This window comes from Podarcis erhardii (genome assembly GCF_964252035.2).
Source record: "Podarcis erhardii genome assembly, chromosome: 16".
Taxonomy (NCBI): Eukaryota; Metazoa; Chordata; class Lepidosauria; order Squamata; family Lacertidae; genus Podarcis; species Podarcis erhardii.
Genome location: NC_138514.1, coordinates 27,638,890 through 27,902,623, shown reverse-complemented (window position 1 = coordinate 27,902,623; position 263,734 = coordinate 27,638,890). Strand labels below are relative to the sequence as shown.

Genomic DNA, 263,734 nt, shown 5'->3' with positions numbered 1-263,734 from the left:
TTGGAGAAAAGAGTGGGATATAAATGCAATACATAAAATAGAAGTTCTTAGCTTAATCAGGGGTGAGAAACCCTTTTCAGCCCACATTCACTTCAATGGGTCTCATACCAGTGGCGAGCAGGGCCAGAGGCAAAAGTGGGTGAAGCAATGAATGTAAATTTTAACTTTGTACAGTAGGCTGGTCTATAAACACACATACACCCTTTCCCAGTATGTCTTATCTCAGACCAAGGACACATTCTAGCCCAACAAAAACATGGAGAGTACAAAGCAGGGTTGGTGAGGATGTAGCTGGGAAGGGGGAGTAACCTGAGGAGAGTCCCAAGGGCCAGACAGAGAAGCTTAAAGGGCCACATGTGGCCACCAGGTCTGAGGTTCAAAAGACACTCTTTTTTTGTCTTGCTCTTTCAGCTGGCTCGCACCAGAGCACTGGACCAAGTGCTGTTCGTTTTTTGGTCTCACATTCATCAGCTAGCTCTCACAAGAGCTTGGGACCAAAAGACCCTTGTTTTTGTTCTCACACTCTCGCATAACATAGCTGGCTTGTGGCAGAGTACTGGACCAAAAGACACTTGTTTTTTGGTCTTGTGCAAAACAGCTGACTCCCGTGAGAGCTCAGATAAAAAAAAAAAACAAGCATTCCAATTTTGATCAGTGGGATGTTGGAGGGGTATGGGTAACTATCAGGCTAAACTGGCTACACCTTGGTTTGTTTGTTCCTGCATGAGTGGGTTATATCCACCAGCACCTAGCTTGTGCACACCACGGTTTATTAAGCAAAGAAGTATGGCTTACTATTAAGGATAAAAGTGGCTGCTGTGCTGCACTGTGGGAAAAGATTCAAGGAAACCATGGCCCGTGGGACATCAAGGGCCTTTTCTTGTGCAATGATGGTGCGCCAGACTGTAAGTCAACTCCCAACTCTTCAATTCTATGATTTCTTCTGCTTGCATCTGTATTTCCCACAGTGAACAAAAAGGGGAAGAACTTGGTAGGCTTTGAGAATGCCACATAAGACACAAAGATCTGTAATGCACACCATTCACTTCCCCTTTCCCCCAAAATAGAGCTGATCTGCAAATCATATGGATGCCTACCCCTTTGCTGAGCAATTCCATATTTTATTGAGGGAGTCAAATTCTAACAATTTTGATCCCAGTTCATGTTCAACTACAGCTGAAGTTTGTTCTGGTTTCTTGTTTATGTCCATAAAAGTTTTGTAACCAGTTCACACAATAAAATTTAAAATAAAGAGGCACATTATAATGATTGATTGTACAGCTGCACAGAACAAGCTAACAAAAGTCTAAAACTCACTTTGGGGCAATACCTTTATTAGGTCAACTATAATGAGCACCGCAACCCTAGAGTCGTCCACGACTGGACGTAACGGTCAGAGGTCCCTTTACCTTTATAATGTCATGAAATAGTGCCTAAGGTTTGAGTTCTCAATAACTCAATAATTCAGCAATAAGGGCTAGGAAACCTATCAGATGGGTCTGCTTTACCCCCCACCCTCACCCCCATGTTATTCTAAGAGCTTCTATTTTTTTAAAAAAAATAATATTTATTAAAAATTTTCAAATATAACAGAAAAGAAAAACATCCAAATTTAAGGCCTTATTTTCAATGTCATCTTTCCAGGACTTCCCCTCCCCCTCTTGTATTCCAGTTCTTTCAAATAGATTCAGCAAATTCTTACCCCAAGTTTTAAAATTATTATCATTAACCCAATTTAAAAAATATTTTCCCATCCCCTAAAATCGACCTGTTCCCTTCCACGAGTTCCCCTCTTTAATATACAGTACAAATTAACATATAAAAAAGGATAAAATGTAATTTAACACCCTTTGGATTCCAAATTTCCCTCCCCCCTTTCCTGGTTGCGTTCCCAATGTCCGTCAATGTCTTCTGTCGTCCTGGAGCTCCCACATCTAAGCCATAATCCTTCACCAGTCCGCTTTGCCGTCTTTTTAATAGTCTTTGCCGTCTTTTGGTCATCTTTGATTTCGAATGTCCAATCTTGGAAGGGGTCTATCTTCCAACTTTGTCCAGTTCTTGTTATTCTTGTTGTTCTTGTTGTTCTCTCATCTCCTCTTTTTTTTTTTTTCCCCTGCTCTCCTGCACAAATGTTCTAATTCCAAAAAGCTTGTAATTCCTCTACAGAGGCTTTGTTATTCAGGAACAAAACATTACGTCAAGTCCCTTCCATTCTTCAATAGATAAATCTATTGTCTCCTTTAGTGTGTAGACCTCTGTAGACAAAATAGTGTTCCATTTCTGCAGTTTCCCAGGAGATAAAGAGTCCGATTCAAATTCCATGTCAGCAATACTTGTAATGACCCACAGCTCCTCTAGAGGGATTATAATAACTCAGTTTCCTTCCCGATCACACCCACCAGTCAAAATAACTTATTATTCCTTGTTTTAAACAGTTTATATCCAATTTATAACAAATGTAGCTAGCAAAGTCCTCGTAACAAAGTTCTCTTTTTGTTCTTCAGTTTTGGCAGCTCCTTTGACAGCTGTCAAAACCTCTATTTCTCCTCTCCCGGCGCTCTCACGGATCGCTCCCGGGGTTTTTCGGGGGGGGGGGTTGTATTTTAATTCACATTCCACTTTTCTCCTCCAGCCCAGCTTATAATTTTCCATCGCGAAATTGATAACTTTATCAAAAAAAGGTTGCACTCGATCTTAGTTGTCAGGTCTTTTGCTTTAGCTCCTCTACAACAGGGGGGAGGCTGACTTCCTTTTTGCACCTCCCCCGCTCGCTCTGAATTTAAGAAAAATTTTGTTCCCCTTTTTAATCCAAGTTCCAATTACTCACGGGTTATTCTTTTAAGTCCAGATTTTCAATGGAAGAAGTCAGCGCTCTCCGCCAAATGGCATGCAGCTTCACTCGGCAGGGGAAGCGGAGGACTCACAGCACCCCCCCCCTGTCACCCGCTCCGTAGCCTTTAAAAAGGCTCCTTCGCGTGGTGGGGGGGGCGCAAACGGTGCCCGCCGAGTCACCATGCCCATGGGTTTCAGCGCCCATGGTTTTTGAGGGTCCCCGCGTCGCCGGCGCGGTAGAACCCAGCCCCTGCCGAGCAGGCTCCCTCCGGAGGTCGGAGGGAGTCCGCCATTCGGCGATGGCGCCAACCCGGAAGTCCTATTCTAAGAGCTTCTAGATCAGGAGTGGGGAACATTCCTTTCTAGGCAACCTTTTGTAGCTCACATGCCAAGAATTTGTAAGCCTGCAGGTCAAGTGGGCACAGCAGCAAATATAGGGTTGCCATATGTCCAGGCAGAAATCGCTGAAGGTCTGGGGAAATCTGTAGGCATAACAGCCCATGTCAGTAATGTAGATCTTGGTGAATTTCATGAAAAATAGCTCAAAAAGCTCAACTAGTTTGGTTAATATTATAAAAAAGCTCAAAAACCAACAACTTTTGTGTCCAGATTTTCACTTTTTAAAATATGGCAACCCTAAGCATTTTACAATTATATACAGAAGCCTTCTTTCTACACGTACACAAACATCACCACCCCATCCTCCATCCTGGCCTGGTAAGAAGAAGAAAAAAGAGAAATTTAATAAGGCAGCTTTCAAATGAGGCCATGAGCATGTGTTTGTATCTGAACTTGTAGACAGCATACTTTTGGGGGTACACACATATACACACTCATCTGCTTTCCATCTCTTCTGAGCCATACACCACATGGAACCTTTTAAACAAGAGGACAGGAATAGCATGGTTTCCCGATCGTACTTGCAAAGATTTTCAACTGCGGAAGAATGTCCTACATTTCCAAAGCAGAAAAATCATAAAGTACTATGGGCCTGCTTCTGCTTCTGCTTAGCAGTGCATTTGCACGCTTTTACTCTAGTAGGTGGTCATTAAGACTAAGTGTATAGGAAATACCAGACGTGGTCTTTGGGTGTTTGTGAGATGCAGCCTGAAAGATGTAAGTAAGGGCACTGAACTATTCAAAGATTTGTTACAATACTGTAGGGAAGTTAGGGGGATTCCAAGCAAAACTACGACAGATGACATATTTCACAAAGTAGAATAGTCAGAAGGGTCAGACTGCGGTTGCTAGATAAACTTCCTAAAATAAGGGACCCTAAAGCTTTGGTATAGTCTCCTATGTCTGCATTGGGAGTACAGTGGTGACTTGGTTTAAGAACAGCTTAGTTTATGAGCAACTTGGATTAAGAACGCTGCAAACCCGGAAGTAGGTGTTTTGGTGTCTGAACTATGCCTTAGAAGCTGAACATGTTCCGCTTCCTGTTGAGTGTAAATTGAGTCCTCCGCTGCTATGGGAAAGCATGCCTTGGCTTAAGAACGCTTTGGTTTAAGAACGGACTTACGGAACGGATTAATTTCGTAAACCAAGGTACCACTGTACATATACACACTCTGTTTTTCAAACACACTGACCAGTGTCCAACACACATTAGACTCACGTAAGCCCATTGACATAAATGTATTTGGCAAAACATGGACATTTTGTTGTGTCAACAGAGTAAATTTGAATGGAAGAGAATTATGGTGCAAACAAAAATATTGCCACACCTGCTTGGTAATTATTTTCACACAGGGTTAAGCTAACTTGCCACCTTGCCATGCTTTTTCTTTAGAGTCACAGTTCTTCAGTCTTGTGGACAGACCCCACAAGGGGAGAAAGAGGAGACTGACAGGAGATAGCCAAGTCATCTTCAAATATCTCAAGGACTATCACATGGAAGATGGAGCAAGCTTGTTTGATCCTGCTAAGGAGGGTAGGACCTGAACCAATGGCTTCAAGTCACAAGAAAGGAAATTCTGACTAATTATCAGGAATAACTTTCTGAGGGCAACAGCTGTTTCACTCACCTAAGCAGAGGCTAGATGGCCATCAGTCATGGCTGTGATTCCTGCATTGCAGGGGGTTGGAATGGATGACCCTCAAGGTCCCTTCCAACTCCACAATTCTATAATGCCATGTAAACCCTAGTGCAGTTTTACCATGTGAAAGAACCCCTATTTTGTGAGCAAATTTGCAAATTTCCACACACCCCTGCAGTTTGAAGAATGCTCCCCCGCGCTTAATTTTTGTCACTCGGGCTTTTGAGCCCCCTGGCGCGTAACGTGTGAATGCGCCCTTAATTTTTGTACGCGTGTACCTCTTCCTTTTGAAAAAAATACCCCCCTACGCCCCGCCCCGGCAGTCCTTGCCAGCCACAGCTCCCCCAAAGCCGGCTTTCCCCGTGGTTATAAACCCCCCCGGCTGAGGCTCCCCTCCCGCAGCCCGCCAGCCTCCCCTCAAACGCCGGCAACCCGGCGCATGCGCAGAGCTCCCCCTCACTCTCCTCCTCCTCCTCCGCCCCCCAGCTCCCCGCCCGCCCCTTTTGCCTGTCAGGATGAGGCGGCTGAGGCGGCCCAGGGCCGGCGGCGGAGGCTGAGGCGGCGGCCCCTGTTGTGCTCGCTCCGCTCCCCTCGCCTGACTTAGCGGGCCCGGCCTCGGCGTGAGCTGGCTCAGCCATGGCCCAGCCCGGGGCGGCGGCAGAAGAGTCGTCGACCGAAGGTGAGGGGGAGGACGAGGAGGGGAAGCCCGGGCGCGGCCTGCGAAGGCTTACCTGGGCCTGGGGGGTCGCGTGTGTGTCTGTGGGGGGCGGGCAGATGGCGCTGGGGATGCAGGCCAGGGAGGCTTGGAAGGGGGGCGGCGGAAGTGCAGCCCCACCCCCACGGGGGGTTCTCCCCTCTCCCCAATATCAAGCCCCGGACACCCCCTGGTCGTGCCCCCCCACCTTTTAAATTGTCACTTCTCTTACCTCCCCCCCCCCAGTGGTTTCTCCTTAGCAGTCTCCTCCCTCCACATCAAAGGACTATTTCACCCCCCCACCCAATCTCGTGCTTTACTTTATTATTCTTCCCCCCCCCCGCCAGTAATGTATCTCTTTCTCCTGCCCCACCACGAGAGGCACCCCCATGCAACTCCTCCTTTTGCTTCCCTAACCCTTACTTCTCCCTCCCTTATCAGTCTTCTTATCAGTCTTCTCCCTGCCTCGTGCTTTATTTTATTTCTCTTTTATCCTCCCCGCCCCGTAATTTATCTTTCTCCTGCCCCCCACCCCGCCAAAGGCATTGCCTTGCAATTACTTCAATGCACCCCCTCCCCAGCCTACTGGTTTCTCCTTAACAGTTTCACCCTATCTTTAGGACTGTTTCTCTCCCCCCATCTTGTGCTTTACTGGTTCTCTCTCTCTCTCTACCACCCACACCCACACCCAGTAATTTATCATTTTCCTGCCCCACCACTACAGGCATCACCTTGCAATACTACACCCCCCCCCCAGCCTACTGGTTTCTACCCTCAGTAGCTACTCCCTTCAATCCTCACCTCAAGCGCTCTGTGTTTTTCTGTCTTACTCCCCTCATGATGAATCTCCTGAGTTTGTAGCACCTTAAAATAATAACGTTTATTGTGGCATTAATTTTTGTGGATTGGAAATCCAACATTCAAATTACAGTTGATCTTAAAATCATTGCTGGCAAAATATTTCACCACCACCACCACCCCTTTTTGCAGCCATATACAGCCCATTCCTTTAGCCTACTAAGCCCTGTGCAAAAGTGAGTCCAATGTTCCATGCAACAAACACTTCAAGCTTTCCCCCCTTCTGCACAGTGGGCAGCCTCAGTTCCCTTTTCCTTCAGCTTCATGCTGTTGGTAGTTGCACATTCGCAGCCCTGGGTTATCCCATGTTTCTGAAGTTGTGGTTGACCTGTAAGCCTTTGGTGAAATGAACAAGACAGATCCAGTGGTTGAATTCTTCTTGGAGAGTAAAGGTAAAGGGACCCCTGACCATTAGGCCCAGTCATGACCTACTCTGGGGTTGCGGCGCTCATCTCGCTTTATTGGCCGAGGGAGCCGGTGTACAGCTTCCGGGTCATGTGGCCAGCATGACTAAGGCGCTTCTGGCGAAGCAGAGCAGCGCACGGAAACGCCGTTTACCTTTCCGCCGGAGCGGTACCTATTTATCTACTTGCACTTTGACGTGCTTTCAAACTGTAATGAGAGTCAAAAGACTCTGTAGAGTTGGGTTGTGGAGTTGAATTTTGAGGGAGAAGTGTGAGTGTGAAGGAAGAGTGTGTGTATGTGTGTGCGCGCGCATACATGCAGGTCCCATGTGGTAGCAGAAGTGCTCTTTCTGTACAATGAAACAGCATTTTAGCTGGTGTGACACTACTATTGAAGTGTGCTAATGGGATTTACCTGGATAAGGATGTGCCCAACTTTTGAAAATCAAATTTTATGTGGTGCTATCATAAGCTACATCAGCTACATATTTTTACATTAAAAGAAAATTTATATTATGCATTACAATACAATACAACATATTTATGTTACTTGCATCTCCTTAGGAAAAAGTCAGGTAATGAGGGGCATGATAGAGGTGCATAAGATTCTATATGATGTGGAGAAAGTGGATAGGCAGGCCTTTTCCTTCCTCTCTCTTGATACTAGAGCCCAGGACTGTCCGATGAAGCTGAATGTTAGAAGATTTAGGACAGACAAGGTGCTTCATCACACAGCACACATTTGAACTGTGGAATTTGCTCCCATAATTCCGTTCAACAAGATGTAGTGATGGCCAGCAACTTGGATGGCTTTAAAAGAGGATTACACAAATTAATGGGGGATAAGGATAGAATTAATGTTCTGCCTCTACCTTTGAAGGCAGTGAATACCAGTTGCTGGGAACCACAAGTGCTGGAGTGCTGTTGTGCTCAGGTCATGTCTTAAGGCTTTCTGTAGGCATCTGGCTGGCCACTGTCAGAACACATGGGTTGAACCAGGTGGGCCTCTAGCAAGTTTCTTCTTATATCCTTATTCCACTTATCCACTACTGCTGGGCTCTCAAAGAAGTTTGCAATAATTAACAGAAAAGTAAAACAGCTCTAAAACAATAGATTGTAAAACCAACAAATCAGATTAAACTAACAATGCAATAAAAGTTGTTTCTACCGTTCAGTAAAAAAATAAAAAGGACTTCTGAAGCAGGAAGGTCTTAACAATTGTTCTAAAACAAGGAGTGTATTGGACAGGCCCAAAGGATTGAGTTCCTAAAGAAGCGGAGCCAAAACAGAAAAACTACCACTTTACACATCTCCACCAGTGAAGACACATAGAGCAGGGCTTCATCTGCAGATTTTTAGAAGATGCAGGTGTGGGAGACATATTTGATAAAGGATAAATACTATTTCATGTTTTGAGTGTAATTACTAGCACTTTAAATTTGACATGAAGGCAAATGGGCAATACAGTCCTACCTCGGAAGTTGAACGGAATCCATTCCAGAAGTCTGTTCGACTTCCAAAACGTTCGGAAACCAAAGCACGGCTTCTGATTGGCTGCAGGAAACTCCTGCAGCTAATCGGAAGCCACAGAAGCGCCATCGGACATGTGGCTTCCAAAAATAGCTCACAAACCAGAACACTCACTTTTGGGTTTGCAGTGTTTGGGAACCAAAATGTTCAAAAACGAAGCTGTTCAAAAACCAAGGTACGTGTTATTCCTTAATAATAGCTACATAATGTTCTCTCTGGCTACAATGGTCAGGAGTTCAGCTGCTGCATCCTGGATGATAGGTAATTTCTTCACACCATTCAAATACAGCCCCATGGTAGAGTAAACTGCATTAATCCTCAAGAGTGATACAATAGTCAGCTGTCTCTTCCCAAGAAAAGGGCGGAGCTAGCAAACAGTACTGAACACTTGGTACCTGAGAATCAAGTAGCAACACAGAGTTTAGGGTTATGTGACTGACAATACCTGTCATGGCAATATGGATTTATTTTTATGAGAATGTCTACCCTACTCATCTAATAATATACATCACAAAGTACCTCATAACAGAAAATGGTGCTTCCATCATAGGCAGGACAGTGTGAAGGACCACTTCATCAGATCTTAGGCAGTTGGCAGGCTGTTACATGAGAAGGTGGTCCTTCAGGTATCCAGGACCCAAGCCACTTAGAGATTTAAAAGGAATTACTAACACTGTGAAACCTGTAAACAAATTGGCAACTAGTACAGCTGATGCTGGATAGGTATCTTCTTTGGCAATCACTCGTAGCCGAGTAAGATTGTCTTCCAGAAACACGGTTTTAACAATGAGTCCGTAAGTGACTGTGGAGGCCAAATCTGGACCCACATGTCCTTCCACAGTGGGGACATTGGTTCCTGGGCAAGGGTTGATCACGGTGTGGATTTGCCAAGCATGCCTTCCTCTTAGCACGTTTCTCCCTTGGGTTCTGAGTTCGAGTGTCTTCAAAGTCCACGACACCTTTGGTGAAGGCTGTTCTCCAACTGGAGCGCTCGCAGGCCAGTGTTTCCCAGTTGTCGGTGTTTATACTACATTTTTTTAGATTTGTTGACCACCAGCATTACACTTTCCATTTTAAAATTTGGAATAGAGTGGTTGCTTTGGAAGACGATAATCAGACATCCGCACAATGTGACCAGTCCAACGAAGTTGATGTTGGAGAATCATTGCTACAGTCTTCACCATACTGGTGCCTAGTTTTGGACTAAAACTCCATTCATCCACAGCCAGAGCATCCTGCAGAGCACCAGGCTGGATAGGCTTGTGTAATGTTATCCCATGGGCCCATTAACATCCTTCCAACCATTTTCTGGATCACTTAAAATTTCCTAACACTCTTCAAAAGGAAACCCATATAGGGTGCATTACAATAATACATCCTGAATATAATTAAAGGATATGTTACTGTAGCCAGATCTGACATCCTCACAAAAGATACACACTACCCTTTGGGCCATCACTGCCACCTGTGTATCCAAATGCAATAGTACCTCCAGATGGTGAACCAGATTCTTCAAGGGAAGTACTATCCCATCCCAAATGGACTGCATCCCTGTTCTGCAGTCTGTTCCCTTCTGATCAGAATCACCTCTGTCTTGTCTGGAATAAGCTTCTGTTTATTGGCCCTCACCTAGCCCGTTTATACCAGAATGTAAAGATCCTTAAAGTAGTCTTTTCTTTGGAGCTTCTTAATGTGCCTGCTCTACTCTCCCTCTTTACTAGCTATGTAAAGATTTGGGAAGCCTATTTTCAGAGGGATGAATCTGGAAAAGTAAGTATGTGGGATGAAGAGAAAGGATGTTATTTGAATATTACTATTCCTGAGAACAGCAGAATGTGAAGTATTATACTGGGGTCGAAAACATAATATATTCAGTTTATGCCTCTATTAAAACTCTGTTAGTATGAGTCATCTTTAGTACTGGCTGGTGATCTGAATAAATAGATACTGAACCATTCACAATATGTTAATGCAGGCAGGGAGTGTAAAATGTAAGCTTGTACACTTGTGGCTCCAGCCTAAGACTTTTGAGTGAATTTATGTGGACCAGTGTAGGACTTGCAACTGGAATGGTACACACTGAAGGTCCCACTGAGGCATCAGTTTGCAAGGTAACATTCTCAGTTTTTCTTCTATGAAAAGTAAAAAAAAAAAAAAAGCACAACAATGATAACCTGCTGTAGGAATTTTGTGGTAGGCCAATGGTAGTCATAGATTTATTCAAGAAGAGTGGCTCCTTTACCTCTAGTACACTAATTAAAAGCCTATGGAAGATCTACCTATGTATATAAAAAGCAGGGGCCAGAAATGCTGCAGATAATTTAGTTGACAGGTTTGTGTAAGAAATGTATCACTAAGGTCAGGGAGTTCACTTGGATGAACTTAATGTAGTGAAGTGACCTAACATACTGTTTTAGAATTGAAAGAGGTACTGTATTTATCTGGGCAGGTAATTATGATTATTTGTGTTTGGAGAGGCAGTTATAACAACTTCTGTAAGAAAACTTTTACTGAAGCTTCATAATATTAACCTAGGACATTCTGGGGGAAAGTTAGTTTAATCACTTCACGATTGACCAGTGGCATGTTTTTTGGAGAACAAGAAACGAAGACTGGATAATTCTTTGTAGGGGAATGGATGCAGTTGAGCAAATATCTTTATAGACAGAGAATTATACTTGTTGATCTTTACTTGTAGTGCATTCTTAGCTGCCAAATTATATTTTATGCAGTACATCAACCAAATGTGAACTGAAAAGAAGATTGAACCTTCGTTTTTGTTCATTTGCAACAGAACCAGAACTGTGGTTCAAAAGCCTCTGTTGAATGTTAACCGGAACAGAGGTTTTTTTAAATTGGTTTAGAATAAGAATTTGACATTATCACATCCTTTAAAAAAATTATATGATTTTTAAATTTTTCAGTGGCTGCAGTTGGAATGACTCATGAGGGTACAAAACTATATTTTATCCCCCACTTTCCTCCCATAAATTCAATACTGCATACATAGTACTTTCCTCAACCTTTATCCTTATAATAACCCTGTGAGGTAGGTTGGGCAGAGAGGTGGTGACAAACCGCAAGATCATCCCAGTGAGTTTCACAGCTGAGTGTGGATCTGAATCTAGATCTCTCCATTTGTAGTCTGGCACTCTAGCCCAGGTGCATGGAACCTGTTACGCTCCAGATGTTGTTGGACTCAGCCCCAGCTAACAGGACCAAATAGTCAGGGATACAAGCAACATTAACTGAGTTGCTGGTAAGAGATGTGTGAGGTTTCAACTACTGCCCAGCTTTGTAACTTCTTCAGCCTAAGTTTATAGAAGTTACTCACTTGTCAGCCCACATGTATAGATTAGTCATTTCTGGCACATGGGTGGCCTGAAAAGGTTGTAGGAAGAACCACAGTTTAAGAGTTTCCCTGCCTACTTGCCTGAAGGTGACACCACAGGTGGGTAGCTATTTACGGGTCCTGGTATACAGTGTTAGATGGTCGTGGTGGCCGTGTACAGGTCATCTTGCAATGTGAATTTTATTTATTTGAAACATACTGATATCATCCTTCATTCTGTTTAGAGGTTTAGGGCATTGTACAATTTATTTCAGGGTGGTGACTGTAATTCAGACTTGCAGATTAGGCTTGAGAAGGGTGCTTGCCCAGCATCTGCTCTGGTCACCTATCTCTTGTATATCACAGCAGTTGATTGCACTAGTTCACAGAGAGCTGGACTTCATGCATAATTTCCCCCAGAATGTCAAATGATGGTGGGATGGGGGCTGGTACCCTGCCACCATTTGCATGGGACCTGATGGGTCCTGGTTCTCAGGCAAGCAATTGCTCCCTGGCATGCTTCTCCTGAAGGGAGGCCAGCACTCACAAAATTGTTCCCTGCCATCACCACCACCTGCTTTGGGTCAATCCTGGCTTCAGGTGTCCCTGTTTTCTCCCCAAGGTGATTGGGGTAGCAGTGCGTGTAAAACTACTATAGCAGCATGTTGGCTGAACTTCCTGTCTCTTTTCAAGCTGAAACGAAGTGTTTCATTTGAGTGAATCACAGGATTTAATGTGTATTCAGTTCGTTGTTCTTGTGAAGCAATTAAGTGGAGAAAGTTAAATGAATGCAGTTTATGTGAAGTTGCTTGTTATGACTGATTGGAGCTTCATAGATTTATTGTGTTTGTGATTCAGAAATTTTTGTGGGCCTTGCTGGCCAACCAAAAATTTGTGGTCGCTAGCAACCTGCTCTCTCGCAAAGGAAAGGATTGTGTCCCTGGCTTAGTGCTATGTCCCCATATACAATGTCAAGGGCAATCTTCTATTCTCTTCCTCAACTCCAAACTTGGACCTGGATAGCAGGGTGAGGTAAGGATTGCTCCTACAGTTACATTGCTCTTCCAAAGTATTTGGAAAAGCAGCAACACAAGCCTCCTTCTCCCTTCTTCAGGGAGTAAGTCTGCAGTATATCAGTTTGTTGCTGCACTTCTAAGGTGCTTGGAATGCTTTTGAAATGCAGTGCCAAAACTGTCCACAGTCCCTCTCCTGATCCTTGAGGTGTGGGGTGGGGAATCATTCCCACAGTTGCACTGGGTTTTTTAAAGGATTTTTGCAGCTATTATAATGGCTATCCCATTTTCTACCTCTGAGATTGGCTTGCCCCATTTGTGTTTCATTTCCCCAAATCTGTTTCTGTAGTTTAGAGGTCAATGTGTATCTTCATGGCACTATCTATGCACAAGAGAGAAATATTAGCAGACTTTAGGGAAACCTCAATGTTTGCAAAAGTATTGTTATGTACTGAGTTGAATAGGATCCAAACTCCTGAAGAAGAGGAGCAACATTTTTGTCCAACGGCCTGTCCAGCTACTAATTTTGTATGTTCTTTGCTTACTTCAGGATATCTTCAGGGTGCTATGCAAAAGCAGTAGTGAATTCCCTGGGTGTCCTGTAGCCTTTATGTAAAAGCTTTATCATTCTCTATAATTACTAGAGGGTATGGCTGGTCCATCCATGAGGCAAGGTGAGGAGACTGCTTGTGTTGGCAGGATCCTCTGGGACAGCAGGTCCTGATGTTGATTTTCTTTCCTCTCTTCTTTCTGATGTAGATCTTCCCTCACTCCTTCTTCCCTGGCAGGAAGTGGGGTACCATTTTGGGATCTGCTTTAGGTGCCAAAATGTATTGGGCCAGCCCTGCTTTGGGGGGGGGGCAATGTATTCTATATTATTATGAGCTGGTGATTCTAAGACCCACCCTCACAAGTTCTGTAGTTATCTCTTCCTGCTGTTGCTGCTGTCCAGTTATTTGTAATGTGACTGGGTGTTTTAAGAGAGAAAAAAATCAGATCTTCCACCCCCTCAACCACACTCCTCTGCTTGCTCTCCAGCATCTCTCCCATGCACTGAGAAGCTTGGGCAGCTAGCCATTAGAGGTAACTGTCATTAGTGCAGTGCTGTGTTTTTACAGCAGTGGCTGCTCTGTCTCCCTCCCCTAGAGTTAGAGTGTAGGGTTCTAGCCTAGGAGAGAAAAAGACAGCAGGAACTTGTACTCTTTCTTGCTCTCTACCCCTCCCTGCCTTTGCCAGTGAGACACAGTTCTCAGTACTCTGTGCTATATATCCTGAACCCGTTTCCTGATCAGGAGTTCTAGGGAACATGTGCGTACTATCTCCTCTCTGCCTTTTATTCTTCCACTGGAGGTTGCTCAGAGGTACCGTATTTTTCGCTCTATAAGACACACTTTTCCCCTCCTAAAAAGTAAGGGGAAATGTGTGTGTGTCTTATGGAGCGAATGCAGGCTCCATGGCTTCAGCGAAAGCAATGCAAAGCTTCCGGAGCGCAGCGGGAGCGCTCCCGCTGCACTCCGGAGGCTTTGGGTGGCTATCCCTGAAGCCAGGAGGGCAAGAGGGATCGGTGCGCACCAACCTCTTGCCCTCCTGGCTTCGCTTCGCTGGAGAGGTGCTGCGCAGCTTTCCCTCTCTGCATAGCGCCCCTTCAGCGAAGCGGGAGGAGAAACGGAAGGGGCTCCGTTTCTCCTGCCTCTTCTCTGAAGAGCTGCTGCGCAGAGAGGGAGAGAATTTTTTCCCCCTTGTTCTCCTCCTCTAAAACTAGGTGCGTCTTATGGTCGGGTGCATCTTATAGAGCGAAAAATACGGTGGTCATTACTCTAGGTGATCTTATATTCCTCCAAATAGAGGAATGTTTCTGATGGATGATTGTGCAATTGCCTATACATTTTGCGCAGTTGCTTATACATCATGGTGATAGTGGGGATAAAGTAGAGTTAAAGAAAACCATATATGTAGTGTGTTCCTGTTTTTGCTAGGAAATAATGGACAAAGATCAGAGTCTTAATGATGGATTCACAGGATTTCCTATGTACTGGGAAAAGTGAAATAAGGACGCCTGCCCCTCTCTAGTTGAGTGCAATTTTCCACCATGCCTCCATAGATGATTACTGTATGTGAGCAGTTTGATTGGTACTAATATAACTGCATGGTGGATGTGTGTAACAGTGATATAGATCAGTGTTAGAAACTGAGATATGAAAGCTAAATGGCACCTTAAACCCAGGTTGTGGGCACAACAATGAAATGTCTAGGCGTTCTTTTTTATAACAAAAATACAAAGCTGAAAATGAACGAACTGCAGCTCTCTGCAGTTTTAATCTGAAATCTTAGGCACAGTACTGCCGTCAGAGCTCAGAAACTGCTCGTGCTAATGAAATTCCCTGTTGCAAAACGCACCTGGAACAATGGGAGTTTTGAACAATGATATAGATAGTATGACTTCAGTTCAAAGAAGAGGTCAGGATGATTCTTGCATACATCAGGACTTTCAACAGCTCTACTGAGTCGCCCCGGAAGCTATCAAAGCAACTTCAGGAATGTCAAAAGCAGCTCCTGATGTGATACATGGCGTCAAATGTATGCTCATTTGTCCCTGGGCTTACTGGATTTGGGCTGACATGTTGGATGAGGCAGCATGGAAGCCTTAGCAGCTTCAAAATAGTTTGATAGGCCATGAAACTCATTTGGGAAGGCACTTGGACAAGTCATTTTCCTGTTACCGTAACCTACCTTTCAGAGCTGGTATGAAAATAAAATGCTGCTCTGATGTTTGGATGTTAAATGTGGTCTGCACATTTAAATAATTATACAGTGTGGTAAACATTCAAATGGAAATAAACTGTGCTATATCCAACTCTAATTGGAGTAGTCCCACTGAAGTTGATAAACCTAAGTTAGTCATGTCCATTAATTAAAATGGGTCTCCTCTGAGTAGGACTGACAATGGATGCAACTCCTTTCAGCCATGGAAAGTCCAGATCTTCACATAAGACGGCACATGATAAAGACTGAGATAAATACTGTTGAATCTTTGGTTTAGCAGACTTGCTTCTTCCTTCTTCCTCTGTTGATGATGACTTTGCAGCTGGGGTATGCATTTTTTGTCCTCAAGAAGTGACAATTTCCCCACAGTATTTTTTCACTCCTGTAGTTTTAGTCTGTAGCCTCTTGGTTTTCATGATATGGTGCTTGAAGGGTACTGTACAAATATGTGGGAGGGAGGTGGGGCTGCTCATATTAATCCCTAGATTTCAGTAACCTATGGAAACATGTTTATCTCTAAGAAAGTGCATCTTTTTCCAAAGCTATCAGGTGTTCAAGGACAATGACAACAGCATTCTCTTAAGAATTTAATGAAGTTAGAGCTGATGCTCATAGGGTTCCAAACTGAAAGGAAAGGCTATTAGTTTTAAAGTGCAAGGTTCTGATCTGTTGATTTCTCTTCTGTGCCAAGGAAATATAAAATTCATGTGTGGAATGAATTGTTTCAGTTAAGTGGTTCTGTATGGTGTAGTTTAAAAAAATCACCACTAAGTTTTTAATTTGTTTGACAAAAGCAGGAAGGAAACATAGAGAGATCAGGAACAGTTTGGCTGTAGGGATAGGAAGGAAATGCAGAAAACTGAAGATCCAGCAAAAATCTTTGTTTCTTTAGGATCCTCTTCAAATCTGTGAATTTTAACATAGACTGGATAGAATTTACAGTTTTCAGTTCATAACCAGGAGCAGATTGGTAAACACAAACACTGAAACATTCTCCCTTCTCCTACTTAGTGGTTTAGCCTCAGTGGTTATAAGTTGGAAATACCACATTGAAAGTTCCTAGGCCTCTCTTTTCTTGCTCTTGAACACTTCTTATGCGAAAGTCATTTGTAAGGAACCCTTGGTTTGCCTTGTGACTGGATCCAGTTGAGCAAGTATCAAGTTCTTCCTTTGGATAAAAAGCATTGAATATCCAGATTGTTGATCCCTGGATAAGAAGCTTGTCCCTTTCTTCTGAAACTAATTTTACATCATATTATTTCACTGCCAAATATAAAGTTGTCTTATGAAAGCCCCTATGCAGGTTAGTTAGCTGTTTGTAATATGTTTAAGATAATTGTGATAACTGTTGTTCCATGGCTGTTATTTTAAAAGAAAGCCCGAACCCTATACATGTATTTTTCTTCAGGAGAACCCATAAATATACTTTGTAAGGCAGTATGACCCTTGTTTTTTGCTTATCTATTATTAGTTTGCCTAATGACCCAGGACAGCATAATACAATTTGTACTGGCACACATGAAGCAAAGCATTCTTGTACTTAAACAAAAAAACAAAGATGCTCTACACTGATGTAAAAGTTGGCTAGAAAGCAGTTTGTGGCTTTCTAGGTCTCTGCTCATCATACTGTTGTTAGTATAACCTCATTTTCAACTTTATTTCTCCCACTGTGATTTAAGAGAGGAACAAAGACAGTTGTGCTGTTGAAATAACAAGACATCATATTCTACTATCTTCATACGCTTGCAAGCTGCTGCATTATAGCTTGTGATAGTTTGTAACCTCTTGACTGCCCTGGATCTCTTGCAAAATACCAGGTAGCTACTAGTGATCAGGAAATGTAAGTGAGTAGCCAGTAAGAGAAGTTTTACTATGCTGCTAGGTCTGCCTGTGTCTATTGCAGCTCTTACTCATTCCCTTGGGAACAAATGGTGCTATAATAAAATACAGAACTGGGAAGCTTCCAGCTACATAGGGGCATTCATGACATAATGGAATATTTGACAATATTTGACTGTGGCCAGAAAAGAAGTCAACTGATGGGTATGCCAACCCCAGCCTATATGAATCTTGACACCTTGCAATATTGGATGAGGGGAGAATACTACACACCCTTCTCATAGTAGCAGAAGGGCCCCTTTGTGGTCAAAGGTGTTGGGCGATATGTGTATGAAGAGATTTACCAAATATTTCTATTCCCCCCCTTTAAAGCCTATACATAGAAAAAATGAATATTCATAGTAAATGTGTCTAAATTGTGTTGGACAACCCATTTTTTAACAATTCATTTATTTTATATTATCTGGTTTAAAAATGTGCTATCCTATTTGGTTTCTGTACTTGATGCACAATTTAGCTCATTCTCATTTCAGTGTTTTAAAATTTCTGAAGTGCTGTCTTTAAGCAAAAGGTGTTCTGTGTCTCATGCAGCCTCTCAACAATCCTGTTTGCCTGGCTGCAAATTCAGTCTGTCAAGTCATCAGAAACCCAATAGAGCAAGCACCTATTGTTCCCATGGAACTGAGGCCGTGGGATACTTGCTTAAAAGTTGTCCTTAAATATATATGAGTAAAACTCTTATTACAAAGAGTATGCATCCCATAGTGGGTTGTTGTTTTTTTTGCTAATGGAAGCTGTTCCACATTTGCAAGGCAGGGCCCTTGATTTTTGCCCAGCTCACACACACCCCGCCCCACCCCTCGTGCCTCTCAAAACTTCTTTTGAGGTCTGGGGTACCCTCTGGAACAGTATGGGAAATGACATAGAGAGCTGCAATTGGGAACAAGACTCCTAACTCTGTTGATGGTTATGTAGCTTGTTTTGCTGCCTGTGGGAAGGACAAAGCAGTTTAGTAATTTATCCAAAGGGAACCTCATGACAGGTATGTAAGCTGTTTCTGATTTTAAGCTTAGTACTTCCACACACACCCATGTTGTCCCCCCCTTAACTGGATTGTTACTGATGCATAGACAACCCCCTTCCCACCTACTTGCTTATAGACTAACCCAGTACAGTGGAACCTCGTGTTACGTACTGTCCTCCTTGCAAATGCTTCGAGTTACGAGCTCCACTAACCTGGAAGTAGAGGCTCCTGGATGCGAACTTTGGCCTGGGATGCGAGCGGAAGTCGCGCGCTGGCAGCACGGCAGCAGCTAGAGGCGCTATTAGTGAAAGTGTCCCTTATGTTACGAGCGGTTTCGGCTTACAAATGGACCTGCAGAACGAATTAAATTCATAACCGGAGGTACCACTGTATAATATATACCGGTAGGCTGTGGAACTGTTTGGCATTCATGGAGCTGCTACAAAGTAAATGGGTTGGTTGCTGAAGTTCTCATCTTTCTAAGCATGGGTGCTAACCAGCTCCCTCACAGTCTCCTCTCGTCCCTCTGTAGGATCCTTGTGTTCTGAGGAATAGCTGTGCATGTATCATATATGGGCCTTTGCTATTGCTGTTGTCTTGGAATAAGTGACCAGTCCCTGTGTGTGTTTTCTCCCTGCTTGGTATATAGTTATGCAGTTGAATTGGCCTGGTATTATAGAAGAATACAGAATCAAGGGGGGCAAAGGGGTCTGTTGTGGGAGCAGGAATGACACAGAAGCGCATGTACATTGCTGGAAGGCAAAGCAATGCAAATTATCTGGTAGCAATTCACATATAAAACACACAAAGCATTATCCAGTTAAGTTGGCCTTGCTCTGAATATTCATGTTTTTTTCTCTGAGTTAAATCAGGCGAAGTCAAATTGCTTCACCTCTAAACTGAATGTTCATACAGAGATTAATATGATTTCATTTCAAATCTTTAGTTAATCTAGATTATTATCCTTGTTAATACAAGCCCTGAGGGACTTTCTTTCACCCATTAACTGTTTTGAAAGAGACGACTCAAGTTACTGTATGACTTAAAAATCCATCCTAACCTATTTTTTAATTGCCTCCTATCCTATGAAAACTACCCAAGACTGTTACACAATCTAGAACTATGGTAGCAAAGGGAGATTGACAAGAAAAGCAATATAGCTTCATCATCCCTTTGAATGATTATGTGTACATAAATCCTCATAACTGAGAACCAAAAGGGTAATGGGAGCTGAATTGGGGTGAGAATATATTGTTCTGGGCCTTGGGGGGGGGGCAAGTCTAATTTTTATTAAGAAGAAAACTAAATGAAACAGAATCTTCCTGCTGTTAGAAAATTTTCTCACTTAATTTGTGGGCCAGTTTACGTAGGTAGCTGAGATGGCAACTAGTTTATAGGACAAACTTCAGAGATGGTTAAGGGCTTCTCATGCCTTCATACTGCTAGGGAATCCTGACAGAGGAGAGCCATTCTCACACATGTCAGACACTTGCTTCCTTTCATCCTGAGGCTTTAAAGGGATGAATAAATTTTATTTTTTTGAGTAAACATGCTTTGTGCTTCAAATGCTGAGATTTTTCCAGAAGCAAATGCTGGCAGTTACTGGGCAAAATTGTCTATGAGATGGAAAGCAAATAATCCATTCTGTCTATTTCAGTCATAAATAAATAATTTGAGGCAGAAGCACAATACAGGGCTCTGGTAGGTAAATGATGTAATTGAGAGGCATGGGATTATCATAGTGGTCCTATTGCATGATCCCAGAGAGATACAGGATGGTATCTTATGGATCATACTGACTGATGATTTGATAGCTCTAGGGCCTGGCATACTTCAGTAAGGCTCATCTGGGCAAAGGCAAAACTTGTTTATCAGCTTTGGCATAAAATGGCCTGTAGATCAATACTTCTGGAATGTTATATCTTTGGTTCCTGATTTCAAAGTCACCCCGGACCTCTAATCTCCTTAATAGGGTGAAGGCTCAAAACATTTTATGTGTGAAAGATGTGCATGAAGGTTGCCAACAAAAACTCATTGGTTGCCTTGCAATTGCCTGGTGGCCATCTGTGTGGTGTGCTGCAATACATCTATCATCCTTCAAATGTGGCCCAGAACTCATTGTTTTGTAGCCAGCATACCTACTCTTCAGGACTATTGTTTCAATAGATGGCTTTCAGTCTTCATTCAGAATGTTTGGTCCAGCTACACTTAAGTTGTTCTGAACTTGTGATGGCTTGTTTTTTTCTTGTTGCATTCAGGAAAAATGTCTCTATTGTGAATTTGGAATCAGACTGTGCTCAAAAATAATTCTATGGATAATTAGCTGTGCCTAAATTCTGGAGTGGCCTTCATGTACTTTGCAAAACTAGAAACTTTAGCATAGTTGCCATTGAAATCTGGCCAGTTTCAAATATATTGGGTATAGCTGACATTATCTATCTATAACATCTGTTTCCCAGTTCTTTGCATATGTGAAAGACTTTTGTTTTCCCTCCTCCAACTAAGTTCACAAGTAGAGCTTTCCAAATCAGGCAAAGGAGTAAAACCCCAGGACCATGAAATCCAGAGCTGTGCTGGGCTCATGTCAACAGGATGGAAGGTGGAGAGGAAATGGTGTTTCTCCTATTACTTTTCATGCCTTTTTAAAGGTGGGGTTTTCCTTGTCCTCAGTCTTGGCCGCATCTCTCATCTAAGCTGACATGCTCCCAGAAAATCTTCTTTATGTCCTCTGTGTAGTGTCCACAGCTGCAAAGAGGAGCTTCAAGTAGGAGGCTGTCCCAAGGCCATAGGATTCTGCCCTAACAAAAGTTAGGCAGTCAGGCAATTATTTCCTCATTCCTTCCATCCTTGAAAGAAGTGGTAGTTGAGATTTGGGTTCCAGCAGTGAGTGGGACAAGAAAGCATGAGTGGAGAGTTCATGAAACTGAAAGAATGGGAATTCATGAAGCACCTTTACCAAAGCCCCTAACTCCCAAGATTGAGTTGACCTAAAGACTCTTTAAATCTTAATTTTATTTTGTTTTTCTAATTAGGTACAAATGCCGAGTATGCTTAAACTAGAGGTGCGTCTAGCACTGAAGTGCCTGAACTAAATCTAGCTTTCAAATAAGCATTTTCTCAGTCTCTTCTTTCACCTACACTTTCTTAATTGCTACATTAATTGAAAAACATCACTCAGAACTTGTGGGAGGAATGAAGTCTGTTGTTACTTCTCATAGCACAATTCAGAAAGTGTTTCAACATACTTCATTATGCATAACCAATTTACAAGAAGACAGCTACTTAAAAAGAGCTCTTCTCTAGGTTAGGTTAGAGTATGAGGATTTTGGTTTGGGGTGTGAGCCTGTTCCCTTATTTGGTGTTTATCCTGGTGCTGGCACACATCTTTAAGATGTGGCATAATCAAAACTGGTTCTTGTGTTACCCAACTGGCCAGTTGAGGGCCAGGAGAATAAGAAAGGAAGTCGTCGTGTGTGTGGTGTGTGTGTTTCCTAGCCAAAAGCTAGACCAGAGATGGGGAACCTTTAGCCCTCCTGATGTCGGGTCAGATTGACCAATGATAGGATGGTGGGAGTTGTCATCCGGCCACATCAGATGGGTCACAGGTTCCCCATCCATGGGTTTGAGCAACAGTTTGGCTCCTGAACAGCTGTGAACAGAGTGAGTTGAATACCATGAAATGCACTTCCTTTTATACTCTCTCTTCTCCAGCCTCTTTGCAGCTTGTCTCCTTCCTGAGGTCAATATCTCCTCCAGATTCCATGTTAAGAGGGCTCAAGTAGAATTTAAGACTGGGTGGTAAGAGATGCTCTATGCAAAGAGAGAGAGAGAGAGAGAGAGAGAGAGAGAGAGAGAGGGAGGGAGGGAGAAAAAGGAAAAAGTAGTAATAGTTAGGAATTCTTGAATTAGAACAGACTAGCTGCATCAGCCCTCCTGTTCCTCAAGTGTCATCTGAGAGCTGCTGTTCCATCTGACTGCCTCAGTGGGAGAGGGTGGAATCAGGGCTCATTCTACCATCTTTGCCAAAAGCCCAGCTCCATCAGGTACCTGCTACCACTGAACCACGCAAGCTGGTCATTACAAGAACAACTATTTAAGAATGAGTGCCTGAATTTGATTTCTTTTCCTTGTTCCTTCCTTCCCCTCTTGTCTTGTGTGTTGTATTTTTTAGACTATAAACCTGTGGTCAGGGCCTGTCTTGTTTTAATTAATTGTATGTAAGCCACTCTGGGAGCCTTCTTGGCTGAAGAGAAGGGTACAAATGCTCCCAGTAATAAAAAGTCTGCTTCAGAGAAACTGGTATGACAAGCTTTTTTTGGACATAAAAACAAAGCAAAATGAGAGTGATACTGTGAATCGTAGGAAATAAGTTTTCCTATGTAGCATGAATTTTGTGGGCCCCATAGCAGCCCCATTCCGGTGCTTAGAAAGCATCTTGTTCTGTGTCTCCTGTTTCAGTCAGATGGTATTGCATTAGTGCCCTTGGCCTACCAAGCTTTGTTTACTATATACATAGCCACTGTAATTACATATGGAAGATTGTAATACATTGTGGAATTGTGAGAGTACAGCTGCACAAATATTAAAATGGAAAACTACATAAATAGTGACACTAATTTTGTTTCATGTTTCATATCGTTCAGAGAGGTTTGGGACAGTCCTCTGTTTCAATATGCATGTCTGATACTATTTTGGCAGAACAGTTACTTAACTTTGGGATGCTTTTTCCTAAGTCACTTTGACTTGAGAATTCTCATGTTCCCCAGCCTCTAGCTTAATCCTGATATTTCTGAGTGGCCCTAAGTAAGTCTCTTAATCTCAGCTCCTTTATACCTTGGGAACTGCAGGGGACCAGGATGTCGATAGAAGGAGTGTGGTGATAATGGTGTTTTTGTTTCTCCATGAATTGACTGAAAACCCAGAGATAGCTGCTTGGAATATAATATAGTGCATGGCATGATAGGGCCTAAATGGGCAGTGCCTTGATGTCTAATCTGCCTGTATCTCTGTCCCAATTACGTATGAAAATTGCCTACCTGGCAAGGTTTTCTCTGGCCCCCAGCCCCCACAGTGTATTTGATGCCCAGAAGCAGGTGCCCAAGGGAATCAGGCCCTCAGGTAAAAAAAGGTTGCCCGGTCTAATTTAGAACATATCAAAAGAAATTTGAGAGCATGACGCTTACAATTAATATTATCCCATAGTAGCCTAAAAGTGGATGGTGTTAGTACCTAGAAATCCATGTACACCAACTTTTATACCAGACCTAAAAGACTCAAAAAACCCCTCACAGTTCTGACAGGTACTCCCATATGAAAGCATCTAGAACAGGGGGTATAGCATGGCAGGTGGAAGCAGCCTTCTCCTGATAGCAGCCACCTTCTCTGTGGTTGATAGAGGCACCATAAAGGAGATACAGAGCTTTAGGGTTTAGATGATTGAATAGAATAGGTGTGCAGGTGCTTCTCTTCTTAAAGATAGCACGCATGCTTACTGTATGAACTCATTTCTGAATCCCCCCCCCCCATTATATATGAAATGGGTATTTAATACTTCAAGGTGCTTTAAGTTCATTTGTTAATTGAAAGTTTTACTGCAGGGTTTAGCAGGAGCTAAAGTGGTGCTCAGAATAGAAACAGGATACAAGCTGGTTAATTTTTTGTGGTTAATCTACTTGCCTAGTGTGACTTAGAACTCTTAATATTGGTTGGAAAGGTATTATTGTGAGGTGGAGGAGGGGTAGGCTGTACCTGGTATCCTAATTCCTGGATCCAACAAGAATTCAATTGCTGGAATAGCCAGGCAAGTTTCTTGGTAATGACCTAAGCATGGTTCTTTAAGGTAAATGAAAGAAGTGGCTTTGTGCTAGAGGGTAAGTGGGTGGACCCCCCTCCCTCAGATTTCTGGTAGTTAGAAAGACAAGGCTGTAGTTGAGATGTGTGACCTAGAAGCTAGAAGTAGGATGCCAACTGGGCAGCTGAGAGACAAAGCCATGCCTAATTTCTGGTGGAAATTAGTGGCTGTGGCCATGGGAGAAGCAAAACCCTCTTGGGGTTTTAATACAGTGACCTTAAGTTGAATAGTGGGTAAGAAATTGTAGTAGTAATATTAATAATAATTCTGTTAACTTCTGTTAACACTAGAAAATGTGCTGCTGCACTTGTGGCAATATGTCCAGCTATGGTCATGTTCAGTTTTGCTCACAGTTGGTGAACTAAGTTGGACCATTAGCCCAGTACTGTTTCTTATTGTGCTAGCAAATCAAATCAGATCTTTATTTTTACAGTCTTTGACCAGCATTAAAGAAGCAAAATAAGAAGCAAATAGAACACTTTATTCAGTTATGTATACAGTGGTACCTTGGTTTAAGAACAGCCCTGTTTACGAACTATTCGGTTTACGAACTCTGCAAAACTAGAAGTAGTGTCTCGGTTTGCGAACTTTACCTCGGTCTAAGAACGGAATCCGAACGGTGGAAGGGCATCAGTGGCGGGAGGCCTCATTAGGGAAAGCATGCCTCGGTTTAAGACCCGTTTTGGTTTAAGAACGGACTTCTGGAATGGATTAAGTTCGTAAACCGAGGTACCACTGTAGCAGGATAGAATAAAATGGGCTTCAATGTTTTACAAAGTAATAGTAGCCATGTCACAAATGACACAGTGGAAAATTACAGAAGTCAGTTCCTGGTGGGTTTTGCTTGCTGCAGCACAGTGCTTTGTCACACTGAGACTGATTGATACATTTTGATCTGAGAGGTGCAAAAGGATGTAAAATGCACCTGATCATCCTGACATACCATACGGTAGCAGTTTTCCAGTGCCTCAGTAGTAGTTTTCCCTGTCACCTTTTAAAATGAAGTCATGGTGGATTGAATCCACGACCTTCTGCAAAGCATGTGTACCGCTGAGCTATGGCTCCTCCCTAACATAAGCGAAGAAGCAAAGGCAGCTTCTGTGTACAGGATTACCACCCTGCATATTTTGTGCTTCAAAGTGAAGGCTTTGCAGTGGGTTAGGTATATTGATTTGGCACAACATAATAACTATAAAACAGGACAGGACATCCCGCCCCCCCCCATTATTTATATGCCGCTCATCTTACTGTGTTGCCCCAGCCATTCAGGGCAGCTTTCAGCAAATCAAAACACATTATAACATCAAACATTAAAAACTTGGCTATACAGGGCTGCCTTCAGGTGTCTTCCAGAAGTCAAATAGTTGCTAAAAGTCAGATAGTCAGATAGGATTCATACTAACCTGTGCTGGTCCCTTCCAGTCCAGGGGAAGACATGAGGGCTAGAGTTGGTGGTACAGTCCAGAAGAGCATCTGTTGCTTTAAAAAACACAAACTAGCAAGGACAGCCCTACTGTTAGGTAGTGTGAGGCAGCTGTGTCTTGGGTGGCCTGCTCTATACCTCCAAAATTTACCTGTCACCTTCTGACATACTGGAGAATGCTGTTCACATCCTACTGGTGAAACTAAGGTTCATTTGCCAATCCAGAGACTATTGACTGGAAGAGCACATGTCGTCTTTTGCCTCAGGCAGTGAAATGTCTTGTGCTAGCCCTGCAAACTAGTTAGTATCTAAAGTATTAAACCACAAGGGCAATGCTGTCAATCTGGACAAACGCTTTATGCTTTTTGCCATGTTCCTTTCTGATGAATGATTTGCCTTAGTGAGTAAGTGATGAAATGCAGCTCGTTTGATTGTTGAGGTCATGTGCCTTTTTTTCCCCATTGGCCCATTTTTAGCTCTCCTTCAACGAGTAGCAGAACTGGAAAAAGTCAATGCTGAATTTCTACGCACGAAGCAGCACCGCGAGCAGGAATTTAATCAAAAGAGGGCAAAATTTAAAGAGCTGTATCTGGCTAAAGAAGGTAATACTTAAATTTACTGAATGTAGAAATTGTAGACATTCATGTGGTCTTTAGAGTAACTGAACAAATAAGTTAATTTAGTTTGGTGTCGTTTTATCACATTGTGAGTTTGAGGTTTCAGCTACATGTGTTGTTGTCTTGCAGAATGCCACAACTGTGCACTCCAAAATGAGTCACTACCAGAATATGGGACGAGACAGAACATCACACCTTAGAATGGGGATATATAGTGCTTGCATTCATTGCTTCTATCTCTTGATGTGGGTAAAACCACCGGACACCTGTGGATTAGGTTGATGTATCTAGTTACATGTCTAGCTATATTTAGCTCAGCTTCTTTGTGCAAGTTTAGAGAACACCTCAGGAAGCGTCAACTGATTGGAAATGTTGGTGTCATCCTGAAACCTCCATGGGGAGCTGATGATCCCATTTGTTTGGATAGAAGTGCCATGACTACTAAGGAAACGTATTCATTGTTTTTGTGTTGACTGTTGTATCACAGACTTCAAGATTGGAGACAAAGAATGTCCTTGTTGGTAGTGAAAAGAGAGCTGGTAACTAAAAGATCTGAGACCAGACTCAAACTTTGGTGGCTTTATGAGTAAAATACAGCCTGGGCATATTGGTAGAAGTTTGGCAAGCTCCGGGTCACAGTACACAGACAGGTCTGACTCATGCCCTTATCAAATTAGATAGACTACTACTCAAATTCCCATGACGCCTAAATATGTGCCCTTAGAAATTCCAAAGAAGCCTGAACCACTACATTAATGATAATCATTGATATGTCTGGAACTCTTTCCTTGTATATTACTTTGGACTTCACTTTCCTATACAGATGGAAAGTTTGGGAAAGCTTTTACACCAGGGATGGGGAACATCCCCCCCCCCCAACGTGTTGAAATCTCTCAGGGAAAATGGGGAGCATGTTCCCAAAGTGGGCAGGACCAACCCTTGCACCCCATTCACATGCCCTTCCCTTCCCTTTCTTCCCTTTCTCACTTTGGCTTCCCTGCTGTGTGGTGAGAAATGGGAAGCCCTTTCTCAGTGCAGAGGTAAAATGCTGCAATGTGTTGATGTATGACGAGAGAACTTGCTGCAAAATAGTACAAGTGAGGGGCATGGCCTAAGGGGAAGATGTGTGACAGGAGTGGGGAGACTTCAGACCTGTTGTATCTACTTCATTTTGTACTAGAACCCTAACCAAAGCCACCAAACAAAAATATTAGATTTAAAGAGCAGGGTATTATGAGCATATTCAGAGACTAGGCATTTATTTCTGTACAGGAATCAGTACCAGTACCAGAACTGAATGAGCTCATATTCCTTTTATACCAAAGTCTGTTCTGAGTTAGCTTGCTCTATTTCATCAATCTAATTTACATGGGAAAATATCAATTTCTTGCTATTGTTAAAACAATTGTGCTTCAGAATCTCCCCACCTTACCCGATCTATTGCAAATCACCCAATAATCTTACAGTAGGTTTGATCTACCTTCTGCCCAAGGGAGAGTGTTGCAGGACAGATTAAGAGGCCTGGTGAGTCAGATTAGGTCCATGAACTGGAGGCTTCCCATGCCAGCTTTATATCACCAATCCTAAAGGGAGAAAGGGAATTTGTATGGCTGTGATGTAATGGAGAAGTTCTTGTACTGGGAAGTTCTGTTTCGTAGCCAAAGGAATAATTATTTTTGTGAAATATAGCTGAGCATAAGGTAATTTTCCCCACTCCTAGCATGGTAGAGGCATAAGTGAGATGCCAATGATCCTCTTGGTTAGATGAAGCAGTAAACTAAGTGCAGAGTTTACAGACTCGTTTATGGCTAAAATGAGGAACAGCAGGAATTCTGTCCCCTTGGCTTCACTTTGAAGCTCTGCATTAACGTATGTGCTTTTAAGTGGAACTACTTTTCATTTCAGAGGATCTGAAGAGGCAAAATGCAGTACTTCAGGCAGCTCAGGATGATCTGGAGCAACTGCGAGCGCAGCTTACGGAAGCCCAGGCTGAAATGGAGAATATTAAAGCCATTGCGACAGTATCTGAAAATACAAAGCAGGAAGCTATTGATGAAGTGAAGAGGCAATGGCAGGAAGAGGTTGCTTCTCTGCAGGCTATCATGAAAGGTGGGACTGACGGAAATGGGTGAATTGCTATCAAAAAAGTTTCATATTCAGCGATATCGCTGATCCCCAAACCACTGCTTTAGCAGCACTGAAACCACATGCTTGAGACATCTCTTGTAGAAACGAGAGTGTATTATTTGACGTTGGAAGGTTCACGTTGACATTTGAGGTCATTCTTCAGTATGTTTTCTGGCTTTCTATACTTTTTGCAGCCCCCAAACTCATTTTGCATTTAATTATACTTTACTTAGCAAATTATTATCCTGTTTTTCTTAAAGTTTACTTCAAATGCTAATGTAGGTAAATAAAAAAATGTATATAAAAAAGACACAATCAAAAGCAAGTTAGAAATGGCAGAAAAGAGATAGTCTTGTGTATTTAACAAAACTATGAAACAATCAGCAGAAACAGAAGGGAAAAAATACAGCAGAAGTTAAAAGAAATAAACATTTGCCTTCCAAATTCCTGAACTGTCACCTCCATCTTTGTAGACCAGCCCTGGATTTAAGATTGGCAGGGAAGGCCAGTTTTTAATTTGATTTCCACTGCCCTCAGAGGTTTCAGGAATGATGACACACATGAGAGGGTCTTCTCAGTGGGAGTCCCTACAGTTCTGGGACAGGTGAAGCCTGGGAACATTTTTTAATAGCAAGTGAGAAATGTGCTAAATATATAACAATGTGACCTCTGAACCCTACTTGTTTGCTTGGGAAGTATGTTCCTCAGGTGGAGAGGATCCATAGCTCTGTGGTAGAGCATTGCTCTTCATGCAGAAGGCCCAGGTTCAGTTTCTGGCTTCTCTGGGACTGGGGTAGGCCATCCTCTTCTTGAGGCTTTGGAGGACTGCTGCCACTCAGAGTAGATGAACTGGGCAACTTTTGGCCCTCCAGATCCTGCTGGATCCTGACTGTCATCCGCCTCAACCAGCATGGTTGGCAATCTGGCATGATGGAAGCTGTAGTCCAACAACATCTGGAAGGTACCAGGCTCTGAACCCTTGCAGTAGGCAATCCTGAGATTAATGGACCAGCATTCTATCTCTGTATGAGGCAGCTGCATATGTTGTTGATTTCAGCAGGACATCAAATAACTTGCTTAAGGATCTCACTCTGAGACATATGCCAGCCTTTTAATGAGCTTGTCACCTAAAGAAGATGTGGGGGATTAAAGAAGTGATGAGCAACTTGTTATTGTTGTTGTTATTAAACAGAAACTGTCAGTGACTATGAACTCCAGTTTCATCACAGGCTGGAGCAAGAGCGAGCTCAGTGGAACCAATACCGAGAGAACGTGGAAAGGGAAATAGTGGATCTGAGAAGACGTCTTTCTGAAGGCCAAGAAGAGGAAAACCTGGAAAATGATATGAAGAAGGTAAATCAAAGCATACTTCAACATGTAGTACTGTCAGATTTGTTTGGAAGCTGTCTGTCCATTGTCTTTCTTCTTGAGAACTGGGAAATAAATAACATAACTAGGAGTGTATCCTTTTTTTGTCATGACTAGTCACCTTAGAAAATAAAAGTAGGAAACAGAAGCTGGTATGAACTAGAAATGTTCTCTTTCTGCTTTGAAACTTGAAGCTGTGTGCCTGAGTTGAATTATTCCCACAATATTTAGGTTTGTAGCACAAACATCTCTTTAAATCATTCCCCTTCCTCCCCTCTGTTCTTCCCCAACATAAACTCCATTCCTGCTATTCCACTTTCCCCTTAGTATTCCCTGCTCAGGCACCCTGAGACAAGTAACCAGGCGGATGTGATAGAGATGTGGAGAAAATGGATAGAGATATTATTTCACCCTCTCATAATATTAAAACCTAGGATCATCCTGTAAAACTGAAGATTCAAGACAAATAAAATGTAATACTTCACACAGGTCATAGTTAAGCTACCACAAGATGTGGTGGTGGCTGCTATCTTAGTTGATAAGTAAGATGGCTGCTTACAGGGGGATTAAACAAATTCATTGAGGATGCAACTCAGTGGCTACTAATCATGGTGAGACTATACCACCTGTAGAATTAGAGACAGCATTCTCCGGTATACTTGTTAATACTGGAACAGCAGCAGGAAAGGGCTATTGCCCTCAGGTCCTGTTTTGTGTAGTTTCCATAGGGATCTGGTTTGCTGCTGTGGGAACCAGGAATGTTGGACTAGACAGACCAGTGAAGGTGAACCTCCAGTCATTCCCATTTGGCCCCTGGTATGGTTTGGCACAAACTACAGTCACCTGATATCATGGGACTATAGACATGGGACAGGTAAAGCTGCCCCCCCACCTGTCAAAGTGGCATGTAGGAGGTTGGGGAGGGAATGGGTTCTGGATCTGGCCCACTAAACCTTTGATCCGAGGGCTCTTCTTATATTGACTTTTTCTTACGCACAGGGCCATAGACAGGATAGTTATGATAAAAGGAGTGGGAGAGAAGTATCCATATACTGTCCTGATTTCATTGGAGGAAGAGTGGGTAATTAAACCTCTCTAGCATACTCAGTCGAAGTGTGGACACAACATTGAGAGTCCATGGCTGAGCAGCAGATCGTCACAGAAACCTGTGTATAAGCAGTACTTGTGATCTGAAGAAGCATATATGAAAGATAGGCCTAGCAGCCATAACTCAGTCTGGTGACCAGTCATATAACCCATGTGTTCAGAGGCTGTGAATATTTGACAATAGGTCAATAGGGGGGGGGAGGTATTGCTGCTCTTGTGAACCTCTGTTAGCCCATGCCAAAATGTGCCTCTTGGTTGCCTGACTTGATCGGAAGCAGTGCTGCCGTGGGATAGTGTGGGAGATGGGCAAATCTTAATGAGGTGTAGCCCACCAGGAAATTCTCTTGTGCAGGTCCTGTTTGTTTCAGTGGGACTTATATAGGGGAATTCCTGATGAATTCTTCCTTCTACAAACATCTTTTTTTGGTCTCCTTGTATGCATATCCCTGTTGATATAATTTGACAATGCGTGCTTTTGTGTGTGTTTTTAAAAATAGAGCTGTTATAATGAGATGCATGTGAAATTTTACGTAAAGTACTGATGCACATGTAGTTGTTTTTAAATATCACAATATTTTGTCGCTGAGAATTGGTGTTTTGTGAAATGCAGGAATCTGCTTCCCTTAAGTCATATTTCTAATTTTACACACAAAGTGTGGTTATAGTAAAACATACTTAGTTTTTTGAAGAAAATGGAAGCCTTAATGCTTAGGCTCCTCTGTGGACTAAAAATGATGGCATTGATTGAGGTATTTAAGGAGTTGGAAGCTATTTCCTGGAACGCATCATCTGCTTAAAAGGCAGTAACATCTTGACTTTGTGTGTGTGTGTGTGTGTGTGTGTGTGTGAGAGAGAGAGAGAGAGAGAGAGAGAGAGAATGAGAGAAATTTGCAGTTGTGGCTACTATGTGTAGTTACGTTCCTGACATGACATAAATACTGATAGATATTGGCTGACCTAACTGGCTGCTTTTTACCTACTTAAAATTAACTGGCAGGGGCTGATACGTTCCTGTGTGTTGATGTTACAGGTTTAAGGGCATGTTTGCATGAGAATGTCTCTGCATTATCAGCTGAGTGTGGAGGCAGAGGCAACCTGTGTCCCTCCAGATGTTGTTGGGTTACAGCTCCCATCATCTCTAACCATTGGTTGAAGCTGATGACAGCTGGAGTCCAATGGCATCTGTAGGGCCATTCAAGCATGAAAGCAATAGAAAGACAGTATCTCTGTCCCAACCTGAAACAACTGCGGCAGGGTGCAGGAACCCCCTGTCCTGATGTGAAATGTTGGGCTGTGTGGAAAGCATGACATATTCATAACTATTTTGAAAATTTAATTTTGTTGATGCCTCCCTTAGCCTTCAGTAAGTTAGGCTTAAATATATATATATATATATTAAAATGATTTGGGCCATGACTGTTGTCAGAGGACACATTAACGCAGAAGCCTTGTTTGAAGTTTAACAGGCCTGTGTTTTTTCATGGTATCATTTTAATGTTCCACGTGAATTGTTGAACTTAGAAAACTTTGGCTGCTTGATTCAGCAAGAGCTGCTAATTTGAGGTCCATGGTTCTGTACTCGAGAGTAAGTCCCACTATGAGATGTGCTTCCCAGAAGCCTCTGCAACATATAGCCATCCTACACAAACATGTTTGCTACTGAAAGGCTACAAAGTCTGAAACCTCTGGGCTCTGTGGCCCATCTCGGTCAGAATCAACATTTGGGGCATGTGGGTTGCATAGGAGTATTGCAATTTGAGGCTGCATTTCTGTTACATTTCAAGCAATAGAACAATAAATGAACCCTGGGCCATTGTTGGTTTGTTACATCATTTAATGTTGACTTCAGGCCCAAGAAGATGCAGAGAAGCTTCGTTCGGTTGTGATGCCCATGGAAAAGGAGATTGCAACTTTGAAAGACAAACTGACAGAGGCTGAAGAAAGGATAAAGGAGCTGGAGGCTTCAAAGGTGGGTGAGGAAAATGTCCAAAGATCTTGTGTTTGTAAGATTGCGATGGGGTCATCTGCCTTGATACAGGAAACTAATATTTTTCATAGATCGTGCTTCTCAAACATCTTGAAGCGAGACCTGCCTGTAAACTTAATATTTCAAGCCCTGTTTTCCCCACTTGTCTTCAGCAGAGGATTGTAGAAAATCTTGTATAGCAGGCAGATCTTGAAAGATAAGCAAGCAATATGTATTATCTAAGTCTAAAGCTTCAGGCTCTATCTTTCCACAGATAGTGGTGGGGAAGGTATTGTAAAGATGTCAAATTGAACAGGGCAGAGATGGTTGTGTGGACTAGAGGACTACCAGTATGTTCATTTTGGGATACAGATATCTTGTATGTATGTGGCCTTTGAGTTGGTGTCCTCTGTGTTCTGAACAGCAAAGAAAACGTTCCAATATCTATTTACTGTTCTTTGAATCTAGTTTTTCATCTTTGCAAGTATATGCACTCCTTGCAGATTTGTTAGTTTCTAGTATTTTCAGATAGATTTGATTGACTTTGATGCTAGTAAGTTCTAGTGACTTACTAGCTTTCTATTCAAAATGACTAATGATAGTATCTTTAAATGCCGTTGAGCATTTAATGGCAAATAATAGGAGCTTTGAATTTACAATGGTTGTGTGTGCCACCACAAAAACTTGATGGCAACTATAGAACTGGAGTAAAGGACTCTCAGTGGAGTTTGTTATTCCTAGAAATGTGCTTGAATTCACTAAGTGGCTATAAACTTCAGTCTTTTTAGTACAGCAACTGAAGCCAGCCGCATGCATTTCACCATAATCTTCCTCTGATTGATTATATACCTTTTTCAGGTTAAGGAACTGAATCATTATTTGGAAGCTGAGAAATCCTCCAGGACCGATCTAGAAATGTATGTGGCTGTTCTGAACACTCAGAAATCAGTTTTGCAGGAAGATGCAGAGAAGCTGCGGAAAGAACTTCACGAAGGTGTGAATTCTCCCCTTTGGTAACAACATAGGAGGTGGGAACAGTAGACCCGTGCTTTAGATGAGGAGCGGGGCAGCTAAGTGCTTGGGTTGAGCTGCATGCCCACATTGGCTTCCAGAATGTTCCACTTACTTTCCGCACAGTGGTATCGTACAGAGTGTGGTGCTGGGGATCATTAGAGTCTTAATCACAGGGCAGTAAAAAAGGGTGGGGATTTGCAGGCAGGGCTTGTCCCAGACTCCAATTCTGCAGTTTTTTTTGCACATAGTTAAACTATGGAACTGTCTACCAAGGGAGGCAATGATGGCTACCCACTAGGACGGCTTTAAAACAAATTCATGGTGGATACAGCTATCAATGACTACTATCCATGATGCCTGGGCTCTGGCTCCACAGTTGGAAGGAGCAATTCTTTTGAGTACCAGTTGATGGAAACTACAGGAAGAGGAGTGTGCTATTGTGTTTGGGTTTCACTTGTGGATTTTCCACAGGCATCTGGTTGGCCACTGTGAAAACAGGATGCTGGACTGGATGGACCATTGATGCCAAGAGGCAATGGGGAGGCAGGAGGTGGGCCCCTCCAAGCATGTTAATTGCTTATTTACAGTCAACCAGGGTAGAACCTAGCCTAGATCATGTAAATGGTGACTCTTGCGAGAGTGCCTGCTTTGTTTCTGTGCAAGAAAATGTGAGCATTTTCTTAGATTTAAGTAAAAAGCCCTAATGTGTGGAATAGCAAACATATGTAACCAGAGTTACTTGGGTGAGAGAAGTGAATGGTGACCATGAAAACCCCAATTGATTATCCTTGTCTGTTTCTGCATAGTCTGCCATCTATTAGAGCAGGAACGGCAGCAGCACAACCAGCTGAAGCACACCTGGCAAAAGGCCAACGACCAGTTCTTAGAGTCGCAGCGTTTGCTGATGAGGGACATGCAGTGGATGGAAATGGTGCTGACCTCTGAGCAGCTTCGGCAAGTGGAAGAACTGAAGAAGAAAGATCAGGTTGGTGTGTGTGTTGCAATCAAATATTGTTGCCTTTTTCAGAGTATAATAATTGTGGGCGTTTGGTGACAAGGAGGCTGGAATGCAAGGATGCGGGGAACATTTGTTTCTGGGTTTCGAATTTTTTTGACATACGTTATTAACGCAGAAATTATTTTAAGGAGGTTAGTGTGCATTGGCATGTGTGTACACATTTACAGTGGTTTAATGTGTTGTGCGTATGTATGTGCACCCGAGATAGGTGGGCTTCTTTGTTTTTCTTGTATCTGCTGTGTTTGAGACAGCTTGTGTGTATTTGTTTGTTTGTTTGTTTGTTTGTTTGTTTGTTTGTTTCATAAAATTTATACACTGCTTGATTGTCAAAAAAACAAAACAACCTCAATGTGTTTTATAAAAAGACCTGCTCTGTGTGTATTTGATTTCTCTGTGAAGGAGATCGCTTCTTATTCTTAGGTAACACTGAAGCCGAGTACAGTCCCATCCATAAAAAGGGTAAAGATTTTTACATGTTCAATTCCTAAATGACATGTGACAAATATTTGTGAGATGCATGTGACTTGGTGCAAATGGCTCTGCAGTTGGGTTCACTTGCTTGAGTTTTGCGCTTGGCGTGCACTTTCAGTTCTTGCCATGTGCGTGTGACGAGGGGTCTATGGAGATCCTCATGCTCGGCTCATAAATGACCTAGGATTTGCAAATACCGGAGGACTATTATGAATACTCAAAATGAATGTGAGCAGAAAGCAAACCTGTTCTTCCCTGCTGCATTAAACCCACATGTCCCAAAGCTTCCCTATGGTAGAGACCTTTTGCTTCTAGCAGCAGTTTCCCCTCCAGGCAGCCCTTCAGATCATCTGTCATGCAAACCAGCTGCTCCATTTGCTTATGCTTGGTGACTTGAAAGGCTGCACTTGGGCTGTGGAATGTGAGCAGAATCAAAGGGGGCGGGTGCTGCTTGCAGTTGGCCATGCCTGCGTTGAATTTAACTTACAACAATTCCAGTAGATGCACTTGCATAGTTGAGCACCCCTGCTTCAAGTTCTTGCCCTATCCCTGTTTGTTAACACACTTGTGGTCTGGAGTGAGATCTATGGAGGCCTGCTAACATGTGTGACTGATACTAATTGAGGGCAGCTGACTTCTAAGCTGATGCAATAGCTGTACGTCTAGATCAGGGATGAGGAACCTGTGGCCCTCCAGATGTTACTAAACTCTGACTCCCATCAGCCCTGGCCAGCATTGCTAGTGGTCAGGGATGATGTAGTGCAGCAACATCTGGAGAGCCAAAGGTTCCCCTTCCCTGATCTAGACGACTAGAGGGTTGTTGTTGTTACAAGCTCCCCTGCCCCCAACCTTGCAGGGGGAGTATACTAGATGACCCTTTGGGTACCTTCCAACTCTGTGATTCTATTATCCGTCCACCATTTTGTGATTGTGTTCAGTTGGACCTTAGAGCTCGCAATCATTCAGTCGTTCAATCCAGAACTTGAGTCATTCTGACACCTAACGCTCCATTTCTCTTTCGCTTGCAATATTTTCCTTTGGGACATCCCGTCCCTCTCATTCCTTCCCTGCTTAGCAAGGCGCTCAGGCGTCATCTGCCACGTTGAAATTCATAATGGCATAGGTGATGCTGAAAGCGCATCAAAACACTTCATTGTTTTTAGGAAGATGAAGAGCAGCGGAAACTTCATAAAAGGAAGGAAGACAAGCAGAAAGGCCCCAATGATGAATCGAAAGTAAGCTCCATCACTCATGATGAATCCCTTCCGCAGTTCCTTGGTGAAGAGGTAAAGCTGATTTGTTTGGCATGTGTTTCCCAAAACGTTACTGATTGTATTTAATTTTAGCAAACGCTACTATTGGCAAAAATCAATGGAGACTCCTTGGTAGCCATCTTGACTTATTCAGACCAATACTACAATGTGTTGAGAGGAAACTGCGACCCCTATCATGGATTCCAGGGTTCAAACCCCCCCTTTGGCCATGAAGCTCACTGGGCCAGACACTTATTCTCAGCCTAACCTACCTCACAAGGTTATTGTGAGAATAAAATGTGGAGGAGGAGAACTATATACACCACCTTGAGCTCCTTGGTGGAAAGGTGGGGTATAAATGCCAACATAAAATAAATAAAATGACCTGTAAGGAGTGTGACACGGCTTGGAGGACAGGATGCACTTCACTCTTCAAAGGAACAAAGAACCATGTCGCATGAGGGTAGCCCTAACCCAATACCCCCTGTGGCAGGCAAGTCCTTCACCTTGTTGCAGTAACATCTAGGGATATTTTCTGTGTGATCCTGTCTTGTCACATGAGTTTTCTCATTCACTGCTACTTACATACACACATAATTTTATTTGTATGCTGCCGTTCACACCATGCTCAAGCTGGCTTGAAGCATGAAAAAAAACCACATAACCACAACAGAACAAAAAGTAGTCATAAGCAATAAATAAAACATTAAAAAATACACAACCAAACTGAACAATAAAAATCACAATAAGTACTAAAATAAAGTTACAAAAACCCAATAGCAACAACTCCTCCCAACAACCCCCCAAACCCGACATCACCCTAGTCCAAGAGTCTGCTCAGCAGCCTCAGCTTTTGTAGCTGGAGTCAGTCAGGGACCGCCCTCCCAGGCCAGGTGAGAAAGGCCTGCAAGGCAGGGAGCAGGTCTTCCAGGACTCAGCCAAAATGGTCTTCTGCCTCCTCAGCAGCCCCAGCCTTTGTAGCTGGAGTCTTGCTTATCATGTGTTGCCAAACTTGAAGCTTTAGCATGATGAATGGTGTTCTTGGTGTATGATTTGCCTTTTAAATGTATGGCTATAGTCTAGTAAATGTGAAACAAATGGTGCTGGAGTAAGACAAGACCTAAATGAGCAGAATGTAATTTTCCTTGGCTTTGCATAAGATTTTGGCAAGAGATACTGCTTGTTGGAAACCACAGGAGGGGAGAGGGCTCTTGTGCACGGGTGTTGCTTGCTGGTTTCCCTTTGAGGCATCTGGTTGGCCACTGTGGCAACAGGATACTGGCCTAGAAGGGCTTCCATTGGCCTGATGTGGCAGGGCTTATCTTACATTCTTGGGCCTGTCCTTTTAAAAATAGTTTAACAATTGACAGTTGATAACTATATACTCAACATACTACCCAGCCTACAATGGAATGCAGATGTTTCAGCTCTTTCCCAGTGAATTCCTACACTGTTTTGTTTTTGTTTTTCCTTTTGAAATATTTCTCTCAACCTTTGGGACCTTCCCCCTCTTTTTCGGAATGAAGCATGAGGCATCAGTTATCCAGCAATTTTCTAAAGCCTTAATGTCACAAAAATTAAATCCTCATCTTAAAACTCTGGTAATATGCACATTAGTAGGGACGCGGGTGGTGCTGTGGGTTAAACCACAGAGCCTAGGACTTGCCGATCAGAAGGTCTGTGGTTCGAATCCGCATGACGGGGCGAGCTCCCATTGCTCAGTCCCTGCTCCTGCCAACCTAGCAGTTCGAAAGCACCTCAAAGTGCAAGTAGATAAATAGGTACTGCTGCGACGGGAAGGTAAACGGCGTTTCCGTGCGCTGCTATGGTTCACCAGAAGCGGCTTAGTCATGCTGGCCACATGACCCAGAAGCTGTACGCCGGGTCCCTCAGCCAGTAAAGCGAGATGAGTGCCGCAGTGCCAGAGTCGTCCAGTCTAACCTTTTAATATGCACATTAAAGATTGGGATTGCACACAAAACCTGAATTGTAAAGATAGTTAAATATGGTGTGAAGCCTCAAGTTACTACATGTGAAGGCAGAGGAGCTGATTTCCTAAACCAGCCTTTGCCAAACTGGTGCCCTTTAGATGTTTTGGCTGTTCCAGCTTGGGCTGATGGAAATTGTAGTCTAATACACCTGCTAGGCACTGGGGTGGTGAAATCTGCCCTTGTCCTAAACTGGGAAGTTTAAGGTATGTCCATGCAGGGTGGCATATGTGGTTCTCACCCGCTGTGCTTTGTGGCTGAGTGGGGATTTGAACCCTGGTCTCTGCCAGGTCACTCAGCATAATTCTTGTGGTGGTGAATCTGAAATCCATTCTAGTGATAGGAAGTGGCTTTGAATTTGCAAGTTGCACAGTTAGACCCCATTATTTATGTGTTTTAATAAGCAATTTGGTAAACAACTGGTTTGGCTTGAATGTAACCATTGTTCTAAGTTGATCGCCTGGGCGTACTTGCTGTGCTAGTTTTTGTCTTCCTTATCCCTTTTAAAACTGAGTTGGTTTTAAGTTCAGCCACCCTCAGTAGAGCAAAGTCAGTATTTCTCCATATTAAAACGGAAAGTTTTACTGGGGTATATTCAGGACTGACAGTCTTTCCTTTGCTATCTTGCCTATTCTTCTTTCAGTTGCGTTGTGAAGCAGCAGAACATAATTCTTGTGTCTACGGGAAAAATTCTTTGTTTTAATCCTTTAACTTAAGGTGGCTGTAAGCCAGTTTTTCATAGGGCATGTTAATAGGATTTACATGGGTTCTTTAAATGAGGTTCCATAATAATTGGCTCCCACCAGCACTAATTGCCTTCTCTGAGTGAAGTCCTGGTAAGCCACACAAGAGAATTGTGTACTTGAGGTTTGACGCCTAAGCCCTTAAGACATTTTTATGTTGCTTTGGCCAGCACATCGTGCCATATTGCTTCCTGCAAAGGCTATACTGTAGTAAAATAGGAAGCTGGAGTTGTGCAGATGGTTTTAAGCAACACACATGCACACACACACACCTGCATTCATTACAAAAAGGAGACGTACTGCTACAGGCATGCTTAAAAAGGATGTTCCTTTCAGATTAAGTCCTGTGAGCTTGTTTACATGAGAGGGGCTTTGGGCTCAGTGGTAGAGGGCATGCATTGCATGCAGGAGAAAGTCGCATATTCATTCCCCAATGACATCTCCAGGTGGTCCTGGGAAAGATCCCTTCCTGAAACCCTGGAAAACCACTGCCAGCCATGTTGACAACCCTGATTGTACATAGACCAAAAGTCTGTCTTTGTACAACGCTGCTTCCTGTTTGGTTAAAAAAATGCTTGAATTCTACTTTAATCCCCAGGCAACAGTCCTGAATTAGCAACCTTCTTAATGCTGTGAAGAAATTATAGGAAATATTAGTCACATGGAATAACAAAATCATTAAAAGATAGAATTGGAAGGGACCCCGAGGGACATCTAGTCCAACCCCCTGCAATGCAGGAATCTCTTTTGCCCAACCTGGGGCTCAAACCCACGGCCCTGAGATTAAGAGTCTCATGTTCTACTAACTAGTTCTTTCAGGTTTCTGTTGCTATGTGCTTCAGGGAATTTGGAACTCTACCCACCTCTGCTGGAGTCATGAGTCTAGTTGGGGGCGAGAGTGTGGGGTGCGGAAGACATTGATCAAAGATTTATTTTTCCTCTCCCGTATATAATATTGGGATGTTATAGGGTTGCCTGATTCACTATAGATGTAGGTCAAACAACAGAAATGCATACGTGAAGTTTTCTAAGGCAAAGTGTGATAGTGGACACTATCTTGTCAACCTTTAGAAAGTATTAGACAGACCTGTTCTGCTTCATCTGTTTATTTGTGGCAACTGGCCATAACATTTAAACAGAAGGTTAGTATTTGTAAATGTAAAGTACTGCATGAAACCAACAGGAGTTGGCGATTGCTTTTGTGCTCTGCTTGTAGCTTTCCTAGAAGAATCTGGCTAGCAGCTCTTCCAAGTCAAATGCTAAACTTGGTGAAATTTACAAGGAAAGATCTCTGGCTGAAACTTTTCAGAGCTGCTAAAAAATACAAGGAAAGCCTTCTGGATCAGGCCAGTGAACTGGTACTCAAAAGCATTACTGCCTCCAGCTGTGGAGAGCAGAGCCACCATGACTGGTAGACATTAATATCCTCCATGAGTTTGTCCTGTCGTCTTTTAAAACCATCCAGATTGGTGGCCATCCCTGCCTCTCATGGGAGCAGATTCCATAGTTTCACTGTGTGCTGCATGAAGTTGGGCTTCCTTTCGTCTGTCCTTAGTCTTCCAAGTTTCAGCTTCATGTCCATGATTTCTAGTGTTACGAGAGAGGGAAGAAAGCTTTTCTCTATTTGCTCTCTCCATGCTCTGCAAAACTTTATAAACTTCTATCTTACTTGCCTTTCCTCTGCATGAAAAAGTCCCAAACATTGCAACCTTTCCTCACAGAAATTTGAGGAAAGGTGCCAGTCAGAGTAGATTGAGTCTTGGTATAAGGCAGCTTCTGCTCTTCTCAGCTGTAAGCATTGCCTAAGTGTTTTTTATCTCTCTTTAAATTATAGGTGCACATAAACAGTACTCACGGTTCAGTCCACTCACTCGACACAGATGCCCTGCTGTCTTCGGGAGAATCTCTCAAGTCAGACAACGACATGTTCAAAGAGGGGCTGCGGAGGGCACAGTCAACGGACAGCTTGGGAACATCAGGATCCTTGCAGGCCAAAACTCTGGGCTACAACAACAAAGCCAAATCGGCTGGGAATCTTGATGAGTCTGACTTTGGACCCTTAGTTGGGGCGGACTCTATGTCAGAGAACTTTGACACGGCCTCCCTTGGCTCTCTGCAAATGCCCAGTGGGTTTATGTTAACCAAAGACCAGGAGAAAGCAATCACAGCGATGACACCGGAGCAGGAGGAGACAGCATCCCTGCTCTCCAGCATCACACAGAGTGTTGAGAACGCTTACGTATCTCCTAGCGGTTACAGATTAGTTAGTGAAACCGAGTGGAATCTCCTTCAGAAAGAGGTAAGTTTTGTATCCACCATCTCCCTCCCTCCTGAAGATTGCTGCTGTGCAGGATGGTGCATCCACCAAGTACAAAAAACTGCTCTGCCCTGCCCAGAATCCTTAAACCTCCACCAGCAGTTGCTGCAGCCACCATCACAGTGCAGTATTCTGTGATACTTTGGCATTCTTTTTGCAGAGTTTCTGCAGCTTCCATGGCAAATGATGACTTTTATGTTCTCCAGGTGCAAAACGCTGGGAACAAGCTGGGCCGGCGTTGTGATATGTGTTCCAACTATGAGAAGCAGTTGCAAGTAATCCAGATCCAGGAGGCAGAAACCAGGGATCAGGTGGGTCCAAGGTTGCTCTCTTCCATGCAAAAGGGTCTTGGTGCTTAGAAGTTGCTACCAGTTCACGGAGTACTTACAGGGCAGCATAGCTCTCGGCTGTATGGACTTTGGCAGAAGTGAAGCTGGCCAGCCTTCAACCTTTGAAATGAGGAAATAAAATGATTCCTGGAGTGTCAGACAGAAGTAAAATTTTCACATAGAACTGTTACTATACTTCAGTATAAAGGGGAAGAAATGTTGACACTTGCGGGATGGGTTTCTCTGGTTCCCAGAATTGCTTCTTTGCTTGTAAAGTATAATTTGCTTTCAGGATAGGAAACCACTTTCTTTTGAGGGCCACGTCCACATACCTTTGCTGTAGTAATGTGTTAGGGGCTGCACCCTGGGGTGGTGTTGGGCAGAAGCAAAAGTGGAAGGGGGTCAGACTCTTACTCTCTTTCTGCCATCGTCCTTCCCCCCCACCTTCCCCTCCAGTGGGCTCCTCGGGGAAGGACAGATCACTTTTGCCAGCGATCTGAACTGATTGCTTGCCAAGTGATCTTCTCTCCTTCCACATGGCTCCGTCTGTCCAGCCTTTCTTCCTCTCCTGTCGTCATCTTCCTCCTCCTGGCTCCCCACCTCTGTAAAATTAGGCCATGGGCTGTATGAAATTAGGAAGCCATCCTTTCTCACTCTTTATCTTCTACATCGTCTTCTGCATCTGCTTCAACTTTGTTAAATCTGACATATCTAACATCTCCCTAGCAGTATTCCTTTATCAGCTGTGTTAGTAGTGAAATCAATAATCCACTTCCTCAGTTACATTATACAAAGATCTGAAATGCTTAACTTCATTGCTTTGTGGCTGAATGTTTCACTCTTGCTCAAGTTCTTGTTAGGCTCTTTCTACTTATCTGTTGTTCATAGTTTTTTTCCCTTTTATTTTGTCTCTTACACACAGCATTTTCTTAGTTTACCCTGGTTTTAAATGGGTACTTTCTTATGTGCCTTCACTCTGACATTTTAGTGTACATGTATTGCTTGGGAAAGGACAGGAAGCTCAATGGGTTATGTGGTGTGTTTTTTTTTACTTGTGAGCTTACTTGCAAGCTTGGTATTCTTTTTGTAAGAATTTTCTTCCTTTGTTGTATCTGGTTCCCACCCCCCTCAAAACAGTAAAAATATATACATTAACAACCCCCTAGCCAAGTCAGCAGAGTACATGGTCAGCATTTCTCTTCTATAATCAATTGACATTTTGTGTTGTGTTGTGTTGATCTATTTCCTTATTCAACCTTCAGGTTAAAAACTTAGAATCCTTCCTCCCTGAAAGATCTGATAAGATTGCCATTATCACTGGACATTCGAAATATCTCACAAACAGCGACCTTTGAGTCTCAGTTCAAGATGTGACTAGTATATCTCTTGGATCATGAGTGTTTCTTGAGTTGTGGTTTCTTATCTGAAAAGCGGGAATCAATAGATGCATCTTTATCTGAGTCTGAACCCGCCTATCCACTAAACCAACCTGCTGAACTCCAGAGGTTCAGTATGGGCCCTAGTCAGCATGGCTGTGGTGGCTGGGGCTGATGGGTGTTGTAGTTGAAAACATCTGGAGGGCACCAGGTCGGGGGACGCTGCACTAAATTAAAACGGGAGGCAGCTGGTTTCTCAAAGGCTCAGTCGAGACCCAGCTGAGTCCCCAACACCTGGGACCTCTGCTCCCTGCATATTGCCCATCTGATAAGGTCTAACCACCTTCTCTTCTGTGGTAGCCGCAAAGCTGTGGAGCTCTTCCTGTTCTGCATCTCAGCGGCTGATTCCCATGCACAAGTCAAGAACAGGCAAATGAGAATGAGCAGCTGAAGTGCATCAGGCTTCTGAATCCTCTGTTGCTACTTCTAGCAGAGAGAGGACGGTAAAGAAGGCCTTTGGCTGCATCTGGGCTCAGGCTTGTGTGATCTGGTGGGTGGAGCGAGTGTTGTGGCCTTTGGGCCTTGTGTAGTTCAAAGACTGCCCCTGCTAAAAATGTGTTGGCGAACAAGAACTTCTGTACTGTATTACTTTATTATTGAAATGTCTCACATAGAGTTGTCTTGCCCCTTCCCTTCTGTGCATAAGCGCCATCAGTTTTACTATTTTGGCAGAGTTGCAACACACACCAGGGTGGTGGAGGAAAGGGAATCTTCCTTCCTATTGCAAGTGTTACCAGTGTCAAAGCAGTTGTAATAAAAAAACCTTTTTGCTGTTTGTGCAAAACCTAAAGTTTGGATGGTTTAGGGCTAGGCAATTCACAAATGAAGCATGACTCACCCTGTACTTTCAGTCAATATTCTTCTGAGATTCACATTTCTAGAAGTGGGGAGCCTGCAACCAACCCTCTGGTATTATTGGGCTTTAGAAGCAGCACTGGCCCTATTGGCTGGGTCTGTTGGGAACTGGAGTCCATTTGGAATTCTATAATAGCTGTAGGTTCCCAATCTCTGATGTAGAGACCTTGTTTGCAAGATTAGGGTTGGCTGAGGTTGAATTTTAGAGTTTGTTGACTCGGGGATGGTTTCCTGGATTGACAATCATAGAGTTGTAAGGGACCCATAGGATCAACTAGTTCAACCCCCTTCAATGCAGGGATCCTTTCTCCACGTGATCAAGGAGGTCTACAGTACACCCAGTCACAATGCAGCACTCACTTTCTCGTATAATTAATTCGCAGGTCACTTGTGGCTGCAGGGAACTCTGCACTCCACCTCCCTCTGCACATCAGTGATAACAACTCCGCTATTGTTTGCATGAGAGGTGAGTCAAGAGCCCCTGAGTTTGTGCAGGGGCTCCTTTCCTCTCTTTCAACTCACTTCAGCCTCTGATTCACCCCTTGAGTTAAAATTGGAGGTTGAAAAGAGTTTGGGGGTTGTTAACCCAGGGCAGCCTTTTTGCCAACCTGGTGCCCTCCAGATGTTTTGGACTGCAACTGCCATCAGCCCAACCCATCTGGAGGGCACCAGGTTGGAGAAGGCTGCCCTTGGTTCATTGATCATGTAGACAAGCCCCTCTGACAGACAGATTACCATATTTTTTGCTCTATAAGACTCACTTTTTCCCTCCTAAAAAGTAAGGGGAAATGTGTGTGTTTTCGCTGCGCAGCGATCCCTCTTGCTCTTCTGGCTTCTGGGATTCAGAATATTTTTTTCTTGTTTTCCTCCTCCAAAAACTAGGTGCGTCTTATGGTCTGGTGCGTCTTATAGAGCGAAAAATACGGTAACTGCTACCAGATTTTTCAGAGTCTCTCGTGTCCAAAAGTTCAAACTCTTCTTCACATTTAAAATATGTTACACTTCAGCTTTTTTGTGCATAGCTACACCTACATCTAGAAAACTTGGCATACTTGATTTTTGCAGTCTTTACAGAAAGCTTTTGATTTTTTTTGCAGAGAAGAAAAGGCAAGTTGTACAACATTTTGATTACAGTTAGGAAAAGAATTTTGATTACAGTTAGGAAAAGAATTCTTTGCAATGAATCAGTTGCTGCAGTGTTGGAAAAGGTTGCATCCTATACAAGGAGGCCTTTGGTCACAGCCACTCTCTCATCAAGAGTGCCAACATTAATTCATGGTGTGTGTTTTTAATCTACGGCAGTCTTGATCCCTCCAGATGTTTCGAACTACAACTCTCATCGGCCAAGGCAGTTGTAAGTTCAGAGCATCTAGAGAACATGAGGTCAGTGAACTGGGATAGCTCAGTTGGTAGAGCATGAGACTCTTACTCGGAGGGTTGTGGGTTTGAGCCCCACGTTGGGCAAAAGATTCCTGCATTGCAGGGGTTGGACTAGATGTCCCTTGTGGCTCCTTACAACTCTACAATTCTATGATACTATTGTTGGACAGTTGTCCTCAACCCACCCTCTTTTAGAAGAAAGGTAATTTATGGTGTGCTCTTGTCCTAACCACATAGGTGAAGAAGCTTCAGGTGATGTTGAGGCAGGCCAATGACCAACTCGAAAAAACCATGCGAGAGAAACAGGAGCTGGAGGAGTACATGAAACAAAGCACTGAAGATTCAGGAAATCAGGTACAGAAAACCTGGAGAGAAGCAAAAGGAAGAGCAGCAGTCTGCAGAAGGGTATCCTAGCCTGAACCTTTTTCATTGTAAAACCCCAGAGTTCCCTGGAAGAACAGTTCAAGCTTTTAGCAGAACTGTTTTGAGTGTGTAGGGGGGCGGGGGAGAGAGAGAGAGAGAGACGATTGGCAACTAGTACTGTTTTTTAAAAAACAATTACTGGTATTGAAGAGCTTTCATTTATTTTCAGTTGCTATTAATTGCCATGTAAGCTCAGAGCAGCATACATACAATTACTTAAGACAAAACAGTCCTTGCTGATAGGTTTGCTGTCTAAAAAGACACAGCACAAAAGCAAAAAAGGTATGAGGAGGGAAGAGGAAAGAAGTGGCCTCTTCTCATCTAACCCTATACTCTCAAAGGTCAAGCATTTAGAGCCAGCTTAATACCTACTCAGTGTGAGATTTGGGAGAATAAATCAGCCAAGAAAAGCTGATGCTTCTATTCCAGCCCTAGATTAACCCCATAGGTGTGATTTCCCTATGTAAACAGCTTCCCTTAATGGCAGTGATATAAAACAATCAACCAACCATGGAATTTTAGTTTGATATATATATTTTAAAAATATAGACAAAAGAAAAGGAAGAAGGCATGATAAAACAATATCATAGTTAAGGGGAAAAGGAAACTCCCTAATTACAGAGTATCACAGGCAGGCTTCTGGGGACCATTAGAGTAAAACAAGCAAAGGATTTCCAGACTTCTCTATGTTGTTGTGTATACCATCACCATGTATATAACTCTGGATAACATTGCATGCTTCTGATGAAATGGACTGTAGTCCATGAAACCTTATTACAGATACGTAGCCGTGTTGGTCTGCCATGGTCAAAACAAAATAAAAAATTCCTTCCAGTAGCACCTTAAAGACCAACTGAGTTAGTTCTAGGTATGAGCTTTCGTGTGCATGCACACGAAAGCTCATACCTAGAACTAACTCAGTTGGTCTTTAACTCAGTTGGTCTTTAACTCAGTTGGTCTTTAACTCAGTTGGTCTTTCTTCTGTATCTGAAGAAGTGTGCATGCACACGAAAGCTCATACCTAGAACTAACTCAGTTGGTCTTTAAGGTGCTACTGGAAGGAATTTTTTTATTTTGTTTTGACCATGAAACCTTATGCCATAATAAATTGGTAGGGGTGGTATTCAGCTAAGTTTTACACAGAATAAACCCATTGAGATTAATGAACATGACTTAAGTTAGGTCCATTAATTTCAAAGGGGTTTACATAGTTGAATACCACCTTTAATCTTCAAGAGGCCACAAGACTCCTTTGCTGCTTTTATAGCCTAAGGAGAAGTTTAGATGTGTGCAAGTTATGTAGCCAGATCATAGCCGGAAAAATATATGTGTGCAGCCTGAGGAGGTACCAACCACCTTGGGCCTGCCCATAAAAAGCAAGTCTAGAGTGAGAGGCTAGGATATTTGCTGTTTCCAGGAACTCTTCTCATTGTGAGACTTTTGCAGGTGAGCTGAGAGTTGGTTTTGCCCCTGGGTGAGAATCCTGAGGCTGAGAGGGAGAATGTGTCAGAAGGAAAATGAATAGATATTGATTTACATATATGAGTAACTTTGTATTAACTTGTATTACATGTACCAGTAACTTTGTATCACATTTTTATACGTCACTCTGCATTTTTATAATATTTTGTTTTAAGTTGTCTGTTGTTGTTTCAGTTATCTGTACGCTGATCAGAAAGATTTTAAAAAATATTTTAAGCCGTATATAAATTAAGGAATCAAATGCATCTATGCTTGAATGATATGTGATCAGAAGCTTGAAGATCTTCCACATAGAAAATGGAAGACAAATGGAATGTATGTAATCATGGCCTCCCAAATTTTATCAACTGCTGTTGAGAAAGCTGCTTGGGTGACTTCAGTTGCATGCTATATAAGAAACCATGTACCAGAAACTCCTGCACTAATAGACATCCCCACCAATCTGTCCGTGGCCCTTTCAACAATACTGAATTTAGTTTGAACATACTGACTGAAACATTGCAAGGGGCAACACACCATCGACTGAAAACTTTGTATAGTTCTTCCTTTTTGTGTTATATTTGTGTTGGTTGATAAGGTCTTCTTTCCCCCCTCCCCTTTAACAGATCTCCTCGCTTGTTGTTAGAGTTCAGGAGTCCGAGGCCCTGCTTAGCGAACTGCAACAGGCATTTTCTCAAGCCAGGAGAGATGTCCAGGACCAAATGGTAAAAGAAATGCAGACTTTTTAAAAATAATCTTGGGGTTTTGAATAAATAAAGAATGTCACTGTATGGCTTTTTACTCCAAATGACAGCCTTGCAATTATCCACTTGCCTGCCCTTCCAAGGCAAAGAATGGTTGATGCCAGGCAGTTAACAAGCTTGAGTGCTGTCCATCCTCTCCTACATATATGTATATATATAGAGAGAGAGAAATAAGGAGATTGTACCTGGCTGACTCCTGACCGCAAAGCTAGGTGTGCATCTGTTTCCTTGCTCTTTCTGCTTATCCAGCTGTTGGAGGAGCCCAGATATGCACATGGTGGTGGGGAACCCATCAAGATGGCCACTTTCTAAGGAATATTAAGGAAGGCAGGGGAAGGGGGCACTGAGGACACTGCAGCTATAAGAGGAGTAGGGATATCTCAGTTGAGAGATGCAGAGGAATCCAGCAGAGCTTCTAGCATGGTGTGGTGGTTAGAGTGCTGGAGACAAGGGTTCAGTCCCCACATGAGTCACAGCCTCAGACTAACCTACCCTACAGGGTTGTTTGGGGGATTAAATGCATTGGGGTGGGGGGTGGGGAGAGAACCATGTGCACTACCTTGAGCTACTTGGAGAAAAAAGGTGAGATACAAATGCAATAAATAAGTAATAACATAATGATGGATTCTGCCTGCAGTGTAAAGGCCAGAAAGGGTGTCTTGTTAGAAGGTGATAAATGCTCAACCTAAAGTCTCTTGGGGACGGTTGATGGCAGAGGTTTTATGTCTTTCATCTTGTCCTGGGGTAGCTTATTCTTATCCAGCAATGGCCTGTATTGCTTCCATGGCTTTTGAACCCACTCTATCTGCACACTAGAACAGTGGGAAAAGTGGATTAGGGATTACACAGGTGGGATTCAGGTATCTATGAGCCCAAAGTGTCTTCCTAGTGTCGTTTGTTGCTGGCTCTGTCCCATAAACTTCACAGTGATAGGAATGGACACTAGGCTAGAAATGTTTGCCCATGTCTTGACCAGTAGGTCAGTCTTCCATTCAGGAGACAGGCACAAAATATGCCTATCATAAACTGGTTTTTGCCTTTAACTTCCTTCTTTTTCATATGTAAGTGCAGATACTGATTTTAGATTTTGTAATACCTTTTCTTGACTGGCAGTGTAGATTTTTCTTCATAATGTTACCCACCATGAAATTGTTTTACTGATGAAGGCTGAATGCAAAGTTTGTAAACAGCAAATGCATACTTATTTGCACACTCAGTTCTGAGCAGTAGAACAGTTCTTGTCATCCTAGTACTGGGTGTTTTGAATTTTTCTTTTCACTTCATGTAACAAGATTCCTTTTTGTCTGTTTACCTTCGGAATCATGTCAGTATGAATTATTGTTCAATTGTGTCTGCTGCAATCGATTTTACTTTCAGTGTTAAACTTTTCTAAGGCTATTAAAGCTCTTTGAGGTAATTGAGAACTCTGACCTTGCAATGGAGCAAGGGCAACCTTGCGGACAAAAAAAGACACACCTATCCTTTACTGCTTCTGGCAATATGCTGCTTGTTGGAATGAGAAACCACGATGCAATTGATATTTGGTTGGTTAGCTATAAGGTGTTTTTCTGCAGCAGTTTAATTCCCACTGATTCCTAAATAATCTAAAATCACTTCCTATTTCCAGTCTGGGGTAGGTGTTGACACAAAGAGAAGTAGTGTTTTACCTTCCGTGAGCTTAGAAAATGTTGGAGATGCAACTTCATTGATTTTGAAACTGTGACTTTGAAATATTTTTGTGTGTTTTTTCCACCGGAGGCTGTCCTGACGCAGTCGAGGGAACATGTCTCGGAGGAGTTGTTGAGACTCCAGAAAGACAATGAAAGCCTTCAAGGAAAACATTGCCTGCATGTCTCTTTGCAGCAGGCTGAAGACTTTATCCTGCCAGAATCTGGAGAGGTAGGAGAATACGTTTGTGGTGATTGACTAGAAGTTATTCTCAACATGAAAAGCTCAGGGAGATAGTTGAGTAAAGATGTACAAGTTAGTTTCAGGTGCCTCTGTGTCCACACAAACACAAGGATTCTCACTTCTGCCCCAGTGAGAGGTTAGGTTAGTACCTGTTGATCTTAACTTCTGGGCACATACACAAGTGAGCTTGCTGTGCACACAAGTGTGACAATGAAACAAATGCCTGTTCCTTTAAAAGTCCAGTCTACCTGGGACAATGGCCTAACCTTTCCCATTGCATAGCAACCTGCCTGTCACATTTCCAAAATCCTCCATGCATTCAGGCTGGAATTCCTCCCTTGATGGTTCTGTCTACCAGGAGCAGTGTTTGAAACTCCCATAGTTTTAGGTGCATTTTGCGATAGGGGGTTTCATTAGCACGAGCAGTTTCTGAGCTCTGGGCGCAGTACTGTGCCTAAGATTTCAGATTAAAACTGCAGAGTGGAAGGAAAGGAGGAACTTTTTCTGCCTCCCCACTTCCAGCTACTCTCTTAAGACTGGATAAAAGACCCTCTTAAGAATATTAGGGGGGTGGGCAAGGGAAGGACTAGACCATGTGAAAAATGAACATAATATTTTAGCTGCAGTTCATTCATTTTCAGCTTTGTATTCTTGTTATAAAAAGTGTGCCTAGACATTCCATTGCTGTGCCCATAACCTGTGTTTAAGGTGCCATTTAGCTCCTAGCTTTCATATCTCACTTTCTAACACTGACCAGGAGTGGGTTGGACATCTCTGTCTCTTGATTCTCACCTTTTCACTTCCTCCTTCCTGGGTTGCTGAAAGGTGCCAATGATCCATCTCTTTCTCTCTGTCAGATACAACATGTCCCAAGTTTCATCCCCTAGAGGTGAGCCCAAGTCTAATTGGCCGTACCACCTTCCCCCATCAGTTCCCTCCCCTGACTCTACAGGGTGAAAAGATATAAGATGATTTCCTAGAAAATGTGACATCTCTTTACTGAATATCATGCTTGATCCTTGCTGTATTTTCCAGTTGTACTCTAGGAATCTCACACAGGTGCCTCTTTGCTGAGACATCATTCTCTGCTTGAGGACTCTGCTCTGGTGCCTTTAGGCCATGGGACCATGCTGTCAGATGCTCCTCAGTGTGGATCTCTACTTCCACAACATTTCTTCCTCACCCTGCCACCATCCCCCAGCTGACTTTCAGAAAGAGATTATCTAGCATTTGGACACAGCTTTTTGGGGAGGGGAATCTAATGTTGGTTTTTCTCTTTAGTGTTTACTTCCCTCTTCTGCTAATTTTAAAACCGGTTTCTACAGGAGGCAGGGTGGTAAATATTTTGTTACGCTAGGGCTGTGTTTGGGCATGGGAAAGAGAGAGTGCTTTGTTCTAGAACTGTGTCAACCTTCCTTTCAGGAACTCCGCGACCTGGTCCTCAAATATCGGGAAGACATCATTAGTGTGCGGACAGCAGCAGACCACCTGGAGGAAAAGCTGAAGGCGGAGATTTTGTTCCTGAAAGAGCAGATTCAAGCTGAGCAATGTTTGAAAGAGAACATAGAGGAGACTCTGCAGCTGGAAATAGAGAATTGCAAAGAGGAAATAGGTTAGAGAAGGGCAAGTTCTGGGCCTGGAGGGAGAGGGCAGCACTGAGCACCAGAGCAGAAAGGTACCCTGAGCTGGAAGGAAACTGCTCCTCTAGTTGCACAGAAGGATCAGTGCCATTCTTTGCATCTAAACCACACTTCTTAGGTGTTCAAAGTGCTCTGCAATATCTTGAAAGGTAGTCTTCCACTTCTCGTCTCCCATATTGAGAGGAGCATCCCAAGAAACTTTTTCAGGGTCATGCCCAATGTGCTTTAATGAAGCCACTTGAAATAAGTCCAATGTTTGAAATGGGATCTTGCAACCAAATAACTGGCTAGTTGAAATTGATATGGGAAATTCAGTACTTGTTTCCTCATCCTGCCTCTAGCTGCTACTTCTTGACCCTTCTTGCCTCCTTAGGGTTGCCAGTTCAATCGTCTAGTGGCAGCAGACGTATCATGCAGCCTGTCCACAGCACTTTGCCTCATTATCCCCTTCTTATTTCCTCTGCCTCAATCAGACATTTCCCCTTTCCCTAGGCTCTTCCACACTCGTGCACTCCTCCTCTGGCCATCTTGCTTATGGAATTCCCTGCTCCCCTTTCTAGAACCTTTTCCCAGTCCTCAGCCTGCCATACAAAGGTATTCCTGGCTGTAGGGTCTGTGTGAGACTTTAATCATAGCCAAACACAACAGTGGTTTTGATTTTTTTTATAAAATGATTTTATCTTTTTGTAAATAGCTTTGAGGAGTTGGTTTTGGGGTTGTTGTTGTTTTTTGCAATCAAGCAGGGTATAAATATTAGGAAATAAAAATAAGTACATAAACAAGCTTTTCCTTCCCCCATAGAAACTTCTTATCTCTACTGATTTTAGATAGATGGCACAAGCTTTGTGTCACAGGACAAGGTACTTCATATTTATGCCTGAGAGCTAGAAGGTTCCTGAGAACAGAGCACAGGTATGAGGGAGCCACCTGCCACTGCTCAGCCTCCTTCCCTTTGCAAAGGGAGGGCAGGACCCTAATATTCCATGCCAAGATAAGTTGAGAGGAAAAAATCAGCAGCTAGAGGCTCAGACAGGAACATACACATTGAAATATGATGAACAGTCTTTTATGGAATTCCATCGGTGAGAAAGTGGTGTTGGTGACTTTAGTCCCTACCTGGCCAGCATGAGCTGAACACAAGGTTGGTTAATGAGCTGAAAGTCTCTCTCTTCTCTTACAGCTGCTGCTTCCAGTCTGAAAACAGAACTGGAGAGAATAAAAGCAGGGAAGGAGCAGGTAAGGGTTCCACCTGGATGCTTTAGGGGATGTTTGACATGCTCTGGTGAAAAACAGCCCCTCTCTGTCCACCTTGTAGCAGCAGCCCCTGTGTCACTTGCCCAGGAGTTGCAGTTGGCCTATTTTCTGGGGCTGTTCAATAAAGGAGAGTGTTTGTTGACTGTAGGCTTTTCCATTCTCGTTTTATTAAAGGCCAGGGAATTGTAAGATTTAGTTAACTTGCAGTCAATTCATGCAGGTGAATGCCAGACAAGGGCAGTGTTGAACCTTATGCAACTTATTCTTGATTTCACAGTTGGAATCCGCCTTGAAGGAGAAAAACCAACAGCTGGAAAGCTTGCAGGAAAGGAGAAACAGCCTTGAGGAGCAACTGAAGAAGGAGTTGGCTGCAAAGGTAACTATTAATGAAAATAGGGTGTGTTCATGTAAAAAAAAGGGGGGCCATTATTTGCCACTCCAGTGCCCCCTGACCACCAGGGCCAGCTTACAGTGCAATGATAAGCCCTTTCATGCAAATAAAAACTTGTTTCAGGCAAACCTGGAGCAGCTGATGTTTGAGGAGAAGAACAAAGCTCAGCGGCTGCAGACGGAACTGGATGTTAGTGAGCAAGTGCAGAGAGATTTTGTGAAGCTTTCGCAGACCCTTCAGGTAGGGTTGTTGGCACAATTGGTGAGGCACTGAATAAACCAAGGGGAGATTCAGAAGAGATTTTCCAGACTCTGGAAAGCCCTAGCCAAGCTGGACTGGGCGGGCTCTAATGCCTAGTAATAGTAGTAAATCGACAGCTAGTTGCCTTGATTATTATTATAGTCACTTAGTGCGTCTGACAGAGTATATAATAATAACAACAATAATAGCAATTGTGGAATAATTTACACTGATTTATGTTAGTTAAACCATACTCTAAAGAAAGTCCATCTTTATCATCTCACTACAGTAACACCCCAGTACCCAAATAGCCTTTTTAATTTCTTCCCCTCTGATTAAAATGTGCTCTCATTCATTAAAAATGTTTCCCACCTATTGATCAGCTTTAGCAGCACAACAGAAAACAATCCATAAGGGCTGACGGGTTTTTCATAGCAGTTTACAGTATTTTTATGATCTAAGGTCTGGGAACCCGGATATAATGAACCAAATTATTTCCCTCCGTAGGTCCAATTGGAACGGATCCGGCAGGCAGATTCCCTGGAGAGAATCCGTGTGATCCTCAACGACACAAAACTGACAGACATTAATCAACTGCCTGAAACATGACACCCTCCATAGCAGGGCTCTAAGGCTGCAATTTTTTTGTTTTGTTTTGTGTTTGTTTCTGGTTTTTTTTAAAGAAAAACCCTCATCTTTATAGCAAAACATTTAATAATTATTATTTAACTCTTAACTGAAAGAAGCAGAAGATGACACAGGGGAACAATGATCCAGGCTGTGTTTCTGGAAGGGAGAGATGGCTTTGTGTTGGGGGCAGAAAAGCGTCAGATGGAGAGATGAGCAAGATGGTTTTTTTGCGGGGGGGGGGGGCTATCCTCCCTCTCTCCTCCCTCTCTCACGTCCACCCCTACTCTGGAATTCGGCTCTCTTCTTTCTCTCACCTCTTCCCATTAAAAACAAAATATTGTGGTGACGGTAGTTCTGCAAATCAAATCTCCCCTTCTCCCCAAACCATATTTTGGAGCGAAGCTGTTGAACTCCACCCCAATGAAGACTGAAGGGCTACCAGGGGTATTGAGTGAGAGAGCAGGCTAGGCAGATGCTGGTCTAGCATGCTGTATGAATATTTTATATTAAAATATGAATTTATCTGCAGGACACTGGATTTGGGGTTTTTGAGCTTGGTGCACACATTGTATCTTGTATGTTGTGCAGGAGGAGACCAATTGCTGTTGAAAAGTGTGATGGGACAGGATGTTTGGGGGATGGGGGGGGGCAGTGTAGATGAGAAGGCTCTGAAGTTGTCGAAAGAGAGGACTTGGCCTTCGGGGGAAAGCGACCACTAGAAATAAAAAGCTTCGCCCTGCAGATTCTTGGGGCAAGAGAATGGGTGGCAAATGCACCCTGGAACGGCTGCAGGAGCAGTTTGAAAACAACACTTTTTGTGTTGCCGTTATTTCAGAGGTGGCAGGCAAAGATATCCTGCCCTAGTCGAGCTGAAATTTAGGATCTTTTCATTTATGGGAGGGAGCTATAGCCCACCATTCCTCCCCTCGAAGTGAGTGTGTGTGTATGTGTGTGTGTGTGTGTGTGTGTGTTTTGGGGGGGGTATTTAATCTGAATACAAAGGACAGGATGGAATTAGGTTTTTTATGACTCTTTAATAAAACAAACATGTGGATTTCAAGGCACCGCCAACAAAAAGTGGAGCAGGTGCTTTTCAGACTCACAGATTTGGAAGCTGTAAAATATGCCACTCTTTTAAAACAGATTCTGAAACGGTGGTTAAGCTTCAATGGAATCATTCTTGGATATGCCACTTGAGATGCAGACTCCCCTTGCTGTAGACTTTGGGTTGGAAGCTGATCGTGGTCTGGCCCCGTTGTAAATCAGTGGGACCTTCATGCAACTCATTTGCCCTCTGCATCTAACCATTTGAGCATGAAGGCAGGGGTGGAATGTACTGCAGAGTTTGGAAGAAACAGGCTTTGAGGCAGAGCCACCATGAAAGAAACCTTATTTGCAGGTTCAAACGTATCAAAAGTATTTTTGATTTCTCTCAACCATGATTCCCTGCATTTCCAGTAAGAGCGTATTACTTCCTAGAAAGTGCATCTTAGAAGAAGGGTTGTGTGAAATGGGCAAGGCGTGCTGTATCCATGAGCTGCAGCTCCCTTGCATTCCTAGCTTTTTCCTGTAGCAGAACAGATCACCTTCAACAGGGAGGTGCTTTGGGTACAAAGAGCAGCCCATCTCCCCTTTCCCTTTCTGTTCCTGCTACTGAAAGATCAGCCATTGCTCCATGAAGCTGATTTGCTGGAATGAGCCTAGCATGGTCCTTAATATAATCATGTTCACCATTACCTGATTATTTCCCAAACAACTAGTGATCTGAAATTCCGCTTCATATTTTATCAGTGTAAGAGGAGGAATTACCAGAGTTCCTTGCCCCCACCCTGCTCCTGCCAAGGGTCCCATTCCAGACTTAACCACTTGGGGCCAGAAGTAATCAGTCACTTTGGCTGTTCTGCAGGTTTCTGCTGTGCTGGAAGCTATCTCCTGTGGGAAGTCTCTTGCTCAGTGTGGTTCCACCCACATAACTGCTACAGAATCAGAAAACACTTGGTGGAATCCAGTCTGTTTGTGTGTATGCGAGTGTGTTTATGGGAGGGGTGGAATACTGCAGCAGTAAAGAAATGGCAAGGTTGGGACGCCTACTGCTGTGAGGAACATTTGCAACCAGTAGGATTGGGAGAGAAGAACCTAGTCTGCATTGACAAGTTTCTTTGGATTGTTAATTCTGTCCTAGAGGCTGTAGGGGAGGTTTTCCTATTTCTTCAAGCATGCCTGAGGCTAACTCTCCCTGTTTTGCTCCTGCCATTTCAACATTGCTAAATCTTTTTCAGTATGAGTCAGGATGGATTTAGTGATTCTCCTGTTCACCTTCTCTGGTGAGCCATCTTTGGAAAAGCACCAACTAGTCAGTTTTATTTACGTATTTGTCTTAAAGTGGTTAGAAACTGGTTAAATAGGAAGAGAACGATATAGCATGTAGAGTAGCACAATAAGACCATTATTGAACTCATTACAGCTTATGCATTGAAGAGGAGTACTTTGCGAGGTCAGGTGCTTGATTAACTGAGTTTTTCCATCCAGATGCCTAGCATGGCTTCAGAGACAACAGGGGAAGTATGTTTTCAGCTCCTGAGGACAGGGGAATAGATCAACAGTACTAGATTTTAAAACTTTCATAGTTGTAACTAAATTAACAGATGATTGACAGTGTAATGCAGAAATTCTCAAACCTAGAACCCAAGATACACACAGGATGAATTAAAGAAGCCGTCCAAATAATTTAGAAAAGGGAAAATAATTTTGTTCAATGCCGGGAAATCCTCAGTGAAAGTAAATGATTTAATTGTGGACATAATTTCTTCTATAATTAAGCTCCCCCCCCCTTCTTTTTTTAAAAGGGAAAGTTGTGCCCATCTGACCTTAGGTCCTGGCTCTCTTGCTGTAAAGGATTGCTTAATTTGTACCATTGGCTTTCAGGGTTACGCACTGAGCCTTAGCTACTACAAACAGGGAATATAATACAGTAACTCTTGAGAAAGGGGCTGTGTGCAGAATTTAAGAGAAAAAGCCTGCAAGTTTTAGCTCTGTTCTGTATACTTGTACAGTCTTAAAATGTGCAAAATAAGTTCTTGCAGCATGTCTAACCTGTTAACATCTTCTTTACTTGACTCCTGTGCCATTGCTATACAACCTCTTAAAGCATGGTTTGGATAAGAATAAGGGTAGGAGGCAGGCAAGTCATCTATAAATATAGTCCCTTAAGAAAAAAATTAGTTAAGCCTTTAAATTCCAAATGAGTGTCTGGAATACTACATTCCAATGAACCAAGCCTCTGGTGTCCTGTGAAACTGTGGATGTAAAATTCTCCTGTCTACCAAATTCAGAAATGTAACCATTTGTTAACTGTATTTGAAGGTGTATCCTTAAGAAGTGTTCCAAATTAAAGGAGGTAAAAAGTATTTTGTGATCCTTCTCATACTTCCTTTCTGCCCAGGTGAATGTTAGGTCATGAGGCTAGAAAGAGATCTGTGACGCTTTCCTCAAAATGGTCATAGTAGGGGACCAGTCTAATGTTCTGTTCATCACTGAGCCTAAGGATTTGTTTCCATTATTATCCTGTGTTAAATCATCCTTATGACATCATGGCAAGTTCTGACTTGTTTTTATGCGCAGATGTGAACTGCAGGTTGCAGGGAGGGCAAATTACTGTATTTACTCAAATGTAATGCACACGTTTTTTGGCCAAACTACATCGCAAAAATTAGGGTGCGCATTAAATTTGATGCCACCAGCAAATAGTTTTTTGGTTTCAATGTTTTTGAAAATTAGGGTGCACAGTAGATTCGATGGCACATTAGATTTGCGTAAATACAGTAAGAACTAGAAAGGCAAGGATTAACATCCGCTTAGAGGTTTTCTGTTCTAGTAAGGAAGGTATAGATTTTCTTTAAAAAGATATGGGGTAGGGGCTTAATTTGCAAATGGGTAATTGGCAACATGGTTTTTTACTTACTGGACAAGTGGCAGACATGAATTAAATAGGGAGAAAACATAGGCTGACATTTTGTTGTTACGTTATGTGAATGCTGCAAAAAAACTTGAATACATGAGCAGCACTGACCTTAATATGGCACCTGCAATATCTAGGGGTAAAACTGTGCTTGTGCTTTCTCCTTTGGTGTGTGGGGAATTAATCAGTTCTGTAAAGAGACTTTCAGAGTAATCCTGGTGATTATGCCCAATATCTATTGGCAGGATTCTTCCTGTATTTTGCCTTCTGGAGAAGAAACAGCAGTACATCATACCAAATAGTCTAAGCCTAGATTTAGAAGTGAGACGAGCTTTCAAAAAAAGTATTTATTCACAACAGAGATGTTTTATATATAAAAAAATAACACAAGGAACCAAACGTATAAAGTAGGAGAAAGGCAGTTTGCGTTCCCTTCATGTTTCACGAGTTTGCTTTACACCATTAATGACGGCTCTAAAAGGTCACATGGTTTCTGACATCATTTATCTGTTTTACCATCGCCTGGATGCGTTCTCCCCTGCATCAGAGAGAGAAAGAGAAAGCACTTCAGTGACTTCAGCCATTCTGAGCAGACAAGGCATGAAAAGCAGAGCGCAACACACAACTTTCCCGGGTGGGGTTTTCACCTCCACTACTGCAAGCGGCTACACTAGCAAACAAGCATTTATTAATTTATATACTGCTTCTGGGCAGCTTGCCAGTATAAAACCAATTGCCAAAAATACAGTTAACGTACACGATAACAATTTAAGCACGGAAACAACTGCACTTAAAATGTGTAACAAAACAAGCAGCGCAACAATTGGAAGAGTGAAGAAGGAGGTTCAGATCGGGTGATAAGGGGAACGTTTGTCTGAGCAGGTGTGTCTTTCACAGCTGGCACAGTGCCAATACTGGTAGGAGCCTCTTACTTCAGCACCCTTTTACCCCACGTGTACAACCCCTCAACATTACTGCTTGAAAGCACAGCATCAGCACAACAACTCAGCAGCCAAGAGGTGGGCCTCTTGACTCGCTCGCTGTTCATTTGCCAAGTGTTTCAAAGTGCAAGCGCCCACTTACTCCTCTTTCAGAACTGCTTGGATGCATTTCCTCTGATAGGTGTTAAGGTTGATGCTAGGCTTCCGCGGACTGGTCCCCTTCTCCATTTTTCTCTGCTGATAATCCTTTTTCATTTTAACCTAAGGGCAAGCAGTAAATAGCACAAGAGACAGATGCTTCAAAAACCCTTGAGAAAGTGTTTCAAATACTGCCTTCCAGCTTCACGCGTAGTGCCTCTAGCTCCCACCCTCCTCTTCTACTTATTTATTTTTTAAAGGCTTTTTAGATCACTTGATAATCCCTAAGCGTTACGTATACAAAAACAGCCAAACGTTACAAAAACAATGCACATCCACACTTACTTGCCGGATAGCATTTCCCAAGTGCCGCAGTTGTTCTTCGATTGTCTGTAGTTCCTTCTTCATGTCCTTTTCACTATCTGACAAGACAGGCAGCTGAGAGTGGAAGTTACGCAGTACCTTCTTCATCCTTCAACCCACAAAGACAGTGTTAGTCAATCAATCTTTTTATTATGCAGTCACAGACTAGAACAAGATAAAAGCAGCAGCCATGTATATCCACGATACAAGATGTAAGGAAGATCTGAAGCATGTCTAAAATAAGCTATACAACATTAAAAGTAGATTAAAAAAGAAACAACACAGCCGTTAGAAATTGTAACAGCAGCCGGACAGAAAAAGGTTTAATCAGGGAAATTTTCCTTACATTTTTTTTCAGCCAGGAGAAGTTTAGCGACAGTCTAATAATATGTTCAAATAATTTGCCAAAAGGTTTGCCAGATACCAATTATAAGTCCTACCTGAAAATTCTGAAAGAATGTGAATCAGACAATATCATACCAAAAGTAGCTGAGGGGGAGGCAAATTAAACCCACGTTTACTGACCATGGATGGTATTCAACGAAGTTTTACTCAGAATACTGAACTGGACCAAGCTTAATCATGTACATTCAACTCAGTGGGTCTATTCCAAGGATGATTTAGTTGACCACCACTTCATATATTACTATACCACCACTGTCAAAGTCAACGCGCTGACTCATATGTTACATTCAACACAGATATAAGAGGTCTCTGCACACTGTGAAAGTGTATGCTAGTTCATTTCTGCAGCTCTTCTATTGTGCACAGAGACTATACACTTGTTGAGTAACGTGTGACCATCCCCAACTTGTAGACAAAGTTAATTGTTTGCAAATTCTGCTTTTAGAACAGAGACAATTGTCAAGTGCTAATTAAGCAGGAGCAGAAGAGGGGACTGTCACCCTACACTACAAGCGTAATTGCCTAAAGACAAATTCAGTCCTTATTTTCAAAATGCTGAAAGTTGCCATCAAAGCTGTATGTATTCCCAAGCAGGTCCAAAGACTAAATAATAATAATAATAATAATAATAATAATAATAATAATAATAATTTATTATTTATACTCCACCCATCTCCCAACCGAATATTAAACTGCATATACAAACTGCACACCACCCATTTTCTAATCAAAGTTATGCAAAATTATGCACATTAATTGTGGTACCCCTACTTTCAAAGCGCTCCCAACCCTCCTTTATTAAGTTGGCTTCTGTCAACTGCTTTTCAGGAAGAATGGGACCAATTAACTTCACACAAAATCCATTTGCAACTGTGTTGCTCACCTATTCTCTCTCGGCTAATACACAGACCACTCAGGCACACATCAGGGGGTGTAAGTTTGGCTAGATAATGCCAATTCCAAACAGCTTGCCCTTCCAAAGACAACAGCATTGTTTGGGAGCATCTCTGCCATTTTAAACACGGGTTTAAAGGCTTTAGTCAGTGAATAAACTTGCACGAAACTGTTAGCAGCAGCTTAAATTGTAGGTTTAGTTCAGCTGGCTGCCAAACTGCATGCTGCTCAGCTGAAATGCCTCTCCACAACCTGGCTTTCTTTATCATTAATTCAGGCCCAGCAATTCCGAAGGGTGCACATCTTAAGGACAAGGCTTCAGCACAAGCCCAAGGCATACTTGGCATCAGACAGGCATGGGCATTTTCTTGCTCCAGCCCCCAGCAAGAGAGCCTTGTGAAGAGTGTGCCCTTTTACCTGTTCACAATGTCTTCCTGCTTCTCTTTGGCTTCCTCGTACTTGTCAGCTAATCGCTCTGCCATCTCCCGCAAGCTTTTCCTTTGGGCGAAGAGGAAATGTTATTCTGGGATAGTGGTGCGCATTTGTCTCATAAAACAGAACAAGTGGGGTCTATTTATTGTTTCTTATGAAACAAAGCAGTTCTAAAGGGCAGTGCACCCTTCTCTTTCCATGTCTCCCACCAGCAGCTGGCATGTCTACATGAGGCTGCAAGGGAGAGTTTTAGGAAATTTTGACTCCCATCCAAATCCTGGACACCAGTTACTATAACTTAGCCGGTGCTGTGCTCTATGTGTGCCTTTTAAAAACGGCTCATAAAGGGAGTGTCTTTGTCTGAACCTGACAGGTCTGTTATAGACATGGAATGCATTTTCATGCCAACCAGATGGAAAACACAGAAATGACAGGCAGCAGAAGAGCAGCTGGGTCTCCCATAGACATCAATGGCAAAAGGAAACTCATAGCAAAGCAAATTAGGCTTTCTCTAACAAACAAATAAGCAAATAATTTTCTTGCACATCCTTAAATTTGGGATAGTGGAAGCAGAGATTTTATGAGTACGGTGAAATAAGACAACCGAAAGTAATTGAATCCATGTACGTGTATAACTGAAGTGCCCCACTGAACCCCAAACCCCAAAACGTCCACCACTGAAATCCCAGTAATGTCCAGGAAATCCCAGCAGCACTACCCACTGATAACTTCTATGTTCCATTAAAAGACAATGCCAACCGATGTTGTTTGACACATTTTATAAAAAACAGCCAGAAGCAAATAAAACCACAAACTTTTTCTAGCCTACTATATGTTTTGGAAAGTGGTCTGTCTACCTGTATGTTCTCTAGGCATTCTTAAGATGTCATTCCCAAACTTGGCACAACAGTGCAGTGCCTGAGGCCAAAGAGCCAATTTCCATTGATGCTTGGATACAGTCGGCTGCCATTTTGAATCAAGATGGCAGAACGAACTCTTCCTACCTCTGTCAATTGGGGAACCTCTGATGGCATCGTTGCCCAGTTTGGCATGATGGTTCTTGAGGCAGAGTGGGTTTTTGTCTAGGTTTGGATACTGTCAGATGCCATTTGGATTTTAACCAAATCTGGCAGAAAATTAAAGGGGTTGCGCACTGGGTTTAGTGAAAGCCTGAATCCCATACCAAATCAGGCCAACCTGGACTTTAACCAAGTTGGGCCATGACAACCCTGGATCCAAACTGCACTGGTTAACATTTCCAGATCTGGCATGGTAGTTCCTGAGATGGTGGAGGATGTTTCGTCTCTATTTAAATATAATTGGGTGTTGGGAGGTGGCATCAAGAGCCCTGGAAATTACAGATTACATTATCCATTTATAAATACCAGCATCTTTTGATTTCTAAGAATCCCTGAGCAACGCCAGGAACTTTTAGCTAGTAGTTTAAAAAAAAAAAAAGATGAGCAGGAGGATATTATGTTTTAGTGCTACTTTGGGCCCAATTTAGGTACAGGGCTCTTCTTATATTCTTAAAAGCAGCATAATGAAAAGCAGGCAAGTGGCAGAAGTCTAGTAGACACCCCAGACAGTTATTAGGAACACACTTCTTTAAAACAAGCTTACACTAAAATATCACTAATGAATCAAACTATCACTAGAACAGGAACACAAAGTGGGGACTAAATCACATGGAAAAGAAGAGTAACAAAATCAGCAAATCCTAGAAGATCTCTTCAGGTTTTAACCTGGGGTAAAACACTTGTGTCTAATATCAGACCTTGGTGGACATCTCTGGAAAGGATGCTCTGAAAAGTACCTTACAGATCCTTCTAGGCTCAGTGATGCCTACTCTGGCTGGTAGCAGCTCTTTAAGGTCTTGCACACGAGGGCTTTCCTGGCCCTAATACCCACAAACATTTTTCACTAGTGATGGATGGGGTTAAACCAGAGATTTTTGACATGCAAGGCACATTCTCTACCACTGAGCTCTCAGCTGCTCCCACGGGGCGACCCAGTTCTTTTAAACTACCAGCCAAGCGAGCTTAAAAGGCAAAGAGACAGTCACCTCACCTTTCCTCTCGACAGTAGGCAAGATCTTCCAGCTGCTTCTTTTTCTGTTCCCGAAGCAATTTCACTCTGAGGAGCAAGGGTTGAAGGGATGGCCAAACTGTTAGGTTTTTTTGACGCAACCTGGCTTGCCTTTCTGCTCTCCCCTACACCTCTAACCCATTGTTCAATGAGAAAAATAAATTATGAGGAACAAGGGGGTTAACCGGGGGTGGAGACATTTAAAGACACACATACAACAGAAAGGGGAATTGTGCTATTAACTGCTCTGTTCCGAAAACGAGAGAAAGGGGGAGGATAACGACCTAGCTGTAGAACAGAGGTGGGCAACCTTTTTCCGTGGTGGTGGGGGAACACATTCCCTTGATACTCTGTTAGGGGCTGCATTCTCTGGTGGGCAGGCCAACCCCTTTCCCCACCCCAATCCAGAGGGCTGCTGGAGGAGGTGCATTACACCCTCACTCTCCTTTGCCAGAGGACAGAATTGACAGCTTGCAGAAGGCTTTTGGAATTAAGCCAAACGTTGCCACCGATTGTTTTTCCTCTGGAGCAGGGGTTGGGGGGAAACAAGGCAGGGATTTCCACCCAGTTATGCCACTCTTTCGATTAGCCAATGACAAAGCAAATCAGGAATATGCTCTTCACAAAAATGTAAATAATTCCCAAGGGCAGGAAAGCTATTCACTAGAGATTCTTGTCCCTATTGCATTACATCTGATGAAGTTGGCAGATAATAGATTGCAGGATCAAGATCAGAAAATAGCCAATTGTTGCTGCAACAGGAGGGAAGAAGAGCAAGGAGTTAGAAGCTAAGGGCCCATTTTACCTTCGCTGGATCTCCTCTCGGGCCAAGTCCTGTTTCAGAATGTATTCCTCCCTGAACACTTGAGTGGCTCTGCTGAGAAGCTGAAGGCATTCTTCAGGGGGAGGGGAAACTTCTTTATCTGCAGACCTGGAAGACAAACACAACACCATCTTGGCCATTATACCGTACTGCCAAGAGTTGTTGAGCTTTTTGGGGGCTGGCCCAGAGTTGTTGAAACATGACTCACCCACCTGCCCTGCAACTCACATGCATTGCTAAAGCCACCAATCACCCGCACAATTGCCGCAAATAACATGACCAATAGCCGCTGACAATCTCCGGCTCCCAGCGGCAAACAATCCCACGTACCCCCTGTTCCCCATCCGTGTATAAGGCGCCCCCTAATTTTTAACCTACTTTTTAAAGAAAAAAAGCTCGTCTTATACATGGAAAACTATGGTACATGCTCTGATAAAGAGCATTTAGAATCATAGAATTAGAGTTGGAAGGGATCTAAGGGTCGTCTAGTTCAACCCCCTGCAATGCAGGAAGCTCTTGCCCAATGTGGGGCTTGAACCTACGACTCTGATACTAAGAGTCTCATGCTCTACCGACTGAGCTATCCCAGGCTGCTTTGCCACACAAATGCTTCTGACACCATATGCCCTAAGGCTGTGTGCATCAAGAAGCTTGAACTGGAGAGGGGTCCAGTTATTTAGGTAAGATTTCTAACTGGCCTCAAACTGAGGGTTCAGCTCAGATAAGGAAATTACAATCAAATTGCATTTGACAAAGCCCTCGAGTCAGATGCTGATCAACACACCAGAAAGCCGATCTATTTTAAATGCCCAGAAACACTTATAGTAAAGAGAAGCCAAGAAGCCCTGCTCATCGCGGTAGCCCACCGACCCTGCTAGATTTATGTCCCATGAGCCTAACAACCCAGCCAGAACCCCAAAGTGACTGTGCCATGACTGAGCCACAGAATATGCTGGTGCGGAAAGAGCAGCAAGAAATTTATGGTGGCACCAGTGAAGTTGCAAGAGCTGTCAAGTGCGGGAGAAGAGGAGCGGAGATCAGCCAGAACGAAAGACCACTGTGCATAAATCCATCCTGAAGATGGAGGTGGTGGAACAGCAAGTGTAGACCTTATGCAGGATTATAGCAATGAGAAGGGTGAACCCTGTCAGAGTGAAAGGAAAGGGGCTGAGAATACTAGATGATGGAACCCCCACTTCCAAACAACACCAAAGGCCAAGGTGTGCCTTTGCCTTTTGGGGACACAGGAGTGATGGGGGATGACGAAAGCCTTTTGCCTCCAGAAAGATTTCATACTTCAATAGGAGAGGGTTAGCAGAATTGCGATCCAGGATATTTCGGATGTGTCGCTCAAAGGAATCCTGCGATTCGGCCAGGATGCGGAGAGGTGAGACTGTAACCGGCGAATCTTGCTTGGTGCACAGAAGAGGAGGGCATGGTGGGTGGATGGCAGAACTGTCAATACAAGTGTCAGACATTAGTTAGACATTTCCAAAGACACTCCTCACTTGCTTTCATGAAGTTCTTTAGAGGTTTTTAATTCTTTTACACCCTTCCCCCCCAAAAAAAGTTTGCAGACCTTTGCAAAGAGCAGGCATGAAATGCTGAATAAGAAACTTCAGAGAATTATTAACACAAGCCTAGTTAGGAATAAGGGAAAGGCAAGTGTGCCAGTCAAGGTAATGAAGGGGTATGTCAGGGATTACTAGGAGAACCAATAGTCATGAATTCAAGGTCAGCAGAGCCTGGTGCCATGGAATCTTGAAGGAGTTACCTAGGCAATTCAGGAGTCCTAGCAACTATATAAGGGAAATATACTATGTCCTTGGAAGTATGCCTACCATATTTCAGCATTAAATAGGTAAGTGTGGCTCAGTACGTACAGAAGAGGTTTGGTGACACATTCGTAGCTCCTGGTGATGCAGACCATTGTGGGACCCAGAATGTCTGAGACGATCCAAAACCCTATAATTGAGGCCGCTTGGCTGAAGGAACAGAACAGAAAATGTCAAGCTATCCCAGAAAACATTGGCAACCCCAAGAACAGAAGAGCAGAAGTCACTTGCTGTCTTCAGACTAACACAACAAAGAATCCACCGCAGAATCTAGCAAATCTTTTAAGTGCCTCTTATCAGATTCTTCCTTCACTGTAGCCACATTTACAGCCTCATACTGATTTGGTTTCCTAGGCTTTTTGATGCTTAGTGTCTCTCCTGGTCAGTCTTCTGCAAAAACTGAGCAAGAGTAGAGGTCATCCCCACCATTGTTCTCAGATCTATAATTACCAGAGATAATCCCTCCAGCTCATTATCGTCTGTTTAGGCCCTATTCCTGTATTTTGACCCAATTTGGCTCTGCCTCTTCATCTGGAGGCTGAATGCAAGATTTATAAGTCTTTAAATATCCAGAAGCTGCAGTGGACCCTATGCTGGTGTCTTGCAGAGATTCTACCCATCACATCTATAAGACCACTAAGTAGGTCTTGAAATGTCACAGCAGGCAGAAATGCCTGGATAGTTCAGTTGGTTAAAGTGTGGTGTTGTTAATGCCAAGGCTGCAGGCTTGATCCCTGTATCGGAAAACTGCATATTCCTGCATTGCAGGGGGTTTGACGATATGATCTTTGGGGTCTCTTCCAACTCTACAATTTTATGATTCTGTGTTTCAGTTTTCCGCCAGTATCACCAATGTGCTGCCTTTACTGCAGTACAGCCTCAACTGGGGCTCTGTTCCAACACCTTGAAAAACCAGTTCAAAGTCGTGCGTCTGTCACATTTACTAGAAGAAAGCTGAAATTTCCATTGGCCCATCCATGCATGTCTTGCTAGTTAAGAAGGCCTCCTTCTGTTGAACCCACCTGGGATGCAGATGTTTCCAACCTGGGATCTACACAAGATTCTGAGGGTACTCACTAAGGAAGTGCTAAGTGCGTGTCACATCAGTAAAGCTTTCTGTTTCATTACATCTCCCTGCCCAACTCTGGGTAATGGGGCTTAACATTTTGCTCACTGAAGGCCTCCTGAATATCCCCAGAATAAGCATTCATGCCTTGTTCTCTCATGTTCTCCAAAAAAAGCCTTTTTCCAGCCAACATCCTTCTTACCCAGACCTAGAAAAAGGGGCACCCCAAAAACAGTCAAGAGCCTTGTCTTCACCACAGAGAGACACAAACACAGTTCTCCTTCCCTGTCCACCCTGCTTGCTCATCCAAATCTTAACACAAATAACACCATTCAATGCTTGATTTTTCAGAAACTGAGTTGTGTTCTTGGCCTGGATTCTCCAGCAGTAAGCAGCTGCAAGAAGAATATGGATTTGGGAAGAAGTAGACTCTTACCTGCATGGCAGAGGTTTTGTGCAAAGGATGTGCTCTACGATGCATTTCTGTTCTGCTCCAAGTTCTTGCAAACGGTCCTTGTCTTCTTCATCTGAAAAAACAAGTAAACATGCAGGTTACTGGGGAGTCACACCTATCACCCCACAGAACAGTAATGAGGAAATCAGAATTCCTAGCCAAATTTCATGCGGAGGTTGGGGGAATCTGGAGGGGAAAGGGGATTGGTAGGGGGAGGGAGCCAAACTGGACTGAGTAACAGAAAATGCAGGTGATCATTTCAGATCTCTGACAAAAGCCATCTGTCCCTTTCCTGGCAGCCCATTGGGAGGTGGAGGAAGAGAAAAGGAGGTGGTCCTGACCATTGGGAGGACGCAGATAATGACAAATTTGCTCTGGCCCTACCAGTTTTGGATCACATTTTTGAATGGGTTGTGCCAGCAATATATGGGTTCAGTTCACATGGTTGTGTTTTGAGTGTCATGCCTTAGGCTCTGGTTCTCCCTCCTCTCTGCACGTGCTCCGATGCCCTTCATTATTTCCGGCTTAGTCAAATCTTAGTTTACCTCCAAATCTGAATTGGAAACTAAAGTTTGAAGTAGGTTTTCAGTTCTAGTTGGAGGTAAACTATGGTCTGCCAGATTCAGATGTCTCACTAAACTGTACCACTGTCCACTCTATTTATATCTCACCTTTCCACACTACTGGCACGCACTACTCAAGACAAGTTGCATCTGTGAGAAACAAGGCTTAGGAATGCAACATTCCAAGACAGGAAGGTTTCACTACTACCTGAGTCAAGGAACTTTTGAAGTTTGTTGATCCAGGTGACTCCAATGCTGTGCACCCCAGCGTCATGTGTACAGTGATATCGAGAGGGACATTTGGGATCTGAAAATGCAAGTGAGATATTTATGCATTCATGGAGAGCCAACAAAGACACGGGAATGTTTTAGTCCACATATGATAGCGGCAACGTGGAACTGCGTGAAAATCGAACTGTGCCGAACCTGTTTATGTAAAGCAGTTCCATGAACTCCCAGCAATGACCCACATTGTTGCCACCCTCTCATTTATTGATGGGCTGCCTCAAGAGGGCAAAGCAACTCAGACCACCGGGAGCTGCAGAATGAGAAAGTAAACAGCTTGCTGGGCCAGCTGGGTGATGCTATCCTGTGACATAAAGATACGTGCAAATCAAGGAACAGGCAGCCTGGCATTTATTAATTTTTGTATTTACCTGAAAGGTTGCTTTAATTGGATGCCAAGTGAGCAGAGCAAGGGGAAAGCAAGAGAGGTAACTGACTTGTGCTCCTACCTCTATGCAATTTGATTGGGCAGGAGAAGTCCGACTCCAGGGGTTCCTCCCCTTCCCTTGAAGCCAGTTTCAGTGCAAGCTCCAGTTCAACACATTCGAACACGTAGAGCGACGGAATGAGGTCAGTTCTTGAATCCCAGGATTTGACAGACTGCAGAGATAATTTGGTTAACACTTCTAAATTTGTCCTCCCTTGAGATAATAGCTCAAGGGATTAAATTCACTTAGGAAGCACCTCCCTCCCCGCTGCAAAAAAAAGGTAAAAATTGGGGGTTTGTTTATTATTTTAATCGCACATTGCATGTATTTTAAATGGGAAACCCAGCATTTGATAAAGTGTGAGCTGTAAGTACAAATAATAAAGAAATATAAATAGAGAACCCTCAACTGTCTCCTAGTGAGCTGGTGGGGAGGGGAAACAATATCTACTTCTTACTCTTTTGTGTGTTTATGCTTTTAAGGTCCAAATGCAGATCAATATTGTGCATTTCTGAGATGCACAGGGTTTTTAAAATAGCTCCTCAATAGAAGAGGAATATGAAATATAAGACACCCGGCTGTATTTAGTCATGTCCATTAATTCTGAAGGGGTTGAGTATTACTTACTGCATTTATACCTCACCTTTTTCTCCAAGGAGTTAAAGATGGTGAACATGGCACTCCCCTCCTCAATTAATCCCCACAAGAACCCTGTGAGGTAGGTTAGGCCAAGAGGCAGTGACTGGCCCAAAGCCACCCAGTGAGCTACATGGCTGAGTGGGAACTTGGACCTCTCCTGGGTCCTAATCTGACACTCTAACTACTATACCATGGTGGCTGCTATGAATAGCATGTATGACTATCTTAGGTCCACTAATTTCATTGAGTCTATTCTGGATACAACTGAGTTGGATGCAACCTCCTTGCAGAACCTCCAAAATCGTTTATGGCTGCAGAGACAAAGATGTTGATCAGGGGAAAACAATACCAATTTGCGTAATTAAGATGAGCCACAGTTTTAGGGTTTAGGAACTGCAAATCATCAGCTGGGCAGAGGGCCATCATGCTTCTGTGGGAACAGATTGCTGGAGAGGGAGCCACCTTGAGCTCCTTGGAGGAAAAGTGGGATATCAGTACAACAAATAAATTTAGAAAAAGGATAAGAGTGTGCAACAGCACTGTACTATTGGTCACATGCTCAGTAAGCACATGTCGTAATGTGAAAAACCTGTTACAAAAATGGGGAGGCCTGCAAAGATAGCAAGCTAAAAATGAATATCCAGGTTGGGGATACACATAACAACCTTATGCCAAGTCCACGGGTCTATCTTGCCCAATATTAGGACAGGCAGCAGCTTTCTGTGAACTCTGGAAGAGGCCTCTCCTACCACATGCTACCCAGTCCTTTTCACTGGAAAAGCCAGAGTTTGAGTGTGGGACCTTTGAGTGCAAAGTACTACAGTCCCTCCTCAATAATGGGGTGGTGGTGGTGGGGAAGCTCTCCTGAAAACTCAGGCAAACATACCATCTGTTCATCATCTTCTTCTCCCTCCAGTACCACGCAGTGATAAAGCAGCCCCGACTCTGTGGCAATCACCAAGATGTTGGGAACGCATGAAAGGCAGAGAACTGCACAAGCGTCGTACCCGTAGTTGTCTTCAGCTGCAGGATGCATTGGCAGTGGGCCCAAGAGCCGACCAAGGTTTCCACTGCTACAAAAAAGAAATGGGGGGGGGGGAAGGAAGGTGGAATCAAAGGAAGCCTACTGGGAAGAGCTCAAACTTCTAGGGCAGTTTGCTGCTGCTGCTGCTGCCACCCGCAAAAAAACTCCAAGCAAGCAAGCCATGGCCAAATACCTGGAACAGCAAAGTTTTGCAGCCAACCAAGGCACCAAACTGACCCTGCCAGCCTCAGAGCAGAAAGGCTAGGATATACTAATCAGACACCAACCAAATCACCTCAACCATACAAGGAGATAATACAGGCAAGCGTTGATTCTTGAACCCTGGGTTTCCATTCAGAGTTGAACTAGGAGCAACTGTTTTGGTGTTCAAATCAGTACCCACCTACCGCCCAGCCATCTATGAGGTCTGGTCAAGCACTGCCCAGTGCAAAAAATGAAGGTGAAAGGAGGATCATGAATCTGGGTTAGAGCTTTACCTGTGCAGCAGACTAATGTAGGTCAGAAAAGTCTCCCCATTTTCATACAAGATGTAGAGAGGATACGCTAGCACTTCCTCCTTCTCTCGCTGCCCAGCAATGTTCTTGGGGACTGCTGCCAGGGGCCCAAAATCGAATGCTACTGCCGTTTCTCCTATCAGTGCTGTGTAGGCTCTCCTAAGGGAGGGAGCAGTCAGTTGAGTTTGTAGCAGTTCTCTGCACACATTCAGTTTGCCCAACAAAAAGTGGCCGCTGGTGTGTGCTTGGAGGGGCAACTATGAGGGAAACTTCAGACCTCACCCCTTATTGAGTCTCAGAGTCTCCTCATCAGCTTCTGAAAGATGAATCACTTTCACGGGTGTCTGGGGGGAATTCAGGCTGTAAATCCTTTAAAGCAAAATACGACATTTTAAAAAACAAGAAGCACATCCCAGATAATAGCTTCTATAAACCCAACCTCTATTAGCTGAATACCTTTACAATTTTCAGTACAGTGGTGCCTCGCAAGACGAAAAGAATCCGTTCCGCGAGTCTCTTCGTCTTGAGGTTTTTTCGTCTTGCGAAGCAACCCTATTAGCGGCTTAGCGGATTAGCGCTATTAGCGGCTTAGGGGCTATTAGCGGCAAAGCGGCTATTAGCGGCTTAGAAAAAGGGAGGGGGGAAAGCGAAAAAAATCACAAGACTCGCAAGACGTTTTCGTCTTGCGAAGCAAGCCCATAGAGAAATTCGTCTTGCGAAGCGCCTCGAAAACGGAAAACCCTTTCGTCTAGCGGGTTTTTCGTCTTGCGAGGCATTCGTCTTGCGGGGCACCACTGTACTGCACCCGACATTATTACACTGGCAGAAGCTGGTGCAGTATCACTTCAGCTGAAGAGCTGCCCTGGTGTCAGACCAAGACCAGAGAAACCCAGTTCAAAGCCCTGCTTAGCCCTCAGCCTTGCTGGGTAGTCCTGGCCTAGTCACTCCCTCCAGGTCTGACATACCTACTACACAGGGTTGCTATGAAGATAAAATAAGAGGATGGAGCATACATGCCACCCTGAGCTCCTTGGAAGAAGAGTGGGAGAAAACTGTAGTAAGTATTGCTTAAACAATTGCTCCGTGGGTCTCTAAGCATGTGGTTCCAAATGACCCCATCAAATAAATATTTAAAGGACGCTACATTAGCCTCTGAAAGCATTTATACTCTGCTAATTAGCTGGAAAAGCTCCTAGGATAATGCTGTGAGCCCCTCCATTTGATACTTGGATTGTACATATGATTTTTATAAAACTGTATCTCAAAAAGACACCAGTCTCCATTGACCTTAATTGCAAGGGAACCAAACCCAGGGAAGCACTGGAACCCCTTAGAGGCTCTCACTACTCAGAGATTTGGAGGGGGGGCATGCAACAGAACAATGATACAGCATGTGCAGTGCACAGAAAATATTTCAGACCTTTTATTGTCCCCCCTTTTATTGTCAACGAGGCAGCTGAAGTAAGAAAGATTGCCCAAGATCATTGAGTGAGTCTGCAGCTGAGCAAAGATTTGAACCAGAAAACTAAAAGCCTGCGGCTTACACTCTTCACCACTATATTCCACTAAATTTTATATATAAAAAAGGATGACTAATATATATTGGATACCAGCACCACCTTTTTAAACAGTCAGGGAAACCAGGCTCCTTGGATTTCTCAAAGCCTGCTCAAAAGCAAACCATTCAGAGCAATAAAGTTACCTTATCGTGTTGTCAGATGTTAAGAGCACAATGTGAGGGTCCAGTGTCTCACTGGGGTACCAGGCGGAATGCTTCAGGGTCAGGGATGGTGAACTAGTAAAGAACCTTTCAGCAATAGGGATGGTGCTGCAAGAAGACAGGTCTCCATCATGAAAAGCACTATGTTCCAACCCAACAGAGGGCTGCCAACTGTTTGACTGTTACTGTGCCTTTGACCAGCAGCTTGGGCTACAGATGTTCATGCCTATGTCCCCTGCCAATTTCTGCAGATCAAGCTGGTGTCAAGAGCACAAGAACAGGCCAGGCTTTTCCTCCCCAACTGGCAAACCTATTAAAAGCAAAAAAGCTCAAGGGATAGACAGGCTTGTAACAGTCCTTTTTTATTTCCTAACTTGATGTGTTAAATGAACACTACCCTTGCTTAAACTCTACGTACTAAATAATTAGCTATCATTGGTCCTGAAGGGTCAGTACTCAAACATTTTATCTCTGTGGTGAAAGAATTTAACTAAGGAAGCTTTCTTCTAGGTAAAAATGTAGTCACACTCAGTTATCGAAAGTGCTTCCAATCTAAAATCAAACTGATCTTCCCCATAAATGTAAAAAAAGGTTGAAAGAGTAGCTATTGTCCAAAAATAACATTTCCTGAAATCTTGTTTTTGAACCAATTAACAGTCCTGCTCCCACAAATGACCCTGCTTATGCCCAGAATCGCCTCCCAGTAATGTATTTGTGAAGCTCTCTCTCTCTCTTCAAAACCTATTCTTTGGCACAGTCCCCTAGCCTCTTTCTCCTAGTGCTATAACTATGCTCAAGTACATATCTCTGAAATATTCATGTATCCATTCCTTGTTTACCATTGCCTTCATTTGCCTCTCATCGCCCCTTGTCTTCCTTGTTCTGTTTATGGATTGTAAGCTCCATGAGCCAGGGACCTATCCTCTCATATTTAGTGACGTGCACATAGAGATCACTGATACTAGCAAATAATGCAGATTGCCAGGCTGTGAGTTCTCTGTGCAATGTCCTCTCCTGTTTCTTCCACAATGGGGAGAATTTCAAGAGCCTTTACTCTTTTCTCCAGCCTCGCAGTGATCTGTCAAATGTTAACTGTGAGCAATTTGAGAAGATGGATGATACTACTTCCATTGCAAAGAAAAGTTGCCTTAGCCTCCACTTGATACAGCAAAGCAAATGTGCCATCAGCAAGATGGACTGCTTCAGAACTTTGCCCAAAAGCAATCACTTTTAATGGAAAAGCAAGGAACTGAACCTAGAACCTCAGGCCTACAAAGCATGTATCCTAACACTGCATCATAAAGCACCTCAGCCACCCTTCTAAAAAAGTTTGAAAAGAGACTGCCTCTCTATACTGTAGTAGTGGAACGTATGCAGCTGAAACAAAGTCCCTCCAAATATACAGTGGTACCTCAGGTTAAGTACTTAATTCGTTCCGGAGGTCCGTTCTTAACCTGAAACTGTTCTTAACCTGAAGCACCACTTTAGCTAATGGGGCCTCCTGCTGCCACCGTGCTGCCAGAGCACAATTTCTATTCTTATCCTGAAGCAAAGTTCTTAACCTGAAGCACTATTTCTTGGTTAGCGGAGTCTGTAACCTGAAGCGTATGTAACCTGAAGTGTATGTAACCCGAGGTACCACTGTAATGCTTGAGAACTTCAGTAAAAACAGTCATCAAATGAGATTGACACAATGTACTCAAAACTGCTTTCTTTACAGACCCAGATGATAATGAAATAGCAACCATCCCTAGTTCTAAAGCTGCAAAGCAATTATGAGAAATGGAGAGCCTACATACCTACAATTAACCACTGGTTTTCCACCTTCAAACTCAGAGTTCTTTCCCCAGCGTTTAGGTAACTCCAGCACCATCAGGCCTTTTGTTCCTATCAGAGCTACATGCTCCTGTGTAGGACTCAGTGCAGTTTGATACACCTCAAAAAAGGGTGAATTTATGCAGAGCAGGGTCTGGAAATCAAAGCGGCAATCGGTTAACGCTTAAATATTTGAACTTTGTGCAGAACAAAATCTTTAAAACTAGTGCAAAATGCGTATGTGTCACTCAATTACACATTTGGCTGCAAGCAAACTGCACCTGTTGCTTCCTACCATTTCATCTGTGCTCACTCTTTCAGGCATGATCTGATATGGATGAAGACTACCTATATTATTCTTAGGCTTCATGCAAAGCACTGGTAGCCGCTACTGTTCTTCTATCTAACCAAGAGACCACTAAACCCACAGGGTCTGCCTTGGACAAAAAGCTTGGAGAAACCAGCAGCCGTGTTCCTTCAAGCATTCTCTCCCAATGCTCGGACATCAATTAAAAACACAGCTGCAGTGTAGTAGTTATCTAGACTAGAACACCAGAGACCTGGGCATAGCCCCCCTAAATCAATAAAGATCAATAAAAATACATAGCTTAAATGAGGTTCTGCCCCCCTAACAAAAGACCTGCCCCCTCCCAAAAATTATGGGACCTGCGTTCAAATCCCTGCTCAGCCACAAAACTCACTGGGTGTGACCTTAGGGATCAGTCACTGCCTCTCAGCCAAACCCACCTCACAGGGTTGTTGTGTGTGTGGTGCTGGTGGGATTAATTGGGGAAGCATGTACAGTGGTACCTCGGGTTAAGTACTTAATTCGTTCCGGAGGTCTGTTCTTAACCTGAAACTGTTCTTAACCTGAAGCATCACTTTAGCTAATGGGGCCTCCTGCTGCCGCTGCGCTGCCGGAGCCCTATTTCTGTTCTTATCCTGAAGCAAAGTTCTTAACCTGAAGCACTATTTCTGGGTTAGCGGAGTCTGTAACCTGAAGAGTATGTAACCTGAAGCGTATGTAACCCGAGATACCACTATATGCCACCTTGAACTCCTTGGGAGACAAAAAACCGCAATAAGCCATTCATTATTATCGCTACTGATAATGCAAGCCTATAGTCCTATATGGAGGGGCTTTCCACAGGTGAGCCGCCACCACCTTGAGGCCCGAAGCGGCGGCGCCCCAAACACAGGTTGGCCACCTCAGTGAGGGCCGAGCCCTATCGGGGCGAAAGGCCGCACCTGGTACTGGCCCAGCCTGTCGGGCTCGTCGCCCAGGCCCCTCAGGCTGAGGGCGTAGAAGGCGGCGCGCTCGCCGTCCCACAGGAAGAGCTCCCCGCCGAGGCCGAACAACAGGTCCCGCGGGAGGGACGGGCGCGACGACTCGGGCCCCGGCTCCGGCCCAGCCTCCTTGTCGGCCTGCTCCCGCAAGCGGCACAGCACGGCGTGGTGAGGCAGCTCCGCCCACCAGCGCTCTCCCAGGCCCGGCGCCACGGCCGCCGCCATCGTCGCCGGCCGATGAAGCCGGTCGGGGCCTCGCCGCCTCAGGAGCGCGGGACTACGAGCCCCAGAGTGCACCGCGGACGGTGACGTCGGCGTCCCGGCGGACCGATAAAGATGGTTAAGCCCAGCGGGCATCTTCGCCACGGGAGGGAGCGAGGAAAGGACGAGACCCAGAGTGCACCGCGGCTTAGTGACGCAAGCGGTCTCTGGACCGTAGACTTGTGAAAAGTGTAGACGTGAAAGCTGCGCGGGGCTACGGGGTTTTCCATAGATATTCTAATTATCCTGCAGTGGAAGTGAGGGCTGCTTACGTCGAAAGAACATCCCGTCCGTTCAAATCTTGGCAATATTTTCTATTTTCTAGGCGGGGCGAAAAAAGCGGGGAAAGATCTCCAGAATTTCATCTATTAATTTAGTATCTTTTTTGCTTTTTGCGAATATTGTGTTTGTTACACGTAGAGATAGGGAGTGCTACATTCATGTGTCTTATCATTCCAAACGTTCTCTTCTGTTGTTGCCTAACTAATCTTTCTTTCTTTCTTTCTTTTGTGCTTCATCATTCTAACATTTTCTATAATTGTTCAGCCACAATGGCATTTCAGTTTTTTGTTCGATCATTTTAGATTTTTATCATCCTTGTTTTATCAATGTATCTCTACCGTTTGACGACAATATTCTTCCGCACGGTATTAGAAATATTGTATACCACACTTTCATTTTTCTTTATTGCTTTGGTCACACTTCTTTCGTAACATTGATTCCCACCCTCCCCTCACGCACTTTATTGCTTTATCACTCTTACATTCCCATCTCCTTGTCTTTAAGAGGTTTGGCTTGTTTACTTCGCCTTCTTCCTCCTCCCACCGCCAAAACCCGGGAAGGGACGTTTGAACGACGAGAACGTCTTCCTTCCGGACTACAATTCCCATCAAGTGCCTGACTGATCCCTCAAGATGCAAGGTGCGAGACGTTTCCCAGCATGCACCGGAGTCCTTTGCCGAACTCCATTTCCCAGGGTGCCTTGGGCGAGTGGAGGGCGGTTAAAGGAAGGCGGTAAAGTCTGCCGTGTAAACGCAGCTGCCGGGTCCGGGTCTCGTGCTTCGCGAAGGGGATGGAGGGACAGGTTCAGCGGCACCAGGCTCTTTACAAGGGCGCCCGGACCCCGCCTTGGAAGGAGACCTTCAGGCAGGTAAGACGGCGGTGCGGGGTCCGCCCGAAACTCCCGTGGAACGCGGCGACTGCGAACGTTCCATGACTACTGCGAACGTTCCATGACTATTGCGAACGTTCCATGACTGGATACATTTCAAGGAGCCCTCCCGGCTCTGCGCGTTGCTAAAGGCGCCGTCCTACATGGATGGCCGTTTCCGTAGGAGCCCAACCCCTAGGGACCGAGCATATACCTAAACTCCCTCCCACAAGAAGGGAGCGATGGCCACCACCTTGGATGGCTTTTAAAAGAGGATTGGACAAATTCAATCAACAGGCGGCGGCTGTTGATGGCTACTAGCTGTGACGGCACTGCTCACAAACCATGTGTTTTTATAAGATCCCTGAACTGCGTTGGTGTTGTGGGTGCTTGCTTGTCTATGCTCTGCAAGAGGGTAGTTCCATAGTATCCGTGCCTGACTGGGGAAGGAGAAAAGGGGCTTGTGCACATTTAGGAACTGCGTCAATGAGGGAAGCTTTTCATGCAAGCTGCAGCTGCTAAGATTATTTACAGTGGTACCTCGGTTTACGAACTTAATCTTTTCCGGAAGTCCGTTCTTAAACTGAAACCATTCTTAAACAGAGGTGTGCTTTCCCTAATGAGGCCTACTGCTGCCAGTGCCCTTCCACCATTCAGATTCCGTTCTTAGACCGAGGCAAAGTTCTCAAACCAAGACACTTTGAAGAACACTTTTCTCCCCCTCTCCCCCCAACTATTCCAAGAATATTGAAAACCTACATCCCTGTAGTCATAGCAGGTGAATCTTAGAAGAAAAAAAATAATTGTTCAGAAAGCATTTCATCTTCCTGGGTAGGGGATTGTGGGGAAAAGTCAGAGAAATGGTTTTGCCATGCTGGTGTCTCCATTGCGAGTCTTTATCTCTCTGTTCACTTCACTCCAGCGCTGCGTGGAGAGGCTGAAGAGCAGCCGTGCCAGGCTCTTGGACAGATACCGCCATGTGGGAGAAGACACAGCGCGTCAAGCGAGCAAAGCCCTCTTGGTCCAGGAAGTGATGGAAATGGAATGGCAGGCTCTGCAGCCTCTGGATTTCCAGCTGCCCTTCCCCAGGAAACAAGAAACTTCCCCTCAGGTCACTGCGGTAAGAAGCAGCTACTGTACTATGTTCTTTGTGGGAGGCTGTCCATATTGCGGGGGGGGGGTGTCAACATGCAGAGGGTTGCAAGGCCAGCTGGCTAGCCCCAGCTGGGCTGTCTCCTTCCAGCCGTCCGCTGCGAAGACCCATCGGCCTCTGCTTCAAAGCCAGGGCACACTATCAGCAGATCGAACTGCACACAGAGAATAGGCATGAGGCTTGTGAAAGCATACTACAACTACAGATTTATTAATCATAAATCAGGACAAGGAAACATGTCGTCTCTCTCTCTCTCTCTTCATCCTATCAGAGAGACAGGGAAAAGCAAAAGCAATACACACAACGGAAGTTCCCAGCAAACTGTGCTGGAATGTAAACAGACATGTGACTCGCAACAGTTCCTCACACCTACTCCTTAAGGTGGAATGCAAATCTCAACAGTGTGTGTGTGGATTGTCAGCATAATGTCCTGGTGCCCACAAGGTTTCTGAGTGCACACACACCTCACGGGCACATGAAGTACCCTTGGCGACCAGAGAGGTGATCTTTCGTTCCCTCAGAAAGTACATAGAGCCGAAGGAGGAAGTTGGAAGAGCGGCACTCTTTCGCACTTCCTCTTTCAGCTCTATGTCCTTCTCAAGGCTCAGATTAATTCTAGTGGATCTGCCTTCTACCCAGATCGCAGGGGTGAAAGGTGAGAAATGCCCAAACAGCACTTAAAAATGCCCAAAGGGTACCTGCAGTAGCGGTTCAATCCAAATGTGCCCATGAGCCTAAAAAGGCTGGCAACCCTTGTAACTTAGAGAGCTGGCATCCCTCTGGCTGTATACAAATTTAACTATTATTAATAATAATTCAAAGTTCTGGTTTAGGCCTATGAAGCCTTATACAGTGGTACTTTGGTTGTCAAACGGCTTAGTTGTCGAACGAATCGGCAACTGAACGCAGCAAACCCGGAAGTTGGTGTTCTGGTTTGCGAACGTTTTTTGGAAGTCGAATGTCCAACGCAGCTTATGATTGAGTGCAGGAAGCTCCTGCAGCCAATCAGAAGCCGCGCCTTGGTCTTCGAACGGTTCTGGGAGTCAAACAGACTCCCGGAACGGATTAAGTTCGACAACCAAGGTACCACTGTACAGCTTAGGTCTAGGCTATCAGAAAGACTGTATTCTTCCACCAAACGTGCTTGGGCTCTGAGATATTTTGGGGTAGGGCCTTCTCGGTGGCAGCTCCCATATTTTGGAGCTCCCTTCCTAGAGAGGCTAGACTGGCTCTATCCATATTGTCCTCCTGCTGGCAAGTGAAGTCTGTTTTTATTCTGTGGCGCTAATACCAGCTTACTGTGCGGTTCCCTTTAGATGCTGGATGTCTTGGAGGAAATCCAGGAGGAGCTGATCTTGCAAGGTACTTGATTCTCTTTTGATTCTGATAGCCGCGGCTTTAATTTGTGTTGGCACAGCCTGTGACGCAGGGGATGGGGGTTTCTCCCTTGCAGAACAGCTGGCCGTGGAAGAGTACGAACAAAGCCTGCGCTTTGACGAGGAGTGCCTGAATGCTATCCTGGACGGCTTGGATGCAGAGCGCAAGGTCATCTGCCCGGTTTGCAGAAGGTGAGACGAACACATACAATGCTTTAGGTCAGGCCTTTCCTCTGCCTCATCCCAGTTAGATGATGTGGAGAAATAGCTAGCAGGTGGCCGAAGTTCGCCAGCGTAAGACTTAATAAAGGAAACAAAAAGGAATTCATCCCTGTTGAAGTTTCACCACTGATCGCTTCTCCACCTTGCATTAATTCATGGCTGTGTTCTTCTTAGGAATAATCTCTGTGTGATGAGTCACTCGGTCATGTGTCCGTGTGGGCTTTCCATCAGCACGCAGGTGAGCAGGTGCTCAAAAATCATTTGCGCCGTTTGGGGTAAAGGAACATGGCTCAGCAGCAGAGTGCACCAGATTTGTATGCAAAAGGTCTGGGTATGTTAAAACCAAGGGGGCAGAAAAATGCATCAGAAATATCCCACCCACAGGTCACAGGCCACAGGTGGTTAAGGCCGCAGGTGGTTAAGGGCTAAAGGCCTTTAGAACAGTGTTTCCCAAACTTGGGTGTCCAGCTGTTTTTGGACTACAACTCCCATCATCCCTCGCTAGCAAGACCAGTGGTCAGGGATGGTGGGAATTGTAGTAAATGAGAAGACACAGCAGAAAAGGCCCATTGAGTTAAACAGCTGAGCAGCTTTCCCGGGCTGGATTTCACTATTAATTTTGTAAAGTTATTGTTGTGCTTTATTACCCACTTTTCACTTCAGGGTCCTAGGGTGGGACCCCTGGACGATTAAGTCCAGTCGAAAGGTGACTATGGGGTTGCGGCGCTCATCTCGCTTTTCAGGCCCAGGGAGCCGGCGTTTGTCCACAGACAGCTTTCCGGGTCATGTGGCCAGCATGACTAAACCGCTTCTGGTGCAACAGAACACCGTGACGAGTGCCAGAGCGCACGGAGGCGCCGTTTACCTTCCCGCCGCAGCAATATCTATCTACTAGCACTGGCATGCTTTTGAGCTGCTAGGTTGGCAGGAGCTGGGACAGAGCAACTTAGCTCACTGCGTCACGGGGATTTGAACCACCAACCTTCTGATCAGCAAAGCCCAAGAGGCTCAGTGGTTTAGACCACAGCGCCAGACCCTGCCACGGAGAAGGGAAGCGGTTGGCAAGCAAGGTGTACATGTGTGGAATGGGGAGGACTGGGCTGCCTGCTCCACCAAAAGGGTTTGATTCCTTCTCTCTGTAAGGGGATGACCAAGGAGAAGCTCTGCTCCTCGCTGGAAGACAGCGTGACGGAACACGGCCGCCGCTGTCAGTGCTGGCCTGAATTTGCTGTAACCAGCTGGGCGGAAGGTGAAGCACATCTCCTCATGAGCTGTCAGGTAAGAGCCTCATTTTGTGACAGCAATAGTGGGATGTGCCCGCCCGCTGGAGAGGCAGTGTGGTGTAGTGGTTAGCATGTCAGGACTAGGACTGAGAAGGCCCTTGTCCTTGTTTGGGAGAAGCGCAGGGAATATCCCTGGATGTAGCCCCCATAGCGCTGCCAGTTGATGGGAAGTAATGAAAGAAGTCTTTTGATCTCCATAGCGCTGCACAGTGTGAAGAAACTGCACATGGCAGGCAATTGTTATCTTTCTTTTTGTGTTCTTAGGTTTGCGATTCGTGGACAGTTATTTTGTAGCCGAGGCTCCATTTGCAGCACTTTCCAGGAAAGCAGAGAACTCTCGCGTCTTTCCCCGCCGTCCCCTTCTGAGAAGTGTCTTATCTACGTGTGGGTTTAATACACACAAATGTACATAATGTCAAAAAGTACCTTTTACTGATTCCTTGATGCATGTTGTTTATGGTGGTTCTCGGTTGAACAAAAATACCTTTCAGTGTTGAGAGAGGGTGGGTCTTGTTGCACATGGAACAAATGGGATATTTTGTTTTCCTGTTTTGTGACGTTAAGTGGGTGCAGCTACTTTGAAATGTTTATCTAGATTTTACTGATCCTGCTATCAGAGCAGGGAGTGTTACTCATAGTGCATCTTTTGCCTGCTTAAAAAGTGCAATGTTCACTGAAAGGAAGGTAGGATGACATCAGATCATGAAAACCCACTGGGTTGAAGTGTCAGAACCCCCCTCTAAGCAGACTCATGTCACATACAACCTTTTAATAATTCTTTGCGAATAAAATTGGACTGCAGCTGTCACCATTCAGTTTTCTCTGAAGGAACCAGACTAATCTTGAATTAAAACAAGCAGTATTGCCTCCTCTTGTCATTCAGGGAACCACTAAACAAAATTCCAAAACTGGCATTTGCAACAACTGAAAAGTATCTGAAGGTCTTTAGTACACTATTTGCACTACAAACTCTCTAATGTCCAGCATTTTTGAAAGCAAGAGCTTTTACAGTATGTACTACTGTTTATTCCTTTTCATATCAAGTGTCCCAGCATACAAGTGCAAGTATACTTGGACCTGAGAGATGCAAGAAAGCCTTCAGACCATCCAAGAAAGCAATTTTGCAGTGAGTTTTCCATTGAGAGGCCTGCTTCAAGCAGAAGAAACACCAGTGAACCAATAGTTCAAGAGTTGCGGGGGGCGGGGGGGGGGGTGTTGAATTTTTTGGTATCACCAGAGGACACTCAGAGAAAAAGGAGGATGAACTCACCCAATATCTGAGGATGGTTAGGGTGGCTGTGGTATAAACGTAGATTAAAAACCCTAATACGGGTTGGGAAAGATCAAATGTTTTTATTCTGGGTGTTTCAGTGGGGAAATTTGGATCACCATCAGCGTTTAAACAAAAGAATTGATTGCTTACTGGTGTCTACAAAAGCATGAAGCAAAAGCTATTAAGTGTGGAAGAAAATCTCTAGGTATGGCACACCCCTAGCATATGTGGCAATCCAGTCACAAAATACTCTTAAAAGTGCTATGATATGGCTTCCCCCAAAGAATTTAAGGGTGCTCAGAGTTGTTAGGGGACCCCTGTATCCCCACTTCCAGACCTACAATTCCCAGGGTTCCCTGTGAAGAGGGATTGGTGGTTCAACCACTCAGAGAACGGTAGCTCTGTGACGGGACTGGGGGCTTCCTAACAACTCTTGTCACCCATTAAACAAACTACAGCTCCCAGGATTCCTTGGGAGATGCTGTGACTGTTTATAAAGTTGTATCACAGTGCTTTAAATGTATGGGGAGAGTGTGGCCTTAGTCTCCGCTCTAGGGGTGGGGAACTGGATCAGGCCAGCAGGTCAGTCTTTTTCTCCTCCACCTCCTGTGGGATACAGCTTGCAAAATGGGATGTGCCTGCTCTCCCTGCTTTCAGCCAAGGTGTACAGCAGCCCATGCCTGATAACTTCTGTGACACCATGTGTAGGCCAGGTGGGTTGGGCCAAACTGAGGACTGCAGGCTGAGCTTGCAGACAGCTCTGCTCCAACAGCAATTTGAACACTATTGTGTTGTTTTTTACCTTTCTGAGATTATTGTATCCCTTTTTGTGCTTCTGCTTTATTTAATTTGCTTTGCTATTTTATTGCGTTGTTTGTGTTTCTGATTTGTGGCTTAAGTGACAAGGTTACTAATAACAAATATAAAACGTGTAATAAAAGCATCTGCCACCGATTACAGGCTGTTTTGACAATACATGGAAATTTTGAAGCTTTGGGTGAGATTTCAACCCCAATTAAAGGAGCAGGCAACCCTTTGGTTGTGTAGTACAACTTCCTATGGTCTGAAAATGTTTGTTTGTCTACATTTATAAACTCAGCAATGCTTCAGCATTGCATCAGTGTTATTCTCCACCTCCAGTATTCTTGTATTAAAAAGGACAATGAAAAGATAATCATCTTTGCATAGATGGGATTCCACTGTTGTTTATAACTTGAAATGCAAAGGAAATTGTTGGTAGTTTTATTTGGACACACACACTCACACACTCTAAAAGCATGATACAGTGGTACCTTAGGTTACATACGCTTCAGGTTACAGACTCCGCTAACCCAGAAATAGTACCTTGGGTTAAGAACTTTGCTTTAGGATGAGAACAGAAATCGTGCTCCGGCAGCGCAGCGGCAGCGGGAGGCCCCATTAGCTAAAGTGGTGCTTCAGGTTAAGAACAGTTTCAGGTTAAGAACGGACCTCCGGAACGAATTCAGTACTTAACCCAAGGTACCACTGTATATTCCTTAGCCACAATCCTAGGCACTGTTTGTTGCTGTTTAGTCATGTCTGACTCTTTGTGATCCCATGGACCAGAGCACACCAGGAGTAATTACAGTGACAGCAGTAGCAGGAAGGTCTCAGATTTAATCCCTGAAATCCCCAATTGGAGCTGGGAAGTGAGGGCTGAAACCCTGGAGAGCTGCTACCTGTCATTGTGGACAATCCTGAAATCCTTTCCTTTGGTTTTTTCCTCTTCCAGGTTACCAGCTTGCTCCCCAAGTGCTGTTCTTTTCCCTCCTGTTTCTTGTTCTATAGGGCTTCCCATATGTGCTAGACAGCACTGAGCTAGATGTACCACAGGTGTAAGCAAGTGTTCAGCTCACTAGTCACCTATCACACAAGCAAAGAATCAGAGTTGGAAGGGATCCCGTGGGTCATCTAGTCCAGGCATAGACAAACTTGGTCCTCCAGAATTTTTGGGACTACAATTCTCATCATCCCTAGCTAACCGGATCAGTGGTCAGGGATGATGAGAATTGTAGTCACAAAACATCTGGAGGGCCAAGTTTGCCTACGCCTGATGTAGTCCATTTCCCTGCAATGCAGGAATCTCAGCTAGATCATACACAAAAGATGGCCACCCAACCTCTGCTTAAAAACCTCTAAGGAAGAAGAGCCCACTACCTCTTGTGGGAGTCTGTTCCACTGTCTAACAGTCCTTGAAGGTGGGCAGTGCCACAGGGTGGAATGTTTTCCAATATGAAAACCTCCAGGGTTTACTTTTCATTGGAAAACATCCCATTTCATAAGTTCATCAGCAATAAACCGACACAATAAAGGCAGCCATGGCTGTTTCAAAGTGATTCGTTTGTTTATGTGTATTCGGTAAACCAAACCAAACACCCTGAATATTTATATTTAAAGCTGGAAATTTTGCAATGCAAGTTTAACAGTTTTCCAGTTCAAAGCATTGCTGGAAAACACACATCACTTGAAGGGACATTGTGGATAAGCACACTTGAGAAACTAAATAAAGGTATTGGCGCAGCTAAGAGCTGAAAACATTTTTACCCTACGCTAGCCAAGAAGCAGCTTATAAATAACAAGGTAAAATTATAAACTATGAGGGCAGGGGTCTGAAAGACAGGAGACACACAAAGAAAAATGTGCCCATTCTTAAAAGTTTCAGAGTTAAGAGTGTAATTATATAGTTCTGCATACATACAAGGTGGCCCAAAAGTTGATCTACAGAAGTAGGTATACAGGTGAATCAACGAACAGTCAAGAAGAAAGAAAGTGGATTCTAAAGCAGTATAGCTACTTTTGGACCACCCTGTAGATTCCAGCTGCCTGAAGGAGCAATTCCTCCCCAGAAGAGGTCCTGCAATATATTGGGGAGTAGTGTCCATGGCAGGGTTGCTCCTATCATAGAGCTCTTCATGAAAGGTGTGTGGGTGAGAATAGATGTGTCACAAGACAGTAGCTGCCCAGTTTTGACCAACAGCTAGCAAGTGGGACCACGAGGCCATCTGCAGATGCAAAAAGCTTCTTGTCATACTTTTAAGGCAGAACAGCAACACTGATCCAATGGATCCCATTTTATTTGCCACTAGGGGTGAGGAACATGTGGCCAGACTACAGGCTCCACCAGACCATTGGCTATGCTGGGTCTGATGGGAGCGATAGAGTTCAAGAACATTTGAAGGTTCTCCATCCCCACCTTTACACAATCACTTCTTCAGCTTGTTCATTTTCTCTTCTACCTCCTGCACGACACTCTGGAGTTTGACAGTTGTTTTTGTCAAGGCGGAAAAGCTTTCTTTCAGGTTGCCGACCCCCTCTTCTCTGCCTACGCATTCAAGGCCATCAAACCACTGGAGGATCCCTTCAAGGTGCGCTTGGACAATCTTTTGCTCTTCCAGCTCCGCTAGAAGAGCCTGTTCAGCTGCGCTTTCGGCCTTGAGTTGTTGTTCCAGCTGGTCAATCTCATCCTGGAGCTCCTGAAACTGTTCTGGAGTGTAGCGGAATTCCTCTTGGCCTTTGTCTTCTGGAAGCAAAACATTTGGGGGGATGCTCAACACCGTTTTCAGAAGGGTGTCTTCCATTTTGCCAAAGAGGTTGTTGAAAATCTTCTTCATTAAAGAGAAGAACTGCTCTGTGCTCCTCCGGATTAGGGAAGGCGTGAGCTTATTGGGACGGATGCACTCCAATTTATTCAGAATAGTGTCCTCCACCACAAGCATTATGTGAGCAAGGTGGTCCTGGAAGGCTACATATATCCGCAACATGAACGTTTGAGGAGTAAAGCCAAAGAACTGGGCCTCATAGGCCATGGGATTTACCGACATTTTTGCAAAACTAGCTACACAAACACAGCATGGAAGTCTGTGAAATAGAAAAAAAAAGGACAGTGTTATAAGAGGTAAAAAAAATACTGGACGACCCCATTGGCAAAACCAGATACTGCCTGTTAGCTATTATTATTATTATAGCTCAGCAAAGGGAGCTATTTTTATTATTATTGCTTGCAGCAATTATAATACTACAGTAAAACATCAAACATTAAAAACTTCCTTTCAGATATCTTCTAAAAGTCAAATAGTTGTTTATTTCCTACCGTAATTTCCTACATTCTGACATGACACAACATGGTAAACCTCGGAGAAAGAGGTCCAGGGGTGAATTTTTAGAAAAACAACGACAATTTCATGAGGGAAGAGGGATGCAGTGGGGAGAGAGTGTCCTGTGAACAAAATATGATCTAAACATCTGCTTGCTAAGACGTTTCTATTCATCTTACTCCTGCATTCTTGTGTTGTTCACTATGCTTCAATGTATACATATAAATATATGTGTTAGCTGCTACTGTGAGTTTATGGTCTTGCTGGTTTAGATTTCACCCACTAAAGTGTAATCCAGGTTAGCAGTAACTTTATAATATTTTTACTGGTGTTTACAAGCCCCTCAAAGGCTGCAGTGCTAAAGATAAACTGAGAAAACGTTCAGTCTGGGAGAATGGCATTTAACCATTATTGTTAATTAAATTTATTAGTCACTGTTTTTAAGCAAAATAATCTCAAAGCTACTTACAACAGCAGCAAACTCATTTAAACCAGCAAAAAACAAAGATACAGTCTAGAAGAAACTTTTAATTTTTTTTAAAAAGCAGGATTAAAACACATAGTTATGTCTGTGATTGAATCCATAATTATTTCCTATAGAAATACAGTACCAGACAGTTGGGGCAAGTTCCCGTTTCGAGATCTGGAGCTCCTGACCCGAGTTCAGGTCTTTTTACCTTTCCAAGCGGGGATTCGAACCCACAACCACGGCAGCCTCTCCGGTGCCGCACCGACCTGGAAGCCTCTTTGCTTCCCGCCACTTTTTAGCCTTTCACCTCCTCGGCCCCGCCCACCGCTCCTCCCACGCCCTCCTTCCCAGATCCGATCATAGAGATGGGGGCAGGCAAGAGCGACACCGTGGCTTCCAGTAAGCCGCCGTGATGGCGAACACGGAGCAATGAAAAGGTCAAGAGGGGATCGTTTCATTGGTATACTTTTTGCGACCTAGGAAGAAGGAACCGTCGTGGCTAGCAGCCATGCGGTGTAAGCATCCCTATTGCAGGTTGCAGACTGGGGTGAGGCTGAGAGAACCGCTGCCAACCAGAAATTAAATAATAGAATAATATATAATAGAATAATAATCTAATAATCTAATCTAACGAATCTGCAGTTGCAGAGGGGAGAGGTCCAGCTGAAGGGGTTGCCATCCCTACAGAGCTGTGTAGTGGAAATGCAGAAAACAATTGTATTTCGAGGAGTTAGGTGGCATGTCCCTTTATCTTTAACATACCCAGTTGGATTCTTGTGTTTTACACACCTGTCGGGAGTTTCTTCTGTGTTGCAAGTGCTGGCTGGATGCCGGCTGCAGGTAGTGGAAGACACTCAGCCGCTCTGTATTAATCCTGAGTAATGCCAGGTGCAAGGGACATGGGTGGCGCTGTGGGTTAAACCACAGAGCCTAGGACTTGCCTAGGACTTGCGGTTCGAATCCCCGCGACGGGGTAAGCTCCCGTTGCTCGGTCCCTGCTCCTGCCAACCTAGCAGTTCGAAAGCACGTCAAAGTGCAAGTAGATAAATAGGTACCGCTCCAGCGGGAAGGTAAACAGCGTTTCTGTGCGCTGCTCTGGTTTGCCAGAAGCGGCTTGGTCATGCTGGCCACATGACCCGGAAGCTGTACGCCGGCTCCCTCGACCAGTAGAGCGAGATGAGCACCGCAACCCCAGAGTCGGTCACAACTGGACCTAATGGTCAAGGGTACCTTTACCTTTACCTAATGCCAGGTGCACTTGATTACATCAAGGCAGGCTATAAAAGCCATAGGTGGGAGGGGCTGGGGAGCTTCTGCCCAGATCAAAGGCCCTGATGCTGGGAGACCAACGGTCGGGGCCTTTCTCCTGCTGCTCTACCTGGAGCTCCGGGCAGCTGAAGGGGAGATTGGGTGGCCCCTGTTGGGTATATTTTATGTTATGCTTTGTATGTTTGTTTGTTAATAAAACTGTCTTGGTTCCCCTCGCACCTCCTCATTCCTTTTGTCCTGATATTCTTGGAAAGAACTGCTGCATTTGGTAGCACTAGCTGCCATCCCTACAGTTGCTGATCTATGCTGCAGATTAGGGATTGGGCTGAGTTAATTTACAACATCCTTGCAGTGTTGCCCGTGGTTGTCAGCTGTCCGTCGCATGGAGCTGAAGTTGAGCTTAGGCCAACCCTGCAGGGCTGTTCACTCTTGGCGTCAATGGGCTGAAAGAGGAACTTTGACAACCCTTCGGTGTGTTGACTGAGGGGAGGTGGACTTCCAGCCCAAAGTCCCCTCCAACTGCAACAAAGGCCAGTGGGCTCTTCTTCCTCAGAAACCGCGGACTCCACTGAGGCATGGGAACATAACAGGAAGCTGCCATACAGGGAGTCAAACCGTCGGGTCATCTATAGCTCAGTATTGTCTGCACTGACTGGCAGCGGCTCTCCACGCGAAGCAGATACTGCCACTGAGCTACCACTGATATCCCCGCAACAAGAATCAAGTGTGTTCCTTAGGCTTAGACTCGCAGCCTTTTTCAACCTGTGGGTCCCCAGATCTTGTTGAACTACAACTCCCATCACCCCTAGCTAGCAAGGCCAGAGCTCAGGGATGATGGGAGTTGTAGTCCAGCAACATCTGGGGACCCACAAGTTGAGAACCGCTGAATGGATCACTCTTACCCTTATCCGCCTGCCTCTATTCTTAAGGAGACACGAGACTCCCATGTCGCCTCTGTAGCATGACTAAATCTATGGGCTCGAAGTCTTCGATTCCGATTAGGCTTGCGAAGGCGAAGGAAGACGGCGCTGATTTGCCGGAGCGGAGATAGAGGGCGGGCAAAAGCGAGGGCGAGGAAGGCTCTTGATTGGCCAATCGTCGCAGGCACGGATTGGTCGAGGCTGAGGGGACGCCAAGAGGCGAGGGAAGTGCTTAGGCGGCGCCGGCGCCAAGATGGCGTACCAGACCTTCCGCCAGGAATACCTGCAGGTGCCTCCCGTCACCCGGGCCTACACCACTGCCTGCGTCCTCACCACCGCCGCCGTGGTGAGTAAGGGGAGGAGGGAGGGAGGCTTTGACCTACCCGCCGGGCCCCTGTCTTCGGAGGGGGCGGGGCGAAGGGCCGAGGCTCATTAGCATAGTCCCGCCCACGCCCCGCCTCCAGCATGAGGTCGCCCAGGCTGGACTGCCTGCAAGCTCCCCCTCTCTCTTGGTGCCAGTCCATGAGCTTAATGAATGGCCTGCTTTAAGCTGCTAATTAAGCCCACAGTTCATCCCGCTCTTCCTTCTTCTAGTTACAGATAGGTAGCCGTGTTGGTCTGCCATAGTCAAAACAAAACAAATTCCTTCCAGTAGCACCTTAAAGACCAACTAAGTCAGTTCTTGGTATGAGCTTTCGTGTGCATGCACGAAAGCTCATACCAAGAACTGACTTAGTTGGTCTTTAAGGTGCTACTGGAAGGAATTTGTTTTTTTTCCTTCTTCTAGAAATTCTTAATACCCTTTTCAATATCCTCCCAGCCGCCCTGCAAGGTAGGCCAGCTCATTGAAAGAGAGAAACCTAGGAAGCTGCCTAATACAGTAATAATAATAATAATAATAAAATTTTATTTATATCCCGCCCTCCCCAGCCGAAGCCAGGCTCAGAGCGGCTAACAACAGTAAAGCAATACAGCATTCTAAAATCAATTCATTCTAAAATCAATTCAAAATCAGATTAATGGCAACCATTGGGCTAGAGTTCTGTGAGGATTACCAAAGGAGGGGGTCAGACTGTGCCTTGGCCAAAGGCCTGGTGGAACAGCTCTGTCTTGCAGGCCTTGCGGAAAGATGTCAAGTCCCGCAGGGCCCTAGTCTCTTGTGACAGCGTTCCACCAGATTGGAGCCACAGCTGAAAAAGCCCTGGCTCTGGTTGAGGCCAGCCTAATCTCTCTGTGGCTCGGGACCTCCAAGGTGTTTTTGTTTGAAGACCGTAAGGACCTCTGTGGGACATACTAGGAGAGGCGGTCCCATAGGTAGAAGGGTCCTAGACTGTATAGGGCTTTAAAGGTTAAAACCAGCACCTTAAACCTGATTCTGTACTCCACCGGGAGTCAGTGCAGCTGGTGTAGCACTGGGTGAATGTGATCCCGCAGCAAGGACCCTGTAAGGAGTCTCGCCGTGGCATTCTGCACCCGCTGGAGTTTCTGGGTCAGTCTCAAGGGCAGCCCCACGTAGAGCGAGTTACAATAATCCAGTCTGGAGGTGACCATTATACTGAGTCAGACTATGGTCCATCTAGATCAGCACTGGCTGGCAGTGGCACTCCCAACGTTTCAGACCCCAACCTTACTTGGAGATGCCATCAGGCGCTGGACCTGGTCTCCTTCCCTTGCAAGGTGGGCACTCTACCACTGAGTTATGACCCTTTTCCAAAGACTGGCTTTTTCATTTACAATCGAGGTGAGAGAACTGTTGGAGCGTGGCCAGGGGTTGGGTATGGTGGGAGTCCCAATGAGCCGCTGGCTAATGCCCTGCAAGCCTATCCTGTTGGGATTAGGGGTTCAGGACCCACCCACGCTCCTGGAAGAGCGGTACAGCATCTGCTTTGCCTGCTCAGTGGGTGGCATCTCCAGGAAAGGCTAGGAAAAACTCCTGCCTGAGATCATGGAGAGCTGCTGCCAGTCAGATGACTAAGTTCTTCAGCGACGAAACGTCAGATTACCGGAATGACATCTAAGCACTGAAACACTGGCATATCACAAGTGGACGCTTTTTAAATGTGTTTGCAAGTGTTTAAGAAAAAAATATATTTTGGAACGAGAAGATATGAGCACTGAACCACTGATAAATTACAAATGAACTCTTTATTTACTGCATTTGCTGTTGTTTAAGATAAAACCTCTTTGGGAAAGAAACTATTTTTGCCCTTTTTATGGACATTTCCTGTTTGTTTACAGATAGTTGCCTTGGTGATATTATCTTGTGCTGTTTGCAGTAGTCATTGTATCACCACCCTGTTTATTGTTTAATTGCCAGTCAGCAATACTAAGCTGGTTAGACCAGTGGCCTGATTCAGTATAAAGCAGCTTTCTGTGTCCCCTCCATCTCTAGGAGCTAGCCAAGTGTAGTGGTTAGGCTTTCGGACCAACAATAGGAAGCAACTGGGTCCACTGCCCACAAAGCTTTCACTGGGGTGACCTCAATGCAGCTTCATCTTTCAGCCTAACCTACCTTCAGGAATGTTGTGGAAGTTAAAGTTGGCTCAGAAGAACTGCGTACACTGCCTTGAGCTCCTAAGGTAGTTGGGTAGGGGGGAAATGTAGTGAACCTGAACTTGGGGCCACCTGTAATCAAAGCACAGGCTCTGTGCTTGAGCTCAACAGTATTTTCCGAAACCAGAAGAGCATTGAGAATTGGCTGCTCCAGTTAGCAGAGGCTCTCAGTGGCCTTTTTCTGGTTCTGCTGTCTTGAGAATCTTTAACTGGCTATGCCAACAATTGTTCCTTTGACATGTGCTCTACCAATGAAGTACTCCACCCCTTCCAGCATATGAGCCTTTCATTTTTCTATTTGTTTGGTACAGTACTCCCATTTACCAGTGGCGCCTGGAGTGACACCCATAGCTATGATTAATAAAGTCCAATATTGCCCAAACTGTGGTTAACCCAAACTCTGCTTTGCAAAAGTACCTGGGTTTCTTTTTTGTTCCTTTTTTGGTATATTTTTATTTACTTTCAAGAATAATATCTAGGCACAGAATAATAAAAATGTCCGCAACGGTACAGGTGTTTGTCATTTTTAAGTCAGTAACAGCTTTTGCAAATGTTGGTGAATTCAATACATGAAGTAACAATATAACAAATAACTATTACACACCTTCTCCCATAAAATTGGGACGCTGGCCTGAATCAACATGCTCTTCTTAGGTTAAGTGGAAAGATCTGAGAATTGGAATACAAGGCAGAGTTGATTGACATACTAGCTCAGCCTTTACAAAACAGGTGACCTCCAAGTGTTTGAAGGGCTGCTGTTCCCATCATGCCCAGCCAGCATGGCTATAGATGGTGAGTTGTAGTTCAATGATGTCTGAGGGACTCAAGTTGGCGAAAGCTGTATTGGCACCCAGTGGTTTCATTTGTAAGTTACATTACTGCACTGAAATAATTCTAAGCTCTTTTGCATTCTCCTTTGTTTCAGCAATTAGAATTAATCACGCCGTTTCAGCTGTACTTCAACCCTGAATTAATATTTAAACACTTTCAAGTAAGTAGATTTTGCTTTGGGTGTGTGGGGTTTTTTTGCACGTCAGTGACTTTTAAAGGCAGTTGTTAAAGCCATGTTTCCACAACTGAAAAATCACTGCCATTTTCACACTAGTGGAATGAAGCAGATGAGCAAACTACCTCTCCAACTGCGAGATGTTTTGGGGTTGCTGCAGGTGGAATTTGAGGGTTTGGGTGGGACAGGCACAAGTGCTTCTGTGATGGCTCCAGGCAATGGTTCCGTGCATGTTAATACCATTGAGAGGTAATAGAATGATTGTCCTCTTTTGAGTGGAAGACTAAATGCGGCCTGATTACATCATGCTATGATGGGAATGGGAGCCTGTGTTATGTGGCCTGATTACATCATATTGTGGTGGAACGGAAGCCACAGCTGGATCTGCCGTGATTTTGTTTTCATCTTGTCTTTAAGACAACAATAGAGAAAAGAGGGGTTGAAAGGCAGAAGACTCAAATCTGGTAGAGTAGTTCAGGAAATTGCCATTTTAATGGATGAGGTTTGGGTCCACCCATTTAATCTTTCATCTCTGGTCAATCTCTGTTCTTCCTCTTCTGCATTCTAAAACCTGGACCCATTATGAGAAAACAGCAGAACCAGCCCTAACTCTGTGTTGCCCAGAACTGCCATTTTTTTTAGTGGAAAAGTGACTTCTTTGCTAATGTTATTTAACATTTTAAAAAGTATTCAGATCTCCACTTTCACTTTTTTATAGAACGTAAGCATTCTGGGTCCTGTCAAATTTGAGTTCTAGTCAGAGAGTTGACCCATGGAAATTAATGGAGCTTTCACTTAGTGATGACGAAAAGGTTCTCTATGCAAACTCAGGTGTTAATTATTTAATTTCTGTCTGATTAAAGAAAGGGAAGAAAATATGTTTTCTGTGCGATGTGGACTTGTGCATAAGCCAGGGGTCTGTTCTCCCAAGACCCCACTGATTTCTGGTGGCAGTGGCAAAAAAATTAAAAAGTAGACAGGGCGCAGGACTGGACTTTGTGCTTTTACTCCTATCAGATTGATTGTTTGGTAAGCAAAGAGTGAATGAGGCCATCGGTCTGAAAGGTTAGATGATTTAAAGCAAATTGAGATTTCTTCTAATTAAAGCAGGGGTCAGAACCTTTTTCAGCTGTGGGCCGGTCCACCGTCCCTCAGACCATGTGGTGGGCCGGATTATTTTTTTTTTTTGGGGGGGGGGAATGAACAAATTCCTATGCCCCACAAATAACCCAGAGATACATTTTACATAAAAGCACACATTCTACTCATGTTAAAACACCACGTAGGCCCCTCAAACAACCCAGAGATGCAATTTAAATAAAAGGACACATTCTACTCATGTAAAAACACGCTGATTCCTGGACCGTCCACAGGCCGGATTGAGAAGGCTATTGGGCCGGATCCGGCCCCCCGGGCCTTAAGTTGCCTACCCCTGAATTAAAGCAATGAGGCATTTCCTGAGAGCATGCGGGTAACTAACATCTGCTCCCTCATCTGTTTTGTAGGTATGGAGGCTCGTAACGAACTACCTTTTCTTCGGACCAGTTGGATTTAATTTTTTATTTAATATGATATTTTTGTATCCTTTGGCCTAAAATTCCTCAGAGCACAAAAAAAATTATTGAAGGTTTGTAAGAGACTCTCTAGGAAGGCATCAATACAAAGTTGGCAGGAGCTGCTTCTCTCAAGTTCAGCCTTTAGCAATGACCAGTCTGGCCCTCAAGGGTTGCTTGGTCTTTGGCTTATAGTGGAAAGATTTGCGCTGACTTCCTAGTTACATAGCCCACCTTGTATAGGCTGGTTTTAAAATATTTTTTGACACTGTTCCCAGTGCCCCATCTTTGGGTATGACTGCCAAGGGAGGAGGCATTTTGTGTGTTGGCACCCAACTTTCGAACACCCAGTGGAGGCAGGAACATTGCACTAGGTGAAAATACTTCTTCATACTTTACCTCAAGACATTCCATGGGATTAGAGTAGTTACGGTAGCAACTGCAGTAGTTACAGACACATAAATTGTAGCTCATCTGTTATGTTTTCGTTACTAATATTTCTAATGGTTTGTTCTGTAAGCTGCATGAGGTATATTAAATGAGAGGGAAAGCAATGTTTTGAATAAATATATTTGTAATCCTTCGAAGCGGATGAACTTTGGTACAGTAGTCCTATTGCTAAATATAAATATAAACCCTGAAGTGAAAATATGTTGGCTATTATCTGATTGTGATCTGCTTGTCACATACAAAACAGTCCTATTTGCTAAAGCCGCTAAAATTATTAATGCTAGCTATATAAAAGACAATGTTGTAGACTGCACAGGTGATTCACTAATTTGACTTACTGTAAATGGATGTATATCTCTGGATTTCTTTTATCAGGTTTTAATTGACTTGCTGGATCTGTAATTGAATTTGTAATGGCTTTTAGTCAGACACAATAAATAAATAAATAAATAAATGATTGACTGACTGACTAAACATGAATGCAAATTATTTAGAAAGTCCTGTGCTTAGATGAAGGCCACGGTTACAAAAACAAACTCTACAAATTTGCATAAGGGTCAAGATTCCTCTTTTCCAAGACTCACATTGAGATCAGTTGGTTTTTTGCTGAGTTTTGTTACACCTTTAAGTGGGTTTGGGTATTGTGTTCTTTCTGCAGAAAAGCAACTTGTGAATTAATCAGTAGAAGGAAACCTTGTTGGCTGAAATGCAGCCACTTTGGACAGAAAACATCCTCTCCCCTCCTTCATTTTAATGCTGGTGGCTACTGAGTTCTGGGGAAAGTGAGATGGCCCTTGCCATTGTAAGTTGGCAGGGTTGCCCTGGAAACCATATTGCTTGGCTATATGGGGAATGAGGCAGGTTGAGAGACTGATCCTTGCTAAGATTCCGTAGAGTTATTTTCATTTTAGCAGACGCCCCTGATGTATGAGTTATGGAGCCTTGCTTGTCCATTTGCTTCACTTCTGTTAAGAATGTTGACACATTTTGTGGCTGCTTGGTATGAAATCAGACTGCATATGCCCCTCTTTGCTGGCTTCAAATCCTTTTTCCCCCACCCACCTACCCAAATCCCTTCTGATACCCAGAGACTGGTTTCAGGAACTCTTTGAAACTCAAATGCAGAATGTATTCCCCCCCCCCAATTTTTTTAAATTAATTTTCCCAATTTATAACAAACATACCAACAAACATAAAAAAATCAGAAAACAAACAAACATACATACATCCTAACTATAATAATTCCACTTTTGTTGACATTGTTGGGTAACTTCCTCAAATCCCCCGGCTGAGTTTCCATATATATCATTGTTGCATTTTCCCAAAACTATTTTCACATATAATTTACTTAGTCCATTAACATCTTTCTTTCATTTCATTTTAGCTTTTAACATAGTATTCTACAGCATCACATTTTTTAATGCTAGGCCTATCTGATACTCGCAAGTAATTCTGTTTAAGTGCAGAATGTATTTTTCATAAAAATGGTAAATGCCTGCCTGTTATCGAGCGTTTTTCCTGACCTTAATAACTTCAGATACCGCTACTGCCGAATGCTTGAGGAAGGATCATTCCGGGGCCGGACAGCAGACTTTGTATTTATGTTCCTTTTTGGTGGACTATTAATGACTGTATCCTTTTCGGTGTTGAGATAAAGATACTGTGAGACTGAAAAGAGCCGAATAAATAATTATAGCAAAGTGGTTCTCCAGTTTTGCAGCAATCCTTTTAGGGCAGGTTAAGCTGAGTATGGATGACAGGCCCAGGTGGACTTTGTGGCTCGAGTGGTGACCAGGATCCTGGAGCTCCCTGGTCCCATTGAAGCCTTCCCCAACATGGTGCCCTCCAGATGTTTAGGATTCCAACATCCATCAACCCCAAGCAGCAGGGTCTGTGCTCCCGGATGGTGGATATAGCATGGCGTAAATTACCGGTAGATTGTTGGACTATGACTTGGGAGACCAGGATTCAAATCCCCACTGAGCCATGAAGTTCACTGGTGACCTTGGGCCAGTCACCATTTCTCAGCCTAACCTACTTCACAGGGTTGTTGTGAGGGTGAAATGGGGGAGGAAGAGAACCACATGACCACCTTCGAGCTTTTTGGAAGAAAAAGGTGGTATATAAATAATAACCCAAAATATCTAGAGATCACTAGATTGCAGAAGGTTGCTCTGTGCAAACATGCTAATCAGAATGGAAGCAGTAGCTCTGAACCATGTTTTCCCTGTTGTATGTTTGGAAGCTCAAACTGTAGTGGGGATTCTAAACTATGGCTAGCACAAACCATAGCTTGGCATGATATCTTAACTTTTTGTTTCGGCTTTTGTGATGGGCAGAAAAGGAAGTTGATAAATCTTGTTTATTCATCGGCTTATTTTTTTTTGGGGGGGGGTGTCAAGATTTGGATTTTTTAAAAGAAAGAACTGAACAAGAAGCACATCGTACAGTATTGCACCATTGGTCTTCCTGCTGTTTGTTTTTAAATGGTTATGTTTTCTTGACATGGGTGCAGCCGTTCTTTCTTTAACCATTCCTCCACCAGCTTTTTGGCTTGTTCGTCAACTTGGTCTTCCTAGGACAGGCGTTTACGATCATGTTGGTTTACGTCTGGAGTCGCAGGAACCCTTTCGTCCGCATGAACTTCTTTGGGCTTCTCATCTTCCAGGCTCCCTTTCTCCCCTGGGTCCTCATGGGATTTTCACTCTTACTGGGGAACTCTATTATTGTTGACCTTCTAGGTAAGACAATGATGGTCATTCATTCAATCAATCAGTATTATTAATTAATTAATTAATTAATTAACCAACCATCCCTTCACTCTAAGGTCACAGAACTTTGGTGAAAGTCTGGCCTTTTTAAAATAAATAAAATGTGTTTATTGAGTTTCCAGAAACAGCAGCATACAGGCAATAATCCCAGACTGATGACTGTGTGGAGCACATTTAGAAGGTTCTGAATATTTCCCCTTGACTTTAGGTATTGCTGTTGGTCATATATATTTCTTCTTGGAAGATGTCTTTCCAAATCAGCCTGGAGGAGGAAGGCTTTTGAAAACACCATCAATTCTGTAAGTGTCTTCTTGTGTAGTGTTGGGTTATTATTATTATTGGGCGGGGGGTGGGGAGAAACTGTCCTAAAACCAGTTAAGAGAGGGAATTCTAAAACTAGGGTGTCACCAGGAGAGATGGGGTCTGATTGGCAGAGATGCCTTGATCTATCTCTTATCTTTTAGCATTGTTGCCTTTATTTCCGGGAACATGAAGGCTAAACACCTGTCTTTTGAAAAAGCTGAAATTCTACCAAAGTCTACCTGACTGCACACAAGAGCTAGATGAAACCTCCTACACTGAAGGCAGTATATCTCACTGATAGAGCGGATGCCTTGCATGGAGAAAATCTCAGGCACCATCCCCTAGATCAAAGGATCCGTTAGCAGGTGCTGAGAAAGATCTCTCTGAAACCCTGGAGATGTGTTGCCGGTCAGAGTAGACAATAATGGGCTAGATGGACCAGCAGTTTGACTCTGGAAAAGGCAACCACATATGTAATTGCAAAGCTCTAGATGCCGAGAGCTGCTGCCGGGTCAAACTTCATGCTTTTGAGTGTAAAACAACACTGAATCTGAAACAGATGAGAGAAGCCAAGTTGTCATAATCATACCACACCTCCGCAGAAGGAGTGATCTAGTTCGTAACCAGAGAAGAGAAAATAAGCTGTACCAATCCATGTTCTTTTCAAACAAGGATTTTTAATTAACATTCAAGGTATATGCTCCCTTGAGAAAATTGCACTGGATGTGGTTCATAATACACAAGACATATGGCAATCAAGTAGCAGCAGCACATCAACGTTAATTCCATAATAATATTCCAGCGAATAACAATTCAGACAAGCAGAGTGCCAAAGCAGTATTCCTGATATTCTGGCCTAGAAAGGGATGGCTCTTCTTTAGGACAAAATTTGACCCACCACTCTTGCCAACCGCAGAGTGAAGGGGTCACATGGGCAGTGGGTCACAGTAGGGTTTGGGGGGCCTGGCTCCTTTCTTATAATAGCCCTCATGGCAAAAGTAGTTGCCAACCAGGTTACAGAGAGCTTTCTGTACTTGATGTCATGTGAACTTAAAATTTATTATTATTATTATTTTGCTTTAACAGGAAAGCCATATTTGATACACCTGAAGAGGATCCCAATTACAACCCTCTGCCTGAAGAACGGCCTGGAGGCTTTGCCTGGGGTGAAGGCCAGCGCTTGGGAGGCTGAACAGAAGACAGACTGGCAGATGTCCTAGACACAGGGACCTTTCCAGAGACACTGGCCTGGAGAACTTTCCCGGAGATTTATTTGCTCTCTTGTGGATAAAGGAAGTTTCAATAGCTTTACTAGTCTGAACAATATGATGCACTTTTTTTCTTTTTTTAAGGAAGGGGTTGGTGGGAAGGTGCTCTAATCAAAAGACCTTTTCCAGGAAATTGACAGTAACTGCAAACCCTTGCCAGGGCTTTAGTTGCATTCCTGGGTTCAGGTGTGGATAATCTACTCCAAGCCAAGACAAACTGGAAGTGGAACTTTCACAACTCATTTAATGAGATCATCAGTTCTTGTGTAAAAACAAAATATATTTCTAAGGAATTCTCCATCCCCATTTATTTGATACAGAGACTGGAGAACTTCAAAAGATGATTAAAACTTTTTGACTTTAGTTTTTCATTTGTACTTGATTACATTTCAAACAACTGATGTCACTTTGATTTTTGGCTGTGGCAAAAAATGCTCCTGAAACAAACCAGCAAAGAGGAGTTGGTTTCTGTCTTCAAAGACTTGGGCAGATCCTATAGGTAAAGTAACACTCAGAAGCTTTAGTGCTTTACGGAACTTGGCCTGCTGTCATGCCTGCGATGTGAGGCTTATTCTGGGCAGGGATTGGCGTATCTGAATAATTAACATTGTGTGTACGTATTGCGTAAAATGTGGAATTTGGACCCAGCAGTTGAACACATTTTGGCTTCAGTTTATCTTAAAAGAGAACATTTCTACTTTGTTGTGCTGGTAGCGGGAGGGAAACTTGTATACTGTTGTTATACACTGATGCTCTGAAGGAATAGATATTTTTCTGCAGGTGAGTGCTGTCCTCAGGGACACAGTTATTTACACCTAAATTTAAGCAGGATCAGGATCACAAGCTAGTGCAGATGCTGAAGTTATCTTTGACTTAACAGCATAATTCTAACCATGTCTGCTCAGTAGAAAATCCAATTGAATCCAGTGGGGCTTAGTTCCAGGTCAGGCTTCCTCAATCTAAGCCCTCCAGATGTTTTGAGACTACAATTCCCACCATCCCTGACCAATGGTCCTGCTAGCTAGGGATCATGGGAGTTGTAGGCCAAAAGCATCTAGAGGGCCGAGGTTGAGGAAGCCTGTTCCAGGTAAAAGGAGTTGGAACTGCAGCCTGAGACTATGATCATGACCACACTTACTAGAGAATTAAAAGTAAATCCTCATGGATGATGAGGCTTATATTGGTTATTAACCATGATGACTATGCTCTGACTCCTGCTTGGAGGCAGTAGTACTTCTGTGTATCAGTGGAAGCCATAGGAAGGAGGTGCTTTTGTGCTTGGGTCTTCCTTGCAACTTTCTCGCAGACTAGATGGGCCATGGGCCTGATCCAACAGGGTTCTTATGTTCTTATACCCCAATGAATGCATACCATTCCACTATTAAGTCCTAAAACCAATGGAACAAATTAAATGATACATAACTTGAGACCTGCTGCTTTCAGTGGGATGTTGGCAGGACTCACTCTAGCTGGATTGGGTACCCATGCAGCAAAAGCATGGAGGGGTGGTGGTGAGGTCACTGGCATGATCCAGCAGACTCTTATATAGCTCCTTCCTTACGCTTCCATCACTTTGGCCCTATCCACGCTGCATTTAAACCAGAATGCTTGTTTACAAAGCTATGTGTACTACCAACCTTACTGTATGCTTGTGAAACATGGACCACTTATAAAAGCCATCTCCAACTCCTTGAAAAATTCCATCAACTGTGAAAATTTTTACACAACACTTGGGATGACAGGCGAACAACACCAGTGTACTGGAAGAAGCAAAGGTCACCAGTGTCGAAGCAATGATTCTTCAACATCCAACTTTGTTGGCCTGGTCATGTTGTGCGGATGTCTGATTATCGTCTTCCAAAGCAACTACTCTATTCAGAACTTAAAAATGGAAAGTGTAATGCCAGTGGTCAACGAAAGAGGCTCAAAGACTTTCTCAAGGCAAATCTAAAAAAAGTAGTATAAACACCGACAACTGGGAAACACTGGCCTGCGAGCGCTCCAAGTGGAGAACAGCCTTTACCAAAGGTGCCATGGACTTTGAAAACTCTCGAGATCAGGACAAAAGGGAGAAATGTGCTAAGAGGAAGGCACGCTTGGTAAACCCTCACCGTCATCAACTCCCAGAAACCTATGTCCACACTGTGGAAGGATGTGTGGTTCCAGAATTGGCCTCCACAGTCACTTACAGACTGTTGAGACCAGGCAACCCCAGCTGTTTTTGGACTACAACTCCCATAATCCCTAGCTAACAGGACCAGTGGTCAGGGGCGATGGGAATTGTAGTCCCAAAACAGCTGGAGGGCCAAGGTTGGGGATGCCTGGTTAAGACCATGTTCATGGAAGATAATCTTACTCGGCTACGAGTGATCGCCAAAAAAGAAGATTTAAACCACGTGGGTTCCCCCAAAGAATCCCGGGAGCTCTAGTTTACCACTAGCAGATACAATTCCCAGCATCCTTAGATTCGGGGAGGGGAGCGATATGTCCTTTAAAGGTTCTTCCGTTGCTATGCAACAGCGGCTACTTCCGCTTCCATCACTTGCGCTCTTAGCTGCCTGTAGGTGGCGCTGCCTTCGTGGAGTCTCAAGTGCGCATGCATGCTCGCCTTTGCGAACAGTCCACCCGCACTACAACTCCCAGCAGGCACTGGGCTGCTGCTGAGGCTGGCGCCAGGACGCGGGGCCCGGCGATGCACGTCATCCGGCGCGAGGCGTGCTGGGAAGCGTAGTCCTTCCGGCCCTGAGTCGCGGGCAGAGGGGCGGAGCCCGGCGAAGCATGTTCCCTGTCGCCGGCGAGGAGGGCGGCAGCGGCGGCGGCAGCAGCCCTGTTCTTGCCGGGAGGTGAGGATGCCTCAGGGAGGCGGCCCGCTGCCCCCGCCCAAGAGACCGAAGCTTGCCTCCGCCGCGGCGCCCCTCGGCTCGGCCCCGCGCAGAGCGATGTTGCTGGCCGCGCCCGGACCCAAGCGCCACACGGCGCCCGCCTCCTCCGCCGGCTCCTCCTCGGGGCTCGACAGCCAGCGACGCAGCCTGCCCATCTTCCAGGCGCGGGGGACTCTGCTCGGGCAGCTCCGGAGCTTGGACTGCGCCGTCCTCATCGGTGAGGGAAGGGTTAAAAATAAGAAACAAACCGCCGTTATTCTCCCCCTCCCCCTTAAAGGGGGAGGGGTTTGCGGAGGCCACGCCCCTCCCGGAGAGGGTGCGGGGAAAGGGGCTGACTGGGGAATTCTCTGCGGCAAGCCCCTCCTTTTCCAGTGTGCAGGGGAGGGGCCTGTGGAACTCCGCCTCCTTTTCCAGCTTGAGAGGCGGGGCTGAAGCAATCACCTCCCTTTGTGGTTATTGCAGGGATGGTGGACTTGTGTGCCTCTCCCTCCCCCCCCCCCAAGGTTGTTAGGGAAGGGTTGTAGCTCAGTGGTTAGAGCACCTGTCTTGCCTGCAGAAGGTCCCAGGTTCGAACCCCCAAGTTCAGGAACATCCGGAGGACAATCTCTGTTTTGTGGAACTGGGAGAGCATTCCTCCCTGTTCTGCAGTGGGGGTGAGGCTTACACGATTCTGCCTCTCCTTCTTGCCTTCCGTGGGCCAGTGTAGGGCCAACTCATAGCTGTCAACTTTCAGATCTGAAAATAAGGGATCAGGAGCCTTGAAAATAAGGGATCAGTAGCCTCACCTGTCCTGGAGACTCTCTACAGGTTATCTAACAATCTGGGATAGCAGCAGGAAATGGTGCTGGAATAAGGAAATTTCCCGCAAAAAAAGGGAAGGTTGACAGCTATGGGCCAACTTAAAGGGACTTAGCAGTGTCCTCATTCCACTGGTGAGATGAATGGTAGAAAGCACACACCTGTCAGGCAGGAGACGTCCCATCAAACTTGTTGGGCTCACTCTTGAGTAGATAGCTCCACTTGCGTTGACTGTGTGAATTTGGGAAGCCCTTTGCTTTTGTTTTCCATTCGGCAGAATACTGTAGACATGTAATTGGGGACTGACCTTGATGTGTCTCTGCTGGAGACCACAGGCAATAACCTCCCAATGCCATTTGTTTAATGCTCTGCAGGGGAAACAGGCTCAGGCAAGACGACTCAGATCCCACAGTACCTCTATGAAGGAGGGATTGGGCGCCAAGGCATCGTTGCTGTGACCCAACCTCGCCGTGTGGCTGCTATATCCTTGGCCACCAGAGTCTCAGATGAGAAGAAAACAGAGCTGGGGAAACTGGTACGATCCTGGTATTTTCCTGCGTGGAGCTGAAGGAATCATAGAGTTGGAAGGGACCGTGAGAGTCATCTAGTCTAACACCCTGCATACAAGAATCTTTTGCCCAATGTGGGGCTTGAACCCACAGCCCTCCGAGTAAGAGTCTCATGCTCTACCAACTGAGCTATCCAGCTTCAGAAGTTGAAAAAGTGACACACTTCCCCACTTCCTCTCTCAGCTCTGTACTTTTCAATTAGTTAATTAATTAATTAATTGAATTTATGTACAGCGGTATCTCAGGTTACATATGCTTTGGGTTACAGACTCCGCTAACCCAGAAATAGTGCTTCAGGTTAAGAACTTTGCTTCAGGATGAGAACAGAAATCGGGCAGCGCGGCAGCAGCAGGAGGCCCCATTAGCTAAAGTGGTGCTTCAGGTTAAGAACAGTTTCAGGTTAAGTACGGACCTCCGGAATGAATTAAGTACTTAACCTGAGGTACCACTGTATTGCCTTTCTCCAAGTGCAGGACCCAAGGTGGCTAACAACATAAATTAAACAATGCAACTAAAAACACACAATAAATATAAATATTAAAAACAGTTTAGTAACTTAAAACCATTGAAAAGCACAAACGACATACAACACCTACTATTGAAAACATCGTGCCACAATAGCCAGTTTAGTGGCCAAAGGCCTGTTGGAGCAAAAAATTTATATCACCTTGTATGTTTATGTATTGTTACATTGATATTCCACTTTTTCATGAAGCATAGCTGGTGAAAAATATGTGCCACCTTCTTATTTCTGCACCCCCACCCCACCCCATGACTCCTACGTTCAGGTTGGTTACACGGTACGCTTTGAGGACCTCACTTCTGAGGAGACGAAAATCAAGTTCCTGACCGATGGGATGCTGCTGCGAGAAGCCATTGGGGACCCCCTCATGGCCAAGTACAGCGTCGTCATTTTGGATGAAGCACACGAGAGGACAATCCACACAGATGTGCTATTTGGAGTGGTGAAAGCAGCACAGAAGAGGCGGAAGGAACTGGGGAAGTCGCCACTGAAAGTAAGTGGTTAAAAGTGGTGGGCAGGAGGTTGCCAGTTGACACACACTGCTGTTCATAAGAAACATCAGAGCAGTTTACAGCAATTGCACATAAAACCATACACTAAAAATTGTATGAAAAGTTAAAATCAGACATTAATTAACTATTGTGGAGATGTGTATTTTCAGTTGCCTGCATAAGCCTGACAGAATAGAAAAGTTTTCAGCAGGCGTTAAGACACTGAAGGCTGTGTTTCTTGTTGTTGTCAAATTTGCCTCACCAACTCAGGGAACCAGTGATGCTCCTGCAAATGATGTCAGTGATAGAACTGAAATATAAGGGTTCAAGCGCTCCGTGAGGTACCCTGGACTTAAATTGTTGGAGGGCCTCATATTGATCTCTTATACTACTCATCAAGCACAATTCTCAGTAACAAGGGTGGGTTGTTGTTGTTTGTTGTTTTCTTACAGATAATCATAATGTCAGCTACTATGGATGTCGACCTGTTTTCCCAGTACTTCAATGGCGCTCCTGTCCTTTACCTAGAAGGCAGGCAACATCCCATCCAGATCTTCTACGCTAAGCAATCTCAAAGCGATTACCTCCAAGCAGCTCTAGTGACAGTTTTCCAAATCCACCAGGTACCACATTAGTTTCAATATTTTTGAATGTCTATGGTACATTTTTTATCCTGACCTTTCTCAGGAACAATCGCACAAATTTTGGTTCTAATATCTTAAGAGGTATTCAAATGAGTGCAGTTTTGAAAAGTTTGGTATGCTATCTTTATTCAAAATGACATTCAAATGTATTCAAAATTTGGCTTTGATATATTAAGAGGTGTTGAGACATATAGCGATCAGACAAGACAACATCGCTTCTCGGCCTTTTGGCTAAGATCAACTGTAGTGTAGTGTAGTAAGTTTACAAATCAGAGAGCAGATAAAGTATTTATTAATATAGATCTTCATTTTTCTGTATGTGCATCCAATTTAAATAGAATGCTGCCTGCTAGTCCGATTAGCCTCTTCTGACTGCTAAGTGGATTTCCAAGGGCTCAGGCAGAGCAAACTTAACCTGTTTTGCAACCTGATCATTTTAAAGGGCGATGCCAGGGATTCAACCAGGGACCTGCAGGGGGTTAGACTAGATGACCACTGAGGACCCTTCCAACTCAACAATTCTATGAAAGCATGTGCCCTACCATTCAGCTATGACCACTTTTCCAATCATATGTGTCTCATTTCTTTAAAGGAAGCTCCTCCTCCTCAGGATATCCTAGTGTTTCTGACGGGTCAGGAAGAGATCGAAGCAATGACCAAAACCTGTCGGGACATTGCAAAGCATCTTCCTGACGGTTGCCCTCAGATGGTCGTGATGCCTCTCTATGCTTCTCTGCCTTATTCACAACAGCTCCGGGTCTTCCAGACTGCACCCAAAGTAAGTAATTGATGGCAGAAATGGTTTGATTACTCGGACACTTTATTTAAAAAAACAAACTACTAAACTGCTCAAGATGGACTGTTTCCTTGTAGCATCCAAATTAGACAAAAGGCCTGGTTCGTAAAAACTGAAGAAGAGCCCTGCTGGATCAGGCCAAAGGGGGCCCATCTAGTCCAGTTCTCACAGTGGCCAGTGAGACGTCTCTGCGAAACCCACAAGCAGAACCTGAGTGCAGCAGCACTCTCCCCCCTGGTTATTTCCTGCAACTGGTATTCACTGGCTCTGACAGTGGAGGCCAAACATCGTCTTCCTGGCCAGTGGCCACTGATAAGCTTATCTTCCATGAGTTAAGTCTAATCCTCTTTTACAGCCACCCAAGTTGGTGGCGATCACGAGGTCTCTCCAGAGAGGTTTGTCTGGCGTCTTCATGGGACGCGGGTGGCGCTGTGGGTTAAACCACAGAGCCTAGGACTTGCCGATCAGAAGGTCGGTGGTTCAAATCCCTGCGACGGGGTGAGCTCCCGTTGCTCGGTCCCTGCTGCTGCCAACCTAGCAGTTCTAAAGCACGTCAAAGTGCAAGTAGATAAATAGGTACTGCTCCGGCGGGAAGGTGTTCCCGTGCGCTGCTCTGGTTCGCCAGAAGCGGCTTAGTCATGCTGGCCACATGACCCGGAAGCTGTATGCCGGCTCCCTCGGCCAATAAAGCGAGATGAGCGCCAAAACCCCAGAGTCGGCCATGACTAGATCTAATGGTCAGGGGTCCCTTTACCTTTACCTTTAAGTTGGTGGTGATCACTAGGTCTCCCCAGGGAGGTTTGTCTGGCGTCTTCATTATACATTTTTAGACCCTACCCAGGATCCAAATCCTGTTCTGTTGATTCCGCTCTGGGTAGGCCCGCTGTCTTTCTTGGCCCTGATGCCATTCTCCCTCCCTCCCAGGTTGTCTCTGGGCAACTCCTCCCATCCCTCATCCTGCTCTAACCAGCCCCTCCAAGACATCTCCTTGGGGCTCATGACACCTTTCTCAGAAGGCTATTCCTGAGCTGGTGGCTCCCACAGCTAAAAAGCCCCCCTCCAGGATATCCACTTGCCTTACATCCAGTAACAAACAGGGCAACTTGAAGGCGAGCCTCTGATGGAATTACTCCTGCTTTGTTGTTTTTGATATCTTATTTCTTGCCTGTCTTTAACACTTTCATCTTTTCATTGTGAGGAGATGGCTTGAACCTTTTAAAAATAAACTTTTATGGCAAAGTACAAACTTAAAATGAGCAGTGATAAGGCTTTTTTCTTCTTCTCTCCCAGGGTTATCGCAAAGTAGTTCTTTCTACCAACATTGCTGAGACCTCTATCACCATTGCAGGCATTAAATATGTTGTGGACACAGGCATGGTTAAAGCGAAGAAGTATAGTCCCGGTATGTGTGTATTGGACAGAGTCATGCCAGGAGATAGAGTTGAGAGACTAGCTAAGGTAGAGGGTCCTGGGAACACAGGAAGCTGGCTAGTTTTGAGTCAGACCATTGGTCAGTCTAGCTAAGAAGCCTCTAAACCAGGTGTGGGGAGCCTTTGGCCCTCCAGAGGTTGCTGAACTACAACTCCCATCATCCCGGGCCAGTCACCAATATCAGCTGACATCAGCTGACAACACAACATCAGCTGACATCACCCTGTTGACAGGTGAGTGTGGTTTTGAAAAAATGGCCTCGCAGGCCATATTTGACCCTCCTGTCGGGCTAAGATCAGGCTATAGCCGGAGGTTCCCCACTCCTATTCTAGCCCAGTGGAAGCTGGGCTAGTTTTCTTCTGGCACAGCACTCCCTGCCTCCAACATGAAATGGTATAAACATTCACAGTTCCACTGTTTTATTCTCACCTCATTCTGCTGCATATGTGCACCAGGCCAGATGTCAAACAAACTGAGCAACAAAACTGGAAAACGGTTGATAGCTCTTAAGTAGATATAAGTCAAGTTAAATCCTTGAGAGCCGTATCTGTTCAGTAGTGGCTGTTAGTCTCTCCTATAAGGGAGTTCCTGTTTTGTAGAATTCTAGAGTTGGAAAGGAAGTTCAGCTCTAAAGTCCAACTTCCTATCAGTGCAACAAAACCTCCAGCATCCCAGATTGGTGGTGAGGCAGCCTCTGCTTAGACACTCCTGAAGTCCACCAGCTTTTAAGGCATACTTTGCCATAGTCAAAGGCTCTGGCTGATGCTTATTTATTTATTTATTATATTTCAGAAGATATACACACCACTTCACTTAAAGAAAAACCTCAAAGTGGTTTACGTGGAGTAAAACAATAAAAGTATCGGTAAAAACAGTTAAAACAACTCCTTAAAACATAAAAACACACACACTAAAATCAGCAATAAACTAAAAACAGATTAAAACACACAATAACATTAGACTTGTCCAAACAAAAATATTTTTAGTGGGCTCAGCAAATAGAACAGTGAACTGATGTCAGTAGGCTGGGAGTTCCAAAGTGTAGGTGCTGCCACGCTAAAAGATTGATTTCTTACAAATGCACAACAGATATTTTGCAGTGCTTGTAGTAGAGCCAGTTCTGTTTAGTCAAAACCACCTTGTGATTTTAGCCTATTGGTTTGGTTCCTTTCCTCTGGAGCCACAGAAAGCCTACTTTGCTCCATGTGAAATATCTGGTTAATGGTGGGTGTTTTCTGCTCCTCCCAGAAAGTGGTTTGGAAGTGCTGGCGGTCCAGCGGGTGTCAAAGGCCCAGGCTTGGCAGCGGGCAGGCCGGGCCGGGCGAGAAGACAGCGGGCTTTGCTACCGCCTCTACACCGAAGATGAGTTTGAGAAGTTTGACAAAATGACGATACCAGAGATCCAGAGGTGAGGCTGCTCTTCCGGTGGAGAAGTGTTCACTGCTCTGTGAAGTAAATTTCACACTGAGCGGAGAAGTGCTCCCTCTTCTGGTCCATCCTGAATCTCCTTCAAAAGAGTTGCACGGGATCATCCCAAGTTAATAAGAGAGGAAGCTGGGTGGGAGACTTTGAGCCCACAGGCCAATCCTGGACTCCAAGGGGCTCCCACTCGGCCCATGAGATTGTTTCCCCGAAGGCACACCCACCTGCCAATCAGCTACCATCACTGGGTGATGTCAGCTGCTCCAGGGGCGGGCAAGATTCAGTCCTGTCTGGTATCATAGAATCACAGCAGAGGAGATGTGGGAGTGTTCAATTATATATATATATGGGAGGCCAAAAAAAAAAAAAAAAAAAAGAATTTGCATCACAGCGAGGGACTCAAAGAAGCTGTCAGTGAAAGGAAATACGTAACTCATTTTTTAAAAAAATATTTATACAAATATTTATTTACCGCTGTATAATAAAAGTGTATCACCGTGGTTCATTACAGCATAAAAACATAAAATCAGACTGTAAAATGATATTTAAAAACAAGGTGTTTGGGGCTTAGAAGGAGCCACTAAGTGCAATTTGGGTAGGGTGGGCTCACTTGCTTTAGCAAAAGTTCAGGCTGTTTGTGAAATGGTTCTCCTTCCACAGGTGTAACCTAGCTGGTGTGATGCTCCACCTCTTGGCTCTGAGAATCCCGAACGTCCTCACCTTTGACTTCATGTCAAAACCATCTCCAGGTAACTCTAGCTGTTCGATGTTATTATATCTATACCAGGGGTCGGCAAGGTTTACCGGCCATGGGCCGGATCACTCCCACGGAGATGGTCTGTGGGCCAGAGTGGCACAGCGCAATGCTGGAAATTGTATCTGCACACGTCCGTGGCACGCTGAAAATCGTGCCTGCACAGAAGCGTTTTTGGCGTCTGGACATGTGCAGACACGATTTCCAGTACCTGCGCGTGCACAGACACGATTTCTGGCGCCGCCCAGCGAGTCCCCGCGCCGCGCTGTGCTGGTTTTGCACAGCGGACGGGGGACTCGCCGAGCGGATGGCTCAGGGGCCGGTAAAACGGTCTTCATGGGCTGCATCTGGCCCATGGGCTGCATGTTGCCGACCCTGATCTATAGTCAGTAAACCACTTACACAAAGTCTAGAGCTAACCTGAGGAACATGCCTGCTTCTAGTGGCTAATCGTATGTAGTGATTATCTATATACTGCTGTCAGATTGCTGTGCACGTTGAGCTGGGTTCCCTTGCACAGGTGGGGATAGGGCTCTTGTGCCTGGGTCCTGCTTGTGAGTTTCCCACAGGCATCTGGTTGGCCGCTGTGAGAACAAGATGCTAGACTGGATGGGCCATTGGCCTGATCCAGCAGGCTCCTCTTATGTTCTTATGCAACTTCTGACACCTGTGGCTTGTGACCAGCTGTGTGATCCTCACCCCCGTCTCCTTCGTCTTGACAGAAGCGCTCCAGGCAGCCGTGGAGCAACTGGCCCTCCTTGGCGCAGTGGAAAGGAAAGACGACCAGCTGATCCTCACCCCCCTGGGAAGGAAGATGGCTGCATTTCCTCTGGAGCCCAAGTTCTCCAAAGTAAGGAAGTCACCTGTGTTTTGTTTCCCTCAAGACAAATTAGATCCTTCTGCTTGCTTCTGTTTTCTTGTTCTTCACTAGCAAAACAGAAGAAAAGCACAGCCACGTCTTCCTCTGTTTTGCTTTTCTGCCTTCTTTACGGTTGAGAAAGTGTTAACTGACTTTGGTTCTGCTCTCCTAGCGAGTCCAGTACTATGTGGAAAGGAAGGAGTTGGCGTTTGAGCCCAGCTATCCAGCCTGGGAGGTAGGGTAGGTGCCACTCCTGAGCTGGCACTCTGCACCATTGCCAGATATACATATAGTAAATCTGTAGCTGTGCTAGGATTTCATCTCCTGGAAACCCCTTCTGAACTCCACAAGCCACAATACTGCCTAGCATTGCTCAGTCTTAGCTGTCACAGAGGTGGTGACCCTGCTGTGTCTGGGCTCTTCCATCTTGACTGCCATGATGGAAGAATTCCCAGCACATAGGAAAACGGCATATGAGGAAGAAGTCCACTCATCTATGTGCAGAATAGAATCTATGTCCTTTAAATAAAAAGGAGCGTTGTGTCATGCTAGTCTGCACCTGCAATCTGAAATGGTCCAGGCCAGTCACAAGTTTATCACTTCCACGGTGCGGCTCTTCCGTACCTGCCCTATAACCTTCCAGTTTGGCATCCTATACAATTCCTCCATGCCAGGCGATTGGCTCACTTGCTGAATCTCATCATTTTTAAAAGCAACCTCTTTCTACCTGTGTTTGGCAGACCATCCTGATGGCCCCCAAGTTCCACTGCACAGAGGAGGTCCTCACCATTGTTTCCCTGCTCTCCGTGGACAGTGTCCTCTACAACCCCCCTTCGCGGCGGGATGAAGTACAAGCCGTCCGGAAGAAATTCATCTCAAGTGAAGGGGATCACATCACGCTGCTGAACATTTACCGAGCTTTCAAAAACATCAGTGGCAATCGGGTAAGTGCTCAGGGCAGGTTTGACTGGGCAGGTTTGTGGTGCTCCTTCTTAAAATCCCATCTTCTGTAACAGGGGGATTCCTGACTTCTGTTCTGACAAGGATGTTTTGATACTTAATTCCTGCGTGTTCAGAACAGTCACTTTAAACAGAACATTTTGAAAAAAGAAGTCAATTAAGAGACGCTGATGCTTCCCTTATACATGTAATAGCAGACATTAAGTAATGACAGGTGCCATTAAGTAATGTAGTTGATGTTGTTGAACTCAAAAGTGCTCAAAGTTTCATACAGATATTAAAGGATAAGATTGTGAGTCTGCAGGCAGGGACAGCACAAAAGGAAAAAGAAATGGGGAGGGAAGAGGAGAGCAAGCGAGTTCAGAAAGTCAGAGCAAAGTACTCTTTTCTCTCAAGGATCCTGCGACTATGTATATTTTTAAAATCAAGATTACCTCTGAGCATGCACTTCCTTCAGTACCAGGTAGCCAATGTTCAGCCTTTGGTATCTGTGACTAGGCGTCAAGTGCAGGCAAACATTAATTTCCTTTCTTTCTTTTTTAAAGTATTATTATTTAGTGACTTATCTCTGGCTTGTTACTGGATTTCGTTGTTGGGGGAGCATCGCTCCATGTTCTTAATGCTACTACTATCAATAGGTAGATACAATGTGTGTTCATTCATGTATGAAAATTGCAAGGTGAGGTATATGGAGCTGATGCCTGACCCGAGCAGTTAGCCTTCTAATTTCTCCTCTCGCACTTTCTCCTTTTCCTCAGGAATGGTGCAAAGAAAACTTTGTGAACAGCAGGAATATGATGCTGGTCTCTGACGTCAGAGCTCAGCTCAGGGACATTTGTATCAAGGTAACTATAGGGAGGCTTCAAAACTGTTCAGCATGTGCTGTTTTTAATGAGACCCAAGTTGTTATTTTAGATGCCAGCCGGGGTGGGACAAAAAGGGGAGGGAAGCAATAGAAGTGCAAAGAGAACAAAAGAAGAAGCAACTCATCCAGTTAGTATTGAAACATAAATCTGAATCATACAAGAATAATAGTCCTTGACAGGCTTTGCCAACCGGTGCTTTGACTAGAACTCTCATCAGCCACAGCAGCATGGCACAACTCAAAAACCCAACCAAAATAAAAGCGATCTGGCAGCCTTGCTTCAGGCAGTGGTGGAACCCAGAAAGGGATCTCACACAGGACGAAACACAGGGGAAGGTGCTGTGGGCTTAGGTTTGCTATGCAGGTTTGCAGTTCAAACTTGGGCTGGTAAAAGTAATTATAGGATGATGTTCAATTTGCCAGGCAATAATTGAATCTGTGAAGATGGTGGTGCGTCCCCCTGTTCATTACAAAGTGCCTGGAAGGGATGGTTTTTAAACTCTGTGCTGTCCTCAAAAGTCCTCATCCTCTTGTTCTTTTTCTGTTTTGCACTTCAGCTTTCGATACCGCTGGAATCCTCCCGATCCGACACAGGGAACATCCGCCGCTGCCTGGCGCACAGCCTCTTCATGAACACGGCCGAGCTGCAGGCGGACGGCACCTACGCCACGACCGACACGCACCAGCTGGTGGCCATCCACCCCTCCTCCGTCCTCTTCCACTGCAAGCCGGCCTGCGTCACCTACAACGAGCTGCTCCACACCAACAAGTGCTACATGAGGGACCTGTGCGTGGTCGATGCTGACTGGCTTTACGACGCAGCGCCCGAATACTTCCGCCGGAAGCTCAGAGCAGCCAAGAACTGACCCGGGGACAAGGGAAGGAAAACCTACCCACCGAACCTTCATTGGCCTGAGCAGCATTCGCTCTCGGCCAACTCCAGGGCTGCATGCCACCAGGCCGCATTTTCGCATGCACACCTGTATCGGACGCCAGCACGCACAGGCACGCAGCCCTCCCTCCTCGGTTGAACAGTGCAGATCACTTTGGGAGGAGGGGTTCCTGTTTCCTCCCTGCTCATCAGACTTATCAACCAGACAATTGGGTGGAGAGATATAAGCCTCTCTACCCACCCCCAGCATTGCGTCTACATTATTTTTATTTCTCTTCTTGCTGTATTGCCAAAACTAGTGGGGTCTTAAGCGGGATGGGAAGAAAATGGACTGAGAGTTGTGGGTTAGCCACCCTGGCCAAAGAATTTGGGGAAGTGGTATTTTTTTGGGAGGGGGGACTGAATGCACAGGGATTAGAGACTTTCCTTGTGCAGGGACATTGTGCCAACCACATCTGCATCTGTGCAGCAGCAAAAACTGGGTGACTGAAGTTTCATTCCAAACGATCCTTCTATTATTGTGCCATAATGTACGTCTTAGGGCATCCATGTCCTCTTATCTGAGGGAGGACAGAAGAGCTTGGAGCTCAGTAAATTGGAAAAGAGGTTTGTACCCAAAGAAAGCAGTTCTATTTATTTGAAAATGGCCTTGAAACAGACTTTGTCAACCCTGTGGTTCCGCGTTTTTGTGTCACAGTAACATGAATCGTTTTGCAAGGGGAGAGCAGTCTTTCAAAGCACACTTCTTTTTAGGTGTGAGATGCTAATTTTTCTCTTTCCCTCATTCGCCTTTGCTCATCTCAGGGGTGGAGAATCTTTTCCAGTCTGAGGGACACGTCCCTCCCTGGGCAAACCTGCAGGGTCAGAGGCAAGACAACAGCTGGGACTCCTTCCTTTGTCTGCAGGCTATGTTCCAGCCTTGCAAAATCCAGGCACACAAGCACCCCTCCATCATGACAAGGACACATCCCAGCCAGGCAAAAGGACTGAGGAGGGGACAGTGCAAGGCCAAAGAGGGGTGTGGCCTAGTGAGTGTCCCAAGAGCCAGAGAGAAATATGAAAGACTTGATTTGCCCTCTTCCGGGCCTGAAGTCCCCCACTTCTGGTTTAGCTTAGAAGTCCACTTTGCGTACTTTTGCACCACGGTAGGTAGCACTAGTTGTTCTGTGCTTAATTTCAGGGAGGAGAAAGATAACAGCTACTCAAAACTGGCAGCATCACCCTCTGAACTAAAAGCCCCTAACCCTTGACTGATAGCAATTTTTGCCATGCTGGTGAACCTCCAGCAGTTTTGGACTACAACTCACATCAGCCCCCAACCACTTGCCAATCAGAGGAGATAATCCCGTGGTTGTCATAAGGACTAGGAAGTGCACCATCTTGAAACTCCACATCTTGCTTGTGTTGTTGACAGCCGCAACACACATGTTAAGAGTTACAGGGCACACTCTTATTGTGAGAACAAGGGAGATACCAACACAGTCTGTTTTGCCAGTAGGTTGACTCCCTCTGGGGGAAAACACCTGAACTGCGTAATGGAGAAAGAAGATGTCCCTCTGGTGGAAGGCTGGAGACCTGCCAAAAAGCCACTAGATAGCTGACAAAGAGAGAAAACTGTTCTTTCCCAATTTATTTCAGCAGCGCTCCCCTGTACAAAAGGTGAGACCAGTCATCCTGTTAATGACTAGCCTAGTCACCATCAGGGACAAGAAATCCCATGAATGCAAGTGAGCATCTGGTAGAAAAGAGGCCGATTCCCCCATTCCTTCTCCACCAGCTTTCTTGGCAAAAAAGCAGTTTTTAAAAAATAAATCACCTGAATTCATGTTGGTTGCAGATAAGGGGACTTGCTCTGCCACCACTTCTGTGGTCAACATGGAAATGTAGGGCACTAACCACTTAGAAGGCTCATTATATGTAGGCTAGTAATGTTTGCCAGCTTGTTGACAAAGCTGGCTTAGACGAATCCCCCAAAGTGGGGTGTATCAATAACTCTTATCCTTTATGGAAAATCCACTTCTAAAGACAAGGTGCTAGCTAGGCAGAAAGACCAGGAGGGCTGCTGACTTCATGCCTTGATTATGAGCTACATCCGTAGAAGTGATTGGCTGGACCAGAGTGGGACATGTAGAAAGTCCAGGATTCAATCCTTAGTAGCAGACCTCCTACCAGCAACCTGGTAGCTACTAGACTCCATAGAGGGGAGCCTCAGAAGTTGGTATGTGCCAGCAAAGTAATCAGTTCATCATCTCTGAGGCTAGAGGGGAGAGAATGCCATTGATAGTGAGCACTGTCAACTTTGGTTGCAGTTCCATGGGAATCTGCCTTGAAAGCTCCAGTGATCACAATTTTCAGTACAATTCTGTGCACAAGCAAACTCTGCGGACACACTTCCAGGTATCCGGGGATAATAAGAGCTGTTGGCAGAATAGATGCCACCTTTTGCAGGAGGTCTTGCGAGACCCGACTTATAACTCCACAAGTTTAAAAAGACCTCTCTAAAGAAGTAGCCAAGTGGTGGTTGTCAGCCTTTCTATTTAAGTGAGAGTATGATTGATGTGGGCTAACAACCCCCACAATGCAATGAATCCTGGGGTTTAGTAGTTTTAAATACTGGTTTTTGCCCTGGAAGTTGTTTTTGTGTGTGGTTGTTTGCATTGCTTTTTTGTCACTCGTATTTGCATCATATGATATGTTGATTGCATTTATGAATCGCTCTGCCTCAAACAGTGAAGAAGAGAAAAGCAACTAAAACCACATCATCACTCAAAGCAATTCCCAAAGTCAACGAATGCATAAAATAACTGTCCTTAAAGACCCACAATTACTGTTCAGGGCAAACATCAAACAAATGTAAAGTGATGCATGTCAAGGCAAAAAAATCCTAGCTTCGCATTTATGCTCACGGGTTCTGAATTGATGGTGACTGACCAGACAATACCTTGGAGGTGTGTGGCAGCTGTGAAACAAATTTCATGCTGAGCGCTGTTAGGAAAGGAACTGAAACCTACCACTTTTTACACAAATCTATAGTGTGAGGACCACATTTGGAATACTAGGTACGGTTCTGGTCACCTCGACTCGAAAAGGCCATTGGAGAGTTGGAAAAGGTTAAGAAAAGGGCAACCAAAATTATGAAGGGATGAAGTGACTCCCCACAAGGAAAGGTAGCAATGCTTGGGACTTTAGAGAAAAGGCAAGACCGGTGACATGATAGAAGTTTATAAAGCTGCATGGCATAGAGAAAGTGGATAGAGGAAAGTTTGTCACTCCTTTCCCAGGTCACTGTCAATGAAGATTCAGGACAGGTAACAGCAAAGACTTCCTCACACAGTGCGTAAACTATGGAACTCCCTCCTACAGGAGGCAGCGATGACCACCAACTCAGGTGGCTGTAAAATAAGGCTGGGCAACTTCATGGAGGACAAGGCTGCCAATGGCTACTAGCCTGCCATGATGGCCATCCTCTACCTCTGCATTTGGAGGCAGCAAAGCTTCTGTGTGCTAGTTGCTGGAAAGCACAGGAAGGGAGAAGGTTCTGCTCGCAGTTTCCCACAGGCATCTATCTATCTGGCTGGCCACTGCAAGAGCAGGATGCTGCGCTGGGGGCAGTGCCCTATAGAGGCCCCTAGGCAATTGAAATCTCACAAATCATTTCCTAATCCTTGATTGTAATTTTATTTCGAGCAGTGTCAGATTTACGTATAAGCTAAACAAGCTATAGCTTAGGGCCCCACTCTTGCCCCCCCCATATACTTCTTCTCAATTGTCTTTCACTATTAATATACTACTTCTTAAGTGAATTCCAGTTCAACAATTACTTTGATAAAATACATGTTTTGTTATGTGCAAATGGCTTTAGATACCTATTAGGTCCATAAATTACCATATAGCATATATTCAACACAAAAAATAGCGACAATTTGTTGTTGACAAAGGACAGCTGGACACATAAAGGGCTCCATTCAGTAGCTTAGGGCCTCATCAAACCTAAATGCGGCCCTGATTTCGAGATCAAATCTATATTATTTTGAGCCGTTATTGCAAGGCCCTTAAGACAGTGCCTTCCCTGCTTCTCTGGGTATCTGGCACTGGCGAGAAGGCCCTCCGCTCTCATTTTTCAATGCGCAAAGCGCTCACCGCTCAGAGAGGCCCGCGCGCTTTGGAGAGCTCACTTGGCGACGTTGCCTTGCGCGCCGCGGCGCCTCGAAGCAGCAGAGCAGGCGGGAGGGAAAGAGGCGGGTCAGGATTTCCCCCTCCTGGCCCTGCCTTCCCTTCCGGCCCGCCTCTCCCCACGTGCGTCCGCCTCCCTCGATCTCCAGCCACCATGCTGCTCGCGCGCGCCCTGCGCTCCGCCGCCGCCCTCTCCGCCGTGGCGCGCCGCCCGATCCAGCCCCGGCCGCTGCTGCCCTTGCAGCCCAGCTCGGCGGCGCCTCCCGGCCCGGCCTTCGCCTTCGCCCCCGCCGTCTCCCGGCCCTTCACCCGCTCGCTGTGGGTGCTGCGCGGCGCCGGCCAAGGCCCCAGCCGCCTCCTCCTCCGGCCGGGCTCGCCTTCCGTCTCCTGCGCCTGCGGCGGCCTCCACACCGATGGTGAGCGACGCGCGGAGGGAAGGGGGAAGAAGGTCGCTCGCAAGGAACGCAGGGCTCCGGGCGGCGCTTACTCGCGAGGAAGCCCCGCTGGGGATCGCGTCCGAGGAAAAAGACGGCCGCGATCCTCCTCCTAGCGAGCTTTAGTCCTGGGAAAAGTGCTTGGGGGTTGGGCTGCGAGCCAAGGCGGGCTTGCTCGCGAAGAATCCCCCTCGGCATCGGGCTGCTCGCGAGTAAACGTGTGCCTGCCATTCAAGAGCAGGCAGGCTTTGAAAAAAATAGTAATAATAACGGGTATGGGTTCATCCTCATTCTCTCTCCCCCCCCCCCCCCGCAAGCGGGATTGAGCAGTTACTGAATTTCCATCCCACATTTTTTCTTCCCGGAGCTCAAGGTCTGTGGTTTTCTCCCTCCGCATTTATTCCCCACAACTCCCCAAGGAGATAGGTTAGACTGAGAGGCAGTGACTGGCCCCAAGGTCACACCCTTGAGCTGCATGGCCGAGCCCTGGGGTCTTCCCAATCCGACACTAACCATTGGCTCTCTGCAAGTGTTTAAATTACCTGATTTGATAAAAGGATTAGGAGCTGGGAAGATGTTTGAGGGCAGAGGCCTGAACAGGGTCAGGCAGGAAGGGAAGGAGCACGTGTTTCCTCACTCCAAAAGAAAATCTGGCAGTTCAGTTCCATAAATGCTTACTCAAAAGGTAAGACTCATTTAGTCCAGGGGGACTTACTCCCAGGTAAACATGCAGAGGACTTGGGCCTCATTGTATCTCTAGTAATAGTTCTGAAAAGCGCCTACAGCCATGGCTTAGATGGATCCCATGTCTGGCTTCCTCAGAGTAGACCCACTATTAGTCACGGCCTTTGATTTCAGTGAGATTACTCTGATTGTGTTGGATGCAACCCAATATTCATGGAAATAAGTCGAGTTGAAAATGGGGATTTGAGTAAATGCTTAGCAGGTTTGTAGGGTTGTACAAAAACAGTAAAGTTTTTTAGCTCTGAAGTTTTGGTTTGCATAATAAGTGCTGTGGGGTACAGTGGTACCTCGCAAGACGAATGCCTCGTAAGACAAAAAAAGCGCAAGACGAAAGGGTTTTTTGTTTTTTGAGTTGCTTTGCAAGACGATTTTCCCTATGGGCTTGCTTCGCAAGACGAAAACGTCTTGTGAGTTTGTTTCCTTTTTCTTACAACCGTTAATACCCAGGGAATCCGCGCTCTGCAAGACGAAAAAATCGCAAGACGAAACAACTCGCGGAACGAATTAATTTCGTCTTGCGAGGCACCACTGTACTTGTATTAGCTGCTGCTAGTTATTTGGAATAAAAAAAATCACTTAAACTCAAAGATTCAAATAATGTGTGCATATAAAGTCAGCTTAAAAGTATTTACTTATTGGATGTGCCAGAAATAATAATGATGTTGGTGATGATGGTGACAGCATTTAATAATGATAATAACATTTCTTCCAAATCACTCCTTAACAGTTTTAGGACATGGACCAGCATTTGCCATTATTCATGCCCACTGTCAAAATGTTATACAGTGGTACCTCTGGATACGAACGGGATCCATTCCAGAGCCCCGTTTGCATCCAGAAGCAAACGTAACTAGCGAAGGCACGTCTGCATATGCGTGTGTCGCTTTTCACCGCTTCTGCACATGCGCGTGACGTCATTTTGAGTGCATGCGCGAGCGGTGAAACCCGGAAGTAACACGCTCCGTTACTTCCAGGTTGCTGCAGAGCGCAACTTGAATGTGCTCAACATGAAGCATATTCAACCCAAGGTATGACTGTACTTCAAGCTCCTTGGAGCGCAGACCCGGTGACGCTGCCAAAATTATTCAACAGCACTGCAAATTCCTTTCTTAATGGCTTGAGAGTGATGCTTTGTGTATCAATCACGAGTTTTTGGTTTGTGGTGTCAGAGAGGGAAGAAAACCTGTTATTTTCCACCCCCCAACCTGCAGGTGACAAAGCTTTTGCAGAGTTCCTCACGGATGAAATCAAAGAAGAGAAGAAAATCCAGAAGCACAAGTCCCTCCCCAAGATGTCCGGAGGGTGGGAGCTGGACGTGCACGGCACAGAGGCCAAGCTAGTGCGGAAGGTAGCTGGTGAAACGTAAGCGTGCAAGGAATTTTCACAGAGGGCCTAAAAAGGACAGCTGGGGTGGGGTGGAATAACCCAGAAGCTGAGCTGCAAGTCCCATCATCCTTGGCCACACTTGCTGGGGCTGATGGGAGTTGTAGTTCAGCAGCAACTGGAGGCCCAAAGCTTCCCAGCCTGTGGAGTAGAACACTAGGCTGCTCTGTCTTGATCTCTGCTTGCTGATTGCGGGTCCACTGTCTTGCAGGGTCACCGTTTCGTTCAACATTAACAACAGCATCCCGCCGAGCTTCGACGAGGCTCAGGAAGGGCAGAAGCCAGATGAGCAAGAGGTAAACGAGGAAGAATCCTTCTCTAAGGGAGGCACCAGAGTTAACTCTAAATCGTCTCTGGTAAATGAGCCACCATAGATGCTAGAGAGCTGTGAAAATACGTGCCCCGGGCGTTTGCCCATTTTCTATCTGAAACCAAAGGGCCGCGTTGGTCGCCAGGTGTGAATTTTTTTCCCAGCTCTCCTATCCCACTATTGGGTGGGTCGTGTCCAGAGTAGCAGCAGCCATGACCTCCCTTCTTGCTGTTGCTAGCAGAGCATCCTTTGGCCACTGTTACTTCAGAGGCCCACACAGGTGTTTGTTTCTCTTCTCTAGCCTGAACTCACATCGACCCCAAACTTCGTTGTAGAAGTCACTAAAGACGACACCAAGCAGACGCTTGTGCTGGATTGCCACTATCCTGAGGATGAGGTGGGTGTTGTTTTCGAAATGAAAGTGTGGGGCCATGTGGCCCTGCCCCCTTTTCTGGCCCTTGGGGGCCTTTCCCAAGGCCATGCTATTCCCTGGCCCCTGCTGCATGTCCCCCTCAGGTGTTTTAGGCCTGGCTGGAATATTATTATTTATTGCATTTATATCCCATCTTTTTCTCGCAAGGAGCTCAAGTGGGTGTACATGGTTCACCCCTCCTCATTTAAACCTCACAACAACCCTGTGAGGGAGGTTAGGCTGAGAGCCACGGGCCCAAGGTCACCCAATGAGCTTCATGGCCGAGTGGGGATTTGAACCCTGGTCTCCCAGGTTCTAGTCTGAGACGCTAACCAGTACACCACACTGGCTCCTTGAACTCTGATCCCACCTCTTGCTAGCCTGGAGGGAGGATAGAAAGTGGTGTGTGAGTTTATAAACTAACCTACCTGAAAAAATTAATATTTACATGTGTTGCTCCGCCCACATTCGCTCCTGGCCCCACCCACCATGCCATGTGGCCCTCAGAAGATTGCCCAGAAGGGAATGTGGCCCTTACTCTGGAAGAAGCTTCTCTACCCCTACAGTACAGTAAACCAGCTTTCTTCATCAGCCTGCCTGCCATCCAGATGTTTTCTATATCCCAACTCTACATCATCCCTCACCATTGGCCATGCTGGCTCAGGTGGATCCAAGTTGGGGTCCAGAACATCTGGAAGGCCCCAGGCTGAGAAAATGTATTTACTACAGGGATGGGAAGCCTGCCTCGGGTACCACACAATACCTGTTCTGCATTTGTAAGAAATCCATCTCGTAATGTGTCAGCACCCGCACTTTGGAACTCCCTGCCTATTGACATCAGGCAGGCGTCTTCACTGTGCTCTTTCTGGTGCCTGATAAAAACATGACTGACTGACTGACTGACTGACTGACTGACTGATTGACTGATTGATTGTATATACTGCCCTATACCCACAGGTCTCAGGGTGGTTCACAGAATAAAATCAAAATATAAAACCACAAAATACATAATCAAAACCAAACCCAATCAGCATAATCAGCAGCAACCCAATAACTCTCACATTTTAAAAGAGGTTTTTAAAAGGCATTTTTGTTTAGGGAGATGTTTAGAAAGTTGACCCCAGTTTTAATCTGCTTTTGGTCTATTGCTACCTTAACATTTGGAAAGCCTCAAATTATTGTTCCATTTTTCTTACTGATAATTTTATTGTTTTATCTTTTTTGTGAACTGCTTTGAGGTTGTTTTTTTTACAATCGAAGTGGCGTATAAATTTTATTAAATAAATGAATAGGAAAAACCCCCAGCTATTGGGGGGTAGGAGTCTCAGTGAAATCTGGATCAGGTCCGTGGGGAGAACTGTCATACGGCATGGAAGGGAAGCCCTATGTCATGCACTTTGGGGGAGCAGTGAGAGTGCTTCTGCCAGGCCCACAGGTTGGAGGGAAGGGTTTTCTTGGGGGGGGGGTGGCTTAGCATCCCACAATTGGACCTTGTTTAGCTGCTCTGCATCTACCAGCATACCCCCCCCCCCCAAAAAAGCTTAATACAGAACTATCTTAAAGCCACCCACCACTTTATTTTTCATTTCTGCCAACTGGGTTGTTTCTAACCACCCCCTTTAAAAAACGAATCAGGTTGCTCCTGGCGAAGAAGAAGACAGCGACATCTTCTCTATCCGAGAGGTCAGCTTCCAGCCCACCGGAGACTCAGAATGGAGAGACAATAATTACACCCTCAACACGGACTCTCTCGATTGGGTAGGAGCAGCTGTATAACTAGGGTACATGCGCTTGGGTGGTGCTCTTATTTTGCACGACTGTATTTTCGGTTTTACGGAAACACAGATTAGTCTGGCTGCAAGCTTGCCTATCAAACCTGCTAATACGAGTGTGTAAGGAAGTTTGGTGCACTGCAAAGGACCCTTGTGTGCATTTATGAAAGGACATCCACATGTCTTCCTTGACGCCTCTTGGGTATCGTGTTAGAAAGATGCATTATGTCCTGTGCAAGAGCTCAACACTGAATCATGTGGATTTTCCAGAAAAATGTGAAAAGTTCCTGAATCACACAGGTGCACTTGGTTGGGAGCTACACAGAGCTCCCAAGTACATGTTTGTGGCAAACCCAGGTTTACCTAGCAGAAAGGAGTGTAACAGCTATTGCGATTTTGTGACACTCACACTCACTCACTCTCTTCCTAAATCCCATTATATTCCTAGGCTCTGTATGACCACCTGATGGACTTCTTGGCTGACCGAGGGGTAGACAACACATTTGCAGATGAGCTTGTTGACCTCAGCACAGCGCTGGAGCACCGGGAATACATTCGATTCCTCGAAGACCTTAAACTCTTTGTCAAATGCCAGTAGGCTGAGAAGAGTGTCAGGGCTTGTATATTCGGGGGGGGGGGTCCTCAATTTCCATTGCTTTTTTCTTCCCACTGAAGGCTGGACTTTGTTTCCAAACGCTGTGGAATGAGAGTGAGAAATGGGAGCTTCACACGGGGTGTGTGTTAAACATGCATCCTTGGAAGCAGAAGATGTCACTGTTTCAGAACCCTGCAGCGGTCTTGTTCACGACCTGACCGGCGTCATGCAGATCCGCTTCGAAGTTTTTGTAAAACCCTGTAGCCTCCTCTCGCCCTTGGAAGTGTGGTTGGGGTTTCTGGAACAGTTGAAGAAGGAAAAGAAAATGATCTCAAAATAAAACCAGTTGAAGGCTTTTGTCTGTGTAGATTGAACAGTGTTGTTGACTTGTTCGTTGCTTTTTCACCCAGACCTCACCTTAGATGGACAAGCTGTGTGTGTGTGCACATGTACACAGGATGGCTGTGCCACTGCTAACAACCAGCCCCTCTATGAGTTCCAGCCAGGTGTGCTCTAGTTACTCTAGTTAGTAACGCCTTCGTTAGCTTCGTGGGATTATAAAGGCATGCTTCAACACTGTGAGTTGACATACCAAGCTTTAAACTGCACAACACAAAATCAACGGTGCATTTCTGCTTAGTTACATCTGTGGTTTTAACTCTGGTCTCATGTTACATGTTCTTTTAACTTGTTATATTGATTTCTTGTTTTACTCCAGCCTGAAACGGTTTGGTGAAGGGCAGGTTGTGAGTATTCACATTATTGTAAGCGGCAGAGTCAGAAGTGCAGGATCCTGTCATGATAGTTAGTTACATCTTCACAGCTATACCCCCTTCTAAGATTATACAATCCTCTTAAACAATGCTACTTAGGAATACACTGCAATGATGAAAACCGATCTCCACATGTTGCCTTTCAGCTGGATCTACTTTCCGTACACAGACATGGGCAAATGATTTGGAGTGCTCCAATATAATCTTAGTGACCTAAATTGTGTTTCTGCTGAAGTTCCATTGTGCGCAGCAAAGCTTGCACATTCTTGAAACTGGGGCGCCTTGTGTTTTCAGGGTTCCTAAATGCTTAGCTTTGAATCATGCAGAACAATACCTTGATGTTCTTCCTGTGCCCCTTCTGCAGAGTGACCCTAGGAGCCTATCCTCAGGGGACTGACTCCTTTCACTCTGATTGGCTCCAATCAGTACAAAGAGTTGAAAGATTTCTTTTTTGTGGCCAAGAAGCGTCAACCCTTGGCTGGTTCTAGGATGCTGGAGACACACACAGTCCCTGCCGCAGAAATAGTAACGGGTCTTTTGACCTTCCACAACCCTAAACTGCTACACCTCGGAGCAAAACAAAACAAATGTGGTTGGAGTCCGTCCAATGCATAAACAAAACTATTGAATATTTAGGCCAGCAGAGGGCACCAAGGGAATTCTGAAAGTGTTTTTAAATAATACCCTTTTTACAGGCCAAGTTGCATAGAAGCAAGCTTCTGAGCGCCTCGTAACTTGGCACATCCTATTTCAAAGTGAGTGGGAGAAAAGGGTATTTCAGGCTGAGAGCCTATGGGGAGTGTGGTAAAAGCTGAACAGGTATGTCCCTCTGTTTCCAACCTTTTAAATTGCTTTTTAAAAAATAGCTTTGCTTCCCATTGCAAATAACAGGAGGGAAAGATTTAGGCCCAAGTCTCCTCTGTTTGGGGTATGTCAGGAGACCCGGAGATCTTTGGCTCTTTTTCATCCCAGTGGTTTTCCAGGCCCACCCTGGCACATTTCTAATCCACCCCAGAGACTTCTCTTTGTAGCTACCAACATCAAAGCGGCAACCTTGGTAGGGCTAGGGATGTTTCCATGGCCACAGGGAGCAGACATCAGATCTGCAGCATCGGGAAGGGGATTCTGAGTATCCTATGGTCCCTGGGATGCCCTCCATGAGATTGCAGCCTTAAATCTCTCACTACAACTGTCTTGATTTTCTACAAAAAAAAAAAGAGGCCAGAACACATAAGGCAAGTGTGATATAGAATTGGGAGTGGCGAGGGACCCCAAAGGTCATCCGGTCCAATGCAGGAATCTTCTCCAACACGGGGCTAGAACCTACGACCCTAAGAGTCTCAAGCTCTACAGGTTTAAAAGTGCGCCACTCCCTGATGAAATGCCCAAAGGAATCTACATGGGCTTCCATTTCAATCACTTCATCAGACAATTGGTTTATTCCAAGGACTTTTATTGGAATTTCCACCCCCTGACTTTCCATTTTCCAGAGTACAGTACAAAAGCATGCAACCCGCCACCCCACCCCACCCTAAATAGGCTCTCTCTATATTCATGGTACATATTTACAGTGCAGCAATGGTCTCGAATGCCATCGCTGTGTACGACTCATGCTTTCAGTTTTGGGGTTTGTGCATGTACACATAGACATGCACACACCTAGGGAGAAATACAGGTTGGTTTTCACAACAGACACATACACGTCGACAGACAACGGGCCGGTGGCTTGGGTACAAAGCAGGGAAAGTAAGAGATGTGGCAGCGTGGATTTAAATGCTATCCTCTATATGTTCTCGACATCATATTTTGGGGTGTGGGCGTGTGTCTTTATTACAGAGTCTTAAATAAGGCACATGACAACATCAAGAATGTAACTAGCTGAGAAGCGTACACCCGTTTGGAATAAGGGATGTGATCATAGCAGATTTTCTGTAACGGTGACAGCAGTGTGTGATGGCATGCATATCCTAAAAAGCTGAAGTCGCTCCTGAGCCTCAGAGATATGGACAAGTAGGGGGTTATTCTGTTCACTGCCAAAGGATAACTGCACACATGGCAGGAATGCCATTTGCAGACAGTGCTAGTTTACCCAACAGAAGCATAGAATGGTAGAGTTGGGGGGGTCAAGGGTCATCTAGGCCAAGCCGCTACAATGCAGAAATCACAGCAAGTGCTTAGGACACCAGTACAAAAAGAAAAAAGGGGGAAAAAGAATTAGGGAGGGGGGAGAATTTGAACCCGTATGAACCGACCCGGACCCTGCACTCGTCATCAGAGTCCCTTTTCTATGTCCCCCACCCCATAGAACGGGGCCTTTTTTGTTGTAGCTCCCTGATCATGGAATGCTCCCCCCAAAGGGGCTTGCCTGGCACCATCACTACATGCCTTTAGGTGCCAGGCAAAAACATTCCTCTTTAGCCGGGCCTATGGCTATTAAATAATCTATGGCTTGTGAAAGTGTGGGGGAGAGGACTGTTATCATGATGATATTTTATGATTAGGCTGTTTGTCAGTACTCTTTTCATTATGATTTTATCATAGATGTTCTGCAATGTGTTTTTAATGTTGTATACCGCCCTGGGATCTTTTGATAAAGGACGTCATATAAATTGAATTAATAATAATTTGACATTTAAAAAGAAAAGAAAAAAGCATTGAAGCAGCAATCATTTTTCTAACTGGCAATTACTGCTCTGCAAAAACCCTCAGGGAACAACATTTCATGAGAGGCTTGACTTATCTTACCTACCTCTGCAATGTCTAACTTAGATGAGCTGCTTGAGACCTTTGCAATCAGAAAATCCAGAATGTCGCTATCTTAATTTAGGCATGCATACATGTAGGCTCCGCGTCATTAAAAACTTTAGTACAGTTTTAATTTTTAATTACAAGGGTTTTTTTTTTTGAGGGGGTGGAGGGCACCACAATGTTTTCAGTGCTTAGAGCCTCAAAAGGTCTTAAAAGGTAAAGGTAAAGGACCCCTGACAGTTAAGTCCGGTCGCAGATGACTCGGGGGTTGCGGGGTTCATCTTGCTTTACAGGCCGAGGGAGCCGACATTTGTCTGCAGTTTTCCAGGTCATGTGGCCAGCATGACTAAGCCGCTTCTGGCGCAACAGAACACTGAAACCAGAGCAGCGCACGGAAATGCCGTTTACCTTCCCGCCGGAGTGGTACCTATTTTATCTACTTGCACTTTTTTGGGTGTGCTTTCAAACTGCTAGGCTGGCAGGAGCTCCCTGGCCCTATTTGCAGGAACATCCAAGCCCACTCCAATGCTTCAGCGACTGGGACAAATCTGCATTAATCTATGGTCACCGGCAAGAGCAGAAGCTAGAAGCCAGCACCATCCTTGGTTCCAAGTCCCTGGTACAGGGAACCAGGCAGAGGGCCTTCTCGGTGGTGGCACCCTCCCTGTGGAATGCCCTTCCATCAGATGCCAAGGAGATAAGTAACTCTTTTAGAAGACATCTGAAGGCAACCTTGTATAGGGAAGTTTTTAAAGCTTTGATGTTTTCTTACGTTTTTAGACATGTTGGAAGCTGCCCAGAGTGGCTGGGGCAACCCAGTCATAAGAGTGGGGAACCAATAATAAAATTATTATTATTATTATTACTAAGTTTCATCCCAGCTGGGAACTCTCAGCCAAGCCGCCAAATGCCAGCTTTGGAACCAAACTGTAACACTGGGGCAATCAAACAAGCCCATCATACAGGACTATTGTATACATGGAGTGCTGACACTGTATCCATGCTCAATATGATCTAATATCCTGTTGAGTTTCAAGCCCACCAGCCATGCAAGAGGAATTATATTGCCTATTGGCCCACTTACGGTTATAAAGCACACTTTACAGACATCAAATTAATAACTACTTGAACAGGATTAGCAGTAATTCGCGAGGTAGCAATGGATGGTTTGGTGAGGAAATATCAGGAATGGATGACTGACTGACTGCTGCAAGTCTGGAAAACGACAGGATTTGCTGAAGCCAATTTGGGGAGGGTGAAGAACAGCTGGCTATAATTCCCAGAGAGATGGAATACAGCACTGAATGTTGGGAATGATAAATTTGAACGCCAGTCTTACAGAAAGAAAAGGGCGGTCATTCCACAATTCCCAACAAACGTGAAAGATGGGGGCGGAAAAGATGGGACTAGAACGAAACAGGGAGAAACAGGGAAGCAGATTTCAACAGAAACTTCCTGAGGGTTAGAAAATCCTTGAGCATTTCGGTCCCAATTTCTCCCAACATACACATCTTGCAAAGCAATTTTTCTCAGTGCATTTCTGTATGTAGTTCTCTCGCTAATATATGCATCCCTAGGCACACTTTGCACCTAGCCATGTGCATTTTTGACCACATGAGTTAGCGGGAGAACTGCCTTGCAAAATTCAGAGATGTGTGAATTTTGAGAGATGCCTGAGTTTTTGGTTTGCATATTGCTTTGTAGAATGAGATTTTGATACATTTGCCTTGGAATTGGTTGGCGTGGGCGGAAGGGGATGGAAAAGGGGTGGAGGTTTGGTGGGGTTGACCAGAAGAGCAAGGAGGGGTGACAGCTTAGAAAATTTATAAACCACTTCTTGTTGTTTTAAAAAAGCTCCAAGGTCCAGTTATATATAAGACATATTGCTACAGTGTAGATTAAGTAGGTTCTCATTTCAAGTGCAGATTGAATTGAACTGAACTGAATTGAATTGAATGTCTCCTCTCTCACTAGTTGAAGCACAGATGAACTTCCGATCTTCTGCTAGTAAAGCCACTGGTTTTCCTTTTGCTGATTTTTGTGCACCGTCTTTTTGTGAGTCTGATTACTGCTCCTGCTATCATTACTCCCCCCCCCCCACAAAAAACGGAATAAAAGGATTCAAGTTCTAGGGTATCCAGGGGTGCTATTAATGGCTGACCCATTTCTTGCACCTTCCACCCTTTAAAAAAACCCAAAAAAACTTTAATAGGTACAGGCTTGAGTGGCTTCAGAAGGAAGGAAGGAATCAGGTTTGACTCAGTGACTTGGAGAAGATTATCCTTGAGCAAAGTCAAATTGAAATTATTTTGCAAGCAACCTGCCTCCTTTAATCTCTTCCTTCCTTCCTACAGCAAGATGCTTCTGGTCGCTGTAGGACAGGCATAGGCAAACTCAGCCCTCCAGATGTTTAGGGACTACAATTCCCATCATCCCTGACCGCTGGTCCTGTTAGCTAGGGTCATGGGAGTTGTAGTCCCAAAACATCTGGAGGGCCGAGTTTGCCTATGCCTGCTGTAGGATATAGACAAGCCACTGTTCTGATTATCATACAGGCACAGAGCTTCATTCCTCATTATGCATGTGCTTGCAGGAACTTCAGACAGACTCCAAGAGATTTTGCCATGGTCTTTTCATCCTAGGGATGCTTTACTTTGTGCTGATTGTGCATCCAAGATTGATTGGCAATCTTCAGGCCACTAACTACTCTCCCTCCCTGATCTGCATGATCAACATTTCTTGATGCTAGCCAACCCCAGGCTTTGTAGATTGCACAGGGGGCTGATTCCAACCAATCCCACTGCAGGGAATCTACAGAATCAATTCCAGACTCTTATGAAAGTCCACAAGATGACAAGCTCTTACAAGCTCTACCACCAAAGCCCAAGGGCTATGGATGAAGGTAAATGGACATCTTCCAATTTTCTGACTTTGATCCACCTGCTTCCTACAGAACCAGCTGAAGCATGATGGATGTGGGCATAGATGGGAGTGTTTCTGATGCATTCTTTAAACAAAAAGGCACCTGTTTAAAGCACAGGGTTCGCTGAGATATGCTCTTTTGCACAGGGTGGTCAAAAGCTCTCAGGAAGGTGTTTTACACAGGAAAGTTTAAAATACAAAGCAGAAGGGTTTTTTTGCACAAGAGGGTCAATGGTTCAGCCTGGCAATTAGGGAAAAACAGAAACTTAACCAGGACTCTATTCCCCTTCTGATTGCCTAAAAGGTTGCGAGGGGAAGTTTTGTACATAAGTAAAGTTGATAAAGAAATTAGGCTTAAAAAAGAGATCAGAGCTGAAGAAATTATGAGAAAAAAGCTGAAACACAGAGGTAGGAACTAAGAAAGAACTGAAATAAGAACTCTATTGAAGAAAACAGCAGAATCCTGAAGCACAGGGCCAGGATGAAAACCTGCAATGGATCCTGTCTTGAGAAGTTGAACTGAGAAGACTAGAAACCACTGTACTGATGAGTATTTGCTGGGCTAGGGATAGTCTAGAATAGGTCTAACTGGATGTGGTTTATCTCTATTTATATTTGCTTTTGTGGGTATGTACTCAAAGCGCAAAACTAATTAGTTTATTTTTAAAGCATTTTTTCAAAAACTGCTTGACTCGAAACTTGTAAGTAAAGGCATAGTTTGGTTTGGGGAAAAACTGATCTGAAGCTTTGTGATTCACCTGGTGTCAAGGTCTACTTTATATTGGGAGTAGGTTGGGCCAATTAAATTCCGAAAGGTAAAAAGGCTGCTTAATGGAGGCAGCTTAGAACACACCTGTTCCATTATAGCAGGTTGCGTAACAGAAAACATTGGGCTTGAGCAGGCAACCTGGCTGAGAAATTCCGAAACAAAAAATAAATAAATGCCGGGAGCCGGGATGTACATGGGTGGTTCTGAACCAAGCATTCTCTAGCAAAGAACATTTGGTGCACATTCATCGGTCGAATTGCCGTACGTCGCTGACTACATATATCACAACATGAAGCACAACTGGAAGATATGAGGCACATGGTCCAGTATACAACATCAAAATGTCTTACAACGTAAACAGATGTGGGCAGCCAGTTGCCAGAGAACCAGCTCTTCCATGGGCCATTTCTTGTCCCACCAGATGGGACTCCCACCATTTTATCTCTTCGATATGATAGAATCATAGGATTGTAGAGTTGGAAGGGACCCAAAGGGACTTCGAGTCCAACTGCCTGCAAAGCAGGGATCTCTCTCTCTCTCTCTTTTCAAGTCACAAACTTTGGTTGATGAAAACAGCATGGCGTGCAGGACGACACCACTGGATACGATGGTCACGGTAGCAGCAGTTAAGTGATCGGTGTGTGACATGCTGGGGGCTTCAGGATGTGGCCTCATCTTCAGATACGTCGGGCAGGTCAGGATCCTTCAACCCTTCTCGGCTCCCTTGCTTTCTGCGCAAGTTCAAAAGATACACGTTATAAAACCCCACCCATTACAGAAGAAAGCAAGCTGTGTGTGGTAGTCCCTATTGGAGACAGCCGTAGCTCATTCACAGAGCATCTGTTTTGCAGAGAAAAATGGTCCCAGGTTGAGTTTCCATCTTCAGGTAGGGCTAGGAGAAAATCTCCTGCTGAAAGCCCTGGAAAGCCACTGCCAGTCAGTACAAACACTATTAAGCTAGATGGACCAATGGTCTACTCACTCACTCACTTCTCCACTTTGGGAAGGTGTTTTATCACTGGTGGTATGTAAGCTGGAAGCACAGGGGGTGACTACAGTTAGGTAATTTTAGATTCTGGACTTCACGGTCTTATGTACTGCTAAACTGAAATCTGCTCTCCAGTTTCTCAAATATTTTATTCCTCTGCAAAAGACACTGCCATTTTTCTAACCTTGACATTATGCATTTTCCTTTCTGGGAAAGATTTGTCCAGCTCCTTGCAGCCTCCCTGGGTGCCTGCACTTCCTGTGATGGCAATGTGGGCATGCAGGACAGTTGTAGCATACAGACCACTGGTGAGTTAGTTTGTAGAATGGAAGAAAGAACAGTCTAAGAGACCCCCCTGCCCGGTTCAAAAGGGAGGCAAGCAGAACAAAAACGCTTGTTAGAATTTCATGAACATTTTATTTCCCTTTTGATAACTTCCAAGCGCTGATTCTTTTCTTGTTAATTGAGGGGGAATGGTGGGCAGGGCGGTGGAGATGCAGAATAGGCTTTTGGCACAACATTCATCTTACATACCTCCAAACTCTTTAGCAAAGCATTACTTTATTTTCTTTGAAATGTGGTAAGCCACTCCTGCTTCATTTGGGAAGGGGTGTGCGTTCCCTGTTCATTTTCCTGAATGTGAGTCTCTGGAAATCTGCCCCAGAGTCCTTCCCTGATGCTGTCATTAGGCTCAGGACACAAGACTTTAGTCTCCAAGCTGTTTTGCCAAGCTCTCCACCTCCACCTTCTCCCCAGAGCCACATAAGGCGATCTTTTTTTTTTAAAAAAAAGAAAAAATCCATTTCCTGAAAGGGATCAGTTCTCTCTCCCCAATGACAGTGTTTCCCAGGTGATACAGTACAGCTAATTGCCTGAATTAATGAGAAATGCTGCCTGGGAGAGCCAAACGCTGCTCCAATTAACTGGTAATGACACAGGTTCCGGTAACTTCTAGCAGCTTCCGATTTGCAGAGCCATCCAGAAAGGCAACAAATCCTCTCTCCTGTATAGCAGCAGCTCATTTGTTTTTGCAAGGGGAGTCTTCCAGCCACAATGGCTATCTTCTGCCTCCATAGTTAGAGGCAGTAATGCTTCTGAATACAGTGGTACCTCGGGTTAAGTACTTAACTCGTTCTGGAGGTCCATTCTTAACCTGAAACTGTTCTTAACCTGATGCACCACTTTAGCTAATGGGGCCTCCTGCTGCCGCTGCGCCGCCGGGGCATGATTTCTGTTCTCATCCTGAAGCAAAGTTCTTAACCCGAGGTACTATTTCTGGGTTAGCGGAGTCTGTAACCTGAAGCATCTGTAACCTGAAGTGTATGTAACCCGAGGTACCACTGTACCAGTTGCTAGAAACCACAGGAAGGGGAGAGGGCTCTTGCGCTCGGTTCCTGCTTGCCTGGGTGGCCACTGTGAGGGCAGGATGCTGCCACTGGCCTGATTCAGCAGGCTTTCCTTATGTTTTTAGATCAGGCTTCCTCAACCTCGGCCCTCAGGATGTTTTGAGACTACAGTTCCCATCATCCCTGACCACTGGTCCTGCTAGCTAGGGATCACGGGAGTTGTAGGCCAAAAACATCTGGAGGGCCGAGGCTGAGGAAGCCTGTTTTAGATGATGCTAGTAAGGCTGACTCCTGGTAGAATTTTGAAAAGTGCATGGATCCAATGATGACAGAATCCGTTTTTCGACCACTCAACCTCTGAGGAAACCAAATTTTAGGCTGGTGAAGGAGATTCTTGGAAGACTTGTATTCATGGTGGAGGCTCTTTAAGTCTCTTCCCTCCAGAGTCGCTGAGGGGAAACTTAGGCATGCCAGGATGAAGGCTCTGCAATGTTTGGAGTGCTCTGGCATTTAATTTGAATTTCCTTAGCATTGGAGTGGGGCAGCATGGGGTTCTGAGCCGACCTTATTGATTCTGAGGTGCCTAAGGGTTTGTGTGTGTTTGTGACTTTCTTTCCAGGAGATGTTCCTTCAGAACTTTCCCTGACCGCCTGCCCCTTCTGGTCCTAAAAAGGCGCCAAAGAGGGATGAGTTAATCACATGATGCCTTCCCTTGCATTTTGATCGAAGTGTGGGCACCCGGGGAGGCTGCTGAGTGCAGACCACCATTAGCTTGTAGAATGGAAGAAAATAACTCTTCCCAAACACCTCAAAAGCAGTGGAAGGACCCAAAACCCTGCACCCCACCCACAAGAACATCATCAAAATTTCCTCTCCCCTCCTCTCTTCTTATTCTCATTAAATTGAAGGATTGTTGAAGAAAAATGCGGGAGAAGTTTTTCTTCAGCACTACACAGGAAACTTATATGTCATTGGTCCATATAGCTCATTACTGCCTGCACTGATTGGCAATGTCTCTCCCAGCCCTACCTAGAGATGTCATTGGGGATTGAACCCGGGACCTTTTGTGTGAGAAGTAGGTGCCCCACCCACTGAGCTACAGCCCTCCACCTCTCCTGAGGCATCAGTCTGCAAATATAGTTCTCTCTGTTTGGGAAACTCCAGCTTAGTGTTCCATTTGCCTCGGGCTGTATTTCCAGGACTTGTTTTGGTCCACAGCTCTCTTGTTAACCTTGAGTTGCCCACAACGCAGAGGCTGCATCAATAGAAGTTTTTAAAAATAAAGGAAGGGGGGGGGAAAACATAGAAAGAGAAAATATGGAAGAAGGGGGAAGAGGGAGGAGGAGAAAGGGGGCAAGCTGTATTCATGACTGAACGTTGAGCGTGACACAGTGGAACATACCCACTCTTCTAGGAACAGTGAAAGAGATTCTCTCTAATAACACACACAGGCACCACCAAATTACAAGACGGGAGAAAAGGTCACAGCGCAAGACACCGAGTTACCTTAAAGCTGGGTGCAAATAGACAGATGGGCTTAAGCGGAAACCATGCCTGGAGACAAACCACGAAGACAAAGGAAACGGGGGGGAAACGCAGCAATGAGATTGCATGAATTGAGACAGAAAGTAAAAAAATATACATGCAGAAATAATACTTTTTGAAAATCAACAGGGATGGGTGGGGTGAGAGTGAGGAAAAAGGCAAGGAGAGGATATATTTATGGAGGATTTGGAAGTTGTTCAAAGGAAGCATATGGAGGGATGGAAGACAAGGACTTTTGTCACACAGCCCATGATGATTTGATGGGGTTTTCTGGTGCTCGGAACCCCTGGCTAAGAACAGCCTTTCTCCCCAACACATTCTGGACTCCCATCTGAATTCCCATCAGCCAACGGGGTCCATGGAGAGGAAGGATGGGAGTTGCAAACCCAACACCTGGAAGGTTAGCCACTCCACCATGGACAGAGAGCCTGCCGCCCTCCAGGTTTTGCTGGCTGACAACTACAGCGCCACCATCTGGAAGGCCAGAGGTTCTGCACCCTGCAGTGCACACGGACTCAGAAAGACTTATCCCTGGGTTCCAGGACCTAAATTACTTTGAGCTCAATGGGTGAATCCTACACCTGGAAGCAAGCTACTGAATACCATGGAGCTTTCTCTTGAGTAAACCTGCAAAGGATTGTGATGACAGTCAATTTAGGCAAAACCAGCAAAATGCATTTAAAGCACTCTGTGTACACGGTGTGAATATCCCGGTAGGCCTGTAAAGGCCCTCTTGGTAATGAGGATAACCCCGGGACTAATTGGTGTGAGCTGTCAAATGAGTTACAGATAGGTAGCCGTGTTGGTCTGCCACAGTCAAAACAAAATAAAAAAATTCCTTCCAGTAGCACCTTAAAGACCAACTAAGTTAGTTCTAGGTATGAGCTTTCGTGTGCATGCACACTTCTTCAGATACACGAAAGCTCATACCTAGAACTAACTTAGTTGGTCTTTAAGGTGCTACTGGAAGGAATTTTTTTATTTTGTTCTGTCAAATGAGATCATACATGCTCATCTGCTTTGCTTTGAAGCCTTACTTTTGGTTCAGTTAGTTGGGAGAGGGGAAGCTTCTCACACTGTCTGGGCTGCCAACTACTCCTTTTTTCCGAAAGATGGATGGGAGTGGGGAACAGGCCTCTAAGCCATGGGTGGTTAACTGAGCTACAGTTGCCAGCTTACGTAGCTCGCTTTTCGTGTAAGTAGCCCATGTACAATTAGCCCCTCACCGACAAAGCCGCTTCAACATCCATCTTGAGGCGTGGCAGCAAGGAATTCAGCACTGCACTATTGCATGTAAGTCTCTTGGTATGTCTCTATAATAAAGTGCTAGAACTTTCTTTGGAATCCCTGAATCTGGGTTCTTCAGGGCATCAATCAATCCTTTGCCCTGGTCAGCTTTTGGACCCGTAGGACAGGAAACTATGATACCACTTTAAACAGTCATGGCTTCCCCCAAAGAATGCTGGGATATGGAGGAGACCCCCTATTCCTCTCACAGAGCTACAATTCCCAGAATTCCCTGGGGAAAGGGCTGCACGGTGAAACCACTCTGGGAATCATAGCTCTGAGAGGGGAATGGGGGTGTCCGAACAACTCTCAGCCACCTTCAACAAGCTACAGCTCCCATAATTCTTTTTGGGGGGTGTTTAGCAGCCATGGTTGTCTGAAGTGTTTTCAACAGTCTTCAAATGTATGTTGTGAACGCGTATTTGTAGTTTTTAGTAATTCCAGTATTGTAGTATATTCTACATAGTATAAGGTGTACTACAAAACTGTACAAGTTTCTATTTTAACCACCTGGCTCACATAATTAATTACTATTTTCCTTTCACTTCTGCACATCCTGTGGAGAAAACCATACAGGGGGAAAGATTAGCATAATAATTGGTTCGGTTTTATCGTTTCAGTATTCCCTGTGCAAATGCGTTATTCCTTCTCTGCCCACAGATAAAACCTTAATGTCAAGAATACGCAAATCAGAACAGAAAGCTTCTGTCCCCCACCTTCATCTCAAACCCCCCCCCCCCATATAAAGAGAAAGCTTGCAATTTGTTTTGCTATTTCTGTCTCCTTGAAAAAGAGAAAATCTATTTCAGTTTGCCGCAATTTGGAACTGGGTGTTGAAAAGTGAACCCGGCTGTCCGAAGTTGCCATGCAAAATAATTAAACATTAATCCTGATGGTCACAGAATCAATATATAATTCGGGGGGGGGGGGTTGCGAGGGCAAGGAACACACCAATTACTTTTTCTCTAAAAGTAAATTAAGGACCGACTGTGCAATTTGAAAGCTTTTTTAATTGCCTTGACTTCGGCCCTTAATTCACTTTTAGAGAAATATGAACACTGGAAACATTATGCAGAATTACAAGCTGGGGATTTAAAAATGATTTTAAAAGCAACTTTTGGGGGGCTGCTTTTCTGTTTGCTAAAAATGAGACTTTCGCTTTTCCCAATTGGTTTTGAATATTCACGCACTATGCAAATGAGCACCATGAACAATGCAACTGTGTGAAGGCTCTTCCAGCTCCTCCTAAGCCCTCAGCCGATCTCCTACCTTCAAATAATTCTTCCCCTTTTGGTTTGTGGGGTCAGTCTGGATGATACCCAGAGACCCTTGCAGTTCTTGGATCCCTGTGCCCAAGAATCTCAGAGAGGAGGTTTTGCTGAACAGGTCAGACAAGTTTAAGGCAATGACCTTAGCTGGCCACTGAAGTGTCCTCATCAGCAAAAGAATAAACCAGGTTGCAAGAGCTGCAACTAAGCGATGATGCCCTCCAGGCTAATGGATGGGCCTTGTCTCCACCTACCCCACCTAGCAGCTATGTAGGAGAACCATAGCCACAGCAATGTGGGTGAGCTGAACTGGAAGATGGAGACACAGAGACAGACTTGCTCTGTGCTGGATCCAAATCTGTGACTAATGGAGAAACAGGATCTGCTGGAGTATCAATGCTGTGAGCATGTCCATCTTGTCCTTTGGATGTATCTATGTGTAAATAAAACCATATATCCTAACGACACCACAGTCTCTGCTGACCTTCATTCCAAGGAAACTGAACCCTGAGAAAGGGCAGGCACACCCGGCGCCCCCAGGAGTCTCTCACTGCTCAGAGATTGTGGTGGCGTGTAACGCGATTGCTCCTGAGCTTGTCACTTCCTCCCAGATCTCCACAGATCCAGGGTACAGAAGCCTTTTGCTGCCTTTGTGGTGTGGCTCCCCTACCCTGCCGTAGACAAACACTAGAAAAAGAGGTACATACATTAATAAGTCTCCAGGAGCTGACATGGATCTCTCTTCTCGCCTGGCCTGGGCCTCAAATGGGTTGCTGAAAGATCGTTTCCTCAGCATGGCTTTCACTAAAATCTTTAGGGAAGGGGGTAAGAAGAAGAAAAGAAATCAGGATTGCAAATGGATCACAGAGAAGAAGAACACGTGCCACTCATCTATTTCTAGAAAGCCTTTCCAAACTTTCAGTCTCAAGATTGTGATTGAGGCCTTCTTCTTTTTAAAAATGTGGTTGTATGTTTTTTGTTTCGCAACTGCAGCCTGTTCAGAAAGTTTTTCTCGCTCTCCAGTAACATTAGAGCTGATGGACATCCAATAAAGCTAAGTGTTCAAAGATTCAGGACAGATTAAAAAATGCTTGATATTTGATATTTATTTCTGTATACTATCTTTTCTTTCTTTGTTTCAAGCTTTAATAAAAATAGCTTATTAAAAAAAAAGATTCAGGGCAGATAGAAGAAAGCATTCTTCACACAGCAAGCTGTTAAACTACGGAACTCTCTCCCACTAGAGGCAGTGGTGGTCACCAATTTGGATGGTTTTACAAGAGGACTGGGCAAACGGCTGTGCTCTCCCCTCCACACTAGGAGGCAGCATTTCTTCTGAATACCACTTGATGGAAACCACGGAGATTGCTGATGCGCTTGAGTCCTGCATGTGGATTTTCTACAGTATACCTGAAGGAGCGTCTCCTCCCCCATCGTTCTGCCCGGACACTGAGGTCCAGCTCCGAGGGCCTTCTGGCGGTTCCCTCACTGCGAGAGGCCAAGTTACAGGGAACCAGGCAGAGGGCCTTCTCGGTAGTGGCGCCCGCCCTGTGGAACGCCCTTCCAGCAGATGTCAAAGCGATAAACAACTACCTGACATTTAGAAGACATCTTAAGGCAGCCCTGTTCAGGGAAGTTTTTAATATGTGACATTTTAGTGTATTTTTCATCTTTGTTGGAAGCCGCCCAGAGTGGCTGGGGAAACCCAGCCAGATGGGCGGGGTACAAATAATAAATTATTATTATTATTATTATTATTATTATTATTATTATTATTATTTCTACAGGTGTTGGTTTGGCCACTGTGAGAACAAGATGCTGGACCCCAGCAGAGCTATTATTTTGTTCTTAAAGGGACAGAGTGCTCCAAGCATCTCAAATCACTAGGAAGAATTTCACAGTGGAAACAAGAATGTGCTTGGTAAAGGTAAAGGAACCCCTGACCATTAGGTCAAGTCGTGACTGACTCTGGGGTTGCGGTGCTCATCTCGCTTTATTGGCCGAGGGAGCCGGTGTACGGCTTCTGGGTCATGTGGCCAACATGACTAAGCCGCTTCTGGCAAACCAGAGCAGCGCACGGAAACGCCGTTTACCTTCCCGCCTGAGCAGGTACCTATTTATCTACTTGCACTCTGACGTGCTTTTGAACTGCTAGGTTGGCAGGAGCAGGGACCGAGCAACGGGAGCTCACCCCGTTACCAGGATTCGAACTGCTGACCTTCTGATTGGCAAGTCCTAGGCTCTGTGGTTTAACCCACAGCGCCACCCGCATCCCAACGTGCTTGGAGTCCCAGATAAATGCCAGAGCCAGCCAAGCCATAAAGGTAAACAAGGCAGCTTGCTGGGGTGCCAAGCATCCAGGAGCATCTCCTTGCACCAACAGTACCTCCATTTTCAAAACTGCCTGGAGGAAGAGCGGGTGAGCAGCTGCCACACTTTTGGAGTAGGTGCACAGAGAGTTTTACAGTCCACTGCATCAGGGATGCCCCCTACATAGCAGCAGTGTTAGATACTCAGATACATACTCTAGGTGCCAAATAGCTCCTTAAACCAGGGTTGCAGTTGCCAAAACAGAATGCCTAGTTGCCATTTTGGGGCCAGACGGCTCGAAATTTGTATTTTTTGACATACGGGTTCCTGAAATTCATTCTGATTGTGCAGATAAAATGTAACAGGTAGAATTCTACCGGATGTGTTGTTAGTGTGTGAAAACAGGCAAGATCCAAGGATCCCCAGGCATGCAGTTCCAGACGGTGGAGACATCAGGTGCCATCTTGACACCTGGGAATCTTCACTTGGCCGCAAGTGGCAGATAGCCAGGTGCAAAATGTGCTTGGTGAATTTCAAATGCTGCATACCAGATTATGACGGTGGCTTCCAATATAAGCATTCTTATTATGTCAGGCTTGCCTGATAAGTTGCTTGCAATATACAGGTTGAGCAGGCATTTTAGGGCAGAAAAGAAGCAAGCAGAAAAACACAGACAAGGCTACTGTCAGTGCAGTAGCTCCTGACCTTCTGAACCAGCTTCCCAGTCAAATCCTAAAGCATTCATCTCCTTCTGCTGGGGCAAACAGGATCCAACCTCCTTCCACTCTGCAGCTTAATGTGGTGTGTTGTAATGCAACTTTGGACAAAGAGCACCCACACCGGCCATTAGCCAAGCACCCAGTTCTGTACCATCAGCCACACAATGCAGAGGGATGGTGGCTTTTAAGCCCTGCACAACACAGTGTCGCGACGGCAGCGGTACGCACCACAGCAGGCAAACTCGGGATAGTCTTGACGGAGTTCTTCACTTCCTCCTCGGTGACCTCCACAATTGTGCAATGCTCCTCCTCGAGAGGCAGAGGATCCTCTCCGAACTTCGTCACCCAAGGGTGCAGCTGCATGGAACACACAAGCCAAGGCTATCATGGTCAGGGCCAGCCCTAGCAAGAGGCAGAGTGAGGTGGCTGCCTCAGGTGGCAAATCCTGAGGGCCAGATTGGATGTGATGCCCTCTGCCGTACTTGAGGGCAGATACCAAAAGATTCCAACTGAGAAACGACTCTGCCCACGTGGAGATGGCAATCTGGAAACAGTGGCTCATGTTCTCCTGTCCTGTCCCCTTTATAAAGATCTGAGGAATGAAATCATCATCCCGCTCTTACTTACCATCCCAGGCCGCCCATCTGCGGCCACATTGTTCCTTCTTTTATCAGATCAAAATGATCAGGCAACAGCAAAGGTTGCTAGGTTTATCGAGGGTGCAATGAGATTAAGGGCCACTATCTGAATGATAATCTTGGTCATCTGATTGTCCTTTTTACCCATTGTTGTCTTTTTAATTGTATAAATTGCTTGTTTTATGTTGCTATGGCCATTGGCTAATGCGAATAAAGTTTATCTATCTATCTATCTATCTATCTATCTATCTATCTATCCTGAAGGGTGGCAGCTAGGTGTTGGAGGGCACAGGCAGGTGGGGCTGGCTGAGGACAGGCACAGCTTGGTGGGGCAACTCTAATAAAACTTAACATGTAAACGAGACGGACACTGATACTTAACAGCCCAGAGGTGGCAAAATTCTAAGTCTGCGCAAGCCAATGAGGTTCCAGGTTCAAACCCTGGCATCTCCAGGAGCGGCTGGGGAAAACCCTGCCTGAAACCCTGGAAAGCCATTGACGGTCAGTGAATGGAAGGACAAGTAAACATATAAGGCAGCTTCCTTTGTTCCTATTAAAGTTCATGTCCCACATACCTTAATTTCGGGGACCGTTATCCTCGTTTCAGGGTTCTTTTCCAGCATCTTCAGGATCAGGTCTTTTAACTCCTCGCTGATCCAAGGCCTGGCAGAAAGAAAAACAAAGCGTTTGGTTGTGGGGACAGAAGCTACAGGCTGCCAATCCTCTGTGTTCAGATACCAAACTACTTTGTAGGAGTTTTTTAAAAAAACAATAGCCCCAAACTGGAAAAACTGGGATGGACATACCCAGTACAAGCAACAAACTCTCTTTGAAACATGCTGACATGGGGGAGATGGAGACCTAGGCCACATTTTGAATCATAGCAGTACACTAGTGTAGAGTTGGAGGGGGACACCAAAGGTCATCTAGTCCAACCCCCTGCAGTGCAGGAACCACAGCTAAAAGGATCTCTGACAGGTGGCCACCCAACCTCTGTTTAAAAACCTCCGGGAAAGGAGAGTCCACCAGCTTCCGAGGGAGCCTGTTCCATTGTTGAACAGCTTATACCATAAGAAAGTTTTCCTCTATGTTTAATCGGAATCCCCTTTCTTGACATTTAAAGACACTGGTTCAGGCCCTCCCCTCTGGAGCAGCAGAAAACAAGCTTCCTCCATCTTCCATGTAGCCCTTCAGCTACCTGAAGATAGCTATCATATCACCTCTCAGTCTCCAGGCTAAACATACCCAACTCCCTCAAGCATTCTTCATAAGCTTTGGTCATCTTGGTTCCCCCTCCTCTGCACACATTACAGCTTGTCATATCCTTCTTAAACTGCAGTCCCCAGAACTGGACACAGGACTCCAGATGTGATAAGACCAAGGCAGAATAGAGCAGTACTATAACTTCCCTTGGGGAAGAAATGGAGGGAGTGAGAGATTTTACTTTCTTGGGCTCCATGATCACTGCAGATGGTGACAGCAGCCACGAAATTAAAAGATGCCTGCTTCTTGGGAGAAAAGCAATGACAAACCTAGACAGCATCTTAAAAAGCAGAGACATCACCTTGCCAACAAAGGTCCGTACAGTTAAAGCTATGGCTTTCCCAGTAGTGATGTATGGAAGTGAGAGCTGGACCATCAAGAAGGCTGATCACCGAAGAATTGATGCTTTTGAATTATGGTGCTGGAGGAGACTCTTGAGAGTCCCATGGACTGCAAGAAGATCAAACCTATCCATTCTGAAGAAAATCAGCCCTGAGCGCTCACTGGAAGGACAGATCCTGAAGCTGAGGCTCCAATACTTTGGCCACCTCATGACAAGAGAAGACTCCCTGGAAAAGACCCTGATGTTGGGAAAGATGGAGGGCACATGGAGAAGGGGATGACAGAGGACGAGATGGTTGGACAGTGTTCTCGAAGCTACCAGCATGAGTTTGACCAAACTGCGGGAGGCAGTGGAAGACAGGAGTGCCTGGCGTGCTCTGGCCCATGGGGTCACAAAGAGTCGGACACGACTAAACAACAAAATAACTTCCCTTGATCTGGACACCAGACTTCTGTTGATGCAGCCCAGAATTGCATTAGCTTTTTCTTTTCTTTTTTGCTGCCGCATCACACTGTTTACTCATTTTATGCTTGTGGTTTACTATGACTCCTTAGATCCTTCTCACAATCCACAAACTGGCAATCCAGGTGTTCCCCATCCTATATTTGTGCAGCTGCTTATTCCTGCCAAAGCGCAGAATCTGACATTTGTCCCTATTGAATTTCCTTTTGCTTGTTTTGGCCCCAGTTCTCCAATCTGTTGAGGTCATCTTGAACCCTGATTCAAAATTTAACTACCTTACAAATCATGCTTTAGGAATGAGAACATTAGACCAAGCAGATCGCACCAGCTCCACTGGAGCATAAAAACTAAGCAACGGCGCAGAACAAATGGTTTGTGACTGACTGGCTTCTGTCCACGCCTGAGTGCAGAAAATAGCAAGGTCTTTTTTAGTAAACAGAAGCTCCTTGGCCTCTGTAGCCAGGGCAGAATATGCTCGGCTTGCAAACGGTCCCATGAAACAGCCAATGCACTGACTGAGTCTCTGGGAGGTCTGTGGTGCAGCCAGGACTAATCTGATGATACTCTCCTTCCTTGCACTCTCTCCCGCCTCCAATCCCGCTTCTCTTACGGGCTTTATCAAATTAACAGGCTTAGGTTTAAACACTGAGTCAACACACTGCCATTCCCCTGCCTCTCTACACAAGCTAATGAGGAGAGAGGCCTTTCGAGATGGAAAGAACAGGTCACCGGGATGTCAAAATAAGCCAGGCAGCGAAGAGTTATTGCCGCAGGAGATGTGAGGAGGAAGAGGCCCAGCCAGCCCATTAAAAGCTAATCCCTTGCGGAGGTGGCAGATGTGAAGAGTCTCTCGCAGAGCTGACTAATAAACTCCAAATATATAGTTTGGAGGAGGAGGCAGGTGAAAGAGGATCATGTGAAATGGTGGAACTGGCAGGGAAACTTGAGATGGACAAGTTTCCCTAGTAAGAACCAAATACAGTGGTACTTCGGGTTACATATGCTTCAGGTTACAGACTCCGCTAACACAGAAATATTACCTCGGGTTAAGAACTTTACCTCAGGATGAGAACAGAAATTGTGCGCCGCAGCAGGAGGCCCAATTAGCTAAAGTGGTACCTCAGGTTAAGAACAGTTTCAGGTTATGAACAGACCTCCAGAACGAATTAAGTTCTTAACCCGAGGTACCACTGTAAGGGTCGGCTGGATCAGGCCCAATGGACCATCTAGACAAGAACTCTGTTCTCACAATGACCACCCAGATACCTGTGGGAAACCCACAAGCTCGGACACCAGCACAAGAGCCCTCTCTCCCCCTGGCGTTTCCAGCAACTGCTCCAAAACCCGGAGTACACTTGCCCCAGAACTCGGAGGGCTAAGCTGGCTGGGGGATCCTGCCAGGGCCCTGCCAGACTTATGCTGCCAGGCCAAGAATGCCCCAGGGAACTCCCAGCTGACTGGGGACTTAATGCGTGAAATGGCCATGGCACTGCAAGGCTTCAATAGTAAAATCTGAACCTGAGCTACTGCATACTAGCGTGCAGCGTCAGAGCAGAGTAGGCAGTGCTGCCTCCGTGGGGGTCTCAGGAACAAGATTCCAGGCCCCAGACAAGTTCAGTCTCCCGGGTTTCAGAGGGCAGCTTTACTGAGACATTGCACAGGCAATGCTGGAAGTCCTGGCAAGCTCAATGACACACCCCACGGTCACTGGTGCACCCTGCGCTATGTGATGGGTGGGGAGGAAAGGGCAGCTGCCCACGGCCAACAGTCGCAGCCACATGGCCATCACCACCAGGACCTTTGCTGGACAACAGCCCTTCTTTGCATTGACAGCCCCCCACCCCCAAATCACAAACCTACACCAACTTCCCAGCATACAAAAAGGGTGATTAAGTGGGGGGGGGGCAGCATGGTTCCTTGGCTCAGCCTGGTTGTAAGGATCTCCTAGATAGTCAGTTTTAGACCATTAACAGGGGCGGGGGGCAGTGAGGATGCTCAGTCCCTCCGTGTAATGCATGATTTACAATCCAACACCGATAACAAGCCCAGGATTAAAGGAAGAGGGGGCTCTCTCTCCGAACACTTGCCGCTCCCCCCCATTCGTTTCTCCACCCACCCACATTCTTCCCCCGATATTCCTTTTCAAGTGATGGTGGCGATATGATATCATCTTTACATTTCAATTAGGAATGAAGGATTAATTCATGCAAGTAGGTCAGGAATTCTTTGCCTTGGTGCAATGCCGAGTTGGGAGAATCACAGCTGCAGCATCTTTGCTCGAGACGCAAGTTTGGGGATGGGCTGGGAAGGGGACAACGAAACTTTCTACGAAAGCTGTGAGACGGGGATGGGCAATGTTGTTGTTTTTTCCCCTGCTAGGGGCTGCATATCCTTGGGGGAGGGGATCTGCTGGAGCTGCATGTTGGCAGCAAGCAAGGTCAGTCAGAAGGTGAGGTCGGAGCCCCCCAAAGGGGTGAATTCACCCCTTTCTGCCCTATTCCTCTCTCTCTCTGCCACTCAGGGGCGGAGGGAGGGGAGTGCGGTGGGTGCTGTCTGTCCTGGGTGTCACCACTGAGCAGGGTGACAAAATGCACTCACCGCAGGGCCTGCAGTGCGCCTGAGTCATGCGTCTCTTCTGGGAAAGACACGGTGGCTTGGGCGCACGCAGGCTCCGCGCTGGCCAAACAGTCCGCCCACTGCCTCCCCCCAAGCTGTAGGGCAGCTGAGTGGGAGGAGGCAGGCAGACTCTAGAGGCCCCACAGTGCACCCTGTCCCTATGGGCAGCTCGCCCCACTCCTATGGGTGGCTCGCCCCTCCCCAGGTCCCTGAGCTGCTTCCTCCGCCACTGCTGCCACTCCCTAATCTTTTTTCTCTGCCTCCCACTGCCCATTCTTTCTCTACCACCCCCTTCTCTTGTCTCCCTTTACTCTTCCTCTCTCTCTGCCACCCCCTCCGTTCCCCCTGTCTCAAACCCATTGCCAGTCGGAGCACACAACACTGAGCTAGATAGATAGACCAATGGCAGCTTCCTAAAGTATCACAGAATTATGGAATTGTAGAGTTGGAAGGGGGGGGGGACGCGGGTTGCACTGTGGGTTAAACCACAGAGCCTAGGACTTGCCGATCAGAAGGTCGGCGGTTCGAATCCCCGCGACGGAGTGAGCTCCCGTTGCTCGGTCCCAGCTCCTGCCAACCTAGCAATATGAACGCACATCAAAGTGCAAGTAGATAAATAGGTACCGCTCCGGCAGGAAGGTAAACGGCGTTTCTGTGCGCTGCTCTGGTTCGCCAGAAGCGGCTTAGTCCTGCTGGCCACATGACCCGGAAGCTGTACGCCAGCTCCCTTGGCCAATAAAGCAATATGAGCGCCGCAACCCCAGAGTCAGCCACGACTGGACCTAGTGGTCAGGGGTCCCTTTACCTTTACCTAGAGTTGGAAGGGACCCCCCCCTCCCAGGGTCCAGCCCTCCTGCAGTTCAGGAATCTCAGCTAAAGCACCCATGACAGATGGCCATCCAACCTCTGCTTAAAAACCTCCAGTGAAGTAGAGGCCACAACCACCCGAGGGAGACCGTTCCACAGTCAAACAGCTCTTACTAGTTATCTGCAATTCAGGAATCCTGCCGGCAGCCATCCCTGAGTAGACTCGAACCACCAATCGGGTTAACAGCCAGATGCACAGACCCATTGCAAAACGTGTGCACTCTGGATATTTTTCTTAAAATATTTCATTTAGATATATATGAATTTGCTTGTGTGTGTGTGTGTAAATATACAGGATCACATCTTCAGGCTCATTATTCATGTATTTATTTATACATCTCCAACTATCTTTGAAGCCAAGGCTGGCTCCCGGTTTCTTGTCCTTGGCTGCCACTACAAGCCCCGCTCACATTTCCCAGGGTGGAAATTCCACAATCCTGTCTTCTCTCTTGGACCTGTGACTTGGCCCTTATTGAAAGTGCCAGAGAACCAGTAACCCAGGATGCTATATCTGCCCACTCGGAATGGGAGGAGCTGGGTGTAGCCTTTGCTGTGGGAGGGAAAGACTTTTCTCTCATGTCAGGCAGGACATACACAGATTGGCTGGTGCAGGTAGGGGAGAAGAGAGGAGAAAAACAGATAACCAAATGGTGCAGCACTCATTAGGGGGGCACCATCTAACTTGCTAAAGGTCAGCGATGCCTAACTTAGTAAATGTCAGCAATGGCTAACTTGGAAAATGACAACAATGTCTAACTTGGTAAGTGTCAGCAATGACCGGAGCAATGAGTCATAATCTCACTCCTTCCAGGGGTTCAGAAAAATACCAGAGTCAACTGTGCTCAATGCTGCTGCGAGGTGAAGCAAAACCACCTCCTCTGGTCCACAATTGAAGAAGAAGAAGAGTTTGGATTTGATATCCCGCTTTATCAGTACCCGAAGGAGTCTCAAAGCGGCTAACATTCTCCTTTTCCCTTCCTCCCCCACAACAAACACTCTGTGAGGTGAGTGGGGCTGAGAGACTTCAGAGAAGTGTGACTGGCCCAAGGTCACCCAGCAGCTGCATGTGGAGGAGCAGGGAATTGAACCTGGTTCACCAGATTACGAGTCTACCGCTCTTAACCACTACACCACACTGGCTCTCTTTGAGAGGTAGTGAGAATGCAAACTTGTGGGTTAAGAGCATCAGGCCAAAGACACATCTTGTCCAGCACCTGTTCTCACTGTGGCAAACCAGAAGCCCCAATGGGAAGTCTGCAAGCAGGACCTGAGGGCAACAGAAGCCCTTCTCCTCACTTGGGATTCCCAGTCATCTGCAGCAACCTTGTGCTCCACTGCGACCAGCAAAGGTTACTTACTCTTCCGGGAAATCCACTGGCTTGTTCTTGATCTTGTTGTGAAGAGCGAGGATAAATTCATCAATGAAAGGACACTGCAAAACAGAGCAAAGGTTTGCATGCTTTTGTGAATCCTCTGCTTTGGCCCTCTTGTTTGCCCTTACAAACTCTATAACCAGTCCCAAGGAACCCTGAGAGCTCAGCTCTGCAGGGAGGCTGGGGCATTCCTGCCAGGGATGCCAACTTGAATTAAAATATTGGGGGTGGGGTAGGTCACAAGATGTGGCGTGCACACACCATTTGAATGGCAATGGTCATCAACTTCGAGGGGGACCAGCCCCCTCAAGTATTTTATTGGGGTGGGGGGGTGAAGGGACGTCGGCCCCTAGGAGTTGGATCCTCTGATTCCTGCAGAGAGATTCTCAGAACATTTTCATACAAGATGCTTTTCAGTTGCACACTTAAAGAACTGCCTTCCTTCTCCATCATGAACCTGCCTGAGATTTATGTTCTTTTTATAATTTGCTCAGGATTCTTTTATCTAATCATTTGGCAATTAGTAACCATCATCAACAACAGCTCCAGAAAGAAATTACTTCAGGCCATTAATCAGCCTCTGGCTGATTAATATTCTGCAGCCTGATAAATGTGTTTGGTGGGCACTGTTTTGTTGTTCTCGTTTGAACCATTTACTTTTGTTCTTGTGTTTTTGCTCTGTGAACCACCCTGAGATCTTGTGATGAAGGACAGCATATAATTCTAATAAGTCATAATAATCTGCTGCCCCTGCGGATCCAGCTGCCTGAGGCAGTTGCCTCACCTTGCCTCAAGGGTGGGCCGGCCCTGCCCCAACCACCACCACAAAAACCTGTCCCCCTTTTACAGACATCTTACCTTTCCATACACAAAGCAAAATAGTGTGATCCCCATGGCCCAGACATCTAGTGCCTGAAAAGAAGCAAACAGATTTTTTAAAAATCAGATCTCTGGGGGGGTTGCAACAAAATGTTGTGGTATAAAGTGCCCCCACTCAGAATACTCCACCTCCTCCCCATTTCCCCACTGCTCCCATCCCCAGTTACAGCCAGTCAGTATTTTTAGGCCAATGAGCATGCTCAGCTCTTATTGGGCTCTTATTGGGGTCCCCTCCCCAAGCGGGGTCCACATCACATAAGCAGCATCCTACCTTCCCACTGAAGCTCTTCCCAGACTCAGAAAGGGCTTCAGGGGCCATGAAGGCTGGAGTCCCAGCAGTGCTGGAGAGCTGGGCATCGCTGCCCTCAAACTGATTGCTCACTCCGAAGTCGGCAATTTTGACGTGCCCGTCATCCCCTAAGAGCAAGTTGGAAGGTTTGATGTCCCGGTGGATGATCTTCTGGTAATGCACTGAAGAGAGGTGGAGAAGAGAACTTTTATTCTCAATCATGATGGAACTCACCAGTGGATAATCCTTTTAGTTTTATATAGCTTTATTATCCCTTTGGAAATGCACTTTTGTCCCTCCAGGCAGTGACATTTTATGGTTCGCATTTTTAATTCTTTGTTTACTTTTTCTCTGTTGTTTTTTTTGTTCTGTTTGCAATTTTTTGCTGCTGTGCACAACTCAATACACCCGAGAGAGACTTTCTGTTCACGGCTGCGAGTGAAAGATCCCGATAACTAAGAGAGATCTGATTCTCTCTTCAGATGGAGGAGGGGCTGTAGCTCAGTGGTTAGAGCACCTGCATTGAATGCAGAAGGTCCTGCTCTTCTGTACAGTTCTGGGGTATTGCTTAGGGTTTTTTTGTTTTGTTTCAGTTATTATTTTTTAATATCAATGTTTTGCATCTTCATTTTAAATCTTATTTTAATGTGGAAATTGTTCAGTTTGGTTATGTAATTTTCAGTGTTTCAGTTCTTGTTTATGACTACCTTTGTTATGTTTGCAATTACATATTTCTTTCTTGCATAAACTGCCTTGAGGATGGTTTTAACTATGGGAAGGCAACGTGGAAACAAAATTATGTATGTACGAATGTATTCCAAGGGCAGCTGTGCCATAAATCAAGGTAATTTCAGCCTCAAGGCAAAGACTCTGCACCTCTCACCATGGTAGGTATACAGAGTCTGAGGTCAGTTTCTTTTGCATAACCATCCCCTTGCTGCAAAAGAAAAAAAAAGTTTTTGGTGCATGGATGTGACCTGCATCTCTAATGCCGCAGCAGTGCTGCTGCAGTGCCCAGCTTGCAGTCTGCCGGTTTGAGTAATAGGACAGGGTGAAATAGCCAACCAACACACGGAGAATGTCAACAGGGCTATGTGAGCAGGAGTGTGTGTGTGTGTTAAGTCAAACAAATAAATGAATTCATTACGAAAAGGGTCCTGCTATGTTATCAGTCAAAACAGTTGGTTTACGGATGCTCAAGGAATTCCATCATTGCAAACGCCTGCATTCCTACAACCTCTTGGGCTAAGGCTTGGATCAGACCCTACTTAGCAACTGTTTCTTAATAATAATAATAATAAAATAAATTTTATTTATACCCCGCCCTCCCTGGCCAGAGGTGGCTAACACCAATAAAATCACAGTAAAACAAAAACAAAAACCAACATGATAGGGGAAAAAGAAAAGAAAAAAAACCCCAATTTAAAATACAGGTTCTTGCTGTTCTCTTGGTTGCATGAACCTAGCAAATCACGCAGCCTTTCAAATTACGGGAAATGGGCTTTCCACTAAACATTAGGCAGAACTTTCTGACAGTAAGAGCTGTTTGACAGTGGAATGGGCCACCTCAGAAGGTGATGCGACTCTCCTTCACTGGAGATTTTCAAGCAGAGGTTGGATGGCAATCTGTCAGTTTAGTCACGAGTTCTGCATTGCAGGGGGTTGGACTAGACGGCCCTTGAGGTCTACAACTAATCCAGAATGCGGCAGCTAGACTGGTGACTGGGAGCAGCCGCCAAGACTATATAACACTAGTCTTGAAAGACCTACACTGGCTCCCAGTACGTTTCTGAGCACAATTCAAAGTGTTGGTGCTGACCTTTAAAGCCCTAAACCGCCTCGGTCCAGTATACCTGAAGGAGCGTCTCCACCCCCATCATTCTGCCCGGACACTGAGGTCCAGCGCCGAGCGCCTTCTGGCGATTCCCTCACTGCGAGAAGCCGAGTTACAGGGAACCAGGAAGAGGGCCTTCTCGGTAGTGGCTCCCCTCCCTGTGGAATGCCCTCCCACCAGATGTCAAAAACAACTACCAGACTTTTAGAAGACATCTGAAGGCAGCCCTGTTTAGGGAAGCTTTTAATGTTTAATAGGTTATTGTATTTTAGTGTTTTGTTGGAAGCCGCCCAGAGTGGCTGGGGAAACCATATCCAGATGGGCAGGGTATAAATAAATATTATTTATTACTATTGAGGTCCCTTCCTTCCAGATCTCCAATTCTATCATTTTTAATTGTCCTGACTCCGGGAGGGATGACTTTGATGACTGACAGGAGGGTTGTTCCACCCACCTGAGACTCCCGCGCAGCATTTCCCAAGGGCACGACAGCTAGCATGCCAGTACTCTTTCCCTTATAACATATACATCTTAAGAAACTGGGGAGGGCAGGGAACTGAGACCCAGCATTCGTTTGGGCTCACACCGGGCAGCTTCCCCACCAACAGAGAGCCAGTGCAGAATGAATCATGGCTTCTGGCAGGAGCTGATCCGAAGAGCTGCTTTGGCAAAATGTTCAGCTAACAAATGGGCTCCCAAGTTGGTTGTGACAGGTAATCATTACGTGCAGGAACAAGCATGAAGGAGAGTTCAGCTCCTTGCTCAGACGCATCCTTGGTATATAGGATGCTTTCCTGTCGCCGCTTCTCTCAAGGTTCCCCAGGGGAGGGAAAAACAACAACGCTACTTCCCATTGTCATGAAAACTTAGAATCATAGAGTTGGGAGGGAATCATCTAGTCCAACCCCCTGCAATGCAGGAATATGCAGAGGTCCCATACGGGGATCAAACCAGCAACCTTGGCGTTATCAGCACCACGCTCTAACCAACTGAGCTATCCACTTGCACAACTACTATTTATTAGACAGCCTTCTCAGCAGTGGCACCCTCCCTGTGGAACACCCTCCCGTCAGATGTCAGGGAGATAAATAATTGCATAACTTCAGAAAACATCTGAAGGCAGCCCTGTTCAGGAAAGTTTTTAAATGTCTGACATTTTATTATTTTTATATATTTTGCTGGAAGCCTCTCAGAGTGGCTGGGGAAACCCAGCCAGATGGGAGGGGTATTATTATTATTAAAATTATTATTATGGGACATCTTTGCCCTCTCTTCCTATTCTTCCTCTCTCCCTCCCTATTTTCCCTTCTTTCAATTTAAATGTGTGTGTGTGTGTGTGTGTGTATCTTTACTAATATCAAGGCTTGCAGTTTTGCAATTTGAACAAATTATAAACAAGCTCCATTTTTACACCAGCCTCATAATTCAATCTACCTTCTCTTACTCCTGGCTTAGGGAACCTTTGGCCTTCTAGATCTTGCTGGACTACAACTCCCATCATCCCTGACCACACTTGCTGGAATAGATGGGAGTTCTGGTTCAGCGACACCTAGCTGAGCAATTTTCAAATCAATTCTTTTTACAGGGACCTCTGAGAATTGTAGCTTTATGAGGGGAATATAGGGCTCTCCTAACAACTCTCAGCACCCTCAACAAACTACAACTCCCAGAATTCTTTACGGGTTTTTTTGCAAGGTGGGGGGAGAAGGAACTACGACTATTTAAAGCAGTAAAAGGTAAAAGTAAAGGGACCCTGACTGTTAGGTCCAGTCGCGGACAACTCTGGGGTTGCAGCGCTCATCTCGCTTTACTGGCCGAAGGAGCCGGCATACAGCTTCCGGGTCACGTGGCCAGCATGACTGAGCCGCTTCTGGAGAACCAGAGCAGCGCACGGAAACGCCATTTACCTTCCCACCAGAGTGGTACCTATTTATCTACTTGCACTTTGACGTGCTTTCGAACTGCTAGGTTGGCAGGAGCAGGGACCGAGCAATGGGAGCTTACCCCGTCGCAGGGATTCGAACCGCCGACCTTCTGATCGGCAAGCCCTAGGCTCTGTGGTTTAACTGTGGTTTAAAGCAGTACCACAGTGCTTTAAAATGTTTCCTGCAAATGCGACCAGAGAGAGTAAGTTTGGCTGACTGAGATTATAGATGAAAGGAGGAAAGAAAGCTACTGCAAATGTCTGAAATGAAACCTCACAGCCTGTTTCTTTTCTTTCGCTGGCATCTTCATGCCTGGAAGCCAGCAGCCTGGGAACCACACAGATTCCACCACCATTCAGGGAGGGAGGGAAGGGAGGGGGAATGAATGAATGAACAAATGCACTTCAAGCACAATGGCACATCATGCCGTCTGCCGATTCTTGCCGCATTATATTTGATCAGCAGAGTTGCTTGCCGCAGTTCAAGGACAAAGAGCACTCCATAAGGCGCTGCCACCACAGAAACACGCTTTTAGCTATCGGCTTCGCATCACAGCATCTGGAGGGGAGGAATGATTTAACACCCTATCAAAAGAAATCCGCAGCGGGGCGGGGGGGGGAGAGATGTAGGGTGGGGGGAATCTAAAGGGAAGTGAAGACAGCGGGGAGAGGTCACAGGAACATAGAAAACTGCCTTCCACTGAGTCAGACCAAGTATTTGTCAACACTGACTTGGCAGCCGCTCTCTCTGGGGTTTCAGGTAGGGGGACATTCCCCAGCCATAAGACAGGAGCGAGCCTGCAGTCAATCGCAAGGAGCAAGTTGGATTTAACTCTTTATTAGCAGAAAGAGGATCTGCACAGGAGTGTCAGGCCTAATGACCATAGCAACGCATCTCTGGTAGGTCTTGCTAGACTGGTGACTGGGAGCGGCCGCCGAGACCATATAACACCGGTCTTGAAAGACCTACACTGGCTCCCAGTACGTTTCTGAGCACAAAAGTGTTGGTGCTGACCTTTACAGCCCTAAACGGCCTTGGTCCAGTATACCTGAAGGAGCGTCTCCACCTCCATCGTTCTACCTGGACACTGAGGTCCAGCGCCGAGCGCCTTCTGGTGATTCCCTCGCTGCGAGAAGCCAAGTTACAGGGAACCAGGCAGAGGGCCTTCTCGGTAGTGGCACCCGCCCTGTGGAATGCCCTCCCACCAGATATCAAAGAGAAAAATAACTACCAGACTTTTAGAAGACATCTGAAGGCAGCCCTGTTTAGGGAAGCTTTTAATGTTTAATAGGTTATTGTATTTTAGTGTTTTGTTGGAAGCCGCCCAGAGTGGCTGGGGAAACCCAGCCAGATGGGCGGGGTATAAATAATAAATTACTATTATTATTATTATTATTATTATTACCCTCCGTGAAGCAGTTGCTGAGACTGAAGGTCCCGTCTTCTCACAGCTGCCCAAGTCGCCTCCTCTCCAAGCTTTCCCCCAAGCAATCGGAGACTAAGCCTGCATGGTTGTGTTTCCTGTGTTTGCTCCTCCCATTTCATGCCTCTCCTGGTCCTGGGAGACTAGCAGGGAGGGGAGCTGCTCACAGCAGGAAGGACAGACACCCATGACTCTGCATCAGCCTGACTCATCTCTGTCTCTTGGCCCCTCTCTAGCCTCTGATTATGGACTTTTTCTGCCACAGACTCTCCCCACTCACTAAGCTCTGCTATCTCTTCAAAACCTCTTCATCCCAGTCCTCTCCCTCTTCTCCCTCTGAGCCACCAACCACGATCCGAGTCTTTTTCCCTTGGTGGTTCCCCAGCTGGCTCCTCCCACCATTCCTCTGTGTCCAACCAGTCCATGACCTGTCTGTAGACACCCCTGGGTACTGGATCTACCTTTGAAGGTGACCCGGAAACTACAACTAGCGGCAGCTAGACTGGTGACTGGGAGCAGCTGCAGAGACCACATAACACCAGTCTTGAAAGATCTACATTGGCTCCCTGTTCGTTTCCGAGCACAATTCAAAGTGTTGGTGCTGACCTTTAAAGCCCTAAACGGCCTCGGTCCAGTTTATCTGAAGGAGCATCTCCACCCCCATCATTCAGCCCGGACACTGAGGTCTAGCGCCGAGGGCCTTCTGGTGGTTCCCTCACTGCGAGAAGCGAAGTTACAGGGAACCAGGCGGAGGGCCTTCTCGGTAGTGGCGCCCGCCCTGTGGAACGCCCTCCCACCAGATGTCAAAGAGAAGAACAAATACCAGACTTTTAGAAGACATCTGAAGGCAGCTCTGTTTAGGGAAGCTTTTAATGTTCGATGTATTACAGTATTTTAATATTTTTGGGAAGCTGCCCAGAGTGCCTGGGCAAGCCCAGCCAGATGGGCAGGGTGTAAATAATAAATTATTATTATTATTATTATTATTATTATTATTATTATTATTATTATTAGAGCCAGTGTGGTGTAGTGGTTAAGAGCAGTGGACTCGTAATCTGGGGAACCGGGTTCGCGTCTCCGCGCCTCCACTTGCAGCTGCTAGGTGACCTTGGGCCAGTTACACTTCTCTGAAGTCTCTCAGCCCCACTCACCTCACAGTGTTCAGGTTCTAGTCCTGATTATTCTGCATAGAGGGCTGCTTTGATGAGGAGTGTTGGAAGCTGCCCTATACTGACAGAAAGGAAAATTGACAGATCTGACTTAGGCAGAGCCCCTATGTTAAGTAAAGCAGGGTCGATGGCGGAGCCCTCAAGAACCCAGAGGGTGTTTATATCTGGGTCTTCCCTTTAACACAGAGGTTGGTATGGAGTCAGAGGTGGACATAGGGGAACACGAACAATGGAAGGCGAGAGGGGGGGGTCTGTGTGTGCCAAAATTTGGAAGCACACAGGGCGCTGCTGACATTGTCCGCCACTGGTGGAGTATGGGGAGCACTGCAGCAGGACTGAGCTTGTGAATCAAGGCGAAAGTGAGCGACTGTGGTGTTTGCAACCTCCCTGTGGTTTAATCAACAGTACACACACACACACACACACACACACACACACACACCGCCCTTTCTTCTTCCAAAACCTGCTTGTTCAACCGCAGATTAAAACACCTCCCTTGAGGGTGCTGCGCTGCCTGTCTCCACATTAACCGCCATGGGCTTTCCTGGATGCAATCAATAAAGGTGTTACGATTTGTAGGAAGGAAGCAGTGAGCGGGGGGGGGGGCGGGGGGGGCGGGTGGAGAAATAGATTCTTCTCCTCCACCCTGTGCTCCTCACTGTAACAAGAACAGCTTGAGCCTTGCGAAGGGTGAGGAGGGGGGGTATTTTAATTTTTTTTAAAGGAATGAGGGAGTCTAGACAAAGGAGAGTAATCATTCACACATTAAGCCTTTTCTGTAGCATTGTAAATCTGGGGACTGTCCCCAGGAAACAGGGGCATCTGGCAACCTTAACCTAACAGGTAGGGGACCCTAAGGATCATATGCAACTGCTCAGAGTAATTAATGAGCCCATGTTAGTCCATTACTGTTAATGGGTCTACTTTGAGAAGGAATAATACTGGGCACAACCCTGTGTTGCAACAGAATTTAAGTTCTTTTTATAAGCCTTAAAAACACAGAGAGAGGGGGGGCGGGGGAGAGAGACAGTTGCATTTTTGTTTTAGAGGCTCTTTTGCACAGGAACCCTTAAGAGCTGCTTCCAGTCAGGGTAAGAGCTAGATAGGCAAATGGCCTGACTCCAATATAAAGCAGATTAGGGTCAAGGAACTGGATCTAGCTGGTGGATCAGAACCTTATTTCCTCCTCCTCCATCTTCATGGGCCAACCTTGACAGGCGGGCAGAACCACCCACCTGTCAATAAACCAATGTCATAACGGACAAAGTTCAAAGGAAGTCACTGTACAGTGGTACCTCGGGTTAAGCACTTAATTCGTTCCAGAGGTCTGTTCTTAACCTGAAACTGTTCTTAACCTGAAGCACCACTTTAGCTAATGGGGCCTCCCGCTGCTGCCGCGCCGCCGGAGCATGATTTCTCTTCTCATCCTGAAGCAAAGTTCTTAACCCGAGGTACTATTTCTGGGTTAGTGGAGTCTGTAACCTGAAGCGTCTGTAACCCGAGGTACCACTGTACATGCCAATCTGCAGTTACAGCACCCAACTCTGAAGATGCACCTTCAATGCCATTCAGCTGATGGGCAACCAAGAGTGCACCTTCAAAGAGATTTATCTGAGAGGTGGTTTAATAGTCACCTTCAAATACCTTCAAGGTATTTAGGTAGGTCTGGGAACATTTCTTGTCTGAAACCCCGGAGAACCACTGCTGGTCAGTGTAGGCAATACTGAGTTGATGGATCAAAGGTCTGAGTCGGCAGGTGCCTATGTTCCAGGGGACTGCAGATACGGAAGGTGGATGTAACATAGCTGGAGACCACCAGGCCTATGCTGTGCCAACCTCTCACATATTTCCAGAAGGGCCTGGAACAATCTAGAAAGCAGGTCCTAGGCCAGCTCCAAATATGCTTCTGGAGGTTCCAGAACTCGGCCTACCCCAATTTGTCCTTGGGTGCCCGGCCACCCGAATGCCATGGAAACATGTTTTGATACTCACAGTATTCAATGCCCAAGACGATGTCCCTTAAGTAGAGTCGGGCCTGTTCCTCGGTGAAGGGGGTGTCACACGGCACTTCCATGACAGGCCTAAAAATGGGGTAAAAAAAGGAGAACCAAGAAAGGCCTTTTCATATCATCACATAAGACCAATCTGGGAAGGACATGTTCAGTGTGGAGCTGCAATCAAACCTGACTCCCTCTATTCTCCATGGAAATCTTATTACATTTATACACTGCTCAACTTTTAGGAAAACCCTAAGTGTTATAAAATACTGATAAAATCCACATACTTAAAAAACCTATCCAGTCTCAGTCGTATTATTATTACTACTGCTACCATGAATTACATTTATTAGTCGCTTTTTTGCAACTTAAAGCATGTTACAATTTCTTAAGCAAAAAGCAAACACCTAAGTACATTAAAACCAGCATTTTATTTTATTTTATTCTTTAAACCTACGCTACCTAAAGGAGTGTCTCCATCCCCATCGTTCAGCCCGGATCCAGCTCCGAGGGCCTTCTGGCGGTTCCCTCCCTGCGAGGTGAGGTTACAGGGAACAAGGCAGAGGGCCTTCTCGGTGGTGGCGCCTGAGCTGTAGAATGCCCTCCCATCAGATGTCAAGGAAATAAACCCATTACCTAACTTTTAGAAGACATCTGAAGGCAACCCTGTTTAGGGAAGTTTTTAATGTCTGATGTTTTATCGTGTTTTGAATATTCTGTTGGGAGCCACCCAGACAGCCAGATGGGCATGGTAAAATTAAATTATTATTATTATTATTATTATTATTATTATTATTATTATTATTATTATTATCCCGCCCATGCGAAAAGGCCATAGATGGTTAGAAACCAAAGGCCCGATGAAGAAGGAATGTTTTTTGTCTGGTGCCTGAAGCTATGTAATGATGGCACTAGGTGAGCCTCGCTGGGGAGAGCAGTCCACAAGTGGGGAGCCACCTCTAAAAAGGCCCCTTCTTGTGTCGCCCACCTCCCAGGCATCTCATGAAAGGGGCACACAAAGAAGAGCCACAGTTTATGATCACAGAGTCCAGGTTGGTTCATATGGGGAGAGGTGGTCCTTATAGCAGCACTTTGAATTGAGAAACTAACTAGATCTGAATCTGGAAACTAACTGGTAGCCAGTGGAGTTGGTCCAGGATTGGTGTTACATCCTCAGAGTGTCTTGCCACAGTGAGCAACCTTGCCGCTAAAATTTTCATACTCAAGAGTAGACCTACCGGATGGTATTCAGCTAAGTTTGACTCAGAGCATACTGACTGAAATTAATCAAGAAGTAAGGCCTCTTAATTTCAATAGGTGTACTCCCGAGTAAAGCTTAGTTGAATACCACCCAATTTAGATGTATTTATTTAATTTATTTAATAAAATGTATATACCTCGATTGTAGAAAAAGCCTCCAAGTAGATATGATTCATACAGGCCCATTCATTTCAATAGGCCGACTCGGAGAATGACTAATGGATGCAACCCATTAAATAATTGAAAAAATAAATAAACCCTTGTCTGCTAACGTGCCAACACTTGTTCTTCACACTTTACATTTTCAAGGAAGGAATTCAGGTGACGATTAACATTTTTATGAGGAACGGGAGATCTATGCCTGACTCAGCCACTGCTATTACTTTGTTGACCGCTTAAGCACTTGAAATAAGTCTTGGCTAACCTGAAAGCCCTCCCAAGAAGCTTTGGACTACAACTCCCATCAGACCCAGCCAGCACTTCTGTATGATGATGGTGCCGATGGGAGTTGTAGTCCAAAACATCTGGAAGGCACCAGGTTGGTTGGAGCCTGAGGAAACATCCAACTTAAAACATCTTTTGGACAGGCTTTTTTAGTTTCAAGCTATTTACTTACCCCTTCCGCAGGAGGTCAAACACTGGAAGAGATGGAAAAGGGAAGAAAAATAAATAAAGGACGAGCTTGATTAACCACCTGCCTTTTAACTTGTGAGGCTGCAAGGCTATGCACACGCTTATGTTGAACGAAGTCCTATAAGCATGCAAGGCATTGTGCTGTGACTGAATTTTAGCCACCCGTACTCTATATAGGTGCATGCTCAGTGGGCATGGAACACCAGCCGGCTGTTGTGGGCATGGGGGACTGGAATGGAGTACAGTGGTGCCTCGCAAGACAAAATTAATTCGTTCCGCAAGTTTTTTCTTCTCGCGAGTTTTTTGTCTTGTGAAGCACGGTTTCCCATAGGAATGCATTGAAAATCAATCAATGCATTCCTATGGAGACCGTCTGGGGACAGAGGGGAAGGCGCGCACCTTCCCCTCTGTCCCCGGACCTGTTTTAAAGCAAGGGAAGGAGCGGCGGGGAGAAGATTGCTTCTCCCCGTTGCCTGTCCCGCAACCTCCGGGGACAGAGGGGAAGGCGCGCGCCTCTGTCCCCAGACCCCTTTTGAACCAAGGGGCAGCAACGGGGAGAAGCGATTCTCCCCGCTGCCCCTTCCCTTGCTTTAAAACAGGTCTGGGGACAGAGGGGAAAGCGTGCGCCTTCCCCTCTGTCCCCGGAGATTGAGGGGCTGGCAACGGAGAGAAGCGATCTTCTCCCCGCCGCCCCTTGCTTCAAAAGAGGTCCGGGGACAGTGGGGAAGACGCGCTGCACTTCTCCGCTATCCCCGGAGCTTGCGGGGCAAGCCTCGTTTTGCGAAGCAAGCCGATAGGGAGATGCGTCTTGCGAAGCGGCTAAGAAAACGAAAAACTCCTTCGTCTAGCGAGTTTTTCGTCTTCCGAGGCGTTCGTCTTGCGGGGCACCACTGTATCCTGGAAATGGACGTGGGTAGCTGAGTCGGACCCTGAACTGGAGAGCTCTATGAAATAATATTCTGTGCAGGTTCCACTTCTATAAACTCCTCCAAGGGAATCACAGAATGGGCGTGACCTCAAGGATCATCCAGTCCAACCCTCTACAAATGCAGGAATCACAGCTAAATAATTCCTGGCAGGTGGACCTTCAGCTTGCTCTTGGGCTGGGGACACGGCAACCTCTCAAGAAGTTAAGCCCCGCTCTTCAAGAAACCAATAAAACCCACCGGCACAAAGCATGCTGATTATCTGTTGTGGGTGGGATCAGAAAATGTGAGGAGAGGAACGGAATGGAGCAACCTGAAGGGAGTCGTGGCTGGCTGGCTGGCTGAAACACTAAACAGGGGTAACCGCACGCTGCAGCATTTTGTTGCAGGTCCCACTTGTAGCTGCTCTGCTTGAAACCCATTTGCCCCACCTGATCACACAGGTCGTCTGCATTTCCCCCCCACACAACGGTTTGCTCGCAAATAACCGGTGCCAATCAACTACGTTTTTCTAAAAGATGGAAATGCCTACCCATGTACAGGTTGTCTTCTGCGGGGTCATCTAGTACCTGGAAGGAAAGAAATTTGTTCAAACCTTTGGGCCTCCACAGATCACAGGCCGAGGGAAGGAGCTTACGAATGACAGAAAGATGAGGATATCATTCTACAGCACAAAACACAGATTGGTTTTATGCTGTCCTGGATCCCCTCACAAGAAGCCTGGGAACTGTAATCCGAATGAAGGTGCTGAGATTGTTGGTAAAAGAGGGCTGAGTGATGGTGCTACAGGAGAGTAGGAAGGGGCAGGTTTCTGTCCTGTGGGTGTTGCCATCTCAAACCTGACACAAGGAACAATGAAGGCAAACATTTAGGGGGTGTATCCACCGCTGGTTTTACTCACGAGCGGACCCACTGAAATTAATGGACATGACCAAGTAAGCGCCATTAATTTCAGTGGGTTTACTCCCAGTAGAATTTAGATGGATATAGATCTTAGAGTGCAAGAACTTAAAGAGGCCACATTCACACCATAGATTTAAAGCACTACGATGCCATTTAAAACAGACATGGCTTCCCCCAAAGAATTCTGGGATCTGTCATTTGTGAAGGGCACGGGTGGCGCTGTGCGTTAAACCACAGAGCCTAGGACTTGCCGATCAGAAGGTCGGCGGTTCGAATCCCCGCGATGGGGTGAGCTCCCGTTGCTCAGTCCCTGCTCCTGCCAACCTAGCAGTTCAAAAGCACATCAAAGTGTAAGTAGATAAATAGGTACCGCTCCGGCGGGAAGGTAAACGGCATTTCCATGCACTGCTCTGGTTCGCCAGAAGCGGCTTAGTTATGCTGGCCACATGACCCAGAAGCTGTACACCGGCTCCCTTGGCCAGTAAAGCGAGATGAGTGCCGCAACCCCAGAGTTGGCCACAACTGGACCTAATGGTCAGGGGTCCCTTTACCTTTACCTTATCCCACCTCCCAGAGCTACAATTCCCTATGAAGAAGGGTTGATTGTTAAACCACCCTGGGAATTCCAGTTTTGTGAGAGGAACAGAGGCCACTTTACAGTTATCAGCGCCCTTAACAAACCACAACTCCCAGAACTCTTTGGGGGAAGCCGTGACTGCTGAACTTACCATAGTGCTTTAAATCTATGGTGTGAGTGTGGCATTAGTTGCAATGGCGTATGGAGACTAGCAAGACTATACAGAAAAGATAGGTTTTTAACTCTTGTTTGTCTGTGGGACTGGGGAACAACATTATAAATGTTGCAGTTGTTCCCAAAGAGGGGGAAATTGCAAAATGTCTGGGGTTGGTTCCTGGTTGGTTCCTGGAGAGCTTTACTCAGAACTTGGCCACGTTCGAGAGAGAGAAGGGTGCATTTTGATCTGGAAGCAGCAACAGGATGTAAAATGCATCTGATCTCTGGGACAGTTTTAACAAAACGGAGCTGAGTTTTGAAACTATTTTCTTCTTTATGCTCTTTAGCTTCCTTACAAGTAAAAAGCCGGCCCAAGAGGACACATACAGGGTCAGGGACGCGAGTGGTGTTGTGGTCTAAACCACAAAGCCTAGGGTTTGCCGATCGGAAGGTCAGGGACTCGAATCCCCGGGATGGGGTGAGCTCCTGTTGCTCTGTCCCAGCTCCTGCCAACCTAGCAGTTCGAAACTACGTCAAACTGCCAGTAGATAAATAGGTACCACTCCGGCAGGAAGGTAAACGGTGTTTCCGTGCGCTGCTCTGGTTCGCCAGAAGCGGCTTAGTCATGCTGGCCACATGACCTGGAAGCTGTACGCTGGCTCCCTCGGCCAATAAAGCAAGATGCGCGCCGCAACCCCAGAGTTGGTCACGACTGGACCTAACGGTCAGGGGTCCCTTTACCTTCAGACACACAACAGAAACAAACAAACCTCAATCAGCTTGACAACATTGATATGGTCCAGTTTCTTTAAGATGGCTATTTCCTGATAGATCCGCTCAAGTGGGGCCATGGGCTTTGCCTGTCCCCCGGCAGCAGCTTTCGACCCTCGAGGCGGAGGCCGACCTTTACCCAAAAGAACAAGACACACCAGTTCACACTTTAGTTAGGAGTAGTTTTCCTTGTCTCCTTGCATGCTCATAAAGTTGTTGTCCTCACAAACTAAGTATCGTCCCATATTGGCCCAGTTTTGCACCTTCCTTGAGAGTTTTTGCCTGGCTGGACTGTGTCCTTGAACTCCCAGAATGCCCCTTGTTTGCCTAGACGGAAGTGTGTGCCTGCCCTACCTTCAGATAAGCTCCCTAAGCCATAAAAAGGCACAGATACTTACGTGGAAATCCATACTGTTTCAACAGCTTCTTTTTGGAGAGGACTTTCATGGCCTGTAGTGAAACAGAAGGGGTGGGGAGGAGACATGTATTATAAAAAGTAAAGTAAGTAGTAATTTAGAGCAGTAAGTAGGACCCATTCTATTTCTTAGTTTGTTTTAAACTGTTTTTCAATACTGTGTTTTAATTGTGGTCAGCTTCCTGGGGACTATAGGAGGGTAAACAACAAAAGAGGAAGGAGCGACAAATCTGCCAGTTGTGGTCTCTCGATTTCTCTTCTCCCTCCACTCAGTTTACATTTGAAAAACAACGAAGCTATAGAATCACAGAATTGTAGAGCTGGAAGAGGAGACCACGAGGGTCATCTATTCCAACCCGCTGCAATGCAGGAGCTTTTTTGCCCAAGGTGGAGCTTGAACCCACAACCCTGAGATTAATAGTCTCGTGCTCTTACCAACTGAGCTATCCATATGAACATTTGAACACACATTCATGCATGCTCCTCTTAACATACTTCTTTTGCAAGCAATCTTGCAATTCCAATTTATTTATTTACCGTATTTTTCGCTCTATAGAACACACCCGATGATAGGATGCACCTTGTTTTAGAGGGGGAGAACAAGAAAAAAAAATTCTCCCCCTCTCTGCTCAGCGCCCCTTCAGCGAAGCGGCAGGAGAAACGGAGCCCCTTCCATTTCTCCTCCTGCTTGGCTGAAGGGGCGCTGCGCAGCTCTCCCTCTCTGCTGAAGCCAGGAGAGTCTTGCTATCCCGGCTTCAGCAAAAGGAAGCCGAAGCCTCTGGAGCACAGCAGGACTTCCCGCTATGTTCCGCTGGCTTCAGGCGGCTATCCCTGAAGCCTGGAGAGCGAGAGGGGTCGGTGCGCACTGACCCCTCTCACTCTCCAGGCTTCAGCTAAAGCAACGCAAAGCCTCTGGAGCACGAAGGGAGTGCTCCCTCTGAGCTCTGGAGGCTTTGTGTTGCTATCGCTGAAGCCAAGGAGCCTGCATTCGCTCCATAGGACGCACACACATTTCTCCTTAATTTTTGAAGGGGAAAAAGTGCGTCCTATAGAGCGAAAAATACGGTACTTCGTTCAGACCCCACTTTTCCTCCTGGGAGCTCAAAGGTGGTGTACGTGGTCCTCTTCCTCCCCATCCTATCCTCACAACAAACCTGTGAAGTGGGTTAGGCCAAGAAAGTCTGTGAACAGTCCCCCAAGGTCACCCAAAGCAGGTATTTGAACCCTGGTCTTTTCCAGGTCCTAGTAGCCTGGTGCTGTCAAAACGGTAATCTCAGCCTTAAAATCTGGACATACACTTTAAAGGTAAGATCAAAAGGCAGAAGGCACCAGAGCAACGCTCCCTCTTCTCTGCTGTAACCACCTTGAAGGGGGGGGGGGGAATGACAGGGATAGGAGACGGTGAAAAAATTCAGCATATTGCTTGTGTGTGTGTTTGTGTGAGTGAGACAGAAAGAGAGAATCTGAATTGTTTCCAATTGTCAGAATTTTAAAAGGGTCCCAGGTAATTGGTGGTGCATTGCCTTTGCGTGAAATATTTCCATTGCCCACTTGACAGCTCTCGTCAAAGCCCTATCGGTGTTAACGTTGTTCTGCAAAGCGGAGATACATGGAACATGCAATCTCTTTCGGTATGAAAAGCCGCCTGTCAATCAAGTAGCGTGCTGGGGAGCTAACCGGCCATTAGCTCATTATGCAATTTGGAGCAGTTTCTCTCATGGGTTCCCCCCTCCCTCCCAGGTGCCATTTTCTTTTGCTTTCTTCCTCAGTGGCCTCAGGCAATCTGGATGGCTCTGTGAATGAGGAGGTTTACTTGGTGAGCCAGCCAACAGAAACACCTTCAAAGATATTTGAATGAGGAGTGGTGCTGTCCGCGATCTGTGCAGGGTCCTTCCAACTTCCTTTTTTCGACTTAGGCCACATTCATGTCATCCCGAGTGATACCCACTCTAAACAGTCATGGGTTTCCCCAAAGAATTCTGGGAGCTGGAGTTGGTTAAGCGTGCCGAGTTGTTAAAGGTAAAGGGACCCCTGACTGTTAGGTCCAGTCGTGGCTGACTCTGGGGTTGCGGCGCTAATCTCGCTTTATCGGCCGAGGGAGCCGGCGTACAGCTTCCAGGTCATGTGGCCATCATGACTAAGCCGCTTCTGGCGAACCAGAGCAGTGCACGGAAACGCCGTTTACCTTCCCGCCGGAGTGGCACCTATTTATCTACTTGCACTTTGACGTGCTTTCGAACTGCTAGGTTGGCAGGAGCAGGGACCGAGCAACGGGAGCTCACCCCGTCACAGGGATTTGAACCACCGACCTTCTAATCGGCAAGTCCTAGGCTCTGTGGTTTAACCCACAGCACCACCCGCGTCCCACTACCTAGTTGTTAGAATGCCCTTATTCCCCTCCCAGAACTACAATTCCCAGAGTTCCCTGGAAGAGAGATTGGTTGTTGCACTACTCTGGGAATAAAGAACACAAGAAGAGCCTGCTGGATCGGGCCCAGGGTCCATCTAGTCCAGCCTCCTGCTCTCACAGTGGTGAGCCTGTGGGAAACCAGCAAGCAGGATTCGGGCACAAGAGAAACTCTCCCCTTTTGTGGCTTTCAGCAATTGGTATTCAGAAGAACTGCTGCCTCCAACTGCAACTCAGGGGATGAGGGGGCAGGAATAGGGATCTGCTTACAAACCCTCAGCACCCTTAACAGACTCCAGCTCCCAGAATTATTGGGGAGAATTCCTGCAATCTGAGCTGGCCTCCTCCGTCTCTAGGATGAAGCCCACCCATGAGACTGTGTTCCTGGACAAAGTGGGTTCTTTTGTGGTGGAACGGAGAGTCCGTTCTCAAGGCAAGTGAACTCAACCAAACACAGACAGGCAAGAGCCTGTGGCAGTGCAGTATACGAGTGTTGGACTAAGACCTGGGAGAGACCTGAGTTCAAATCCCTCACCCAAAAATGAAGCTCACTGATTGTGGGCCAGTCACTGCTTCTTGGCCTAACCTACTTCACAGGGTTGTTGTGGGGAGGGGGGGGAGTAAATGAGAAGGCGGAGAGCCATGTAGGCCAACTTGAGCTCCTTGGAGGAAAAGTTGAGGTATAAATGCAACAAACAAACAAGGGATGGGTGAAAATAGGCTCCCCTGAGAGGTCAAATTTGATTGGAGGGAATATCCAGCCTCTTGCATAGGGAACGGCAGGGAGCAGGGGAGGAACTTACATAATATTGGTCGTCACTTTCATTGTAGGCCAGCTTCACGACGCCATAGGAGCCCTAAGAAATAAATGCACAGACAATGTCAGTTCAGACTAGAGAATGGCTCGTTGAAACGTATGTTTGACGTTAGCAATTTTTTTGGAAAGAAATACTAGGATGTATGAAAACTATTGTGAAAGAAGAGTTGAAAATTCCAGAACACCCTCTTATACCTAATATATGGGGCTTGACAAATGGTCAACGTAAATGGATTCTCTGGGCCTGGACATCTGCAAAAAGATTAATACACTGGAAGGACAAAAATGTGGCTTCCTTTGATCAATGGGAGGACGACATGAGAACTCCTGCAACCTCTTGCAGATTTGTATGTACCTTTCGTGTATTAATACACAGTTCTTTACACCTTTTTGCCTAACGTATCTATTTTCTGTAAGCTGTTTCCCCAAAATGCAATTTTCTCATGATGCTTTGCATGCTTTTCGTTGGGCGAGCTGCATCCCCAAAATTAAGAGAAGAGTGGGGTTTCGAAGTGCAGAGGGTCCACGTGTAAGTTCTGGAAGTATAAACAAAGACTTGGAGGATGCAGTTTGGATTCAAACCAGTGGCGTAGCATGGGTTGTCAGCACCCGGGGCAAGGCAAGTAATATGCGCCCCCTAACCCGTGGATTTGCGCCCCCTAACCCTAACCCCCAGATGTTGCGCCCGGTGCGGCCGGGCCCCCCTGCACCCCCCACGCTACGCCACTGATTCAAACGCTTCCTGCAGTGCTTTAAATCCAAGCTGCTTTCTCAGCAGCGGGAGGAAAACAAAACAAGAAAAATGCCGCCTTGAAAAAATGGAGCATATTTTCGTTCTGGTGGAAAGAGTTTGCACTAAAAATGCTGCTTCTTTGGAAATGAAAGAAAAGAAAAGCTCCCTTTCTAAATGCTCTGAATACAAACCTCCTTCTCTGCAGGGGGAAATATGTTTCCTTCTGAGTACTTCAAAAGGGCTTCCACTAAACATTAATCAGCTGGTTGGCGGCTACAGAGAGTCGCTTTGAAGGTGCAACTCCCAGTGCTGAACGGCGCCGAAAGCACATCTTCAAAGGTGGCTGCTGTAACTGCTGATTGGCAGTTGTCAGTTACTTCCCTTGGACTTTGACAGGTTTCAGTCACCTGACATCATTGTGACATCAGGTTGCTGACAGGTGTGTGGTCTTGCCTGGGGTTGGGGAGTAAGGATGTGGCCCGCTGGCCGGATGCTGTTCCCCAACCCAAGTCTGCCTTATGCTGAGTCAAGACCGCTGCTCCTCCTAGCTCAGCACTGCATACACTGACCGGCAGCAGCTCTCCAGGGTTTCAGGGTCAGGTGTCTCTCTCAGCCCTACCTGGAGATGCTGCAGAACAAACCTGGGGCCTTCTGCATGCGAAGCAGGTGTCCTGCCACTGAGCCATGCCCCTTTCCCTGCTTCTGTCCTGCCATCTGACCACTTCCTGTTGGAAACAGGATGTTGGACCAAGTGGTCATTTGCTCTGATCCGGCAGGGCTCCTGTGATGCCCCATCTACAAATGCCCATTAGATTTTAGTTGTTTTTTTTTTTTAAAACAACAACTTCTCTCTTGATATGCCAAAAAAATGTAAATTGTTGTTGTTTAGTCGTTTAGTCGTGTCCGACTCTTCGTGACCCCATGGACCAGAGCACGCCAGGCACTCCTGTCTTCTACTGCCTCCCAGAGTTTGGTCAAACTCATGCTGGTAGCTTCGAGAACACTGTCCAGCCATCTCGTCCTCTGTCGTCCCCTTCTCCTTGTCCCCTCCATCTTTCCCAACATCAGGGTCTTTTCCAGGGAGTCTTCTCTTCTCATGAGGTGGCCAAAGTATTGGAGCCTCAGCTTCACGATCTGTCCTTCCAGTGAGCCCTCAGGGCTGATTTCCTTAAGAATGGATAGGTTTGATCTTCTTGCAGTCCATGGGACTCTCAAGAGTCTCCTCCAGCACCATAATTCAAAAGCATCAATTCTTTGGCAATCAGCCTTCTTGATGGTCCAGCTCTCACTTCCATACATCACTACTGGGAAAACGATAGCTTTTACTATACGGATCTTTGTTGGCAAGGTGATGTCTCTGCTTTTTAAAATGCTGTCTAGGTTTGTCATTGCTTTCCTCCTAAGAAGCAGGTGTCTTTTAATTTCGTGACTGCTGTCACCATCTGCAGTGATCATGGAGCCCAAAAAAGTAAAATCTCTCACTGCCTCCATTTCTTCCCCTTCTATTTGCCAGGAGGTGAAGAAATGGAGGCAGTGAGAGATTTTACTTTCTTGGGCTCCATGATCACTGCAGATGGTGACAACAGTCACGAACAGGATGTTGGACCAAGCGGTCCTCTGATCCGGCAGGGCTCCTGCGATGACCCGTCTACAAATGCCCAGAAGATTTTAGTTTCTTTCCCCCCCTCTCTTGATATGCCAAAAAAATGTAAATAAAGGTGCTTAAATGGAAGGAGCTAAACTGAGTTCAAAGGCAGATGATCTACCTACGCAAACTTTTTCATCGGTTGAAAGAGATTCATGAGGATCGAAACCTCTTTGATCAGGCAGAGAACTTCTGTCAGTGGAATGGGGAGATGGGTTATTTTTTATCTAGCCAATTCCCTCTTCCCCACCCCGGGCCACCTCCCACAGACTTCCAAAATTCAATCGTCAGGCCAGGGTGGTCCAACATGGGGGGCCTGAGGGCTACATGCCTTTTTCCAGCAACATTTCATGACTTCCGACCCCCTGACTTCCCAAGGTCAGGTAAGGAGATGCTGGAATTTGGGAAAGAGGTGTGTGGGCTCCGACCGGGTCCTAGAGTCCTCCACGCTCCTTGCCAAAGCCTAGCTACCACTTTCCCATCTTTAGGAAGGAGGTGGGAAGGCTCTAGGACCCTGCCAAGGCCTTGCGCCTCCTTCCAAAAGCCCAGCACCAGTTTTGGGAAGGCGGCATGAGGGCTGGCTGTTCTCATGTTCTTGCAGAACATGCTTATCTGTTGGGCTGCCTCCCAGGGACACTTATGTGTTGGAGCGCAGACTTTAGGTTCTTTTCCATGAAGGGCAGAGGAAGGGGACATCTCTGATTCTCGTCACACGGAGCCCAGGTGCTGCAGCGCTGGGAACTCTGCCATGTGCAAATTTTGATATACACAGTCATTATCTCTGTAGCAGGAGGCTGGCACAGGATTCTCGAAGGCAGGCAGGAGAAGAACACCAGCCGTTCCTCCGCTTACCTGCTGCCTGTAGCGGGAAGAGGCTTGGATCGGTGCAGTCAACAACAGCACCTTCCCCTTATTCCTGCAACCTCACTTGTTCGGCACATTGAGCCCCATCACATTTGTTAAGAGTGAGCCGGCATTACGGCAGGGTTCCAAGACATCAGCAGCGGCTCAAAAACTCACAATCAAATGCCACGTTGGCTTCCGGTTCCGCTCTGCCTGAATGGAGGCAGCCCTCACAACATCAGGAGATCATTGGCGAAGGAAAAACAAGGATGATTGAGGGTAATTATCCTTGCAAATTCCCCCCAGGGACCGGGGGGGGGGGGCAGGGTTCACTTCACTAGCAGTTTGTCTCGAACCTGGCTCTCGCTCCAGCATGGAATTGGGGGGGGGGGGGAATGAGGTGCTGAGTGCAAAAGCAGTTCACCTGCCAAAAACCCTCCAATGCTGCCATTAAGAAGCAGAGGTTCTCCTGTTAATTAGAGCTTAATTGGACTAAATTACAGGTGCGTATTAGAAGAGATGAGATCACTAAATGCGGGAAAAAACAACTGCAAGGACTTTAAGGTTTGAACTTGAGATAAGACTTCATTCGGTGCAAAAGATGGTGGGGGAAGGGGAACCTACGGTTTCTTTATTTAAAGTTTTCTTCTCTACATTTGTGATTCGGCAACCCTCCTCTGAACGCTAGTTCAAATTATATTTGTACAAGCGAGGATGGAAGAAATTGGATTACAAATATGGAATATAACATCAAATGGAACTGTGTGTGTAAAAAAGGGGGGGAAAGGAGGGAAGCTCTATTTTGCAAAAGGTTTACGATGGAAACCATCCTTTATTATTTACGTATGAAATGAATAACACTAAGAGGACTTGGAAGTATAATTGCTCATATATCTTCAGCTGGAAGGAAGGATGAAAGGAGTCGCCGTCAGGATTTTGCATTCTACCTACAGTTCCAAGATAGCACGGAAGGAACTTGGAGCATAAAATAGTATAAAATGGTCATTAGAAGCAGCGATTAAAAACACATATTTAAAAACAGCAGGCATAATAAAATTACCAAAATATACATAACAATCAACAGGTTTTTAAAATAAAAATATACAGAATAAAATTGCATAGAACCCCAAAAATCGACTTCTGATGAAGTAGTTGAGGAAGAATTGTGGTCACATACCTTGCCTATTTCGCTTTTCAACTTATATTGGTTCAGCTGCACACAATCCTGGAGGGGCAGAAATAGAGATTCAGTTAGGGTAGCTAGTTCAAAAGGATTGCATTTGGAGGCTGAGATGGACAAATTGGTCAGTTTCTCATTTTTCCAGTTAGCTCTCCTCACATCCACATCAGCTGACATTTTTTTTTTTTTAAGTAATCACCAAAACCCATCAGCATTTTTGTGAGAATTTCTAATGCAAACATTCCCGGATGCTCTTTTGCCCAATATCCCTGATTCCGCAGAGCGTATTTCCCCTGAAAGTTACGTTTCCCGTAATATAATGCACTTCTGTATGTCCTTTTCGCCAACACATGCATTTTAATGCACGTCTCAATAGATGCATTACTGTACTTTGGATGGAGAAACTGCGTTTCAAAAATGTGGATACTTTCAAACATCAAGGGATGGCTGTGTTTCAATTTGCGAGCTGTTTTGGATACTGTGAATTAGGTAATATTTGCCTTTCGATGCAAATTGAACCGAATTCCTCCCTCGCCCCAAATTCAGCGACAACAGCGAGAGCTAATCATGGCATCTGAGCACCGCAACCCAGCTTCATTGTGAGGCGATGAGGAAGAATACCCCCTTAGTATTTGCGATCTGCAGACAGGAAAAGTACACCCTCAGAGGCAAGCCAGGTTCCAGACTCTGCCTGTCACTTCTCCTCAGTCACACACCTGAGTGAGCTGCTAGGTCCGCTTCCCTCAGCTAGATGCATGAGGCGAGTCTTTCCGTTTCAAAAGGGAGGAGGTGCTGCCGTGCAGAGAGGCTGTCAAATGCAATCGGGCTCCGAAGGCAGCTCGCTCTGAAGGTTTTTTGCCGCCTCCGGCCAATTTTTGTACGAAAAGTCTGCCCTCTGCCAGACGCTGTAATCAGCATAACGCACCAAGCCATCTAAGTCTGGGTTGGGATTTGTTAACGGAGGATACGTGAGGCAAAATAATCTGGGTCTATTCATTAGGTGCATTTTAGCTGATTAATGGACTCACTGATGAAGGCCACAACCCTAAACACATTTACTAGGGCCGTGTTTGCCACACAGTGCGTATCTAAACTATGGAACTCTCTCCCACTGGAGACAGGGGGTGGTCACCAACTTGGATGGCTTTAAAAGATTGGACAAATTCACGGAGGATAGGACGATTGACGGCAACAAGCCACGCTATGCTCTGCCTCCATGGTTGGGTTTATTGGTAGTTTGTTTATTTGTAGTAATATGCTATGATCAAAGTAATGGTTTTCACTTTTTGTGAACTGTAGCCGGTGCAGAATTCGGCAGCCAGGTTGCTTACCAGGGCAAAATCCTCTGAGTGTGTAATACCAGTCCTGGCCCAACTGCTCTGGCTACCAATTGGTTTCCGGGCCCAATTCAAAATGCTGGTTCTGACCCATAAAGGTTTATGTGGCTCAGGGTACCAACACCTCAAGAACTTTGTCTCTCTGTATGAACTGACCCAGGCGCTGCGATCATCACCTGAGGCCCTTCTTTGTGTGCCCCCCTCCATGGGACGTTTGGAGGGTGGCAACACAAGAACAGGGCCTTTTCAGTGGTGGCTCCTTGCTTGTGGAACGTTCTCCCCAGCGCAGCTTGCTTGGCGCCATCATTACATACCTTTAGGTGCCAGGCAAAAATATTCCTTTTTTATCAGGTCTTTTACCTATGGCCTTTATGCTGGGATGTTTTAAGTTTGTTTTTTCTCCAAGTGCCCCACACAATGAAATCCTGAGGGCTCTTAAGATGAAGAGGGCCTTTCTGCAAAGCCCCTCACTTCCGGTCTGTGAAATGCTATCCTGAGAGAGTCCCTTTTCATTTCCTTCCCAGCCAAAGACCTTTTATTGTGCTCCCAAGCCTTTTAACACATCTCTTTTAATTGCTCTTTTAATTTCATCTCCGCAGGTCGATGACAAACGATTCTTCTTCTTTTTAGTTTTTCTAGCTGAGCTGATTTTTCTCAGATTCTTAACTGCGGCTTTAATCGGCATCTATCTATGCTGGATTTTATGACTGGATTTTATTGCTAGGGAGGTTTTTTTTAAAATTGATTTATGATTTTTATTGAATTTTATTGCACAATTCAATGTGTAATATTTTAATTTTGTCTGTGTCACCTAGAGTATAGTTTTATCTTAAGCAAGCAGCTTGTAAACTGAATAAAACAGAACATGATACAGCCGGCCGTTCAGCTTTATGTTCAATCCTCCCCTTAAAACATGAGTGGGGAAACTTTTCCAGCCTGAGGGCCATATTTCTGTCCAAGGCTACCTTCCAGGGGCCACATTCTAGTGGTGGGCGGAGCCAGGTTCAAAAGTGAGCGGAGCAGTGAATGGGACTTTTACCTTTCTACACTGGCCTAGTTTCTATAATCACACGCCCCTCTCTATCTTCCATCAAGATAAGCAAGAAGCATCATCAGGGCTGAAGGTCATATTCCAGCCAAGCAAAAACACTCAAGAAGGGTGTGAAGGCCTGGTTCCCATGGCAACTAAGGAGTAAATACAGAAGACCATTTTTCTAACAACTCAGCCCTGGATCCTGTGTGAGTGTCTGAAAGTGGTTGGAGGATGGATGGCGGCTAACAGATTGAGATTGAATCCTGACAAGACAGAAGTGCTGTTTTTGGAAGACAGGGGACGGGCAGGTGTAGAGGACTCCCTGGTCCTGAATGGGGTAACTGTGCCCCTGAAGGACCAGGTGCACAGCCTGGGAGTCATTCTGGACTCACAGCTGTCCATGGAGGCGCAGGTTAATTCTGTGTCCAGGGCAGCTGTTTACCAACTCCATCTGGTATGCAGGCTGAGACTCTATCTGCCCACAGACTGTCTCTCCAGAGTGGTGCATGCTCTAGTTATCGCCCGCTTGGACTACTGCAATGCGTTTTACATGGGGCTACCCGGAAACTATAACTAATCCAGAATGCAGCAGCTAGACTGGTGACTGGAAGCGGCCGCCGAGACAACATAACACTGGTCTTGAAAGACCTACCTTGGCTCCCAGTACATTTCTGAGCACAATTCAAAGTGTTGGTGATAACCTTTAAAGCCCTAAACGGCCTCAGTCCAGTATACCTGAAGGAGTGTCTCCACCCACATCGTTCTGTCCAGACACTGAGGTCTAGCGCCGAGGGCCTTCTGGCGGTTCCCTCGCTGCGAGAAGCCAAGTTACAGGGAACCAGGCAGAGGGCCTTCTCGGTAGTGGCGCCCGCCCTGTGGAACGCCCTCCCACCAGATGTCAAAGAGAAGAACAACTACCAGACTTTTAGAAGACATCTGAAGGCAGCCCTGTTTAGGGAAGCTTTTAATGTTTAATAGGTTATTGTATTTTAGTGTTTTGTTGGAAGCCGCCCAGAGTGGCTGGGGAAACCCAGCCAGATGGGCAGGGTATAAATAATTATTATTTATTACTATTTGAGATATCAAAGAGAAGAACAACTACCAGACTTTTAGAAGACATCTGAAGGCAGCCCTCTTTAGGGAAGCTTTTCATGTTTAGCAGACTACTGTATTTTAATACTTTGTTGGAAGTTGTCCAGAGTGGCTGGGGAAACCCAGCCAGACAGGTGGGGTATAAATAATAAATTATATTATATATTATATCTTGGAGTAAGAGGCTTCTTGTTATGGGCTGGTTGAACGCAGAGGAATGGTAGGAAGAACCAGATGGGGAGCCACCAAGGGAAGAAGGCTCAGAGCTTGGAGAGCGGTGGTAGGACAACGTTGAATGGTCACAGGGAGAAAGGAGATCAAGAGACAGAGATGAATCAGGCTAGTGAAGAGTCACGGGTGTCTCCTGCTGCAATAAGCTCCTCTCCTCCCTATGTCTCCCAGAACCAGAAGAGGAATGAAAAAGGTGGAGCAGCGACAGGCTGCACATAGGCAGTCTCCAGTTGGTTGGAAAAAGTCATGGAGAAGAGGGGACGGCTATGGGGACACAGGGACTTTCAGTCTTGGCAACTGATATCATGGAGGAGCACCAATGGGGATGAGCTGCTGTGCTCATTAGGCCTGACACTCAGCCAAGTCTATAGAGACTGTGTTTTTGCAAATAGAGTCGTACCTTGGAAGTCGAATGGAAGCCGTTCGGAAACCAAAGCACGGCTTCTGATTGGCTGCAGGAAGCTCCTGAAGCCAATTGGAAGCTGTAGGAGCCCCGTCAGACGTTCGGCTTCCAAAAATAGTTTGCAAACCGGAACAGTCACTGTTCAGGAGCCAAAACGTTCAAGAACTAAGATGTTCAAAAACCAAGGTACGACTGTAACTCCAACTTTGAACGGTGTGATTTACTGCTGGCTTGGCTCTGTGACATTTCCTCTGCTTCATCATTTAACATTAGAACTTGTGGACATCCAACGGAGCTGAATGTTAAAAGATTTGGGGCAGATAAAAGATTTGGGCAGAGTTAAACTGCGGGACTCTCTTCCCAAAGGAGGCAGTGAGAGCCACCAACTTGGACGGCTTTAAAGGAGGATTAGCCTCCACAGTTGGGTCCTGCTTGCTGGTCTCCCACAGGTGTCTGAGTAGCCACTGTGAGGCCATGATGCTGAGCTAGACAGGCCATTGGCCGGATGCCGCAAACCTTTCTTCTGCTCTTCTCTGCCTCTGATGAAATGGCTTGGATTTTGTGTGGCTGGGGGGAAAGCTCCAGACACCTGATACACGAGGGTAGGAGGGCCGCACTTGACCCCAGGCCTAAGGTCTTAAAATGCATTGCTGTCTAAGGATGCAATCCTTCTCTGTTGACATGAGCGTAGCCTCAGTTTTGTAGCACAGCAGGCAGCCACCAATCCATCATGGATCTTCACCAATGGGAATAAGCCAACAAAACAGCTGTGATTGATCTCATCTTCGTTTTTACCAGGGATGTAACTTGTGTAATGACTCACAACCACGGTGTGAGGGATAACGCTGCCTCTGACAGTGATGGATGACCCCCAAGCAACCTGCACCGGGGGAAAGGTGTCGCTTCGGAAAGTATTCCAATGTATCTGAATGTCGCTAGAAAGGGGCTCAGGGAGAAAGACGTCTTGGGGTGGGGCAAATGCCACACCACGCTGAACAACTTGCCTATCGAAAATGTGTCTAAACAGGAAAGACGGTGGCAGGGGAGGAGGCGATTGGAATACTTTGTGCCGTTCTGGTCGCCTCGCCCCAAAAAGGGGTTGGAAAAGGTTCAGAAAAAAGCCATCAAAATGACCAAAGGAATGAGGAAAGACAGCAGAATTTGGGATTTTTTTGGAGAAAAGGCGCGGCGAAATGACAGAACTTAAAAATATTATGTACGGCATGGAGAAAGCGGTTCTTATTCCGCTCCAGTAACACTAGAACTCCAGGTCATCCATTGAATGTTGGAAGATTCCAGACAGATAAAAGAATGACCTTCTTTTCACAGTGCATTGTTAACCTATGGAATTCACTCCCACAGGAGGCAGTGAGGACACTCAACCCGATGATCTGGCAAAGCTTATTCCTGGCTGCTGGGTTTCTCTCCCATTTCTGATGTCAACTTTTTACAGCGCAGCCCGACAGACAGCTTTATTTGCAGCAGCTGTCATTTTGAATGGGTCGATCTATTCTTATCTTGTGTGTATTTGCACTCCGTGCAGAAATGCAACTGAACTACAACAAATCCCACCGGATTTCATGACCTTTTGGCCCCACTGTTTGTACATTTCTTTATATATATTAAAAAATGCTTTCCTGCTGCAGCACTGTACAAATATGTCTGTCTACGCATCACACGGAGAGGGCTCTGCTCCTCAGAAGCTGATGCTGCAATAGAACAGTGTTGTGAGACCTTCTGCTGGTACTCCAGGGCACTACCACCCTCACAAGGAAGGCCACTTTGGCCGATCTATCTATCTATTGATTGCTTTTCCTAGCACAGCTGCCACCAATCAGGCACCTGCCCACCATTTGCCCGCATTAAAATTTCAAACTGTGCCCATATTCTGCTCTTGTGTGCACCGTGTGCTGGGAAATGTGGCACACGTCAGCTGATAAAATAATCATGAGCCAGCCGCTGCTAGAATTCCCCAAAGACAGGCGCCAAAGGTACACACGGAGCCAACAGCATGGCAACTTTAAAGCAGAAAAAACTTGGCGTGTAAAAATAGGTTCCTGATACTGAGTCGAGCTGGCGGGAGACCTGCAGCCTGGTGCATCTTAGGTTCAGATGCGGGGTGGGGTAAACACTTTGTCCACCTGCTGAGAGCCACATTCGTGTCTGGGTAACCTTCCAGGAGTCGCGTGCCAGGGGTGGGTGGGGCCAGAGGCAAAAGTAGGTGGAGCAAGGAATGCAATTATTAGCTCTGTACAGCAGGCTAGTTCCTATGCCAGGCATAGGCAAACTCGGCCCTCCAGATGTTTTGGGACTACAACTCCCATCATCCCTGACCACTTGTCCTGTTAGCTAGGGATGATGGGAGTTGTAGTCCCAAAATATCTGGAGGGCTGAGTTTGCCTATGCCTGACCTATGCCCACCCACTCCTCTCTAGCCTCCCACCAGACAAGCAAGAGGCATAGTTAGAGTTGGAAAACACATCCCAGCCAGGGGAGAACATTCAAGGAGGGTGTGAGAGATGGGAGGGTGAGGGGTGTGGCTTGGAGAGGGTCTCAAGGGCCTGACAGAGAGGCCTGAAGGGCCACATTTGATCTCCAGGCCTGAAGTGCCCCATCCCTGGTTTGGCTGGCAGGTGGAAAGAAGATTAAGGGAGACACAATAGTGGTCTTCAAATATCTGAAGAGCTGCCGTGTAGAAGATGGAGCAGAGCAAATGTTGTCCCCATCTTCAAAAAGGGGGGGAAAGGAAGACCCAGGTAACTACAGAGTTTGACATTGATACCAGGGAAGGTCCTTGAGCAGATAATTCAACAGTTGGTCTGTGAGCATTTAGAAAAGGATGCTGTGATTACTGAGACCCAGCATGGGTTTCTCAAAAATTAGTCATGCCAGACCAATCTGATTTCTTTTTTTGATGGAATTACAAACTTGGTGGATCAGGGAAATGCTGTGGACATAGTGTATCTTGATTTCAGTAAGGCCTTTGACAAAGTCCCCCATGATGTTCTCGTAAGGAAATGTGAGTTGAATGAGGTAACTGTTAGGTGGATTTGTAGCTGGTTGACTGACTGAACCCAAAGAGTACTCATTAATGCTTCCTCATCATCCTGTAAAAAAGTGGCAAGTGAGGTACCGCAGGGTTCTGTCCAGGGCCCGTTGTTGTTCAACGTCTTTATAAATGACCTGGATGAAGGAATTGAGAGGATGCTCATCAAATATGCAGATGCCACCAAACTATTCTATTATTGGGTACGCTTACTCCAGAAGGCAGGACTTAGGACCATTGAATGGAGATTACGTTAAATGGTGGGTTGCATTAATAAATACACAGTGTTTTACCTAATGTACACATTTCTGCAAGGCATTTTCCCTTAATATAATGCGTTTCATTTCAAAGAAGTGCAAATTTCAAAGGATGGCTGTGTCTCAGTTCACATATTGCTTCAGAAAGGGGCGAATTAAGTAGGTTTCCCTTTCAACACAAACCAATTCCTCCCACATCCCAAACCAAAGTTAGCCAAGTTATGTCAGCGCTTCAGATAGATAATCCCACAATTGCTTCTCTCACTCCCCGACTGTAAAACTGCAGTAGTAACAACAGCAGCAGCATTAATAACAATACATTAAATAACAATCTGTTTGCTTCCTTTTCACAGCCCCCCAAAATGGCTGCCAGAGGAGTTTGCCTCACTCTGTCTAATGGCAGAGCCGGCTGTGTGAATTTCATTTATCAGTTCACCAAAAATGTATTTTTCAACCGCCCTTTGTTAACAGCACACCCCATCCATCCAAAAGGGAGAGCCAACCCACCGCAGCATCTGAAATGGAGACTCGATGGGACTCTATCGTCGGCCGCCGCACTATCCGTGGCGAGATGTGAGTGGAAGGGCCTGTGGCGTAAGGACCAAAGCCTGCGGCATCCGAAGAAGCCAAGTAGTTCCCCGCGGGCTTTTCCTGAAGGGAGTATTTCCGGCCAGAGAGGATGGGTCTTGCTGGAGCCCTCTTTGGGGCAAGCAACTCGTGAGCACCATCTAGTTCTTCGGATGTTCCCGAATCAACATCAACCCCGTTCCTTTGGTTGTTGGCAGCCATCTTGGAGAACCCAACGTCATTCTCTGCGATGGTTCCTTGACCGTTTTGGTCGGCAGCGTCGGGGCCGACGGCAACGTGAATCGCCGCGACTCTCTCGGCGAGCTCCGTCTGGGTGTCTTTGCAACAGACGTCGGGGATTTGGACTGCTGTCTCGGCTGCAGAATCCCCCATCCTCAATTCGTAGCTTTCCGCGTTCTTAGATGACAACAATGGAGGGTGCTGGAGCGGTGTGGCTCATGGGAAGCATCTGAGGTGGAGATCCTGCTGCATGGACACCTGGAAAGTATCACAAAAAGTCATCGTCAAGCCTGCGTAGTTGTAACTAAGTAAGATCATAAGAAGAGCTTGCAGGATCAGGCCAGTGACCCATCCAGTCCAACACCCTGTTCTCACAGGGGCCAAGCAGATGCCTGTGGGAAACCAGCAAGCAGGATTCGAACACAAGAGCCCTCTCCTATGCTGTGGTTTCCAGCCACTGTGAATGTCATCAGACCCCAAGGACAGCATCCTGACACTAACAAATAAAGAAAATTGTTTTTAAAAGTATATGTGATTACGCTGCAATAGGAATAATCATTGCGAATACAGCAACCAATATCTGTATATTTTCTGTTTGCATGTTTAAATTTAATGGTATTTTTCCTCATTATGTCCTTATTTCTTACATGTCGCTGAATTAAAAATAGTTTTTAAAAACAAATAATAAATTCACGTCTTCATATTTCTTCATCAGTTTAAGATTTTTAAAAAAGTCCTTGGGAAAGTTCATCGGCATGAATTTCTTCAATGTATAGATATTAATGCTGTTTAACATGCACATTTTTGCAAAGCAGTTTCCCCTAATATAATGCTTTTCTGAATGCTATTTTCAATATGTGTTGTGTATATTTGTGTTCTTATATTGTAAACCACCCTGTGATCGTTGATGAAGGGTAGTATAATAAGAATAAGAATATGCATTTTTATGTACATTTCACTCACATATAGGTATTTTTAAAAAACATATTACTGGACTGGAAAACTGCGGTGCAAAATTCAGCAAAGTGTGTATTTCTAAAGATGGCTGTATTGGTTCGTAGACTATTTTGGAAACTGCAAATTTCATAGATTTGCCTTTAAGTGGGTGGATTCGCCTTTAAATGTGAGCTGAATCATATTTCTCTCCCATCCCTACACCCAATCAAGCATGTTCCCTGGACAGTTCACATGCTGAAAAACCCTAAAACACAGTCAAAAACAGAAACCAGAGCAGCTTGGATGCCAGCATGACACTAGATCAAAACCATTGGAAACCTATCAACTGCGCAATGATATGCAAGCAAATGACAAGAACGCAGGGCAAGGCATGGAAAGGTCGCGGTGTGACAACAGCAAAGAACTGTTTGATCAGCGTTGCAAACCACGGACTGTCTGAATCCCAAACAGGCCTCTTATTGCAAAGGATTCACACACAACCAGCACCCTCCCCTGTTTCATCATTTCCTCCATTCCTTCCGCTTTGATTTAGAAATAGTGCGGCCACTTCATTCCGACACGAAAAGCAGAAGCGTCCTTGCACCATGTCTGCCAAAACGCTTCCCCTTCTTTCTTCTAAGGCTGCATCCATGCCGCACAGTGGTACCTCTGGATGCGAACGCAACCCGCATCTGCGCGTCGCAATCTGCCACTTCTGCGCATGCGCTTGATGTCATTTTGAGCATCTGCGCATGCATGAGCGGCGAAACCCGGAAGTAACACACTACGTTACTTCCGGGTCGCCGCGGAGCACAACCCGAAAATATTCACCCCGAAGCTACTTCAACCTGAGGTATGACTGTACATTTAAAGAGCTATGAGTCGCGGCATCCCCCAAAGGATTCTGGGAGCTGTAGTTTGTTAAGGGTGCTGAGGGTTGCCAGGAGACCCCCATTCCCCTCACAGAGCTACAGTTTCCAGAGTGACTTAACAGTTGATCCCTCTTCCCAGGGAACTCTGGGAATTGTGGCTTTGCGAAGGCAACAGGTCCACTGTAAGAATTCTCAAACGTCAGTTCCCAGGATTCTTTGAGGGAAGCCATGAATGTTTGAAGTGGCCTAAGGCTGGGGTGGAAGACCCTCAAGCCAAGGGCCTTTGGCCACTGTCCCCCACTAGTCCAGCTCTGAATTTTGCTACATATTTTTCCCTGGATGGGATGAGTGATGCCTCTTGGGGTCCGCAGGGTCTCAAGTTGGGAACCACTGAAATAGAGGGTGCCTTCACAGGGAAGACCTCTGGCCACCCCCCATCTTTCACCTAACTCAGGGAAGCTGGCAGTGTGTCACAATATGGACTGAAGGGGAGAAGGACTCTTGCTAAAACTTCCTCCTCCTTTTTCCTGAGGTGAACAGGGCCAATGCAAATTTTCCCTGTCCGGAGATGCTATCAGCCAACGGAGGGGGAAGCACATAGCCTTTTGTTTACTGTTGGAATATTGTAACAATAATAATAATAATAATAATAATAATAATAATAATAATAATAATAGACAAGGGGCAAAGGAAGAAGATGCAAATTAAGGATACCCATGCAGAACCAGTTAGGAGAGAATAGCAGTTGGTTCTAGCCAACTCCTTCAGGAAGGCGCATCAAGACCAACCCTACCAAATGTGCCTTGTTTACTACCACTCATTTTTTTAAAAAATAAAAACCATTTCAATAAAATGACAACAAATAAAATGATACCCAAACCACAGAGACAGCGCAGCGTAGTGGTTAGGGTCTTGGGCACAACAAACATTTTGGGACAATGTCGCTACTGCCCGCCTTCTCCGCCTTTATCTTTCAGTTCTTGCACGATTCCCCCTTGAAAACAGAAGGAAAGAACTGTATGCCAGGATACCGCCCCAAATTTCCCTTTACTCCCACCATTTTTCAGCTCCCAGAATCCTTTGAGGGAAAGCATGACCGTTTAACGTGGCATGAAAGTGCTTTAAGCGTACAGTATGAATGTGGCCGCAATCTCAAAAGAGTTTGTTTTTGCTGGAACAATATCCTCTAATTCTAGTTGTGTAAGAGGGCAGCAAAGGAATGGCAGGGGATGGCAGGGTATTTTGCTGGTTTTTGTAAGACATCCCCCCTCTCCAACCCTAACAATATGTTTCCTTGCTCAAGGGGAAGGAACTGTCTGCTGATGTTTGGGCACCTGGCCAAAAGGAAATGAAATTGTTTCAAATAAAACTCATGTTCCCCTTGGAGATCCCCGGTCATAACTGTCCGCAATTCATCTCCCTCCCTGCAGAGCATCTGCTGAAAAGAACCCCAGCGTGGCAGTAAAATCTGCCCCATGCTATTTCAGGAAAAGGCAGTTAGTTTATTGCCATTTTCCTTTGCAGTGCTGAGCAGCTGCCTTTTTAAAAGCATAAGCGACACACAACTGCTGCTCGATGGCAAAATGAAAGATCTGCATGCAACAGAGGTTAAGGATGGAGGGGAAAGTTGGTTCAGTTTGTGTTTCGATGCCAGCCTTCCGCATTCCCACTTCCTGAAGCAAGACCCAGAAACCAAATACAGCCCTCCGAATCTTGCACTTCTCTGAATTTCAGGAGGTGGTTCTTAAAACAAAAATAAACAAAAACTAGTAGTAGGGGAAAGTGTGCATAAATATGCATTTTAGGGAAATCTGTTAGGCAGAGTTCAAGGCGCTCATCGAGAGCCAGTGTGGTGTAGTGGTTAAGAGCGGTAGTCACGTAATCTGGGGAACCGGGTTCGAGTCTCTGCTCCTCCACATGCAGCTGCTGGGTGACCTTGGGCCAGTCACACTTCTCTGAAGTCTCTCAGCCCCACTCACCTCACAGAGTGTTTGTTGTGGGGGAGGAAGGGAAAGGAGAATGTTAGCCGCTTTGAGACTCCTTAAAGGGAGTGAAAGGCGGGATATCAAATCCAAACTCTTCTTCATCTTAGTGTTCGAAGTCCGAAAAGACCCCCAAATACTTGAAAGGCAGCCACCTTCCCCACAGACCCTCCCGGGTGTTAAGATCAGCAGAGGGGGCCTTCTTGGTAGTTCCACCTCTCTCAGAAGTTCAGGGGGGCTGGCCCAGGAGAGGGCCTTCTCTGTGGCAGCCCCTAAGATATATTATTTATTATTATTATTATTATTATTATTATTATTATTATTATTATTATTACCCCACCCATCTGGTTGGGCTTCCCCACTCTGGGTGGCTTCCAACAAAATATTTTAAAATACAGTAATGCATCAAACATTAAAAGCTTCCCTAAACAGGGATTAGAGAGTTGGCACCCTGTTCTTCTTGCTAAACCAGGTATCCAGCTCAGATAGTGCAGGCATGCTTTTCCTCTGAGAACGTGACTCTATTTCTATGCAAGCGTAGAGTTAACGCGAGTGAATGCCCCTATATAAGCCTGGGGACTCCACCTAAACATTACAACAGTGCAGTTATTGAAGAAATCCGCAACGCCAACCTAATTTGATTGAGGATGGACCACTGGCACCAAAACCACGGTTCACCTCAGGCTAAAAAAAAGCTGGGTGCATCTTGCAACGTATTTGCTTCCCCTCAGGTCTCTGGGAAAGGCATGCAAAATGGAGATCTTGGCTTTGATTGCAGGGGCGTAGCAGAAGGAGTAACGTTATGTGGCAACCTTATCTAGGCTCTGCTGGCCGGCATTTCCTCTAGCTGGGTTGAATCCCTCTCCCTTGCATTATTTATGGCAAGCTTAGGGGCAGATCAAAGGAGTACTGATCCGAAAGGCATCATAGCAGGAAGAGAGGAGCCGCCATAAAAGGAATACCTTTGCCATCTTCCCAGGACATCAAGGAATTTGTTTCTCTCATCAGAAATCTCTCAGTGATATAGCTAAACCCCTTGCCCTGACCTACGATGGGAGAGAAAAAAATAGTTGTTGTTTGTTAATGGTAACCATTCATCTTTTTGAGTTCTGTCAGTACGCACATGAGAAAAGCCTGCTGGATCAGGCCAATGGCCCATCTAGTCCAGCAGCGGCCAGCCAGGTGCCTTTGGGAAACCTACAAGCAGGATTCAAACACAAGAGCCCTCTCCGCTCCTGCATTGCAGGAATCACAGCTAAAGAATCCCTGACAGATGTCTATCTACCGTATTTTTCGCTCCATAAGACGCACCTGACCATAAGACACACCTAGTTTTTAGAGGAGGAAAACAAGAAAAAATATATATTCTGAACGAAACAGTGGATGTATGATTTTTGTGGCTCATGCTGTGGCCACAGACATGATATGTGATTTGACGGTGAGTTTGGGGTAGCCCAATGCAAAAATCCTGAGAATCCATGTGGATCCGTGGTTTGTAACCACGTTTTTGCGCCACTGCGGCCCCACAAAACAGTGGATGCATGATTTGTTTGGTGCAGGCTGTAGCCATGGACATGCTATGTGATCTGATGGTGAATTTGGGGTGACCCAATGCAAAAATCCTGAGGATCCGTGTGCTTTTACCTCCCCCGTCCCAGGCAGCCTCCTTTATCGCTAGCATCCCTTATCTCCCTCCTGATCGCTTGCTGATCAGCTGCTCAGCGGCTTCCTTTCAACACCCCCTTCCTTCTTTCTTAAAAAAAAAGCACGATCTGCTTTTCGCCCAGGGGCAATTCGGCTCCAGGGACCACGCATTCGCTGCATAAGACGCAAAGACATTTCCCCTTACTTTTTAGGAGGAAAAAAGTGTGTCTTATGGAGCGAAAAATACGGTAAGTGCTATTGAATTCAACAGGGGGTGAGGACTGTAGCTCTGGTCACTCTCATTCTTTCATGCTACTTCCTGGGGCACAACTGTCGCTGGATCAGGACCTGGTGTGCAAGGTACCCTGCTTTCTCTATCATTTCTACAGCCCATATTAGTGGTGGCTGAATAGCTGAAGCAGACCAGCCTACTCTATCCATACAGCAAGGTTTGCATTTAAAAATCTGTTCCGAAGCACTCCAGGGCTCCGAAAGAACAATTTCATCCCAAAGTCAAGAGCGATCACAATAATCACTTGCTTTCTGCATTATTATAGCCAGTTCGGGAAGTTCAGAACAATGGGGGAGGGGAAGGAGACAGGAAGAAAGGAGAGGGAGCCCATGGATGTATTATACTTTATCTTCCAGCTTCTAATTACACAATGACACGTATTTGCATAATCAGACGCAATTACCCTAATTGCACATATAAGCAACAATCAGACAAAAATTACCCAAGGAGGGGGGGAAAGGCGGGCGGGAGGCCAATTTAAAACAACAAAATATGTTCAGGAAAAATGAAAGCTGCAACGCTAACCTCGTGGGGCCAAGAGGTCTGATTCACAAGACACCCAACACAACACCGGTTCTCTGCCACTAGTTAAGCCCGAGATCTGAAATGACACTAGTCCTCATGAAAATAGCACAATAGCTGCTGTTCACAACCCTGTGCCCAGAAGCCACTGGGATAAGGGGAGGGCTGGTGGAAAGTTAGGAGGCAAAACTAATTCAGCTACATGCAGTTTGTTTGTTTGTTTATAGAAGTAAAGGCAATTATTGTTTTGCCGGGGGGGGGGGCGTGCATCAGTGGGGCTCATGTAAAGCTTTCAGCTTCATTTTGTCCTTTGAGTGAAGTTTTTAGGTCACTTCTAATTTTGGCACTATGCGGGTATCAACTGGATGTTTGTCAGTTGGGAGTTTCCTGTATTTATATACTGCTATCTAATAAATAATAATAATAATAATAATATTTATACCCTGTCCATCTGGCTGGGTTTCCCCCACCATTCTCACATTTGTGGGAATCATAAAGAGTTTGCCAACATCTGTTTGTAAACCGCCTTGACACAGATGCAAAAGGCAATCAGTAAATTAATGATAATAATAATTCCAGCCAGCGCTTAATAGAGTGTGGGTGTGTGTGGGTGTGCTCATGGGTAACTGTTATTTGTAAATAGCGAAGTCAGAACACAGAGAATCCTTGATCTGTCTTGCAGCATTACCTGTGCCCCAGGGATGGGAATATGTGACAATTCTGATTTCCATCAGTTTCTCATTTTTCCATTCATACATTCAGTTCTCCACATTTCCACACCAGTTTGTGGATTATTATTATTCTCATTAAATCCTTGTGACGATTCGTAGGCATTTTACTGAGGATTTAGCATAATAAACACTTCTGCAATTTTTCTTAACGTACTGGATGATTTTGTGCTATTTTTGTAGTAGTATTTTAATGCATTTCCATGCACATCTCATCTTAATATATGCATTCTGGTGCACGTTACTGAACTGTAAATTCAGAGGAGTGTGATTTGTTGTTGCTGCTGCTGCTGTTGTTGTAAATAATTTTACTCCTTTTTATAGTATATACATCCAGAGAGACAGCAGTCCAAGAGCCAGTACAATCAAATCAGGGAGCATGGTCTCTACAATACTAGTGAACTTCCAAAAGAGAGAAACATCAAAACATTAAAGCAGTGTTGGCCAAACTTTGCCCTCCAGCTGTTTTGGGACTACAATTCCCATTATCCCTGACCACTGGTCCTGTTAGTTAGGGGTGATGGGAGTTGTAGTCCAAAAACAGCTGGAGGACCAAGTTTGGCCAACACTGCATTAAAGCAACCAGGGAGCAGAAAAACAAAAAACTGAGCACCAGTAATATATCTGCTATCCAGAAAAATAGGATTTGCAGGCAGAGGTCAAGTTTGAGAAAACTACAGAAGGAAAGACAGAGAAAAAAACTCAAACATGATACTAGCACTTCAGTTCATTGCCCCAGCCAGATCCATTTAAACACTGGAATGGCAACAGATCCATCTGTTGCATCCTTTATATAAGTAATGAAATCACACCATACCAAAGAGAATGTGCCTTTTTTACTTTGACCTTGGACAATTTTCAAGTAATTTTTTTCTAAAATAGCTTTCTCCCAGACTTTCGAATACCATGGTTTTATCCTCTTTATAAAGCGCTCTGAGGGCTTTTTCTGACAATCAAGCAGAGCGTATAACTTTTACGAGACAAATAAAATAAATCAATGTTTGAAGGTCTACCCCTCCAGAATCTGGCCCTTCCACCAGTATCGCCAGTTCCTTTTAGGACAGCAAATTTCTAAAGATGGCTGTGGTCCTGTTTGTGGTTTCCTCCCCCCCTGAAAATGCGAACGAGGCGGCTTCACGATGATACGTGAAGCGATTTTAATTTCTTCCCACTTCCACACTGCAGCTAGCTGGGGATCTTACAGGCCCCCCCAGGTGCTTCTGGAGGAACGAGAATATGATTCTCCCTCAGGTTATTAATGGTTCTAAAAACCCACCAGGAGTGGGAAGAAATTGGAGGGCAGAGAGAGAGAGAGAGAGAGAGAGGCGACAATGCAAGAAAGTTGACAGTGCTTGCTGCTGACAGAAGCCAGGCGCTTGAAGTACTTATGGACTCCTGGGTGATGGCGAAGTTGTCATTGCTATGGCAACAGATTGCTTACATTCATTCTTGGGGAGGATATAAAAAGAGAAGAAGATGAGTGACACAGGAAGAGAGAAGAGGTTTGGGGGGAAATGTAATGGCTTTGTGCCAGAGGGAATGATTCGATGATCCGAAGGACGCTAAAGGCATCGGAGAGGAAGAGGGTTTTTGTTAGCAGAGGCCCCACCACGCTAGGCGTCTTGTAGGCCATGGCAATGACGCATGGGTAGAGTACCTTTCGGGCAAAACCTCCTGACATTTTCGTCCCAAAAATTAGGGTGTCAGGAAGGGTGTGGTGCCTTCAGGTCCGGTGTTTGTCAGCAAGGTCACACACCAGAGTGCCTTCTGGTTTGGTGGTTTGGTGTGTTGGCTCACACCAGAGGGCCAGACCAAAAAAATGGGACCTTCTGGGATCAAAACAGAGCCTAGGATTGGCTTCTTTGATCCAGGGTGTCCTGCTTAAAATGGGACACTTGCGGGGTATGGTATACTCCATGCTCTGGGAATTTGCAGACAGGGATATTGCTATGTGAGGCTGCCCTTGAATACGACTCAGGAAAACCAACTGGTCCAAAATGTAGCAGCCAGATTACTGCCTGGGGTTCTGTTTAGATCTCACATAAATCCCATTTCAAAGCAGCCGAACTGGCTGCCAGTTTGTTTCTGGGCCCTCACGCTGGTGTTTAAAGCCCTAAAAGACTTCGGCCCCCCATAACTGAAAGCCAGCCTCCTTTCCTAGAGACTCTGTTGGTTGCTGAGATTGGTAGAGGGGGTCTTCTTGGTAGCTCAGAGTCTCGCAGGGGTGGCAGCCCAGAAGAGGTCCTTCTTTGTGGTGGCCCCTAAACTGTGGCCCAACCTCCCCAGAAAAGTGCATTGGGCACCTTCATTATACAGCTTCCAGAGGATGCTGAAGACGCACCTCTTTACCCTGGCTTCCGACACTTGAGGTGTATATTGGGGTGAAGGGCGGGTAATAGAAATAAATAAATAACAAAACACTGTCGCTCCCCCCAAAAGCGCTTTTTCCAGGGCGAGATTACGGTGCAAGATTACGGTGCCCAAAATGGCTGCCGTGCTCTCACGCAAATAAAAAAAGGGGGGATGGCCCAGTTTTCCTGGGACAGTTGAGGAGTTTGCCATTTTGCACAAAGAAAAGGATAGAGGATTAAAAAGCAGGAAGAGTTCTGCTGGATCAGGCACAGTTATAAAGAATGACTAAATCAAGATTTCCAGAAAGGATTCGTAACTATTTGCAGCTTTCTGTGTAGCCCCTCATAGCAAGTAGGAGGCAAACAGGAAAACAAACACCAGGCCCTATTAACTGCGTTTTACATTAACGATGTGCAGAAATTATTCAGCTCCATCTGGAGCCCATCAGCCCCTCCCTGGGCAAACGGAGGGTTTTTTTCCTTCAGGTGCGCAGTCAGCTTGTCAAAGCAACGCAAATTAGGCCTACAGAGCGAGCAGCAAAACATCTGGTCCCCACCAGCAAATTTTGCATATTTAACATTTTCTCCGCCATGTTCATTTCAGTTACACAACAGACGCAAGCTGTCCTGACCAGCACAGTTATCTCTCACTCGCTCTCTCGCCCTTAATCCCTCCAACCACAAAATAATTCAAGGGTGAGAAGCAAGAGATGACAGTGGAAGGAGACAGACGTATTACAGTCACCTGCTTATTGGGGAAGCAATCTAAACCCCGTGGTCAGCATAAGTAAGGCTGCAGCATCTGGGACTTTTCAGTTCTGAGAAAAGGCAAGTAAGAGGCAATATGACAGATGTTTATAACAATAGCATGGAATGGAGACAGTGGATGGAGAAAAGTTTTTCTCCCTCTCTCATAGCACCAGAACTTGTGGAACTCCAATGATAGTTGGAAGATTCAGGACAGATAAAAGAAAGGACATCTTCACGTAGTGCATATTTAATATGGCACTTATTCCGATAGAGGGTGGCGCTGTGCGTTAAACCACAGAGCCTAGGACTTGCCGATCAGAAGGTCAGCGGTTTGAATCCCCACGACGGGGTGAGCTCCCGTTGCTCGGTCCCTGCTCCTGCCAACCTAGCAGTTCAAAAGCACGTCAAATTGCAAGTAGATAAATAGGTACCACTCTGGTGGGAAGGTAAACGGCGTTTCCGTGCGCTGCTCTGGTTCGCCAGAAGCAGCTTAGTCATGCTGGCCACATGACCCGGAAGCTGTACGCCGGCTCCCTCAGCCAATAAAGCGAGATGAGCACCGCAATCCCAGAGTCGGCCACGACTGGACATAATGGTCAGGGGTCCCTTTACCTTTACCTATTCTGATAGAAAGCAGGGACGGCTACAAACTTGGAAAGGAGAAATACACAGAGGCTATTGCAGACGCTCCATAGGTAATTAAAAGCCCTAACCCTCCAAGTCTCCCTGTTTTCCAGAGACAGTCCCGGATTTAAAGAAGCTGTCCTGGTTTCTGATTTGATCCCAGAATGTCCCGCTTTTCCTTAGGATGTCCCTATTTTCATCAGAGAAATGTTGGAGGGTATGGAGTTATGCGACCCCCGAGCCAAGGAGGAAAGTAACTATACAACCTTCAGAACACATCTGAAGGCAGCCCTGTATAGGGAAGTTTTAAAATTGATTAATGTTTTATTATGTTTTTATATATGTTGGAAGCAGCACAGAATGGCTGGGGCAATCCAGTCAGAAGGGTGGGGTATAAATAATAATAAAACAACTATTGTTGTTGTTGTTGTTGTTGTTGTTGTTGTTGTTGAAAAGGAAGTCCCTATTTTAATCAGAGAAATGTTGGAGGACATTCTATTGATGGCTACTAGCTATGATGGCTAAACAATTTCCCCTAATATAACTCATTTTTGCATGTTATTTTTTGCTAATACAGTATATGCATTTTTGTGTACAATCCTTAGTTGGAGAACTCCACTGCAAAATTTGAAGAAATGCAAATTTCAAAGGATGGCTGTGTTTGGATTCACTTATTGTTTTGGAAACTGCAGATTAGGTGGATTCACTTTTAAACATGAAACAAGTCCCTAGACAACCACAATCCTATCCTGACATTCCAACCACTAGACCACATTACATCTATTGCTGGAATTAAACTTTCCCTACAGTCAGAAGGATCAAGTTGGCAAGACACTTTAGACATTGCAGATCCCTTCCTCCGATGAAGCACACACCTCGAAAACCGCATCCAATTAGTCTCCAGCACAATATACTCTCTTTTGATGCCAGCCTCCACTGTCTGCTGCTCTTGCATTAGGGAATTCAAAGTCCCTTTGCAAGATTACATCTTCTGCACTTCAAACTTGAAGAATACTATGGGGAAAATGCGGGAAACCAGAGACCAAGCTCCCGGGAGACAGGTGATGCAGTTTCCAAGGGGAGAGGATGCCTCCTGTCAAATCCTGTTCATTCTGAGAGCGCCAGGAAAAAGGATAGGAGAAGAATGCAAAAGGCCAAATGCGTGTCTGGAGGATACTTCGCAAACTTTAAAGTGAGGTTACAGGGAACCAGACAGAGGGCCTTCTCGGTAGTGGCGCCCACCTTGTGGAACACCCTCCCTTCAGATGTGAAGGAAATAAGCAGCTATCCTATCTTTAAAAGACATCTGAAGGCAGCCCTGTTCAGGGAAGTCTTTAATATATAATGCTGCACTGTTTTTAACATTTGATTGGGAGCCACCCAGAGTGGCTGGGGAAACTCAGCCAGGTGGGTGGGGTATAAATAATAAATTATTATTATTATTAAGCGGTTCAGAAGGGAGCAGGCCAGGTTGCCCACTGGGACCTGCAAGAACAAGGATGGCGAAAGAGAAGGATAAATTCTCTTCAGGGCAGCCAGCAGTGGGAGCAGGTGGAGGCAAAAGCCAGCAGAGCAATAAATGCAAATTTTACATGTATGTAGTAGGCTACTTTCTGTACAGACACACACACAAGCACACATGGTCAATCATCCCTGTCTAGCCCAGACAATGAAGAGGCATTATCAGAGCTCAAGGACATAGTCCAGCCAGGGGAAAATATTTGGCGTGTGAAGCAAGGCCACTGATGTGTGTGGCCTGGGGAGGGTTCTGAGGGCCTAATAAAGAGGATTGAAGGGCCACATTCAGGCTTTGGGCCTGAGCTGCTCTCCGTCCCCTTCCATCATCCCTAGCCACTGGCCAGGCTAGTGGGGCCTGATGGTGTGGGAATTAGACTTTAGTTCCCATTTGGCGGAAGTATGCAGAAGACAGCCCTGGGTCATTTGACCCTACTGTTCTCTTTTCCCTCCTATAAAAGCTACGCAAGTTGCCCTCGTTTAAAGTTTCAGGAACAAATTGCTTAGTGTACTTACAGTTGCAGACTGAACATATACACAACGCAGGTTGTGTATGTTAAGTTGTGGGTGAACATATCAGACGACACAGCGATTCTTCAAACAGCTCTTGTTTATTCACAGGCCAGAACAGAACTGTACTGAAGGGTTCAGCCAGCCTGCTTATATAGAGCTCCACTACAACGCAACAGTAACAACTTTCTGTAACTATCCAATCACTGAACGTCACTTTCAATCCCTTATTTGCATATGTGGACCTGAGTGAAAACTATCTACAGTATCCCCCTGCTGGCCCAGGGTGAGAACTTCAGTACATAACAGTGTACATAGATTAAACAGTGACAGACAACCTAACATTTACAGGCAGACTGGTGCTCTGACTCTGAGGCAGACAGCAGCACAATGCAACACACCTGCTGCTCTCATTTTGACTCACAAGTTGGTTAAGAACTGAACCACAGAGTGCATGGCACCACAGCCCTTCTACAGCCCTTACATATGCATTTTGGATGCTAATATCCCACAGATGGGAGCCAAGCAACAGCTAGAGGAGAGCCAGGGGTTTGCCACCCCCGTTCCACAATGTCTACCACCACGTATCTGCCTTTGGTGTTGAGTGCTTGGAAGTTTTTAAGAAACGTTTGACGTTTTATTATGGTTTTTTATATGTTTTGGAAGCTGCCCAGAGTGGCTGGGGTAACCCAGCCAGATGGGCGGGATATAAATAATAAAGAGATGTTACTACCCATCCTGAGGCTCAGATCCTCAGGTGCAGGGATGCCAGCGGATGGTGCTGAGCAAATCAGCACACACACATACATGGCTGGGCAATTTAGTGCCCAGGAATATATTCTAGGGCAATGACAGCTTTGCCCCACATGCTGAAGACCTGGATTAGACTGTAGATTCTTCCACCAGTGCATCTTTCTGCATCTAGGCTACACGCAAACAGATGGAAGCTTTTTCTCCTGGGTGTCCTTGCCGCCTTGCTCACCTTCCTCTTAATGCCAAGGGAACTCCTACTACCCGCCCAGCCACCCTTTGTTTGCAACCCCCTCAAACTGTTTCAATTCCGCAAGCTTCAGCCAGAGCTCTTTATTCCTCCAGCTCTATAAACAATTATTGTCTCTTGAAAATGTTCTAATCATCTAGAAGCACAAAGAACAAATTCCTCTTGCAAATAAATCACTTTCTGCAAGAGGCTTCGGAATAGGGGGAGGATAGAATGGCCAAAAATATCTTCATTTTGGAAAGAAATATCTGCAGTGCCTCCCACACTGTATTTGCTAAGTTGTGTTACTTAAATCCTGCAAATTTAACGTTTAGTTCTCTGAAGGCATACTGGGAAATCCGGGCTGGGGAGCATCTTCGGCCTTTCACATGAGGCCAAATTTGCATTATTATAACAGCAGAGTTGAAAGTATCTGTGCAATAACGTATTGAATACACACAGATTTTCAAGACCAGTCCCAGAAAATCTGGGATAACCATGGAGCTGATTAGAGCTTAGAAGGAAGTATAGCCAGATAAAATGAAATAGGGGCTCTTTGTACCTTTAGTTAACACCTCTCTTCCAGGCAACTATTAAAGGTACAAAAGCCCCTTTTCCATCAGCTTTGGGTGGCCATTTGTTTTACTTGACAGGGGACTGTTCTCTGTTTGGAGCATGCATCCCCAAACTTGGCCCTCTAGCTGTTTTGGGACTACAACTTGCATCATCCCTAGCTAATAGGACCAGTGGTCAGGGATGATGGGAATTGCAGTCCCAAAACAGCTGGAGGGCTAAGTTTGGGGATGCCTGATTTGAAGGCACCCTGTATTTGAAGGGCTATTCTGTCCAAGTCTAGCTTAAAGATGAAGAAGCATTGAAGCCACTTTTATGCAGATCTCTGTCCTCTTGTTTGGTAGTGTGTAAGGTGTCACCTGACGCATAGGCTTTATAGTCCAGGGCTTAGCCAAAGTGGTGCCCTGCTGCTACAACTCACATGATCTCTGGCCTTGCTGGAGTGGGCTGCTGGAAGTTAGAGGTCCAATGTCAACCCCAGGTCACCACGTTGCCTAATTCTAATGGGAGTGGGGGAGAAATAGCCAAGCTCAGTTTCTGATTGGCTGCGTGCTCTCAAAAAAGGTCATTTCCCCGACAACCATCTGTAAAAATGATGTTTGCTAGCAACAAGTGTTCACACTGTGTGTGTGTGTGTGTATGTGTTTTGCCCAGTGGATGTTAACAATCAAAAGCAGCAAAGCTTCTTTACGTCTCGCAGGACCCAGGTGACTCTGCCGAGATTAGCCGTTACCGCATTTAGTTCTATAAAGGGTTTATCTTAGCCCTGCTAATCAAAGCTGGGTCTGGATGCTCTCCCAGGCAGAACGCCTGAGCGCGATGCAAAGAGAGCCATCAAAATGCTAATTTGCGCTGACTAGGCCTGCCACAATCTCAGCGGTCAAGGCTGCCTTGCGCACAGCTCAATTGAAAGAGATCAAGCTGGCCCAGCTAATTATTCCCGATTGCAAGGAAAGCTACTCCCCGATATCTTTCGGTAATATATACATCTCCTCTGCTTCCAATCCAAAGTTAGGAACATAAGAACCTGCGGGATCAGGCCAATGGCCCATTTACTCCAGCATCATGTTCTCACAGGGGCAAACTAGATGCTCAAGAAGGAACCAAGCATAACAACCCTTTCCCCTCCTGGGGTTTTCCTACAAATGGTATTCAGAAACATTACTGCCTCCAACCATGGAGGCTGAGCATAGTCATCCTGGCTAAAGGTAAAGGTAAAGGGACCCCTGACCATTAGGTCCAGTCGTGGCCGACTCTGGGGTTGCGGCGCTCATCTCGCTTTACTGGCCGAGGGAGCCGGCGTGCAGCTTCCATGTCATGTGGCCAGCATGACTAAGCCGCTTCTGGCCAACCAGAGCAGCACACGGAAACGCCGTTTATCTTCCCGCCGGAGCGGGAACCTATTTATCTACTTGCACTGGCATGCTTTCGAACTGCTAGGTTGGCAGGAGAAGGGACCGAGCAACGGGAGCTCACCCCATCGCAGGGATTCAAACTGCCAACCATCTGATCAGCAAGTCCTAGGCTCTGTGGTTTAACCCACAGCGCCATCTGCGTTCCTGTCATCCTGGCTAGTAGCCACCAATACCCTTCTCCTCAATGTTAGAAATTAGCCAGAAGCCAGGCGCATTTTGCAAGAAGCGTCATTCCACGTGCGACCACGTGGAGATCTCTGAATGCCACGTTGGCGACTGACATCTCCATCTGGCTGGCCTCTCCAGCTCTCTTAAGCAGGCAAGCGGAAGAGCTCTTTTTTTGCATTTATATCCCACCTTTTTCTCCAGGGAGCACATGGCTCACTCCCCTCCTCTCTTAATCCCGACAACGACCCAGTGAGGGAGGTCAAGAGGCTGTGACTGACTCAAAGGTCCCGGAGTGAGCTTCCTGACGGAGTGGGGATTTGAACTCTGCTCCCCCAGGTCCTAGTCCGACACTCTCACCACTACACCACACTGGCTTCCTAGAGTACGTCTGCTATGGAGCAGCTCTATAACTCAAGCAGGTAGATAAATACGGGGAAAGCAAAATGTCACTTGGAGAAGTCATTTGCTTCATTCTGTATTATTTTATGTTTCAATGCGCTGCAAACCACTTTGAGATTTTTTCTTTAAAATATAAAGCGGTACAGAAATTAAATGAATAATGATAATAATAACAATAATAAATACCACTGAAAAAAAAAAAAAGGTGCCTAGATATTCCGTCATTAGGCAGTCATGCTTCTGAGTACCAGTGGCCGGAAAGGACAGGAGACAATGATCTTGTGCTTGAATCTGGCTTCCAGGCTTCCCCACAGGCATCTGAGGCACCACGGTGAGACCGGGATGTTGGACTAGATGGGCCTGATCCACCAAGCTCTTCCTATGCTCCTCCATGTATTTGTCCAATCCTCTTTCAAAGCCAACCCAGTTGGCTGCCATCTTTGCCTCCTGTGGGAGGGAGTTCCACTGTTTAACCAGGTGCTGAGTGAAGATGCCCTATCTTCTAATCAGTCCTGAATCTTCCCACATCCAGCTTCCCACAAATTCCAGTGCTACGAGAGAGAGTGAGAGAGAGAGAGAGAGAGAAAACTTCTCTCTCATCCACTTTCTCCCTCCTCAAAGCTGCCAGCGACAGCATAACTCATGGCAATCTCATTAAAACAACACTTAACAAGGCACTGAAATCCACAGCTTTAAAACTGCATCAATAAAACTTCCTAATAACCAATTTAAAAAATATGCATACAAGAGCACTCCGCTGAGCTACCACGCTGTCCTAAGCGTTCACTATGCATCTTTTAAATCAACCTCTCTCCAAACAATGAGGGCCACCAACCTGCCTGGCTTTCGAAGAGGAAGGGAAAAATTCATTGTGAAGAGGGCTGTCAACTAGGCACGATGATTCTTCCTCTGCCTCCACAGTTGGAGGCAACAGTGCTTCCTAATATCACTTCCTGGAAACTGCAGGAAGAGCGAGTGCCCTTGTGCTCAGATCCTGCACGTAGATTTCTCACAGGCTCTTAAGATCTTATGCCCCTCTCTCCCTGTTGTCCAAAGGGCTTCCGAAGTTTGCCGACATCCCATTAGCTTGTCACTGCTCCATTATTATTTTTAATTGGAATTTCCTTTTAGGAACAATTCCCAGGGCTGCTTCCCACCCCATTAAGTGGGGTGGGGCTTTGTGTTTTAAAACAGGATCCACTTTGGAAATGGCCCAGTGGTCAGCAGAAAGAGCAAAAGGTCAGAAATGGAAATCCCAGGGATGGGAGGCCTCTTCGTGCTGTTGTGTTGTTGTTTTTAGAGAACACTTTCTCACAAAGTGTACTTAAAAAAAAAAAAAAGATCCCAGAAATACAGAATCATCATTAGATGTGAAGGCAAGGATCTGCTGTCCGGTTAGAATTCCGGCATCCAAACCACCCTGAATCCATCACCATCCCGAAGTTTACGCAACCTAAACATTTGGATCTGTCCAAGGCTGGGATATCCATCAGGGGAAAATAAGTACAGTGTTTAGAGACTACAAAATTCCCAAGGGCCGACAAAAAAAAAAAGTTTGGCACTTACAAAACGACCACCATTCAATTCCGGCAAATTATTGTTTAACTTAGCAGACTTTACTCAAGAAACAAGGTATATAGTAAGTCTTAAGTAAACTAAACATTAACTTGGTGGGTGTTTTTGTTAACAAGATCAAAGATTACATCTTCAAATTTATTTTTCACAAAAAAAACCCCTCATTCTCAGTTGAGAGCAATGCAAAGGAAGGCAGTCGTTTACATAGATTAGCACAGGAAGACTGACCTGAAACTATTTTTGATTCCCAAACTGACCAAATGTTTTCTCTGCAAGGTCAAAGGAAAATGGAAAAGCCTCCCCATTGTCTTTTCCTTCACAAATCCTGTCTTAAGGACACAATTAAGATATGAATAGTGTGTGAGCCTGTGACCTGGCTCAGGAACTAGGTATTTATCATTACAAAAGACTGCCCAGGCTCCCCAGGGTATCCAATCAAGTAAGCATTAACAGGTAACCTGCCAGACAGGAGATAAACAACGCACTCAGATTTCTGCTGTAGACCGCCCTTTCTGTGATGTAGGTATGATGTATTGGGGGGGTGTCTTGAGTTACACCCCTTCTGTGATGTATGTATGATGTTTCTGGGGGTGGTATTGGGCTCCAGGGCGGGCAATTTCAAATGTATAAGGGCAGGCACACCTTTGTTTGGGTTCCTCCTCCTTTCCTGCACGTGAGGGGAGCACCCTGTTGCAACAGATCAATAAAGATCAGGCTTACTAGCTGCTTTGCTTCTCAATATTCTCTGGTTGGCCTCTGTTATTTTCTCCTAGAGCTGGACCATAAAGAAGGCTGATCACCGAAGAATTGATGCTTTTCAATTATGGTGCTGGAGGAGACTCTTGAGAGTCCCATGGACTGCAAGAAGATCAAACCGATCCATTCTTAAGGAAATCAGCCCTGAATGCTCACTGGAAGGACAGATCCTGAAGCTAAGACTCCAATACTTTGGCCACCTCATGAGAAGAGAAGATCCCTGGAAAAGACCCTGGAAAGATGGAGGGCACAAGGAGAAGGGGACGACAGAGGACGAGATGGTGGGACAGTGTTCTCGAAGCTACCAGCATGAGTTTGACCAAACTGCGGGAGGCCATGGAAGACAGGAGTGCCTGGTGTGCTCTGGTCCATGGGGTCACGAAGAGTCGGACACAACTAAACGACTAAACAACAACAACCACCAATAGGGAACCTACGTAAGGAGGCTCTTAGACACCCCATAAGGGAACAAGGGCAGATTTTGTTTACAACACCAATGGCCCATTTAGACCAGCGTCCTCTTCTGACATTGGCTAACCAGATGCCTGTGGGAAAACCACAAGCACAATCTGAGCACAAGAGCCCTCTCCCCTCCTGTGGTTTCCAGCAACTGGCTGTCAGAAGCATGGCTGCCTCAAATTGCGGAGGCAGAGCAGAGCCATCACAGCTAGGAGCCTTCCCTATCCCCCTTGAATTTGTCCAATCTTCATTTAAAGCCATCCAAGGGGAAGAAGCCGTCACAGCCTCTTGTGGGAGAGAGTTCCACAGTCTCTCGCTGCCTACAAGCTGGAGTGCATGCAACCACCGTTAGAGAACAGGCAGGTGTATTTCTGGGGGCAGGGGAATTCTATAGTTACAAACGGTCCTGATTTGCATCGCTACATGATGGACGGTGCCCTCTGGTTCGAAGAATTGGTGCATCAAAAATTTAGGCTTTCGCTGGTGTGGGCTGGATGGGAGGGGGAGCCTAAATGCAGATTCCCACCCACTCACCCCTCCATGCATGCTGGTAGCATCAATCCAGACGAATGCCAGGTTGCCAACATGCAAACATTTCGCAGATTTTGCAGCGGAGCCAAATCTAGTAGGTTGTTGTTTTGTTAGCTCACGGACTTTACAGCAACAGTGAAATTAAAGCAGATAGCTTGAGGAGCGGGGGTGGGGTGGGGGTGGGCGCATGAGTATGCATTATCTCCATGTACACACCAGCCGATTTTTAAAAAATGTGCAAACATGAGCTCTCTTCCTGGAAGCTGGTTTCTCAAAACAATCTAAACACGGCAAAGAGGGACCTGCTTGCCAAAAATCCACTCGGAATAATTAAACGGGAATAAGGCCCTTTCCCTTGCTCCCTCCCTCCCCCCCCCACTCCCCATCTGCTTGCGGCGAAACCATAAATCAAAAAAAGGAAGGAAAAATTGCAATTGGATTCTCATTACAAAAGGCTCGCCACAGATGATGGACCTACGGTAGCCTCAGACGTGCGCAAGATGTGATTTATGACTCAGCAACAAAGTGGGGGGGGGTGCCACATAGGAGAAAGACTTTGAAACAGAAAACCAAGGTAGAATCATACAACCATAAAATTGTAGAGTTGGAAGGGACCACGAGGGTCATCTAGTCCAACCCCCTGCAAGGCAGGAATACTTTTGCCCAACGTAGGGCTCGAATCCATAACCCTGAGATTCCCATGCTCTACCGACTAAACTATCCCACAATAGTGCTGTAGTATTATTATTATTATTATTATTATTATTATTATTATTATTATGCTCCAGATCATGCCCACCAGAAGGAAACTTCTTTTCCCTTTTAATTGCCTTCTTCCCACCCACACTCTCCACACCTTTTTGAACAGGATGATATTTTGAGGATAAAGGTAAAGGTAAAGGTACCCCTGACCGTTAGGTCCAGTCATGGACGACTCTGGGGTTATGGAGCTCATCTCACTTTATTGGCCGAGGGAGATGGCGTACAGCTTCCGGGTCATGTGGCCAGCATGACTAAGCTGCTTCTGGCGAACCAGAGCAGCACACAGAAACGCCGTTTACCTTCCCGGCTGAGCGGTACCTATTTATCTACTTGCACTCGACGTGCTTTCGAACTGCTAGGTTGGCAGGAGCAGGGACCGAGCAATGGGAGCTCACCCCCTCACGGGGATTCGAACCACCGACCTTCTGATCAGCAAGTCCTAGGCTCTGTGGTTTAACCCACAGCACCACCCACGTCCCATTTTGAGGATGCAGGCAAGCAATTTCTTATCCTCTGGCCTTCAAACATGGGTTTTGTACAAGCACACTCAACCCTAAAATAAACCGTACAATTTCCTTCTTCATATTTTTTTTAAAAGCCATTTCCAAAGAAAATGGACCCATTAGTTTGCGTGCTTGGGAAAATTAGCGTGCAGCTGAGAGTATTCTTTGGCAACAAGAAACGAGGGAGGGAAAATGCTCGTTTCAAAGTTCTCCCCTTGCGGTCGCATGCTTTTCTCGCAAACTATAACTCCTGGTTGTGCAGATGGAAAATTATTCCCTGCACTGGCAAATTATAACTTGTTGAGATTAAGCTCAGGGTTCCCTAAAGATGCTGTTGAAAGCTTTACATTTCCTTATGGTGCTCACATATGTTTAAAACTATTTCTATTGATTAGGGGCACTCCTTATTTGGGGGGCACCTGCCCGTTGCAGCTCAATGCCCTTGTTTTGTGGTTGAAACGTAGAATCAAAGAATTAGCTCAGTAGGTTAGAACATGGTGCTCATCATGAGAAAGTTGCAGGTTCAATCTTCGTATGAGACAGCTGCATATTCCTGCATTGCAGGGGGTTGGACGAGATTCTCCTCAGGACAGCGTTCAAAATTTGCCAGGGACCAGGCGCATTTTGAACATGGCACGGGTGGCGCTGTGGGTTAAACCACAGAGCCTAGGACTTGCCGATCAGAAGGTCGGCGGTTCGAATCCCCGCGACGGGGTAAGCTCCCATTGCTCGGTCCCTTCTCCTGCCAACCTAGCAGTTCAAAAGCACGTCAAAGTGCAAGTAGATAAATAGGTACCGCTCCGGCGGGAAGGTAAATGGCATTTCCATACGCTGCTCTGGTTCGCCAGAAGTGGCTTAGTCATGCTGGCCACATGACCTGGAAGCTGTACGCCGGCTCCCTCGGCCAATAAAGCGAGATGAATGCTGCAACCCCAGAGTCGGCCACGACTGGACCTAATGGTCAGGAGTCCTTTACCTATCGGCCACTTGCGGCCAAGTGAAGATGCCCAGGCACCAGGATGGCGTCTGATGTCTCCACCATCTGGAGATGCATGTCTGGGGGTCACTGGCTCGGGTTACAGGCGCTTCGGGTTGCGCATCGCACCGAACCCGGAAGTACAGGAACGGGTTACTTCTGGGCTTCGGCACTTTGCGCAAGCGCAGAAGCACCAAATCATGACCCATGTGTGTGCAGATGTGCGGGGCGTGGGTTGCGAACGCTGCGGGTTGCCTCCCGCACGGTTCACATTCGCAACCTGAGTGTCCACTGTATTGGTAAATATGACTTTCAAGCTGTCTGGCCCCAAAACTGCAACTAGGCATTCTGTTTCGGCAGCTGTAACCCTGGTTTAAGGAGCCATTGGGCGCCTAGCTTGTACATCTGTGTTTGTAACACTGCCTCAGTGAATTCTATGAATTGTAGAGTTGGAAGGAACCCTAAGAGTCATCTAGTCCAGCCCCCTGCAATGCAGTAACTCCAGCTAAAGCATCCATGACAGATGGCCGTCCGACCTCTGGTTAAAAACCTCCAGTAAAGGAGAGGCACCACCTTCCCAGGTAGTCTATTCCATTGTCAAAAAGCTCTTACCTCAGAAAGTTCTTCCTGGTGTTTAGTCAGAATATCCTTTACTGTCAGTTGAATCCACTGGTTTGGGTCCTACCCTCCAGAGCAGCAAAAAACCCAAGCTTGCTTCATCTTCCATGGGTGGGTAAAAGGAAGAGAGCGACAGATAATGGGTGTCTCACATACCTTTTGCTTTGGCTCCAACCACTGCCATCCGCATGTGGCCCCTGACCGCCTTCTCCTAAGAAAGTGAGCCCTCAATCCTGAAAAGCCTGCCCACTCCTGATCCCGGTATTCTAAGACAGGGCCTTTTCAGTGGTAGCACCCCATTTTTGGAACTTCCTCTCCAGAGAGGTCCTTTTGGTGTCAACATCATTATCTTTTCTTAGCACCATATGAAGAATGTTTCCATTAACTTTTGTTCAGGCCTGCGAGGTATTCTGATCCTGTTTTAACTTCCCGGAGCTGCTCTTTAACGGTTGTAAGAGCAGCTCTGTTCCGCATCCATGCCTAACTTAGCAAGTCCATTACTCTTAATGGGTCTACTCTGAGTGAAATTTAGTCGCATTCCACCCATTGCAAGCATGTCAGTAAAATATTCAAGGCAGGCCAGACAGAAATCCAATTAGCAAAACTTCTCCCTCAATTTTCCGCTCAGAGGGGCAGCGGGGAAACATCTCTCTTCCTGATATGCTTCTGAAAGATCCATTTGCAGTGCTAACAGGAGGTCAGCTGTGTTGCAGTCGGAAGCCGATGGTAATATGCAGCCAAGCCAGGAGCGAGAAGGCCAGCCAGGCCGCAGCAGAGACATCTCTCCTTGTCTGGTTAGCACATTAGGAAACTGCACCAGGTAGATGAAGGCCATTTGTCATCTTGTAGGCTCCTCACGCCTGGCCAGGTGCATGCCGAACGGATGCACTCCGGTTTATGAAGAGGACATGAGGAAGAGGAGACCTCTCTTAAAAACACTCAGCAGCTACTTGAATTTGCTTTCACTAGAGGTATTATTTTCTTGACAGTTTTGTATAAGGGGCAACCAGTTTCCCACAATTCTGGACTTCTCTCTTCCATAGACTCTCCCAGCTCACCAAGCCCTGTTACTGTCTGAGTTTCTGACACCACCTCACCCCTGTCCTCTCCCTCTGACCACTCGTCATCGTCCCACTACCAATCGTCATCGTCCCACTACCAATCTCCGGGCTCTCAGCCTCCTTCCCCAGCTGGTTCCTCCCCACCATTTCTCTGTGTCCAATCAGTCCGTGACAGATTGGCAGCAGTTTTCTGATGTTTCAGAAAGGAGCCTTTCCTAGCCTAATCTGGACTTGCCAGGAGTTGAAACTTCTGCATGCAAAAACAGAGTTCCCTTGGGAAAGGGACTTGATTGTCAATCCATTCTGGGAACCGTTCCCCTGGAAGAGGAATACAGTGGACACTCGGGTTGCGAACATGATCCATGTGGGATGCATGTTCGTAACCCGCAGCGTTTGCAACCTGCAGCGGCGCGTCTGCACATGCACAGTTGCGATTCAGTGCTTCTGCGCATGCGCAAGACACAATTTAGCACTTCTGCGCATGCGTGACCGCCGAAACCCGGAAGTAACCCGTTCCAATACTTCCGGGTTTTGGCAGTTTGTAACCCAAAAAATGGGACGCGGGTGGAGCTGTGGGTTAAACCACAGAGCCTAGGACTTGCTGATCAGAAGGTCGGTGGTTCGAATCCCCGCGACGGGGTGAGCTCCCGTTGCTCAGTCCCTGCTCCTGCCAACCTAGCAGTTTGAAAGCACGTCAAAGTGCAAATAGATAAATAGGTACCGCTCCGGCAGGAAGGTAAACGGCGTTTCCGTGCGCTGCTCTGGTTCGCCAGAAGCGGCTTAGTCATGCTGGCCACAAGACCTGGAAGCTGTACGCCGGCTTCCTCGGCCAATAAAGCGAGATGAGCACCGCAACCCCAGAGTCAGCCACAACTGGACCTAATGGTCAGGGGTACCTTTACCTTTACCTAACCCAAAAAAAGCAGCCTGAAGTGTCTGTAACCCGAGGTATGACTGTACAGGTCTCCCCACAACTTTCAGCACCCTTAAGAAACAACAGCTCCCAAGATTCTTTGAGGGAAGCCATGACAGTTTAGAGCAGGGGTTGTCAACCTGGTCCCTACCGCCCACTAGTGGGCATGTCAGGATTCTTGGTGGGCGGTAGGGGGGTTCTACGGCACAAGCTGAATTCTCCTTCCATCGAGCACTGGTGGGCGGTAAGGAAATTTTACCATCAAGAAAGATGCATTAGTGGGCGGTAGGTAAAAAAAGGTTGACTAGCCCTGGTTTAGAGTGATATCATCGTGCTTTAAATGCACGGCGTGCAGATGTGGCCGAAGTCCGTCCCTGCAAAATCCCAAGCAAACAGGAAGAGAAATCCAATTAGGGATAGAGGAGAAATAAAAAATAACAAATAAATGAGAGAAACCAAAACGGAGAGAGATTTGCCCATCCTTAAATCTAACACATGCCGTGTGCAGGATTTATTTCTTCCAATTTTAGCTTCATCTGATGGCTGCTTCTTTTGATGTTCCAGAACAACTCATCGGAACACAGAGACAATTTACTTCATGTTCTGAATGAGCGAGAGATATTATACCATTTCCCACTTTCACGCCCCAGCCAGAAAGCCTGTTGTTGTTGTTTTTAATGCCAATTCCCCATTCCACATACACACACACACACACACAACAAAAAACTGGGAGATGCAGCTGGAAAACCGCCAAAGCTCCCTGACACCTCCTCAGCATGTGAAAACCCACTGTAGAATTCATCCTGCACACAGGCCTTCTGCACCAGGATGGCTACAGGAGAGAGGGCCAATACCTTTGTCCCTGAGACAATGGAGACATCGCAAGGAGCCCAGTCACCTCTCCAGACTTTACAAGGCCAAGAGCTTTGCACCTTTTACCTCAGTCACAGAAGGGACTCCCAGCAAAGTGGAGAGTTCTCTCAGGCGTCATGGGAGCTGTCATCCAACAGCATCACAAAGACACCATCTTGGCTACTCCCGAATCAGAGAATCGGCGTGGTCCGCAGTCTTCACAAATCAGGCACCCGCCTTGTGTTGCTGGATTCCAACTCTCACCGGTCACTCACAGCCAGAAATGAACCTTTGGGCATCCAGCTTCTCAGTTCTAGCATTACAACAGTGGGAGAAAAACTCTCCTCTCTCTACTTTATCCACACAGTGCAAAGTGTTTTATTACAAAATGAAGCTCACGACTTTGGACCAACAGCTCTCTCTTTCTCAGCTGAACCTACCTCACAGGGCTGTTGCGATTAAAAAACGGGAAGAACAGAACCATGCTACCTTGAGGCTGGAAATAAATATATAAGAAACAGAGGTTTTCCATACTGTGTGGTCTGTGGCCAACCGGTGGTTTGCACCCTCGTTTCAGTCAGCCTGTAAAAAGTTTGCAGAGAAATCAAGGATATCTTAATTTGATCTTCTCTTTCTATTTTATTTTTTTGCCAGTGGAGACAGAGGTCATTTTGACCAGAGCTGGATTACCGAACAGACTAGCAAGGTTCTGGCCCAGTGCCTACAGTTTTCAGAAACACAGAACGGGGCCATTTCCCCCTTTAAAATGTATCTGTTAAAAATGTTGTTTTCTGCAGCCTGGTCTAGGGCCTGTGATTTCATAATTCAGTGCTGCTTTGAGGGAGATGTCAGTGATAAAGGCACAAGGAAAACGAAAAAGTCCACTAAGTGTTTCTCAAAGATCCTCAGCAACAGAAATAGAAGTTTTAGAATGACAGGTCTAGAGAGAGAATCGCCAGTGAGGCTGCCTGCTAGATGAGTCACTGGTCTGAGCTTGCCTGTTTCCAAACCCAGAGGCACACCCAGAACAGTGACTCATTCAAGAGCACCAGGGTGAGCTTCTCAGCTAGTTCATCCATGCACCAGAGGCAAACAACACTTCTTTAAAAATTGGAAAAACAGGGCTGTCCGAAGAGGGAAAGGGCGATCCAAATGTTCAATGGGGTAGATAGAAGATCGACTCTCCTACAAGGAAAGGCGGCAGTGTTTGGGATTTCAAAGGTGACATGATAGAAGTTTATAAAATCATGTGCAGCATGGATAAAGTGAATAGAGAAAAGTTTTTCTCCCTTCTCTTATAACACCAGAACTTGTGGACATTTCAATGATAGAAGATTCAGGACAGGTTAGATTGAAAAAAAAAAAAGGACTTCTTCACACAGCACAGAGTTAAACTATGGAACTCCCTGTCACAGGAGGCAGTGGCAGCTTCAAACCCTGATGGTTTTTAAAAGAGGACTGGACAAATTCATGGAGGGGAAGGCTATTATTGATGGCTACATGGCAGGCAGCAATGCTTCTGAATACTCGTTGCTTGGAACCACAGGAGTTCTGTGTTCGAGTCCTGCTTTCAGGTTTCTCACAGGGCATCTGGTTGGCCAATGAGGATGCTGGACAAGGTGGGCCACTGGCCTGATCCACCAGGCCTTTCTTATCTTCTTAAGGGAAAGTGCTTTCCCTTTCTGCAGGGATAAACAGAAGCATTTTTGTGGCCACCACAAGTTTGGGTAAGCCGGGTGTTAGGTAAGCCACAAGCTCTTGCACCAGATGGCAGAAACCACAATGAAATAAGTAGTGTTAAACCCCACAGAAGACAGCGGGGAATATCATGAGGCCTTTCCTGGTTCTTAAGCACTGAACAATTAAAATAATAATAATACAGTGGTACCTCGGGTTACATACGCTTCAGGTTACATTCAGGTTACAGACTCTGCTAACCCAGAAATAGTGCTTCAGGTTAAGAACTTTGCTTCAGGATAAGAACAGAAATCGTGCTCCGGCGGCGCGGCAGCAGCAGGAGACCCCATTAGCTAAAGTGGTGCTTCAGGTTAAGAACCGTTTCAGGTTAAGAACAGACCTCCGGAATGAATTAAGTACTTAACCTGAGATACCACTGTATATGAAACGGGGATGAGGAAGGAGGTATTTATTTGCGACTTGCCATCAAGCCCCACACTCCTGTTTTTTGTTCTGCTAACCTGGATAAACCAGTTTATGGAGGAAACAGGGAGCAGGTGGAAAACTCAGGAGCCTTGCCAATTCAGCATTCAAAAACAAAAGCACATACCATCTCAGGAGAGCTGAAAAGCTACAACAGTTAAAAAAATAAAAATAATGAAGGACACCTACGACGACGAGCCCCCGATCCATTCTGGAATACAGGGGAAGCATAAAAAATAGAAGGCCTTCTTTGAAGTTTCACACACAAACGCAAGACTCGAGGCAGCTAGGAGTTATCATTACCTCTTTGGTACATACACATCTAAAGGAGACCTTAGGATCATCTCCAGAAGGTGCTGTCTAGAGAAGGGGGAATGTGGAAGAGGGGAGAATGAAGACAGAGAAGATTTCCCCAACCCAAAAACCACCCAAAACAAAACCATCTGCAAGCTGGAGGAGATGCGTGAAGGAGGAGACTGAGCAAAAGGGTCTCTCCGACACATGGCTGCCCACCCAGGTTTGCAGCCCAAAGGACCCCCAAAGTGTGGTGGTCTCAGTAAGGCACCTTTTTAACTTCCAGAAACCAGAGGAGCAGGTTAGGGGGCTTGTGAAACCTTAGTGCGAGGATGGCCAAACCCTGGTTTTTCTGCCATTCTCTCTGCCCCCACCCAAGATGAATCCACCAATTTTGGATTGGCAGCAAGGAAGAAAGATAGAAGTTGAAGCAGGCCCAGCACTGTAGCAGGCAAATGGGAATGCAAGTTGCTCTTTCTCCCCCATCGTCAAACTGAGGCTCCTGTTCAAGGAGCAATATCCCAGTTGCGGACGGTCCTTTGCGGCTAATGGGCCACTGCTGAATAATCCCTGTCTGCCCCCAGCCATTCCTCACTCTTGCCTACAACCAACCCGGATGACGCCCTGCCTGTCAGCTTCCTCCTCCTTAGAATCACTGAATAGCAGAGCTATTGGACGGGGCCTCCAAGGGCCATCCAGTCCAACCCCCTGCAATGCAGAAAACAGCAGCTAAATAATCCCTGACAGACAGTCTGTCCAACCTATGCTTAAACACCTCCAATGCTGTCCCTTGTAGAACTCAGCAGAGGCAAGGAGGAGGGTAAAACTGGAGTTAGCTAGCTTTGCCTATCGTTGGCTTGGGCGCCCCCTACTGTAGGGCTCCCTGATTTTCGCCCTACCAGCCATCACTGCAACAACACACACGCCCCCCCCCCCCTACTTAGCTGATCAATATGGATCCGAAGACTGGGGGAGGGGGGGAGGGTTGCCTGTATAGCGACAGCAAATACTTAGTGGTTCATCCTAAAGTGGTATTTTCCACTGTCTCCAAAAAAGGGGGAAACAGAACAAGCTTTTTTTAAAAAAAAGAAGAGAGAGACACTCTTGATAGAAAACCTGGAGAGTCAAGACTGACAATTAACCAAGTTGACAGCTCAGCAGGGCTTAACTAGTGCCAGGGCTTTAATTATTGTTTATTGCAATCGTTATCTCACGCCACCTCATTCTGGACTGTTCCGTTCCGCAAACTGCAATGTGATTATTATTTTTTTAACGAAGAGAGAGGTACTTAAATGAAAAGTCATCATCACTACCATCACCTATCCACCAAGGGTCACAGATTAGACTGGCCAAATAAAGGTAGCCATGTTAGCTCATTACAGCAAATACACACAGGTGTGTCTTGAGGCCCCTTGAGGCACGGGTGGGGAGACTAGGTTTTTGAGGGACTTCCGCCATCCCTATTTGGCCACATTGCAAGTCCAGCAACATTTGGAGGGCTACAGGTTCCCTAACAAAGATTTCAAAGACTTAAAGAGAGATTTAGCAACGCAATCTTAAGCCTGCCTGTTTGGATGTCCCATCGAGTTCAATAGGATTTACTCCCAAATAAGTGGCTATAGGAAGGCAGCCTTATTATAAGATCATGGAATCAGAGTTGGAAGGGATCCAAGGGTCATCGAATCCAGCCCCCTGCAATGCAGGAATCAGTCTCCTGTCCTGTAGCTTCCAGCAATGTGCCATTGCATTGTGAGATTGCATGGACCACAGAATTCCTTTTCCAGAAGCTGACTCTACCGCTTATGCCACAGTTCATTTCTCTGACCCTTAAGGTGCCCCAAGGACACTCTCCCTTCCAAACTCTTTACTGGAGTCCCATCTCTAGCTCCACCTGTCTTTTAACAACTGAGGGTGGTATCTGACGAGGAGTTTTGGAAAATAAAAACTCAGCAAGCTGCTCAAGGCAGAGTCAGTTCATTGATTCACCCAGCTCAAGATTGTCTAATATTCCTAGAGATAGCTCAGTTGGTAAAGCATGAGACTCTTAACCTCAGTGTCCTGGGTTCGAATCCCACATTGGGCAAAAGATTCCTGCAGTGCAGGGGGCTGGACTAGATGACCCACCTGGCCCCTTCCAACTGTACAGTTCTATGATTCTACAGTGCCTGGCAGCAGCTCTGCAAGGTTTTTCAGGAGGTGCCACTAGGGATTGAACCTGGTAACTTCTGTGTGTACAGCAGATGTTCTGCAGCTGAGCTGTGGTCTTTCGCTTAAAAGCAAAGCAAGATCCTAGTCCTCATTGTTCTGAATAAAAGGGCTGATTTAAAGAGTAGCACAGGAAGCTGCCTTGTGCTGACCGCTGTCGATGCTGACCAAAAACAGCTCTGCAAGGTTTCAGACAAGGGACATACTCAGCCCTATCTGAAGTTGCCGGGGACTGAACCCAGGAACTTCTGCATGCAAGGCAGGTGCTCTACTACGGAACTAAAGCCTTTCCCTTCTTCAGAGCTGGAAGACAGGAACTCTAAGACTGCCCTCCTCCCAAAAAATAAAGATGTGCCATGCCCTTTTCTCTCTGTCCCTTCCTACACCTGAATGTGGGAAAGCTGGGGGGCCCAACAGCTCTGTAGGCAGAGCATGAGACTCATAATGTCAGGGTTGTGGGTTCGAAACCCATTTGGTGCAAAAGGATTCCTGCCTTGCAGGGGGTTGGACTAGATGACCCTGGTGGTCCTTCCAACTCTACAATTCTATGATACTACAGTACAAGGCTAAGTCCCATAACCCCTGCCATGCTGGCTACAGCTCAGTACACCTGCCATGCATGCAGAAGTTCCCAGGTTCAATCCCTGCCATCTCTTAGTGGGGATGGGAACGTCCCCTGCCTGAAACCCCAGAAAGCAGCTGATAAATGTGTAGACAGTACTGAGCCAGATGGGCCCCTGTGGGCTCAGGATAAGGCAGCTTGCTATGTTATTATTTAAAGCTGCCCTGTGCTTAGAATCATGAGGACCGGAACCTCGCTCTGTTTTTAAGGGAAGAGCCATAGCTCAGGGGCATGCTCTGCATGCAGAAATCCCCAATGGCACCTCCAGAACAGGCTGGGAACATCCCCTGCCAGAAACCCTACAGGGCTGCTGCCAGTCAGAGTAGGCCAAGGGAAGCCCACAGGGTGTCCCCTAGATGCTAGTGCCATCTCTAACCATTGGTCATGCTAGCCCGGCCTGATGGAGCTGCAGTGATCTGGAGGGCCACAGGTTTCCAGCCCTGGCTTAGAGAGAGATGCGATTCCGGAGCAAAGACTTGAGCGATGCCCTTGAATCTCTCACGTTCGGAAATTCATTCAGTAGTGACACCTTTTCTCCTCCTCCTCCGACCCCCAAACGCTGGGGGTTCAAGCCTACCTAGGAGAACTGTCCAGATAAATTATTTTGCTCCATCTCCCAATCTTAGCCTTGTGTGTGGCCGAAAGCACCACTTCAGTTGGTGGCGACACTCCACACATGCTCAGAAGGCACTATGCTCTTCTTTCACACTTCCAAAGCCCTGTGCCGCAAAACCTCATTTGTTGTTTTTTTTTGGGGGGGGGGTTGCATCTCCTCACCTCCAAAGACATAAGCCACACGTTACACACAATGGACCTTTCAAAAGGTTGAAGAGCACACTCAAAATCCGTCGCTCCGCAGTAGGAACCCAAAGAGGTCGAGAGAGAGAAGACCCCCATTCATCTTCCCCTTTTGCTTGGGAAACACGCACCCCTCCGCCCGTCTCCTCATCTTGTCTGGTCAAAACTCGCATTCTGCTTGCAGATGAGGGAGGTTGGGGGCGGCCCTCCGCACATGTTCAGAGGCACCCTTCCTCCGCTCGAAGCCCTGCGCTGCCAAACCCATCTGGTTCGGGGGTGTCAACCAGCTGTCACCCCTCACCGCCCCACAGACGTGACGCGACCCACACACGAGACACAATGGCCCTTTTGGAAAGGGGGGGGCGTGCGGAGGAAAAGGACCCTTTGCACCGCCCAAAGCCACGGGCTCCCAGAGAGGTGCCAATTCATCATTTCCCCCACCGATATCAAACCCCCTCCAGCTGTTGCACGGATCTGGAGAAAGAGAAAATGCAAAGGCGCTAACTTCTCCAGCTGGATCTCTCTCTCCTTGAGATGCACCCGCTCACCTGCTCAGGCTCCTTCCCAAGGAGGCGGCTCCCTTCCAGCCGATTCCCCTCCGGCTTCTGCTCGCTCGCAATTCCAGCGCGGAGCCCCGAAACAAAGTAATCCGGCCAGCCTCCAATCCGCAGCCCCGTAGCAAGCCCGGCGCCGCGCTGCGCGGACGCTGCTTCTTCCTCCTCCGCCTGCTCGCGGGTTGGCTTTGTGACAGGCGGCGCGATTGGCAGGCGGCCCCCTCGGCTCCTCATTGGCCCGTATAATTGGCTGGTCCGAGGCGCGCCTCGCCATTGGCCGACGGAGCGAGCTTAATTCTCGATCGGCTGCCCGGCGTTCTGTAGGAAAGAAGGTTGCTGCTGCTGCCTGACCGGGATTGCAAGCTAGGTGGGGTTGGATTACCCCCCCCCCAATTTTTTTTTATTGGTTTTCACAAAATTATAAACAAACAAAAAACACATAAAACAAACAAACATAAATCATAACCTTATTAAAAATTACACTTATTAACATTGTTAAGTGACTTCCTCGCTTCCCCTTGGTTGAATTTCAATGCATATCCTTTCAACGGTTTTTCAAATCACGGTTCTTATGAAGTTTAACTTGAACATTAACATCCTTAGATCTTTTCATTTTGAAATTAAACATATTAATTCATCACTTAACTTATATAAAATCCTAAACCGATTAACTATCAGCAAGCTGTTTCCAATTAATTTAACTTGACATATTTAACTAAATAATCATTAAATTTAGTCCATTCTTCCTCCTTCTGGTTGCGGACTCTTCCAGTTAGGTTGGCTAGCTCCGAAAAATCCATCATCTGGGTTTGGATATTTATTATTATTATTATTATTTGGCTTTTGTTTTGCTGCTGTGCAATGAAGGCTGTGCATTTCATCCCAGTGGTGTGCTGGTCAGTTCTGCAGTGCATGCGCCAGTTATTGATTCCGCTCGTTTTTAAGCAAAATGGTTGGAGGGACATCTGTCATGAACGCTTTAGATGAGATTCCTGCATTGCAGGGGGTTGGACTAGATGACCCTCAGGGTCCCTTCCAACTCTACAATTTCATGATTCTCTCTGTTGCGTTTATATCCTGCCTTATCCTTCAAGGAGCTCAAGGCGGCGTTTTCTCCACATTTCTACATAAATTTGCAACCACAACAAAATAAAACTTCCCCCTCTTCCCCTCTGACGGGTCCCTGTGAAGAGGGCTGGATTGTTAAACCGCTCTAACAATTGTAGCTCTGGGAAGGAAATTGGAGTCTCTGAACAACTCTTGGCACCCTCAACAAGCTCCCAGGATCCTTTGGGGGAAGTCTTGACTGTTCAAAGTGGTATTGTGATAGGAATTTTATGGTCTTATTTATGGTCTTAGATATATGGTAATGTTCATAACCGCACATACATGGATCAGCACTGTTGTGACGTGGGGTTTGTGATTTCAGCTCTCTTGACATAATATGCTGGAGACAGTTCTCTAGTAACACTTCTTTATTAACGCAACAAGACTGAGACCTGAGGAGGGGAGAGCTACATTTATAGGGACAGGGAACAAGCTAGAAAGGATACATTTTGGAGGGAACAATATCAGGCAATCACAGTCCTGCCTTTTGGAGGCAACCAATAAGACAGAGGATCCAAATACAGCAGCTTAAATGAACCAATAGTAGCTGTACCCTCTGGAACCAAAAGGCAGTTACTTTACCCTAATGCAAATACAGACAATAATAATACAGATATCAAATCCTTTGACTCAATACACAACACCCCTCCCCCCCCTAGTGAGCACAGCAGACGTAATCTCTCAGGTACTGTGGGGTCCTACAACTTCTACTTGATCTCCTGACAACAGGTGTTGCCGGTTCTGGATTGGGTGTCACCTGTGGTAGGGGGGCTGCTATAGGGGTTTTGTCAGGAACAGATGGAGTCCCAGACATCTCAGGGTCCCCTACCTGTACCTCGTCATCCTGAGGACTAGCAGACCCTGGTTCATTTGCTGAAGCCCCTGGTGATTGCACCTCTGGGCCATTTTCACTCTGGTCTTGCAGCTCTGCATCGTTAGCCAGGGATGAATTATCAGACTCCTCCCTGCTGAGCGCCCGGCGCCTCAGCTGATCTATATGTCTCTTCCAAACTTGCCCATTTTCCAAGGTCACATAATAGGACACAGGTCCACTAGCCCGGGTGACCACACCAGCCACCCACCGCGAACCTCGTGAATAGTTCCTCACCCAGACCAGATCTTCAGGGGCGAAATACCTTGTTGTGTCAGTCTCAGCCTGGGGGTTTGCTCTTGAATTACGGTTTGGCATTTTATCCGGGTGGACATAATCCAGCACCGTTACCAATCTTCTACCCAAGAGCAGCTCAGCTGGCGACTTGCCCGTCGCAGTACATGGCGTCGCATGCTGCAAAAATAACATTCGCGCGATGCGAGCTGACCAGTTACCCTTCATTAAGCGCGCAATGGATTCTTTGGCTGTTCTTACCATGCGCTCCGCCTGCCCATTGGAGGATGGGTGAAAGGGCGCGGATGTGACCCCTCTTATGAAGTTATCAGCCAAGAATGCCTTGAATTCTTGGGATACAAAAGCTGCCCCATTATCTGATACAATGGTCTCAGGTAACCCGTGGGTTGCAAACAGCTGCCTCAACACCTTGATTACGGCAGCTGATGCCATGCTAGGGACCATCGCCACTTCCAACCATTTGGAATATGCATCGACGATAACCAAAAAGACCTTCCCCTGGAATGGCCCAGCAAAATCTAAGTGCAGCCGGCTCCAGGGAGATCTGGACTGCTCCCACCAGTGAACTGGTGCTCTGGCCACTTCTGGCCGCACCTCTTGGCATGCCTTGCATGTTCGTACCCATTGCTCTATGTTCTGGTCCATTCCAGGCCACCACACATAACATCGGGCTAGCGACTTCATCCTGACCATTCCCGGGTGTCCCATGTGAAGCGTCTCAAGAACCCTGTTTCTCAGTGGTGCTGGGATGATCACCCTATCTCCCCACAGGAGACAACCCTTATGCATGGATAACTCGTGCTGCCTTGTTGCATAAGGCCTGAATTTGTCTTCATGCGGACCACCTGGCCACCCCCTCCCCACCCAAGTGAGCACACGGGAGAGAACAGCATCTTTCCTCGTTTTCTCAGCAATATCAGTAGCCGTTACAGGAGCCCCCGGAAGTGTTTCCAGCATCATTATGTGCTCCGCTGGAGCAGGATCCTCATTGCTCCCGCCAGGAAGGGGCAATCGACTCAGCGCATCAGCGTGGCACAATCGTTTCCCCAGCACATGGGTCAAGGTGTACTGGAACCCGTTCAGGAATATAGACCAACGCAACATTCTGGGGGAGAGAATTTGTGGCGTTTGTTTGTTCGGGTTGAACAACCCCAACAGTGGTTTGTGGTCCGTTTCAATGGAGAAATGACGACCGTACACATAATCATGGAACTTTTTGATTCCTGCCACAATTGCAAGCGCCTCTTTGTCAATTTGAGCATAGTTGCGCTCCGTGGGCGACAACGTACGGGAATAGAAAGAGATGGGCTTTTCCGACCCATCCGGTTCCCTATGACTCAGCACCGCCCCCAGGCCGTATTGAGAGGCATCACATGCCAGGACCAGCTGCTTCGATTCATCATAATGAGCCAGGACGCTCTTGCTACTCAGCATTCCTCGCAAGGAGTCAAAAGCCTTCTGCTGCTCCTGCCCCCATCGCCACACATTCTTTTTCTGCAACAGTCTATGTAATGGTTCAGCTACCGAAGCTTTCTGGGGTAAGAACGAATGATAAAAGTTAATAAGTCCCAGGAATGACTGCAACTCCGTCTTGTTCTGTAGTCGTGGTGCCTCGATGATGGCCTTAACCTTAGCATCTGTGGGGTGGATGCCTGATGCATCAATTTTGAACCCCAAGAATTCCACAATTGGCACCCCAAAACTGCATTTTTCCTTTTTTAGTTGCAACCCCACCTCCTTGAACTTGAGCAACACTGCACGGACACGCGCAACCAGTTCCTGTGGGTCTTTTCCAGCAATCAAAACGTCATCAAAAAATGGCAAGACCCCCGGCAGACCTCTTAACAGGCGTTCCATGAGCCCTTGAAAAATCCCTGGGGCCACACAAACTCCAAATTGTAATCTGTTAACTCTGAACGCCCCTTTATCTGTGACAATAGTCTGTGCTTCCGCTGATTGTGGGGTTACTGGCAGCTGTTGGTAAGCTTGTGCCAGGTCAAGTTTGGCGAACACCTTGCCCCCAGCCAGTTTAGCCAACAGATGTGATACGACTGGAATGGGGTATGAATTTCCCCTGAGTGCCTTATTGATAGTACATTTGTAATCAGCACAGATCCTAACTTCCCCATTTGCTTTAAGGGGCGTGACGATTGGAGTCTCCCACTTAGCGGGTGAGAGTCCACGGGTGAGAGAACTCCCTGCTTGACCAATTTATCCAGCTCTGCTTCGATCTTGGGTTGCAGTGCAAATGGCACTCGCCTTGGTTTGAGTCGGATTGGGGCCACCCCAGGGTCCAATTCGAAGTCAACTGGGGGCCCTTTATAACAACCCAGTTTTCCATTAAAGAGACCAGCAAATTCTTTGTATAATGCCTCGCTCATCTCGGGACAGGTTTGGATTGAATTAAGCCCTGATATACTCAGTCCCAGGGCGGGAAACCAGTCAGTGCCCAAGAGACTGGGGCGACTGCCCTTCGCAATCACCAGTTTGAGTACTGCCTGTTTGTCCCGGAACTGTACTCTCACGGCACACATTCCCATGACATGGATGCGGCCCGCTGAGTATGACTGCAAAGTTGCCGGGAAGGGCTCCAGAGGGGGCAACTTACCCCTGGGGAAGAATGTCCTCGCGGTCTGGTCCGACACGATAGTGAATCCAGATCCGGAGTCCACCTCCATGTCACACAGCTGACCCTCAATCTTCACCTTGACGTGTGCCTTGCCTTGCGCTAGAAACTGCACGACCCTCCCGTTGATCTCCGTTACGTAGTGGCAGTCCTTTAGAACATGGTTTGCTGTGGCCGATCTGCGATGCTCCAGTCTAGGTGCTCCTGTCGCTCCCAACGCCGCCGATCTACAGACCCTGGCGATGTGACCTGTCTTCCCGCACGTCCGGCACATAGCATCCCGGAAACGACAACTCTTCCGCTCATGGTTTCCACCACAACCAGGGCACCTGCCTCGGTGATCTTTGTGCACTGTGCAGGCCTGACGCACTGACTCGACCCCACGAACTGGGCTCTGGCTCGGAGTAGCCTCTAGCTCGTCCATGGCATGCGCAACTTCTATCTGTGGCTTAGGGGCCCTGCGACTGGCATCAAGCTCCTCTCTTTCATAATTCTCCGTGGTGGTGGCCTCCTTCAAGGCTGAAGCAAGGGTAACCTCTTCTTTAGCCACGATGCGTCTTCTGGCTTTCTTGCTGCTCAGACCACCGACAAACCGATCCAGGAGAGTCTCTTCCAGATCTTGGAAGTCGCAGTGCTGAGCGAGCTTCCGCAGTTCAGCTAGAAATGCAGATACAGACTCCCCAGCACGCTGCTGCCTCTTATGAAACTCCATCTGCCGGGCCATCTTGGTCTCAGTAGGCGCTAAATGGCTTGTTAGGCAGGCAAGAATATCTTTGAGAGATGTCTCACTTAGCTTCGCTGGGGCAAGCAATGCCTTGGCCAGCTTGAAGGTCTCAGGCCCACGGTAGCTCAGGAATGTGGCCCTTCTTTTGCTGGCATCGGTGATCCCTTGAGCCACTGCGAAGAACTCGAAGCGTTCGACGTAGTCTTCCCACGTGTGGGGCTCTGATGGCTGGAAGGGCTCCAATATCCTTGGACTCTCCATTGTCCTGTGGGCAGGGTTGTCTTCTCAGCCGGCCAGTGAGTCTTGTTCTTAGCTACAGTCCGGACTCTGAGGCAGGGCTGCGTTTAACCGCTCCTCAGCATTCCGGATCCCACCTTCGTCGCCAGTTGTTGTGACGTGGGGTTTGTGATTTCAGCTCTCTTGACATAATATGCTGGAGACAGTTCTCTAGTAACACTTCTTTATTAACGCAACAAGACTGAGACCTGAGGAGGGGAGAGCTACATTTATAGGGACAGGGAACAAGCTAGAAAGGATACATTTTGGAGGGAACAATATCAGGCAATCACAGTCCAGCCTTTTGGAGGAAACCAGTAAGACAGAGGATCCAAATACAGCAGCTTAAATGAACCAATAGTAGCTGTACCCTCTGAAACCAAAAGGCAGTTACTTTACCCTAATGCAAATACAGACAATAATAATACAGATATAAAATCCTTTGACTCAATACACAACAAGCACAGGAAGGCCAACCTGGAACCATTTTGATTCCTAAACTGACCAAATGTTTTCTCTGCAAGGTCAAACTGTAAAAGTCTCCCCATTGTCTCTTTCCTCACAAATCCTGTCTTAAGGACACATTTAAGATATGAATAGGGTGTGAGCCTGTGACTAGGCCCAGGAAATAAGTATTTTACCACTACAAAAGAATGGCCAGGCTCCCCAGGAAATCCAATCAAGTAACTTGCCAGACAGGAGATAAACTGCGACAGGAGAAAAACAACATGCAAATGTTCTGTTTTAAGACCACCTTTTCTGTGATGTATCTGAGGGGTGGTCTTAGGTTACACCCCTTCTGTGATGTATGTATGATGTTTCTGGGGGTGGTATTGGGCTCCAGGGCGGGCAATTTCAAATGTATAAGGGCAGGCACACCTTTGTTTGGGTTCCTCCTCCTTTCCTGCACGTGAGGGGAGCACCCTGTTGCAACAGATCAATAAAGATCCAGCTTACTAGCTGCTTTGCTTCTCAATATTCTCTGGTTGGCCTTTGTTATCTTCTCCTACCAATAGGGAACCTATCTATGGACTCTATATGGGCTCTTGGATACCCCATAAGGGAAAAGGGCATATTTTTATTTACAACAGTATCATAGCACTCTAAATGTGAATGTGGCCTTAGCAGAGGCTAGGCAGCTGTCCATCAGGGCTGTTGTATCCTTGCATTGCAGATGCTTCATTGACTTGAAGAACTCTACAGACCCCTTTGTAGTCTAAAAAGGTCTTACGATTCTAGATTCTGTACTGCTTCATTCATTTACAGACAAGAGACAGGCCAATTCTATTTTATTGAAAGTGAAAACGGGGGTGGGGTCTACAATAATATTACTAGTCTCTTTTTTTGCCACGGGCAGCTCAAAACATCCCCACCCACTCTAAAAGGCCCTACAGATTGTAAAAAGCCAAAGAACTGGTTAAAATGGAAAGTTATCGCCTGGCGCCTGACTCATTTGAACTGAGGATTTGGGGTGGGCTGTGCCCGTCTCCCCCCCGCTTCCCGTGCAACTCGTGCTACCTGTAAAAATTAAAACGAGCAATTAACAGCACAAAAGGGCCTCTGCCAAACGAAACTGGAGTTTGCCAGGGAAAGTAATTAGGACTATCATGGCATAATTAAGACACAGCGAGCAACACTAGGGAGGGAACCTTGAAAACTCTCCCTACTCACTGTGACTGGTTGCGGATTGTCTTTCTCGCGGTTTCCTCTCAGAGAGAAAGGAATTTCGCCCTGGGAGCCACAAATGTGCTATCCCAGGCAGAGACCCTATGCACTCTTTGCAGGGAATATGCCAAGCAGTATTATGCACAGGAGCAAAGCGACCAAAGCCCCCCCCCCCCCAATCCAAAGCCTCTTGGGGGTTTGTTTGTTTCTTGCATTCATATCCCAGCTGAAATATACTTGGAGTCGAGAGTGGATTTCATGCTCTTTATTCAGCTCATAGTGGTGGGGAAGAATGGAAGTTCCCCCAGAATGTCTGCTTTATATAAGTTATTTACACAATGGGCCCCACGTGACTGGCTAATTCTGGGATTTACTGTACCTGTAGGCCAATCAGGTTGCGGATTCACTTCCACCTGGAGCTGGATTGGGTGGCTCCTGTGGACCAATCAGACTGCTGCATTCTGGACCCTATTGTTCTAAGACCAATCAGACTGCTGCAGTTTGGATCCTATTCAACTCAGTACATAACACCAGCTTTTTTTCTCTAAGGAGCTCAGGGTTGGGCACTCCCCCTAGGTTAGGCTGAGAGGCAGTGACTGGCCCCCAAGTGGGGATTTGAACCCTGGTCTCCCGGGTCCCACACCAACACTCTAACCCCTACACCACACTGCCTCTCTCTTTCACGCCACCAGGTACAGCCCCTAGTACATAGCGAGAGGTAACTATTACCGTAGAAGACAGAATCAGGGTTCAACATGACCTTAACAGATTGGAGAAGCCAACAAAATGAAGCCCAATAGGAACAAATGTAAGGTTCTGCACTTAGGTAGGAATAACCAGCTGCACAAATATGGGATGTGGGACACAGATCTAGAGGTCTTAGAAGACCAAATCATTAACATAAGTCAACAGTGTGATGCAGCAAGAAAAAAGGCTAATGCAGTTCTAGGCTGTCAACTGAAGCACAGTGGTACCTCAGGTTAAGTACTTAATTCGTTCCGGAGGTCCGTTCTTAAGCTGAAACTGTTCTTAACCTGAAGCACCACTTTAGCTAATGGAGCCTCTTGCTGCCGCTGCGCTGCCGGAGCCCGATTTCTGTTCTTATCCTGAAGCAAAGTTCTTAACCTGAAGCACTAGGTTAGCGGAGTCTGTAACCTGAAGAGTATGTAACCTGAAGCGTATGTAACTCAAGGTACCACTGTATAGGGTCCCAATCAAGTGAAGTAATAGTACCGCTCTAATCTGACTTGGTCAGACCCAATCTGGAGTCCTGGGTCCAGTTCTGGGCTCCACAGTTTAAGAAGGATATTAACAAGTTGGGATGTGCACAGACGAAGGTGGCAAAGATTATCAGGGGTCTAGAAACCATGCCTCGTGAAAAACAGTTGAGAGAGCTGGGCATGTATACCCTGGGTAAGAAGAGACTGAGGGGAGATACGATAGCCATCTTCAAATATCTAAAGGGCTTTCAACATGGAAGATGGAGCAAGGTTTGTTTTCTCCTGTTCCAGAGCGTACAATCTGAACCAATGGTTTCCAGTTACAAGAAAAGAGATTCTGACTAACAATCAGGAAGAACTTTCTGACAGTAAGTCTGTTCGACAGTGGAGCAGACTCCCTCAGAAGGTGGTGGACTATCTTTCATTTAAGGTTTTAAGCAGAGGATGGATAGCTGTCTGTCATGGATGCTTTAGTTGAGATTCCTGCATTGAATGGGGTTGGACTAAAGTAAAGGTAAAGGGACCCCCTGACCATTAGGTCCAGTTGTGGCCGAGTCTGGGGTTGTGGCGCTCATCTCGCTTTATTGGCCGAGGGAGTACAGCTTCCGGGTCATGTAGCCAGCATGACTAAGCCGCTTCTGGCGAACCAGAGTAGCACACGGAAACGCCGTTTACCTTCCCGCCAGAGCGGTACCTATTTATCTACTTGCACTCTGACATGCTTTCGAACTGCTAGGTTGGCAGGAGCAGGGACTGAGCAACGGGAGCTCACCCCGTCATGGGGATTCGAACCGCCGACCTTCTGACTGGCAATTCCTAGGCTCTGTGGTTTAGCCCACAGCGCCACCCGCGTCCCTTGGGGTTGGACTAGATGACCCTTGGAGTCCCTTCCAACTCTACAATTCGATGATTCTGCGATACATAACTGAAGCCACACAGAATATATATGCAAGTGTGCAGGAGACACTTTCAAAAAGCAGCAAAAGCGAGGAAGAGAAGAAAAGGGAGGAACTATTTTGGGCTGGAAGCACCTTCGGCCTGGGCGGCAGGTTGCTCACCTGTGATACAGGCAATTATTTAGTATTTTTAGGGTTGCTCTTCCTTTGCAGCTGCCTGCCAAATGTGCCAGAGGCATAAACAGAGCTCAATCCAGCTGCCGTCGTCTTTTCTCAGACTGTTCATTCATATTTTCCGCACCCCTCCCTCTGCAGCCTTGTGACTCATTTGCAGGCTGCATTTCACTTCTAGCTGACGAAATATCTGGAAAGTGACAAGGTTCCATCTGGAGAAGATGAATCAGGGAAAGTCTCTGGAAGAGCTTGAAAACACAAACACAAAGCAGGAAAAGAGAGGGGGGTCGTTGGGAAGAGCTTGTGAACAGTGGCAGTAGGGCCACTTGTACACACATAGAGAACGCCCAATGGCAGGGCCCGGCCAAGACCAAGACTCTTTGCTGCCTGAACCAGAAAAGCAGATGCTCCAGCATTTCACAGATGAAAGCAGGATCACAATACTAACACCTCCAATTCTTCTACCAAGGAACACTGCTGCCAGGGCCGTCTTTAGCAGATGCGGCACCGGGGTGCAAATATCCACCCAGCGCCCCAAAATTACCACGGATAGTGTTGGGGTGGCTGTAGCAATGCATGACCAGCTATCGTGGGGGGGGGGGCGCAACTCTTCCCCCATGCCACTGTGGGAGAGCGATCTTCGCAGAGGCTTAGATGTGAAGTTATGTCCCTCCCAAGCCACCGCGGGAGGAGAGCGCAGTTTCCCTCCCAAGCCTCCTCAGGAGGAGAGCAATCCTTGCAGAGGCTTGAGAGGGAAGCTGCACGCCTGCCAGCCTTATGGTTGGTGGGGCATAGCTGACGGGGGTGCAGGGAAAGGGGAGGCTGCCAGGAAAGCTGTGGATTTCCCCCACTTGCTGGGGCGCCCCTGAGAGGCCAGCACCCTGGCACAATGCACCACTAAACCCTATGGGAAAGATGGCTCTGACCGTGATGGAAACCAAGCACATGGAAACACCTTTTATCTTCCCACTGCAGCGGTACCTATTGATCTACTTGCACTGGCATGCTTTCAAACTGCTAGGCCGGCAGGAGTTGGGACAGAGCAACAGGAGCTCACCCTGTCACAGGGATTCAAACCGCCGACCTACCGATCGGCAACCCCAAGAGGCTCCGTGGTTTAGACCACAGCTCCACCCGTGTCCCAAATAAGCAAGCACACAATCACTGATAGATCCACCCGCCATTGTGAGGCTCAAAGCAATGAAGATGATGGCTCCCAAGCTGTTGCCATTGGCTGTGGGTTTCTTGTGATGTCACAAAAGCACTTGGCAACTGAGTGGATATAAAGGCAGGCCAAAGGAAAGGCCTTTTCTATTACCAGCAGGACACACCTGGCAATGGATGTGACATTCAGCACTGCCCAGGTTTATTTCACTTGGAGGAGGCAAACTGGTGAGTGGAATGAGGCAATCCTCTGGCAGTGGGATGCTAGGGAGCAATAATAAGGCAGGTTTGCTTGCTTGAAGGCTGCTGGTATCTGTGATTAGAAGCTGGAAGACACCTAATGATGGACCTCACAGTAGCTTCTGGCACAATGGGACACCAGGACCAGGGCCATCTTCAGCAAATTCAGCACCAGGGTGCAAATATCTGCCCAGCACCTTCAAATTACCACGAATAATGTTGGGGTGGCCATAGCTGCGCAATGCCAGCCATTGGGGGGGGGCCCTGCAACTCTTCCCCATGTCGCTGTGGGAGAGTGATCCCAGCAGAGGCTTGGGAGGGAAGCTGCAAACCCGCCAGCCTTATGGTTGCAGGGCGCAGCTGACGGGGGTTCAGGGAAAGGGGAGGCTGCCAGCAAAGCCGCGCAGCTCCCCCACTTGCTGGGTATGGGAAAGACGGTTCTGACTGCTGCCCTGTTGTATTTACATCCCTCCTTTTTCTCCAAGGAAGTGAAGGTATATGGTCCTCTCCCGCCTCCTGTAATTCCCACAGGTAAAAAAGGTATAGGACCCTTGGATGGCTAAGTCCAGTCCAAAGTGCCTATGGGGTGTGGCGCTCATCTCGTTTCAGGCCGAGGGAGTTGGTATTTGTCCACAGACAGCTTTCCAGGTCATGTGGCCAGCATGACTAAACCGCTTCTGGCGCAGCAGGACACCATGGCAGAAACCAGAGCTGTTTACCTTCCCGCCGCAGCGGTACCTATTTATCTACTTGCACTGTCGTGCTTTCAAACTGCTAGGTTGGTAGGAGCTGGGACAGAGCAACGGGAGCTCACCCTGTCACGAGGATTTGAACCGCCGACCTTCTGATCTGCAAGCCCAAGAGGTTCAGTGGTTTAGACCACAGCGGCACGACAACCCTGTGAAATAGGTTAGGGCTGAGAGGCAGTGACTGGCTCCCAAGGGCACCAAGTGAGCTTCATTACCAAGTAGGGGTTTGAACCTGGTCTCCCAGATCCAAGTCTGACACTTTGACCATTACCCCACACTGGCTTTGCATTTGTGTCTGTCTGTCTGCAGTGTGTCTGGTGACCATCGGGCTGGTAGGGCAGAATGCAAGGAGGCCACCAGTAGGTGGCGCCAGAGCCAATGACAGGGAGAGCTAACTCATTCTAGTTTTGTACCCATCCTCCCTGCTGAATTCCACAAGGGCAACACTCAGACTAAGGAAGAATCACATAGTCCAGGGGTCAGCAACCTTTTATTATTATTTTAGAAATTTCAACACAATAATTTTAACAAAAATACATCATCCACATAGTTTCCCCCTCCCCCTCCCCCCTAAACAAAAACCCCAACCTAAGTGCTGGCCATCAGGGCTGGAGGGCGGGCAGAGCTTTGGTAACCATATACCACTGTGCCTATCATTTATTTGCCTGACAAATAAATTATTATTTTAATTTCTCTATTGCTGCGTTGAATATTTCATTCCAGCTAAGCGTTAACCACAAGCAGGGTGCTACAGTGGGTTGGACTATATTTTTTTTTGGGGGGGGGAAATGAACGAATTCCTATGTCCCACAAATAACCCAGAGATGCCTTTTAAATAAAAGCACACATTCTACTCATGTAAAAACACGCTGATTCCCAGACCGTCCGTGGGCCGGATTGAGAAGGTGATTGGGCCGCATCCAGCCCACGGGCCTTAGGTTGCCTACCCCTGATATAGTCCAACCCCCCTGATAATTTGCTGTTGACATCATCACAACACCACATACAACACATTGAAACAGGTAGCCTCAAGATCCCAGCCAAATCTTTTTGTTGTTTCTGCCTCCGTGCAAATGAGATCACCACTGTGCATTTTCCATTGCTCTTCAAAGCCATGCCTGCAGGTCCGGCTTGAGAAAAGTTCAAATTCCAGACCTGAAAGTGGTGTTAGCAGTGGTGGTGGTCTCTTCCTCATTGACCACCAACTTTTACATGGGAGAACCTGCCTGTGACTTTTCCAGGGGAGCCTGTTGCAAGTGCTCTCTCCCCCTCTGCCGGCCAATTTCTAATACTGCAACAGCAATTCCAAAGACAGGTTCTGTTGCATTTTGCTCAAAGCTTTCCTTTTTTAGAGCAAAGATGCTTTGGAGTAGTTCTTCTCTGCACCAAAAAAAAAACCAAAAAAACAAAAAAAATTAAAAAGAAAAAGAATGAATGAAGGCCATAGCGCTCTCTCTCAAAATATTCTCTTCCTAGCAATATTTAGGAAGTCTCTTAACTTTGAGGTTGTGTTTTAGCTAGCATGTCTAATAATCCTAGATGGAAACCTTTTCCAAACATTTGTCTCATCCCCTTATAAAGCCATCAGGTCCCCTTAAGGCTGGGGAATCTCTTTCTGATTCAGGGCCACATTCCCATCCTTGCAACCTCAGGAACCCCATGCCAGGGTGGGGGGTGGGGGGCAGAGGCAAAATTGGGCAAAGCAATAGATGCACATTTTACCTTTGTATAATGGGCTAGTTTCTACACATGCACCCTCTAGCCTTGAGAGGGAGAAAACCCTTTTTCTACCCCATTTCTGGGGATAATTTTATAAGCTTCTATATCATGTGGGATTACTAACTGTCTTCTCACTTCTTCACCCCCCTGGATGGTGGGGCAAGGACTTCCCGATATAAAAGGTCCTTGCTCAAACAAAACCGTTCTGGGCACTCAGGAGTTAACGGCCTCTCCGACTCGGCTGCCTCAAAGTACATTTCTAACTCTATCTTCTTTTTGCTTTTTGGCAAAACTTGGAGTTTGACTTTTAGTCAAAGGAAACAAAAAGGTGTCTTTTCTTTCCTCACACTGATCATCCCCTTGCTGTCATTCAGCATTGTCTGCCTCTGCTACTGTATCCACCCCCTCAGGATTAGGTGACTGTGGGCTCCCTTTTGCTCTGGTAACCAAGAAAGTACTCTGCACATGTTCTAAAACGTCCCAACCAATGAGCACAGGGGTGGGAATTTCTTCCGAAAGGGCTACCTGCCACTTCCCTGCCCAGTTTTTGAACCTGACATCTATTTCCGCCGCCTTTAGGATCTCTGCTTGTTTTAATTTTAATTTTATTAATTTTCCTGGAATTATGGCTTCAGCCCTGATTATCTCCGGGTGGACTATAGTGACTTGTGTTCCCGTGTCCTTTAACCCGATATATCTTTTCCCTTCTATCCAGATATACTCTCCAGCGTTCTTTAACAAGAGTGGCGTCAGGGGCATAGCATGTAGGCGGTTGCTCGGGTGATTGCCCCGGGTGATTTTTCGGTGGGGGCAGCAGTGCTGCTCGTGCCGCCCTCCCTGAGCCTGCCCTGTGCCATTTTGCGAGGCTGGGATTGCAAAGCGGACCAGGGAGGGCAGTGTGAGAATGACACCATGCACCCTTTGATCCCAGCCTTGTCCTCGCGGGGCTGGGATTGAAGGGCGCGTGGCTGTTGCCTCCTTCTCCTGCAGCCCTTCCTAGGAGGTTCCCTCCTTCAGATGCCTGTCTGTCCTTCTGTGGTGTAGTGTAGTGGTCCTTCTGTCGTGTGGTGCCAGTGTGGTGTAGTGGTTAAGAGCGGTGGACTCGTAATCTGGTGAACCGGGTTCGCGTCTCCGCTCCTCCATATGCAGCTGCTGGGTGACCTTGGGCCAGTCACACTTCTCTGAAGTCTCTCAGCCCCACTCACCTCACAGAGTGTTTGTTGTGGGGGAGGAAGGGAAAGGAGAATGTTAGCCACTTTGAGACTCCTTTGGGTAGTGATAAAGCAGGATATCAAATCCAAACTCTCCTTCTTCTTCAACAACAACTCATGGAGAGTGATGGAGGCAGCGGAACGGGATACCCTCATAGCTTCCATGAACAGAGGGTGCTGCCTTACTGCGCACCATCCAGCTCAGTATCTCATACACAGCCTGGCTGTCGTTCTCCAGGAGTTGAGTGTGGGTTCTCTCCCAGTCCTCCCTAGAGATGCCAAGGACCGAACCGCTGCTGCCCCTGAAGAGGACTGTAGTTCTGCTCTGTTTTTTGCTGACCAGGCCACATCCAGAGTTGTGTCCAGCTCTGGGAACCACATTTTAAGGAGGACATCAACAAATGCTCTTGAGGGAAAACAGGTGTGGCATGGCCCAGATGTTCGCCCGCCTCTATTTTGTTATTTCAGAGAGATCTGAAGTCTCCAAAGAGAGGCAGAGGAAAGCTGTTTTGTAATCGGTGTTTGGTGAAGCATTTTCTTTTAACTACATTAACTGTGTTCTATTTTCAAGGATACTATCCCCTTGGTGGCATTATCTCGGAGTCTACATCATCTTAATAACCTTGCCTTGCATTGCATTCCTGAAGGAGATAATAAGCAGAGCCAGGAGCTTAGAGGGCAGCTGGGGGAGGGGGGAGCCACGGAAGCTGCAGATTATAATAAAATGTCTTTTCATTTTGAATGGGCAGTAACTGCCTGCCTGCTTTAATACTGCAATTGGGACTGAGTGAAAGGAATGAATGAATGAATTATATTTGTACGGGCTTTTAGCTATCCTGACTTTGTTACTTCTGGCCTTTCTGATCTATCCTGTTTCATTGACAGGCAAAATAAATATATTGTTGTGGCAAAAGGGGCTACAAATAAGGGGAACCATATCCACTCTTATTTGTCAAAGCAATACTCTGATGTAGAGCCAGTTCATTTGATGTTAGCGGCCTTCTCGTCCCTGATAAATTAAAAGCTAGCTATATTGCAGGCCTCCCATGTTCTGAGGCAAAAATCTATCACTCAGGTAGGAGATTGTAATCTCTGGCACTGGATAGTGAGAGGTCTGGAAACCAAAGCCCCATACCTTCTAACATTTCTTCGATGAAAATAGAGACATCCCTTGCAACATCTCTCCGATGAAAATAGGGACGTCCTATTCCACACCCTCCAACATTTCTCCAGTGAAAATAGAGATGTCCTAAGGCAAAGTGGGACATTCCAGGATCAAATTAGAACCCAGGACGGCTTCCGTAATTCTGAGAATGTCGCTGGGAAACAGGGACATTTGAAGGGTCTGAGGCCCATGAGCAACTGCTGAAAAAAAAATGTTTAAAGAAATATCCTAACACCATTATCCAAATCTATGGTGCAGCTCCCATCACCACATAACACTGAGACTACATAACACCGGTCTTGAAAGACCTACACTGGCTCACAGTACGTTTCCGAGCACAATTCAAAGTGTTGGTGCTGACCTTTAAAGCCCTAAACAGCCTCGGTCCAGTATACCTGAAGGAGCGTCTCCACCCCCATCGTTCTTCCCGGACACTGAGGTACAGCGTCAAGGGCCTTCTGGTGGTTCCTTCGCTGCGAGAAGCCAGGTTACAGGGAACCAGGCAGAGGGCCTTCTCGGTAGTGGCACCCGCCCTGTGGAACGCCCTCCCACCAGATGTCAAAGAGAAAAATAACTACTGTACCAGACTTTTAGAAGACATCTGAAGGCAGCCCTTTTTAGGGAAGCTTTTAATGTTTAAAAGACTACGGTATTTTTATATTCTGTTGAAAGCTGCTCAGAGTGGCTGGGGAAACCCAGCCAGATGGGCGGGGTATAAACAAATTATTATTATATTATCACCTCCTCTCAAAAAGGATAGCTGGAGAAGGTTCAGAAAGGAGCAACCAGAATGAAGTTGAAGTCTGAAGAATACCATTGCAAGCAACCTGATGATCATTGGACTAAGGAATGTTTCAACCTTTAAAATCCATTTTGAAATGCTTTTGTTTTAAAGGGTACACCTGCTTGCCGCCCTGGGCTCCTCGGGTAGGAAGAGCAAGATGTAAATTCAATAAATAATCAGGAACCATCATTACTGACAGCTGCACAGCAATATGCGCACAAGGGTAATCATGGAGCAAAGAAAATTGAGGTAGTACCAAAACTAAAGGTCTTTATTTCTCTTTCTCTTTTTTAAAAAATAAAAAATATATTATTTCAAAACAGGCCTCTGCAACCCACCTTCCCTTGGATTCATGCAGCAGGAACAACTGTTGACTGAAAAGCATGGCAGTGGTGTGTGTGTGTGTGTGTGTGTGTGTGTGTGTGTGTAAACCACTGAGCTGTGCCATTAAGTAAGGGGCCCATTCAGAGTCTCTGGCAGCCTTGGGAGTGTTTGATGCCATTGGCAAAGACGAGGTGCTCACATAGAACCACCATCTCTAAGGACTTTGGGCATTGCCAAAGAACCACACATTTCTCTCCTGCAGAGCGTCAGCATAAGGCCAGCCCAGGTGCAAGTCCTTGTTATCAGCTTTGTAGGAATGGAGGAGAAATTTGGTTCGGTTCACACGCAAACGTGAATCTATGCAATTCACACTGTGTGAACCGAGAGACACAGCCGTCCTTCAAAATTCGCACTTCTCTGAATTTTGCAACCTGTTCTTTCAGTCAAGCAGTGTGTGCAAAAAATTGTACACAGGTAAATGCATATGCTGGTGATAAGAGCAAACCAAAAATGCACTGTGTTTGGTAAAATATGCTTTGCATGCAAAAATGTGTGATGCAGGAGAAATTTCGTAGAAAAACTAAAAAAAGACATGAATATTATTAAGGATTGAATACTTAGTAGCTGGCAAGACTGGATGTGTGTGTGTGTGTGTGTGTTACAATTAAGTTTAGTTGACTAGTTATTTTTGCTATACATCAAAGAAAACCAATAAAACATTTTTTAAAAAAGCAAAAAAGTGTACATGAGAGTTTGCACTAAATGCTGATGCATTTTCACAAGGACTTCTTAAAATATATATAATTGCAAACTGATGTGGAAATGTGGACAACTGAACCTAAGATGGGGAAAAATGAGAATGAGAAAACTGCATCACAAGATTGTGAATTTCAAAGGACGGCTGTGTTTTAAGTCTGCATCTTGTTTCGTTGTTACTAGGAAAGTTCATCTTTAAATGCAAGTGGAATCGACCCCACATCCCTAGGCTAGTTTGACATTACTGGTTCCCTAACTTCCAAAAGAAACTACGTGCAATTTGGCTGCATCTATAGCGTAACTCCAAGAAGGACCATTGCTGCGTTTCCCTGTCTCTTCGACATACGTCCTCGGTTTCTGCACCATCCCCAGTCAGGAGTCCCAGAGGCTGTCTCAAATCCTCCCCAGACAGCTTGCATCTTGTCTTCTTTTATAGTGTTCCAGTGTCCACCTCAAGTTACTCTTAAAACCACGTCCTCTCAGTGTTCTCTGCACTGAGAATATTGGGGGAGTCTATAAAACAGCCTCTCCGAGCCGTAGAAGGGAGGCGAATCCTGTGCTTCCGGGGTCCAGCAGGAAGGGGTAGGTGGATAAATATCTCAGGTCAACAGCCACGTATTTGAGGAGAAGGAAGAGGAGGCGGGGCATGTGCTTGGTGAGTGGATCCTGCAAGAAGTTAAGAAGTAAATATATGAGGAAGAAAGGGGGGCAGCGGCAAAGCAAGCCGATGCTGTGAGCTGGGGCAGGACGCTCCGCGGGGCCTCCGAGGAGTTTTCCTGCCTCCTCCCACTCAGCCGCCCTACAGCTGAGGGAGAGGCGGCAGGCGGACAGTTTGGGGCAGTGCGGAGCCTACGGGCACCCAAGCCACCGCGTCAATCCCAGGAGAGACGTGTGGCTTGGGCGCACTGCAGGCCCCGCAGTGAGTGCCGCCCGGCATTTTGTCACCCCCCTCAGTGGTGTTTTTTTTTAAAAAAAACATTTAATAATTTTTTCAATACAAACAACAATTGCAAAAGACACATACAACAAAAACCATAATAACCCTAATAACACAATTTGACAATTCAGATTTGAATACACTGATATACCTATGACTACACCCTTGGACTGCAAGAAGATCAAACCTCTCCATTCTGAAGGAAATCAGCCCTGAGTGCTCACTGGAAGGACAGATCCTGAAGCTGAGGCTCCAATACTTTGGCCACCTCATGAGAAGAGAAGACTCCCTGGAAAAGGCCCTGATGTTGGGAAAGATGGAGGGCACAAGGAGAAGGGGACGAGATGGTTGGACAGTGTTCTCGAAGCTACAAACATGAGTTTGACCAAACTGCGGGGGGCAGTGGAAGACAGGAGTGCCTGGCGTGCTCTGGTCGATGGGGTCATGAAGAGTCAGACACGACTGAACGACTAAACAACAACAACACCCTTTTAAACAATATTTTCCCACCTCTCTCTCCTCCCCCTACTTCCCACCACTATCCGCCTTATCACTTAAATATTCCTTCCACATTTCTTCATATTTATCCATTCTTAATTTGCGTCGACACGCAATTCGTTTGTATGTAGCTAATCTGTCCATATTATCAATCCATGTGCTCAATGGAATCTTTTTGCGGCTCTTCCAATTCATCAAAACAAGATTTTCTTTGCTTCTGTGGTGACACCCGAGGTGGCCTGCCCCCCCACCACACCACCCTTCCTCCGCCCTTGGGGGGACGGACCAAGAAAGATACCAACCTTGGATGCCTATGCAATGTGCTCTCTGTGGGGGCTTCTCGTGCACTTGATCCAGAACCTGCAGTGAGCGTGGAATGCTGCAGCACGATTGCTGGCAGGAGTGAGGCCTTGTCAGCATGTAACACCTGTGCTCAGAGCTCGGCACTGGTTGCTGATTTGCTACCGGGCTGAGTTCAAGGTGTTGTTACTATTAGTATATAAAGCCCTTAGCAACTTGGGACCAGTTTCCTTGGGAGATTGCCTCACCCCCCCACCCCACCCCATCTATGGCCACTTGACTGCTTCAACATGCAGAACTGGCACGGTTACGGGTGCCACACAATACCCATTGCATAAGAAATCCATCTTTTAGTGTGGCTGCACCTACACGTTGGAACACCCTGCCTGTGGAAATCAGGCAGGCACTTTCACTGTACTCTTTTCAGCAGCTGCTGAAAACATTTTTATTTAGATAAGCCTACTAGATATGTAGGGATGCTGGTGGCGCTGTGGGTTAAACCACAGAGCCTAGGACTTGCCGATCAGAAGGTCGGCAGTTCGAATCCCCGCAACGGGGTGAGCTCCCGTTGCTCGGTCCCAGCTCCTGCCAACCTAGCAGTTCAAAAGCACAAAGTGCAAGTAGATAAACAGGTACCACTCCGGCAGGAAGGTAAACGGTGTTTCCGTGCGCTGCTCTGGTTCGCCAGCAGCGGCTTAGTCATGCTGGCCACATGACCCGGAAGCTGTACGCTGGCTCCCTCGGCCAATAAAGCGAGATGAGCGCCGCAACCCCAGAGTCGGCCACGACTGGACCTAACGGTTAGGGGTCCCTTTATCTTTACCTTTACTAGATATGTAGAATGTTGTTGCACGTTTTAGTCTGTTTTTAGTTTATTGCTGATTCTACCTTTTTTTGGATGTTTTACATCCTTGTTTTTAACATTTAAAAAACTGATAATTTCATTCTTCTTTGCCTTTTATGCTCTGATGGTTTTTGCTTTTTTTTAAAAAAAAAAAGTCGTGGTGTACCCATTTTATGAAATAAATAAATATGGTTGGCCAGGGGTTAGGACCAGATGATGCTCCAACTCTACAGTTCTATGATTTTCCAAGGTAAAATACTTGGGTCCTAAGTTGTTCAGGGCCTTATAAGTTAATATGACAATTTACGATGATTGTGATGGTGTGTTGTTCGATGTTGGTTTTATCTGTGAAATGGACGTCATGTGACCACATGCTTGATGGGTGAGGTTTTTGCATTTGGGACAAAATGATTGAACAGGATGTTTAGATGAGGACAGAAGAAGCTTAATTTGGGCTAAGTCCTGTTGAATTCAGTGGGATTTACTGCCAAGCAGACATGCATAGGTTTGCGCACTCAGTCACCGCCTCATTTTATACTGTTTTTCACAGCCACTTACAATTTCATTGAACAACCTTTTCCTTCCCGTGTAAGTCGCACATGACGGCATCTTCTTTTTCCTAAGATTTCCCCCACGCCAAAATAAAATAAATAAAATGAGAGACATGTTGGTTCATCTCGGCATCGCATCCCCAAAATTTCCTCTTTTTCACCGGGAGCAAAATGAAAGGTGGAAGGGTGGAAGGAAAGAAAGAACTTTATATGAATGGCTACAGGCTCCCTAGCTCTTTGAATTAAAGGAAAATAAATAAATAAACCTCACCCTGTCATGATGAGCCACATTCACACCATCTGTTTAAAGCACTATGATGCCCCTTGAATCATGCATGGCTTCCCCCCAAAGAATTCTGGGAGTTTTTAAGGGTGCTGAGAATTGTTAGGAGCCTCCTATTCTCCTCCCAGAACTTCAATTCTCAGAGTGATTTAACAGTCAACCCCTCTTCCCAGGGAACTCTGGGAATTATATCTCTGTGAGGGGAATGGGGTCTTCTAACAATTATCACACCCTTTAAAAAAAAACTACAGCTCCCAGAATGCTTTGGGGGAAGCCCTGACTGTCTAAAGTGGTATTGCAATGCTTTAAATGCATGTGACCCAAGTCAGAGCTGGCTGAAAACATTTTGCCGCCTGAGACAAAGGACAAGGTGATGCACCTTCCTCATTCCGGCTACAGAAGCCGACTGGTCCGGCGCTCAAATCTTATGTAAGCACTGGTGTTGGGGTAGATGCCCACACCACACCTGAGGACAGCTAAAGCGAGTGTAGGGCATAACGTGAAGCCCCCAATTCTGCCTTCCAACATCTCACTGCCACCCCTCAGCAACTAAGGCTGCCACCACACGCCACCTAACAGTAGAGCCGGCCTTGGGTCAACAGATCGTGGCATGGCTGCTGTTGCTTCTTGAGCATTACGGCCAAAAAAGGATTGGAATCTAAACCACCCTCTTCCAAGCCCAAACCGTTAACCACGGCGAGCGGCAGACGCAGCCCAGATTTATGGTGTGTTGCGGCCCTTCTGGAGAGGAGGAAGAACGTGATGCCTACTCACAGGTTTGATGGAATCCTGTTCTGCATACTTGAACTTCTTCTGCTTGTAGTAGTCCCGGTTGGATAGGAAGTTGAGCAGAAGGAGATCACAAAGTACAGAGGCCTGCAGAAGACAAAACAGGACTTCCAGTGTTGTTGACATGTGCTTTGGGTGGCTACAGATGGACCTGAGTGACGATGCCCTCCTGCCATTCCCACAGACACTCTCACTTTCCTTATTTACAAGGTAATGAAGTCTCTGTTTTCTACCATGTGCTCCTTCTAAAGCTAGTTTTGTCTCTCATTATAATCTTTCACAGAAAAATTGAGTCTTTGGAAGCTAAATCTCTGAAAGGGAGGTGAATGTCAGTGTACTCACACGGGTAGAAAAAATCAGCACATGGACTCCGACTAACATTGGGAATAACTTTCTTAAAAGCTGTTCAACAGTGGAATGGACCAGACCCTTCAAGTGTTCCTCTTTTCCAGGGACATTATGGGATTCACAGAAGCTGTCCTGGTTTCTGATTTGATCCCGGAATATCCCGCTTTTCCTTAGTGTATTTTTTGTCTTTGTGGAAGCCGCCCAGAGTGGCTGGGGAAACCCAGCCAGATGGGCGGGGTACAAATAAATTATTATTATTATTATTATTATTATTATTATTATTATTATTATTATTATTAGGATGTCCCTATTTTCATTGGAGAGACGTTGGAGGGTATAATGGACTCCCTTAGAAGCTGGTGGACCCTCCTTTGTTGGAGGTTTTTAAGCAGAGGCTTGATGACATCTCCCAAAGACTTCTGGGAACTGTAGTTTGTTAAGGGTGCTGTGAGGCTCCTATGCCCCTCACAGAGCTTCAGTTCCCAAAGTGGTTGAACAATCAGTCCCTCTTTCCAGGGATCTTTGTGAGGGGAACATGGGGTCTCCTAACAACTCTCAGCACCCTTAACTCCAGGATGCCATGACCATCAGAAGTGGCACCAGAGTATTTTAAATGGATGGTGTGAATGTGGCCTGAAAAAACCACACAGACCACCTGGTCACAGTCTTCCCAACAATGGCGAGATGGGTTGCATGTTGCATTTAAACTATAGCCATTGAATCCAAATTGGCTTCTATGCCAATAATTTGGCATGCAGATCTCTGGCAAATCTGTGTCTTCTTCTGTCCTCTCTTTATGTTGATGCATTAAGTGACAACAACCCTCGAGGTTGTAAATGCCTGCAGATTCTTTTGGAGTTTCACCTGTCTCATAGCCAGAATAGAGCTTAATTCGTTCTTAACCTGAAACTGTCCTTAACCTGAAGCACCACTTTAGCTAATGGGGCCTCCTGCTGCCGCTGCACGATTTCTAGTCCCATCCTGAGGTAAAGTTCTTAACCCGAGGTACTATTTCTGGGTTAGCGGAGTCTGTAACCTGAAGCATCTGTAACCCGAGGTACCACTGTACTTCCTTACACAGCACATAGTGAAACTGGGGAACTCCCTGCCACAGGAGGCAGTGATGGCGACCAACTTGGATGGCTCTACAAGAGAATTAGATTAATGGAGAAAAGGACCGTCAGTGGCTACTAGCCATGGTGGCTGTGTTCTGTCTGCTGTTGGAGGTGCTGTTGTTGATTCTGAATTCCAGTGGCTGGGCGTTACAAGTGAGGAGAGTGCTCTTGCACCCGGGTCCTGCTTCAGAGTTTGCCACAGCCATCTGGTTGGCCACAGTGAGACTAGACAGACCCTCTAGGGCCTGATCTAGCAGCCAGACTCCTCCGGGGTTCTTCATAACAGCACTTACCACTCCAAAGATGCCAATCCCGGAGCCTATGGTTGTCATCGTTGGAATAATGTCAAATTTTCCTGCCTGGATAGGAACAGAGATGGCAAGGGGAGAACTGTTAGTGTCCTTTATGGCCACCAAAGAAAGCAAGTGAGCTTTGATTGGTTAATTCTACACAACTGTGGGTGATTAAAGCTGCAGGAAGGGGTGTGGCCTGGGAATGCCCCACCCCCTGATATGCATCTTGCTTGGGAATAAATTCCATCTAACACAACAGGAGTTTCACAATATGGAGTGCATGATCTGCACCCAATGCAGGTAAACCTTCTGCTTGAGCTATCTACCTGGGACTGAGAGGCACTGAGGTATAGTGGTTAGAGGAGTAGTGAGGAACCTTCATCCCTCCAGATGTTTCTGAACTCTCAGCTTCCATCATCCTGCCTGGGGCTGATGGGAGTTGGACTCCAGTTAACACCTGGAGGGCCACAAGTTCCCTTCTTTGGGTTAGAGCAACTGACAAGGAGACCCGAGTTCAAATCCTCACTCAACCAAGAAGTTTGGGCTCATCATACTTGCTCCTGGTGTCACCTACCTCACAAGGTTGTTGTGAGGATGAGATGGGGGTGGAGAACTATGTATACTGCCCCGAACGCCTTTAAGAAAAGCTGGGATAGATGAGGGGGTGAGGGTTGGTCAAACCAGGGACACAGCTAGGATGGCCAGGTCAGGAGCATCCCAGACCCTGAGATTTCAAGGTCCAAACCTGAGACATAGGGATGGCCCCATGTAATGTCATGGGGCAGGCCCTGGAGATGGAGGTTAATTGGGAAAGGGGAGCAGAGGAAGGCAACCCACCGACCCAGATAGTCTAGGCCAGTGTTTCCCAACCTTGGGTCTCCAGCTGTTTTTGGACTACAACTCCCATCATCCCTAGCTAGCAAGACCAGTGGTCAGGGATGATGGCAACTGTAGTCCAAAAAGAGCTGGAGACCCAAGGTTGGGAAACACTGGTCTAGGCTATAATTTGCAGCCAGCAAGCTGCATGCACATTCTTCTCAATATTTTTATTATTATTGAAGGCGCTTTTGCGCACCTCGAGATTCAAGCCCTACCTGGAGATTTATTGTTCTGCCCAGACACTGAGGTCCAGCGCTGAGGGCCTTCTGGCGGTTCCCTCACTGCGAGAAGCCAAGTTACAGGGAACCAGGCAGAGTGCCTTCTTGGTAGTGGCACCCGCCCTGTGGAACGCCCTCCCACCAGATGTCAAAGAGAACAACTACTACCAGACTTTTAGAAGACATCTGAAGGCAGCCCTGTTTAGGGAAGCTTTTAATGTTTGATGCATTACTGTATTTTAATATTTTGTTGGGGGCCGCCCAGGGTGGCTGGGGAAGCCCAGCCAGATGGGCCAGGTATAAATAATAAAATATATTATTATTATTATTATTATTATTATTATTATTATTATTATTATCATCATCATCATCATCATCATCATCCCTGCCACCTGGAGGGAGCCAGGCAAATCTAGATATTTCAGGAGGTCTGACAACCCTACCCGCAGCTGCATTTGACTGACGTTGCCCAGCCTACTTGGAAGGAAGGCTCCACTCACAACAATCGAGGCCACAAGGAGAAAACACCAACCATTTTTCAAAGCGAGCCTTACCTTCCCGTTCACCAGAATGTCAAATCGGATGCCAAACACCTTGTACAGGGTTCTTAGGTCTCTTCCATTTTCTCTGTAATATTTGGCGTACCTTTCAAAGCAAAAAGAGGCAATTTGTATGCATGAAAACGAACAAGGGTTCCTGGAACTGGAATCCTCAGGGTCTCTCTCTGTCTGGCCCTCAAGGCTCTCCTCAGGCCGCCCCCCTCACAGCAGTGCTCTCCCCCATGTATGATGCCAGCAGCTGGCATTTATTTGTGAGTGGCATATTGGTTAGAGTGACGGACTAGGACCTAGGAGAGACTAGGGTTCAAATCCCCCCACCCAGCCATGGATGTGACCTTGAGGACCAGTCCTTGCCTCTCTCCGGCTGACCTACCTCACAGGGTTGTTGTGAGGAAAAAATGGAGAGGGAGAAGAGCTGAGCGTGCCGCGTTGAGCTCCTTGGAGGCAAAGGTGGGGATACAAATGGAATAAATAAATAAGGGGGGGGGGGAGATGGACAGACGGGACAGAACAACTCCAAAAGGCCACCGTACCTGAAGTTGAACCCTGGAGAGAGGTTGTTTTCATCATTGTAAAGTCCATGGAACCGGTAAACGGGCACACAGTGCCTCACAAGCCAGTCGAGGTCACAGTCCCAGGAGATGGTGATGCCAACGACGCCCCCCTGCCCAGGGGAACAAGAGGGCATCCTAAATTTTGGGGGGGCCTAAGAGAGTGGGGCCCTAAGCTATAGCTTGTAGCTTATAAGTAAATCTGGCACGGCCTGCAAAACTGGTTTGCGTCTGAAGGAGTTGGAGCCATCCATGCCTGCTTAGCACCCTACCCACTTTGACTCAGCACCTACTCTAGTCAACCCATTTCCCCTTGCCCAGACTGGCCAGGAGGAAGTCCTCACCTTAAGGGCGAGAACGGAAAACTTCTGCCCGGATTCCTCCACCACGTACCCCAGCTCAAACACAGGACACAGGGGGTCCCTGTCTTTGTGGTAGGTGCAGTTCGCGAGGTAGTCCTTGGTGACTCGCTCCACAAGGTTACGTCTGTAGAAGAGGAAGAAACAAACCCAGTCATCTCTGTTTGCAGATGGCTCACTAAATGAGGGTTGTTAACTGGGCTGCCAGCTGCCTTGAGCATCATGCCGTGAGCGGAAAAGGCAGGGTAGATTCAAGACAGGACTCCACCTGGAGTCCTGTGTCCAGCTTCATTATACAGCTTCCAGAGTGAAATATACTCGGAGTCGAGTGTGGATTTCATGCTCTTTATTCAGCTCATAGTAGTGAGGAGGAATGGAAGTTCTCCCAAAATGTCTGCTTTATATACATTATTTACATAATTGGCCCCACGTGATTGGCTAATTCCAGGATTCTCCTGTAGGCCAATCCAGTTGCGGATTCACTTTCAGCTGGAGTTGGATTGGGTGGCTCCTGTGGCCCAATAAGACTGCTGCATTCTGGATCCTATTGTTCTAGGACCAATCAGACTGCTGCATTCTGAATCCTATTGTTCTAGGACCAATCAGACTGTTGCATTCTGAATCCAATTTGGATCCTATTTAACTCGGTACATAACACAGAGGATGCTGAAGACCCACCTCTTTGCCCCGGCTTGAGCTGTACGATTTTAGGACCTACTTTATTTTTATGATTCTAACTTTTTAAAAAATTAAATAATTCTTATTAGTTTTACATCACAATAATCCAATAAAAGCCTCATTATAACAATGCCAAATTATAATACCATTAATAATGCCAATCATTCCAAAGCCAAGTTATACAATTTAGGTGCTCCCCCTCCCCCCGTGTACTAGAATTGATGGTTTGATGATGATTTACTATATTTCTGCATTCCAAAATCTTATGAATTTCCATTACACTCCAGTCAGAATAACAAACACTTATACGATTCTAACTGCTTTTAAACTGTTTTTAATTTTATAAGTCACCTTGGAGGGGCAGGTAATATAAGAACAACACAACAACAACAACAACAACAACAACAACAACAACAACAACAACATTACCGTATAGCATGAGGACTGTCCCACACGATCTCATGGATCCTGGGCTTACCTGGCGACTTTGAACTTGGGGAAGGTGATACTGTTCTTGATAAACAAGGTGAAGTTTTCAGCCGCCAGAAGCAGAGGGGGGCTGTAAGACAAAAGAAGGATTAGTGCCTATGTGTCAAAATGCCTGTGTCCAAAGGAGGTTGGGATACCCTTCCACCTTACTTGTTTACAAAATTATATGCCACTATTAATAAAAACAATCCAGAGCCATTAGCAACAATTAAAACCATATACAAACACAAGCACACATAAAAAATGCACACACAAAACCCTCCCAGTTCATGCTGTGTTGAGGATCCCAGGAATAGACAATCATTGATTAGATGGACCCAATGGTCTAAGAGACAACATCCTACATTCTTCTGATTTTATGAGGACTAGTGTCGCTTGGATGAGAAAGCAGAGACTTACTTAGGAACTTTGTCATCGATCTCCACCGGACACCACCCAAAGATCTCGCAGGTTTTCTCTGTGTGGCTAAAATTCACACACTTCCCAGTCATGATACCTGCAGAAAATGGAAAACACAGTCCGGTTAGTAAAAGATCATCTAAGAGACCAGCATGAGCTATTTGCAGTCTTTGGATAAAGCTCTACTGCACTCTAACCCAGGCATAGGCAAACTTGGCCCTCCAGATGTTTTGAGACTACAGTTCCCATCATCCCTGACCACTGGTCCTATTAGCTAGGGATGATGGGAGTTGTAGTCCCAAAACATCTGGAGGGCCAAGTTTGCCCATGCCTCCTCTAACCCATGATTTCCTCCAGCAGCTTGTAAACCTGTGAAGGGAAACTTCTGCGTTTAATCTATGCACTTCACCTTGAAAGCTTTAGACCAGGGATGGGGAACTTGTGGGTCTCCAGAGGTTGAAGAATTATAACTCCCATCCTCCTCCCTGACATATTGCCACACTAGCCAGGGCTGATGGCAGTCAAATCAACACAGAAGTTTATAACATTATGCATGGCATGGAGAGAGTGGATAGAGAAAAGCTTTTTGCCCTCTCGTTTGCAGCCCTGCCCTTATTTCATGCAAATCTGGGATGGTGATGTTAATCCTCCAATGCGGGCTGTGTGACGACAGCCTTACGTTTTTTATATATATAGGAAGATATATAATGAGTCACAGGGTGAACGCAACAAGGGCTTATTGCCTGCACGGTTTCCTTCTCACCTTGGCCCTGACGAAGGAACTTTCCGGCAGTGCATTCGCTGTCTTGGTCACATTTCCCTGCTTCGGGATGCTGAGATAAGGGCAGAAAAAACGTGTGTCACTCAACAACCAGGATGTAAATTTACATCACATCTCTTTTGCATTCTTACATCAGGTACATCATTGCTGGGGACTCTGTGGCCCTCCAGACACTGCTGGACTAAAACTCCGACCACCCCTGATTGTTGGGATGGGAAGAATCAAACTAGTAATGGAGGAGCACAAGTCAGGCTGCATGCTTGGAAGGTTTGCTGAGGAAGTGAGTCTCACTTCACTGGGGGTTACAGGATGGAAGCAGCAAGACTTGGGAGATGGTGTGTGTTGGTGGAGGGGCAGGTTCCTGATGGCGGATGACCTTGTGTGGTATGGAAAGGAGGACAAGAAACAAAGTTTTATGGCATTGTCTGCATCAGCTTGATGCATCCCTGAAAATAGCACAAGGACTCTCATCCCGTTACTTGTTTTGCTTTGTCCCTGATTAGTGCTCTGCTCCTTGGTAGTTTGCCAGGAAAGCACTTCATTAAAGCACTTCAATTAATTTGTACAAACGTCTTGCGACATCCCTCATCCTGGCCACTTTACAGACCTTTCACCCTTCCTAGTCGGGACCTTTTGGAACTCCCCCCTATTAACATTTATGCTCATTTCTTTTCAGGGTTTGGGCTCTCCTGTTCTTGCACAATTGCTGCTACTTCCCACTGGGGCAAAAACACTCCCTTCTGAATCATCTGCGTCTGCCGCAGAAAGCTTTGCAATATCAGTGACCTCTGATTACATTAAATTCCTGGGCTTTGCAGAGGGAGGGAGGTGGGAGACAGAATCTGTTACTCTTCATTCCATTCCTAGCCTTAAACTTGCAGAGCTTTTGCTCGTGCCTGTTAGTTTTGCCAACTTTCCCCCATTTGAAACTGTTCTCTACAGTGGTACCTCAGGTTAAGAACTTAATTCGTTCTGGAGGCCTGTTCTTAACCTGAAACTGTTCTTAACCTGAAGTACCACTTTAGCTAATGGGGCCTCCTGCTGCCGCTGCGCTGCTGCTGCACGATTTCTGTTCTCATCCTGAAGCAAAGTTCTTAACCCAAGGTAATATTTCTGGGTTAGCGGAGTCTGTAACCTGAAGCGTATGTAACCTGAAGCATCTTTAACCCAAGGTACCACTGTATTTAATTTGGGCTTTCGTGGTAAAATAAGAAGGCAGTTGACAGGGTGTCCTCTTGAATGTTTTAGCCAGATGATGGAATCTTATTATCATGGTTTGCCTGCTTGTATCTTTAGGGGAAAGACATTCTTCTCCATCCTGGTTCGATCCAGGTGTTTTGGACTAAAACTCCCCATCAGCCCCAGACGTGGCATGATAGAGGTCTAGGAGGGGCAGGAGCCAGACTGCAGCTGGTAGGAGTGCCACCATTCTTCCCACAGATGCATAGCTTGGTGGAACAGCTGTGGATTAAAGCAGATCTATGGAGCAAAGAGCTGCGATGCAGCTGGCTGCGTTTGACCCCTGTGGATGGGTCAGTGGTCAGGGCTGTGTGAAAGTCTAACAGCTCTTTATGCTCATAGCTGTTCGGCAAGCCAACAGACTCCCTCGAAAGGTGGTGGCTCTCCTTCATAGGAGCTTTTTGAAGCAGAGGTTGGATAGCCATCTGTCATGGATGCTTTAGCCGAGATTCCTGCATTGCAGGGGGGTTGGACTAGTGGATCCTTAGGGCCCCTTACAACTCTTCAATTCTATGACTCCAGGGAGTTTATTTATTTATTGGAATAAAATTTAAATGCCGCTTGATTGTAAAAAAAACAAAAAACAAACAAAACCAACAACCCTCAGAGCAGTTTGCAAAACAGTGAGATTGAAAACAGCTAAAAACAACTATTTGGTAATGTATTAATTACAAAAAAAGCTAAAAATGGGATTAAAACACGTGCCAACATTCAAAACATCTGGGTAGGCTCACCTAAACAAAAATTGTTTTTAGACCACTGTAAGCAGATGAAAACATTAGCAGGATTCTAATAACACTTGTAAGGGATGCGGGTGGCGCTGTGGGTTAAACCACAGAGCCTAGGACTTGCCGATCAGAAGGTCAGCGTTTGAATCCCCGTGATGGGGCAAGCTCCCGTTGCTCGGTCCCTGCTCCTGCCCACCTAGCAGTTTGAAAGCACGTCAAAGTGCAAGTAGATAAATAGGTACTGCTCCGGCAGGAAGGTAAACGGCGTTTCTGTGCACTGCTCTGGCTCGCCAGAAGCGGCTCAGTCCTGCTGGCCACATGACCCGGAAGCTGTATGCCAGCTCCCTCGGCCAATAAAGCGAGATGAGCGCCGCAACCCCAGAGTCAGCCAAGACTGGACCTAACGGTCAGAGGTCCCTTTACCTTTACTAATAACACTTGTAGGTAACAAATACTATGGACGCTATGGACAGATGCAAAATAGAGGTTGTGAAATAATATTCAGTTGAAAATGTTGGCAATAGAACCCAGGGAGGGGATAGTGGGAAGTCCCGAGATTCAGAGAAATCTCTTTATATGGACATGTATTTGGTATTGTTATAACTTTACACTTGTGAAATGAAATGAAAACAATTTTTTAAAAAGTTTTTAGCAGGCACCAAAAGAAGTGCAGTGAAAGCACCTGCTTGTTGTCCCTAGGCAGGGAGCAGGGGCGGTCCATCCTGTTTCGCCGCCTGAAGCGAAACAGGGGTGTGCCACTCCCTGCCTTCCCACTGCCCCTCAATTTATGCTATTGCCGGAATGCCCCCTCTCTCGCTGAACTCATTGAGAGCCGGGGTCCTTCTCAAAGATGTTGCTACTCATCTTCTCCACTCCAGGACTCCAAACTCTGGACTCGCCGGCAAATATCGCGCAGCCTAATTTTGTGTGTGTTTGCTGCTGGCTGCTGTGAGCACTTTCTGAAGAAGGAAAGAGAGTTATGTGGAATTAAGAAACAACCGATTACCTCAGGGCACGTTTCCTGCTTCTGTCCACGGGTGATAATGAAGTTGGTCATAACCACAAAGGAACTGTCACCCTACAGAGGAAAATAAGACCAGATAGTTTGGTTAAGGAGAAGAGTAATTGGTCACTCTTTTGAATTATGGTGCTGGAGGAGACTCTTGAGAGTCCCATGGACTGCAAGAAGATCAAACCTATCCATTCTTAAGGAAATTAGCCCTGAGTGCTCACTGGAAGGACAGATCCTGAAGTTGAGGCTCCAATACTTTGGCCGCCTCATGAGAAGAGAAGACTCCCTGGAAAAGACCCTGATGTTGGGAAAGATGGAGGGCACAAGGAGAAGGGGACGACAGAGGACGAGATGGTTGGAGAGTGTTCTCAAAGCTACCAGCATGAGTTTGACTAAACTGCGGGAGGCAGTGGAAGACAGGAGTGCCTGGCGTGCTCTGGTCCATGGGGTCACGAAGAGTCGGACACGACTAAACGACTAAACAACAACAACATGCCTCTTCTGCTCTCTGTTCAACAGTGGAACAGACTCCTTGTGAAGGTGGTGGACTCTCCTTCACGGAAGGTCCTTAAGCAGAGGTTGGGTGGCCACCTGTCAGGGATTCTGTAGCTGTGATTCCTGCATTGCAGGGGGTTGGACTAGATGATCCTCAGGATCCCTTCCAACTGTAGAATTCTATGATTCTGTGAACCAGGTGGTCCACAGTTTGGCTTAACAGCTTGCCTTTTACCCTGGTGGTGGCATTATCAAATTCCAGGTCAGCTTATTACAAAATCTCCTCCATCCATTATTTAATGATGAGAAGGTTGGTTCATAACACATCAAGCTGCCATATCAACCAGCCTCTAAATTGTGGGATTCCCTTGCTAGGGAGATGCAACTGGTTTCTTCACTATACAGTGGTACCTCGGGTTAAGTACTTAATTCGTTCTGGAGGTCCGTTCTTAACCTGAAACTGTTCTTAACCTGAAGCACCACTTTAGCTAATGGGGCCTCCCGCTGCCGTCGCGTTGCCGGAACATGATTTCTGTTCTCATCCTGAAGCAAAGTTCTTAACCTGAGGTACTATTTCTGGGTTAGTCGAGTCTGTAACCTGAAGCGTATGTAACCTAAAGCGTATGTAACCTGAGGTACCACTGTACTGCTTTCGGCAAATGCTGAAGACACACATTTTTGCCCCTGAGATGTGTGTTTTGGGGGCCCACCCTATTCTTGTGACTGTAATGTGTTTCAACTGCTTCTAATTCATAATTTCAAGTTGTTGTCACCTACCCTGGGACCTGCTGGTGAAGGGCGGGTAATGGCAATAAAAAATGATAATAATACTATCAACTTTCCTGCTCTTATTCCCCACAGAACGGTACAATTCCCAGAATTCCCTGGGAAAGGGCATTGGTGGTTAAACCACTTTTGGAATTGTAGCTCTGTGAGAGGAATAGGGGCCTCCTAACAACTCTCTGTATTCTTAGCAAACTACAGCTCCCAGAATTCTTTGGGGAAACCCATGACTGCTTATAGTATCATAGTGCTTTACGTGTAGGGGGTGAATATGTCCTGGATATCAGCTACCAACAAGCACTGCCATTTGCGTACAGAGTTCAAATATGCATAAACAGCACTAAGCAGGAAGAAAAACTGTCCAATTAATACAACCAGGACAAAAGAAGGGTGAATGGCCAATTTTTGTGAAAAACTTCCATCACAGCCTCTCGTGAAAAAGAAAACTGCTCAGCTCAAAGACTTCTTATCAGTGGCTGATGCACATCCCGGATTACTGGGACACATTCCTCAAAGATGATAGTTGAGAAAAGCTTTCACCAAGGAGACTTAGGCATAGCTGTCAACTTTTCGCTTTTCTTGCGAGGAATCCTCTCTGGATAAGGGAATTTCACTTTAAAAAAGGGAAACGTTGGCAGCTATGGACTTAGGATAAACTGGGACATAGAGGATAAAGATTTACTGCTCAAAACAGATCTATAACTGGTTGTTCCATAGTATCACAGTTCTATTTGTGTTGCTGTTAACTGATTGTCCTTTTTTTTTTTTTTACATGTTTGTACTTCGGGGTACATTGCAAATATTTTTACATACTGCTGGGTCTCATTGCGGTTTGTGTCACATTCACAGTGTGTGTGGCCACACTTAACTCTGTGTTTGATTGTGATAATCATTTTACCTACAGTGGTACCTCGGGTTAAGTACTTAATTCGTTCTGGTGGTCTGTTCTTAACCTGAAACTGTTCTTAACCTGAAGCACCACTTTAGCTAATGGGGCCTCCCGCTGCTGCTGCACCGCCGGAGCACGATTTCTGTTCTCATCCTGAAGCAAAGTTCTTAACCCGAGGTGCTATTTCTGGGTTAGCGGAGTCTGTAACCTGAAGCATATGTAACCTGAAGTGTATGTAACCTGAAGTACCACTGTATCTGAAAGGTGCTGTTGTTGTTTAAGCTTAAAGATAATAATTATATGGGGAAATAAATGGAAAAATCGTTGACATCCCACTCTGTTCCCCCCCCACACACATTTTCTTCATCTTCTTAACTATACTAGCAGAGCAGTTTGTAAAACTCTGAAGGCTGGTTAGGGTGTCCTTGTGGAGAATGTGAAGGACCACATGAATGAGTTGCGAATTGAACAGGAATTGAATTGATTCCTTTCCAGAGGGCGTGAACCGGCACTGGAACCAATTGCTTTTTCTTAAAACCAAACTTCCCAAGAGCTTCTTTTCCTTCTGTTGGACAGAAGTGCTTAATTCCTTACCTGAGGAGGGAAAACATAATCAGCCACGTCCCATATGTGCGGGCTGATCTCACTGGTGTTTGTCAGGGTTAATCCTTTGAGCTTCACTGAGACGGAGCTGATGATGCCATCCTTGGACTGGTAGCCTTTCTCATAAAGGAAAACCCACCTAGTGAAGAAGTGGGAGGGGAGGAGAGACAGAAGATAATTGACAGCCACAAGGAGCAACTGGGTGCTGTGTTCTTGCATCCTCAGAACAGCCAATCACATTGCAGATTCTATACCTGTCTTCTAATTCTGGGATGGGCAACCTGTTGGCCCTAGCCGGTATATGGTCCACAGCCTAAATTTATGTGACCTAAAGCATCATTCAAATACCCTGGACGTTCCCTCCACCATGCTTGCCTCTCCTGAACACCAACTCTTTGATGGCACACTGAGCCCTAAAGGAGGGGGAGGGAAAGTTGAAATTCTGGGATATTCAAAAAGCAGCCAGACCTACAATTCATATCTTGCTAGATAGGCATATCATGAGAGCTGATGCTCACAGTCTTCCTGTTACATCTATCTATCTATCTATCTATCTATCTATCTATCTATCATCTATCTATCTATCTATCTATCTATCTATCTATCTATCATCTATCTATCTATCTATCTATCATCTATCATCATCATCTATCATCTATCTATCTATCATCTATCATCTATCTATCTATCATCTATCTATCATCTATCTATCATCTATCTATCTACCATCTATCTATCTATCTATCTATCTATCTATCTATCTATCATCTATCTATCTATCTATCTATCTATCTATCTATCTATCATCTATCATCATCATCTATCATCTATCATCTATCATCTATCATCTATCATCTATCATCTATCATCTATCTATCTATCATCTATCTATCATCTATCTATCATCTATCTATCATCTATCTATCTACCATCTATCTATCTACCATCTATCTATCTATCATCTATCTATCTATCTATCTATCTATCTATCTATCTATCTATCTATCTATCATCTATCTATCTATCTATCTATCTATCTATCTATCTATCTATCTATCGTCATCTATCTTTCTATCTATCATCTATCTATCTATCATCTATCTATCTATCTATCTATCTATCTATCTATCTATCATCTATCTATCATCTATCTATCTATCTATCTATCTATCTATCTATCTATCTATCTATCTAATCATCTTCCTTTCTGAGCACTGAAGCCCATTTTAAGCCTGCCTGAACAAAGCTGCTGTACCTGTTACTACTCTTCAGCAATTAAAGCTCACACCAATAACAAACTTAGTTGGTCTCTAAGGTGCTACTGGAAGGATTTTTTTAAAAAAATGTTTCAACTACAGCAGGCCAACACGGCTACCTACCTGTATTCTGAGTGAATAAATGTTATTTTCACCTTTTACAAGACTGTTTGTGTGGTGGTTATTTTGAGGGGGAGAAAGTGGGGCGGGGGGAGGAATACCAGGGAAATCCAATCTGCCTTAAAGCATTCTGGATTACTAGCCTTTTAGTTTTTAAGGCTAAAACCAGCCTGTCTAGCGAAATGTTGCAGGGATAAAAGGAAGGACTTCTTCACAGTGCAGAGTTAAACCACGGAACTCATTGAACAGGGGCAGTAATGGCCACCAACATGGATGGCTTTAAAAGAGAGATAGACATATTCAAGGAGGGTACAGCTACCAATGAATACTAGCTCAGCCTCTGCAGTTGGAGGCAGCAATGCTTCTTAATGCCAGTTGCTGGAAACCACAGGAGGGGAGAGGGGTCTTGTGTTCAAATCCTGCTTGTGGGTTTCCCACAGGCATCTGGTTGGCCACTGTGAGAACAGCAGGCCGGACTAGATGGTTTATTTATTGGCCTGATCCAGCAGGCTCTTCTTAAATTGTCACAGCTGTCTTGCTTTAGTGTGAGACCAAGAGGAGACCTGGTTCAAAACATCCACTTCATCTCTTGTGCCGTGGGAGTCATGCCCACATTCTGCTGTGGGGATGAAAACCAGATTTATCTCCTTTTTTAGCCCGGCAGTCTCGAGCAGACCATGCCACACAATCTTGGATTTCAGCTCGAAAAGTGATGGCTTCCTTTACTGCCTCCGAGAGCCAGGATGAATCAATCGGCTGTGTTTTGCTTGTGACCTAATGGGCTATTTGCGGAGTCAAAACGGAAGGGATCTGATTTGAGGGAATGCTAATCTGGCAAAATAAAAGGGGACACTTCCAGCCACATATGGCATTCCTGGAGCAAAGTGAAAGTGCTTGCTGGATATTTTTCGTTTTTACTAAATATAAGCCGCTATTATAACATCAGGCTCAGGACCGGCCCAATGCATTTTGACACTTGAGGCGAACCTCAAAATGGCGGCCTTCCCCCCAAATGCCAGGGAAGAAGGGGTAAGTGAAGACCTACATCAGGAGCAAAGGGGGAATAAATATCTCCATCGGGAGCAAGGAGGAAAGTTAAATCTACCTTACTCAATGGTTGAAGGGGGAATCAAAGACCATCACTGGGCAGGAGTGGGGGGAAAGCGGGCCACTCCATTCCCTCCAACATTTCTCCGATGAAAATAAGGACATCCCATTCCATGATGATAATCTTACTATTTATGCCCCACACTTCTTATTGGGTTGCCCCAGCATTCTGGGAAGCTTCTAACATATATAAAAACATAATAAAACATTAAGTAATTTTTAAAAACCCTTCACTATACAGGATTGCCTTCAGACGGCTCGGGGGTTGGATGACTCCATAACCTCCAACAAAAATAGGGACATCCTAAGGAAAAGTGGGACATTCCGGGATCAAATCAGAAACCCGGACGGCTTCTCTAAATTGCGGACATCCCTGGAAAATAGGGACACTTGGAGGGTTTGTTACTGTGAATGATACTGGATGGGTGCAGAGCCCAGCAGCACCCGTCATTTCCTCCCTAGGGCTGAGAGGAGACCAGCCTCCTATTTTTCAACCTTGTAGAGGCAGCATTGAGGGGAGGAGGAGGAGGAGGAGGAGGAGGAGGAGGAGGAGGAGGAGGAGGAAGAAGAAGAAGAAGAAGAAGAAGAAGAAGAAGAAGAAGAAGAAGAAGAAGAAGAAGAGTAGTAGTAGTAGTAGTAGTAGTTTGGATTTGATATTCCGCTTTATCACTACCCTAAGGAGCCTGAAAGTGGCTCACAATCTCCTTTCCCTTCCTCCCCCACAACAAACACTCTGTGAGGTGAGTGGGGCTGAGAGACTTCAGAGAAGTCTGACTAGCCCAAGGTCACCCAGCAGCTACATGTGGAGGAGTGGAGACGTGAACCTGGTTCACCAGATTACGAGTCTACCGCTCTTAACCACTACACCACACTGGCTCTTGAGGATGCTGAGGAGGAGGCGGATCTAGCATTCAAGGAGCAAGCTGCAGCTGTTGCAGTGGGTGATGCACCAGATCCGCTGCCGCTGTGAATCCTGCTGCTGCCTAAGGCCGCCACCTCATGTTGCCTTGTGGGTGGACCGGCCCTGATCGCACTACAATATTTTCATGTGATACAGCACATCTGGTGTGGGGTAACAGTTAAAAGTGCTAGATCTGGCAGACCAGGGTTCAAATCCTGGTTCTGCCATGAAGCTCACTGGGTGACTTTGGGCCAGTCACTGCCTCTCAGCTAAACCTACCTCATAGAGTTGTTGTGGCGATTAGATGAGGAGCGGGAGAACCACGTACACCACATTTATTACAAATAAATAAAACAATAGAATGTACTGTATTTTTCCGTGTATAAAACGCCCCTGTGTATAAGACAACACCTATTTTTTTGAACCCAGAATTAAGAAATCAATTTTTTTTTGGGAGATCACCCTTGAGTTGTTCAGCCTTTTTGGGCGAGGTCGCCCCAAAGTTGTTGAGGAGGTAGCTTCTTCACAACAGTCTTATACACAGAAAAACACGGTATTCTTCCAACACTCAGATGCATCAGATAGTCCTCTGAGCTAATGCAGAGGGCATGAAACTATATTCTGTTCATTTTTTTTCGCACCGCCAACACATTGGTTTAACACAGAGGATATAAGGCGTCAGCGACAACCATTGGATTATCATTCCCCATGAAACTTAAATTTTACTCTTTTTTTAAAGTATCATGTGTAGGGCTGGGAATTCCCAAATAAACACAAAAAGCTTCCAGACATTCTCTGCTTGTAGCTGAACTGCCCTTTGCCCATCTCTCATGAGGCTGGGAATGAGAATCTGGCAAGCAAAGAGCCAGGGTATATTAATTTTAGTCTGTTCCGGAAAATAAGTTACGACGTTTATGCTGAGGAGCAGGCACGTCGCCAAGTTTCTGTCGAAAAGGCATCTTGGTGAATGAGCCAAGAAACACAGTCCGAACGATGCTAGGGTCTCTGACTTCTCACAGCCCCATCATCATCTGAGACACCAAGGAAGGCACGTTGCAGGGGGGGTGTAGACTAAATGATTTCTTGGATCCCCTCCAACTCTCCATTTCTATGACTGTAGAGGAAAGGAAGACATTCTTCACTGTGACATGGCCTTCTTGGTGGTGGCACCCAGGCCGTGACATTTTCTGCCACTGAATACTCCTCTCTTGGTTTCTTCTTCTCTAACTTTTTTGGGCTGCCCCAGGCAGGAAATGGCTTGTAGGGCAGAGGCGGTATTTTGAAGGACGCGGGAGGCTCTGACAGGGTCCTAGAGTCATCCCACTTCCTTCCCAAAGCATATTTAGCTCTGTCTCAGCTTTGGAAAGGAGATGGGAGGGATTTAGGACCCTGCCAAAGCCCTCACGCCTCCTTTCCGAAGCCAGGCAAGCACTTACCAGTATACCTGAAAGAGCGTCTCCACCCCCATCATTCTGCCCGGACGCTGAGGTCCAGCGCCAAGGGCCTTCTGGGGGTTCCCTCACTGCGAGAAGCCAAGTTACAGGGAACCAGGTAGAGGGCCTTCTCGGTGGTGGCACCCGCCCTGGAACGCCTTCCCATCAGATGTCAAAGAGATAAACAACTACCTGACATTTAGAAGACATCTGGAGGCAGCCCTGTTTAGGGAAGTTTTTAATGTGTGACATTTTAATGTATTTTTAATCTTTGTTGGAAGCCACCCAGAGTGGCTGGGGAAACCCAGCCAGATGGGCAGGGTAAAAATAATAAATTATTATTAAAATTATTATTGAGAAGGTGCCCCCTCGGCTCGGTGCCCCAACCAGATGCCCCAATGTGGAAACTAGCAATCAGGATTTGAGTGCAAGAGCCCTCTCCCCACAACAGTAAAAAAGAAAAAAAAGGTAAAGGACCTCTGGACGGTTAGGTCCAGACAAAGACGACCATGAGGTGCGGCACTCATTTCACTTTCAGGTATGGGGAGCAGGCGTTTGTCCACAGACAGCTTTCCGGGTCCTGTGGCCAGCATGGCTAAACCTCTTATGGCACAACGGGACACTGTGATGGAAGTCAGTGTGCACAGAAACGCCGTTTACCTTTCCACCACAGCGGTACCTATTTATCTACTTGCACTGGTGTGCTTTCAAACTGCTATGTTGGCAGGAGCTGGGACAGAGCAATGGCAGCTCACCCCTTTGCAGGGCGAACTGCCGACCTTCTGATCAGCAAGCCCAAGAGGCTCGGTGGTTTAGACCACAGCGCCACCCATTTCAACAGAACTAACACTTTGCTTGGTACCATTAACTCTGGAATATAGCAACAATGGAGAAAATTATGCACAATTTGAGATTTCTGCAGAACTTCCAGACACTATTTATACAATTTGACATTATTTTATTATACATATACCACAGAACCATTGTTTTCAAGACAACCCACACCACAAGCTTTGCCCATCTGGAACTATATTATCTGATAATCAGATAACATTAATATTCTTTACTAGGACTTCGTTATTTTCCCCCATGTACAGCTGTGCTCATTCTACATCCCTATTTTATAGCTTTGCTTTTCACCTTTTAATTTTGAACCGTTGTTCTAACCGTTCTCTCAGTTTTATATACGCTATAAAATGAAATTTTAAAAAAAGTTACAAAAAACAGCACCCCCAGTAACAGCATTTGATCACTGCATGACACAAGATGGACAGTGGTAAATAAAAAAATAATAGGGACAGATGGAGCATGTTTTCTTGCTGCATGCAAACATGGTTATTACAGAACCGGATTTGCTGCGAAGGGATCAGATTTACAGCAGATTTACACCTGTGCCTCTCCCAGAACAATCATTCGGAGGCCGAGTGGCTCTCAAGACCGCCTGAGTGGTTTCCTACTGCTTGAGAGTGTCGTTTCTAGGATATCGGCAATCATCAATATTTATCTAGTGATTTAACACTTAGTTCTAGTTTTAGGAGGGAAAGAGAAAAGCTGTTCTCCATCCACTTTCCCTATTGAACGGAGTTGGACCATATGACCTCTTAGGTCCCTTCCAACTCTACAATTCTATCATTCTCTATTATTCCAGGATATCACCTTTAAACTTTGCTGGTTGGCTTCTTCTAAGAAATCTGGTTGACCACTGAGGGTCAAAACAGGACCCCGGACAAAATGAACTATTTGGTCTGATCCAGGAAGTCAGGTTGGCTTCAGAGAGTTAGGGCTCATCCTGCTTGTCCTGTGCTTAGAAAGCACAAATTTCAGCGATTTCCCGCTTAATCTGCACTTTCTTAGCATGGGTCGAAGGGGAGGGTCCAAGCAATTTCCCACTCGCCCCATTCTTTTCCCAGGGAAAACCCACTCTTTGGTGCTCAATCGGAGCAAATGTCAATCTGGAGAAAACCCAGTTGATGTTTGCTCCGAATGAGCACTAAAGAGCAGTTTTCCCTAGGAGAAAGTAGCAGGACAAGAGAAAGTGTGGATGAGCTTTTAGACAAGCTATTTCAAACTTTTATATGGTTTTTAAATAGCTCATCTTGTATCCTGAGCAAATCTTACATATGCTGGGGGAGAACTCAGCTACTGAATCGCCCAAACCCACGTAGATAGGAAATGAATTAGTAGAGATGGATCAGAAATCCAGTTTGGTTTGCATTTCCATGTGAACCTACCTAATTCACAATTCCGCAAGCAGTATGTGATGTGAAAGGGGCCATCTTTTGAAATTCACACTTCACCAAATGCAATTCTCCAGCCAAACAAAAACGTGCATACTAGGGGAAAGTGTTCATCAGAAATGCCTATATTGATGGAAAATGCATTAATAGTCAGCTGATCTCCACTTGTTTACTATTATTTTTATTGTATGATTTTTAACGTAACATTTTTGTAAAATGCTCAGTTTTTTTAATGAATTGTGGCATATACATATTCTTATATATTCTGCTATATTCCATAACGGAATTCTTCTTCTTTGACGATCCTTCGTAGCGGAGTAAGATTGTCTTCCATGAACATGGTCTTAACCGTGAGTCTGTAAGTGACTGTGGAGGCCAGTTCTGGATCCACACGTCCTTCCACAGTTGGGACTTATAACTAAATTAAATTAAAGGTAAATGCTTTAAAAAAACCAAACCACGGGCATGTTATGACTCATTTCTTTTAAATTACAAACTGATGCAGAAAAGTGAAGAAATGAGCTTGAGATTGGGGGGGGGGGAGAAATTGAGAGAAAGCGAAATTGACAAATTCGTCGATGCCTAATTAGGCACTAATCTAATGCCAGCAACCGTTCTTGGAGTTGGGTTGCAAAACACTCCTGGAGATGTAAACACCCCAAAGCACGCTTAAATGTTTAATTGCAAAAGTTTTACAACTGTTGCTTTTCTGTTTGTCACTGTTTGGAATACGCATTGCTTTCTGAGAGTCCTGGAGGAGATCTCTGGAAGCTATCTTGTATTCAGGAACCACACTGTGTGCCAGCAATCTCCTTTGTTTTTTCCTGGGAAGATGGGTAGAATAACAGAAGATCCATCTCCTTTCCATACCTCCTTAGCAGCTCAAGACATACAAATCACTAGGGATGGCGGCACCTGTCAATTCCACTTTTTCTCTCTCATTTTCCCAATCTTCAGCGCAGAACTCTTCCACAGAACTCTGGTCTTCCACTTTAAAAGCAAAGCAAGATTCTAGTCCTCATTGCACTGCACTAAGGAGGAACCTAGGAAGCTGTTCTATACTAGCCATTGGTCCATCTAGCTCAGTATTATCAACACTATCTGACAGCAGCTCTCCAGGTTTGCAAACTGGGGGTCTTTCCTAGCTGTGCCAGTGGCTGCAGGGTCCGCCCTCACAAAACGTGATTGCTCTGCTACCTTAACAGAACAGGCCTAGATCTCAAAACTTCACAGGTTTAGTGGCTAGGACTGTCCTTGGTAAAGTGTAAACAGTTGTAGCTTCAGGCCTCCATTTCATAGAATCATGGAATAGTAGAGTTGGAAGAGACCCTGAGGGTCATCTAGTCCAACCCCCTGCAATGCAGGAATCTCAGCTAAAGTATCCATGACAGGTGACCATCCAACCTCTGTTTCAAAACCTCCAAGGAAGGAGAGCGCACTACCTTCTGTGGGAGTCCAGTCGACTGTCAAACAGCTCTTAGCGTCAGAAAATCCTTCCTAATATTGAGTCAGAATCTCCTTTCATGCTGTTGGAATACATTGGTTTAGGGCCTCCCCTCTGGAGCAGCAGAAAACTAGCTTGCTCCACCTTTAGAAAGGAGATGCCAACAAAACATCGGGAAAATCTTTCTGACCGTCAGAGCTGTTTGACAGTGGAACAGACTGCCTTGGAAGTTTGCAGACTTCATGGGAGGCTTTTAAGCAGAGGTTGGGTGGCCATCTGTCATGGATGCTTTAGCTGAAATTGCTACATTGCACGGGGTTGGACTAGATGACCCCTGGGGTCCCTTCCAACTCTACAGTTCTATGATTCTATGACTTGACTTGAGCCAGTGTGGTGTAGTGGTTAAGAGCGGTGGACTCGTAATCTGGGGAACCGGGTTCGCTTCCCCGCTCCTCCACCTGCAGCTGCTGGGTGACCTTGGGCCAGTCACACTTCTCTGAAGTCTCTCAGCCCCACTCACCTCACAGAGTGTTTGTTGTGGGGGAGGAAGGGAAAGGAGATTGTTAGCCGCTTTGAGACTCCTTAGGGTAGTGATAAAGTGGGATATCAAATCCAAACTACTACTACTACTACTACTACTACTCTTCTTCTTCTTCTTCTTCTTCTTCTTCTTCTTCTTCTTCTTCTTCTTCTTCTTCTTCTTCTTCTCTTCCACGTCACAGCCATTTACTGAAGATGGCTATTATATCCTGGGGCTTAGCTAGCTGCTCTGGTACCCGGAGTGGTGGGGGGCGGGGCGATCCACACATGGGGATGCTGCATCGATCTGCCAGGGGGGTGCTGCGGCGATCCGTTTCGGTCAGCGCGGGGCCCCAAGCCACCACGTCACTCCCAGGAGAGACGCGTGACTCAGGCGCGCTGCAGACCAGGCCCTGCAGTAAGTGCCGCCCCCCGTGGTGTGACATTTTGTCAAACCTCCCACCCCCCCCAGGATGACACCCAGGGTGGCCCGCACCCCCCGCACTCTCCTTCCCATGCCTCTGATTATATCATTGCATTGCATTTATGAACAGCTTTCCACAAAACATCAACAATAAACACAAAACTCACCAAAACAAACAAAACCTGACAGCGTTACAGCAATAAAAGGCTTCCCTTGGATGCAGAGTCTTGCATGCCCTTTGGCTCCGACCGCAGGCATCCTTTTGGGCCAGGAGTGCCCAATGCTAGATCTCTGGCAAGATTAGCAGGCTGTCTGTCCCCTGTGCCAGTTTTGCACACTAGCAGAAGGGTTAACTGTCTCCTGTGCTTCCTGGCTGCCTCCTCCCTTTTCTCCCAGGGGAAGGGGCTGATAGGACTTCTGGAAGAGGGAGAAGCAGGGGCCTGTAACTTTGGACATGGCTTTTGGGACAGGAAGCCTCTGGAGGGCTGATGGCATCCCAGCTCCTAGCAAGCTATTTCTGGGTAGCTGTCCTGATTTTTCTTAACAGTTGGCTGACCGTGGATTTTTATTGCCATGTTTACTTTTGCGTTTTCGTGTGCGCAGAAAGGATATTTAGAAAGAGCTGGAAATGATTGATTGGCAGGCACCGGCTCAACAAGACAGGATTTTTCAGCACAACAAATAGCTGGGTGACCTTGGGCCAATCACTGGCTCTTAGCCTGGCCTACCTTGCAGGACTGTTGGGAGGGTGGAGGGGGAGAGGGACAACGATATATGCCACTTTGAGCTGCTTAGGGGAAAGATGAGATAGAAATGTAAATAAGAAGAACAAGAGGAACTTGCTACTATCCATTGAACCCATATGAGAGAAAACCCACGATGTTATTGATTAGTTCAATTAATTCCATTAATTAATTCATCAATCAGCTGGTTAAATGAAGAGAGTTAAATAGATTGGAGAGGGAGGTGCAATTGGCAAACGGCCTGATACTAACCTAGTTACAGAATAGCTAGTGGAACGTAGCAAACTGCCTTAGACTGAGGATTTAAAGTGGAGCCTATTGGTCCATCCAGGTCAGTGAGCTGCAGCCCTTTCCTTAAAAGTAAAGCAAGATTTTAGACCTCATTATTCCGAATGAAGGGCTGATTTATAGAGGAACAGGGAGTCTCTCCCAGTCCTACCTAGAGAATTCAATGGGGATCGAACCCAACACCTTCTGCATGCAAGGCAGATAGATGCTCCACCACTGAACGATGGCCCCTTCCCACAAGCTGGTTGACCCAAACCATAGAAGATGCACTCACCCAATGATGTAGGCAAGGACCACTAGCTGTATCAGCCTGAAGGTGAGCCCCACCTTCTTGTTCCGCACCAAAACCATCCTTGGCGTGTCATATTCGAAGAGGAATGAGGACACTTTCTCTGAGAATTTGTGCCCCATGGATGAAATGCCGCCTTGGTCTCTGCCAACCGCTGCAGGTGAGAAACCTCTGGCTGCTTCTTCAGGCTTTGGTTCCCCGCAAGTCCTGGTGTGGTGTTTTCTTGCAACTCATCCACTGTGCCTTCTGCCCTTCCCCAGGAGACGACACAGAGCTCTCTCTCTCTCTCTCTCTCTCTCTCTCTCTCTCTCTCTCTCGGGTGTGAGCAGGTCACTTTACATCTCCTTAGATGGTCTGGGGGGTGGGAGGTGGGTGTGCTTTCGGAAGCAAATATAATAAACCAGCCTGCAACCACTGTCCAGGAAACCATTGGACCCTAGAGGTTTGTGCTCCTCCAGATGGTCGCAGGAGGAAGTGAAAGAGCTGAGAAGGAGCTTGTGCAAACCTTCCAACTTTTCACAGGCTAAAATAGGAGAACGCTTGCAAGGTGCCAGCACTTTAGCCGAAAGTTCCTTGCCAAAGGTCCTCCTCTGTTGCATTTTACTCTGCCTTCTGCGCGCTGTAAATATTTGCTTTGCAGTAGCATTCCCGGTGCTGATTGAATAACCAAGAGGATGTTCCTTCTTTGACTTAGACACTTAAGAAAGAATTGTCCTGCAATAGGTTATCAACAGCTTAAAGAGCAGAGTCGGGCTGGTGTATGATTATGAATGTTTACATCCCTCTTTTTCACCAAAGCTCAAAGTGGCTTACCCAAATCAAAGCAACACGGGTAAAACACAGGAAGCTAAAAACCTGAAAAAGATAATTCCATCCCTTCCAACATTTCTCTGATGAAAATAGGGACATCCTAAGGAAAAGCGGGACATTCCGGGATCAAATCAGAAACAGGGGCTGCTTCTGTAAATCCGGGATTGTCTGGAAAATAGGGACACTTGGAAGGTCTGTGCCCACAGTGTTATGCAATGCAAATGTTGAAACCCACAAGCGAGAAACTACTGGAGAATTTCTCCTCTTCCAAGAGAAATCTGGTGACACCACCACCACCCAATTTTTCTGTCCAAAAATACAGTAGAGAATTTTGAGAGGCTATTTGGACATGGCTCAAGAACTCTTCGGCAGTGGTTTAGTTGTCTAATGCATTTCACTGTTTCTGCCTGCAAGGCTTTCCATTGGAGCAGCTCATTGGCCACTGTGAGAATGGGATGGTGGTCTAGAATGGCCTGGTCAAGCTACTCTCCCTATGAAAACAGTAGCAAGGCCCTCTCCATACTGAGATAACATTCCTGCCCCTCTAAATGCTTGCAAGAATCAACAGAGCTTATTTCACCCCCTCAATGGGCTTTGAAACAGCAAGCCCTGCAGAGAGTGGTGGATGTCCCCAGACAACCGCTCACTCTCTGGGGACATTGCTCGTTGTTTTTTTGGTAACAATTTATTGATTTTCTGAAACAAAAATAAAAAAACAGAAAAGAAAAAATAATAAGCAGATTAAACCATAATTTTTTGGTCAGCTTTCCTCCACCCCACCCCCTCTTGGTTCCATCATCATATACTTGTTTATGCACATCCATGAAACCTTATATACTTAACAATCCAATTTTAAAACCTTCATCATCTTATTACAAGTGACTTTTAAAAGTTGTACCAATGTAAAAATCTGTACACGAAGCTTTAAAAATATGCATTGAACAATTGCTCTTTTTGTAATAATTTGTCCTGCACAGTTCAGTAATTTATTTTGCCAGTCTTCTTCTTTATCTTCTTTATCTTCTTTGGTTGAGGCTTCTTCCTTCCATAGGGCCTGGCTGGTCTTGGCCTGGCATCCAGTCTCGCATTTCGGAACAAAGTCTTTCGCTCAAACAACAACAACAACAACAACAACAACAACAACAACAACGACAACAATTTATTATTTATACCCCGCCCATCTGGCTGGGCCTCCCCAGCCACTCTGGGCGGCTTCCATAGAAACCAAAAATAGAGTAAAATATCATACGTTAAAAACTTCCCTGAACAGGGCTGCCTTAAGATGTCTTCTGAATGTCAGGTAGTTGTTTATCGCTTTGACATCTGCTGTAAGGGCGTTCCACAGGGCGGGCGCCACTACCGAGAAGGCCCTCTGCCTGGTTCCCTGTAGCTTTGCTTCTCGCAGTGAGGGAACCCCCAGAAGGCCCTTGGCGCTGGACCTCAGCGTCCGGGCAGAATGATGGGGGTGGAGACGCACCTTCAGGTGTACTGGACCGAGGCCGTTTAGGGCTTTAAAGGTCAGCACCAACACTTTGAATTGTGCTCGGAAACGTACTGGGAGCCAATGTAAGTCTTTCAAGACCGGTGTTATATGGTCTCGGCGGCCGCCCCCAGTCACCAGTCTAGCTGCCACATTCTGGATTAGTTGTAGTTTCTGAGTCACCTTCAAAGGTAGCCCCACGTAGAGTGCATTGCAGTAGTCCAAGTGGGAGATAACCAGAGCATGCACCACTCTGGCGAGACAGTCCGCAGGCATATAGGGTCTCAGCCTACGTACCAGATGGAGCTGGTATAAACAGCTGCCCTGGACACAGATTTGACCTGTGCCTCCATGGACAGCTGTGAGTCCAAAATGACTCCCAGGCTGCGCACCTGGTCCTTCAGGGGCACAGTTACCCCATTCAGGACCAGGGAATCCTCCACACCTGCCCGCCTCCTGTCCCCCAAAAACAGTACTTCTGTCTTGTCAGGATTGAACCTCAATCTGTTAGCCGCCATCCATCCTCCAACCGCCTCCAGACACTCACACAGGACCTTCACCACCTTCACTGGTTCTGATTTAAAAGAGAGGTAGAGCTGGGTATCATCCGCATACTGATGAACACCCAGCCCAAACCTCCTGATGATCTCTCCCAGCGGCTGCATGTAAATGTTGAAAAGCATGGGGGAGAGGACAGAACCCTGAGGCACCCCACAAGTGAGAGCCCAGGGGTCTGAACACTCATCCCCCAACACCACTTTCTGAACATGGCCCAGGAGGAAGGAGCGGAACCACTGTATGACAGTGCCCCCAGCTCCCAGCCCCTCAAGACGGTCCAGAAGGATGTTATGGTCGATTGTATCAAACACCACTGAGAGATCCAGCAGAACTAGGAAACAGCTCTCACCTTTGTCCCTAGCCCGCCGGAGATCATCAACCAGTGCGACCAAGGCAGTTTCAGTCCCATGATGAGGCCTGAACCCCGACTGGAAGGGATCCAAACAATCCATCAAGTCCTGTACATCTCAATATCATAACATCAATGTTTTAAACAACCATCATTTCCCACATTTTCTTCAAATCTTTATACAGTGGTACCTCGGGTTAAGTACTTAATTCGTTCTGGAGGTCCGTTCTTAACCTGAAACTGTTCTTAACCTGAAGCACCACTTTAGCTAATGGGGCCTCCTGCTGCTGCTGCCATGCCACCGGAGCACGATTTCTGTTCTCATCCTGAAGCAAAGTTCTTAACCTGAGGTACTATTTCTGGGTTAGCGGAGTCTGTAACCTGAAGCATCTGTAACCTGAGGTACCACTGTATGTCTTTTCACTGGGGATACTGCTTGTTGTTGCTGGAAGTACAACTGCAGGAATTATTCCATGCGTAACTTAAGGGTTTTTTCCCTTCTCAGTGTTAGCCAACTACCCATAGGTGGTGGTGTTGCTTAGCAACCAGCAAGAGTGGCATGATCTCTAGTGAGATCTGTGAACCACCCTGAGATCTTATGATGAAGGGTGGTATAATAATAATAATAATAATAATAATAATAATAATAATAATAATGGTGAGGTGACATCTACTCTGATTAGCTGCATATCTCTGAGTGAGTTTTCCCTTTCCTGTTTGGTGGTATGTCTCCCTCCTGTGGAATAGGCCTGAAAAACAAAACCTCTCTGTTCCTTTCCCTCAAATTATATACTGTTTATGCCCTCCCCCAGGTTTCCCTCAGTAAAGTGTGACTGGGATTTTTCTTATTTCATTTTTATTCTATTTATTTCATGCAGTTCGTATACCACTTGATCTTTAAACAACAACAACAAGCCCACATCCAAGTGGTTTGCAGAGACTCAGTCTAGACTCCGTCTGCATCGTTTAAGTTACTTGGCTAACAGTTGTATTTTTCCTTCTCACAGCATAGCACCTTTGAACTGACATACTTGAAATTAAATCTGATGTTTTTACGTCCAAGTTGGGTTGAATAGCCCTTGGCTTGCCTTCTTTTACATTTGTATTTTAGCTGGCCTTTTGCTGTTTTAAGCAAATTGGGATCTTTTTCAAGAAGTTAAGAAACTCTGTGCAGGCTAGCTGAGTTGCACCAACAGTTCGGCATCCACAATTATGTCACAATTATGAAAGCCAGTGTGGTGTAGTGGTTAAGAGTGGTGGACTCGTAATCTGGTGAACCGGGTTCGCGTCTCCGCTCCTCCACATGCAGCTGCTGGGTGACCTTGGGCCGGTCACACTTCTCTGAAGTCTCTCAGCCCCACTCACCTCACAGAGTGTTTGTTGTGGGGGAGGAAGGGAAAGGAGATTGTGAGCCGCTTTGAGACTCCTTTGGGTAGTGATAAAGCAGGATATCAAATCCAGACTCTTCTTCTTTACCCAGCCAGTTTCTGTCCTTGGTCCGAAGCTGTGCTGTTAAGTTGAAAACTCTCTCATAGAAGTTATTGGCATCCATCTGTGAAGTCAAACCCCTGCGCTAGCAGCGTCAAAGTCACCTCATTGGAATATCACAGAAGACCACTGACATTTTGAGAAGGTGTCATGTGGTACAAAACAATTCCCCTCACATGCCCAAGAAATTCTGCAGGCCTGGGCCTTTTAAGCGGCAAATTCTGTTTATTCTATAAACGGGTAGTTTATTGTGCCTAGTTTTGAGATGGCACTGTGTGGAGATTTTTATCTTTAAGATAATGGTTCAGCTGACAACTGGCAGTTATCTATCTTGACTTCCTACCACATGTCAGGAGCAGGTGGCCCTTTTGTTGTCTGGGAGCCTAGCTACTCGGAGCATTAATCCATACCAACTCATAGAAGTGGCAGCCAATGTGTCCCACTGAAAAGTCTCGCAGGCAGCATTTGGTACCAGCTGCAGCATTCAAACAGTCTGCAGGGGGCAGTCCCATTTACAGCACATTGCAGTAGTCTAACTGGAAGGCGACTGGAGCCTGGATAACTGCCCAGGAAACCTGAAGAACAGACTCCTAATGCCCTCAACAATTTCTCCAGATGCTGACAGAGAGATCTGGGATGTTCAGCTAGTGTGAGATTGGTCAGCTGCTATCATCACCAACGGTTACCGCCACCACCACATCCCTTTTGGGGATCGGGAGCAGAGGACATACCCTGAATCTCTTCCATGTGTGGTTCATCTTGATGAGCTACCTTTGAAGGTGACCCAGAAACTACAACTAATCCAAAATGCGGAAGCTAGACTGGTGACTGGGGGCAGCCGCCGAGACCACATCACACCAGTCCTGAAAGACCTTCATTGGTTCCCAGTATGTTTCCAAGCACAGTTCAAAGTGCTGGTGCTGACCTTTAAAGCCTTAAAAGGCCTCAGCCCAGTACACCTGAAGGAGCGTCTCCACCCCCATTGTTCTGCCTGGACACTGAGGTCCAGCTCTGAGGGCCTCTGGTGGTTCCCTCACTGTGAGAAGTGAGGTTACAGGGACAAGGCAGAGGGCCTTCTTGGTGGTGGCGGCCGCCCTGTGGACCGCCCTCCTACCAGATATCAAGGAAATAAACAACTACCTGACTTTTAGAAGACATCTGAAGGCCGCCCTGTTTAGGGAAGCTTTTAATGTTTGATGTAGTTATTGTGCTTTTAATATTCTATTAGGAGCTGCCCAGAGTGACTGCGGAAACCCAGCCAGATGGATGGGATATAAATAATAAATTATATTATTCTTATTATTGATACTATTACATAAGAGGCTGTGTTTTACAAGATGTTTTGCTGTTAAATTTAGAGTTCCAGCTGCCCCCTTATTGTCACTGCTTTAGAAGGCAGGTTACCAAGCCTTCCATAGAAGGCCTCATTTCATGGCATCAGTTATGATTACGGGCCGACCGCACTTTATAAGGCTTGCCTTGCAGCACTCGATAGTAAACGATTGTCATCAAGGGCCTGAGGTTTGCAGTTGGCCGTCCAATCTGATGGTTATCAGACATTCTTCTGAGTTTTAGGGGCCTGGCCAATGTCATGTCGAAGAACCCATTATCATCTGATCTGTGCTTCTCCAATTTGCTTCATGCCCCAGAGGTTCAAATCAAACCATTTGAATGCATTCCCAGCCCAACTGTTTCCAACAGCCAGCCTCCCATGGCATGGGGCAAAAGCACAGGGCCAAGCCAAATGGATTGGTTCAAGTCCTACAGCCACTTTTCCTGTCCAGCATGTAATAGATGCGGAACCGTTACCATGTAAACAGCAAATAAACACCAAGGTGCAAGTCCTGTTTTAGAGTAGATATGCTATTCTGTGATTTAAAAGGTTCCCTTCACAGAGCCCACATATTCCATTTCGTTTCACGGTGGGTAAATATTCATGGGGAAATGTTCTTGGTGCAAAAAAGGTGGATTTTGGGTGCAATAAAGGGCTCCCCCCCCCGCAAAGAAACCCTGACACACCTTGTTTTTTCGTTTCAATTTTGCTGCTTTGACACACAACCCACAGCCTTCCTTTTGCTGCTTATATGATTTAGTTAATCAGGGATCACATAGCCAACACAATATCAATACACTCTGAAGGTAACCAATTAATTTTGGCTATTGGAAAATGCTTCAAAGACCAATGAGAGAGAGAGAGAGAGAGAGAGAGAGAGAGAGAGAGAGAGAGAGAGAGAAATATCCCTTTCAATAAGATAACATTTCTGCCCCACTTCAGTCCCCCTGGAATTATCCAAAATGGGAGAAGCGACACATTTCTCTGCGGTGAATTTTCACGAAACAAGTCTCTCTCCCACACCCAATTTCAGATCAGCTCCCCCCCACCTTTTTGCTACAGTACCATTCCCCACCCCCACCCCGATCTTCTCTTCTTGGCAGCAGACTTGGTATTGACTTGTCTGCTGCTGAGTTTTGGCCAGAGAACGATTGGATGACATTATTCTTCTGAAGCATGTATATTCCTGGCCACCGGTGGGTTCTACACCCAGTACAAATCACTTTGCTTCTCACAAAGGATAGCTGTTCGACTTGCACTGATGACAAGGTCATATGCAATTCGAAGCATAGCAAGCAGAGCTAACCACGTGTTCAACTTTAGAATTTAAGTTTCTCGGGTCAAGAATCCCTCTTCTAGTCGTGTAACAATTTACGTAAGTTGATGGGTTTGTGGGTTCAGTCTGGATGAGTCCCTTCCAGTTTTTGGGTGCCTGTGCCCACTGAGGGTTAGATCCTAAGAGAGGAGGTTGCTGGACTTGTCAGACCAGTTTAAGACAACAGCCTTAGTAAAGTTAAAGGGACCCCTGACCGTTAGGTCCAGTCGCAGATGACTCTGGGGTTGAGGCGCTTATCTCGCTTTATTGGCTGAGGGATCCGGTGTACAAAGTTCTTCCTAACATTCGGTCAGAATCTCTTTTCTCGTAATTTGAATCCATGGATTCAGGTCTTCCCCTCTGGAGCAGCCGAAAACAAACTCCCTCTATCTTCCATGAGCTAGCTGAAGATGGCGACTGTCATATACCGTGGTACCTCGGGTTAGAGACGCTTCAGGTTACAGACTCCGCTAACCCAGAAATAATACCTCGGGTTAAGAACTTTACCTCAGGATGGGAGCAGAAATCGTGCGGTGGTAGCGGGAGGCCCCATTAGCTAAAGTGGTACCTCAGGTTAAGAACAGTTTCAGGTTAAGAACAGACCTCCAGAACGAATCAAGTTCTTAACGTGAGGTACCACTGTATAGCCATACAGCTGACTATTATAACTCTGTGTTCAGTTTTATATATGTGTATTTTATTACAATGTTTTCAACTGCAATTGTTAATTGTTATTAAACGTTAGAACGGTCTGTCTGACTGCCAATAAAGAAGGTTTTCCTTTTGGAAAGGGTGCTTTCTGTTTGCTCCTGGCTTCCCAAATCCTCTTGCCTATATTCCACCCTCTGTTTACTTTCCCTTGCCATTTATTATCATGATAGTTATTGC

General features: G+C 45.9%; 9 protein-coding genes and 2 long non-coding RNA genes across 16 annotated transcripts; 7 read left to right on the top strand and 4 right to left on the bottom strand.

Moving 5' to 3' along the window:
- Window positions 1-5,370: 5,370 nt before the first annotated feature.
- RABEP1 (rabaptin, RAB GTPase binding effector protein 1) lies at window positions 5,371-54,410 on the top strand. Of its 3 annotated transcripts, XM_081843504.1 has the most exons (19): window positions 5,371-5,550; window positions 26,078-26,203; window positions 28,124-28,327; window positions 29,538-29,698; window positions 32,670-32,789; window positions 33,645-33,780; window positions 34,607-34,785; window positions 35,239-35,277; window positions 36,453-36,575; window positions 41,108-41,572; window positions 41,797-41,901; window positions 45,828-45,944; window positions 48,101-48,199; window positions 49,997-50,137; window positions 51,572-51,761; window positions 52,970-53,025; window positions 53,321-53,419; window positions 53,558-53,674; window positions 54,182-54,410. In XM_081843504.1, exons 1-19 carry the CDS (start codon window positions 5,508-5,510, stop codon window positions 54,281-54,283), a joined length of 2,622 nt encoding a protein of 873 aa, XP_081699630.1. In that variant the 5' UTR covers window positions 5,371-5,507; the 3' UTR covers window positions 54,284-54,410. The 3 variants fall into 3 exon arrangements, with proteins under 3 accessions (XP_081699630.1, XP_081699632.1, XP_081699631.1); XM_081843506.1 differs by lacking the exon at window positions 26,078-26,203; XM_081843505.1 differs by lacking the exon at window positions 35,239-35,277 and having other exon boundaries at window positions 5,372-5,550.
- A 4,184-nt stretch (window positions 54,411-58,594) lies between these two features.
- Window positions 58,595-76,349, bottom strand: NUP88 (nucleoporin 88). The gene is made up of 17 exons (XM_081843514.1): window positions 75,939-76,349; window positions 74,675-74,844; window positions 72,858-72,983; window positions 71,438-71,524; window positions 71,138-71,314; window positions 70,503-70,689; window positions 68,999-69,149; window positions 68,473-68,571; window positions 67,684-67,774; window positions 66,230-66,331; window positions 65,643-65,801; window positions 64,329-64,454; window positions 63,506-63,571; window positions 61,421-61,501; window positions 59,687-59,813; window positions 59,346-59,464; window positions 58,595-58,800 (listed from the first exon to the last, which is right to left on the bottom strand). The coding sequence occupies exons 1-17, from the start codon at window positions 76,332-76,334 to the stop codon at window positions 58,737-58,739; spliced, it is 2,328 nt and encodes a 775-aa protein (XP_081699640.1). The 5' UTR covers window positions 76,335-76,349; the 3' UTR covers window positions 58,595-58,736.
- A 689-nt stretch (window positions 76,350-77,038) lies between these two features.
- RPAIN (RPA interacting protein) lies at window positions 77,039-83,869 on the top strand. Its single transcript, XM_081843656.1, has 7 exons — window positions 77,039-77,388; window positions 78,311-78,508; window positions 79,858-79,903; window positions 79,995-80,109; window positions 80,314-80,377; window positions 81,283-81,417; window positions 81,687-83,869. Exons 1-7 carry the CDS (start codon window positions 77,311-77,313, stop codon window positions 81,714-81,716), a joined length of 666 nt encoding a protein of 221 aa, XP_081699782.1. The 5' UTR covers window positions 77,039-77,310; the 3' UTR covers window positions 81,717-83,869.
- Window positions 83,870-85,100: 1,231 nt separating this feature from the next.
- On the bottom strand, window positions 85,101-87,600 carry MIS12 (MIS12 kinetochore complex component). Of its 2 annotated transcripts, none has more exons than XM_081843686.1 (2): window positions 87,488-87,600; window positions 85,101-86,574 (listed from the first exon to the last, which is right to left on the bottom strand). In XM_081843686.1, the coding sequence occupies exon 2, from the start codon at window positions 86,535-86,537 to the stop codon at window positions 85,920-85,922; it is 618 nt and encodes a 205-aa protein (XP_081699812.1). In that variant the 5' UTR covers window positions 86,538-86,574; window positions 87,488-87,600; the 3' UTR covers window positions 85,101-85,919. The 2 variants fall into 2 exon arrangements, with proteins under 2 accessions (XP_081699812.1, XP_081699811.1); XM_081843685.1 differs by having other exon boundaries at window positions 87,422-87,587.
- A 2,055-nt stretch (window positions 87,601-89,655) lies between these two features.
- Window positions 89,656-99,735, top strand: DERL2 (derlin 2). Its single transcript, XM_081843653.1, has 7 exons — window positions 89,656-89,814; window positions 92,947-93,012; window positions 94,533-94,606; window positions 96,568-96,661; window positions 97,576-97,771; window positions 98,010-98,100; window positions 99,191-99,735. Exons 1-7 carry the CDS (start codon window positions 89,722-89,724, stop codon window positions 99,294-99,296), a joined length of 720 nt encoding a protein of 239 aa, XP_081699779.1. The 5' UTR covers window positions 89,656-89,721; the 3' UTR covers window positions 99,297-99,735.
- Window positions 99,736-101,957: 2,222 nt separating this feature from the next.
- Window positions 101,958-113,926, top strand: DHX33 (DEAH-box helicase 33). Its single transcript, XM_081843993.1, has 12 exons — window positions 101,958-102,471; window positions 103,427-103,587; window positions 104,410-104,637; window positions 105,088-105,258; window positions 105,872-106,057; window positions 107,366-107,477; window positions 108,755-108,914; window positions 109,589-109,677; window positions 110,405-110,532; window positions 111,282-111,485; window positions 112,260-112,346; window positions 112,924-113,926. Exons 1-12 carry the CDS (start codon window positions 101,973-101,975, stop codon window positions 113,230-113,232), a joined length of 2,334 nt encoding a protein of 777 aa, XP_081700119.1. The 5' UTR covers window positions 101,958-101,972; the 3' UTR covers window positions 113,233-113,926.
- Window positions 113,927-117,554: 3,628 nt separating this feature from the next.
- Window positions 117,555-123,455, top strand: C1QBP (complement C1q binding protein). Its single transcript, XM_081843624.1, has 6 exons — window positions 117,555-117,847; window positions 119,821-119,971; window positions 120,204-120,288; window positions 120,604-120,699; window positions 122,350-122,472; window positions 122,935-123,455. Exons 1-6 carry the CDS (start codon window positions 117,586-117,588, stop codon window positions 123,082-123,084), a joined length of 867 nt encoding a protein of 288 aa, XP_081699750.1. The 5' UTR covers window positions 117,555-117,585; the 3' UTR covers window positions 123,085-123,455.
- A 5,352-nt stretch (window positions 123,456-128,807) lies between these two features.
- On the top strand, window positions 128,808-130,433 carry LOC309331444. Its single transcript, XR_014151842.1, has 2 exons — window positions 128,808-129,694; window positions 129,733-130,433. It is a non-coding gene; the product is annotated as an uncharacterized lncRNA (long non-coding RNA).
- A 111-nt stretch (window positions 130,434-130,544) lies between these two features.
- CAMKK1 (calcium/calmodulin dependent protein kinase kinase 1) lies at window positions 130,545-210,370 on the bottom strand. 2 transcript variants are annotated; one of them, XM_081843533.1, is made up of 16 exons: window positions 210,200-210,370; window positions 178,007-178,564; window positions 170,098-170,145; window positions 165,686-165,739; window positions 162,459-162,510; window positions 162,060-162,193; window positions 160,186-160,222; window positions 158,711-158,732; window positions 156,830-156,918; window positions 148,469-148,668; window positions 148,177-148,230; window positions 147,304-147,377; window positions 140,970-141,057; window positions 139,985-140,113; window positions 137,435-137,538; window positions 130,545-131,024 (listed from the first exon to the last, which is right to left on the bottom strand). In XM_081843533.1, the coding sequence occupies exons 2-16, from the start codon at window positions 178,457-178,459 to the stop codon at window positions 130,952-130,954; spliced, it is 1,611 nt and encodes a 536-aa protein (XP_081699659.1). In that variant the 5' UTR covers window positions 178,460-178,564; window positions 210,200-210,370; the 3' UTR covers window positions 130,545-130,951. The 2 variants fall into 2 exon arrangements, with proteins under 2 accessions (XP_081699659.1, XP_081699660.1); XM_081843534.1 differs by lacking the exon at window positions 210,200-210,370 and adding an exon at window positions 210,157-210,177.
- Window positions 210,371-221,349: 10,979 nt separating this feature from the next.
- LOC309331458 lies at window positions 221,350-239,942 on the top strand. 2 transcript variants are annotated; one of them, XR_014151859.1, is made up of 4 exons: window positions 221,350-221,411; window positions 221,909-221,954; window positions 227,163-227,300; window positions 239,140-239,942. It is a non-coding gene; the product is annotated as an uncharacterized lncRNA (long non-coding RNA). The 2 variants fall into 2 exon arrangements; XR_014151860.1 differs by lacking the exon at window positions 239,140-239,942 and having other exon boundaries at window positions 227,163-227,586.
- P2RX1 (purinergic receptor P2X 1) lies at window positions 227,296-256,760 on the bottom strand. Its single transcript, XM_081843600.1, has 13 exons — window positions 255,499-256,760; window positions 244,744-244,891; window positions 241,977-242,048; window positions 238,986-239,055; window positions 238,223-238,319; window positions 237,813-237,893; window positions 236,642-236,783; window positions 236,280-236,410; window positions 235,741-235,831; window positions 234,090-234,155; window positions 232,319-232,420; window positions 231,269-231,329; window positions 227,296-228,797 (listed from the first exon to the last, which is right to left on the bottom strand). Exons 1-12 carry the CDS (start codon window positions 255,633-255,635, stop codon window positions 231,273-231,275), a joined length of 1,194 nt encoding a protein of 397 aa, XP_081699726.1. The 5' UTR covers window positions 255,636-256,760; the 3' UTR covers window positions 227,296-228,797; window positions 231,269-231,272.
- Window positions 256,761-263,734: the final 6,974 nt, after the last annotated feature.

Bases quoted from the DNA above. Each gene is read 5' to 3' on its own strand.
- RABEP1 (XM_081843504.1), top strand. From the start codon at position 5,508: ATGGCCCAGCCCGGGGCGGCGGCAGAAGAGTCGTCGACCGAAG. The intron at 32,790-33,644 runs GTGGGTGAGGAA...TACCTTTTTCAG, and splicing joins AGGAGCTGGAGGCTTCAAAG to GTTAAGGAACTGAATCATTA. The intron at 45,945-48,100 runs GTACAGAAAACC...CCCCTTTAACAG, and splicing joins CTGAAGATTCAGGAAATCAG to ATCTCCTCGCTTGTTGTTAG.
- NUP88 (XM_081843514.1), bottom strand. From the start codon at position 76,334: ATGCCCGCTGGGCTTAACCATCTTTATCGGTCCGCCGGGACGCCGACG. The intron at 71,525-72,857 runs GTAACTTTATTG...TTTGCTTTAAAG, and splicing joins ACATCTGACAACACGATAAG to GATTTACAGCCTGAATTCCC. The intron at 70,690-71,137 runs GTAAAGCTCTAA...TCTTTTTTGTAG, and splicing joins TACATTAGTCTGCTGCACAG to CAGTGGAAACCTTGGTCGGC.
- RPAIN (XM_081843656.1), top strand. From the start codon at position 77,311: ATGGAGGGACAGGTTCAGCGGCACCAGGCTCTTTACAAGGGCGCCCGG. The intron at 78,509-79,857 runs GTAAGAAGCAGC...GGTTCCCTTTAG, and splicing joins CTTCCCCTCAGGTCACTGCG to ATGCTGGATGTCTTGGAGGA. The intron at 79,904-79,994 runs GTACTTGATTCT...TCTCCCTTGCAG, and splicing joins GGAGGAGCTGATCTTGCAAG to AACAGCTGGCCGTGGAAGAG.
- MIS12 (XM_081843686.1), bottom strand. From the start codon at position 86,537: ATGTCGGTAAATCCCATGGCCTATGAGGCCCAGTTCTTTGGCTTTACT.
- DERL2 (XM_081843653.1), top strand. From the start codon at position 89,722: ATGGCGTACCAGACCTTCCGCCAGGAATACCTGCAGGTGCCTCCCGTC. The intron at 94,607-96,567 runs GTATCCTTTGGC...TAATAACTTCAG, and splicing joins TTATTTAATATGATATTTTT to ATACCGCTACTGCCGAATGC. The intron at 96,662-97,575 runs GTATCCTTTTCG...TTCCTCCACCAG, and splicing joins TTGGTGGACTATTAATGACT to CTTTTTGGCTTGTTCGTCAA.
- DHX33 (XM_081843993.1), top strand. From the start codon at position 101,973: ATGCTCGCCTTTGCGAACAGTCCACCCGCACTACAACTCCCAGCAGGC. The intron at 105,259-105,871 runs GTACCACATTAG...ATTTCTTTAAAG, and splicing joins CAGTTTTCCAAATCCACCAG to GAAGCTCCTCCTCCTCAGGA. The intron at 107,478-108,754 runs GTATGTGTGTAT...TGCTCCTCCCAG, and splicing joins AGCGAAGAAGTATAGTCCCG to AAAGTGGTTTGGAAGTGCTG.
- C1QBP (XM_081843624.1), top strand. From the start codon at position 117,586: ATGCTGCTCGCGCGCGCCCTGCGCTCCGCCGCCGCCCTCTCCGCCGTG. The intron at 119,972-120,203 runs GTAAGCGTGCAA...ACTGTCTTGCAG, and splicing joins CGGAAGGTAGCTGGTGAAAC to GGTCACCGTTTCGTTCAACA. The intron at 120,700-122,349 runs GTGGGTGTTGTT...AAAACGAATCAG, and splicing joins GCCACTATCCTGAGGATGAG to GTTGCTCCTGGCGAAGAAGA.
- CAMKK1 (XM_081843533.1), bottom strand. From the start codon at position 178,459: ATGGGGGATTCTGCAGCCGAGACAGCAGTCCAAATCCCCGACGTCTGT. The intron at 158,733-160,185 runs GTAGGCATTTCC...CATCTCTTCCAG, and splicing joins AGAAGACAACCTGTACATGG to TGTTTGACCTCCTGCGGAAG. The intron at 147,378-148,176 runs GTAAGATGTCTG...TCTGTTTTGCAG, and splicing joins TTTGCTTTGTGTATGGAAAG to TGTCCTTTCATTGATGAATT.
- P2RX1 (XM_081843600.1), bottom strand. From the start codon at position 255,635: ATGGGGCACAAATTCTCAGAGAAAGTGTCCTCATTCCTCTTCGAATAT. The intron at 242,049-244,743 runs GTAAGGAATTAA...TTTCCTCTGTAG, and splicing joins ATTATGTTTTCCCTCCTCAG to GGTGACAGTTCCTTTGTGGT. The intron at 232,421-234,089 runs GTAAGTGCTGTT...TGTCTTCTGCAG, and splicing joins GGATTGGCATCTTTGGAGTG to GCCTCTGTACTTTGTGATCT.